This window comes from Rousettus aegyptiacus, unplaced genomic scaffold (assembly GCF_014176215.1).
Source record: "Rousettus aegyptiacus isolate mRouAeg1 unplaced genomic scaffold, mRouAeg1.p scaffold_m13_p_19, whole genome shotgun sequence".
In the NCBI taxonomy this organism is placed as follows: Eukaryota; Metazoa; Chordata; class Mammalia; order Chiroptera; family Pteropodidae; genus Rousettus; species Rousettus aegyptiacus.
This window is the reverse complement of record NW_023416294.1, coordinates 1796913-2044386: the sequence shown is the minus strand read 5'-3', so window position 1 is coordinate 2044386 and position 247474 is coordinate 1796913. Positions and strand designations below refer to the sequence as shown.

At 34.4% G+C, this 247474-nt stretch overlaps 3 protein-coding genes and 4 pseudogenes across 7 annotated transcripts; 3 read left to right on the top strand and 4 right to left on the bottom strand.

Moving 5' to 3' along the window:
- Positions 1-18525: 18525 nt before the first annotated feature.
- On the bottom strand, positions 18526-32052 carry LOC107502043 (ATP-dependent RNA helicase DDX3X-like). 2 transcript variants are annotated; one of them, XM_016128822.2, is made up of 17 exons: positions 31686-32052; positions 29205-29265; positions 27808-27855; positions 26371-26500; positions 25459-25614; positions 25281-25380; positions 24779-24914; positions 23769-23854; positions 23422-23520; positions 23179-23339; positions 22720-22864; positions 22458-22602; positions 22076-22257; positions 21879-21996; positions 21492-21645; positions 21097-21230; positions 18526-20908 (listed from the first exon to the last, which is right to left on the bottom strand). In XM_016128822.2, exons 1-17 carry the CDS (start codon positions 31728-31730, stop codon positions 20829-20831), a joined length of 1980 nt encoding a protein of 659 aa, XP_015984308.1. In that variant the 5' UTR covers positions 31731-32052; the 3' UTR covers positions 18526-20828. The 2 variants fall into 2 exon arrangements, with proteins under 2 accessions (XP_015984308.1, XP_015984307.1); XM_016128821.2 differs by having other exon boundaries at positions 21097-21233; positions 31686-32033.
- Positions 32053-37238: 5186 nt separating this feature from the next.
- LOC118613556 lies at positions 37239-37357 on the bottom strand (annotated as a pseudogene).
- A 15885-nt stretch (positions 37358-53242) lies between these two features.
- Positions 53243-57786, bottom strand: LOC107502041 (annotated as a pseudogene).
- A 122-nt stretch (positions 57787-57908) lies between these two features.
- On the bottom strand, positions 57909-202224 carry LOC107502038 (probable ubiquitin carboxyl-terminal hydrolase FAF-X). Of its 4 annotated transcripts, none has more exons than XM_036235673.1 (45): positions 201843-202224; positions 179969-180222; positions 173824-173969; positions 172659-172738; positions 170731-170843; positions 169219-169437; positions 164022-164137; positions 163563-163814; positions 163350-163488; positions 161599-161751; positions 160726-160830; positions 148901-149107; positions 145654-145790; positions 143950-144098; positions 138606-138693; positions 136946-137288; positions 135915-136010; positions 135231-135442; positions 133941-134181; positions 133469-133618; positions 132792-132912; positions 116284-116414; positions 115830-116108; positions 113017-113142; positions 111728-111853; positions 110536-110705; positions 86324-86432; positions 85996-86142; positions 85059-85205; positions 84176-84398; positions 79591-79811; positions 78526-78716; positions 72884-73057; positions 69492-69633; positions 67551-68298; positions 67024-67147; positions 66151-66376; positions 65480-65609; positions 64501-64686; positions 63892-64112; positions 63717-63805; positions 60065-60221; positions 59651-59911; positions 59227-59322; positions 57909-58416 (listed from the first exon to the last, which is right to left on the bottom strand). In XM_036235673.1, exons 2-45 carry the CDS (start codon positions 180062-180064, stop codon positions 58279-58281), a joined length of 7725 nt encoding a protein of 2574 aa, XP_036091566.1. In that variant the 5' UTR covers positions 180065-180222; positions 201843-202224; the 3' UTR covers positions 57909-58278. The 4 variants fall into 4 exon arrangements, with proteins under 4 accessions (XP_036091566.1, XP_036091568.1, XP_036091567.1 ...); XM_036235675.1 differs by having other exon boundaries at positions 59699-59911; XM_036235674.1 differs by having other exon boundaries at positions 143950-144083.
- Positions 90207-91708, top strand: LOC107502040 (annotated as a pseudogene).
- A 10746-nt stretch (positions 202225-212970) lies between the features above and the next one.
- LOC107508522 lies at positions 212971-215311 on the top strand (annotated as a pseudogene).
- Positions 215312-216713: 1402 nt separating this feature from the next.
- Positions 216714-246383, top strand: LOC107508521 (probable ubiquitin carboxyl-terminal hydrolase FAF-X). The gene is made up of 11 exons (XM_036235745.1): positions 216714-217458; positions 222714-222801; positions 224119-224461; positions 225397-225492; positions 225965-226176; positions 227225-227465; positions 227788-227937; positions 228494-228614; positions 244991-245121; positions 245297-245575; positions 246378-246383. The coding sequence occupies exons 1-11, from the start codon at positions 217431-217433 to the stop codon at positions 246381-246383; spliced, it is 1695 nt and encodes a 564-aa protein (XP_036091638.1). The 5' UTR covers positions 216714-217430.
- The last annotated feature ends 1091 nt before the right edge of the window (positions 246384-247474 follow it).

Sequence of the window (247474 nt, the reverse complement as noted above, 5' to 3'; positions counted from 1 at the left end):
TGTAGCTTTACAAAACATACTTTCTTAAACAGTAGACTAGAAGTCATTATTACACCTCGATCCTTGAGATGCTGAAAGGAAGCTGTGTTAGCAGTCACGAAAAGAACATTAATCTCATTGTCTGTTGCCACCAGGGCTCTTGGGTGACCGGGTGTCTTGTCAGTGAGTAGTACCACTTTGAAAGGAATCTTTTTTTCAGCAGTAGATCTCAACAGTGGACTCCCGACATTCAGAAAAGCATGTTATAAACATGTGCTGTCATCCAGGCTTTGTTGTTCCACTTAGAGAGCACAGGCAGAGTAGCTTTAGCGTAAATCTAAAGGCCCTAAGATATTCAGAATGGCAAATGAGCACTGGATGAGCCGAAAGCCATCGTCTGCATTTGGCCTTAATGAGAGGGTCAGCCTGTCCTTGGAAACTTTGAAGCTAGGCAGCGACTTCTCTTCTCTAGCTGTGGATGTCCTAGATGGCACCCTCTCCAACACAGGCTCTTTTGTGTGCACTGAAAACCAGTTACTTAGTGTAGCCTCCTTCATTAGCTCGATCCTCTGGACAACTTGCCACAGCATCTATGTCAGCCCTTGCTCCTTCACCTTGGACTTTGATGTTGCAGATGGCTTCTTTGCATGACCTGCGTTCTGCTGGCTTCAGATGCTCTCTGCAGCTTCTTCACCTCTCTCAGCCTTCACAGAGCTAGGGGAGTTAACCTTGCTCTTGATTAGGCTCTGGCTTAAAGGACTGTTCTGGCTGGCCTGATCATTCAGACCACTAAGGCTTTCCCTATTGCAGCAGTAAGAATGTTTTGCTTTCTTGTCATCCCTGCATTCACTGAAGTAGCACTTTTAATTTCCTTCAAGAACTCTTCTTTGCAATCACAGCTTGGCTAACCTTGTTGAAGGAGGCCTGGCTTTTGGTCTGTCTTGGCTTCGGATATGCCTTCCTCTCTAAGCTTAATGATTTCCAGCTTTTGATCTGAAGGAAGAGGCACGTGACTCTTCTTTTCACTTGAACCCTTAGAAGCCACTGTGAGGTTATTAACTGGCCTGACGTCAGAATTGCTGGGTGTCAGGGAACAGTGAGGCTTGAGCAGAAGGAGACAAGACGGGTGGGGAACAGCTGATGGGTGGAGCAGTCCAAGCACAGGCAACTGTATGGATTCAGTTAGCTGCCTATAAGGGAGGGGTTTGCATCACCACAGAACACTGAGAATGGTATTATCAAAGATCATTGATCACACTTCAGTATTAAAATCTAATAATAATGAAAGTTTTGATATATAATGAGAATTACCAAAATATGACAATGAGACACCAAGTGAGCAAATCATTGGAATATGGCACATATAGATTTTCTTTCAATTTGTAAAAATGCAGTATGTAGAAAACATAATAAAATGAAGTATCTCTGTAATTCCCTTCAAAAACATTTATGAGAAAACAAAATATTGCCTAAACGGTTGAAAGGAAATAGGACCAGTAACGGCTGATTTTCAGTTACTGTGCCAATTTCAGTTATTAAGAACCATTTGCTTTTTGTTGTACTCTAGAATATTTTGAGGTGTAGGCTTCTGGACAATAACAGGCAGTTTAGCCATCTTATTTTACCACTTGTGATAGAAAAGTAGTCAATTATACTATGTGTTCCTATTCTTATAGTTTGGCCTCATCATCCCTTTCCAATATACTCTAACTCCTTGAAACACTAGCCTAATATTGTACTATGAAGGAGACAGAAAGTGACAGAGAATGAAAGAGAAAGGGAAAAAGGATGGAGAAAAATCTTTACTATAAACCCTTAAATATCTTTACTATTAAATGTATTTCCACAAATAAAACAGATGAATTGTGACTTTTTCTCTCAACTTTCGGTTTTACTTCTAATAAGCACACATTTTTCTGGTTACATATCTTTAGAACATCAGAGTAATCTCTTTTAAGACCCCTGAAGACACAACTATCAGACCACAAGACAACAAATACTCTTCATTGTTATGTTATTGCCTGCATACCATCTCTATATACGATAAACATTAAATGTAAATATAAGTATGTATTTCTGTTTTATTTTTCATCCAATCTCAGAGATTTCATCTTTTATTCAGAGATATCCCCACTTTGTCTCCTCCAGGCTATCTATCCCAATGAATTTCATAACATATTTATGTCTCCTACTTTGATACTAATGTGTAAATAAAATGAAAAACTTCCATTCTCTAGAGTATCTTCTCTATCTGTTACTACCTTGCTTCCCCGAAATTGTTGTCAGTTTGGCTCAAAAAAAAAAAACAAAAAACACAACATTGTAAGACTTTTTCTCAGTCTGGATGTTCTGTTGACCTCTTAACTGGCGCAGTGGGAAGGAATCCAAAAAAAACCACACAAGACTACCTTTCAAACCTGGAACCTTCTTAGGTAACAGCAGAGAGGGGCCCCAGAGTACCCCTCCAGCTCACTGCTTTGCATATGGTGAACTTGAGTGAGTTTTTCTTGGGATTCTGGATCTCCCCTTTTTTAAGAAAGAAGGCCCTGACTTTATTTTAGCTGTTATTAAGGAAGAAAGAAAACAACAACAAGACACTAAGAGATAAAGCTTGAGGTAACTCAGGGGCAGAAGGAAAAAAGAAGCAGGTGGCCGGTTTCTATTTGGGGTAAACTTTTCAATTGTACTGACTTACTGAGAGTCTGAACAAAACCTTTTTTGCTGCACACATAAAAGTGTAAACACTTTTGGCTCCGAAGATAAGGGCCACTTACTCCTTCCCACTCAATTTTTGGGTATTCTTAGGTGACCAAGAATCCACGTGGAGGTGTCTGAGGGTACCTCTCAAAACGAGCAGGGCCCCATAGGGAATTCCAACACAACTGTAATTAAATAACTGACTGGTCTGGGGACGCACACACAAAAGCTGGTTACCTAGCGCTCTGAGTTCTCACAGTTGGATTAGACAGCTGGGGAGAAAAACCGAGACAGTAAGAAGGTTGAAGCAACTCGGGAGGTGGCAGCTCATCCCACAAGCAGCACACTTCAACTACACGATCCCTAGAAATTTGTTTGAATTCTGCCCATCTCGAAGAAGGAGGAGGAGGAGGGGGGAGGAGGAGGAGGAGGAGGAGGAGGAGGAGGAGGAGGAGGAGGAGGAGGAAGAGGAGGAGGAGGAGGAGGAGGAGGAGGAGGAGGAGGAAGAAGAAGAAGAAGAAGAAGAAGAAGAAGAAGAAGAAGAAGAAGAAGAAGACGACGACGACTAAAATTAACGTGGGAAATCATGCCTCCAAGACCAACAAGCCCCAAAACTTCTCACTTCGACTGCCAAGTAAAAGCCTCTGAAACGGAGCTCGGGGATACTCTCTTCTCTTTTGGAAGTTAGGAAACTTTTAGAGACGGTCTGAATTAAGAAGGCTTCTGAAGCGCACCATTTTTCCTTCTTCTCCAAATGCCCGCTGTACCCTTTACTTACTTCATGTCCAGACTTAACTCTCCTTTCCTCCTCCCCCTCCTCTGTCTTCTACACTTCTCCGCAGATCCCTACTGACCTCAGAATAGAAAAACAGACCAAAAGAGACAAGAAGAAAAAAAAACAAACACAGAAATTTTGGCAGCTCCCTTTAGAGCAAAACCAGTCAGTCTCAGGACAGTAAGAGCCAGCCACAACTTACTCTCCTCGTTTTCGGACAGAACTACAGAATCTAACGAAACATTTCACCGACCCTCTCTAGGACCCTGATGGGTTCTCGATTCAATTTAACTGTTAGAATATATGATCCTGGTTATTCTGACCTATTCCAATTAACATACCTACTAGTTTCTGGGAGCAAAGCCACAGAATGAGAAAATAAGCTTTATTGGGAAACTGCTGAGGAGGACTTTCTAAAACACAGAGAAGGACACTGGAAAAAATTCAGTGAACTGGCCTTCTGCCTTTACCAAGCCATACCTAAGGTTCTTCCTCAGAAAATGGACTGGACCAAGGTCCAGTGATGTAAAAAACAGCCTGAGGAAGCCGTGCTTGATTTCTTTGAATGTTCTGGGGGAAAAAAAATGTCAAACAATATCCACCAGGTGTGTTTCCCGGTAGTTTCAAGGGTTATCAAAATGATCCTTCACTAAATTCAGCATTTGGGAAAATGACATGAAGAGTCTGTAACTCTGATTAAGCAGCGTAAATTAAACTGGTCAGCACGCACACTGATGAACTGGCATTTCTGCTGATCAGCTACTTAAAACTATTCAAAAGAGAGAAAATCATAAACCTGCCTAAATCATGAACTTACAGCTTCAGCAATTAAACAGTGAGGTCAGAACTTCCCATTAGGTCTTTTTTAGACAAGGGGAGAGAGGAGTCCGTTCTAATTACAAAAGGTCAGGTCACCTTAAGAAGGATTGTAGAAAACTGAAATGGGCTTTAGAAGCAAGCACTGGGCTGCTCCCAGGACTCTGTGAGGGCCTTTCTCTTCTCCTTACTAATAATACCTCAGGAGAAATTGAAATTACAATAAAAGAGGAAGCTCCAAAGGCCCTTGTACATACCGGAGCTATTTTACTCATTCTTAACCCTACCCAATTAAGTTGCCCTCTCCCTCAGTCTAAGCTTCTGCACAAATGGTGGGGACATCTAATCCACCAAATGTCTGTTCCCTTCCAGCTACGGAATGTTACAGAGCATCATGTATTTTCATCAGTCGTATCTGCCCCAGACCAGTAGACAAAGGTGAGACTCTTGAAACCTATGACACCCAAATAGCCTTTTCCCAGAAGGGAGAATCAGATACTGAACCAACTGGGTAAACAATGACTTTAAAGAAAACTCCACAAGAGGAAACTAATCTTGAGACTGACTTGATGTATGTTACAGACTTTCCAGTGCAACTTTGTGCCTTTTCTAGTCACCAATAATATCCTTTTTATGCACAAGCTGGAACCAAGCCCATTTTACAAGATTACTTTTTAAAGGGGGCTTATAATTCCACGTACGAGCCCCTTCTAGGTCTGGTCCTACCCTTCCAGTAAAGAAAACCAGTGGGAAAGGATGGAGATTTGTACAGGATCTTATAGCTATAAATAAAATAGTTACTCCAAGACATCCTGTGGTTCCAAACACACATAGCCTATTATCAGCTGTTCCTCTGGACTGACAGTCTTTTTTGGTGATAGATTTATGTAAGTGCCTTCTCACTATTCCTGTAAAAAGAGAAAGGGAGAGGGAGGGGCAGAGGTAGATGCAGAGGGTAGAGGAAGGGAGAGAAAGACTGAGAGACAGGAAATGCCTCTGCTGCACCTGGAGAGAGCACAAGTTTACTTGGACAGTAATGCCTCAGGGATACACAGAGAATCTTACTTATTTTTCTCAGACACGACGGGCTCATTTGAACAATATTAAATTTCCCAGAAATTCTAGTCTAACCCAATATGTGGGTGATTTACTTTTAGGCTTCTAGGATATATTAGACTCCCAAGTAATAGCTACCTATAATAGCTACCGTAAAGGGACACAGGGTCTCAAAGAATTCTGTTTACCCCAAGTAAAATACCTTGGTTATCTAATACCTAAACTGGGCACCTAATTAACCCTGAAAGACTCAAAGGACTCTTACCCTTTCCTCTTCCAAGAGCTAGGAAACAAAAAAAAAGCAGCTAAGAGGGTTCTAAGTCTGACTGGGCGCTGTCACAACTGGGTTCCAGATTCATGGCCCGGCCTCCATATATCTCTCTATAAATCAGATCAACCTGATCCAATTCAATGGAACCCCAAAGGGAAACAAGCTGAAGAAGCTCTAGAGGAAGTATTATTTAAAGTTGCCACTTTAAACTGTCTTCCTTTTTATATGTGAAAATAAAGAAAATGCTTTAGGAGTTTTAACTCAAAAGCATAGAGATCATCATAGACCTGTATAAGACATTATGGTCAGCCATTAAAGACCCCACATGACAGCCATCTCTGCTATAGCCGTGTAATGCAAACAAACAAAAAAATATTTAAAGGCACTTCTGTGCGTCTTAGCAAGTACTCCTGCTTTCTGTGCCTAATATTACTTTAGTCTGATGTAACACAATGAAGATACCCAAGATCGTGTTCTGCTTACTTGACCACCTTATTCTTCCTAGAAATGATTTACATGGAAACACCAATTGATAACACTGACTTAATTTGGTTTACTGATGGATCTTCTCTGGAAGATGAACCAGGACATTTCCAAGTGAGATAGATATGCAATAACCTCCACGGTGGGCAAAACTGATAGTTCTTGGTCACCGGAATAAGAGGTCCCCAACAAGCTAAATTAATTGCTCTAATTCGAGCTTGTCAATTGGCCAAAGATCGAATAGCCAACATTTACGCTGATGATCACCATGCCACCGGTGCAGCTCACGACTTTACAATGTTGTGGAAACAGCAAGGCTTCTTCTTCCTGTCCTCAAGGTAGCCCATAAAGCATGGAAAACAGAGGCTGCAGAACTATTAGATGTCATACAGTAACTGAAACAACTGGAAACTGTCAAGATTCCAGGACCTTCTAAAGCTGCCACGGAAGAAAAACAACAGCAGACACAACAGCCACAACTTAGATGAATCTACAGCTAGGCAAACAGCAATAAGCAACCAAAATTATCCAGATCTGAGAATGTTTCTTGCTCCCTATTACCAACAGACAGCTGCAGAAAAAGAAAAGAGGATATAGCAACAAAAAGGGCGAACCTTTGACGCAGACAGACCCAGTCAGAAACCAATCTCACCTGTAGGGGCTCGATTGCCTATACCTTCAACATCTCCACGAGCAAACACATCGGGGTCCTGAAAAGATGATTTCATGTTTCCCAGTAAACAATATTACTGGAAACCTTCTCCTATTGTAGCTCATAAAGTATATAGCAGATGCTCTATCTTTCCAAAACGTAACCCTGGAAAATCGCTCCATGGGTCCCAAGGATATCGTCACTTCTTTTACGTCCATCTCAGGTATGGTAATTGGATTTTTCCAAAGGAAAAAGGATACAAATATGCGTTAGTTATGACTTGAATGTTTTCTCACTAGCTTGAGGGATTCCCTTGCAGGACAGCAGCAGCCTTAATGGTAGGCAAATGATTATAGGGGGAAAAAAAATCCCAATTGAGGAATTCCCTCTGAGCTACACAGTGACCGAGGGACTCGTTTCGCTGGGCAAATAATGCAACCCATCTGTAACATTTGGCCTATTCTACAGCATTTTCACCGTGCTTATTCACCCCTGTTCTCTGGATTGGTGGAAAGTACAAATGGTATAATTAAAACTAAACTTGGTAAATTTCTAGGACCTTTTACTCTACCCTGGCTATACTACTTCTCAGAAACCTAAGATCTACTCTTTTTGGTAAACACAGCCCTTCTCCTAATGAAACAGTCTCCAGTCAGACTGGATGAAGGGACATATGAACCAACCTTAGTAAAAGGAGACGTTGTACGTTGTCAAGGACTTATCAACTGATAAGTGAGTAACTGATTAATTTCACAGAGTGCTCCTGGGAGACAAAGACTTCAAAGACCACTACTCACAACCAGGAGACTGGGTCTGTTGGAAGAGACATCAATTAAAGACACTCTCCAACGTTGAAGTAAGGGACCTTATCAGGTGCCTAACCACAAATGGACATCTAGCCTCTGCCCAAAGCGGACACCAAAGGACTCTTCAAAGATGAGAAGCTGTCGACGCTAGAGGCAGATGGCTATCCTGAGACATCAACAACGCCAGTAGACCTACAAATTGATGGTGAACTTAAAAATCATTTGTTTGATTGTCTTTACTTACCTGCCTGATAGTAATCAATCATAATAATAGTCATACTTGTTCTTTGGGCTCTTCTCAAACCGAGTCCTTATACAGCCCAACGGTTAATACAATTGCTAAAGATGTATTAGGTAACCTTTGTGTTATCGGTAATATTCTTTTTATGTCTTCTCTTTTGAAATTTTGAAGGAAATGTTACTGAAGAAGGAAGGAAAGGGATGTGTGCTTTTTTGAGAAGTTAAAAGGAAGTGGTTTGTCCTAATATGTTGGTTATTTGTGAATGAGTAAAAAGAGACAGAATAAGACCAAAGGAAGTTGTAGGCCGTCAGCAGGAAAGAAATCTTGAAAAGGAATTTTACATGTAAACACTAGAACCCAACTATGGAAACGTGCCTACCCCCTAACCTAAAAGAGACTACTAACTAAATTAACTCAGATGGGAGCTGAAGTGGATATGGAGGGAAAACAGTAAAAAGTAAAAAGCTCTCTATAATGGCTGCAGAGGCACAGGAAACTTACTTATGAAACTCTTACTGTCCTCCTGGCTTCTAAATATTTTACAGCCTTGGCCCTCAATAAACCTTAAAGTTACACTTCCCAAGCATGCAATTAGCGGGGACTGGATTAATAATGAATGACACTTGAATACTTCCAACGGGAAGTAGGTGGACCATAATCACCACCACCACCACCACCACCACCACCACCACCACCCATCAACACCACCAACACAACATTATCATCATCACTGCAAGAGCATAATACAACAACAGTAAATGGGTACCCACCGCATGGCAGACTGTGAAAGACAATGAGGTGTATGGTGTGCCCTCAAACTGTAAGTAAATGTTATACCAGATGCAAAGTACAGAAAAGAGAAACAGACAGCAAAATTGGAACACGATGTAGTGTTCAGGTTCGATGTATTCCTCACTTTTTTTTTCTTAATAAATACCCATAAGACCTGACTGCCTCCCATTTACCTGCCTTTCTCTTTTGAGAAAGACTTGAACTGGATTTCAATTCATCCATGTTACAGTCTTGCCACATCCCAAGTGTTCCACCTTTTCTGCAAGACAAATGATGACACTAAGACTTCCTAGGAATGGGCCTTCCTAGCACCATGGGACCGACGACATTATACGATCGAGAGGCTGGTCATAAATGCATTCTTCAAACTGATTTACAACCAAAAGAGGAAAGTTTGGGTGAAAAAAACGGTCACATGCTAAACCTCACAAGCCCAAGGAAAGCCTGTCCACTGAGATTTTGCATCCTAGCAATTGTCATCAGTTTGGTTCAAAGAAACTCATATAAATTTTTTTTAACCCATTAAAAATAAAAACAGCATCACTTGTTTTATTTTAGATAAAAGATGAATGCTTTACAATCACTTAGTCATTTCTGTCTACCTACTCTGGCGTGACTAGTTTCTCCATAAATATTTTCACAATTATAAAAGGTTAGAATCATATTACATTCTGTGAGTAGCATTCTAAATTATGAAACACGTGGGCGTGTGTATATATACGTATACATACATATGCAAATAATTTTCAATAAGTGAGTGAAAACACTGAATAAAAGAAAGGCTCTTCAATAAATGGTGCTGAGAAAACAGAAAAAGCCACATGTACAAGAACACCACCAGACTGCTGTACGTCACTATACACAAAAATTAACTCTAAATAGATCAAGGACCTGAATATAAGACCTGAAACAATAAATTGCATAGAAGAACCATCAACAAACAAAAATGCAACCATCTGAATGGGAGAAGGTATTTGCAAACAATGCCTCTGATAAAGCCCTAATATCCAACTATACAAAGAACTCAACAATAAACAACAACAAAAATCAATTACAATGGGCGGAGGACCTGAACAGACACTTCTCCCAAGACATACAAATGGCCAGCAGATGTACAAAACGATGCTCAGCCTCACCAGCTATTCGGGAAATGCAAATCAAAACCACAATGAGATACTTACCTTACACCTGTTACATCAGCTGTAATGACAGGACTAGTGATAAGTGTTGGAGAGGTTGTGGAGAAAAAGGAACCCTCACGCATTGCTCGTGGGAATATAAACTGGGATAGCTACTGTGGAAAACGGTACAGAGATTCCTCAAAAAATTAAGCATAGAATTATCATGTGACTGAGCATTCCCTCTTTTGGGTATCTACCCAAAAAATTTTAAAAACAGTCACATGCTAAACCTAAACATAACATACACTGACCTTTTAAGCTTAGCATGTTTTTGTGGTTTATCCTTGTTATAGTATTAGTATTTTATATCTTTACAGCTGAACAATAACCATTATATACACTATATTTTGTTCACTCATTAATTAATGAACATTGGGTTTGTTTATATTTGGCTATTACGAATGTTTCTGTATGTATAATTTTCATATATAAGCATATATCTTCATTTATCCTGAGTGGAATTATATACCTTCGTATATCTGACCAAAATTATAATTTCAAATATTTTTGAGAAATCATATTTTCTAAAGTACCAGAACCTTTTTAAATTTCTACAGCTGTGTATTAAGATCCTGATTACTTTACATTTTTACTATTTTGTTATTATATCTTTTATTATATAGCCATTTGATTTTTACTATTTTTTTATTCTGTAATTTCTATTACTGCCAAAAATATGCTTGGTTTTGTTTTATAATTCCTTATAGTTAGGCTGTTTAAAAAGTATTTAATTTCTACTTATCCTTTATGGGAGACTTATAAGTGATTTTATTCTGTAATTTCAAAATATCGTCATTGAATTTTGACAACTCAGTTATACTACATCTCAGAGTGGACCATTTTGTGTTCTTTTTTTATGTTGCATTGGACATCATGAATCTGGATGTATATTTAATTTTTTAGAATTGAAAATTTGTGGGTCATTAATCTTTTAAATAAGCTTCCTGATCTTTTTCTTTCATTTCCTTTGGGCTCCCATAATATGCTCTTTATTTTTTATTAGGACTATCTAATTGTCCCTAAATATTTTATGAGTGACTATTCTTTCTCCAAAGAATCATCCTGCACCGTTAGCAAAGTTGTTTATGCTTAAATACTTGAATTTAGTTTTTGACTCTGAATTTCTTCCATTCATTTATACTCATAACTTTATGCCAGAACTACTTATCATTGTTGCTATATGGTAAGTTTCCAAAAAAAACAAAAAAACAAAAAAACCTCAATCCTCTTTTCTTTATTTTAATGGTTAAGTTTTTTCTATACTTGGTACCTTGAGATTCCATATATTGTAGGAAGGATCTGTATGCCAATTTCCACAAAGTATTTACCTGGGATTTTAACAGGTATCATGTTAAATCTATGTGAGTGTATTGTTATGGCAATAGTATTGTCTTAACCATGAACATAAAATCTTTTATTCTTTTCACAAATTATGTAATTTTTATAGTTTTATACTTTTAAAGAATAATATTTTATTTCATTTCATACTATGAATGTAATTCTTTTCTCATTTTCTTTTTAATTGCTATATATAGATCAGCAGGGCAACATTAAATAGAAATTGTGACAGCCAGGAACCATACAAAAATATCCATCTTTGTGTTGATGCCGGTATAAACAAACATAGCAGTCATATAAAAGTATAGCACATACAATTATACATAGTACATAATACTTGACAATAAACAACTATATTGCTGAATTGTTTATTATTTTTATCTTAGAGTGTACTTTCTACTTCTAAAAATATTTCCTGTATAACAATATGCCATGTTATGCCAGCAGCAGCCTCATATGTTTGCCACATGTTTATTGCATCATATTCTCTTGATTTATTCTCATATTGTTTTGTTCATCAACCCCCAAGTATACAAAATATGCTGCTAATGTTGCCACTACAAGGCCACATCAAGGGACTGACCTGAAACAAAATTAAAAGTGATGAAGGACAATGAAGGGAAAAGTCAGTGAGGGTTATTGCTTACCAGTCGGGCAGTTCCCTTTCCACCATAGCTATGATCTTGAAGAACAAAGTGACAGACATTGTCAAAGAATCTGCTTATTGGAGGCACCAAGACCAACACTTGAGAAGGGACTAGATCACAGATTAAGAAGCTGCTACTGATCTGGATTGAAGACCAGACACAACGTAGCCTTCTCAGCACCATGACAATCACAGCCAAAGCACAAAGGTGGTTTGAGATGTTGAAAGGAAAGGCGGGACCCAACTACAACGTTGAATTTACTATAACATGACATTGGCTGATGAGTCTTTGATCGCTGATGTGAATGCAGCAGCAGAACCTTGGGAAATTCTAGATAACGTGGATTGTGGAGGCAAATGACACAAATAAATATTTAATATGAAGAAAATCTCCCTATCCTGGAAATGAATGCCTGAAGAAACTTTATCCCATAAGGAGGCCAAGTCAAGGCCAGTTTCAAGGCTTTTAGGGACAGGATAATGGTCTCACTTGGGGGCAGTGACATAGGCTTCGAATTGAAATCACTGTGAGAACTCTAGGGCCTTCAAGCATATCAGTAGGCACACATTGCCAGTGTACTGCAGGAGCAAGGAGAGTCATGGGTGACTCTTCCAAGAAGCCCTCCTGAATTGCTGTGTCAGCAAAATGGAGAAGTACTGTTAGGAGAATAACATACCTTTCAAGACTTTGCTTATTGATAACAATGCTCCCAGACATCCTTTTACTGGTGATCTTCATTGCAATATCAAAGTGGTATTTCTGCCCACAAACAGTACCTCTTGATCAAACCAGCGGGTCGAGGAGTTCTAGGAGCTTTGAGGCCTACTTTCTGAGCAGGACCTTGGCCCAGACTATTGCTACAACCGAGGAAGACACTGAGAAAACACTTGTGTCGTTTGGAGGCATTACGTCTATGATTGTATCAGGACCTTGTCTGGGCTTGGGGTGATGTCACCGAGGAGTGTGCAGTGACATCTAGAAGAAGCCACTTAAGAGGTTCACCCATGACGTCAGAGGGTTTGCCAAGGATTAGGAGGCTGCCAAAAGCACAGAGCAGTGTCTGAGAAGACAGACTAGTTTACTCACTGGGTGTGGATGAGGATGACGTTGAGGAGCTTCTGGACGTGGTTCCCGAGGAACTGACTAATGACAGGAACACACAGCTGAAGAGACAAGAGAAAAGGAAAGGAAACTACAGGAGAAGGAAAAGAACACCCAAGAAAATTCACAGTGAAGCATTTGGCAGAAGCTTTTGCAGACCTTAGCAAGCTCCTTAAGAAGTCTGAAAACATGGACTGTTAACACCAAAGGCTTTCAATACCATAGGGGAATGGTCATGGTGTGTTATCTGCTTACAAGCAAACCTCCGTTAAAGACGAACGAACAAACAAACAAAAAACCCAAAGAAAACCAAGCAAACTACCATGGACATGTCTCTGAAAAGAGTGATAGCTCCAGAAGAAGAGCCTCAGGCAGGTCCTCTGGCAGGTGTTCCAGAAGGCGGCACTGTTATCACAGGAGGGGACAGTTCCAAACTTGTTACTGCCCCTGAAGGCCTTGTAGTGGGACAGGTTGTGGAGGTGGGGGACAGTGATGTTGACGATCCTGACCCAGTGTAAACCCAGCCGAATGTCTCTGTTCGTTACACTTTAACAAAAAGTTTAAACAGTGAAAAAATAAGAGATAAAATTTACAGAAATGTCGTACAGCTAGCAACGTGTTTGTGTTTTAAGTGAATTGTTACAATAGTCCAACATATTTAAGTTTTAAGTTTATAAAGATAAAAATTACATAGGTTAATTGAAGAAAAAACTAGTTTTAATAAAATTACTATGGCCTAAGTGTAGCGTTTTATAAAGTATACACAGGTACAGTTATGTTCTAGGCCTTCATATTCACATCGCCTCTCACTCACCCAGAGCACTTTCCTGTAGTCTCCATTCATGGTAACGTCCTCTGTAAATGTATCATTTTTAATCTTTTACACCATATTTTCACTGCATTATTTTTGTTTAGATACACAAAACATACCATTGTGTTACAGTTGCCTACAGTATTTAATATAACAATACATGCTGAACTGGTCTGTAGACTAGTAACAAGAGATTGTACCATACAGCTATGTGTATAGTGGGGTGTATCACCTATATTTGTGTAAGTAGCACACAGAATTTACCTAGGATTAGGTGATTTTGTATCTGCATTTCTCAGATAAATTCTTTAGCAATGCACGACTGTATACAGGAAGTTGGTAATTTACACTTAGCATTTTGTATTAATGCTAAAAGCTAACCTGTAAAGTTATCAATATTTTCCATAGTGGACTCTATATCAACAGTGAACTTAACCTATTGGTATAGTTCTACTCAAAATCACATTTTCTATAAATTAAAATTAATAATTCTTAAATTTGTGTTAATTCTAGTTAGCATTAGCCTTCTGAATAAGATTGATGAAATTAATAGAAAATAAGTACAGTTTTTCATCTTTTTGTATGACTATTATCCATCTTTTAGAGAAAAAACAGGTTAATAAAATTGATAAATTGCCAAAATGTGAATGAAGAGCCTTTTAAATTTAATTATATTGCTATTTCAGTCATTTGAAAGTTGTACTGGTATTTTTTTTTTTTCACACAGCCATTGAAAAATTGAGAACTGCAGTTTTTTTATTGCTACATCTACCTCAGGCTTCAGTAAGTTATTTTTATATTAATAAGCACATTCATGTTAGCTGAGCACACAGAATTAGACCTTTTTTTTCAGCAAAACTAAACTGTTACTTGTTGCTTTTGGGAATCAGAATTACCAGAATTTGAGGTCCTCTTTACATACTACAATTTCTGAGTAGGATTCTAAGACTAAGAATCAGATTCAGACAAATTCAAATCTTTGTTCTATAAGCCAAATTCAGGATCATTAAACAAATTCAAACTTTAGTCTCATGAAGAGAATAGGATGTATTAATCTTTATTTACAGAAACAATGTATAAAAGGATGATTTATCAAATAATCTGTGGCCTTATTCATGAGTGTACTTCTACAGTCTAGAAGGTAACCACCTTTAGTTTTCCAGGCCAGGAGTGGGCTGGTAGTCCTGGATAGTCATGACTCGTGGGAAGTCTTCTAGCTTAAGCCACAGATTATTCGATAAATCATTCTTTTACACAGCTCCAACTCTAGGTAGATGGAAGTAGGTGAGGAAGGAGAACAAAAAGATCAGAGAGGCAAAGACCTTGTGCCAAGGACTGCTTTGCCTCAAAAGAGCTACAAGAAATCCAGATTTCCCAAGGCAGCTCCTGGACACAAATATTCATATCAAACATCCCTACAGAAACCAAGTTTAGAAATTAGAATGAAGGGGGCTAGAACTCAAGTAGCAGCTGCCCGTAAGATCTGGCTGCACTATCTTGTACCAAATCTTTTGTTTTCTATTGACTGGGTAAATAAAAAAGGTAGTTTTGTATCATTATCCCTGGCAACTTGGCCTCTCCACAAACTTGTTATCAAGTGTTGTCTCTTTCCCAGTCCACCAAGCAAACTCTTCTCTGCCTCACTGACCCAAGCAAGGTCACTTGTCAATAGTTAGTTATGATAGAGATCGAAAGGTAGTTATTTGGCTTTTTCCAACCTCGTGGGCAAAGGTTCAAAAAGGGTTGTGAAAAGCCATGGGGTAGGGTGGGGGGTGGACATTACAGCATCAACTTTTTTTTTTTTTCCTATTTTCACTTATAGTCTCATATCCCAACCACTATTCCCTTCCACAAATGGTTGAAACTTACTATTCCCTCAAGGAATTACCCTTCACTCTTCAATCCCATGAGCAATATAACCCCCACTCATGATTTAGCAAATAAAAAGCAGAGATAATGTTGAGAAAAAGAGATCAGAACAAGAAACATGAAGCCAAACCTCTAGATCCTTAATCGTTAGGGTAAGAACCGGCCTTAAATTTTAAGATAATGTTGACAGCATAAGTCATTCTCAAAGTGCAGTCCAGAGTAGGAGTCTGCAACTACCTGGCTAAGGACTGGTACTGGTCCATGGCCTTTTTTAGGAACTAGACCACATAGCAGGAGGTGAGTGGCAGACAAGCATATGAAGCTTCACCTGTATGTGCAGCCACTCTCCAGCACAAGCATCACTGCCTTAGCTCCACCTCAGATCATCAGGTATTAGATTCATGTAGGAACACCTTGTGTCAAAAAGGTTGTGGACTGCTGCTCTAAATGAGTATAGCACAGCATTCTGAGGTTTAGAAACAGGCGGCAGTGGCCGTTAGAGATTACCACACTGAGGTACAGGTCTCCGCCCATCCAAGCATGAGCTCTTTGTACACTCAATTCAGTGAGTGTATTTTGCACATACGTATTAGGTTGTCTGATACTGCAGTAGGAGCTAGAGATACAAAGATGAAGATGAGGTTCCTGTCCTCACACCACATAACGGGGCAGAACCTCTTAAGATATCGTTCTTAGGGCAGTTGCAACCTAATCTTAATAACGCTCTTTGACAGATATACTGTAAATTAACCAATTCCTATGATTGATCAGTGGATTTCTAGTATTCACTATTAGAAACACAACAGATACTTTAAACTTATCTTTAAATGTAATTATAGAAGTGGATTTCTTCAGTTTGTGTATTTCTGAAATATGGCAAATTACCTTCTAAAATAACTGTCAACTTATGAATTAAAGAGAACCCTTAAAACTCTTAGAATTTCCAAAGTGATGGAAGTGATTTCTGGCACCAAACACATGAATAAAGTTTAGATATTTTCAACCACTGCCCCTTGACCTCTAGCATATGGGAATTGGACGTATAACCTCTTCAACAATGAGCATCAGAGAATTTCCAGGTTTCTAAACATATCGAGGTGCCTGAACGATGACATGGCAAGATAGCACAGAAGCTCTTTACCATTCCTCTTTGCCCCCACTTTACCCTCTTCCATTTGACTATTTCTAAATTATATTCTAATAGTATTAACTACTTTCCTGAGTTTATTCTAGCAAATAACTGTAAACCAAACTAAGAGGGTCATGGGAAACCCCACATAGGTAAAAGAGTGCACACCCTGGGTTCCCCATTTTTATCTAGCATCTGAAATGGAGAACTCTCATGAGATTAATCCCTTAATCTTTGGGGTCTGTGCTACCTCAAGGAGTTAATGTCAGAATTGAATTGTCAGATTTGCAAAATTGGTTGCAGTTAGAAAAACCTCATACCTCTGCAGGGCCCAAAAGTTACTTCCATTCAGTTTTCAAGATTTATTTCTAACAGCCAGCCACCATAATCAGAGGTGGGTTGACTTAAAACTGATAAAAACAGATGCCATGAAACTTCCAAAACTGGGGACAACCTACTTGTAATTTTTTGCAGGATTTATTCTGCAAATCCAAACATCTAACAACTAAGAAATCTTTTTCATAGCCATAGAATAAGATTTTGATTAAATTACATGTAAGTGCCATTGAACCAATTTTAAAAACTAGGATTTTTTGTTTTGATTCATGCTAAATATATAAAGCTCTTAGGAACAGATTACTATTATGTGACATACTTTTTTAGGTTTCTCACATCTCCATATTGACAAATTTTAAACTAAAAATATTCCTGGAAGAACTTTTGCAAATGTGCACTAAAATAGTTTTTCTATGGAAGAGTCATATACTTTCTAATTTTTATAACTTATAAATCTGCATTTCATTCTTAAAATTTTCAATTCCCTGTTATGTTACAGGTACAAATATTCAGATACCAACCACATTTCAAACATTGTAGGGAAGCCTGATTTTAAATAATCTATCCTCTTGTCTGTGCAAATTCTCTTGAAATTTCAATGTCAAAAATTTCAATTTCAAAAATTGAGTAATTTTTTGAGACCCTAAGGTAAATCACAAAATTGAGCAGTTTGTGCCCAATTTTAGCAAAAAGTCTGTATCATCTTAGCCAGAATCCCATTTTAAATATCTGATCACTCTTAAGAGTGAGATTCTTCGTTCCCTGTTTATCCTCCACCCCACCAAAGGTATATAAGAATCCCGACCTGCCTTCTCCAAGGGTTCTGTTACCCAGCAATCCCCTACCCTTATACCTACTGTCCTTCCTATTAGCAATTTTCCAATCTTTGACCTCAATTTATTTCTTGGCTATAAATTCCCACTAATTCATACTCCATTCAATCCAAAAACAAACTGACTAGATGTAACACTGAGTGATACTTTAGAATATAAACAATGATTTAACTTACAAAAGTTAAATAACAGGTAAGTCAGGATAGTGCTTATCCTTTAACAGTAATGGAAAGTTCATTGCAATGCAAAAGAGATACTGAAGTTGACCTTAAAATTTTTCACAGTAAACATGTCAAGCTGCTTTGGCTCTTATACACTGATTGGTAGTAACTGCCTATACTGGTGTGTGGTATAATAATAATGTATTATTAGCCGACACAAGGAACGGAAGTTGGGAGACTGGGTGGGTACCTATGCTATTTCTACCACTGACCAGTTCCAATTAACACTTGATCCTCAAATATGTCAATACTACATATTACACAGGTCTTTCAAATTTCTATGATTTATAAAAACCCTGCTCCTGTTATCTCAACCTTATACCACCTTCACCATTATTCAAGTACTATGACTCAGAAGTACTTCTTGCTTCATGAAGAAGAGGTATTTCACAAACAGCTTTGATGGATAACGAAAACGTGATTTCCAATCTTTTAGGATCAAAGCACAATTTCATTTCTACCTCTCTTATTAAGTCACGACCAACAGCAAAAAGATTTAACTTTTTATTTTAGTAAAATCAGAATACAGCACATGCAGTGCTAGCATCTAAAACTAATACAATAAGCAATTACTGAACTTCTGGTGACTTGAGGTTCAATGTCTACATTCAGCAAGTTTAAATCCATCCTTATTCACTGAAAATACTGCTGGTTGATAAAAATGAACGTAGAAGTCACTGTTTATGGCAATATACAAAGCTAACCACATGTTTGAGGGCTGCAATTACGCTAGACAGTTACTAAAAACAAAACACATAACTAAACAAACCTCAGAGAATCTTTGATAATGTGTACACTTCTGTAAGTGCTTAGAAGTGTGTCATTAATATTTTAAGACAAGTGTATCAATACCTTGGCATGTTTTAATTTCAAATTGCCAATTTTGTCTTACATTTTTGTCAGAAAGTACAGCTAGCTATATTGCCAGTGTTGGGTCTGGTTAATTGGACTTAAATTTAATAAGACTTACATTAAAAGCTCACACTACCCCGAAATATATTATTTCACATATGGTGACATTCAACATTCAAGCGCCAGTGTTTTTGTACTGTCTTTTGGTCAAGTTTCTTTAAACTTTCAAAGAATCACTTTTAGGCTTACAAAAATAAATATTTGTCAAAATGTTCAATAAATATTACACAAACTAGCAGCAAAAAGTATCTAAAATCTGTCATGTGCAAATCGTTTCTTCTCAACTATCATTCTGTGGTCCCAAATACAATTTTGGAATCTAGTTAACAAGCTGCATTCAACATCTAATAGAACAGGACTGGAAGTTTAAGGACCCACACACAAGACGTATATATATAAAATTCTCTGAATGTGCAATAAAATAAGCACTTTGTAAAAAGTTATGGGCAAAATGTACAAGAGCCTAAACCTATACTAATTGAAATAGCACCGTAACAAATGACCTCAATACTGTCAAGTGCACCTACAATAAAGTTATAGAACAAGGCACAATATGCTTGAAAATCTATTGCACTTTTAAGAAAATTTTGCCTTTTTTTTGACATCGTAAGTTTAGTTTGTAAATAGCACTGCATTCTGGCCACAAAATAAGCATAAAATTCCAAGTGGCAGAAACATTGTTAGGGGTAGACAATCATCTTTGGCCAAATTTAGCATCAAGAGACTGTAAATACAATGAAAACCTTTGCAACTAAAATATAACTAAACTGCGTTGTACAAAAATGACACTTTATGCAGTTTAGTGTGATGTCAAGAACTTGTTCTCTGGTTTATGAGGTCTACAAGTGTAAGCCATTTTAACATTTTAACGCAGCTTAAACAGAGTAATGTAAATAGTCACTAAAATAAAGCCTGCTGCATAACCTTCCTGCTGGTATCCTCTTGACCAAAAAACATTAACACTAGCATGCATAAAGACCAAAATGCAAATAGGTCCAGGAAGAGGATCATTAATTGCCATGGTCAGTCATTCTACCTTTTCATTTATGGCAGGCATTAAAATAATAAAATTAGATAAAAATTTATCCCAAACTTTTTCAACAAATCTTTAAACTTTCACTGTTAATAGTATGCCCATATTTACCTAGCTTAAAATGAGTAACATTAAGAGAGGAACTGCTTCATTTACTTTTAATAACTTCAAAGAGTGGTTTGAAAAATGCGGGGATATATTCACATATGCCATCTCATCATGACTGGAATGGCATATTTAAAAACTATAAGGATAGAGTGAGCAAGTCAGAACTTTAATATAGTAGTTTGCCACATTATTAACCAATTCCACTTTAAGATGTTTTTCTCCCCAGTCTGTTATCTATCAAAAAGTCCTAACACAGGCTACTGCCTAATAATTTCCCTTATATTATTTATTGATAAATTGATAACTCCTGTTTCGTTAAGTTGTATCACGCCATTTGCCAAGGTTTGATTTTAGCCTGAGTTCAGCAAATTTATTTTGTCAAAGCAATTGGTATCTTGAGCATTACTGAGCCAACAGGACATCAAAACAATAAGTTGTCTAAAGTTAAAGTCACAGTACATTAACAAACAAATGATTCTCAAGTTGTAAAATTATAAATGCAGTTTGGGATGGGAAATAAACAGGAAAAGAGTTAATCCAAACTACAGCATTTAAGTCTTCAGCTTCTGAAAAGGGCTTGTTGATCTTTCTTGTAACTTTGAGCTCCTGTGAATTTTCAGGAGAATCACAGCTGGTAATGTACTGCAAGTTCTTGAAGCTAAACATTATAGTCTAAGTTACATGTGGTTTCCATTTTAACTTGTTCTGATTCGAAATGGTTGACTTTGTTGCAAAGCAGGTTCAGTTGCCCCACCAGTCAACCCCCTGGGAGTTGTAATTTCCTCCATATCCATCACTATTGTAGAAGCTTCCATAGCCACCTATCAAGAAATGTTTAAAAAGAGAAAGTCAGCCTAAGTATCTTTTCCCTTTTCTCAAGTACTTTGATATGTCTAATAAATCTATATTAAATTTTCTGCTTTGAAAATAAATTATGTATTAAATTTCTTCAATAAATTATGTATTAAAAATACTTTTCCAAAATATAAAAGAGGAAAATTAACATTACCTCCACCAAATCCTCTGCTGCTGCCATGACCACCTCCACCACTGCGGCTGCTGCTTGAACGACTACTACTAAAACTAGAACTGCTGGACCCACTACTTTGTCGATAGTCTCTGGCACCAAATCCTCCACTGAATCTACTATTATAAAGAAAGACATCTGAGTTGTTTACAAGTATGAAATTCAATTAAATTACAATTCCCATACATAACTTCTCAAACTTCAATTTCTGATTTCTCAACTCAATTTCCATTGCAGTGAATTCCTCTCATGTTTCGAAAGGCCTCAGCAGTTAATAACACTGACATTTAACTCCATGTTACCTTAATATCCCTTGCCCAAATCAGTGTTTACCCAAAGCAAACAGTAAAGAATAAAGGCTTAAAAATAATCTGTACCTCTTCGAACGTCCACGACTGCTACCCTTATAGTGGTGTTCATAAGCCATATTTTCTAACCAAGATGGCACTTCTTGTTTAGCTTCAACCAGAAGATCCAACAAATCCTTTGTGATATTTACATTTCTTTCATTAAAGAATGAGGTCGCAAGGCCTATAAGAGCCCAAAAAAGCACATTCGGTTTGTTTCCAAAAAGTATCCTGCTATTCTTTAGTATTTATAACACTAGGTAAAACATAAAACCTTAATATAATTTGCACTATAACCAACTTAAAAGAGATTGAATTAAAACCTTTTAATTGTCTGACAACTGATGTCAATTTCCCTTTGAAAATTAAGATTATAATTTAATATTCTGTGTCAAAAAATCAAACTAAACACATTACCAAGGTTTCCTACACGTCCCGTACGGCCAATCCGGTGTACATATTCTTCAATATCACTTGGCAAATCAAAATTGATAACATGTTTCACATTTGAAATGTCTAGTCCTCTTGCTGCCACCTGAAAAATAACCTTTGTTAAAAATAAAGGAAAAAGCAACATTTAAACATGCTTAACTCAAAAATAAAAAAATACACACAGCTGTAGCCACTAGAATTGGGCTTTTTCCTGATCGGAACTGGTGAAGGGCTTCCTCTCTATCTCTCTGTGATCGGTCTCCATGGATGCTAGTACAAGCATAGCCTTCATGGTATAAGAAATCCTCCAGAGAATCAGCACCCTTTTTGGTCTCCACAAATACTAAAGTCAGTGAATCTTTCCCTGGAAAATTATAAATAAAGTTTTATTTACTGATAGAAAATTAGCATCAATGACTAATCTAATTGTTAACTGGTTTAGTTAAACATGTAAGCTCATCAAAATAAGCTGTAAGGCTTAGAAAGGCAGGCAAAAAGGCAGGGGTTAGAGATCCAAATGCATTCTCTTTACTCCAGACACACTATTATTATATACAATTTTACCTGTTGCATTTAAGAGATCAAGCAGAAATGATCGTTTGTCTGACTCTTCCACCCAAACTACTTTTTGTGTGATGTTCTCAGAAGTGGAACCAACCCTGCCTACAGCCAGAAAGATATATTCATCCAAGAAATCACGAGCAAGCATCTAAAAAAAAAAAAAAAAGAAACTCTAACTTATTATCTACCTTAATTTTTCTAATTAACTGAAGATAATTGATTACTTATATACAAATATTCTAAAAAGATTTATATCAAACAATACCTGTATTTCCTTAGGAAAAGTAGCACTAAACATCATGGTGTGGCGAACACCTTTTGGTGGCATAGTATCTTGTTCAACTATACGACGAATCTGAGGTTCAAACCCCATATCCAGCATCCTATCAGCTTCATCCAACACTAAGTACCTGTTATAAAAGACTTGGTTTAGCATTTGATGAAAAAACTCAGTTGACTATAACTTGTCTATAATTATGTTAGAATAACAGCCATTCTAACATTCTAGCCTCACAATTCAACACATGTAAAAAACAGATCACACAACCAAATTAGCTATCATGAAGCATACAGGTTAACTATGATTTTCAACCAATAATTTTCAAGCACTATGTATGAAGTTCAATTATTAAAATTTTTTATCTTTAAATTAAGACAATGCCAGTAAAATACTAAAAATTACCATTATTTTTAAAAACTTATAACCTGTAAAAAGTTAACATACTTGCAGAAATCTAATCCAATCTTTCCTCTTTCCATCATATCCACTAGACGTCCTGGAGTGGCAACTAACAAATGACATCCACGTTCCAGGTCACGAATCTGCTGACCGATATCAGCACCACCATAAACCACACAAGGACGAACTCTAGACCGGTATGAAAACTATAAGCAAAGAATAGGAAGTGGTCATAAAAACATCATTAGAATCAATGAAAGTAGCAAGAATCAATAAAATGTTATTTACTTTTCTGGCTTCCTCATAGATCTGTACAGCCAATTCTCTTGTTGGGGCTAACACCAAGGAGATTGGATATTGTTTACGGCGTCCGTACCTTCCATTTTCCTAAGAAAGAAGTATAATTCATTAGACTCAAAGATCCAACACTATTATTCTTTTTAAAAGTTGTAACAGCAAAACTCCCTCTGTAATTTAAGGAATACATCCCAAAATGGGTTTTTACTGCAGAAACAGACTGAAAAGAAAATCTGCAGAAATGAATATAAAGCATATGTAGTATTATTTAAAAAGGATCCCAACAGATATTACTAAAATTTTTTCTAATCAAACTTATTTTATTAAAAAACCTTTACCTTCACAGCCTTCAAAGCCTCGCCTGGACCATCTGCATAAATCTGACTCAAGATGGGCAAAAGAAATGCTGCAGTTTTTCCAGACCCTATTAAGAAAATACTGGCTATTTAACTTTGAATATTAATGAAGTGTTCCAAATGTCCTTTAATAAAAGGTAAATTTACTTAACTCTACGCATAAATTTTCTGAGAAATATGGTATATATTTACATAGCTAAACAAATAATGCTAAATGATTTCTGTGTCCTTTTAAACATGCAACATTCACTCCTTTGTATTTCACTTTGAACAAAAAACACAACCTTTATCTCTCAACTGGCATCAACTTCAATACTTTTTTTTGTGCTATTATATTCTGGAAAGTAAACACAATTATCAAAGCAAACTTTCTGAAGAATCTAACAGTAAAGAATCTACAGATCAGTCTGTCTCCAGTCATTGGGTACAGCTGTTTCAATAAAGTGTTATTTTAAAAAGCACGTGCTTAGTTTGACCCGAAGACCAGTTAAGTATAAAAGATGTAATTCTACTTCTTATAGAAAATGTATTAACAAATGACTCACATTTTATATATTTCTACCTTTTACCTATGTTTTACTCAGGCCAAATTCTGATATAGGACGAAACCACCCCCACTTTCCCATTCTTCAATTCCCAAATAATAAGTAGAAGGCATCTTTCATTTTCCCTATGGATCATAGGCTCTTCTGTGATTTTATACTTCCTATTCCAATTATGTTGCTAACAATGATGTTGCTAACTTACATATATTTCTTCTACTACAGTAACACCAGGCTAAAATTTGTTATAGACTTCCTCAAGACTCTCTGAAGAAAACACTAATTTCATCCAAAGGATCCAAAAAGAAAAGGTAAAGGGAGACATCCTCTCCTAATCCTTACCTAACTTAAAGTCGGCGTAAACACAGGATTCAAGTCTCCATGCAGAAATTAACTCTCTTTAAAAGAAGCCCAATTAACATACTAACTTTTATTCAACAGTGAAGTTACCTGTTTGGGCACAAGCCATCAAATCTCTTTTTTCTTTGATAATAGGAATGGCATGTTTTTGTACTGGAGTAGGACGAGTATATCGAGTAAGCTCAATATTCCCCATAATAATTTCTCCCATCTCAACATCGCTGAACTGTCAAAGAAATTTAACCAAATCAAACAGATACAAGTAGAAATACCCTACCTGCTGCAATTTGTTATACTAAGAATAAAAGAAACCAACTAAATGTCTATTTGTGATTGAGTTTATAGTTACATTTAAGTAAAACAAAACAAAAAAAAAATGTTGTTTTTAAAGAAAATGGACTATTAGGTCTAATGTACAAAAGAAGTTTTAGGGTTATGTTTGACATTCTCTACACCACAAGATTACTCGTAATAAATAGTAACATCAATTTTAGTCTCTCTTTTTTCATAACCTAAGATATTTTTAGTAGAAACTTTAAAGAACTATTAAAATATCAAACAAATCAAAAAAAAAAATAACAAAATAACTTACACTTTCAATATGCGGAGGACAGTTATTGCCAGTTGCCTCTACTGGAATATCATCATATTTCTCAAAGTTAATCCCAGTGTTTCCTCCAGAAAACAGCTCCCTAAAATAAAATGATTATTACATATGTTATAATAGGTAGTAAGTTTCTTAACAATCAACATACATTTCAAAAACTTACTGCTCCAAGCGTTCACTTGGTGGAAGTGGTTTTGACCAATCGTCTTCATCTGATCTATCACACCAACGACTGTGTCCACTCCGATCAAATTTTCCAAAGCCAGTCCTGTCACGACTGCCGATACCATCATAGTCACTCCGACCACGATCATCAAATCTGAACAGCACAATTAACAAAGTACGTCAATTAGCCAGTATTATCTTAACATCTTTCTATTCACGTATTTGTATATTGAACTGTATATGTACACTGAATCACTGGTCCCAGTTACCTTTCAAAGATGTTAACGATTCAACACTGGCTACCTCATCATTTGTGAAATAAGGCCCTCCACTTAACCAATGGTTATGTATAATTCACGGAGCTTTAATTTTAAAAAATCAACATTCTTTAGCTTAAATAGTTCTCAAATGCTAAGAATTAAGTTTTTTAGTATCTGTAACTAGTAACTACTTACACATCTTCATTTTACAGTAAACTAAATACAATTGACAGAAAAATAAATACCAATTGTCCTAGTTACCTTTGTATAAAAAGAAAAATCCACTTACATGACAAAAATTAATGTTTTTGGTTTTAGTCTGCTTTGTGAAAAACAAATGCAGAACCACAGATATTAAGATCACTTTACTATACTTACAGATCAATTTACTATACTTACACAATCATAAAAAATGTCTAACTTCTATAGAGAATCTATAATAAAAACAAATTCAGGTCAAATAACATTCTTACTACCATGTAATTTCTGTTTAGAAGTTAAGAACCAAAAATCCATAATAGAAAGAAGGTCTGTTAAGGACAAAACACTGATTAAGAATCAAGAAATGTATAGAAATGATCACGTATCAAACTAAGAGTTGGTTCCTAAACTGCTATTGTATACACACTTGCAAGCTGAGAATAATTTACCTTCCCCTTGATCCACTGCCACGATCACTGAAGTAACTGGACTTTCCTCTTGAATCTCGAGACCCAAAACTGCTATATGCGTCCTTATCTTTACTAGAACTCCATCCTGAACTGCCTTTATCATAGAATCCTTCCAAAAAAAAACCCCAAAATTAGAAATTGACATTACTTTTACGTAAGTCCTGTCTTTCCATATAAGTGCCTATTCATAGACAGTCTCCCTTAACTTATCCTTGGGATAGTAGGAAGGTTGGAGGGAGGGGGAAGCAGAACCAAGTGTTAAAGGCATTACTTTTATCAGAACATCTGAAAAAGAACCAAGATTTATATAATTGGTTTTCATTGGTAAACAATTTTACTGCCTTTAATCATCTTTCCCACCAGCAATTATTACGCAAAGTAACCTCATAATATAAAAAATGAAGTACTGAATGAATATATCATCCCCCCCAAGAGATTTATAAAACAGAAGCCTACTCCATCAAGATCATTTTAACAAGACTATGGTAAGACCCTTTTTAAAACTAGGTATGCTATCAAAGGAATCCCAAGTACCTACCAAGAATTTTTAACCTCCACAGGCAGAAGCTAGGGGAGTTCTAAGTTACATTTTTGTTACGTCCCATCCCTAAATACAAATCTCACAAATGCTGAAAACAAAAACTGATTTAAAATATTTACTATATAGCAGACATGCAATACACATTTTGGAATTCCCAGATATCTAAAGATATCCTCCCCACTGTGCCCCACTTCTTTATCTTTCTGCTTTCCTTTTGGCTTTACTTTTACTGACTCATCCCTTATTGATCACCATCTGTCTGAGTATACAGCACTCAAACTATCATCCCAGCAATATGTTCCTAACAACTCTCTATAGTAAAAACTTAATACTAAAAGGAATCAAGTATTTTAAAAACATTGCAGACAAAGCCTATCCAATTAAATTTATAGGAAAAAAAGCTGAGAAGAATCCCTCCAACTTGCTGAGTATTGCCCAAAGCTGTAGTTCTAGAATTGTTAACTACTCTGCAATAATCCCATTTCCATTGTGGCAATATTTAAAGATAGCAATAAGTAGGGCTTTATTGCCATGTGGTTAGTTGTTTTACTTAATAGGGACTCCCACCACATACACACAATACACACAAACACAACTCTTTCAAAATGAAACCACATCAATGTTTACAAAGCACAAAAGTAGTGAACCTATACTAGTGTAATTAAACTAATGAAACTTTGGGTTTAAAATTGGTAAAAAAAAAGAAAAGGCGTGGGATTATGCAACATTAGATTAACTCTTTTAAAGTTAGAAGTGCTATTTTTTGAAAACAGAAGCACTAAAGAAAAACTGTTCATACACTTTCCAAAGTTATCTCATTTTTCCTAGGCTTCAACTGACCTCTAAACACAGTAAAAGTTGCCAAGATCACCTACCTTTAGATGCTTCTCTGTTCCTTAAGTGAGGAGGTATATATCGCCCTTCTAAAGAGAGAATGTAAAATTAAAAGCCTATCATAGCCAAGACAGCTTTTTACAGAAACGTCTATTTAAAAACTGGTCCTTGGAAACACATTTTTCATACCTCTTTAAATATCTTGCAATAGGGGAAAAATATCTAAAAGTGGGTTATTGTTAATTAAGATTTTTTTACCTTAAACCAAAAAACAAAAACCAAAACAAAAGAACAAAAACCAAAACCCAAAAACCAAACCAAACAAAAAAAGGTAGGGAGGTAGCAAGTTTGTAAACATGGATTTTCAGAAATCCTCAAACCAAACACATTTCAGTAGCTATTACTACTGGTTATTTGACCTAAGTTTTAAAAGGCTCTAAAAGTGTCAAGAAACTGTTACACGAATTACAACCATTAAAACATAACCATCCTACAAAAAAAAATAATAGCTACTGAATCAGTTAACGAATTTCAATTACCCAAAGAGTTTGTTCCACTGGTAAAGACAATAAAAATATATAAAATCTCTAAAATAAAAATAATTCCAAGGAATTAACTTTGAGTTTCCTGCTTTACATTAACAGCCTAGTGTATATTTAAGAAACAAAAGAATTTAAGTCACAAAGTAGAAGGATGTCAACTATTACCTAAAAATCCCAATTTTAATTAAATCTCTAAGTTTGGATAAAACTAAGTATCCCAAACGATTAGCATAATTAAGTCCTTTTAAATTCATACAATGGTATAGAAGATTCAATATGTAATAACCAGATATAAAGGTTTTCAGAGTATACCAACTCCTTTCTTAAAAAACCTAGGTCCAAGCTGAGATCTGCTGCCAAATAATAAAAAATCCTTTCCCTCTCTAAATAGTAAAACCTAATAGTCTCAAAATAAATGAACAAATAAATATATAAATAAAAATATCCCCACCCCTACACTATTCTTTTCAAAGGATCTAACTTTTCCAAAGCATTTAACATATTTGACATTTAACATCACCCAAGAAACAATAATATACTTTATTTTTAAGTCTCTGGTTCTTTGAAGAAATGAGTTGTAGTAGCTGTAATACAAAACATACAGGTTCCCCTCATTACGTTTAACGTATTTCAGACAAGAGATGGACAAATCTTCATGTCTTCAAGCCTGGCCAGGGTTTATATTGGACATCAGTTTTTTAATAATGTGAATACTGAATTAACTTTCTACAAAATATTAACCATTCCCATTTTAAAAAATCTCATTATCCAGACATGCCAAAATACTTCAAATATTTATAGGCAAAAAGAGAAGGGAAATTTTGAATTTCAAATTAAAAAGAATGAGATATTTTAACAATCCTAATAAAGATTGTTAACAACAAAAATTTACTTACTGTTTGCTGTACTTGCCCCTCCACTCTGATTATCAGAAGAGTTCAGGTCTAGACCAGCAAACTAGAAGAAAAATTATTATCAGTTCACAATCTATAGTACTATATAGACTAAGGGAAAATTTAAGCAAAATTAAGCCTTAAAAACAAATTAGAAGCCCTAAATTCCAATCCTACCCAGTACCATTTACTAGCTAGCTGCCATGTCTGTCATTTTTAACGCTTTTAAGGTCTACAAAGTATGAGAAATGCAAAAAGCAGTTCCCAGATGCCATGAGCACACCAGGTTCATTCACCCAAAACAAGTTTTCTCTATAACAACCTTCCATAAGTAAAAGCTCTTCAATCACCAAACTAAATTATTACCATCAATGTCTCAAAGCCACTGGTTTTCTACTTAGTATTATTTTAAGCATAAAGGTTTACCTGAAAAGTGTTATGACAATTTGAAGATTACTTCATTTCTTGATCCCCTTAAAATTGTTCAACTGGTTTTAATGTGGATAAATTCCTAAGCAGCAACACCACCATTACCCATCACATAGTGAGTACTGTGCACCATATTTAATGATTGCTACACTGTGAAGTCAGTATTTACTTTTTCCATTTTAGAGATAAGTTGGTCAGAAATAGTGGGCGCTACTGTTATTTCAATACTTTGAAAAGCAATCTTTAATCTCAATTCCTAACTGTCCCTTCATACTGATTGCAGTACCTTAGGGGAAAGGTCATTTTACTTTACTGCATTTTGTAATAATGAACCAAGAACTACTCAGAAGCAGTACAAAAATTATTTGCCGAAATAAATTTTTAAAAGCATAAAAGACCAAAGCAATAAGGCTGCCTACCACCTGTTTGCAAAAGATATTTACTATGTTTTAAAACACTTTGACATTGAGAAAACATTAACAAACTTACATGCACTATCAATAAAGATATTACTTTCAATTATTTCAACTTTTTTCAAGTCAAGTTTCCTTACTAATAAGTTTAATAGACTGTGAAGAGCAAAGTTTATCAAAAGTTAAAATGGATTCCACCTACACAGAAAATGTTACAAATTTGAATGCCTGTACTATTGATGTCAGGTTTTCAATTTGTATGGTCTTTCTAACATATTAAGTCTCAATATACTGTAGGCAGTAACATAACCATATCGTTAGCGGGAAAATACACTATTACTAGACAAATACCTCAAATAAATTACATTACGTTAAAACTTAGAAAGTAGTGTCAGTATGCACTGTTTCACGACATTTGTTTATAAAGTATTTTCATGACAAGATGACGCCGTAAATCAAGTCGCTTTGTAAAACGTGCAAGACAGAAGCCGAGACAAACTGTTCACTTAAAGTGTCAGAACCATTCGCTGCAGAGTTTATGGGGAGGTTACCACGGCAACGAAATTTCTTGCCTGAGGAAAAAAGCCTTTAACCAGTGTTGTTAAATTTCATATTGTAATTCCCACCCCTAACTGCTCCAAGGAAAATGGCATGTCCAGGGTTTGACCAATTTCAATGTTTTATCCCTTACGCTCAAAAAGTTCATGTGCACCGGCTCCGACCGACTCAAGCGCCTAACCTATGAATAGATAGATACAAAAAATAATAAATAAATAAATAAAGACAACCGTCGGGTAATGGCCATTCAGTGACTCTGAATAAGGAGAGTTCCAGATTTCTAACCTCAGAAATGACTCCCCGAAAGCGCCGAACTTCCATATCTCCACAGACGGGTCAAGGGAGGCACGCAGCGGCCATTCTTCCCTCCCCTCCTCACTATCCCTTTCCGGCTGTGGTGCGTCACAAAACTTTCCGCTCCGGAAACACAGCCTCGTCATCCACAGAGCAAGAGGCAGGAGGCCTCCGGGGTAGAACAAGACTGCTGTTTCGTGGTCTTTAATCGTTAGTCGCCTGCCCAGGTCCCGCAGGACCCGGCCTTCTATTAGATGACGGCGGCGGTACACAGCCCAAACAAAGGAGACAGCCGCCATTACCCCCAGAAAGGCCCACTCCTCCCTCACCACGCATCCTGTGAATGCAATCCGCCTTCCGCTCCCACACAAACAACGCCTCTAGGCCTGAATGTACGCTGTCCAGTGAGGGCGAAACCTCTCGACACAAAGAATAGTCATCTTTGATGTACTTTCATCCAAACACTAACCAGTCGGCGTTCTCACACGCACCTCCGCAAGACCCCGCAAACACACAAAAGCCGCCATTGTGCGTGCCTGGAGACCAATACCTCAAGCTAGGCCGCAACCCAGCGCAAGTCAAATACCGATCATCGCTAATGTCTCGTCTTTTCTCCATTTAGCCTTCACAAGAATTAACGCACTTTCTCTCCCCAATGGCTAACAGTCCCACCCACCGCAAAGCACACTGAACCAGGAAGAGGAAAATTAAAGTAGCTATTGAGCCACAAGAAACGTTAAAAGACGGAAGGGGGTCCACATATAGTTTCAATAGGCACATTTAGGCTTACCTGCTGGTCCAGACCAAGCGCATTTTCCACCGCCACATGACTCATGCCTGAAGCGAATCGAGGACGCGGAGACTCAGGGCAGATCCAGCTTATCAAGATGTCAGGGGACCGCTTTCTGAAGTACACAGCTTGGCAACTGCCGTAATATACCCACTTCACGGCTTTACGTCAGCACGTAAAGCTCCGCCTTCTTCCTTTGCCCACCGCTCCAACTCCTTTGTCTCTACCGTTACCTCTGCCTGACCTAACTCGCGTTCGTATAGTCATAACATCGCGAGATATTCTAGGAAGTCCGGTACTCAAACGCTCTCAGAATTCGCGAGAATTTCTTTTCCTCGTGCCTTTCAGTAATGTGTAGGAATTCTTCGCAATTTGAGAGAACTCACAATCTCCCGCGCGCGCCAGATGAGAAATCTTATAGAGCCAATATACTCCTTATTTCTCCCAACCCCCTCCACACCCTCTTGCTTTTCCTCCTTTCTCTAGCGCTTTCTCTTTATCTTCTCTTTCGGTTCCAGGAATTGTAAGTTTCATAAAACATCTCTTTTCTAACTAACTCTTACACGCCTTTGGAAAGCTCCCCTAAAGCAGAACTAGTCAAAAAACCCACAAAACCCGAAAATGTTGAGGATCACGTGACCCCTTGTGTCAAGCGCGTTGCGCATATTGTAGAGTTGTCAAAGGTGGCTCAAATAGAATCCTCCGTCTGGGGAGGCGAAAAAAGAGGAGGTTGACAGAGGAACTCACCCAAGGGTGGGCGGAAACTGGAGCGGGAAACCGCAGCACAGCCGGCGGGCAGAGCTGCCCGGCGTGAATGGCTTAGGCTGCGGGGGTTTAGCCAGGAACCCCGGGCCCCTCAGGTTTACTAGTGGGGAGTGTCCGCTTCATGCAGGCGCGGCCTCTGCGTCATGTGGTGAGGGAACAGTAAAGCAATTATACACTGAATGACGCTAATAATAACTCTCTGGAGACATCCTTTGCCCCTCCTCTCCGCCCCATGACCTCCTCCCCGTCCCCAGCCGCCACTCCAGCAGTATTAGCCGCCTTTTCGTTTCCTCAGTGATCCAGGTCTTCTAGTTAATACTGCTGCGTAAGGTCCCAGTGACCCTCAGGCAGCTAAGGCGGCTAATTGAAGAAAATATGTTGCTGCCAACAGAGGTGTCACTTTTTGTGGTACTCTTTTAGGTGCCTTGGTCCAGATCCGGCACCATAGGCTTCTCTAATAGAAGATAACGTATCGAGCGGCAGCATGTACATGGTTCCTAAACGCTCATTTCTCTTAGCGTTACATACACAAGAATTTACACCACATTTATAGGGTCTCCTGATGGTTGGGTTCAAATAACTTCATTCTCAAAACATTTAACACATAAAATACTTTTCTGCTTTTCAGTTTCAAATTTTAAATACTCAAATGTGATTTAAACAACTTTAATGCTTTCCCACCTTCTGGGTATCACCTGAAGTAGATAACACGTTTATAGCAAATATTTTTCTAACAACACTTTCACCATTCTAAAATCAAGTTCCTAGGTGGAGTAAGTTAAACCCATCCATACACAGTTTCTCCCCAAAATGACCTAACAAAGAACTAAAAAGGAAATCAAATATAATAAAATATTTAATAGGTAAATGTCCTTCACTATCTCACTGACAACAGTCAAGTGCTGTCCCATTCAGTCACAATACAAATAAAATGTATCCATATTTTATATATGTAGTGTTGCTCTTGATGATATTATTTTCCACAACAGTGGCAGTACAGTCCTGAAAAAAATCTCAGTATGTTGACATTAATAAAAAATATTTGGGTTATATTTAAAAAATTAAGTAAGTTTAAGGGAAAAAATTGGTTAGCATCCCATCTAGCAAACACAAAGGAGCACAGAGGAGCTATACATAATGGAAAGCCTAAATAGGCAGAAGTGTATAAAGAGTGGATTGCCTCAGGCAAAGCCATCTTTCTTTCTTTTTTTTAAATTATGTTTATTGTGGTAACATTTATACAATTATAAAATTTTAAGCTATACATTATAATTCGACATCAGTATATTCTATTGTGTATTTACCACCCAAAGTCCAGTTTTCTTTAGCTACCATATAGATGATCCCCTTTACCCACTTTACCCTCAGAGCAATGCAGAGTTCTGACAAACAGGATTTTCACCCACATAAAAAATCCTTTGCAAAGAACTAGTCATTGCATTGTAGAACATCTAACATACCTGGCCCCAACCTACTATAATGTTAGTAGCCCTTGCTGGTTTGTGACAACCAAAACTATTCGTACTAATTGTAAAGTGTTCTCTTGAAAAACACTAGTTCTCTCCAAGTGTGATTTTTAAATTCGTATTATGAGGCACTAGAGGAATATCTTTGGTCTTGTTATGTACTTTTCAGGTAGACCAGGGTAAAAGTGAGATTCAGAAGCTATGAATTCTGATAACTCTTCTACCTGTATGTGCAAATCAGCAATAATGGGACATAATTATCCAGTTTCTGAGCCTTATTTTACCTGTGAATAGTGCTGACTTGCAGGGTACTGCCATTAGAGCACTTAGAAGAGGTTTTAAAAATAGTAATTTTCCATTTTCAATTAATACTTGCAAATAGACATACTCAGATCCAAGCATCTAGGGTGATTTGCTAATTAATGTGTTATGATTATGTTATAAAGGACAAGGGTCTGAAGGTCTAGCCAGTTCTTGCTAAATGATATTCTTACTAAATTTTAAAAGGTAGCACAGTGTTTTGCAGATTCAGCTATAATCAGATGAGCTTAATCTGGACCCAACAGTATAAATTTAGGCTCTGCAAAGAAGAAATCAACATGTAATTAACCAAATTGCATATATATGCAATGGCTAAGCCTCCCTTAGAGCTTTGGATGTGAATCACAGTCTTCTTTACAAGTAAATAAAACCTACAAGTAAATAAAACCACCTAATGACAACTGGATCCCATTCCTGAATAGAGCATCACAAGTAGTGAACTCCTTGAGTTCTGTAACAACTCTGGTGACTTGGATGGTATTCCCCTAAAAAGATTCCTACTTGGCCTAGTGTGCATACTTGACAAAGAGGTGTGGTAGCGGCAGCTCATCTGGAGGTTCATAACTGGAGAGAGGATCTGTTCTACAGAAGATCTCCTAGTTGGTGCTGACCACTGGAATGAGTTTCTGTGCTGCCTTGACAGCAAATCAGATTGGTCACCTGAAACTGTTTATTTCAGTGCTTTAGAAGGGAGGTGAGTAGGCAGTCACTTTAATTAGTGTGGATATAGTGTTTGGCCTAATGTCAGAATGATAGCTTCATTTCTGGAGTGTGGTTAGGATCTGAGACTTTACAGGGGAAAAAACCCTTTGTTGGTATACTGACAGAAGGAATTTTAAGAAGGATTAAAGACAAGAGCCCTAAGACATCCCGGCCCCTATTTGATTCAATACTTTACAGTAGTCCCCCTGGGATTCTGTTACTTGCCTTTTTGGTGACATAAGAGTCTTTTCTTCTTGCTTGAAGACCTCTTTATCAGGAAAGAAGAACAGAATTCACTGATTTAATGGGATAGTAAACCCACAGAATTTAGCTCAATTACTGCAGCAGGTTTTAGAAGATAAATGTAAAACTTTAAACTGTTACTTGTGGGCTAGCCAGTCTTGGGTTATCTGAGAGGTTAGAAATACCTCTTATGAAAAATAGGAAATAAACTTTCAATTCTAGAGTTTAGTCTCTTCGGATACACCCTGAAACATTGGACACTTTTTGAATATGACCATTTCACAAAGAAAAACAAATTTTCTCATGCAATATTGCAAGTCCCTAACATGTTTTAGAAACATGTCCAAGAGGTAACTGCACATGTTCCTTTCTTTACATCAGTTCTGTATAACTGGAAGGCTTTGGGCTAGTCTGGGTAGAGAGGTAATTAGCTTGCATAATGGTATATTTATATTCATGATCCATAGTCTCACTTGCAGAGATGTTCGATTCCTCACTGCCAAGGAAAAAATTACCAAACCATTAAAAGCTGAGAAAGAGGCTAATAATAACGTGTTACTCAACCTAATAATCAGATCTGGTGGCCAGTAGATGAGTCTGTTCACAATACTGAGTGGGAACCCAATGACAAAATAGACAGGGGTCGCATTGAGTATTATAGGAGCCTAAGGCCATGGTTGCTCCCCTGAAAATTGGGTTAAAGTTAAAAACATTAAACAAGAGGCCAGTGAGAACCCTTCAGCCTTCTTAGAAAGTTTGAAAGCACACTTAAGGCAAGATACCACATATGCCCTAAGGATCCAGGGAGTGAAACAACCCTGAATATCTTCTTCAGGGTTCTCTGTATATCTGTAGAAGTTACCAGATAGTGGTGGAAGCTACCACCAACACCTCCCAATTGATATAAGTGGCCTTTGGGGTTTTAAGAAGAGATAGATAGCAAAGAAAAGAAGGACAAAGGAAAGATTTTTTAAAAAACAACCTTCTTTTCTTGCTGTCTTCCTCCAGGCTTTGGGTGAGAGTTTAAAGATCACTTTGAGTAACACCTGGGACCCACTGTGGGAACAAACAAGCAACATTGGAGCTTAACCAATGTGGATGGTAAACAAACAAACAAACAAATGAAATGAAATGAAATAAAGGATACTGGAAGAGAGAGTATCCCAAGTATCCTCAGTGAAAGAAAGAAATGAAAACTAATTCTTTGCATTTACCTCAGATAAAAGTGGAGGACTGATGGGTTAGAGACTATTCTTTTGGCTCCATTTTGATTTTATATGAGGAGACCCACGTTACTCTGTTACTCAAGTGGAGAAAATTGAATTTCTGTTAGGTACTGGAGCCACTTACTCTGCTCGTACTACCCAGGAAGGATCCCTTTTCCAAGAGGGAATATAATATTAAAGGGGTGTCTAGAAGGCCAAATACAAATATATTCTTTGAGCCTTACTAACATGCGAAATAAGATTAAAACTGTTGTCACAATAGTTTCTTCTATGTACTTACTGTCCAGGTCCCTTTTTCTTAGAAAAGTCCTACTAACTAAATTAGGGCCTATTATGTGTTTAAATTGAAAAATTTAGGTACTAATTTTCAAGAATGAAGTAATAGATTTCATGGTTCTACTCCACCAGGTCCTGAAAGACCAGGTTAACCCAGCTGTTTGGGCACAAGGAAAAGTTAGAAAGGCAAGGTATGCTCTCTACCTGTTAAAGCAGTACTCAAACAATAGACCACTCGTGCAAGGTAAAGCTATACCCCCTAAAACCCGAGGCAAAAATGGGAATTGTCCTAAATACATTTCTCAAACAAGGACGCTCACCCTCAACACTGCCATCTTTTCCATTAAGAAAGTGGGGATAGATTTGTACAAGACTTAAGGGCTGTGAATAAAGTAGTATAGTATGTACACTCTAGTGTTCCTAAGCCCTATACCCTGTTGGCCAAAATCCCAGAATCTAGCAAATATTACACAGTCCTGGATTTAAACGATGCTCTTTTGCATTCTCTTGGGCCATGACTCCAAACAAATATTTTTAAACATATTTTTAATTAAAGCCTACAGCATCTGGTCTTCCTAGGTGGTCTCCCATCCAAGTACTAATCAGGCCCAACCCTGCTTAGTAGCCGAGATCAGATGGGATTGGGCACATTCGGGGTGGCATGGCTATAGACAAACTTTTGTTTTTGAATGAGAATATCCTGAAACCCATCAAAAGCCCCAATATTGCTAGGCTATGTTACCACAAGTTCCAAAAATTCCCGACCTGATTTGCAGAGGCCTTTGCAAAAGACCTGAGGGACCCCCACCTTGAAAATAGATCTCTTCTATAATATGTAGATTAAATTCTAATTGCCAGCCCTGAAAGAGAAACTTCCAATGGAAATACTCTTTTGACCTTTAAACCATCTAGCTGAAAAGAGATATAAAGTATTCCAGAAAAAGGTTTAGGTACCTTTTTAAGTAATTAAGTACCTTGGTTTTCTGATTTCATAAGGGCAAAGAAGCCTAGAGCAAAGTGAAAGGCAGCAATAACCAGTCTAGCTTTGCCACAGAACTGTAGAAAATCAAGAGGTTTTCTTGGAATTACAGGATTCTGTAAGATGTGGACCCCTATTTTGGTCTTACAGCCAAGCTCCTGTATAATAAATTAGAGGAGAAAAGGCGACCCTCAGAGAGAGAGAGAGAGTAAATGAACACTTTGAAAAATTAATGTAAAACTACAGGAGGTTCCTGGCTTCGGTTTACTTAATTTGAAAAAGGCTTTGAATTTTATGTACATTAGACCCTAGGAATTGCCTTAGAGGTTTTAATTCAAATGCTGAAGCGTGTAAGACACATAGTTCCCTATTTTTCTAAGCAAGTTAACATGGCGACACAGAATGTCCACCTTTTCTGAGGACTGTGGCTGCAACTTGCATATTAATATCAGAAGCAATAAAGTTAACTGTGGGACAGCTTCAAATTATACAGAGGTAGTTACAGTTCTTGAAACCAAGAAAAATAACTGGTTAACAGAAAGAACGATGCAATACTAGACCACGTAGTTGCATAATAATGTTGGCATCACTCTAAAAATTTGTCATACCCTCAATTCTGCTACTCTATTGCTGACCTCCTTTGAGACCCCAGATCATGACTGTGTTGAAATAGTATATTCTAGTAGGAATGATCTTAAGATAGCCAACTCAAAAGAAATATGGTTAACCACTGAGAGTACCTTCATAACCAGTTAAGAACACAGAGTGGTATCCTTGATCAACACCACTAAAGCAGGAGTTCTTACCCCTGGGACTTCTGCTCAATAAAACTAAACTCATAGAATTGAACTGAGTCCTGAAATTAGGAGAAAACAAAAACCTGACTATATATCATTCTAAGTATGCATACTCTATACTCTGTACCCATGGGATATCTGGAAGGATTGAGGATTGATGATAGTTGGAAATAAATATGAAATATGGACCTCTGATCCTAAAGTTATTATAGGCTCTCAGAAAACATAAAAGTAATTGCAGTGGTACACTGCAGGGGCCAACACAAAGGAGACTAAGAGGTAGTAAAAAGGAATATCCTTGCCAATGCCAAAGCAAAAAAGTGCAGCTCTAAACAAAACAGTAATGCTGCTAGCCTTCTTTTCTAGTTTGACTTTAATCAGTACACTCCTCTGTATACCAAAAATGATTTAAAAATTAGCCAAGAATGGGGCATTAAGGAGATTCCTATGTATAAGAGGTGGCAGATAAATGAACATAAGGTGATTTCTTGAAAAAATAAGTCTTTTTCCAAGTCTTCCAGCTTGGAAAATAGAAGCCCAAGATTCCACACAATATGGAAAGTGGGAACTATATGGATAGTTAGTAACAGTGACATTAGGGATGAAAAGAGTCAGTAATAGTGTAAATGAAAAGACTTAGCGTCATGGATATGAGATAAGACAAGGAGTGCAAAAAATCCACTTCCTTCACCAATATATGGCTCTGGAAATTCTTCCTTTCTACAGACTTTCCCTTGTTTTAGCCCCTGCAGGGGCATAAGCCAAAATTGGTCTTTCCCAGCCTAGACACCATCTTTGGCTAATTATAATATAATTATAATATCATAATCTTATCCACATTGCAAATACTGCAGCTCCCATCCTGCAGCTGATACCATGGCAATTCTGGAAACACCATGAGAAAAGGGAAACGTGGGAAATCGAGCTCCCAGCATACTGGGAGGAGACAGTAAGGATACCTCAGCACCAAATGCTCCTGGGCTCTGCGTTTAGGGAGAACAAAAAGTTCATAACTAGCCATCTTGCAAGCTTGCACTTTCTTTTTCTCTGGAGTAAACCCATACTCTGCTTTCTTGGGTGTGCACTTTTGCTTTAATAAATATTGCGCTTTCCTGCTTGATGTTTGCCTTGACCATGAATGCTTTCTTTCAGAATAAGAAAGTCAAAAACCTTTACAGCAACAGATAAAACCAATGACAAAGACAGAATTCTCAAGGCAGCCAGGGAAAAGAAGATGGTAAACTATACAGGAAAACCTATTAGATTATTGTCAGTATTTTCTGCACAAATTTTACAAGCCAGAAAGGAGTGGAATCAAATATTCAAACTATTAAAAATGAAAGGAACTACCAGCCAAGAATAATGTAACCAGCAAAGCTTTCTTTTAGACATAAAGGAGAAATTAAGACCTTTCCAGACATACAAAAATTGAAGGAGTTCTCCACTATAAGGTCTGCATTACAGGAAATACTGAAAGGAGTCAGCTCACCTAAAACAAAATGACAAAAAAATACATAACTAGGAATAAAGGAACTAGTAGGCAAGATAGAAACAAAGGAATGCAAATCTTATTAAGAACAGGGTATTACAAGCTTAAATGATAATAAAAGATTTGCTACAGCAAGGTAGTAATGAACATTCAGCATATATAGGGACAAGTTGAGATAACAATGACAGAAAAGGGCAGGATTCAAAGATCCAAATTCACAAAGGAAAATGGAAGTAATACAAGCGCAAAAGAAAATGGATGAATATATATGTATATATATGTGTATATATATGTATGTGTATATATATACACACATACATATACACACACACACACATATATAACTCTTTTCTACATAGATAGATAGATAGATAGATAGATAGATAGATAGATAGATAGATATTCTCTACATATTCATACTGGTAACCACACACAAAAGATTCAGAACAGAAGCATATAACATAAAACAAGAAAGACCAGAGGGAAAACCATCAAAAGTCAACCAAAACAAAACAAAACAAAACATAAACAAAAACCCCTAAAAAACAAACAAAAAACCCCTAGAAACACAAGGGCAATGAAGCAATGGAAACACTGAGTGACCAGAAAGTAAAATGGCAAAAAGAAAACCTCAGATTTCAATAATCACTCTGAATGTAAATAGACTGAACTTACTAGTGAAAAGGCACAGAGTTTCAGATGGGATGAAAAAACAAAACCCAACCATATGCTGCCTCTAGGGACACATCTCAGCTCCAGAGACAAATATAGACTCAAACTAAAAGAGTGGAAAATGATGTTTCAAGCAAATGGCAGTTGGAGAGAAGCGGAGTAGTGATACTAATATTGGACGAAATAGACTTCAAAATAAAAAAGGTAAAGAAAGATGAGGGGCACTTCATAATGATAAAGGGAATGATGCACCAAGAAGACATAACTTTCATTATTACCTATACTCCCAATCGGGGAGCCCCGTAATATGTAAAGCAATTACTAACTAAACTAAAGGGAGAAACAGACCAAAACACTATCATAGCAGGGGACCTAAATGCCCCACTGTCAGATATAGACAGATGACCCAAACAGAAAATCAACAAGGAAGTAACATCATTAAATGACACATTAGATCAAAACAACTGCTTATACATTCTTCTCTAGTACACATGGAATATTCTCAAGGATTTAGCACATCCTGGGACACAGAGACAGCCTCAACTAATATAAGAGGGATGAAATCATACCAACCGTATTCTCTGATTAAAATTATTTGAAACTAGAGATCAACTGTAAAAACAAATTCGGAAGAACCACAAGTATATGGAGATTAGATAACATGCTACCAAAGAATGACTGGGTCAAAGAAGAAGATAAAAGAAACACTTTAAATTCAACAGTTCATAAACAGAAATTTCCGTTTCTCCAAAAGTCATTTTAAAAAAATCCTTATCTTGTGTAATAGTTTCACTAATACCTAGAGTCATACCCCTAGAATGATTTTTCTTTACTCCCTTTCCTTTATTCCCTACCCATTATCAATAATTTCCTTCTTTCTCACTATATGCATCACTAATGAGAAGTTTTTTCTTCAAAAATATCAATTTAAAAGTAATATAAATGATTTAATATAAGCTGCTTTTACTCCAAAGGAGTAAGTGTGTATTCTTAAAACATTGATTATCGATCAATGCTGGTCGTAGTGTTTATTCCAGGAATCTCCTCACTGCTGTTTCTGCCTTCGTATTCTACTCCTTTACCTCACTCTTTATATTGCTAACAGTTTTTCCTAAATCATAGCTCATTCTACCACATCCCTACTACAAAACCTTGTTCTCACAACATTCAAGAGAATTCTAGATCTGCCTCTAAAAGAACTCTTTGATCACATTATTTACTACCTTTCTTGTGCTTTTCATTCCTACTGTATTGAACTGTTTAGTTTTTCTCTGAACATGCTCTGCATTTCCCTGCTTCTGTATTTTTTGTTTACCATATTCCTTCCATATAAAATATTGTAGTCCTACCTCAAATTCCTACAAAGTCTTCAGTATTATTATACAATGTCCCTGATATATGTTCCCACAACCTTTTGTATTCTTTTGTTTTTAAGTAAATTTTATTTTAAAAATAATTTTAGATTTACAGAAAAATGAGCAGTTAGTATAGGAAGTTCTCATATGCTCCTTAATCAGCTTCTCCTATAACACCTTACATTGTTATAATTAATTAACAAATTGATGCATTATTATTAACTAAAGTCCATAGTTTGCCCAGATTTTACCTGATGTTAATTTTCTGGTCTAGTAACCTATTCAGTTAATCATGTCTTATTAGGGTCTTCTTGGTTTCTTAGACTCCTTGTTTTTAATGACCTTAACAGTTTTCAAGGCTATTGGTCAAAAATTTTGTAATGTGCCTCTTTAATGAAATTTGTTGATGTTTTCCCTCATAATTATGAGAATGTAGGTTTTTGAGAAGACTATAGAGATGAAGTATCATTTTCATTTCATCATATGAAGAGTAAGTTATCAACATTACTTCTGAGTGTTGCTATTGACCTGAATCATTTAGGTGGTGTTTTACAAGTTTCTCCATTGTAAAGTCACTCTTCTGTCCCTTACATACTATTCTCTTTGGAAGGAAGTCACTATGTACATCTCATACTGAAGGAAAGAAAATTTATGTTTCCCCTCTTTGAAAGCAGGTATCTATATAAGTTATCAGAAATTCTTTGAAAAGTACACTTATCTCTTTGCCCCTATTTATTTATTTTTGCAAACATTTCTATCATACAGAACTCATAGATTATTTACTTTAGTTATAATTCAACTCTACTTAATTCACTTCATTACTCAGATTGTTCTACATTTGAACATTGAGAACTCTTTCATTTTGCTTTGAAGTCCATTTGATATCTTTCCATTCATGTGGATTTTGATTAATTTTTGAGAAATTTCTTACTTCCTCTTATTCCAGACTTATATGTCTCCAGCCCCAATCCCAGTATCCACATTTCTCCAAAGAGCCCTGTTTTATTATCATCTTTTTTTTTTTTAAATTAGAGAGTAGGATTAGAAACCAAGTTCTGGGTACTAGTTGTGTTTATTTCTATTGAGATGTCATTGTTATTAGGATCTCATAGGTCACAGAAAGAAAATACCTCTGTGCATATACAGTTAACTCAGAACACAGCCCCTCCACAAACTCTGGAAAGTGCTGGCTGCGCAGCCTGCAGCCAAGGCAGGCAGTGAACAAAGGGCTTTCAGCGGCGCCTGCCCCCAAGGACGTTTCCTGCTGCTCCCATGGTCCTTATCTGCTCCTGTAACCCAGCAGGGCACCTCACTCCCATTCGGCTAGGAAGGCTAGGAAGACGGTGGCTCCCCCATGAGTTAACCCGTTGCTCTAATAGGCAAAAAGAACTCTGCTTGCTCTTGGTAGGTAGCTTTATTTCTGCATCTCTGCTGAAGCTTCCCCACCTTACAATAAATGGTGTTTCTCACCCCTCTGGTCTTCCTAGTGGTTCTTCAGGAATATCCAAACCCAAATATAAGCTCCAGGCCTGGGGGTCCCAAGTGCATTACATGCCTATAAATATTTCTAAATGTATTTGTATGTGTCTTTATTAAAGTAGTTACCTTAATATATTATGATATCTGAATTTATATGCATAGTAATATCTCCAACTCCAGTACATTATCACATAAATAGTTCTAGCATCTTCCCCTTTCTTATCTGTGCAATGTCAGTGTTTTTAACTCATATTTTTATTGAAGGCAACTTAATTAACTATAGTACTGTCATGTTTAATTTTACATGTAAACTTCACTCAGTTAAGAGATACCCAGACAGCTGGTAAAATATTATTTCTGGTGGGGTCTGTGAAAATATTTCTGGGATAGATTAGCATTTGAGTTTGTGAACTGAGTAAAGCAGATGGACCTCCACAATATGTATAGGCGTTATTTGATTCATTAACATCCCTTACAGAGTAAAAAGGCAGAGAAAGGGCAAATTTGCTCTTTCTCTGCTTCAGTTGACACATCTATTTTCTGCTCTTAAATATTGGTGCTCTAGTTCTTGAACTTTCAGAGTTAGATTGGGATTTATATCATTAACTGGATTCTTAGGCCTTTGAACTAGGCCTAAATTACACTTGGTTTCTCAGCTTTCAGATGGCAGATCTTAGAACTTCTTTAACACTATAATAAAGCAAATTCCTTTAAATCCTTCCTTCTTCCTCTTTCTACATACACATGTATAATTGGTTCTGTTTTTCTGGAGAACCCTCATACATGTATGATGTTTTTATGTAGTTAGTTTTGTCTTTGTTCTCACAGATGCTACCATTTTCAAGGTCATTTAAGGCATCAACTTTCCCCCAAATCTTTTCAGTGGGGTTTCTTGCTATAGTCCACATTCCTTGTTAGGATCAACCATGTAAATAAATTTTTAAAAATTTGCATTATTAAAGTTTATTCTTAAATATAAAGTACTATAATTTTGAATAAACACATAATGTTATATATAAATCATTATCATACAGAATGGTTTTACCTCCCTGAAAATCCTCTGTGCTTCATTTATTCAGTCCTGTTCTTTTTACTTCTACCTGCCAACTCTTCATTTTTCTCTTAACTATCACTGTATTTTTGCCTTTTCCAGTATGATTGAAATAAAATATTATGCAACTTTGTCAGATATTCTTCTTTTACTTAGCAATATGCTTTAAGATTCCCCCATATTTTTTGTGACATTGTATCTAATTTCTATTATTAGTAAGTAATATTCTATTGTCTAAGTAGACTACAGTTAATCCATTTAGGTACTGAAAATGTTGTGGTTGCTCCCAGTTTTTGGAAATTGTGAACCTTTTATAAGAATTTGCATGCAGGTTTTTGCATGGACATATTATTAATTGTAACAGATTATACAGTAAACCTATGTTTAACTCCTAAGAAACTGTCAAACTGTCTTCCAAAGGAACCGTATCATTTTATGATTTTACCAGCAATGAATGAGAGTTCTTGTTGCTCTGGATTTCCACAGCATTTGGTAATTTCAGGTTTTTGGATTTTAGCAATTCTAATAGCTATGTAGTGGTAAACCATTGTTTTAATTTTCAATTCCCCAATTACATATGATTTTGAAAATCTTTTCATTTTCCACTTTTGTGTTTTCTTTTGGTTGGATTCCTGTTTATTAATTGGGTTGTTAATTTTCTTATTCTTGAGTTTCAAAGTTTTTGTGTATTTTTTTCAGAAATGTGTTTTACAAATAAATTTTTCAAGTATCTTCATTTTCTTTATAGCATCTTTTGCAGAGCAGTCATTTTCAGTTTTAACAAAGTCTTGCTGTTCATTTCCCCTCCACAGATTATGCTTTGGGTGTCACTGTATGCCCAAATCATTCTTTTCCATGCTGTGTAGAAAAAAAAATAAAACAAAATACAAACCCTGTTCTTTAACCTATGAGTTTCCTTTACTACTCAGACAAAATCCTTCACTTTTGGTCATCACATGGGTGGAAGTTTTCCCCCACAACAAATCTCTAGGACACCTTCTACAATAAAGCTCACTTCTGCCAGTATAAATCTAGAGATAATGTCTGATTCCATGAGTTAAGGTTTTAGTCTCACCACCCCAAGATGCCAATCAAAAATAGAAGGTCTCCAGATTACCCACAACTTCTGGGCAATTTGGCAACAAATCAGAGGTTCCCACAACCTCTCCTCAGGTTCTACTAATTTATTAGAGTGCTTTATACAACTTGGGAAAATACTTACCTACATATACCATTTTAATAAAGATACAATAAAGAACACAGATGAACAGCCAGATGAAGAGACACATTGGGCAAGGTCTTGGAGGATCCCTAGATCCATCTTTCCCCACAGAGTCGCGTATGTCACCCTCCTGGTGTGCATGAGTGAGCCAGCCTGGAAGCTCTCCAAACCCATACTGGGATTTTATGGAGGCGCTCAAATGTAAATGCCACGAATTAGTCACTCCATCAGTCCCTCTCTCCCTTCTGGAGATGTAGGGGACAGGGCTAACTATTCCAAGCTTTTGATCAGAGCTTCGTCTTTCTGATGACCAGCCTCCATCCACCATCCAGAAGCCCATCAACTATCACCTTATTAGAACAAAAGATACATACATCTAGCACTCTCATCATTAAGGAATTTATAAAAATTTTAGGAGCTCTGTATCAGGGACAGGAGATATTTCTAGTGTTCTGGACTGGCAGACGGGGGATGAGGCTCAGCCTTGATTTTGCAACCACAGCTGGTAAAAATCATCTGTTGTTTCTCTGCTGTCTGCGTTTTTCTCCCATCCTTGTTTCTCTGCCTTCTGTCTTGATGACTGAGTGCTGCTGCCGACTGTAAGAAGCTCACAGCTTTCCCAGGAAGGGCTGTTCAGAGAACTCACTACACCTTCTCTCTTCCCCCTCCTCCTCCAGGGAGCTCTGGCTGTGAAAGACTTCTTTGGTTCTCCCATTCCACTGCCTGACACCTGGGTTCTGATCTGTGGTAGCTCTTATGTGCAGATCTCATGCTTAGATATGCTGGTGTGCAGTTTCGGTGTTTTTAGATATTTAGCTTATTGACGTTCAGTTTTAGATATTTAGCTTATTGACGTTTCAAGGGGAGAGATATGGGAACATCTTTCACTTCACCATGTTTAATCTAATCTCCACAACTTTTGGTTTTGTTGAGACTCTATTGTATTGTTTTCAATTTCATTGATTTTTAATCTCATCCTTAATTCTCTCATCTTTAAATTGTTATTTCTTCTCTAGTTTCTTACATGGGAGCTTATATTGAGCTTAGATTATGTTTTCCTATGTGCATTTATTCAATGCTATAAATTTCACTGTTATTCCTGCTTTTGTGCATCCTACAAATGACAAGTTGCATTTTTATTTAGTTAGGAATATTTACAAAATTTTTTTTTGGCCATGTAGTATTTAGAACTATGTTGTTCGTCTTCAAAGATTTGGGGATTAAAATTACTCTTTCTGATTTCTAATTTAATTTCATTCTGGCTGAGAATATACTTCGTAAGATTTTATTTAATGGATTTATTTAACGGGCCCAGAATGTGATTTCCCTTAGTCAATGTTGCACATGAGCTTGAGAAGAATGTGTATTCTGCTGGGGGTTAGTGTAGTGATCTATAAAAGGTCAATTAGATCTAGTTCTTTGATAGTGCTGTTCGGGCCAACTAATTCTGTTTGATTGATCTCTCAAATGCTAAATGGTACTTATGCTGCCACTTATACAGTGGGTTTGTCTGTTTCTCCTGGTATTTCTATTAGTTTTTGTCCCATATATTTTAACCATGTTGTTAGGCAAGAACACGTAAAAAGCTTTTAATTATTCTTGATCGATTCCTGGGAAATTAGTCCCTTTATCATTATATAATGACCATGTTATCCATAATAATTTTCTCAGTTCTAAAATCAGCTCTGAAATTAAAATTACTAATCTAGATTTTTTTCTGATTAGTATTAGCATGGCATTCCTCTATCCATTCCTCTTCTTTTAATCAATCTATGTCTTTATATTTAAAGTAATTATGAGTTCCAGTCAAAATGGTGGAGTAGGTAAATGTACATGCATCTTCTCACAACCACATCAAAATTACAACAAAACTATGGAAAAAAAATTGTTAAGAATCGTCTGAAGTCTGGCTGAACAGAAAAGTTCTACAACTGGGAACATACAGAAGAGGCCACCTCATGACTGGCAGGAGGGGCAGAGGTGGTTCCACACCTACATGTGGCAAATAAAAATCTGGAAGGAGATCTTAGCTGCAGAGGTAGCCCCTGAAGAGCAAGAGGTCTGGGCTTCGCACCAGGTTCCCCAGCCCAGATTTCTAATGATGGGAAGAGACATTCCCCCAACTTTGAACTGTGAAAAACAGCCAGAAGTGGTGGCTGAGTGAGATAAGAGGAATATGGGAGTCCCAAGTTTTTCTTTTAAAGGGCCAGCACATAGACATACCACTGACAAACTTGCTCTAAACTCCAGCACTGGAGCAGCATCTAATACAGAAGTGCTACTGGGAGCTATTCCTTAGTTTAGCCCTTCTCCCTCATCCAGCATGAAGATGAAGGAGATTGCCATATCTGAATCTCCATCAAGCTGGCTAAACCATTTACCCTGCCCGGGTGATTCCTTGAGACCTTGCCTCATCCAACTTGCAGGCTCACCTAAGTCACTTACAGTGACTTTTCCATACAAATAGCCTGCTTAGGGTCATGTTGTGGGCTTTCCTAAAATCTCTCAAAGGCTCACAAAACCAAATAGCATCTGACTTTGGCATACTCAAAATCTCTTGGAAAGCAGCCTCAGGCCTGGCACTAATAGCAGTCAGCCTTCGTTCAGAGCTTAGCCTCTCTGAGGCAGCTCCAAGCCCAGCACGAGTGGCAACCATCTGTAAGTCATTTTGTACTTTATAACCATGTGACAGTGGGCAAAGAACAGCAGCAGCTGACTGTGGCCAGAAACAGAGATCCTCCCATGAGGCCCAGAACCAATGTACCCAGTGGCCACTTCAGACCATAACTTAGTACCACCCAACCACCTTCACAAATGACAAACCCAAATGGTGGACGAGGTAGACATCAGAGTACTGCTAAGGCAAATCCTGCTCTATAGGATCAGTGTCTGGATAACAGCTCCTCTATTGCAGTCTTTGGCAATCTTCACAACCAATCAGCCTAAGGATTAATCCCTCCCACTGTTGTGCAAACAGCCAAAACACAACTACAATTAGAGGTCACACACATCCCAAACAAGGGACACACCTGGAAACTGGCTCTAGTAACCAGGGAGACTGAGCCATTGGGCCCCACAGGACACCTACTAGATAAATATATAAGGTCAATCAACTAACACTGGAGACAGAGTTACCCTACCTAATACATAGAAAGAAACACAAGGAGGCAGCCAAAATGGGGAGACAAAGAATAAAAGAACAAATGAAAGAATAGAACAAAGCTCCAGAAAAAAATATTGAACAAAATGGACATAAGCAATTTACCAGAAGCAGAGTTCAAAAAACTGGTTATAAGGATGCTCAATGAATTAGGGGAAGTGTAAATAAATGCAGTGAGAATTTTAACAAAAGATGGAAAACAAAAAAGAACTAATTAATAATAAAGAATACAACAGTATCTGAAATGAAGAATACCTTAGAAAAAATCAGATTAGATGAAGCAGAGGTTTGAATCAGTGATTTAGAAGATGAGATAGCAGAAAACACCCAATCAGAACAGCAAAAAGAAAAAAAAATCCAAAAAATGATGGTAGTTTAAGGGACCTCTGGGACAACAAGCTAACAACATTCACATCATAGATGTACCAGAAGGAGAAGAGAGAGAGAAAGGAATTGAAAACCTGTTTGAAGAAAGATGTAAAACTTCCTCGACCCAAAAAAGGAAACAGATATACAAATTTGGGAAGTGCAGAGTCTCAAATAGAATGAATCCAAAGAGGCCCACACCAAGACACATGATAACTGAAATGCCAAAGGTTAAAGATGAAGAGGTAATCTTAAAAGCATCAAGAGAAAAACAATTACCAATAAAGGAGCTCCTATAGGACTGTCAGCTTATTTCTCAACAGAAACTTTGCAGGCCAGAATGGATTGGCACAAAATATTTGAAGTGATGAAAACCAAGGACCTAGAACTAAGACTTGAAGGTCAGATAAAGAGCTTCCCTGACAAGAAAACCTAAAGGAGTTCATCACCCCCTAAACAGTATTATAGAAATATTAACAAGACTTCAAAAAGATAAAATATATAATAAAATGGCAATAACTACATATATATCAACAATTATTTTAAATGCAATAGAATTAAATGCTCTAATCAAAAGATATAAGGTGGTAGAATGAATAATAATAAAAAAAAGACCCTTACACATATTGCATTTAAGAGACTCTCTTCAGTTTGAAAGATCCACATAGATTGAAAGGAATAGAAAAAATATTTTATAGAAATGGAAAGAAAAAAATAGCTTGGGTAGCAATAGATATACCAGACAAAATCGACTTTAAAACAAAAACTATAAGAGACAAAGAAAAACCAATAATCCTACTTCTGGGCATTTAACCCTCCAAAATCCCAAAACACTGCTTAAGGGGACATGTGAATCCAAATCTTCATTCAGCATTATTTACAACAGCCAAGATATGGAAGCAACCTGGGTGTCCATCAGTGGGTGAATGGATAAGGAAGAGGTGGTAGAGACAATGGGGTATTAATTAGCCATAAAAAAAGAACTGAATCTTACCATCTGGCCTAGAGGATATTTTGTTCAATGAAGTCAGAGAAAGACAAATGCTATATATTTCATTTTAATGTGGAATCTAGATAAGATAAACAACACAAACAAATTCATAGTTATAAAGAGCATTTTGATGGTTGCTGGATGGTGGTGGGATTAGGGAGATAGGTGAATAGGTGAAACGGATTAAGAAGTACAAATTGGTAGTTACAAAATAGTCATGGGATGTAGTGTACAGCCTAGGGAATGTAGTCAGTAATATTGCAATAACTATGTACGGTGCCAGGTGGCTACTAATCAGGGTGATCATTTTGTAAATTATGCAAGTATCTGACCACTATCTATATATAAAATATTAAATGTCAATTGTAATTAAAATTTAAAAATAAACAAATTCTGTTCAATATGCTGATAAGCATTATAAAGTTATATTCCAAAAGATTATGCCTTGAGCATGTTTTGCCAAACTCTGTGGTACTCATTCAGGTATTCATTCTTGTCATATTTCGGTGTCATATATACATTAAACAAGCACAATTGCAAAGATTCCTCACTTCATAATTTTATCTAGAGTAGTTTAGAACCTTTTCAGCATTTGAAAACCTTAGTATATAAGAGCAAAGCCTGATAATAGCCATCTGTTGAGCTTATAATTTCAAACTGACTTGTTTTATTTTGAAATCTTTTCAATATTTTCTCAATCACCATTTTGATCAAGATTTTTACAAGATTTAACATTACCACTGAGAGCCTATATAGGTTATTTTTCCCTAGCTACTTTGAATATTCTGAAAACATGCCTAAAGGATTTATTATTGCACCTAAAGCATAATGACCCAACTAGACAATTTCCTTTATTATTACAAAAGAAGCCTCCTAATGTTCTGATTGATGTGGAAGAATTCGATTATGACTAGAATTAAAATTAGTAAAAGTTTAAGCAGCACAGCAACACCTCAAAAATAAATAACATTATTCTATTTCTCATGCAAGTCTATCACTTCAAAATACTCCATGAAAGAAAAATATTTTATAAGGCTAAAAGAACCTTGGAAAATAACTTTCTCCCTTCATTATTGAAAAGGTACAGAAAATGAAGAGTTTTCATTATCCTGGATGATGCACAGAGTTACCCTACCTAATACATAGAAAGAAACACACTACAGCTTTCACTCCGTAGCGGAAATGGTTTTATGGCCAAAATAGAGTCCACAGGCAGTTGAACAATTTTAAGTGTAAAACCCAACAATTACAGAGTCAAAAGTGTGGTTGGTAGTTTTACAAGGTATGTGAGAAAAAAACCTAGAGATCACTATGTAAACTGCCTGATAAGACTCTTTTGTTTACCCGTTGACCTATTTTAATAACCTGTAAAATTCAGTGCCCTCTAGTATCTGGTACACAATCATCTTTATGAGAAAGAGCCAATAAACACTCTGTGTGTCAAGGCTTGTGTGAGTTTCCAACTGATAACATTCAATCACTCCTGGGAGAAGTTAGCAGCTGTCCATGACATCAGTGGGAGAGAACTGGAAGCTTTGCACTTTTAACTTCCAGGGACTGTTTCATGGACCTCTTCCCCTGTCTGATTTAAAACTATATCCTTTTACTATAAAAAGTGGCAACCATAAGTAAAGCAATCAAAATTTAACAGCTTGAATTATCAAACATGTATTGGGAATCTCTGAACTTTACCAGTATTTTAAAAGCGAAAGGGAATTATTCATTGTTAAAATTCTAGACTGTTGCAAAATTTAAAAGTAATGCACATGAAAGCAAAAGTAGAAAAAATGCAATTTGATAAAAAATATTCTGAATTAGTTATCTGAAAATCCATACATGGTTTTCTTTAATGACTGTAACTCAAACTGAAATAGGTCCTGATCTGTATCTTTTTTATCCATACTAGGATTAAACAAGGATTCGCCTTTAGTTCACTAATAAAAGTTGCCATGAAAAAAAAAAAAGGCGTTTCAGCAATTCTAACTTTTAAAAATTTTATTAGTTTCAAGTATATAGTACATTGATTAGACATTTATAGTTTATAAAATGATCCTCCTAATTGCTCCCTCTTCTGGCTCTACACGTTGCCATTATATAACTGCTGACTGCATTCCCAATGCTGTGGTACTCATCCCTGTGACAACCTATCAACTACTAATTTGTACATTTAACCCTTTACCCCATTCTCCCAGGCTCCTCCTAATCTCCTTCCCCTCTGTCCATCACCAAATTGTCCATATTTGTTAATGCTTTTGATGTTTATTCTTATTCCTTAGATTAAGTGAAACACAGTATTTATCTTCCTCTGTGACATTTCATTCAGCAAAAGACCACACATCATTGCAAATGGTAGAATTTCATTTTTTTTAATGACTAATATTCCATTGTATATATGAACCACAACTTCTTTATCAACTGTTGAAGGGCATTTAAGTTGCTTCTATATCTTGGGTATTGTAAATTGTGCTGCCATTGAATATCGGAGGGTATAGATCTTCATAAATTACTATTTTAGTTTTTTTTTTTGGATAAATACCAAGAAGTGCAATTGCTGGGTCAAAAGGTAGATTCATTTTTAATTTTCTGAGAAACCTCCAGACCGTTTTCCACAGTAGCTGTACCAATTTGTAGTCCCACCAAATCTCATGTATGTTTTCTTTTCTCAGTTGTTGATTTATTGATAATAGCCATCTTGACAGGTATGAGATGATATCTTTGTGGTTTTAATTTGCATTTTTTATTATAGTGTCTTTTTGTATGTCTACTGGCCATCTGCATTTCCTCTTTGGAGAAATATCTGTTCGATCTTCTGCCCATTTTTAAAATTGGATTTTGTTGGTTTTGTTGCTGCGTTATGTATTTTGGATATTAACTTATTAGATGTAGCATGAATATCTTTTGTCATTGTCAGTTATTTTGTTGGTTTCCTTTGCTGTAGAAAACCTTTTTAGTTTGATGTAGTCCCATTTTTTTTTTTTTGTTTCTTTTGCCCAAGGAGATATATCCAAAAAGAAATTAGTTAGCATTATCAGTTACTGCTTATGTTTTCTTCCAAAAATTTTATGGTTTCAGGTCTTAAGTTTTTAATCCATTTTGATACTCTTCTTATATATGGTGTTTGAAGGTAGTCCACCTGTTTTTTTTTTTTTTTTTGGCATGTATTCGTCCAATTTTCCCAGCATCACCTGTTGAAGAGTCATTACTCCATTATTTATTCTTGCCTCCTTTGTCATTTATTGACATATAAGCATGGATTTCTGGAATGTTTTGTTCTAATGACCAATGTACGTTATTATGCCAGTACAATGCCATTTTGATTATTGCAGGCTTGTAGTATCATCTGATATCAGGTAGTGGATACCTCCAACTTTGTTCTTTCTCAAGATTGCCATGGCTATTAGGGGTCTTTTATGGTTCCATATAAATTTTAGATTTGTTCTAGTTTTCTGAAGGATGCCATTGCTATTTTGATAGGAATTGCACTGCATATATAGATTTCTTTGGGTTGTATGGCCATTTTAATTATATTCATTCTTCCTACCTATGAGTATGGTATATGGTATGACCCATATCTTCTTCAATTTTTTTCAATGAGATAATTTTTTGAGAACATGTTTTTTACCTCCTTGGTTAATTTGATTCCAAGGTATTTTATAGTTTTTGATGTAATTAATTGTAAATGGAATTGTATTCTTAATTTCTTTCTGAAATCCATCATGGATGTATAAAAATGTTACTGGTTTCAGAATTTTGTATACTGCTACTTTACTGAATTCATTGATCAACTCAACATTTTTTTTGGTGAAATCTTTAGGGTTCTCTATATATCATGTAATGGCAAATAACAAGAGTTGTACTTCTTCTTTTCCAATTCAATTACCTTTTCTTTCTTTCTTCTCATATTGTCATGGCTAAGACTCCCAATATAATGTTGAAGAGCCATGGGGAAAATACACATCATTCTCTTGGTTTTGATCTTAAGAAAAATGCTTTTAGCGTATCCACATTGAATATGATGTTACCTGTAGGTCTCATATATTGCCTCTGTTATGTTGAGGTTTGTTCCCTTTATTCCCATTTTTTTATTATAAATGAATGCTGGGTTTTATCAAATGCTTTTTCTATCTATTGATATGATCATATGATTGATTTTGACTTGTTAATGTGATGTAATACATTGATTTTCAACTATCGTACCAACCTGCATCTCAGGAATACATCCAACTTGATCATAGTCTATGATTTAATGTACTGCTAAATTTGGTTTGCTAATAGTTTTGTGAAGATTTTCACATCAACGTTCATAAGAAATATCAGCCTATATTTTTTTGTAATCTTTATCTGGTTTTCAAATCAACGTAATGATGGCTTCATAAAAGGAGTTAGGGAGGCTCTCTCTTCTTAAAATTTTTTAAATAGAGAATAGATATTATTCTTTGACTATTTGATAAAATTTGCCTAGGAAGCCATCTGGCCCAGGACTTTTGTTTTTTTTTTTTTGAGAATCAGCAATTCTAATTTTCATATATAGGTGTGATAAAAAACAAGGCTGAAAATTTCCAAAGTCAGTAAAAGGCAAAAACTTCAAACAATTAGATTCTTATAATGTCTGCCCTGACCATACTTTGGAAAACTTGGTTGCTAGAGAAATGAGGAATGAGAAGCAATATTATTTTTATCAAGATATGCAATAAAATATCTAAAACCCACAAGGCAAAAACCTTGTTTACATATACTAAAACATATTTAACATTTATATACTCATATATTCTCTAAAGTAGAATTTCCATAAAGTAATAATATCATTTAGAATTCTGGAATATTTCTTTTTTTCTGGGAGGGGAGGGGGGCATGGCAGTTTTCTGTCTTTATTCGACAATCAAAAGTTAGTTCTTATCCACATTGTCTGCAGATTTTTGAAAGTGGAGACAGGCACATAGGTAACCAATGTATAGAAGTTATTTGGTCAATCTCCATCTTTGTACCCATTTTGGACAAATGCACCCGGATATGGTATTCCTGATCTCTTTGGCCCAGATGGCCTTGTTAAGCCTGTTGTCAGTGTGCATATCTGGAGTTCCCATACCCTTCGTGGCGAATTTCTTAATCTCTTTGAATGCCTGAGGGGCACGCTTCTTGAAACCCACTCCATGGATGTCCTTGTGAATGATGATGGTGTATTCTCTAGTCACTACCTTGTTGCTGGCAGAAAGACCCTTGTTCTTCTTGCCACCCTTCTTCCTAGGACCCATGTTGCCAGGACCAAGCTGGAGAGGAAGCTGGAAAATTTCTTTTAATGGAAGATCACTGATGTCTCAAACACTTAAGCATATTTAATGCTCAAAAAAATCAGGTACTCAAAGTCTTGTTTTTGCTCAATGATTGCCACATTTTACTAATTTTTTTGTTTTAGGCTGTAGCTTTGCTGGAGAAACAATTTAATAATCTTTAATTTGAGGCACTTGAAATTAAAATGTGCCATTATGTTAGAAAAAGATTTCTTCAAAATCACTACTATGCTGTTCCTATAATCATACCTCCCAAAATTTCAATATGTATATTAATGAATATATAATATATACTTCTGTATATATGATTTGCACACAATAATCTTTCAATTAAATTTCTTTCAACAAGACTATCTTCTTCCTTAGATTTAAAACTTTTTTCTTCATGTAGGAAGGTTCCAATCTGGGTTCCTTGGAATTGCCTCCTCTGCCATGTAAAAACTCAGCTAAGTTTGCTAATTCAAAATCAAAATTGTGGCCATTTACTGACATGTCCAAAGCAGCAAAAAATTTTGTTGCTTGACATCAATGTTCAAGGTAAGGTTGAACAAGTTAACAATTGGCCTTCATATTTCAGCTCTCATTCTATAAAAAAAGGTCTTCCCCCCTGCCCCAAGTGCCACACTCTACTCATTTGTGTGTGTGTGTGATTTTGCTGTTTAAAATGTCTTTGTCCAACAGAGTGCTTAAGTGCTACTGTTCGTAAGCACAAAAAGGCAAAAATGAGCCTTAAAGACAAATACTTATGGTAGATAACCATCCTTAATACATGAGTTATGTAGTGCTGTTGGCCTTGACTTTAATGTTAATCAACAATATATATTAAATATTGATAGGCTGATTAAAACGTGACCAGACTCTTTTCTGTGTTTTAATGCAGTATTTCTCTTAAAAGGGGCTGGTTCAATATTTGTTAACTCAGTGCATGGCAATATTTATAGAATATAAATAATGTAAATAATAAGAACTGATTATAAAATGTCAAAAATACAATACTTGTTTTCCTTTTCTCTAAATCTTCATACTAACAGGCAAAAGGCAAATCATTTCTTTAAATTAAAAATTATTGGGGTGATAATGATCAACAAAATCCAATAATTTTCAAGTGTCTTCGAAATTCAATAGTATGTCATATATACATATATATATTGCTTTGTGATTACCACCCATTGATTTCCTTCCATTTCCAAATATATTACCAAAAGGCAAGTCATCTTAAAGCATAAAAACTGAATGTGTCTGAAATGCTGAATGCAATGTCATGATAAAGCATATTACACAAGGAATTAATTTTAATGTGTAGTCCCTAAGAATAAAAAAAGAGTATGAGACAAAAATATCACAGGACAAATGCTTCTTAAATCAAATTCTATTGTGAATTCAGCAAAATAATTTTTATAAAACAAAACAGCAAAATATTTAAATAGTATAAGACAGGCTGTATCTGTTCACAGGAATATTTGGTTTTTAGACAGGCTCCAAAATATTACAGACATTCAAAAATTACCAATTCTTTTTTAAATATAGTATTAACTCACGAATTTCTTGGAATCCTGAAGCTAATGTGTATTCTAAAACACTACTTCAGAAATATATTTACTAGCCAGAAACTTAAGTTTTAATTAAAACCCACAACAGTATGAGTTTTGGAATGGGAAAGGAACTGGAACAATTCTTGCTTGAGTAAAATTCTGACTGATGAGAAAAATCAGCCTGACATCTTGGTTCTATAGTACTTCAAAGTATTATGGGATTCTGATGATGCCCACTTGATTGGACATCAATTGAAGCAAAATTATAGAAGTTTCACTTAATAAAATCTATCAAAAAAACAAAACAAGCATACCAAATACAGTCTTCTATATGCTCCAAACATTGTGGCATAACAAACTTTTGCATATTTGTTTTAATAATTTAAAATTCATATTATCAATACATTCACATTCTTCATCCCATCAAGAGATTGAACTGCCAAACACTGAGAATAAAGAATGTATGTGCAACTAAAAACTGCTTGTTTGTCACATTTCTTCTTATTTTGTGTATACTCCAGTTATGTGAAATAAAATCTCTGGGCAATACAGCTGTCACTTTGGGGAAACTGCTGTCATTCAGGCAATTTTGTCCTTAATGGCTACACAAACAGTGTGAAGCCATGCTAAATGTTATAGCAGAACTACAGCTTTGAAGTGATTAACCTATTATCAGAATAAAAAGGTAATGAAAAATATCTAGAAACAACGTTACAACACCAATTTTTTTTAACGTCATCCATATAATTCAAAGGTTACCTATCATTTGATATGGCACCAGTAACTAAGAATTGCCAAGAAACTACTGGTGTGATTGACATGGATGAGCTCTTTTATGTTACCTTTTTTTTTTTTTTTTTTTTTTTTTTGGTAACGACTGATCCAACTGCCATGAAGCAGACAATACTGGCTGCAGAATGCCGTAGACATTTGTAGATCACTGCCTCCTTATCGAAAAAATTTTGTGTAAGAATTAAGTCAAACATTAATAAACTATATACACCTTTGCCATTTACATAATATTATCAGTCATTTATTATAAAACACTATATACTTTCCCCTGCAGGTGACAGCAAATTTCTGCAAATGAGACGGTGAACAGAAATTCCATATTGAACAGTTTTTCTAGTTTTAAATACTAGCTACACATAAAAAGTTTGGACTGTAAGGCCTCAGTGCATGGTCTGAAAGGAACCAGTTAATTACGAATATTTCACTGATCCTTCATTTGAGATGAGGATACTTCTTCACTGCCTTCACCATTTTCTTGTTCCCGCTGGCCAGTTTTCTGATGGCTGTTCAAGTGATGTGCTGCTGGCCCTGTATACGGTTGTCCATGCACATGATTATTCTGAGAGAAGAGGAACCTACATGTTAAACTTTTCATAAACTAAAGTTGTAATTAAAAATGGGCTAAATTTGTCTAAAAGTAGACATATTTTTTATTTCCAGGAACTTTATATATTAAAAACACAGTAGTTATATAAAATAATTTACAAATCAGTTCTATATTTTAAGTAAAGTACCATAATATGTTATAGAAAAAAAAAAAGCATATAAATCTGTGCGGTTATGATAAAATTTGATTTAACCTTTATAAAGAGAGTGTTTTAAGAGTGTTTAATACTAACTGCTCTTCTTGAAAAACTGATTCTTCAAGTGCAGTCCCTAGACTAGCAGCAACAGCATCACTTGGAAACCTGTTAGAAATGCAAAATCTTGCAACCCCTCCAACTCTAATGAATCAAGTCCTGAGGATGGAACTCCTCAATTTTTGTTTTTAACAAGGGCCTTTAGATGATCTGAGGTACATTACATTTAAGAATCACTACCTTAAAAGATCTGAATTAGTGACATTTGTAGTTTAACTCCAGCATGAATTTCTAAGAAACACTTCCCCAAAATTATTGTTTTTGAATGCAAGTTTTACTGCCTACATTTTTTCATGTTATTTTTTTTTACCCTGAACTACCTATTAAAAGAAGTCAAATTGCCGATTTACAAAAACATTTTCATTGCAGCTAAATATTGAAGCAAAAGCAATCAAGATACTTTTAATATATCATTGTTATAAATTTTATTAACACTTTTGTTAACAACTATTAGCACAAAATTTGGTTTGCAGAACAGATAAAAATAAAACAAACAAATGCCTGTTTACCTGTTGATAGTGAGATCCAGATGAATGAGCATATAATGGGGCATCTTCTGGAGGAGAAGACTCATGCTCATCTGTGGCATCTTGGTCATCTGGCTCCTAAATTTTAAATATATATAAAAAAATTAAGAATGATTATGAAAGCAACTTTAAAATTTCCTTATTTTGAGATACATTTTAGGAATCCATAAAGATAACCTCTTTAACTTTTCCCATTTGCTGCAGATATAGTTTACAATTAGAGGAAAAAATTCGATTCTCCTAGATACATGATTTTTAGACAATTTCCAAGAAATTTCTCCAAAATAACTCCTCATTAACAAGCTCCTTTGATATAAGCTGGTCAATGCTAAACATTAAATCCATTAAAAATGCAACACAAAATTTTTACGTAGTAAAAACAGTGGCCTATAAAACAAAAAATTACTTTTCTTTCTTCCATTTTTATGGGTTGCCCATTGGTGGCTTTTTTTACCTCCTCTGGACAGAGTTCACAAGCTTTTGAAAGTGTCATCCTAGCACTATGTGATCTCTCTAAGAAATAACCATTTGATGTTTCATTGCTTTGCACTGGAGGAGACCAATTGTTATAAGTATATTGAGGATTGCCAGTGTATGGTCTTCTTTCAAGTTCATCTCCAAGCCATTCCACTGCCCAGGTCCACTTTCTTTTAAGATCTCCATTGCCCTTTGAGAAAGGAAAAAAATTACAATTATGTGAAAGAATTTGTAATAATTTTCAATATTAACGTACCAACTCCAGATTTTCATGATTTGTTTCTTTTAAAGCAGTCTTTAATTGTGATTCAGATTTTAACAAAATTATAAGAAAAATTCTTACCTGTAATATTTGGTAAGAAACGGGGCAATTGCTAAAGAGAGCTACCATACACTTTATACACTGGTATGCTCTTTTTTGATAGTGATTCTTAGAGCGCTGGATTGTATCAAACAACCCATCTCGGTCATCTGGGATTCCTTTAAGTGCATTATGAATTCTAAATAAAGAAAAATAATAATATGTAAAAATTTGTAATATCTAGTTGCTAACATTTGAGTAGTGTGCCATTCAATATATATTTCGACATAGTCATCTACTCTGTTTAACTCTAGAGTTAATTATCTAAGTAGGTAGCATTAGTAAACCCATTTAATAGATGAGAAAAGAAGTACAGAAGTCAAACAACTTGTTTCATTGTCAGAGAAGTAGAAAGCAGGGATGCTAATAGTTTGACTCAGGAGTCAAGAAGTCTTACCAAATTATTAATCCAAAATGATTTTTCCTATGTAATTTAAGTGTATTATCAGAAGTAAATTAAGAATTCCAATACTATTTTTATTAAAGTTAACTACAACTATGTCTTCATGACTGTTCTGGTTGAGAATAATTTACTTTGAGTCAGATCATTTTTTAAGATTATGTTTTTAATAGTGTAAAGTACGGATTTAATGATTGATGGCAACATAATTTAGCAGTACAAAATGAACTTGAATTCTAATCAATTCAATACATACATGATAGTCATAGTTAAAGTGATTTTCACAAGCAATAGTTTAATGTGGCTGACCTGCTAATGATCAATGTTTTTTACATTTTGGGTGCAGCCTAATCTCAACATAACATTTTATATAGCTAATTACTTTCTGTTCTCCTCAACATATAGTTTAAAACTACGGGTCAAAAGATACCTTCTTTCTTTGGTATCAGTACCTGGAATAGAAAGCAAGTTTTTAAAAATGTTTTTCATAACATGTCATGTGGAAAATATAATTTTCAAAAATTTTCCAAGTCTAATCATTATACACTCAAAAAATAGCATGCATAGATAGTATTTATCTTGAAAAACTTGTAGTAAAATGATTATTCTATTTTAATTCTTGTTTTAAATAATAATGAATGTTGACAGTAAAGAGTGTTGACTGTTTTCATATGCCAATATGATCAATACTGTCTTTGCCTCTCTTGTTCTGTTGCCAATTACAGTGCCTGGTACATAGTAGAACACTGTAAATATCTCTTAAATTGAATAAAGTAAATGTCCATTACAAAAAAATTCCACACTAACCCTCATAACATCAATATCTGACTAATTTGTTCGTAAAAGACAAATATTTTCCACAAGAATCTGGCATTTATACCTTTATTATTGATCACTTCTTTGGGTAAACCAAGGCTAGGATGTGACTGATATGTTTAAAGTATATTAAAACAAAGTCACACATTAAACAATATATGCTTAGAAGTTTTTTTTTTTACAAAAAGGAAATATCAGATTCCATTAAAACAAAGATTTCTAAAAATATCAAACTTTTCACGATACTGAAATTAATGACTATAATTTGGAACTTAAAACATTTTTGTTTCTTGGCAATTAGTTTTGGTTAATGCTATTTGACATTTAATGATTTGTTTGAAATCTGATTGTGAATTAGGTGACAATGTGAAAACATTTATTCAAGAAGTCTAATTAAAACATTTATTCAAGTCTAATTATTTTCAGTATCCCTACGATTAGAGATTGTAATAATTTACCTTTAAGCACTGTATCCTACAAATTTATGAAAAACAAGTATATTTTTAGGTTTTTCTTCTGCTTATTATAATGACCAATGGGAGACAATATGTACATATACCTGGTTCCTAAAATAAACCATGATACTATAACTCCTGTGGGGAGAAAACTGAGGGTTACCTGGCAGAGTTGGGAGACTAATTCTATATAATCATTCTTAGGCTGACTTTACTGCAAAAAACACATCAATGAATTCTGAGAGACATTTAAAGACTTGTCAGTAAGATAGCCTTAATTCTAAAAGTTATAATTCTTAACTCATATGTTAATAAAACCACTAAGGTTAGGGATTACTGTTAGATAACTAAATATTACCTAAGGTAACTGATTAAAAAATAAGTACAGTTGACTCTTGAACAACTCAGGGGTCAGAGGCACCATCAACAGCCAACATGTATAACTTCTGACTCCTCAAAAACTTAACTAATAGAAGAATACTGTATAAGTTTTACTGATAAGATAGATAGTTGAGTAACATATTTTGTATGATATATGCATATGTATTATGTTTTAGTTACTGTATTCTAGAAGAAAAAATCTTAAGAAAAAATACATCTACAGTACTATATGTATTTACTAAAATAAATTAAGTGGATCCATGCAGTTCGAATCCATGTGGTTCAAAGGTCAAATGCACAACATAATCTTAAGACAGTATTAATAAAACATGAATACTTATCAAAAGCCTGTGTTTTCTTAATAAAAAAATTAAGTGGCACAAAAAATCCTATTAAAAAACATGCAAAGGTCTCAAACAGATATTCCCTTAAAGAAGAAATACAGATGTCAAATAAACATATAAAAAATGGCTCAAAGTCACTATTAGAGGAATGCAAATTAAAATTATGACGAGATATCACTCACACCTGTCAGAAAGGCCATCATCAATAAATCAACCAGTGACAAGCTGGCAAGGATGTGGAGAAAACGGAGTTTATGTGCTTTGTTGGTGGACTTGCAAATTGGTGCAACCACTATGAAAAACAATATGGAAGTTCCTCAAAAAATTAAAAATGGATCTACCTTTTGAATCAGCAATTCCACTACATGGTATTTATCTGAAAAAATCCAAAATGCTAATTCCAAATTACTTATTCCAAAAGGTCTATTCACCCCTATGTTCACCAAAGCACTACTTAAATACCCAAGATATGGAAACAACCTAAATGACCATTAATAGCCAATTAGATTAAAAAAGATATATATACACACACACACACATATATATATATGAATTTTACTCAGCCATAAAATAAAAAAATGAAACTTAACCATTTGTGACAACATGGAAGGACCCAGAGGGTATTATGCTAAATGAAATAAGTCAGGGAAATATAAATACCATATGATTTCAATTCTAATGCAGAATTTAAAAAACTAAATAAACAACAACAAAACAAAATGGAAACATAATAATAGATACAGAGAACAAACTGATGGTTGCCAGCTGGGATGGGTTTGAAGGGTTGGGTGAAACAGGAAAGGAATCAAGTACAAATTGGTAGTAATGAAATAGTCATGGCATGTAAAGTACAGCATAGGAAATAAAGTCAATAAAATTTTATTAACTATAGATAGTACCAGGTGAGTACTTCATGCATTATATAAATGTCTAACCACTATGCTCCTATACCTGAAACTAATATAAAATAATACTAAATGTTAACTGTAATTGAACAAAAAGTGAAAAACATTAAAAGAAAAAAAAACTAGCATTACATATGAAACTGGTTCTTAGAAAAATAAAAATGTAATAAAAATGTGAAAGGTGAGAATTTTCAATTTTGTATTATATTTTTAAAAGACAAACAATTTAACAGTGCTTTAAAAAGTAAAAAATATATTTGGCCATTGGTAATTTTAGTTATTTGTATAATCTAAAAAGAATGTAATTATTCTGATAGCAAAAAGTATATCCACCTGTGAGTCTGCCAGGAATCCTCAATGAGTAAAATTTGTAAAAGCAGATCCAAATATGGCCGAAGTTCATAGGTGTATGAATATGCAACCTAAAAATAGGTAAAATACAATTAAAATTACTTAAAGGAATAATGAATCAAATTACAAAGAATATAAATGTTAATTTTCTGTTAACCTGCCAGAGAAGTTCACTGAGGACAGTAGATGAGAACTGAGGATTCTCCCAGCAGCAAAAACGAAGCAACTTAATGGTTTCCTCTGAGTTACTGCAGTCTTCAATAATTTTCTTCACATAACTTGTTCTCACAAATAAAATGTCTGCCACATTCTGCTGAATTGGCATTATAGGCTGGGACAAATTAGGGTCACCAAAAGGATTAGGAAGAGGGGGATTACCTAGAACAGAATAAATAATGTCACAAAATTATAATACTGAATTTTTATTTTGAAAACTTATCTTAAAGTTTCCTAATCACAATAAAACATTCATTAAAATGACGAGACACACTAAGATGATAAAATGCAAAAATATAAATGCTGACGTTGAAAAAAAATCTAAAGTTAAATTTCTGAAACTAACTATTTCATAAGTAAGGGATTTATCACAGTAGGCATGTTTTAAAAGGTCTCTTTAAAACATAAAAAAATCAATGGTTTAAAAAATAACATGTGCAAAGGCATAAACCTTTACTCTTTATTTTATAGACCTTTATATTTTTAATTAAGTACTAGGAGGCTAGCATTATTTTTAAACTATTGTAAAGAATGAAACATTCTACTTTACCATTGACTGAAGACTGCATTCTTGATGAGACATTGCAACAGCGAATCAGCTGAGATACTACTGAGTATAATTTGCCTAATTCAGCATACTGATATTTGATTGGAGGACCTGGTCCTTCATCTAAAGATACAAGCATAAAGGTAGCAGGTACATTCAATTTCAGAAGCTGAGTCTTTTCTGCCATACCTGTAAAAGAAGGAAAAATAATGTGTAAAAAAAAATAAAGAAAAATTAAATAAAATGGCAAGTACTGCACTGACAGAAATGATCTGATACAGCTTCCTATAAAGTTTATTACCTTTGTTTAGACTTCAGAAATACAAACAGAATGCAGATAATTTGGTTATACACATAATTTAATTAAAGTAATTATTCTAACTGAGGTAGTGATTGATTCTGGATTCCAATTATACTGAACCCTAAGGAAAATGTATATTATCCAGGGCCTAGCTAGAGAGACTAGTGGGGCCTAGATAGCAATTCTATCTACAGGAAGGAAAATAAATTTAAATCAATAATAAATACATAAACTGTTGACTGATTTAAATTTATTTTATTTTAACAAAACATGAGTACAGGCCAATTTCTGTATGAATAATTTCTAAACCTGACAAGTATCTCTACCTGGAATCTTCAAGAAAATACACATTTTCCTAGCCCATGAAATTCTGACCCAGATGATAGGGTATATGGTCTGAGAATCAGTTTTTCAAAACCAGAATTAAGACATAAAAACATAAATCAGATGGTTTCTGACTTTAATGACTACGAATGAAAGAAGGTAAGTGTACAAAATTACCTTAAAGGATGGGAGACAAATTGCCATTAAAAAATTATACAGAAAGTGGGTTTTAATAATATGAATATGGGATACTGCTTCTATTGGAAGAGATTAAGTGTCATCACTGTATTAAAATGCTTTCATTATTTAATGTGTACATAAAACAATACAGTAAACAGACTAATGAAAAGTATTTACCTAAATTCGCATACATTACAAACAGACTGAAATATTGCTGCAAATGACGGCCATGCTCTGAAACTTCTCTTCTCAGGAGATTTAATACTGCTCTTAATAAGTGATCACTCAAGCTTAAGTTATCACATGACTGTAAAAATAAGATATTTTATCAACAATGAGATGAAAAACAGTATACTTCTATTTACATAAAAAAGTGTTCACATATTCTCTGTATTAGGTACAAATTTCACCAAAAAAATTATTAAATATAATTGCTTTTGAGAGGAAATGAAGAGCTGGAATAGATTCTATTACAGATGCTTTTTACTGTTTCAACTGTTAAAAAATCCATGTGTTGTTTTATGTCAAAAAGGCTATTTAACAAAAAAATTAAGTTAGCTATTAAAAAAGTAAAGTGAACATGCAATATATGAAGACTTACACATTAATGTACAGAAGTAATGTAAAGTAAATGAACAGAAGAAATTTATTTTGTAAAGTGCTCGATAATTATTCATCACTGTAGAATAATTATTCATCATTATAAAATAATTTTAATGAACTCAGTAATGTATGCATGTATTCTTATATGGTAAATATGTGAAACAGGTACATGTTTACTAATTCAAACTTACAGAAAACAGTATTTACTATAAGTACTTCATTGTTACAGAAAAGCTTTCAATTACCTGACTAGCAGGTCCTGGAGATGTAAAAGATGAAGGACAAGGCCCATCTTGCAAAGAAAAATGAGCAATAAATACTATAAGTTTTGCAAATGCACTCCTTACTTCGGCACTAGGACACTCCAGAAGATATTCCGAGAAGCGATTTGAAACATTAAAAAGGACATTATGAGCAAACCAAAAACGTACATTCTTGCTGTGACGAAGTAGAATACACAGTGCATCATACCTAAAATAAAAATATACAGAAAAAAATATGAAAATAATTTTTTATTATGTTCTTCTATTTTGATTGATATAGTAAACCAACATGTTTCTATGAATTAAGTAAAAAGGAAAGTTTTTCTGTACAGTTAATGGTCATGGCTTGTTTTAATAAAAAATTATAGCCTTGTGACTTGATCTAGTCTTTCAGTTAAAAAATTAATTAAATGAATTTGTGTAGGTAAATGCAAATCAATTATCAAACTCTTTCTCCCCTGGTGATATCTCCTTAACATCTAATCTGAAAGATGGTAAAAATAATTGTTAGCTCAAGGTATTATAAAATCTTCTATAGTTCCATAATTAGATAATTAACACTAAAACCATTTCAAAATTTCTACTAAAACCATTTCTACTTTATAATACTTTAGTCAGAATTCTCACTAGTAAACATAAAGCTTAATATTTCATGATAAAACAGACACGATAAATACAAGTTAATAGAAACAGCCAATTTCTAATAAAAGGCACATGAAAATCAAACAATTTCTCTCAACATTACTACCAAGATTTGAAATTTGAAATAAGAGCCCCATGGTTAGGGAAAAATAAGCAGTATAATGATTTAAACCCACTAAAAGGACAATGTGAATAAAATCCAAAATCATGTACCAATCACTGGCAGGGCCACGGACTATTTTCTTGGTATGAAATCCAGTGGTAAAGAGGAATCTAGCTGCAAGCTGAATACTAATCATAGTGATTTCTTCTGCTTCAGGCAACAATTGATCTTGTCCTTAAACAAAAAATATATACACAATCAAACATATTATTTAAATGTGTTAAAACAAATGCTCCAAATTTACAAAATCTTAGTTAAGAGTAATCTTTAGTGATTATATTAGCATTTCATTAAACCACATCTGAAACTAATGTTTCAGTCAAAAGAGAATGTAATAAAGCTCTTCTATGTTTCTAGACATTGACTGTCAATATTTAAAGACACAGGCATCCTAAATAATTTGACTTTAAAATGACTGGAACTAAAAAAAGCTGAATTTTAAAATAAAATGATTTGAAGACTAATTTTATAAAAAAAGGGAAAAACAAAAACCTAGAAAACATATTAATACCTAAAAAAAGCCTATAAATGAAATAAAAATTATTTATTAATCAGAAGCTTAATTCTAGAAGCTTACCTGGAGCGGGGCTTAAATAAATACCATTACATGTAAGAAGTTTTTTCACGAACTGAAAATATTCTAAACTGTACTGCATTCGGTTATGCATGAATTGCACATTTTGTTTCCGCACACTTCTCTCAATGGCTGGTGACATAATTTGATGGGGTCTTCTGATAGTTAGTTCTGATATATATCTTAACATCTCGTTATCTTGGTCTATGGTGTCCATTCGTTCATAAAATAGTATATAAGCATTCCACCACCTTTTCTGTCTCCTGTATGACATGCGCTTCATCATATGATCAAATACTTCTCCCATGTACTCTCCACCGAAACACTGATTTTTCATTTCTTCGTCATCATCCATCTTACATTCTGTTACATCTCCATCATCAAATTTATACCAGCGATTTCTCTCACCATCTTTACCATTCCTTTCAATGATGTAAGAATAATAATGTCCTCCACTTGCTTGACCACTGTGTACAAGCACACCTACAAGTCTGTATTTTGTGCTTTCTGCTACCTCACTTTCAGACTGCTCATTCTGCTGTACCAAATGACTATCTGGTTTTACATTATCTCCTTCCAGCTTTGCAACACCTAGTACCGTGTAAGGTTCCATATCCAGCTCTCGTGGAAATTCAAAATAATCATTGAATTTAATTGCACATTCTCTTTCCCAGTCATAGTCAAATCGTTTCAATTGGATAGCAAGAACAGGTGGTAATTTTTTAATTAGCAAGCGCTTTACTGTATCAACCTACAATAAATTAAGAAAAATGTTTTTATAACCCAAAAAACATAAAACAATATAATAATTAAAAATATTATGACCTGGCTGGTTTACAAATAGATAAATACATGATAAAGAACATAGCTGAAGTCATTCTGCCACTACTGACTCTTTCAAAATGTTTATACCAAGCCTAAAAATGTGTAAATCATTTCTCATTCATTGCAAACAGCAAAAACAAAACAAAACAAAAAGACCAGTGATAAACTGATGGCTACCTGGCTCCATACTGCTACTGCTATTGGATCATGTTACTTTTCTGATGTTTACATCTATGATGATTATTAGACTACTGTAGGCAAACCGAAGAACTATTATTAATAATAGTAGTTAATATGACACTTGGATGTCAGATATACTCAGTACTGCACACATATTAATTAATGTATTTAATCATCACTATCTTCTGACAAAGGTGGTAACAACGTCTTTACTTTAAATCATGGGGATTAAGGATGTATATGCAATAATTGCTACAGAAGAAAATGTCTCAGACATGTGGGAAGCAGGCAGAATAGCTTTGGAGGCCACAATCAAAATGGTGTTTAAAGTCGAAATAATGTAAGTAACTTGGGAGGTGAGAGTATGGTTGGCCTAGAAAAATATTTACTCTTTATCATATAAATTTTTTTCTTCAAAGATATGTTAATGGTTCCATTTCAGAAAACTGTTTAGAGGTAAACTGGTGGCTAGCAATAAAATTATTTGGCTAGATACAAAAATCACACCTCATACTTAAAACACAAGGCTATGAAAATCTATTGTAATCAAATAAAACTAGCATGGTTCTTCTATACTTGAAGAGTAACCTGACGTATAAAAGAAAAAAATGTTTTCCATTATCAAGTCTTTAAATGGGAAGAGTTCAAGGGCAACTTGCTTATGGGCAAAAATGGAAAGCGTACAACTATGAACTACAAGAAAAAGTGATATCAAACTGTTTAGAGTTCTCAATTTCAGTGCCCAACTGAAATGATTTTTCCTATTCAGTGAATTATTCTCGTTTCCCTCACAAATCCTTAAATCAGTTATTATCTTGACTACCTCTCTGTTATCAGAACAAGAAATCAGAGGGAGAGCAGATATAAATAAATATTCAGGTTAAACACAAACAGTGGTTAAATGCAATCACATATTTTTAAAAACTGGACACTACATACCTTTTTATCACATTTTTCACAACGATATGCATTTGCACCTTCCAACAGATCTCCTTTGATATACTGTTCCAAAGAATCAAGAAGGTTTTGGTGATTTCTAATATCTACATTCAGAGTTGTAAAAGATTCTTCACACTCGAATCTAAAGATATTATTTAAGAAATGATCAAAAGGAATTTATTCCTTAGGTTTCTAAAGATTATATTTAGTTGTGAACTTGGTAAAAAATAAATTGCAGTTATTTACTATATCATGTAGAATGCATTACTCATACAGTGTTATTAATAATAGTTATCTTTTATTGGCTACTTTCTATTACACTGGGCAATGCATTTAGATTCTTTACATACATTATTGCTTATCTTCATCTTCATAAAAAACCTGATAGAGATATGTATTCATCCGTATTTCACAGATGAAAAAACTAGGCAGGGTGGTTATGTGAATCAGGCTTCTGTGGTGTCACTGCTTAAATTCTCTATATCCTCTTACATTGCTATTTGTGTTAGCTGTTTAAAAATTAATTTGTGGCAAGAAAAGGTAATAAAGATTTTTGAAGTCAAGGGGAAAAAACACTATGAATTAAAAAATTTATTACTGAAAAGTGACTTTGTAAATTTGGGTTGCTTTAATTCTTCTTTTAGTAATTCTCAAAAGCATGCAGCTGACACTGATTTCAAAGGTCAGAGATCTTTAGCTAAGACATGAAAGAGACTTCATGTTTCCATCCTGGAAAGGACCCAGAGGAAGGCTGGGTGCCTAATCTGGACAGGGATGGCATTGAGAAGGTGGCCAAATCTTATGGCATTCTCAGCTTGGCAGTCCAGAAAGTTAATTCGGCTGTTCGCATTGTGTGTGTTTGTGTGTGTGTGTGTGCTTTTTTAGTTTTTAAAAAAGAACTAATAAATCTTTTTAATGAGTCAAAAACAGGATCAGAAAGCTGGCAAGAATTTAAACCAGTGTCAATGGCAGTTTGGTAGATTTCATGTATTATGATATTTAAGTAGATGGATGGACAAATGGAATTAAGAAAGTCAGTGAGGGAAGGTAAGGAACCATAGATGGTTAAAAAAGAAAGAAAATCTGTAAGTGCTGATATGGAAAGATGCCTAAGAAATATCATTTAGTGAAAAAACAATCTGCAGAGAAGTAGAGGGATCTTCCTCCCCTCACCTCTCCCTTTCTTCAAGGAAGATTTCCAGACAGATCCACCAGACACAGTAACAGTGACAACCTCTGGGAAGTAAGAATGAGGCCAAAAAAGGGAAGAAGTCTTTTCCTTTTTAATCCACTCTCCTTATGCTATTTGAATTTTTTCCCCCTTTTTACAATAAAGAACTCTACAGAGAGGCAGAAGGCTAGAAGTGGAAAGCAGGCTCTGTGGAAGGGGTCATTATAAGTTCAGAGCTGAAGAGAAGGTGAGACGTCAGCCAGGGGTGGAGGCACCAGGCTCTGGAGTGAACAAAGCTTCCTCCTCCAGGGAAAACCTGACTTGGAGTCCATGGTGGGATGACAAGTGGCCCTTCTACCATGCAGAGTCAGGCTTGTGGCTGTGATTCCTGGCTGTGGGTCAGTCTTCTCCCACAAAAACTGCTCATGCTTGGGGGCTAGTTGGAAAGAAAATACCTAGTCATTTATCATTCTGAGGAATTCCTGGGTCCAGAAGTGGGGAATGCTATTTGAAGTTGAGGAGTACTTTCCTTTTTTATCAAATAAATTTTTAAATGCTTCTCAATTCCTATAATAGAAAGGAGCAGCTAAGATGCCAGGTTCTAGCAATACTCTGTGTGCCTCTAGTGTAGTTCTACAGGATAATACAAATTAGTAGAGAATAAGTAATGTTTGATGGAGTCTGCATCCAAAATTGTGGCAACATTCTACAAGAGACTTTCAGAAATTTTCAATGACAAGCACTAATAAACTCAGAAAATGAGAGGTGGAGAACAGTCTCAAGCATTAAAATACAATCATTCAGCAGATTCATCAAGAGTGTCTACCTATCACGTGCAAAGCATAAGGGGGTATTATGTTTTAGAAACAGTCCCTAACATTTAGAAACTTGTAATTCAGAAAGAGAAAATAAAACAAGTACAAATATATGTTTTTATGACTGGCTTACTATTCATGTTGGTACTATGATAGAAATCAGTCTGCAGAGGATAAAAAAGAAATCTAAGAGGATAAATGGAATTGACACTTTCTTCTATAATAATAGGATGCTCTAAAAAAACCAATGTCTATAATATTAGAAGTACTTGGGACTCTTACATAACCCTAAATTATCTAACAGTAAAACTAGTTTAATTGAAATGTATACTTCCTTTACATTTCGAGTATTTTCACTTTGTAGAGTAAAACAATAAAACTGGTAATTTTGACAACTGAGTAAAAAACCAAGAGAACTAACAACAGTGATTAGGAGCTGTAAAATTTCTTCCCATAAGTTGGCAAAAATAAGTGAATGTCTCAACTTCCAAATGAATGGCACTATAACATGAATGGCGGATGAAAAATTTTCTTTCCCCACATCATATCTCTTATCTTTAAAAGAACCTTCTGTACCCACCCACACCGAAGTAATGTTTGTAGAATAATGGACTGGTCTGTAGCACTATCTCGTGATTATTTTGGTGAGAAAGGATTTCAAATCAACATTATGTGAACATATTAAGAAGTCAAGGCCCAAAGTACAACTTTCACACAGTAGGCCTAAATGCGTGTCCATTCAATAAATTTCTGAATACTAACCGAGTTATTTATTTGTATTAGAAACCTTTAATAAACCAATTTCTCTTTTTCATTAATAGCAAAGGAACTACCTATGACACTAAGCATAGTAGATGTCCTAAAGCTTTTAAAGCTTCACCTAAACTATCCACCAAAGACACAGAATAGTGTTATAATAGTGTTTTGCTAACTCCTGTTAAATGGTTTGACATAGAAAACACATCCAACATCTCAAGAATAAGAAGAGTTGATGGTAATTTCAAATCAACCTTCTAATTTCTAAAGGAAACACTGCTCCAGACTTGCCAATTAGTTATGTTCTAAGCTTACTACATTTATTTTCAATTATTAAAATATATTATAAAAGAAAATGTCTTCGTAAGTAATAACTGCAGATTTATGGAAAATGTCATTTTATGTCCAGGATATGACAGAACACATAAAAATGTAAGATAAAGTAATAAGATATTCTGTACATTAAACAGAGCCAAATGTTACTGTAAAAAATATACAGTGGTATATAACATAAGAATGTAATTCATTCACAATTTGAAGCATTTAGTAACAATTTGCACACACTGCTTTCATACTAAGTACTAGTGAGAACTTTATATTATTAAAAAACAGCAATGGAACTACATATTAAAACATTAAATAGTACTTGCCTATGTGGGCAGCCTTGGCAAATCTTCTGATCAGCAAAGGAACCTCCTAGGACTTGACTTAGTATAGCTGGATGTCCTAAAGCTTTTAAAGCTTCATCTAAACTATCCACCAAAGAATTAAAAAATTCTAAGGCATCATGTTGTTCACGCAGATTAACAGGTTCACCCCAAAGCCTAAGGAAAAAAAGAAAAGAAAACAAATACTATTTTATATCTGTAGAATATCCATACTTTATTTTTCATAACAGTAATGACAATGACATCAGAAGTTTTAGCTGAGACTTTCTCCTTTAACATAAGAAGTACAAACAAACCAATACAAACTATGTGGTAATGGCTGCGAACCTCATAATTAAAATAGTATTCCAGCGTCAAAAGAATTGATTAAGATGGTATGGCTAAGATGAGGGTGACTAAGATGGGTAGTAGGTGCTAAGAATAGTGTTCACTTTATTAAACATTATGTTTACGCATTCTGAATTAAAGAGACAATTACCATAAGAAAGGAAGGTCATTCTTATATAATAACTACTCTGATATGTGATTCTGCTTAAATTCTGGGTGCCATATTGTAAAGTTTATTTATAGTCATTTATCCCTAAATAAAGTATTTTTTCCAAATGAAAAAGGTTCTAATGTATTTTCAGTAATGGATTTAAAACGCAACCAATCCTGAGAAAATAAAATACTAATTGTGTATGCAAAATAACAACCGCTGTTACCAAACCCCAAGTCATGTTACAAGACATTAAAAAATCTAATTTAATACTTACAGAATTATGTACATAAGACAATAGAAATATATTATTTTCAGGAAAAGACATGGCAATATTTTAAACCTGATAAAAAGATTTACTGCGTTGTGTAAATTTCTACCATTTTTAAAATTGGCTAATTTTTAAAAACTATATTTACATATAGTAAGATTCAACATAATTTTGTAGCAATCAAAATCAAGATTCCGAAGCATACCCCAGATCCCTCTGCCAAATTTTCTAATGTTACTACGTCAGTAGGCAAACTCTTCCATTCCTTTAATTTTCTTACTCTTTTTTTTAGCTTTAGAGCATCTGGTCAAAATACTCTTTTTCAAAGTTACTTGAGTTTGTCCTTTCAATTTTTATATTAATGACTGCATGTTTTATACCTTTTTCCATCTTTTAATTTTCTAAAAAAATTAAAATTTATTTTGAGATTAATTTAGTCACAGTAATTACTAACACAGATATCCTATTATCTTTTATGCAATTTCCCTAATGGTGATATATTATAAAAATATTGTGCAACATCACAACCAGGATATACTGATATTGGTACAAGATCCAATCTTACTCAGGTATTTCCAGGCTTACTTATAACGGTGTATTTAGTTATAAGCAAATTTATCACTTGTGAATGTATATGTCTATCATCATGGTGAAGATACAGAACTACTATCATATAGATCTCTTAAACTGTCCCTCTACAATCATATCCAACTATCTGCCACATTACTTCTAAATTCTAGGAAGCACTTATCTTTCATTCTAAAATGCTGTCATTTCGAAAATATTATATAAAGAAAAATATACAGTATAACTTTTGGAGTTGGGTTTTTTAAACTCAGTTTATACTGAGATTCAGTTAAGTTGTTGCACGCACAGGTAGTTACTTCCATTTTATCACATAACATAGATATACCTATTTGTTTACTGAGGTGTTGGAGAACATCATCATGGTTATTTCTAGTTTGTGACTAATATAAAGAAAACCGCTATGAACATATATGTACAAGTTTTGGTGTGAACTAAAATTTTCTTTTCTCTGGTATTAATTTTCATGGTTGCAATTACTGGATTATTTATAGTACTACATGTTGAGTTTCATGAGAAATTGCCAAATTGCTCTCCAGGGTGGCTGTATTATTTATACCACCAATATACGACAGTTTCTCTGCATTATAGCTAGCATTTGGTATTGTAACTATTTTGCAAAATCTTTTAACTATATATGTGCAGTGAGACTTCATTGTGTGCTTTCATCTTTTAACTTTTAAAATTTACAGCATTATATTTATACTGTTTCTTGTACACTGCATAAAACTGACTTTTAAAAATCTGATCTGACAATCTATGTCTTCTGAGCCAATTTACATTTTGTATTACTAGTGATATAATAGAATGTAGAGATGTTATTATTTTTTGTTTGTATGCATATCAGAAGTTTTCTGCCCTTTTCTTACATATAGTTTAGCATTCTATTTCATGCAAGTGTTAACATCTGTTAATGTATCCTTGTGTTTTAAAACTAATTGCTCTATAAATTATTGTGAATATCTATAATCTAAATACTTTACCATTCAAGTGACACACAGACATCTCACGGCTACCTAATTTTATCTTATAAAGATCATTATAATTGTTAAATATATTAAATGAATACATATTGAATGACCTCTTCATTCATTGTTTGTTTTCAAGATTTACACACATTTAAAGTAATCAGAGAAGAAAAATACGGTATTTTAAATAAAGGATTTCATTTTTTCATTGTTCTTACTTTATTCTTGAAATTCCAAGGTTTGCCTGGTAAATTTTTTTTCCCCAACAACCAGAACTTTCTTTACAATTTCCTTTACAGCAGGTTTAACTATAACTATAAAGAAATTCCTCACATATTTTTCTTTATTTGAAAACATACTTATTTTCACTACTGAAGGATATTTTCACTGGATATAGAATGTTGGGTTATTTATTTTTTCTTTTGTTTTCTTTGTCTCTAGTGTCATGCCAAGAAATTGCTACCAAGTCCAACGTGATGATGCTTTCCCTCTTGTTTTCTTCTAAAAGTTTTATATCTTATATTTAGGTCTTTGATCTTTTTGGAGTCAACATTAACATAGATGGTGTGTAAGGTAAACATCTAATGGTGAAAGACTGAAACATTCCTCAGAAATCATAAACAAAGCAAGGAAGCCTACTTTTGTTATTTCTATCAACACAGCACTGGGAAGTTCTAGCCAGACCAATTACACTAGAGTAAGAAATAAAGGTGTACAAATTGGAAATCTTAAAGATTCCACAAAAAAACAAAGTTCAGCAACAAATTCAGCAAAGTTGTAAAACAGAGAGATCAACAAAAAAAATCAGTATGGAGGTTATTAATAATACACACAGTTTCAACTTAGCAAGATAAAAACTGTTCTAGAGATGAATGGTGGTATGCAAAATGCAACTGTACTTAATAATACCACTAAACTATATACCTAAAACACATTCTTATTTCACCACAATAATAATGATTTAGCAGAGAAACCTGAAAAAGAAAAAAAAAAATCAATGAAAAAGACTTCATCAAAACTAAAATTATTGTGCATCAAAGGATATTACAAAGAAAGTGAAAACATTATCTCAGAAAGAAGTATCTATAAATCCTTTATCTATGAGGACCTATTACAATGAATATACAAAGAACTCTTAAAACACAACAGGCATAACAAAAAACAAACAAAAAGACAATGGGGAAAGTAATGAATAGACAGACATTTTCCTCAAAAAACAAACCAAAAACTAAAAAGCCCCCCAAACAAATGGATAATAAATGCATGAAAAGATGCTCAACAATACCACATTAACAGTCCCTTGGTAAATGGTACTTAAAAATGAGATACTAATTCACTCCACTAGGAAAGCTATTAAAAAAAAAAAAACGTATACTGGTATAATGTTGAAAAACTGCAACCCTCATACTTCGCTGCTGAGAAAGTGGTTCAGGAAATGTGAAACAAATTGGCAGTTCCTTAAAATATTTAACACAGAATTACCACATAACCCAGCATAGAATTATCATGAAACTTTGCACCTGTAGTCCTAAGTATATAATGAGAGAAATGATAAGTCCTCACAAAAATTCATGCCTCTGAATTATACATTATTGAACAGTTAGGATAACGAATTTTATGTTATTTTGTAAACTTTACCAAAAAAATAAAAAATGCAGTAAGAGCATATGTCTTGAATGTAAATACTACAAAAGTGCTAGACAAATTGTGAGCTCCATCATTATACAGAAAGAATAAATGTGAGAATAAAACCATAAATATATTTAAGCAAAAATTATAATTTAGTACACATTTAAATGCAAACGTAATTCAGAAGCGAAACTACACTTATATATTTAACTGTATCTATGCAGATATAGATAGGTAGAGACATGCATACATGCATAATTTTGCTAATTAAAATTGTATACATATAAACAAACAAATAATTGAGTGAAGATTCTTAAGATAAAGTTTTAAAATATATCTATTAACGTGAAAATACAAGAACAAAAACATTGACTAGAATACTGAAAAAAGTCTTGTCAAGAGACCAGATGAGCTAGAAAAAACAGTACTGAGAAAGGTAGAAAGTTAAGAAGGTATATGCCAGGTGATGGAACTATAAGAAAGACATATCTAGAAGGAGGCATTATATATGCAAATCACTCATTACTTCTTATACTTTGCATTGTGGAATATCAAAATTTATATGATAACGTGTCATGCTATAATTTTATGATTTTAAAACTAAATCTAATATGCTAATTTTATATATAAGGGGTACCATTCTGACGGAAAACAAATAAGGTGACCTAGAAGTTAAAGTTAGATGATTCTTTTGGTTTACACACCTCCAACCTACTTAGAGGTATTTTGCTTAAAGAATACTAAACTCTAGAAAGGACTGCAGCCTTTTTCTATATAGTATAAAGAGCTGCATAATTGGGGATGACACAAAATAGAACTTGATAAATTTAGTGAAAGACAGAAAGCCAGATAAAAATAAGTAATTATGTTTTTTACAACCTAAAAATGGACAAAATTTTATTGATCACTTGAGGAAGCTAGGAAACTATATGATTATTTTATAAACATACAAAAAAGAAAAAGTATACTAGTTTTCTTACTGCTTTATAAAGATTTCTTATCAATACATTTCCTTCCACAAACCCAATCAGATTAATCAATGAATAATCAATAACAAAATTAGAATATTGCCATTCTAATTATAATGAAATAACATACTTGGTAACTGACAACTACATGACTCTTAATATCACAAAAGGAAAGATATTCTGTAAGATCACCGCCCATGAAGCAGTCATGTCCACAGGAACTATGAATACTTGATTCTGATCAAGCCTCTTAATCATGACTAAGTAAACTACAGTCCATGAACCAAATCCAGCCAACTGCCTATGTATCATCCAAGACTTAGAATGGTTTAACATATATTTAAATGGTAGTAGTACTTTATGACATGAGAAAGTGTTTTAAACTAAAATTTCAGTGTCCATGAACAAAATTTTATTAAAACACAGCTATTGTTTATGGTTGCTTTCTTGTCACAAAAGCAGAGCTGAGTAGTTATGAAAGATCATATAACTTTCAAACCTTAAAGATACAGGAACAAAGGAAAACAAAAAAAATGCAATTAGGAAAATCTAGACAGATATTTTTTACCTATCTCATTGAAACCATGATAAAGAAAAAACTAAGGTAAGCATTACTATTGTGAAAGTTAAAGAATTATACATTTTAGCTATATTTTAAAAGATTTCAAAATTAGTATAGTGAGATTTTTTTACAAAACCAAAATTATCATCCACCCATAATTTACCTGAACTGTTTCCAAAATCCTCTGGGCACATAGTATTGTAGTCGGGAAGCGGCTAAATGACCAAAGATGACCTGAAGGTGTCTTAGGACACCAATATTGTACTCTTTCCTATCTTCTGTCTTACTTAATGCTGGTTTGTCTTCAAATTGATGAGGATATCCAAATACATCATCTCGGGGATCAACATTACTCTAGATACCAAAATACATCAGTGATGAGTTAATGTAATTTAAAAAATACAATGAAATAAGTTGAGACAAATATGAATAGTGAATGATCTGCATTACTTTATATTTTATATATGTAAAGTATAACTTTCAAGTTATATTAGTACTTATCCTCACAATTTCAGATGATCTTTCATAAAAAGATCACATAAGAATAATCCTGAACACTCAACTGAAAGTGGTATAATATAAAATAGAAAGGTTTAGTTAAGTAGACAAATGGATACAAATGAATGCATCGATGGTGAATAAGTTATTAATCATAAGCAAAACTTAAGTCCTTCATGTTTATGTAAAAGCCATTCTACCAGCTGCTGAATCCTAACCTTTTCATTGCCTTATTCTTCATTGGTCACATGGTTGCCTGAATATCTATTATTGTTAACTAACACTGTTGATAAAACCTTAAGGCATTAAGAAAATATTGAGAATATCTCCAAAGAATACGCACAGAACATGAAACTGAAAAATATATAAAGGTAGAATAAATGGAATATACTTTAAAAAATTACAGAATTGAAAATACAGTTTAAAAAAACTAAAAACATTTGTATTTACAAACACCAAATACATTTACCATAGTACATAAGACACGTTTAATGGCTGCTTTAACAAATAATCAGAAAAAGTTGTGATAAAGATTACCAATTACAGTTTAAGGTCTATTGATAATGAGTATTATGACATGTCAGAAGTAGTAGCTCAGAGATTCTTGTCCTATCATCAAATGTCGTTCAGAAAAATCCCATATACGCTACCATATTCAAAGAGAGAAAAACAGTATCTAGTACCAAGATATTGACACAAGCAAAAACCAGAGTTTATAATTAAAAGTTACCTCACTGTCCTGCTTCTCTTCACCAAACATATCATCATCGATATCACTACCTGTACCTTCAATTGCAAGAATACTGTTCCTTATGGAAGGAATCATGTATAGTTGCTGGATCACAGAATTCATGTAACAAGTAGCACCAGCATTTTTGAGTCCCACAAATCCTTTTGGTGGGCGAGGTCCAACAGGGGGTAGATATTCCCACTCAGTAAGTGCTTCACAAGCTGAGAGAAAAAAAAAAAGATTCTCATAACATGAACATCATCTTGTCCACTGGTAACTGTTATGCAGACAAATAAGTATTAGTAACAACACATTCACCACTACAGCCACTATACAATAGAAATACTTATCAGTCCATATTTTTATTAATGTTCTTCTACTGGTGCTTCTATCTAAAGCTTCTTAGAAAGTTATATAGCTGGTATAATAATAAATTTCTTTGTGTAAACCATCGGTTTGCTTCATTTCGGCACCTTCAATTATCTCGGTTTGGAACTTTAAATAAAATACTACATATTAGTTCAACTATATACTTTATTTAATTATACGTTAAACTTAAGATCATTTATATTTAAGTCATAATTCCACACCATAAAAACCGTAACCTTCAATGGGCAAGAGTAAAAACGTCTTGCTGCTACCCATAGTTTTATTTTGCATAGTAAATTATATAGTGAACATGAAAGGTCTTTGATAACACATAGCCTCCATTTACCATAAAACCAAAAACAACTTAAATATAAATCGCTATTTTATACTGCAAGCTACAACTGATAATCAGAATTAGACAGAGCTTTCTGTGTTGACAGACGTATTACAAAGTACAAAACACAGCGAAGAACACTGTAGCGTATTTCCATTAAAAAAAAAGATTAAAAAGAGATGTACAATTTGTATATACATAGACCTCTCTAAACTAGAAAAATGAAATGGCTAGAAACGTAATACTTTTAATGTATATCTTCTTTTATATGTAAATTGTGTAACCATGAAATTCATAACTCATCAATTTAAATGATCAAAACTAAGTTTTCAAGAATATCCTCTTGATACTATCATGCATTGCTTAAAGATAGTCTTGGTGCCTTCAATAATGGCAGTGTAATACCCTTAGGTGATTTCATCTTGTGAGAATACCACACAGGATGCACTTAAACAACTCTGTATGATACACATCTGTAGGCAACTGTAACACAATGGTATGTTTTGTGTATCTAAACAAAAATAATGCAGTGAAAATATGGTGTAAAAGATTAAAAATGATACATTTACAGAGGACGTTACCATGAATGGAGACTACAGGAAAGTGCTCTGGGTGAGTGAGAGGCGATGTGAATATGAAGGCCTAGAACATAACTGTACCTGTGTATACTTTATAAAACGCTACACTTAGGCCATAGTAATTTTATTAAAACTAGTTTTTTCTTCAATTAACCTATGTAATTTTTATCTTTATAAACTTAAAACTTAAATATGTTGGACTATTGTAACAATTCACTTAAAACACAAACACGTTGCTAGCTGTACGACATTTCTGTAAATTTTATCTCTTATTTTTTCACTGTTTAAACTTTTTGTTAAAGTGTAACGAACAGAGACATTCGGCTGGGTTTACACTGGGTCAGGATCGTCAACATCACTGTCCCCCACCTCCACAACCTGTCCCACTACAAGGCCTTCAGGGGCAGTAACAAGTTTGGAACTGTCCCCTCCTGTGATAACAGTGCCGCCTTCTGGAACACCTGCCAGAGGACCTGCCTGAGGCTCTTCTTCTGGAGCTATCACTCTTTTCAGAGACATGTCCATGGTAGTTTGCTTGGTTTTCTTTGGGTTTTTTGTTTGTTTGTTCGTTCGTCTTTAACGGAGGTTTGCTTGTAAGCAGATAACACACCATGACCATTCCCCTATGGTATTGAAAGCCTTTGGTGTTAACAGTCCATGTTTTCAGACTTCTTAAGGAGCTTGCTAAGGTCTGCAAAAGCTTCTGCCAAATGCTTCACTGTGAATTTTCTTGGGTGTTCTTTTCCTTCTCCTGTAGTTTCCTTTCCTTTTCTCTTGTCTCTTCAGCTGTGTGTTCCTGTCATTAGTCAGTTCCTCGGGAACCACGTCCAGAAGCTCCTCAACGTCATCCTCATCCACACCCAGTGAGTAAACTAGTCTGTCTTCTCAGACACTGCTCTGTGCTTTTGGCAGCCTCCTAATCCTTGGCAAACCCTCTGACGTCATGGGTGAACCTCTTAAGTGGCTTCTTCTAGATGTCACTGCACACTCCTCGGTGACATCACCCCAAGCCCAGACAAGGTCCTGATACAATCATAGACGTAATGCCTCCAAACGACACAAGTGTTTTCTCAGTGTCTTCCTCGGTTGTAGCAATAGTCTGGGCCAAGGTCCTGCTCAGAAAGTAGGCCTCAAAGCTCCTAGAACTCCTCGACCCGCTGGTTTGATCAAGAGGTACTGTTTGTGGGCAGAAATACCACTTTGATATTGCAATGAAGATCACCAATAAAAGGATGTCTGGGAGCATTGTTATCAATAAGCAAAGTCTTGAAAGGTATGTTATTCTCCAAACAGTACTTCTCCATTTTGCTGACACAGCAATGCAGGACGGCTTCTTGGAAGAGTCACCCATGACTCTCCTTGCTCCTGCAGTACACTGGCAATGTGTGCCTACTGATATGCTTGAAGGCCCTAGAGTTCTCACAGTGATTTCAATTCGAAGCCTATGTCACTGCCCCCAAGTGAGACCATTATCCTGTCCCTAAAAGCCTTGAAACTGGCCTTGACTTGGCCTCCTTATGGGATAAAGTTTCTTCAGGCATTCATTTCCAGGATAGGGAGATTTTCTTCATATTAAATATTTATTTGTGTCATTTGCCTCCACAATCCACGTTATCTAGAATTTCCCAAAGTTCTGCTGCTGCATTCACATCAGCGTTCAAAGACTCATCAGCCAATGTCATGTTATAGTAAATTCAACGTTGTAGTTGGGTCCCGCCTTTCCTTTCAACATCTCAAACCACCTTTGTGCTTTGGCTGTGATTGTCATGGTGCTGAGAAGGCTACGTTGTGTCTGGTCTTCAATCCAGATCAGTAGCAGCTTCTTAATCTGTGATCTAGTCCCTTCTCAAGTGTTGGTCTTGGTGCCTCCAATAAGCAGATTCTTTGACAATGTCTGTCACTTTGTTCTTCAAGATCATAGCTATGGTGGAAAGGGAACTGCCCGACTGGTAAGCAATAACCCTCACTGACTTTTCCCTTCATTGTCCTTCATCACTTTTAATTTTGTTTCAGGTCAGTCCCTTGATGTGGCCTCGTAGAGGCAACAGTAGAAACAGAATTTGCACACAGTTTGGAGCCATGATGAAGAAACAACAAGATTAAATCAAGCACAGAAGAAAATGATGCAATCAAGAGACCTCGTAAACAGGAGATGGATGAGTCTGCTGCCATTACCTAACAGGCACACTATTAGTTTGCTGTAAAAAATAGTTTTACAGCACACTCTTTAATTTAAGTAGAAAGAGTATACTCTAAAGTAATGATAAAGGTATAGTATAGTTATACATAAAGCAATACTGTTGTGCACTATTAAGTATCATGTATCGTTCATAATTGTAAGTGCTATTTCTTACACAAGTGGTAGCGCAGTAGGGTTTTTTATACTAGCATCACATGAATGAAGTATTGTGCTATGAAACCATGCCAGGAATTCCTAAGCAATAAGAATTTTTTAGTGGCATTATAATCTTATAGGCCCACTGTTGTATGTGCTTGGTCTACTGTTGTTCAAAATGTCATCATGTGACACGTAACTATATAGATTCTAAAGTACAAATAAATTTAGCTAGGATCTCCTAAAGTGTGACTGAAAACTTCCTTACAATCTTAAAAACAGCATAAGGAAGATAAGTTTAGGTGTTCATAAATACATAATTTTTAAAGATTTGTATTAAATACTATATTATATTCTCTAGCTTTGGCTTTCTTTAAAATTAAGTAGATTTTATGTTATTTTTTGTTTTGCTTATACCTCACTTTCTTTTGAGTTTCAGTTGTTACAGGATGTTCTAAGTCCTGAGGCAGAGGTGGGTCTAATATGTTAATTGAAAATACATATTTAAATGCACTTTAATGGTACCTTCTCACACCTGACCTGCCAAACTATAACTTTGGAACTCAGATTAAAATAACAGTAAAGAATCCACACGTGAGAGCTTGAAATTCTTTCCAAAATATACATCATTTAGTTTTAAGGATGAAATTCTGTAGCTTTAAATTTAGCTTACCAACATAGAGCTTGATTTTCATTTCATGTATAATACAATAAAAGGTTTTGTCAAGTTACATTAAACACCCACAGGATGGTATTTGAATATACATTAAAATTTTTTTAATACAAAGTTTCTGTTCTTATAATGGTCTTGGATTTAAAGATAATTGTTAAAATTATTGAACTAATTACCAGTTGCTAAAAATAAACATAAGTTAAAACATTTCCTAAAAGAAAAAAAATAAAAACCTGGAATTTTAAACAGGGAAATATTATTAACCAATAACCAACTTTACAAGTTAAAATACTTACTAGTTATTGATGTGCCTATGTAATACATTTCAGTCAAACAGTCTACTATTTGTTTGAGATTCCTTACACAGCCAACAGCTAATGCTACAAGTAGTTCAAAACCAGAACCGATGGTAGCTGGTGAACTACAGACTGGAATAGCTTGCTCAGCTGGCAGTTCTCCACTTCTCATATATTGCAGATAAACTTTGGAGGCGGGAAAGATGAAATCATCAATTAATTCCTAAAAGTTAAAAAACAAACAATAACATACATTTTAGGAAAATACATCCCTTGGAAGAATTATTATAATTATTTGACAGAATTAAACATCTCTTTACATCTCAAAAACAATTTTAAATTTTCAAATAATAAAATACAAGTCTACCTCAAAACACTTAACTATACTAAACATACTCAGTTTTTCAGGTGTTTTATGGTATTAAAAAAAGCTGAGTACAATTTAAGAAAAAATGTAAATAAACCTACTTCCTAATCAAATGTGAACTAAAATATCTATTTAAAAATAAAATACATTAAAATGACACTTTTAAAGAAGTGACACTTTCCTGCACTAAGACACACCAGAAAAAATGCATTAAACATGTAAAATGTAAAAGCTGAATTCCTGCATAAGTTTTCCTTATTTTAAAGAGTAATCAAGTTAATGTTGCTTATTAACTTTCTAAAATATTATCTGAACTTTGATTTCTAATTAATTTAAAAATCTCGATGAAAAGAGACACCAAAAAATACTGTACATCTCACAGAGATGTTCATAATATAAACAAAGAAAAAAAACCAAGATGGTATCTCAAAGACAAGATGCTACGCAGCTCAAATAGATAAATTAGCTAACATTTTAAGAGTCAGAATTAGTTCAGTATCAACACTTAGAACTTACTTTAATGAGATTAGCACCTCCTTTTTCACAACCAACATGATACTTTTTCTCAGATGTTTGAAAGGCCAATAACTCTTTGGTTATTCCAAGGTGGCCTTCTAAAATAGGCTCTTCAACACCTGTTTCACCAGTGTTTTTAACATTATCCTGCCAAAGCAAAAACAAGATAGGCCTAACTTAAGAAAGGAGGACAAAAGAACTCGGAACATAAAAGAGCTGGAGGGGAGTGATACTTCAGATATAATTTCCCCAAACCTTTTTATTGAGATAGTTCTAATTTATTCTATAAAGCTTCTTTAAACAGCAAGTGTGAGTAATTCTGTTTAAAGAGGACATTGGCAACATCTGGAGATATTTTGTTTTTCACAATAGGGAAGAAAGGGGAATTAACTAAGATCCACTTACTGATTTCAGACTGAGCTGCTGCTCAGCATTCTACAATGCACAGCAAAGCTCTTCCAAACAAGAAATCACATGGTCCAAAATGTCAATGGTGCAAAGGGTGAAAAATCCTATTCAAAAATTAGGCTTTATATAGCACTAAGAGAATGCTAATCTGAAAGCCAAAAGCTAAACATGTCAGAAATATATTTTTACAGAACTGTATATATAAAAGGTATTGGATGGATAATATAAATGCTAATCTATCAGATTCTTTTGATTTAAAAAACTTTTAAGAACTTTTATTTAATAGAATGGCAATATGTAAAAAGGTCAAAAATACCAAAAGTGAACACTAGCACTACATTCCAACTAAAGACATTTATACAAAACAAGTTGTACTTTCTAAGAATCATAGTTATTAACTGATCATTTAATAGTATATATTTTGCTCATTTTTGTTATTCTTAAGATTATTTAATATACTCAAAATTATAAACTCTTAATAACCCTCTTTTAATTTAAGTGATGTAACAAACAATATTATACAACGTACCCGAATCCTTTTGAGCCAATCAATTTCATTGTTGAGAAGAACTTCAGCATTAGGCACATTGATGTTAGTGCTATAAGCATAATTAAGAAGGTGTCGCAGAAGAGTGAAATAGTCACCTGAATGTTTTCCTCTCTCCCTTGCTGTGTTCTGAAATAAAATTGAAAAAACATGAATTCACAGGTTCATTCTCAGAATTCATTTTAATTTTTTTAAAACCCAGAGAACTGATGAAAATCAAGTAGCAATACCTTATATCAATGACATGTGATTTCCTCAATGTTCATTTTCAAAAAGAAGAATATTGGTAAGTCTATTAAAAATAACTTACCCCTAAAATGGTAAAGAGCAGAGTAATGAAGAAAAGCAGAGATCTGTTTCCCATGCAACATCTGGTGCACATTAAAAAAAACTGCTCCTGGGCCAACTGACGAACAGTTCTGTAAAAAAATATTTTATATATAATGTATTACTTTCATGAATAAAAACAATAACAAATTATTCCAACACTGGTTTATCTTTAATAGGGTCGATAACTGATAGTAAAAATAAAAGCAATCAACAGCCACACAATATAGATAAACGTAAAGCTTTTTTTCAGGGACTTAAACCTCAATTGTATTAAACAGGATGGGAATTACTGGATTAGAGATTCTCATTATTTGAGTCCTCAGAGTCTTTAACATGTGCTATTAATCAGGCTTAGACCATGTAAAGGACAAGAACAATATATGGAGGAAAAAAAATATTTTTTTGCTGGATATCTTTTAAAACCTCCTTGGAACAAGTTGAAAATACCCCTACGATACTAGACTAGGTGCCATGTAGTAAGAAGCTCTAGACCTTTTCTGGCCTCCAGGAGAATAGTTTTCAATGAACTGTCCTTTAAAGCAAACAACTAACGGAAATCCAATATAGACGAAGCTATTCCTCATATGATAGTAGTTTTGAAAATACGGTTGTCAGATCTGCAGCACCAGCATTACCCAAGGATATGGGAACTTCCTCAAAACACAGATTCTTGGGCCACCCTATATTTACTGATTCAGAAAGTCAGGAAGACAGCTCAGCAATCTACATTTTAATAAGCAATCCCAATGATCTAATATATATACCACAGTTTAAGGATCAAGCATTATTCTGCATATCATCCATATGAGAAACTTTGGAAAACTCTTACTACCAGAAACTTCACTGATTTATCTATATCTTTAAATGTTTTATATTGTATTGTTTTTTCTAAAAATAACTACAGTTGACTCTTCAACAACATCGGTTTGAACATCATATGCCTACTTACAGAGTTGTTGTCAATAAATATGTACAGTACAGAAAATGTTTTCTTGTTCTTATATTTTCTTTTCTCTAACTTTACTATAATACAATATAAAATACATATACCATACGAAATATTAATTGACTGTTGATTAATAAGGCTGTCAGCAACAATATGATATTATTATTAGGTATTCCATGACTAGAACCTACAACATAGTGGTGGCTCAATATTTCTGCTGGTAAACATTACTTATTTACAAGCTAGATGTCTGTATGTATCTCCTATTGAAAAACAAAAATTAATAGTTCTTACAAATTTAGAAAAAGACTGACTGTTCCACAGCCATGGGAAAACACCGAAATCAACTTTAAATTCATTTTTATCATTTATTAAATCCTTTATTAAATAATTTTAAGCTGATTTTCACTGTTTGAAGAGCTTTTACAAAAAAAAAAAATGCACACAGTGCTTGCTCAAAAAACTAAACAAGAACATACTCCCCAAAACTAACCTTTTCACCTAAATAACCTGAATCTACAAATGTCAACCCATTTACACCTGTCCAAATCTGCCAATGCCTGAATTTCACACAGTGTGCTTTAGTGAGAGAATGTGCCTTCACTATGGTAAGTGATAAATTCAACTGTCTTTTTATTTCAGATATTGAATAGTGAGTGATCTCATTAATCTTTGTTAAAAAGCTCTCTCAGGCTTTGCTGATGAGAGGGGTCCCAGCAACAAGAACAGAACTATGTTTCTGTCTTCTTACTAGCTGCTAAATCTCTAAAAGAAATGGGTGGTTTGCATCTAAAAAATTTTAAGTTCTATGTATTAAAGTCCCTCTTGGCTTTACCTTAACCATGTTAATTTTACTCCAATGTCCTAAATGATGTGTCTTCATTTTATAATTATCACATATTAATTTTCTTGTGTACTCATTTTTAATCTTTTTTAAACAAAAAATGAGTGAGTTAAACTCACAATGGCCACTTTATAAATTCCTTTCAAATATTTTCTCAAATAGTAAAATTATTTGGCTGTTAATCCTACTGAAAAACTTAAGATAAAAAATTCTGCAATCCCAAGAATAATCCTTGAGAAACTTTTTTTTTTGATTTCCTGCAGGAAAATCATTAGCAACTTTTGTGTCATGAAGAGAAATTTCAGATTCAGAGAAACAAAATTAAAGAGCATGAATGATGAGTAAACTAACACATAGGGCCTTCCATTTAGAATGCAGATTAGTTCTTTAAATGCCAAGGATCCACTTTACCTGCTCATCTCCCTTCATTACCCTAGAAGTGGAAGCTAGCTGAGGTTCATTCAACCACATCAATGTTTAACATTAAGTATAAATGAGTAACAAAGGACGAAGACAAGAAATAATATATGGGTCAGTTTCATTAAACCATAGATTATTGATTTGAGTTCAAGTCACTTAAATTTGACAAATGTAAATCCAACTTTTGAGATTTTTAAAAGTCCTTCATTTACAAAAATCACAGCTAGGGTTAAAAAACCATTCAAAATAGCACCTTAGAAGTTCCACATGTAAGCCTTTCTTCACAAATTTCTGCAGAGATGGTCTAATAAATTTTAACAAATTCTCAAAGGTGTCTGAGTGTACTGTTCCATCTCATTAGAAAAATTAGTATACAGATCAAACGTCTGATACTTGTTCTTTTCTGTTAAGAATATAACGTGAAATGTTAAGTCAAATCTATATCACATGTATACTCAAAACCTTGCAATGTCTTCCAGTTTCACTTAAGTCTGGGAGGTGAGAGGATAAAGAAACATTTTTGTGATTTCAAATAGTTAGAAGCATTTATTTTTGGCCTTGAACCACTGAGGTGAGAAATAACCTTCCTGACATAAGCTCCTGCTGTGAACCACTGACTTAAAAACCTACAATATCAGACACATTTTTTATGTTTCTTACCTCATCTCTAGAACTGTCCTGCTTATTTAGCTGCTGTTAACAGTGACCTCCTGGGTATCAAGACTTGTGCCTGTAACTCTTACACATGCTGCACATTCTATATATCTACATTCTGTTAGGTTGGTGAGAGGAAGGGTGCGGTGGGGATGTGGGGGAAGGGCCAGCCAGATGCCTGCCTGGAGGCTTCCCAGCTTGATATCGGAATCCAGATCTTCCAGCCGGACATCGACATGGACATGGAAGTCCGCGGAGTCCAACTGATAAGGGCCCCACCCTAAAGCCCTGGCGCCACCACCATAATCTGGATGCTCAACTAACATTCAACTGATGCTCCCCCATTCTATACCCTACCCCTACATAACCCCATAAAAACTACGCTCTCTCGCCCCACGGCACGACTTCTCTGGCCCCTGTCCTCTCGGGACCAGTGAATCTCGCTCGGGAGCCCTCTCCCAATAAAGGCTTGCTTTTAAAACTTCTCTTGGGCATGCCATGCGTTTACCTTACACATTCCTTTACTCTTTCTTTCACATATTTACTTAAAACTCAGAGTAAACTATTTTGTTAACTGTAACAAACTTTACATGGGATTGATAGCATCATTTAAAAATAGAATGAACAAAAAACCCACACTACCACCACCAAAACAAAAACCTAACATCTGAAGAGTCAAGTGAGAAAGCTGATGTTCTATTTATCAAAACTTTAATTTTAAATAGGCTAAAACATAAACTTCTCAAACAGAAATGAATCCTGAAAACAGAAAGCCATTAGTGCTCAAAAAATGATAGCAAAACTGCAGAGGTGCCAGTTCTAAAGTCCTGTTACTCCAAAAGTCTAATTAAAAATGACTTCTGAAAATCCTCAAAAAAAAAAAAAAAAAACTTTTAGAATCCTGGAAAACAATGGTTTACATTATTACCAAGTAAACACCCAATTAAGAAGTGGTAGGCATCTGCATTCGCCACTGCGGGGACAATCAGCAAAACAAAGATGACCTTCATCAATAGATTGCAGTCTGCTATTACTAGAGACTGTATATTTAATTTACTGACCTACTGAAGAAAATGTAACACAGTAGCTATAACCTGACTGGTATGCCATCAAGTACAAATTAACCATACAATAAATGTATCAGGGTGTGGAAGTAACTTATTTTGGTAGGTTGACTTCACTGCCTGGAAACTTTCATTTCTATAGAACTATAAATAACAGAAAAATGAGATGCCTCTTGAATATCAAAAGAAGGAAAATTTTGGTGATTACATGAAAATGTACTGCACTGAATGACTCTTCTTCAAGAAAGCCACTAATAAAAGAAATTGCAGTAGTTCCTACTCTTTCACTATGGTCCTCTAAAATAGTTTTCTGTAAAAAACATCAGGAGTTTCTACACTTTTCTACTGTTTCAAGCTGCTCCCGTTCCTCTTTGTTAATAATTCTTAAACAAGTGCAGAAACTATTTATGATCATATAGAGGCATGAGGAAATGGTGGCACGTACTTTCTTCTAACAAAAAGGAACTAGTTAAAGTGGAAGGAAGAATAAATGGAAGTTATTCTTTGGTTTGAGTAGTTTTGGATTGCTCTTCACAGTGTTTTATTTTAACCACCTGCAAGTATTTTAATCACTGGAAGGACCAAGCTATTATTGGGGAAAACCTGTCACTCTTTTATCAGAACTGGAATACGAAGCATATATGCAAAAATTTAAGGATTATATGCTGAGAAGATGTCTGAAACCTGACCACTAAAGAAGTGGTCATTAATTTATTCATTTAATGAATAATTTATCATTTAGTTGAATGCAATAGATATTCTGGTTGATCTCACAACTAGATTATTCATGTTGTTGAGTCCCAGATATAAATGCCTTTGTGCTTCCAAACAGACACGTGTTTATATTCACTGGGCTTTTAAACAGTGCAACACATTTGCTTTACTTCCTTCTAAGCCATGAAGTAGCATATGCAGTATACCGACACAATGTAGAAAAGGTCAAGTTGGTTCATTTATTACATTTCCTAGGTCTGTTTTTTCTCCCAATGTTTGGCCATTTGTCCTTGAAATAATTTGGCACTTTAGGGCCAGTGGAAACAGTCTAAATTATAGGAGTTTATGTTTAAGAGACCATACATAACACTGGAGGCTGAAGCTGAAAAAACTGACAATGGCTTGTGCGCAAAGGCTTGTATGATCAGATCCAGTTTAGTGTTTTGGCAGCAGATGAAATTAATAGATGGCTTCCATGGTTCTTCCAAACTACCAGAACAGTGATCCATATATCCATCTCATGGAGCTTGAGGCTGAACACTTGGATAGACATACTTAAGGCTCTAAAATTAAAGACCTGCAATTGCCCATCACTTTCTGGACCAGATACTCAATTACTGTTCAAACTCAGCATGAAGCATTTTCTTAAACAATCAAAGAAAGAAGATCTAAATATTAGGAAATGAATACTTGCCTCACTAAAAAAAAAAAAAAAAAAAAAAAGGGCAGGATGCCAGAAACATGGTAAGAGATGTCCTCAGATATCTCCCCTTGAAACAACAAAAAAACTCCCAAACTGCATACCAGGACCTCTCAGAATGGGATCTGTGCATAAGAGCGACCACTGGTTAGAACCTGGGGAGTCAGGCAGTGGACTGGGAGAAACTGCCTCAGATAGCCAAAACTCCCTGCAGGAGGAGTTAGAGGATAGATGGTACAGTGAGTATCTGGAATAACCCTGCCTGAGAGAGTTGCTGAGTTCCACGCGGCCCGTGGCAGGGCCCAGTCATCAGGGCAGAAAGCAGAGAAGTGGGGACAGCAGAGAAACAAGTTAATTGTTACCAGCAGCAGTTGCAAAATCCCAGGCTGAGTGGCAGCCCTCATCCCCCAAACCAGAGGCCCCTTATCCCCACATCTTCTCAGACTGAACACTCTGGAGCTCTAGGACAATCTGAGCAAATGTTACCGAAACTGTCACTAACACTGACAGGGACATACCCTATAGGTAGTGAGCGTGATTAAACATTGATAAGAAAATAAAGGCATTATTAAAACTTTATATAAGGCAGGGAACCAAGAGGCTTAGACTCCGCTTACTGTAAAACAAAAGTAAAAGAACTTCTTTCCAATAGGCTAAAGAGAGACTTTTATATAATAAAGCTTCTTTCTGGGAAAAATGCAGAATACACTTCTATAAATCCCCAGGTAAAGAATAGTCCATTAAACACCATGCACAACCATGCACAAGGCAGCTCAGAAAGAAAGGAAAAAGTTCTCCAGAAATAAGCTTAATGACATAGAAATATGCAACTTAAATGACAAAGAATGCAGGATGGTAGTTCTGAAAAAATTCAATGACATCCAAAACAATATACATACAATTTCAGGAATTGAAAAAACAACCAGGTGAGCAGAATGAGTTCTTTAGCAAGGAGACTGAAACCCTCAATAAGAACTGAACAGACCTTCTGGAGATGAAGAACAAATTGCAAGAGATAAAAAATGAAATAGCAAGCTTGAGAAATAGAGTCAACTAAAGGGAGAAAAGGATCAGTGAGGTCAAAGACAAAAATCTAGAAATAAATCAGAAGGAAGAAAAGAAAAACTGAAAAATGAAAAATCAGGAAAGAGAAATGTAAGAACTAGCTGATACTATCAGGAGAGGAAACATAAGAATAATGGGCATTCTCAAAGGCAGGGAAAAGAAGCAGGGATTAGAAAGATTTTCAGACAAATAGTAGATGAGAATTTCCCAAATCTAAGGAATGAGCTGGAGCTTGGAATTAAAAAAGTCAACAGATCACACAATTATTACAATCCAAAAAGGCCTTCACCAAGAAACACTGTATTAAATTATGGAAAACCTGTACTTTTGGTACGAAGCTCCTATTTTCTTGCTATATGATTTAAAAGACAAATGCACGAAACAATTTTAAATCTATTTTAATAGTTATACAGTTTTTACAGATGTAATCTGTAACAATGAAATCATGAAGGGGAAGAATCAAGATGCACACACACTACCATTATTCAATGTTATTAAAACTAAGTTGATATTGTTCGAATTAGGTTAAGTTTAGAATATTAACTGAAACCCTAATAGTAATCAATAAGATGTATTAAAAAATACAGAGGCATATCTCATTTTATTGTGCTTCACTTTACTGCTCTTTGCAGACACAGTGTTTTTAACAAATTTATAGTAAAATCCTCCATTAGCTAAGATTACAACTTGCTAAAGCCTTGGGTGATGGTGAATACTAAAGCATTTTTATATTAAGGTAATATATTGTTTTTTAGACATAATGCTACTGCACACTTAATAGACAACAGTATATGCAAACAAAACTTTTACAAGCACTGGGAAACCAAAAATCTGTGTGACTCACTTTACTGTGGTCCAGAAACAAACCCATCTCCAAAGTGTGCCTGTATACATAAAAAGAAAGGAACCATAATGTTACTACAAAAATTCGAGAAAATGATTTTAAAAATCAGTATTGAAGGAATGAAGGAACAGTAAGTACTTAGCACATACAGAAAATAGCTAAATATCAAGAGTAAATTATTCCCTACTTGACACGTAAAGAAATTAAACCTGCCACTAAAAGACAAAAAAGGTCAAATGGGTATATTATAAGGATGAATGATTCAGGGATAATAGCTAAGTAAAGTAGCAAGAATTCACCTCTGCGCAAAAACTGTCAGACACTGTAAAAGTGAAAAATTCTTCAGTAAGCTAGTTACAAGGACAAGAAGACAGGGAGTGGTATCTTCAGGCGTCAGCTCTCACAAAAAACAACATTGCTGCCAGGATGCAGATAACAAAACTGTCTCCCAGGCCCTGTTTGCTGTAAGATTTAGGAGTCTCCCAGAAACAATATATCTTTGTACAAGACGCTAACAGCCAACTTCTGCTTTTATAATCTGCTTGCTTGATCAAAGGCCCACCAGAATATGATTTTAGGCTATATAAACTGCCTCCTCTGGAAGCTCAGGGCTGATTCTCTGACCCTGCGTGATGGAGACTTAGTCGCTGGCCGGCTAATAAAGGCTCCTAATTCACCTCAATTAGCTCCGTGGGCCTTAGATTTGAACGCGCCACAACAACATAAAAGGCAAATGTTTCAAGAACCTGCATGACCCTGGTATTCTGACAGTTAAGGACTCTGTCTTCTAAATACCTAGGATCTGTGTTGTGGTCAGTGTTTTCTGCTTCTGATACTGTAGATGTAGATCCAGAGATGGGAAGCCATTATTCCACTCCCATTTGGAGAACTACTGTGCTCTAGCTCAGCAACTTCCCAGGCATTAAAAAGAACATTGGATCCTCACCCCCTTCCTTTTTCTCATTTTCTTTTTGTGGGTACCAGGTATTTCAAGATGTGGACATTTAACAGAAAACACATATAAGAAGAAAGCAGGTTCAGAAAATTCCTAAAGACCTTTAATTTAAATCTCAGACTAATTTCTTGGAACAGACACAATATACAATGACAAAACGAAAAATAACCCCTCAACAAAGATCTGGGAGATGAAAAATGTGATTACAACAGAATTACATGATACATTTTACATGTCCAGTTTTCAAAAAGAACAGACAGAGCTTAAAAAGAACCACAGAACTAAAGGAAAAACGAAGTCAACAGAATAGGTCCTTGAAAACAACCAGATGGCAGACTTTCCAGACAAAGATTTAAAAGACTGTCTTTAAGATACTTGTAGAACAAAAAGAGACAAGGAAAAAATTATGAAAGAGATATTAACAAAATAAGCACCTCAATAAAAATACGGAAAACATATAATGTAAGGAAAATGAAATTGTATAGCTGTTCACAAGAAAAATTAAAAAACAGAGTTAAATAGGTAGATTAAGGAAACCAGCAAGATAAGAGAACTGTAATAATCACGTCAGGAACACAAGATGAATAAAAGTGCACAAAGCCTATGGGATCTCTGGAATATCATCGAACGGAATAACACGTGAATCATCAAGAGTCCTGGAGTAGAGAACCAAAACATGAGAGAGAAAATTCTCCAAGTTTGAGGAATTAACTGAATGTACATTCCAAGAACATTAATGAACTCAAACAGACCCATATGAAGATGAACTATATTCAAACTATATTCGAAAAGCCAAACAAAGACAGAATCTTGAAAGTAGCAACACAAGTGTCTCATCAGGTACAAAGGATTGTTAACAAGATTATCATTAACTTCTTTCTCATTAGAAGGCTGTAGACTAATACATGCAAAGTGCTGAAAAAAAATTAAGCAGAAATACAACATCTAAAAACTGTATTTCAAATTTTAACAGTGTAAAAAATGCATTTCAATAACATCTTCCTTGTTCACATCTCCCCTCTTTATTCCGGCCATGACCACTTTGGAAAATATCTTGTTATGGTTATTGGTATCAATTCCTCAGTGAGTCAGCCCCAAGGACAGGGCAGCGAGTGATATCTCCAGGTGCCAGCTGCCTTGGAGTAAATAGCACCAAGGCTCCCAAGAAGAAAAATAAAACGATATTGCCACTGGAGTACAGATAACAAAGCTGTCCACCAGAAACCACATTTCTTTGTGCTGGACGCTAACAGCTAACTTTGGCTTTTGTAATCTGCTTGCTTGCTTGATAGGCCAACCAGGACATAGTTTCAGGCTTTATAAGCGGCCTCCTCCGGAGGCTGGGGCTGACTCTCTAGTGGGGAGGATCAGTCGCCGGCCAGCTAATAAAGGCTCGTAATGAATCTCAATTGGCTCCGTGGGTCTTAGATTTGAACACGCCATAACAAAATGTGAGGATGAAATTCAGACATTTTCCGATAAACAAAAGCTGAGTGCACTCTGATTATTAAAGGACAGAATACTTCCTTTACCCACATCAATAGTGTCCCTATAGAACATGGAATTAAACTGAAAGAATTAAACATCTCAGATCTTAAGAGTTCTCTAGAGAAATCTAAGATAAGATAGACAAAAATGAGGATGCCAAAGAAAATTTTAGGCTCTGACAACATCTATAATAAACAGTAAACACAGCCAAAGTCAAAGCCACATAAAGATAAAATCTTATTTTAAAGGCTTATTTAACTTTTACCTAATACATCAGGTCCCACTTTCCATTAAAATTACAACATCAAAGAAAAAGACGGTTTGCAAAGAAGAGCAAACATCATAACCAGACACAGATATGGCATGGTGTTATTAATTACCAGGGAAGATATTTAAAATATATACAGTTAATATACTAATGGCTCAAATGAATAAACTAGACAACACGTAAGAATGGAGGACCAATGTACAGAGAGCAATGGAAATGCTAAGAAAAAATCAAGTAAATGCTAGAGGTCAAGAAAAAAGAATGTCTGAGATGGACTCATCTAAAGAGTGGACATAACTGAATAAACAATGAGCTTAAAGATATGTCAAAAGAAACTGTGAAAACAAAAAAAAAGTGAGTGAGAGAGACAACTACAATAGATAAATCATAAGCACAACTGGGAACACCACAAGGTAGGGAAACAAAAAAATATTTCAAGCAAAACATAGAAAACTGTCCAAAATTAATGACAGACTCCAAATCACCTCAAGAAAACTAAAAACACAGTAAGAATAACAATATCTAAAAAAAAAAAAAACAAAAAACTTCAAGTAGGCATTTCATATTTAAACTGTTGATAATCAAAGACAAAGGGAAAACATGTGAGAGGTACAATAATCCTTACTGACGGAGAAGTAACAATTATCTTGGATATCTCTTCAGGACCCATGAAAGCAAGAAGTTAACTGAGTGACAGATTTAAAGCGTTGAAAGAAAAAATAAATAAAAAACACCGAGTTAGAATTCTGTATATAGAAAAATAATGCTTAAAAATTGAAGAAAAACACTTTCCTAAACAAAAACTGAGGAAAATAGTTACCAGTAGAGTTGTCTTACAAAATATGTTAAAAGAAATAAATTGGAAAGAAGAAAAAGAATAGAAGTTAGAAACCTGAACAGACATTTCGATTTGTAATGGCAAGTATTAACTAGCCTTTTGTAAAGTTAAACGAGCCTTTAAAATAAGATTTTATCTTTATAAAAGTAATTGTTTTCAGATGCTGTGACCTAAATGCAATAATAAAGAGCTACATTAATAAAAAATTTTGAAACATCAGAGAATTAAGACAAAATCTTTTTTTCCTCAACTGTTTTATACTGAGTTCATATTTTATAGTGTGTTCATGTAATAATAAAAATTGAATGGAAGAGTATAGTTTTAGGTAGTAAGTAAAATAAATAACAGCAATTTTACAGAAAAGGAGAAACTGAGAATTCTATAAGAAATCTGCAATACATCTGAACTGGTGCACAATTATTTGATAAGACTAGGAATAGCTGCTAATATATATTCCAAGTTCATGGATAACAACATTAATTAAGAAAGTAATTCAGGAAGTCTAATATAAATAATGTGGAAAGGCACTGGATCAGACAAAATGCTCTGTTACAACAAGAGAAATGGAGCCATGTCAGTCAGATTATGGGCAGAAGGTCTCTACGTTTTCTGTCCCCCCGCCCCCCCCCCCCCGCCAAAAAAAAAAACCAACAATGAAATACCGACATGACATATCAACAAAAATAATTCTGAGAGAGCTCCAGAATAAAATAGGAGGCTATAACACACTAACCAAGGATGGCTACATAAAAAGCATAGGAAGCACATTTCTTAGGTTATCCCATCTCTGAGAGTCAAGAATAGCTGACGCTCCCGGTCACGAGGCAGAGTAGGTAAATGCTGTGCCTCCTCTCATGACCATGTCGACATTATAACTTAACTAGATACAAGACACCCTTCATTGAGAATCACCTAAAGTCTAGTTGAACAGAAGTCCTACAACTGCAGACACACAAAAGAGGCCACCTTACCACTGTTAGGTGGCATGGAGACATAATCAAACAAGCAGTAGACAACTGGATGGAAATCTCAGCTATATAGATCTCCCTGGAGGAGTGAGGGGTCCTAATCCCATAAAAGACTCCTTAGTCCAGGATTCCAGTGGGGTATGGTAACAGAAGTCACTACAACTTCTAGCTGTGAAAACCTGAGGAGATTGTGGATGAGCAAGATGAAAGTCTACCTCTGGGCGCCTGAGCAGTGACTTACTTGATAATGAACTCACTCATTCTGAACTCCAGTGCTGTAGTAACAGCTTGAAAGGTGCTGGGGACATACAGGAAGGAGCTGATTTGTCTGGCTTCAGGACGAAGGCTAGAGAAGCATATCTTTCCTGGACAGAAGTGTTGACAGAAGCCATTTTTTCTTTGTTGATATCCTTCCTCCTTTTGGCTTGCAGACATACCTGAGTATCCATTAATTTGGCTAAGACAAGTCACCCTGCCTTGGTGATTCCCTGAAACCATGCCCCACTCAACTTTCAGACCCGCCCAACCTGTGCTTCCAGGGGAATTTCCAGATAAATGGCCTGTCTTGGCTCATGTTGTACTTTACCTAAAGTCTCTCAAAAATTCATAAAAACTAAACAAATAACATCTGGCTTTGGCGTGCCCAGTGTAGGTGGTGGCCACCTGTGGATTGCTTGGTGGCTCATTCCATATATCCCCATGGAGGCCACAGGCTGTGGCTGAAGTTGGCCTGTAATAGGTCCCCTCCCAGGACACCCAGCCATGCATGCCCAGTGACTAGTTCAGTCTGAGCCACAGCATCCAGAGCCACATCTTAGGACAACATACTCCATAAGTCAGTTCCTCCACTGTAGTCCGGGCAAGTTCTCACTGCCAATCAGCCTGAAGGCCAATCCCTCCCACTGACGGCAAATAGCAATAGCTTAAACTATTAACAGGAGACACATAAGAAACACCTGGTGCACCCAGCTCAGGTTACCAGGTAGACTGAACCATGGTTCACACAGGCACCTACTACATAAGGCCACTCTACTAAGACCAGGAGACACAGCGGCCCTACCTAATACATAAAAACAAACACAAGGAGGCAGCATAATGGTGAGACAAACACACACATCCTCAATAAAATAGAACAAAGCTCCAGAAAAAGAATTAAACAAAATAGAGACAAGCAATCTTCCAGACAAAGAATTCAAAACACCAGTTATAGGGACACTCAATGAACTTAAGGGAAAAGTAGAGGAACTCAGTGAAAGCAACTTAACGAAGACATAGGAAATATAAAAATGAAGATACAAAAGATAAAGAATAATCAGTTAGAAATGAAGAATACAATAGCTGAAATAAGAATACCAGAGAAGGAATCAAAAGATTAGATGAAGCAGAGTTTTGAATCAGTATCAGCATGATCATTTTGTAAGTAATATAAATGTCTAATCAATATGTTGTACACCAGAAACTAATATGATATTGTATGCCAAGTGCAATTAAAACAAAGAAAAAACAGCTCAATGCCAAGAGAGATACATTTAATTGTAGTATGCCCTCATCCGGGGGAAAAGAAAACAGGAGGAACCCAGCAGAACTTGAACAACCACACTTTTGCCACAGCAACCAAGCAGCAGAGAAAGCTCCAGAGAAGCCACATTATCTGTAGAGGGAGCCACAGCAAATGTGGAAGCCGGAGAAAGATTTGTTGCTATACCTCCACTAGAAAAGGAACATGATACCCTCCTGGAACAGGAACTGCCACACACCATCAATCCAGCAAAACTGCATGCACCCAATTAAAGTTGAAGTCTTTTCCAGTCTGTAAAATATGGAATAGGTGCTACCCCATCAAATGTGCACACATCCACACAAAGCCACCAGAAACATACTCACACACACAAAATCAAGAAAGCATGACACCACCAAATTAATAATTTTCCAGTAACTGTCCCACAAAATTTGAGATCTATGAACTGCCTAACAAAGAATCCAAAACAGTTGTTTTAAGAAAAACAAGCAAGCTTTAAGAGAACATAGATAACTCACTGAACTCGGGAACACAATACATGCACAAAATGATAAATCTGCGACAGATATTTTTATAAATAACAACATAAATTCTGCAGCTGATGAATATAGGGAATAAAAAAAGAAGCAAAGAAGAGTTTCAACAGCAGACTAGATCAAATGGAAAAAAAGGATATTTGAACTTGAAGGGACGTCAGCTGACTGCCCAGTTAAAAGAGGAAAGAAAACTGAAAAATAGTGAGATTTATGGAACACCATCAAGACAAATATTTAAACACGTGCAGGGAGTCCCAGAAAAGACAGACAAAGGGTAGAAATCTCATAAAAGAAATAATAGCTGAAAAGTTACCAATATGGGGGGGGGGGGAGCAAGGGAAAAGGAGAGGATAAGAATAACAGAATTCATGAAGCTCCAAAGGTCTTCAAACATGATCAATACAAGGATTACCCCGAGAGACATTATAATCCAATTATTAAAACTTAGAGAGAAAATTCTGATAGCAGCCAGAAAACAGTGAAGAATCGCATAAAAAGAACTTCCCATAAAACTAGCACTTGGCAGTCCAAGTGCTACCAAAAGGAAAAAAAAACTATTAACCAGCATACTGTGTCTAGTAAAGCTGTTTCTAACAAACTAAAGAAATTTAAAGGCACCCTAAACAAATGCTGACAGTTCATCACCACAATATCTACAAGAAAAGCAAGAGGTAGTTCTTCAGGCCACAATGAAAGAATGCTAATTATTAACACAAAATATATGAAAGTATAAAATTCACTGGTAGAGATAGCATCAAATTCAATACATTCTAATTTCTTAGGATGGTACACAAATCACTACTAAATCTATAAAAGTTAAAAGGAAAAAGTTTTTTATAAACTGTAAGTACAGATATATTAATTACACAATACACAAAATATAAATTGTGACATCAATAATATGAAATATAGGGAAGAGTAAAAGGCTTGAAGTCATTTCTTTAAGGAAGATATGACTGAAGAAAGAGAATATGAAAATGTGTTCAACATCATTAGGGAAATGAAAACAGAAACTAAAAGGAAATATAACCTCACTCCAATTAAGATAGTACTATATATATTAAAAAAAAAAAAAACAAGTGTTGCAAGAATATGGAGAAATTAGTTTCAAAGGTAACTTTCTGTCAATGACTAAAGATATCTGCTAAAAATTACTGTAAAAGTATTATATAAATCTTACAGAAGTGAGGGAAAAACTTCTATTACATACACAAAATATAGAGAAATGAATAAAAGTATACCACTGAAAAATCATCTCAAAGACAGCAAAAAGGAAGCAAAAGAAGAAGTATAAAACACTCAAAACAATAAGACAAGGCAATACTTTAAATGTAAATGAGTTAAAATCAAAAGGCACACAGTGGCTAATGGATAAAAGATGACGACCTCACAATATGCTGCCTTAAATAGACTAACTTTAGCTAACAGTGAAGAGAAGAACGAACATATTCCATGCCAATAGTAACCAAAAGAAAGCAGGGATGAATATAATTATACCTCTATGTTATAATCAGACATATGTAAGACAACTAATATGTTCAGACAAAATTTTAAACACATCAGAAGACGCCTGGAGGGGAGGGGGTTTGGGGGGCTGGGAGAAAGGAATGAAGGGTTAAAGAAGTACAAATCAGTAATTGTTACATGGTAACAGAGATAGGGAGCATGGCATAGGGAACGCAGTCAGCAGTAATGTAATGCTTAGTTAAACAGCCAGAGGAGAGAAAGAGCAATCAGGCTGAATGTTTCATAAATTACATAAATGTCTAACCAGTGTCCTGTATACATGAAAACTAATAAAAATAAAGTCACAAGAGCATTACATAATGAAAAAGTTTAATTCAACAGGAAGATATAACACTTATAGTCACTCAATATCAAAGCACCTAAATATATAAAGCTAACACTGAGTAACATGAAGGTACAAATAGCAAAAAATAGGAGACTTCAACATTCTACTCCATACTGGATTCCTCAATAGAAAACTGTCAAGAGAACAGCAGAACTGAACAATCATAGAAATTAAACAAACCTAGTGGACATACACAGAACTTTCCATTCTGATGTATAATACACATTCTTCTCAACATATAAAGAACATTATCCAAGAGAATCACATGTTAAGTCACAAAGGCAACAAATTCAAGAAGTAGGAAATCATTCCAAGTATCTTTTCCGATCAATGTAATGAAACTAGAAAACAGAAAAATTCACAAATACACAGAAACAAAATAACACTCTTGAACAACCATTGGGTAAAGAGAAAATAAAAAGAGAACTTAAATATCTTGAGAAAATGAAAACACAACATACTAAAACTTGTAGAATGCAGAAAAGCACTAACAAGAGGAAAAATGATATTAATATAGTTTATATTGAAAAGATCTCAAACACTCTAATATCGTATTTCATAGAACTAGGAAAAAATAGTTTACAAATAATAAAAAAGTAAATAACATGAAACGAAAAAGAAAACATGAAACATTTTAAAGTTTACAAGTTAAAAAAAAAACAAAAACAAAATTGGGAAACTGTTAGCTATCCTAAGAAAAAAAGAGAGAACACTCAAATTTAGGAGTATAAAAATAATAAAGGATTATCATGAACAATTTTCATATCATAATTTAATCATAAAAATCCAGAAGTCACTAATTTTCCAAAAAACATACAATCAATAGAAATCATAAACAAACCAATAACAAGAATGAATTAATAATTAGAAAATCAATAAACATTAAGGTCAGGATAGACAACTTTCTAAATGACTTCTACCATTCAAAAGAGATTTTATAACTATTCTTTCAAAATTCTTTCAAAAAACAGAGAACAAGTGGGAAAAATTCCAAACTCAATTTTATGGTAGCCATTACCCTAATAAAAAAGCTATAAGAGAAAAACCAACAAAGCCCATCCACCAAACTACCACATCTCTGATGATGAACATACGAGACAAAAATCCTCAATACAGTACTAACAAACCAAATTAAACAGAATGTTAAAAAGATGATAAACCACGACCACATGAGAATTATCCCTGGAATGTAAAGATGGTTCAACATGCAATTGGTCAATCAGACATATATCACATTAATAAAATGAAAGAAAACCACAGGATCATAGCAATCGATGCGGAAAAAAGCATTTGACGGAGTTCAAATCCATGTCATTAACTTTTTTTTTTTTTTAAAGGAACTTACCTGAATATAATTAAGGGCCATGTATGAAAAACCCATAGTTATCACAGTGATGAAAACCTGAGTGCCTTCACTTTGACATCCAGTATAAGGCAAGGATGTCCACTCTCACTACTTCTATTAAACAAAGTAGTTCTCTCCAGAGCAATTAGATAAGAAATAAAAAAGATCCAAATACAGTAAAAGAAGTAACATTGTTTGCAGATGTCATAAACATACATGCTGAAAACCCTAAAGACTCAACAAAAAAATCTGTAAAGAAAATCTGCAACTTAAAAAATCAATCTACAAAAAATTGTATTTCTATACCCCAACAATGAGGTATCAGAAAAAATTATAGTAAGGAAACAATCCCACTGACAGTGATAAAAAAAAAAGAAAATACTCAGAGTAAGTGAAAAGATGTGTATAATAAAAATTATTAAACACTGTTGAAGGAAACTGAAGATATCTGGTGTTCCTGAATTATGAGAATATGGTTAAAATGTCCATAATAGCAAAAGTACAATTTAGTACAATTCCTATGAAAATACCAAAGGCATTGCAATGGAAATAAGAATATAATCCTAAATTCATATGAAACCACAAAAGACTCTCTAGAGTGAAAGCAATCTTGATGAAAACAAAAGTGAAGGCATAATACTTCTTGATTTCAAATTATATCATAAAGCTATAGTAATAAAGACACACACATACTGGTAGGGCAAAATAAAGAATCCAGAAATAAAACCATGAATTTATAAGGTCAATTGATATTTGATAATAATCATGACAAGGCCATGAATACACAATGGAGAAAGAATATTATCTTCGATAAAGGTGTAGGTAAAAATGGACTTCCACATTTTTAAGAATGAGAAGAACAGAACACTTGTCTCATACCATATTATAAAAATCAATTGAAAATGAAATTAAAATCGTAATACTTGAATTCATAAAATTACCTGGACGAAATCAGAGAACAGACTTTTGACACTGGTATGGGCAATTGATTTTTTGGATGATGCTAAAAGCACAGGCAACAAAAACAAAATATGTAAAAGAGATTTCATTAAAGTAAAAGCTTCTGCACAGCAAAACCAGCAATCAACAGAAAATCCAGCCTACAGAATGAGAAAATGTATCTGCAAACCATATTTCTAATGAGGTGTACATCCGAATATAAGCAACTCATATAAATTAATAGCATAAAAGCAAGTATTTAAAAAACAAATGAGCAAAGTACCTGACATTTTCCCAAAGATGACATATAAATGGCAAATAGGTATGTGAAAGATGAACAACATGACTAATCATCAGAGAAATACAACCAAAATGAGATGTCACAACACACCTGTTAGAATGGCTATTTTTAAAAAGTCAACAGATAACAGTGTTGATAATGAAGATAAAAGAGAACCTCTGTACATTGTTAGTAAGAGTTTAAATTTGTGCATTATGGAAAACACTACATAGTTTCAAAAAAAAAAAAAAAAAAACCCCAAACGAACAAACAAAAACTGAACTACCACATAATACAGCAATTCTACTTCTGGATATATATCCAATGGAATAAGTATCTTGGAGAGATATTAACATTCCCATGATCCCATGTTCATTATAGAATTTTTCAAAACAGTCAAGCCATGGAAACAATCTAAGCATCTGCTGACAGACTGATGAAGAAAGTATGAGATACATACACAATGGAATATTATTCAGCTTTAAAAAAAGGGAAATTCTGCAACACTACACTTTGGATGAAACTGGAGAACATTACACTATATTTTAAGTGAAATAAGCCAGACCTAGAGACAAATACTGCATGTCACTTTGATGTACAATCTGTAAGTCGTTTTCATGAAGCAAACAGTAGAATGGTGATAGTTGCAAGGTGATGGATAAACAGGGAAACACTGGTTGAAGAGTACAAGGTTTTAGTTTGCAGGATGAATGTTTTAGAGAAATAACTTACAGACTGGGAACTATACTTAATATTGTACTGAAATTTGCTAAGAAGGTTGCTCTCAAGTTTTTTCATCATTCTCCCACCCTAAAAATCATAAAAAATCATGTGAGGGATATAATCATAACTCTGTGTCTGCCGGGGATTAATTCCAGGACCGCTGAGGATATACCAAATTCACAGATGTTTAAGTCTCTTATATTAAATGATAATATTAGCATATAACCTATGCTATCCTCCCATATGCTTTAAATCACCTCTAGATTACTTATAACACTATTAACACAATGTAAATGATAGGTAAATACTTGCTTTACTGTATTATTTAGGAATAATGACAAAAAGAAGTCTGTACATATTCAGTACAAATGCAACCAGGCAAAGCACACAGTACAAGTCAACATCACATTTTTTTTTCCTGAATATTTCCTATCTGCAGTTGGTTAAATCCATAGATTCAGAAGCTAGAAATATAAACAGCTAACTGCATTAACTGGCTTGATTAAAGTCACACATACTCACTCACACACACACACACACACACAAATAATACAAACATACATAAAATCACACTGTACATATTATATGTGCATTTTATTTGATATCTTTAGTTAAGCATACCTCAGAAAAGCTGGGGGGGAAATAACAAAAATAAAAACAGGACTATATGGTAATATTAAAGAGTCTTAATTTGCTTTCTCAAAACATTTTTTGTTAAAAACATAACACATCAAAGCACGTTAGTTAGTACTACTCATTTTCCACAGTGGTAATTATAGCACTGATGACCTATTTGCAAATTTTGGAAAAATTCACTAATATAGTTAACCTCTGTATAAGAAATCTAATAATAAATTACATAATTATATATATATTTGGAAGAAAGTAAAAAAAGAGAAGGCAGAAAAAGAGTTAAGGAGGAAGAATCAAAAACAGGGCGAATAAATACAAAATAGCAACAAATATGGGTAGCTATTAATCCCGAGGAATCAATAATCACTTTAAAACTCAAAGGTCTGAATACGCCAAAAAGATACAGATTGTCAGAGTGCATGAAAAAATCTCCTATGTATCACAGTAATACATCTCTTTCAAGACACTGTCATATTAAAGTTAAAATGCTGGAGAAAATATTCTATGCTAATACTGATCAAACCTGGAGTAGTGATAATTTAGACAGAATAAAAGTTCCAACACAGAAGACTACAGAGCAAGATAAGTAATCAGAAATGAAAAGGGGCATTAAATAACAATCTTCATTGTTTATGCACATAACAACTGTGTCAAACTATGTGGCACAAAAAAATGATTTAAAAAAATGAAGGAGAAATAGATGAATTCACTATTATAGTTGGAGATGTAACACCCCTTCATAAATAACTAGAAGGCAGAAAATGAGAAGGGGCACAGGTGAACTGAAAGTAAAATGTACATTATCATCAAGCTAACAATGAACACTCAATAAGATAGACCATTATAAGACATATAACATATCTTAACAAATTTAAAAGAACGGAAATCATTAAGTATATTCTCAGAGCACAATGAAATTAAACTAAAAGTTAATAACAGAGAGATGCTTGGAAAACCGAGAACATACTCAAGGGAGAAAGTAAACTATTTAATTTTAAATAACACATAGTTCAAAATAAAGTATCAAAAATTTAAAAATGTTACGAACAAAATAAAACTGAAATATAGCTTAACAAATAGGCAACAGCAAAAGCAGTTGACAAATTTGTAGGACTAAATGCATATATTAAAAAAAAAATCTATAATGATTAATCTAAGTGTCCATCTGAGAAAAGTTGATAAAAACATCAAAGTAAATTCAAGGAATACTGAAGGTATTTTTAAAAATCAGAAATCAATGACTAGATCTGTAACAAGTAGAGACTGATTCAGTCATCAAAAACATTTCCCCCCAAACAATAGCCTAGAAGCAGAAAAGGTTCAATTCCAGAAATCTAATAAAGAATTAAAACGAACTGTTCATTTTTTTGGTAAAAATTTAAACGCAGAGAACAATTCTAATTTATAATGCCAACTTCATTTTGATAACATAGCCAAAGGATAACCCTTAAAAATATAGATGTAAATATCATCAAAATGGCCAACAAGCAAACATCAGTATCACTAATGATGTAAGAGAAAGTCAAGTTTAAACCACAAAATCTCACTCATTGACATGATAATGTACAAAATAACAGGTGTCATCAAAGTTGTGCTGAAATTGAAACCCTTGCGCACTGTTGGTGACAATGTAAAATTTTGCAATCCTCAAATACTTTTAAATAAAATTATTTTCTGATCCAGCAATCCCACTTCTGGATATATATCCAAAACAACTTAAAGCAGGCTCTCAAAGAGATATTTACATAACCATGTTCATCACATATTAACAACAGGCAAGAGATGGAAATAACTGATATGTCTATGAACAGATAAATGGATAAAAAACATGCAGTATATACAATAAAATGTTATGCAGTCTTAAAAAAGAGGAAAATTCTGTTCCATGCTACAACATAAAAACAAAACAAAACACCTCAAGAACATTACAGTAAGCAACATAATCCAGATACCTAAGGACAAATACTGTTATGATTCCAATCATATGAAGTATCTAAAGTAGTCAAAGTTACAGATACAGAAGGTAAAAAGAATATTGTTTGCAAAGGAGGTATAAAGGGAGCGAAGGTGGTGAAGTAGGTGGAAGAACTGTGTTTAACTAGTACACAGTGAGTTGTGCAAGATGAAAAAAGTTCTAGAAGCCTACTGCACAATCACGTAAATATATTTAATATTTTAACTACAGATTTTAAAAAGGTGAATTTAATGTTACGTATTTTTTATTGCAATGTTTCCAATCCTCAACAAAATACTAGTAACAAAATGCGTAAGTACACTAAAAATATTACACACCACAACTAATTGAGATATATTCCAAGCATACCAAAGTGGTTCAATATATATATCCATATTTTAATGCACTGCATAAATACAACAAAAGAAAAAAACACATGACCATCTCAATTGATTCAGAAAAAATTACCTTTCATGATAAAAATGTTTAATTAACTCAAAATAGAAAAATACTTTCTCAACAGTAGAAAGGCCATATATAAAACACACTATATTCAAAGACTGAAAGTGCTTCTAGTACACAAGGAACAATACAAAGATGCCTGCTATCACTACTTTTATGCAACACAGAATTAAGAAAAGGCAAATAAAACACAACCAAACTGGGAAGATAGAAGTTAAAAATACCAGAAAATGGCAACTAATATCGAGAAAATCCAAAAGATCCACAAAAAAACTGGCTTAGCAAAATTGTAAGATATAAAAATCAATAACACAAAAATTAGTTGTATTTCTATATACTATCAATGAACAATAAAAATAATAGAAGTTAGGAATACAATTAGAAATAAAGAAACCTAAGAAGGTGCAACTGTGTTGAAATAAATGAAATGCCTAAACAAACAAAAAGATAACTTATGTTCCTCTACACAAAGAATTAACATTGCTAAAATTCAATACTACCCAAGGAATCTACAGATTTTATGTAATCTTTCACAACTCTAATGGCGTTTACTGCCAAAATGGAGAAATTTATCCTAAGATTCATATAAGCTCAATTTAAAAATGGGCTTGGAAAGAAATTTCTCTACAGAAGATATACCACAAGTACATTAAAAGATACTCGACGACACTAACGATTAGGGAAATCAAAATGAAAATCACCATGAGACCCAATGACATCCACTGGATGGCTGTTATTTAAAAAAGTCAGAAAATGACAAGCATGGAAGAGTATGTGGAGAAACTGGAACCTTTTTGTATTGTTGGTATGAGCATAAAATGCTCAAATAACTGTACTCAGTTTAGTTGATCCTCAAAAAGTTAACCATGGAATTACCATGTAACCTGGCATATCCACGTCAGAGTACAGAAAAATACCGAGAATAGGGATGGAAACCAGTATCTGTTTATAGTAATGATCATAACACTATTCACAATAACCAAAAGTGGGAACAACCCATGGGTTCATAAACAGATGAATGTATAAACACAAACATGATAATATATACATAAAATGGAATTTTAGCCTAAAATCAAAGTTCTAAAACACACTGTAATACAGATGAACTTTGCTAAGTGAAACAAACTAAATGTACCAAAAAACCTGATACTGTATAATTCCATTTACATGAGTTACAGATAAATTCACAGACACAGAACACTGATGTAACGATGTGCTGGGAAATTGGGTAAATGGATGTTATTGCTTTAAAAAATTTGTTCGGAGTGTTGAAAATTTTACAAAATTGTGAAAACTGAAGTAAATATTCTTAAGAAACAGTATGTGTACACCTAAAACTAAAAATCTCCAAGTTTTTGTTATAATCCCAGTAGTCCTCCCTTATGGTTTGCTTTCTGAAGTTTCCGTTACTCACGGTCAACCAGTCTGAAATATCAAATAAAAATTTCCACAAATAATTCCTAAGTTTAAAATTTCACCCTGTTTTGAGTAATGTGATTAAATCTTGAACTATGCTGCTCTGTACCACCTGTAACATGAATTAGCTCTTTGTGTTAAGTATGCATACCATGTATGTTTCCCAACTCTTAGCAACCTGATAGCCATCATGGTCATTAGATCAGTATCAGAAAGATTTACATAAATTTTACTATGATATATTGTTATAATTGTTCTGTTTTATCATTAGTAATTGTTGTTAATCTTCACTGTTCCTAAACTATAAACTAAAATTTATCATAGGTATATGTATGTATAGGAAAAAACATAATATATGTAGGATTCAGTACTATCGGGGTTTGACGCGTCCACAGGAAGTCGGAAGTCTTATCTTAGAATATATCCCCCATGGTGAAGGGAAGACTATCATGTATTTTACCACAATGTGACAAAGTCTATGTGTGTGTATATATATGTGTGTATATATGTTTGTGCATACATACGTGTGGCATATCACAATAAAAAACATAAAGAAGAAAAATATCATCATTGGCATTTTGCAGAGATGAAATAAGTTAGGTCAAGTGAATAAAATTAAGGTTAAGTGAAATAAGTTTCCTAAATTTCAAAATGTTAATAAGATTTCCTTATTTGACTTCTGAGATAAATCTTGATCAAAATAAATTCATTTATGCTTAAAAAAAATACAATCAGCCTTCATCCAAATTTTTAAAAATCACTTACTTGCTGGGACAGTGCAATAATAAGTCAATAATAAATGTCTGCCAGGCCTTTTCCTTACTAAGTGCATCCAAGGCTGTTGGAGTTAGAGCAAAACATAATGTCATCACTTCTAATGCTTCACAGCAAACCTGTTCATCTTCCATGTCTGGCTCACTGCTTGCACTGCTGGTCTATAAAAGTATAATCAGGAGTAAATTACCCAGCAATACACTAAAAAAACACAAAACTCACAAATCTTCCAGTTAACATTTAAGACTCACCTGCTCACTAAATAAATACCATTATCTTCAGTCTATTTACCTGTAGCATTTGAGCCCCTTTGGAATACATCCCAAAGAGAATTAAAGCATTAAATCTAAATATCCCTTCCTTGTTTTTCTGGGTGTAAGTGGTATATTTCTGCATCAATCATGATTCCTTTCTAAACAAATTACTTTGTCAGTGCACTCTGGGCCTTTGGTTAGTTTTACTATATGGTTTATCTAAAATGAAATTTAATTAAAACAGCAACTGTCTTACACAAATGTTTATTAAGATTACAGAAGACTTTTTTCAACTTAAAATATACTCAAGTATGTACTTATAATTTTTAATCTACCTCTAATCATCAAAAATCAGTACAATATATTTATGACTGAAACAAAATACTCATTCAAATATTCTAAAAAGGGAAGGTATACAAATCTCCACTTTCCTCCTTTAAAATACACAGAAGTGACTATCAGGAGAATTCAATATTACAGGAGATGAAAGAGCTCAACAAAATCTCTCTGCAAATAACTTATTTACTCCACTGAAGTCTAGGGGATAATATATAAATTGCAGAAATCTTTTCTCCTTTTAGGTGCTCTAAAAGCACTAAGTAAAATACTTCAATTTCACAATTCTACAGCAGGCTGTTACCAAGACTTATATAGGACAAAAGGCTGAAGAGGAAAAATTAAAGAAAAAGCAAATTCATTATGGCACAACTATATTCAACCCAATGAAAAAGTTTCAAAAGTAAGTTTTAGAAAAATGCCTTACAGAGAGATAATGAGTGTTTTAGTTACAAAACAAAATTGTATATATTCTCACCTTAATTATTACTAGCTTATTAACTTTGACTTAAGGAAGGCAAAATGATAAAAATTTAGTCACACGTAAAATTAACATTTATTTAAAAGAAATGTATCTCAGCGATAATTCTTACCATCTCGTAAACTTGAGTGATTTCTTCATTTGGGCTATATACTAGCTCTAATGCCCCACATCCTGATGCCCAGATGATTTTCTGTATGGCTCTAATTACACAAGTATCAGGCATATACCTTGAAGCCTGAAAGAAAATGTGTAATTAAAAGTGCTGATAGAATATTACAGTGAAAAAATCCGAAAACGAAAGGTTTCTCTTTGCAAAAGATGCAGCAGAAATGGTTGTAAATAAAGTGAATATGCTTCACACTGTCTTTTAGGTCCAAAGTAGACGCCCTCCCCTACCCCCTGCTTTTTGGTATCTTGAAAACAAATATACATAGATGAACCAAAAATACTTTTATCTGTATTAGACACAAAGTATACTTCAGATTAAGACCTAATATGGCTTTATGTTTCTCATTAAGAACATTTAAAACATAGGAAAACCAAAGAGCCCAGCAGTTCCAGTCCTGTGTGTTTACCCACAGACACCCAAAGAAGCTCTTGCGATCTGTTAATGAATTTTTAAAATTTCTCTATTTCCTAATAGTTAAAAAGTATGAATATGCACAATGCCCATAAATGTATTATTATTTAAAATGAAAAAACCTACATACAAAATAACAGATAAATTTAAAAATTATACTCACTGAAATAACCCAAAGAGTATACAACAACTTCATTTACGTAAAATTTAAGAAAATAAGAACTACTGTGCACTGTCAAATAGTAAGAGTACTGGTTGCCTGGAACCAGAAGTACAATGTAAATTATACTATCAAAAGCTTGTTTAAAAGTGTTTAAAAGTACTTTTTAAGTACTAACATTAACAGTTAACATTAAATACAACTTTATGAAACTTTAGCAAAAACTAAAGATTTAAAGTGCTACACATTCTTCTCAAGCTCATAAAATATTCAGAAATATAGACCATACGCTGGGCCATAAAACATACCTTAACACTTTTAAAAGAATAGAAATGAAAGAAAGGATGTTCTTAAACTGTGGAAGTAAACAAAAAATCAATAACAGGAATCCTATATGCAAAATCCTAAAATATTTCGAAAGTAAACAACATGCTTCTAAATGTGTAGGTCGAATAAAAAATTGAGAACAATTTTAAATATTTTGAAGTAAATAAAAATGCAAATACAACTTATCGAAATTAAAAAAAAGTGAAATGACCTTGAATATTTAATCTGAAATTGAGATAATCTTTACTTATTTATGAGTAAGTGGAGACTGTGCCAGAGTAATAAGAAACAAACAACCAAGATCCCAGAAGTTTTGAAGTTTAATACTAACCTCATTAGATATTTGCTGAGCAAGACGTATCGATACATTTCTAAGTATGCACTCAGATAATGGATTAGGAATGCTCTGAAGGGCATTTTGTAGCACAACGGCTTGATCATGAGTAATTTGGTTAATCTGAAAAAAGTTAATTTTTTTACTTGGAGTAAAAACTTGTACATAACGAAATGCCAAAAAATTGTATATAATAAAAACCCAACCATATGCTCCTTATCCAACATCACTCTTAAAGTGTCACCCTTCCACATATTCACTACAGAATTTATGGTTATCTGCATAAAAAGCATTTCAGAATCTTAAAACTGTAGATATCTCTGTTAGCTGCCTTTGGAGTGAAAATACTCCTCTGCAAAGTAATTTAACATGAACTCAATTTTCTACAAATGGGTTCACTTTTACTTCCTGGAGATAAATGACACTGCTTTGAACAAATCTCTAGGTAAATCCTTTCTCCGCCCTTCTCAACAGATGACCATGATTGCCATAACATGACTGAGAAACTTGAGGGAAATAAGGTCAACTTTCAATTTCTTACTTCTTTATCTTTAAATTTATGTCTCCCTTTTTTTTTTTTCCAGTTTTTAAGAAGTTCTTTATTCTGTTCAAATGTACTTTTGCGACCTGTTCTCTAATGTTATCTTAAAACATGTTAAAAAGTCTCCATAGCTTAATCCTCCATCATCTCTATGATGCTTTCTAAGTTAAGTTTTTAAGTAAAATGTTTTCAAAAACAGATTGTTTTAAGAAATTCAGAAATTTCTGGAGGTGTTCCTCCAGTCACTAGGGTGAACAAAGCGGAAGACTGAATAGGTACAATGCTTCAGGTTTTCTCTCTAATATTGATTCAGAGAAATTCTGTAAACTTTTTTTTATTGGTAGGTACATATAATTTAATCTTTCAAAAAATATTTAAGAGTCTATTTGTCAGAAGCCACATGAGGTTTTCAATAAAAAGCTAATAATGTGGTAGAAGTGGTCAAAATAGTTTCAGAAAGATAGCCTTTGCAGATTCTTTGCTGAGTTTAAACTGTCAGGTCATTTTTACTATTCAATGAAGTTGTTTCACCCATTTATATCTTAATTTTCACTTACAAAATCGGTATATTAACAGTGACTCACAAATTATGACTATATGAATGATAAAATGAGATACAGTATGGCGATTAGCAAAGAAGTACTCTATGTATTTTGACTACTTGTTTCCAATAAACATGCACAAAAATCATGTAAGCTTTTAACTCAAAATCTCTAGCAATATGTGGACTATACCAGATGTACAAGATACTATTTACTGAATAAATGAAAAGTTATGTTTTAAAACAATAACTTTTACCAATTTAACCAAACTATTTTTTAGTCGAGCAAAGTCTTGTGGCACTTTGTCTTATATGGAAACCTTTCTTGATAAGGTTGCCATTGATATATTAATTTCCAATTTAACTCAAATTGAGGTGAGAATTAGGTATGTTCTGCAGAATAAATACCTTTTTTTTCATGTCTTACCACAGACCCACATATTTTCTGTTCTAAAATCAAGGCCTCCAGCTCTTCATGGAAAAGGAATTATGTTAAATAACGAATTAAAAAAATAAATATTTGGAAATGGTACAGAAAGGTTTTAACAGTATAAATAAGTTCCTAAATGTCTGAGGACAAACATCAAGAATTAATTTTATTCAATAGTCATTATATTTCTCACATTGTAAATCAATTCTTTATATTGTAGGTAGCTCCACAGTAAACATATTTTGAATACTAACTTTGTATTTAGCTCTCCTGAATGTAAGCAACTTGAGATTACACACTATTGTTCCTATGTATCATTTTTTGCACACTTTTCTAAATGTAAATATTAGAGAGAACAAGTAGGTATATAAAATGGCCTTGTATGTATTTTAATGATATGTATAAAACCCAAAGTATAAAGAAATCAAACTTAAAGACAGAGCACTGTAAACTTCTTTTCTAAATTTGGTCGTATAAACCGCTATTTTCTTTAAACCTTTAATGGAAAATTTCAGAATTATATAAAAGTTGAGAGGACAATATAAATAAACCATTTACCTATCAACAGAAGGCCTAAGTTATTTCACTGGATCCCCTACTCACCAACTCTGCCCACTCCACCCCAGAATATCTATTCTATTTGATTTAAAATGCCTTAGCATGAAAACTCTTCTTTTAAACAAAACCTACGATACTATTATACTACCTAAAATAATCAATGAAAATTCTAAATAGCAAATATCTATTCATTAAGCAAAGTTTCCCAAGAACTAAAGAAAAAATCTGTATCCCTAAACCATTTTATCTTCAGTCAACAACTTAATGAAACCATATCTTATAACACAAAAAAACAAAGTCAAATTTAGTGAAAACTGAATGCCACATTAACCACTGCATCAAATCTCAACATATCTTGAGAACATTCGGCGATTCGTATCAAGGATATCAGAGCAGAGAGAAGCTTTAGTCAGTCTAACAGGTTATGTTTGTCATGGTGTTAAGGAAGGGCAGGGAATATACCAAATAAATCTTTTATAATCACCTACCTATTTATATACCTGTCAGTATGAGTTAAAAAGATGCAAGTGAAGTTTTTATGAGACTTAAACAACTGAAATGAAACTTAAGGGGAATGAGGTGTCCTTTGAGAACAGTGTAATCATGTAGGATTTTTACATTTTAATATAACTTGGTAGACTGAATTAAACTTGCATTCCCTACTTTGAGCCACTATGTTTATTTTTAAAAATTAAACATTAATTATAGTATTTATTTTAAAGATTACAAAATATTATTACCGGTGTTACAGGATCTGTACCATCTACCACTGGCTGACAAGCTTCTGCTACGGCTTGAACATGACCATAGCCTACAGCAGTTAGCAACAGTTTAGCTATTTTAAGACCATTGAAGTAAACACCCCTTCGAGTTTCCATATCTGTATTTGGTGGGAAGTTATTTCGTGTTAGCATACTCAGTACAAGAGATAATCCACCACTTTTCAAGAAGTGAAATTGAAAGTCAGAGGACTCATCTGCCAAAGGTGAAGCAGCAGGCATTAACAAGGCATAAACTACCTGGAATAGAGAGGGAGTGGGAAAATGTATTAAAAGGTGTTAGAAAATAATTTAAAACACTTATTTCACTTATTATCATTATTAAGAAATGTTTAACCATTTCAAAAAATTATAATATTACGTTTATATTACTATATGATGTAAATATTACAGTACTGAAAAGGAAAAAACCAACCTCTGTTAGGTATAGCACTCGGGAGGCAGAAGGACCAAAGAAAAGTGAATCAAGAGATGGTCCGAGGTTATTTTCCCCAAGTTTTGCACAGTCCAAACAAATAGCTCTTAATTTTTCTACTGTTGTGCTATCTGTAAAGAAAATAAACACAAATTAACATAATTTGTGTGTTCTTACTATTTCATATTTGATATACTGAAGAGTATTATCATTGATATGAAATATCAATAAATATCAGTTAGGCTGAGTAATAAGATCAAATTTTACAAGACATAACCAGACCGGAACTGGTTGTTAATCAGGGCTCTTTAACTGTCAATTCAACACACGAAGTGAACAGTTTCCTATACAGAGACCTCAATCAACATGTCCTCCTTTCAATAACCAGAAATAAGAGAACAAACAAACAAACCCCAAACCAAAAAACATACAACACACCGAAAAAGAATTAGTTCTTCCTGAAACACAAAAACAAACACAGCTTTCTCCAAAAGAGCTCTCAATTAGTTGCCTCATGTGACATTATGTGTGAACTATTTTTCGTCTTTGAAAGGAAACTTGGGTTTCAAGAAAAGACCAAAAGAAACAACTATTTCCTAGTGTATAGCTACAAGTAAGAAAAGCTTGTTATTTCTATTTTACTATGTTATAAAAACATGACATTTGGATACATTAGGAAGACAATCCTTTCTTAGAAAGACACAGTTGTAAATCTTCATGATCTTAGATTAGGCAAGATACCAAAAGCACAAATGAAAAGAACAAACAGGTAGACTCAAATTAAAATCTTTTGTGCAGAAGACACCATTTAGAGAGTGGAAATACTCCTCAAATAAAAAAACCACTGTAAACTATATCTCTGTTAAAGGACCTGTATCTAAATATATTAAGAACATTTACAATTCAATAATGAAAAGACGAATAACCCAATTTAAAAAAACAAAGGCTGTGAATGGATCCTTCTCCAAAGATTTGCAAATCGCTAGTACTTAATGAGCACATGGAGAAAGAAATTAGCCATTAAAGAAAAGCAAATGAAAACCACATTGATATACTACTTCGAAACAACTAAGATGAGATTATTAAATCAAAAGACAATAACAGGTGTGGGTGAAAATGTGAAGAAACTGGAACCCTCGTTATCTTACGAAAATAGAAAATGATCCACCCAACTTTGGGAAAGTTTGGCAGTTCTCCAATATGTTAACCATAGAGTTACCGTATCATCTAGAAATTTATCTCCAGATACATAAACCCAAGAGAATGCAAAGACATGTCCACACCAAAACTTGTACAAAAATGTTCACTGCCACAATATTTATGACAGCCAAAAAGGAGAAACAGCCTAAGTGTCCACTGATACATGAATGGATGAACCAATGTGTTATATATGTACAACATAATTCAACCTTAAAAAGAAAAGAAATGCAATTCTGACACATACCACAACATTAACTCTGCACACGTTATACTAAGTGAAATAAGCCAGACACACGAAGATAAGTACAGTATCAGTTCATTTACATGAGGTATCTATAGAAGTCGAAATCATAGAAATATAAAGTAGAATGGTGGCTGCCAGAGGATTGGAGGAGAGGGTAAATGGGAAGTTACTGTTTAATGGGTAAAGAATTTCCGTTTTGCAAGATGGAAAGTTGTAGAGGTTGTACAACAATGTGAATACACTTGATACATTAAGATGGTAAATTCTGTTATGTGAATTTTATCAGTTTTTAAAAAGTGAAGTAATTGATTATAATAAGGAAGCATACAAAGCCTAATTTGAGGGGTAGTATACAAAACAACTGGTCTGCACTTTTCAAAAAACATCGGTCCATCAATGACATTAATTTTCCAATTTGGATTAAATCTGTCTTATGAAAGAGAATGGTCTTATTCTTAGAAAATACCCTGAGATGTTATATAAATAAACACAGGCTAAAAAAGGTATAGGTGTTTTTAACTTTCTTCCCAGAAGTTATATTACATAAAAAAAAAAAAAAAAAAAACCAAAACACCAAAAAACAGTAATATGGTATATTTCAGTTAAGATGGCAAGGTAGGTAAACACTGGGCTTGCTTCCTTCCATGACCTCATCAAAATGACAAATAATTCACACAAGTACCATCACTGAGAACAACCTAAGGACAAGCTGGACAGAATCTACTAAAGACAGAAAGAAGCCACGTCAAAACTAGGAGGAGGCAAGAAAAGAGAAATGGGCAGGTCCCACACCCACGTGTGGCCTTTAAAATATGGGAGAAATATCTTGCCTGCAGAGATGTCTCCTGAAAAGCAAGGGGTCCCAACCCACACGGGGCTTCCCAGCCTAGGGATCTAATGCCAGGGGAAGAAAAGTCCCCATAATTTCTAGCTGTGAAATCAAGCAGGGATTGCGGATGACTGAGAAAGAGGACTGCTGGAGTCCCAAGCATTCCTCTTAAAGGGCCCTGGGCATAGATTTACTTGCTGATGAACTAACTCACTTTCTCTGAGCTTCAGTAGGAGAAGCTCAAAAGGGACATATGAGGAGGAACCAAATTGTCTGGCTTCAAGGCAAGGACTGGCAGGCAACAGTATCCAAGTAGGTGTTGAACCCTGACCTTACCTTACCTAACTTGGGTTAACACCAGTCACCATGCCCTGATGAATCCCTGAGAACCCATGACACCTAAAACCATAACAAGCTAAACAACTTTCAGCAGCAAATCTACAAAAAAGGCTAGAACTGGCTCCTGTTGTGGCCTTTCCTAAAATCTCATAAAGGTTCACAAACCCCAAGCAAACAGCATCTGGCCTTGATATACACTGTACCTTTTGCAGAACAGCCCCAAGACTGGCATTAGGGACAGCCAGCCTCAGTTCTTAGCCTCTGCAAAGAGGCTCCAGAACCAACACGTCAGGTCAGCTTCAGCCCACACCAGAGTATCACCTAAATACCTCCACAAATGACACACCCAGAGGGCAGACAGGGCAGGTACCAGACCCCTGCTAAATGGAATCCTGCTTTGTAGGGTCAGCCCCTGCACAACGGCTCCTCCGCGCGATCACAGCCAGTCAGTTCTCACAACCAATCAGCCTGAAAGTCAGTCCCTCCCACTGACAGGCTAACAGCAACCAAGGCTCAATACAGAAGGCACAAACAACCTACACGAGGAACACAACTGAAGGACCGAGCTCAGGTGACCAGGGAGATGGTACCACTAGGACCCGCGGGACACCTACCACATAAGGCCACTCTACTAAGACTGTGAGACAGAACACCCCTACCTAATACAAAGAAATGAATACAGGGAGAAATGAGCAAAAATTAGAGAAAAAAAACACACCCCACATTATCCAAATGAAAGAAAAGAAAACAAAACCCCACAAAAGAACTAAATGAAACAAACAAAAGTAATCTACCAGATGAAGAGTTCAAAAAACTGGTTATAACGATGCTCCACAATCCCAGTGAGAACTTTAAGAAACAAAAATATAAACATAAACATAAAACACACAGAAAAATCCAGTCAGAAAAAAGAATGCAATACCGAAATAAAGAATATATTTGAGGGAATAAAGGAGATGAATTGGGACTGAATGACCAAGGTGAAAGACAGTGGAAAACACCCAAAAAGAAAGGTAAAAGAATCATAAAAAATGTCAATAGCTTAAGTGGCCCCTGTGACAATATCAAACGTACTAACATTCTCATCACAGGGATACCACCAAAAGCATAAAGAGAACAAGGAATTGAAAACCTATCTGAAGAAATAAGGACTGAAAACTTCTCTAACCTGGTGAAGAAAATAGCTGTACAAGCCCACGAAGCGCACACACACACACACACACTGAATCCAAAGATTCAAAGAGGCCTATACCAAAAATGTCAAAGTTAAAGACACAAAGAGAATATGAAAAGTAAGAGAAAAGCGGTTTGTTACCTGCAAGGAAGCTCCCATAAGAATGTCAGCTGACCTTCAGCAGAAACTTTGCAAGTCAGAGGGACTGTCAAGAAATATATAAAGTGGTAAAAAGCAAGGCCACCAAGATTACTCAACCCAGCAAACCTACCATTTAGAATTGAAGGACAGATAAAGAACTTCCTAGACAAGAAAAAGCTAAAGGAGTTTATTGACACCACACCAGTATTATAGAAATATTAAAGGGACTTTAAAATATATATATATATGTATATATATTCAAGTATGAATAAAATAATAATAACTATGTACCTATCGGTAATTACTTTGAATATAAATATTAATGAAAATGGAAACGAAAAAAGCTAGGACAGCAACACTTAATTCCACTTCCAGGTATTTATCAGAAGAAACACAAAACACTACTTAGAAGGGACATGTGAATCCATATGTTCATTATATCATTATTTACAGTAGCCAACCTGAGTGTCCATCTGTGGATGAATGAATAAAGAAAATGTGGGACATACAGACAATGGAACATTACTTAGCCATAAAAAGAAACGAAATCTTGTCATCTGTAACAACATGGATAAAAACAGAGGGTATTGGGCTGAGTGGAGTAAGACAGAAAAAAACATCGTACAATTTCACTTAAGTGTGGAATGTCGAGAACAAAATAAACAAAACAGAAACTCATAGATACACAGAACATTTTTGTGGTTGCCACATAGGAGTTTGAGGAGTACGTGAAAAAACTGAAGAGATTAAGAAATACAAATTAGTTATTAAAAAAGTTATGATGATGTAAAGTATAGCATGGGGGGGGGGCGGATATAATCAATAACACCGTAATAAGTATGTATGATGTCAAGTGGGTACCAGACTTACATTGGTGTGATCACTTTATAACTAGTTTTGGGGTTTCTTTGGATACATTCCTGGAAGTGGGATTACTGGGTCCTTGTCTCTTGTTACAGTCTTTGTTTTAAAGTCTATTTTGCATGGTATTAGTACTGCTATCCTAGCTTTTTTGGTTTCCATTTTCATGTATCTTTTTCCATCCTTTACCTCCTGTCTGTATCTTCTGATCTGACGTCAGTCTCTCACAGGCAGCAAATGTAAGGATCTTGCTCTCTTACCCATTAGCTACCCTATCTTGCAATTGAAGAATTAAATACATCTAAATACATCTAAAGTAACTGTCGATAAGTAGTTGTTGCTATTTATTATTCACATTTTTTATCTTGTTTTTCCTAAAATCTTTGAACATTTCCTACAATACGTGTTTGGTGTTAACGAATTCCTTTAGGTTTTCTTGTCTAGGAAGCTCTTTATCTGTCCTTTGACTCTAAATGATAGCTTTGCTAGGTAGAGTAATCTTGGTTGTAGGTCTGTTTTCACTTTTGAATATTCGCTTTGAGTATCTTGTGCTAATCCCTCTGACCTGAAAAGTTTCTACTGAAAAATCTGCTAACAATCTTATGGAAACTTTTATCTCGCTGTTTTAACATTCTGTCTTTCACCTTTGACATTTTAATGATGATGTCTTGGTGTGGGCCTCCTTGCGTTTATCTTGAGATTCTGTGCTTCCTGGGCTTATATGCCTATTTCCTTCACCAGATCAGGGAAGTTTTCAGTATTATTTCTTAAGATAGATTTTCAGTTCCTTGCTCTATTCTTTTTTTTGATGCCCCTATGATGTGAATGTTTTTATGCTTAACGCTGTTCCAGAGGCCTCATGAACTATTTTTTTGGATTCCTTTATCTTGTTGCTGCTCTGTCTGGGTGTTTCCTGCTACGTTGTCTTCTACATCGCTTATTTGATCCTCTGCCTTGTCCAAACTACTGTTGATTCCCTCAGATATATTCTTCATTTTATTATATTGTATCCTTCGTTTCTGACTGGTTCTTTGTTTTCTACCTCTGTTAAAATTTGTTAAAATTCTCAGTGAGTTCATTTACCCTTCCTCTAAGTTTACTGAGCAGCTTCATAACCAGTGTTGGAACTCTGACAGACTTGCTTGTCTCCATGTGTTTCAGGGGTTTTTTTTGTTTTGTTTTGTTTTGTTTTGTTTGTTTTTGTTTGTTTTTTTTTGCTACAGCTTTGCTGTGTTCTTTTGTTTGGGACATGTTTTGTCTCCCCATTATGGCTGCCATCTTGTGTTTCTATGTATTTGGGTGGGCCACTAGGTCTCCCAGTATTAGTAGAGTGGCCTTATGTAATAGTGGTCCTGTGAGGCCCAGATGCACAGTCTTCCTGTTCACATGAGCCAGGGGCCCCAGGAATGTCACTCTGTATGGGTTATGTTGTTGCTGAGTCTTGGTTGCTGTTAGCCCGTCAGTGGGAGGGATTGACCTTTAGCTAAATGGTTGTGATGACTAGCCATGGCTACACTGGACGAGCTGTTGTGCATAGGCAGATCCTAAAAATCACGATTTGTTTTAGCAGGGCTGTGGTGCCTTTGACTTTGCCCTTTGGGTGTGTCAGCCTTGAATGTGGTGCTCTGGCTCAGGCCAAGCTCAGGCCAAGCTCAGGCACAGTCTGTGCCCTGCCTAGGGACACCTTGCAGGAGCCACCAAACAATCTGCAGATGGCCACCATCCAGGATACACTTAGATGTACTTTCTGAATCCAAGCCATAAACCAAGGCCTGCTGCCACTAGTTCTAGGCTTGGGGCTGCTCACCAAGAGGTACAGGGCACGCTGACGTCAGATGCTGCTCTTTCTCAAAGGTGTGTGAATCTCAGAGATTTTAGGCAAGTTCGCAGCATGCATCAAGAGAGGCCATTTGTATGCAAGATCCACTTTGGGCCTAGCCAGCTGGGTGTGGTAGGGTTTCAGGGAATCACTAGGATGATGTGAATGGTTTACCAGGCTGATCGAGATTCAAATATGGTGGCTACCTGTGTCTGCATGCTGGGATGGTGGAGATATTAATAAAATGACAATGTCCTCTGCCAGCACAACTGCCCACGGGGACACTATCTGTCCATTCCTTATATTAAAGACAGATAATTCAGTTCTCCCCGGTATGTCCTGGCACCTTTCAGGCTGCTACCCCAGCCCTGTAGCTCAGTGCAAATGAGTATGTCAGCGAGTAAGTCCAGGTGCTGGCCCTTTAAGAGGAAAGCCTGAAATTCCAGACAACCTTTGTATCACTCAGCCACAATTTCCACTGATTTTCACATCCAGATTTTGTGGGAACTTCTCTCTCTGTCACTGTAATACAGGGCTGGAGAGCCTGGTGTGGGGCTGAGACCCCTCACCCCTCAGGGGGGTTCCTCTGCAGCTGAGATATCCCTCCCAATTTTTAACACCACATGCGGATACGGGACGAGTCGATATTGTATCTCTGCCTCTCCTACCGGTCTCAAGGTGGCTTCTTTTCTATGTTCTTAGTTGCAGGCTTGTTCAGCTACACTTCGGGCAATTCTCAATGCTAGCTGTCCTGTAGTTTAGTTGTAACTTTGCTGTGGTCATGGGAGGAGGCAAGCACAGCACTTACCTACTCTTCCATTTTGAACAGTAATCACTACATTATCATTTATATAGTTTGAATTTCACTACTAAAAATTTATAGAAAACTTCTCCCTCATTTACGTAAGTACTTACATAGCATCCTTGATTTTGTCTCTTGGGCCACAAAGCATAAAATATGTACTATTTGACTTTCTACAACAATAAAATTTCCAATCTCTATCCTAAAGACTTTACTGAAGTAACTGCTGAACAAGAATAAAGATGAAAAGGGAAAATGGTAGATTAGGAAAAAGCAGCATTTGTCTCGTTCTAGGTCCACACTGAAAGTACAATCAAATTATAAAATAATCAATGTGGAGAATCACCTGTAGCCCAGCTGATCATAACACCTACATCTGATAATATAAAGGAGCCACATCGAAGCTGAGAGGAGGGGCCAAGTCATGAATCAGGCTGGACCTGCACCCACAGTGGTGGAGAATCACCAGGAGGGAGAACGAGACTGCAGAGGGGAGAGTACTGGTCTCACCTGGAGGCTCTCCAGCCCAGGGTCCTAGCCCAGGGAAGAGGAGATTCTGGCGGTCTGGGCGAGAAAGGAGGAGAATGAACCCTTAGACATCCCTTTGAATGACCCACGCACAGGCTCTCTGACCTGCGGACACTCACCCAGGACACTGGCAGCAGGTCAGAGGCTTGTGTGGGATTCATTCTGAGAAAGTCTGCATTTCCTGGCATCAGAACGATGGCTAGAAGGGTGATCACCACTGTGTCTTAGTCCGGCCCCCCCACAGGGTAATCCACACGCCATGACAGTTTGACTGTGCAGACGCCTCCCACAGAGCCATTAGAAGCCCACCCCGCCCAACCTGCAGATTGCCCGGGGCATTTGCTGCTGGATGGTTGTAAAGCCTTGTTCCTATAAAGGACCAAGCATTCACAGAGGGCAGCCAGGCTCTGAGCTACATTTCAGAGATAGGATCGAGCAGATTACTGCTGCCAACACAAACTTAGGCAGATTTTGGGGTTCTGTGGGCCAGTCCCAGACAGAAGCTGGTCTTGCTGTGATCTGGAACTTACACAGGAATTCATAAACAGTTACCAACGTTGCAGCCAGACTGAGGCTGTACTGACCTGAAACCCAGCTCCATCCTACCCACAAATTGCGCCAGGCAGCCCACTGACAGTGAACTGCCATAGCCCTGCCTCTCCCCTCCCACGAATCCCAATCCACACAGTCAACCAACTTTGGGTGGTACAAGGTAGGCACTGCACAGAAATCAATGGCAGGAGGAAATCTGCTCCCTGCAAGAGTTGCAACATTGTGTCTGGGGGAGTGCAGAGATCTGTGGGACCACCCCAGATGGCAGGTGGGCCCACTTTGATCATGTCTACAGTGGGAAAACCAAGGACAAGTCTAGGCAACACTGAGGCTGTACTGACTAAACAGACCTTGTCTCCCTGAGATCCTGCATCACCCAAGGCACAAAGTGCCTACAACCCATTGATAAGCAGCTTCTTGTGCACTGCTTGGCTCTTGAGCACAGGCAACAGACCTTGGGTAACACAGTGAGCTCATTTAGAAAAAAACAATTGTGGATAGACCACTGCCTCCTGTACGAGCTGCAGTCTCTCGAGGGGACTGCATGAGTCTGGACTGGCCAAATGGCCCTGGACTCCCTGAGCTCCTGCCCCATCCAGTACACCAAGTGCCTGCTGCACAGTGATAGGCAGATGCCCCTGCCCTGGGATGGTGCATTCAGGCCCACGGTGGGCAGCGGCTGACCTTGCTATGAGTGGAAACTTGTACAGCAAGCCTCTGAGATAGTATTGGCACATACACTGACACTGCAGTGGCAGGCGGGAATTTATTCACTAGACCCAGGAGATTCCCAGGGTACCTGCACCACTCAACATACATATCACCCAGAGGCTCATCCAGTTTCAAAGACTTACAGGCAACTGATATGCAGTGTCAGGCCTTGAGGAGCACTGCTAAACTGCTATAGGTCAGGGACAGGGGATAACTGAGAGCTGCCTACAGTGTTGTCTCTTTCACTTACCTATGGATTCAGCATGAGCAACAACCATCAGCGGATCACTTTGTATTTCTCACCGGGTAGTCCTGAGCAATCAAAAGCAGCGGCTGACCTTGGCCTATGTGGGAACCCATCCCAAGGGGCCACAAAACCAGCGCATCTGGAGGCTGGCACCAGACCACAACGGAGCAACTCCTGACGGGGTCCAGCAGTGATACACACAAAGGGTGGGTGCAGCAAGTACAGGAGCCTGCTGGGGCACCTCCCACTCAGTGGGGTCGGCCACACACGGCAGCTCTTACCCTGTCGGTGCAGCCAGTTGCCACGATTAGGCAGCCTGAGCGTTAATCCCACCCACTGATCTACTAACAGCAATAAAGTCTTGGCGACAACAGAAGATCACACACAACCCACACACAGGTCACATCCAGAGCTCCCAGCATAAGGGATCGGGGAGAGTGCGCCACTGGGCCACACAGGACACCTTTCACATTAGGCCATCTGGCCAAGGCTGAGAGACAAAACACATATTCCTGACACATCGAAACGAACACAGAGAGGCTAACAAAATGAGGGGAAAAAAAGGACCATGCCACAAATGGAATGACAGGAGACAACTCCAGAAAATAAGCTAAATGAAATGGAGGCAAGCAACCCACCAGAGACAGAGATCAAAATGATGGTTATAAGGATGCTCAGTGAACTTATATGGAGAAATGATGAACACAATGAGAATCCCAACAACATAAACAAGAACACAGAAACCATAAAAATGAACCAGACAGCAATGAAGACTACAGTAACTGATATCAAGAATACACTAGGAGGATTCAACAGTAGATTCGCTGAAGTAGGAGACTGAATCAGCAAATTGAAAGACAAAGTAGAAGAATAGATCCAATCAATCAGAACAACAAAAAGAAAAAAGAATTTTAAAAATGAGGATAGTTTAAGAGACCTCTGGGACAACATGAAGTGTAAAAATATCTGGATCACAGGAGTACCTGAAGAGGAAGAGGGCAAGCAAGGAATTGAGAATCTATTTGAAGAAATAATGACAGAAAACTATTCTAACCTGGCAAAGGAATTAGACATACAAGTTCAGGAAGCACAGAGGGTCCCAAACAAGAGGAATTTAAACAGACGTACACCAAAACATATCATAATTAAAATGCCAAAGGTCAAAGAAAAAGAGAGAATCTTAAAAGCAGCAAGAGAAAGGAACCTAATTACTTAAAAGGGTACCCCCATAAGAATGTCTGCTGACTTCTCGATGGAACCTTTGCATGCCAGAAGTGACTGTCATGAAATATTCGAAGTTATGAAAATCAAGAATCTACAAACATGAATACTCTACCCAGCAAGGCTCTCGATTCAAATGGAAGGTGAGATATAGAGCTTTCTAGACAGGAAAAAGCTTAAGGACTTCATCACCAAGAAGCCAGCGTTACAAGAAATCTTAAAGGGTCTTCTGTAAAAAATAAAATAAATAAATAAAAAAATAAAAAAATAAATGTTAAATACAAATAAAATGGCGGTAGCAATGTACTTATCAGTAATCATTTTAAATGTAAACTAATTAAATGCTCCAATCAAAAAACACAGGGTAACCAAATGTGTAAGAAAACAAGATTTATGCATATGCTGTCTGATAGAGGCCCAATTCAGATCAAACAACACTCACAGACTGAAAGTAAAAGGATAGAAAAAAAAATTTCATGCAAATGGAAATCCAAATAAAGCCAGGGTAGCAATATTTATATCAGATAGAAGGGACTTTAAAACAAAAGCTATCATAAGAGACCAAAAAGGGCATTACATGAAAGAATCAATTAAAAAAAGGACATAACCCTAGTAAACCCTAGTACACATATATGCATCCAACATAGAACCTACAGACATAAAGCAATTACTGACATAAATAAAGGGTAATATACTCATAGTAGGAGACTTTAATACCCCATTGACACCAACGGACAGATCTTCTAAGCAGAGAATCAACAAGGAAACAATAAACCTAAAAAATACACTAGAACCAATGGACTTAATAGATATTGTCAGAGCATTTTACCCCAAAGCAGCAAAATACATATTCTTCTCAAATGCACAAGGAACATTTGCAATGACAGACCACATGTTAGGATTCAAATCAAGTCTCAACAAACTTAAGAAGACTGAAATCATATCAACTGTCTTCTCCGATCACAGTGGTATGAAAGTAGGTATCAACTACAAGAAAAACTGGAAAACACACAAACACATGGATGCTAAAAAACATGTTACTAAACAATGAATGGATTATTAATGAGATCAAGGAAGACAATCAAAAGATACCTACAGACAAATGAAAATGAAAACACAATGACTCCAAATTTATGAGGCATCGTGAAAGCGGTCCTAGGAGAGAAATTCATAGCAATAAAGGCCTACCTCAAGAAACAAGAAAAAGCTTAAATAAACAATCTAACCTTACAATGAAAAGAACTAGAAAAAGAATAGCAAACAAAGCCCAAAGTGAATAAAAGGAAGAAAATAATAAAGATCAGAGAGAAAATAAATGAAATAGGGTCTAGAAAAACAATACAAAAGGTTAATGAAACCAAGAGCTGGTTCTTTGAAAGGATAAACAAAATTGACAGATCCTTAGCCAGACTCATCAAAGAAAAAAAGAGGACTCAAATAAATAAAATCAGAAATGAAAGAGAAGAAATAACCACAGACTCCACAGAAATACAATGGATCATAAGAAAATACTACAAGCAATTACACACCAGCAAATCGTACAATCTGGAAAAAAATGGACACATTCCTAGAAATATGCAATCTCCCAAGACTGAGTCAAGAAGAAATAGAAAATCTGAACCAACAGATTACCACCAATGAAAATGAATCAGTAATCCAAAACCGCCCCCAGAACAAAAGTCCTGGACCAGATGGCTTCATAGGTGAATTTTTATTAAACATTCAAAGAATTATCACCTATCCTTTTCAAACTATTCCAAAAAATTCAAGAAGGAAGGCTCCCTAACTCCTTTTATGAGGCCATCATTACCTTGATTCCAAAACCGGACAAAGATATTACAAAAAGAAAAAAGAAAACTACAGGCAGGTATCTCTCATGAACATTGAAGCAAAAATCCTTATCAAAATATTAGCAAACCGAATTCAAGAACACATTAAAAATATCATACACCATGATCAAGTTGGATTTATTCCTGGGGTGCAGGTTGGTATAATATCCACAAATCAATTAATGTGATACACCACATTAACAAATCAAAATAAAAACCATATGATCATGTCAATTGATCCAGAAAAAGCATTTGACAGAATCCAGCACCCATTTATCACAAAAATTCTCAGCAAAGTGGGAACATACCTCAACATAATAAAGGTCATACATGACAAACCTACAGCTAACATCATATTCAATGGGGAAAGACTAAAAGCGTTTTCCTTAAGATCAGGAACAAGACAAGGATGCCCACTTTCACCAGTCTTCTTCAACACTGTATTGGAAGTTTTAGCCACAGCAACAAGACAAGAAAGAAATAAAAGGCATCCGAATTGGAAAGAAGTAAAACTCTCATTATTTGCCAATTACATGATAGGGAAAACCCTAAAAAAAACACAAGAAAAACTGTTAGAACTGATCAATGAATGTAGCAGTTTGCAAAATAAATATTCGGAAGTCAGTGGCATTTTTATGCACCAATGATGAGTTTTCAAAGGGAAATTAAGAAAACAATCCCAGTAACAACTGCACTGAAAACTATAAAATACCTGGAAATCACATTAACCAAGAAAGCAGAAGACCTGTTTTCAGAAAATCATAAGCCATTGAAAAAAGAAACTGAAGAAGATACAAATGGAAGCATATAACGTGTTCACTGGCACAAAGAAATCAACATCATTAAAATGTGCATACTACCCAAAAGAATCTATAGGTTCAGTAAAATCCCTATCAAAATATCAATGGCATTTTTCAGAAGCTAAATCAAATAATCCTAAAATTTATATGAAGCCATAAAACCTGAAAAGCTACACCAATCTTGAGAAAGAAGAAAAAAGTAGGAGGTATAAATATCTGTTATCAAAGTATATTACAAGGCTACAGTAATCAAAACAGCATGGTATTGGCATAAAAAAAGATACATTGCTCAATGGAACAGAATAGAGGCCCAGAAATAAATCCACGTCTATATAGTCACTTAATATATGTCGAAGGAGGTAAGAATATACAGTGGTATAAAAGACAGTCTCTTCAATTAATGGTGTAAGGAAAACTGGACAGATATATGCAAAAATAAAAAACAAACCAAAAAAACCACGCTAGATTATCTTCTTAGACCAAATACAAGAAGAGACTCAAAATGGATTAGAGTTAAATGTAAGACCTGAAACCAGAAAACTTCTAGAAGGAAACATAAGCAGTAAACTCTTTGATACTGCTAACAGTAATTTTGTTTTGGATATATCCTCTTGGGCAAAGAAAACAAACAAACAAACAAAAAATGGGACTACATCAAACGAAAATGTTTTTGCACAGCAAAGGAAACCAACAAAACCACTGACGATAAGAGAAGATATTCACTTATGATACATCTGATAAGTGGTTAATATCCAAAATATATAAAGAACTCAGCAACAAAACAAAAACAACAACAATAAATCCAATTTAAAAAATGGGCAGAAGACCTGAACAGATACTTCTCCAAAGAGGACATACAGATGGCTAACGGACATGCGAAAAGATGCTCAAGGTCGCTAACCGTCAGAGAAATGCAAATTAAAATCACAATGAGAAATCACCTCACACCTATCAGAATGGCTATCATCAATAAATCAAAAAACAGCAAGTGTTGGTGAGAATGCAGAGAAAAGGGAACCCTCATAAATTGTTGGTGGGACTGTAAATTGGTACAGACTCTATGGAAAACAGTATGGAGGTTTCTCAAAAAACTAAAAGTGGATATACCTTTTGGCCCAGCAATTGCACTTCTGGGTATTTATCCAAAGGAAACCAGCAAAACAATAATTCAAAAAGATCTATGCACTCCAATATTCATGGCAGCACAATTTACAATGGCCAAGATGTGGAAGGAACCCAAAGGCCCATCAACAGATGACTGGAAAAAGAAATGACGGTTCATATATACATTACTCAGACGTTTAAAAAATAAAATCCTACAACCTGGATGGACCTAAAGGTTATTATGTTGAGTGAAATAAGTCATACAAAGATAAATACCGTATGATTTCCCTTATATGCGGAATCTAAGGAACAGAAAAGAACTAATCATAAACTGACTTACAAAAATAGTGTACAATTTGGTGACAGACAGAGGGAAGAGATATGGGGGCTGGAAGAATGGGATGAAGGGTTAAAGAAGTACGAATCAGGAGCTGATGGGTGGTCACGGGGGTGGGGAGCACGGCAGAGGGAATGCAGTCAGCAGTAATACGCTGGCCAGGTGGAGGGCCAAGGGAGGGAGGGAGCAATTGGGGGGATCGTTTTATGAGCTATGTAGATGTCTAACCAATGTACTGTATACCTGAAACTAATTGAAAAAAATTCAAAGTAATAATAATAAAAGAATAGAGATGAAACTTGACTGAAGTCAATTAGGTAACAGAAATATGTCGATATTAATTTTTCTGGTTTAGATATTTAAATTGTTATATGGGAGAATGTCTGAACAGATACTTCTCCAAAGAGGACATACAATTTTGCAGAAAACACACATTATCATTTCGGGAGATGAGAGGACATCAAACAAATTATTCTCATTTGGTTGAAGGAAGAAATGTTCTTTGTACTGTACTTTCTACTTTTCTGTAATTTTTTGAGTATTTCAGAAACAATAACACAAATATAGTTTTGCAGAACATGAGGTTTAGGGGAACAAAACAAATATAGCAGAAACATTGTAAAATTTATAAAGTAAAAACAACTACATGCATAGAACAAAAAAGATCATAAAAATGTAAAATAACAAAGGTAAAAAAGGCAGTGAAAGAATTATACCTATAAAACTGTCTAAAAAGATGAAAAGAGAAAAAGGCAAAATGGCAAGAAGGAGAACGAAAATCCATCTGCACATTCTAAATCATAACACATTTCCAAAAGGACAAAGAGAAAACTGTGATGAAAGAAAAAAACAAATCTTTTATTCATGAAGCAATTAACTAATATGTGACTGACAGGGTACACTGAGTATCCCGTACCAAAGAAAACACAAACAAAGAAAACATCTGCCCAAATGTATCTAAGATTTAAGAACTCGAGGGTTAAAAAAAGAAAAGCTCCCAGAAAGAAAGAAAGTAAACATACAAATGACTTCAATATTCCCACCAGCCAATAATGCCATGGGAATTATAATGGAAAAAATTTTCAACTTTCAATTTTATACTAAAACTACTGCAAATAAAAAACAAAAACAAAACAGACGATGCACTACTGCAAGTGAGTGTTTCATTGTGTTCAGATCTGTAGTCTCAAAGGGGGAAAAAAAAAAGCCTGCTTCTTATATCCATTTTAGAACATGCTTCAGCAAAATGAGGGCTGACTTAAGAATTCCCAAGACAATGCAGTACAAGACATTCCACCATATGAAACTTGTGTAAAGAAGCTCAAGAACAATAATTGTATTAAAGAGAACACCAGACAGGTGCAGAAGAAAATATCTGAGAAAATGTCACCCACATGACCATGTGGAAAACTGTTTTAAGAAATTACTGGAAATGTGGAAAATTTATTAATTCCTTAGAAAACTAAGCAAATGAAAGGGGGAAATTTAAAAATCTAGTATATACATGTATGGGTAATGTATGATACTATAACATATTCCTATCACCTTTAAAAAACGTTAACATGTTATTAAGTACTGTATTTCCATAAGATTTATGTACTCCTAAAAACGTAATAGATTTAATCAAAAGTTGTGAGATGATCAGAAAAGGATGTGAGTATATAAGAATAAATTTTCACTTAAGTAAACTAAGTCTGTATATAATATGTAAATATGGCATAAAAAAAATATGTCAGGTGATATTTTAAAAAAGGCATGCAATATTCTTACCTGGTGGCATAAGTTTCATAAGTACTCTTGCTCCATCTCTAAGAGGTGGCATATTCAGATTGCTACCCAAGTCTGCAACTTGCCAAAGGAAAGAGATGTATCTAGGATGCAGTGACATTATCTGAAATACAGAATACAAAAACATTTATCTATGAATTATGACAAAAACACTTTTTATTCAAATTAACCTACTCACTCTTCCTAAATAACTTTTCTACTTGTCAATTAGAACATTTGCAGATGCCATTTTCATGACCTGAAATGGTCTGCTAACCCTATCTTTTCTTTAATTAGACATGAGAAATATATGAGAAAGATAGCAGATTACATATTTCTAGTTTCAAAGGAAAGGCTGATAATATGTAATAGTATTTTTCTAGAGGTGTATATTTAATAATACTATAATTTGTTAATAGATTAATTCTATGCAAACACAATATTAAACCTACGGAAATTTTTATTTTAAATCCCAACAAATGTGAATACATCCAAAAATTAATAGTTAACTATATATTTATTTGACATTTTCCCCAGTCATGAAATGAGTAAATTCCTCAAAAAAACAAAAACAAAACAAACAAACAAAAAAAAAGCAACAACAACAACAAAAAACACTTTACACATTTTTTGGTATTCCCAAAGAAGAGTGTAATGTCTTCTGTGTAGCAGCTACTTACCACTCCAGGCAAACAACATTCCACTTCTGGATTGGGACCATGACTATAGTGATTACAATGGTTTCCAGGAGACCCAGCTGAGGAATCAGAAGAACTATCAGGGCTTGAAGGCATATTGGAACTTACTTGTGTAAGTTTGGCCGTAATTACCTGCAGGTGAAAGTATTTATTAGTAGCAAAGACAAGGGAAAATATTTCCAACTAGAACAGCAACCAGACATAGCAAAAGGCTAAAAAATGTTTTGTGTTTTAACTTTAGAAATAATCTTTAAAAGTACAATTTAATATAACCACTGGGTAGTTTATTTCCTACACTGTACTAGTGTCACGGTATCTGTCTTATTCAGGGCTATAACCCAAACATCTAACACAGAAGACTGAACAAAATAGATGCTCAATAAGCACTGAATAAATAAAAAATAACCTCCATCTTTAATATTTGGGGGGCTATTTGAAAATTACATGTACTTACTGATTTATCTTTTAAGTTTAATTGTCCAATTAGCTTTCTATCATCTTCAGAGTCTATAAGCTCACCACCCACAAACAGTTCAATTTTTGTGTGGGCCACATTTGCTTTTATACGACTGATAATACATCGTCGTACGGAGCCAACTGTATCATTTGTATGAGACCATATGTCCAAGTCATCAACCTGTCTACCATGGTTTGGAAATCGAACTATAAGAGAGAGGTGTTTACCACGAAATGCTCTGAAAAAAAATTAAAAACAAGAAAAAAATACACAATGAAATTTAGCAATTATCAAGAACATATAGCAGAGAATTTAATTTTTTTTTTTTAATTAAGAATTCAACTTATTTTGATTTTAGGCTATTGCAAATTATTTTCTAAACTATAAACACCATAATTAATCTTGGAAACACACATAATTAAATTCCGTAGCTGTTCATCTTTGTCTCCAAGACTGTAGAACAAAAGACTTGCATTTATGATAATTTATAAGAGATGAGTAATATGTGTTAATTTTAAGCTACAAAAATCTCAATTCACTAAAGTTGTTTTTAAATGTGGAAGAAATGAGCTCTAGCTTGAAAGTAAAAATTTGTAAAAATTCTTAAAAACAAAATTCAAAAATATTTCTCTTGGTATATTCTCCTCTCACATGTAAGATGTAAAAATAAAAATCATTTTAACGTGCAATTTATTTTATATACCTGTGGTATTCTATAAACATTCCCCAAACTAGAAATGTCATTTAACAATTACAAAATAATTATTTACTTAATTTATGATTATGATTTATACCACACAATACAGAATCACATAATTATGATTATTCTAAAGTACAATTTAGCAAATTATTTACCTTATAATACTTTCTGAATTTAAAGGAATTTTAAGCAAGGACTATTTAAAAATATTCTTCCATGTCTGCTGCCTAAGCAGCTTTTAAGAATTTTATTTTTAACAATGTGAAAGAATAATATCAAAATAAAAACATGTCAACTACAGAATACCAGTGCTATACTTAATGGGTGATAACTGCTTGTAACAATAAAAGAAAAAAGAGAAACTTAGTGAGAATGCCTCTCCAAAATACATTTCAAAACTTTCTGTTAAAACAATCATTTGTAATAAGTATTTTTTTAAAAGACAGTATGCTGAATGCAGAAGTAAAGATTTCTTTACTGTCCTTTTAACTTTTACCTTAGGAAAGTAATATTATTACTTTCCTAATTAACAGGCTAAAAAAATTAAAAATTGCAATTGGATACTTTTAAGGCAATTTCTTACCAACCTTGACATAGGTAGAATCGTTCTTTCTTCATGGTAATCACTGTCACATTCATTTATGTACTCCCTTAAAACAGTTAATACTCGAACCATTCGAATGGCTTCCTGTCTTGCACAATTAACACTGTCATTGTCACCATCCAAAACATATAATGTATCATATGAGACTTTTAAACGATCAAAGCAAGACTGAATGAAGTCTTCATGAATAACCGCCTATAACAAGCCAAATAAATATAGCTCAATTTGTTTTGAAATCTAAAAATTAACTATGATATTAATCCAATTACAGACAGTAAAACTACAACTTAAAGGTAACTCTTAATCATATTATATTTAACCAGTAATAAAACATAAGACCTGATATTAAGAAAATAAGCAAGCGTAAATAATTTATTTTTAAAAACAACCTTCTGGACTGAGTGTCATAGTAAGTCAAATTCTTGGTTTTCCCAACATAAAAAAAGTAATCATATTCAAAGTAATCCTAACCTTCTAAGGGTAACTATTAAGGCAATATTCACTGAGTTATCATTTTGTAAGGAACAAATGTGGATTAAATACTTAAATATTATCTGACAAGAGTTAAATTTCTAGTTCTTCAATTAATCATAAGTTTTAAAAGATTCTCCTGAAGATTACTTTCAATGTAATTATTATAGAAGTTTTCATGTAGTTTGATCCTTACCTGATTAACCTGCAACCTGGGGCCCAGGTTTGTGTATATCTCTTTAAGGAGATCTATAGCTCTGTTGGCAATGTCATCATTACTTTGAATCACCACCTAGACCCCAAAATCATAATGTAAGTAATATTCAAGATATATTTTAATTTGGCACAATTTCTGCACATCTCTATCAAATTACCTAAGTAAATCAGTGATTTTCAAAATATGTTTAGAATCCTAGAGCTTTAAAGGTCTTTCAGGGCTGACACTGGAAGAGGTTTGGGGAGGGAAAATAAAAGGATTAAGGAGAGATTGAGCAGAGAAAAGGAGACTTTCATTTCTTACATGAACTAGCATTGTACACTTTTTTACTTAAAGGAGTTACTGCTGTTTAAAAATGCTTGAAAACACTAGTTTTAATAAAAGACCATGTCAAACATTTTAGTCTACCTAAAATGTGGCATGCAAAACAAACAAACAAAAAAACAAAAAACAACGTCCACATCTAAAATACAACATAAGCTGAAACAATATATAATAGATTCGATTTCTAAAAATAAGAATTTACTTTATCAAAATAGAAACATTAGCCCTGAAAAGAATATAGCATTTTACTCTCCAAGTACTTAAATATATCAGAAACTAAAGTGTCAATAAAGATATAAAATTCACTCCTCTTCTATTACTCATTTTGGCTTTAAATTTACAATAAACCGCTAGATCTAACGTAAGCACGGAAGACAATAACGTACAGGCAGACAATGGTTAGTGCACTTAGAATTTTTAAAGTACAACTGGAACACTGGTGGCAGAAGGTGAAAAAAGCAAACAAACAAAAAACCAGAGCTACTGGCAAATAGCAGTTATATAACAAGAAGCTAGAGATGAGCAATCATTCCCCCTAGTTTCCCAGGATAAGCATCAGGGCAGGATCAACACATACAGGCAAATTTATGACTCCTTAATGGTTTTTGGATTTGTTTTGTTTTGTTTTGTTTTTAACCCACCCCACATACAATGTTTGTAAACAAGAGTTTCTACTTCTCACTCACCTTCCAAAGGTAGTCTAATCCTATCAGTTCCAAATCGTCCATCATATAGGATCTTCTTTTTGCTACTAGTTTCCCTTCTCGGCAATTAACAGCTTTGAAGAATCGTTCAAAACATTTCATTCCATTTTCAGTTAACAGGGAAGGATCAAGTTGAAGCACATTACTTTCAAAGAAGTCCTTATTAATGTCAGGATCTAAGTCTGGTTCATCCCCCATTAACTTGGAATACCATTTAAAACAGGCTTCACGATCACAGAGGTAAACTGCATTCTCTGCTAAGCATTTCCATATTTGTTTTGCTTGAGGAGCACAGAGCCACAACTGGCCATCCTTCAGTAAAAATCTTGGAAAATTTTAAGAAATAAGTAATTAGATATTTATAATTTTATCCTCACACAATTTACTTTGATATGCCTGAAATAATACATCTATTACAGTTACATTTTAATTATAGGTGAAAAGGTATTCCTTCAAAAGCTGGTAGTAAATAAATACCATGTATTAACTAATTTAACAAGCATATATTCACTGGGCAACTATAAAATTTCGAGAAATTCTGTTAGACGACTCCACTTATATATTAAAGTTTTTTCCTTTCTCTCAAGAAGTTCAACCTCTGAAACCAGAATGTGATTGAGCTCCCTGCTTATACATGATTTCACTAGAAAATGAGGTGTAAAATTTAGTGACTTCAGGTAACTGAATGTTGTTATAAAATAAGGGCTTCTTCAAATTAAAAACATCGAGGCAGTTAAAAAATTAAAGAACACTACATCATTTCAACTTGAGAAAAATTCTAGTCATCAAATTTTATGATGTTTATTTGAAGTTGATCTAATATAATCAGATCAATAGAGATTATAAAATTCTTAAACGTAGCTATGTAATGAATTAGAAAATAAACTATATGTCAATGTAAATGTTTCTCCATAAATCATTACAGAAATAGTATCCAACATAAACTAAAAAGAAAATCTCCAAGAATATATATGAAAATAATAAATGCAATAGATTTTACGAAAAGCTGACAGTCTTGGCATTTATCTTAGCATATGATTCATATGTGCTTTGTTCCCTTTGATTCGATATCAACATTTCTAAGAAATACCTCATAATTTAAGCTATTATATATCCATAGAAACACACATGTCATTAAAAGCTAAAATTCAGCTTAAGACTATTTTTATCTTTTTCTTAGAAGACAGGCAATTTTTCCTTTTACCCATGTGAACTAATGTTACTCACTACACTACCTTAGGTTGCCTTTATCAGGCATTGTTAGACTAAACAAAAAACCAAAACACACAACCACCTGTTCCATTCTCCCCATGATAGCATTTAATGAAAACTGTTCCCTAGCTGATTGATTGTTTTTATTCTTTATACATTTTGTTTGAAAACGTATAAAGAATAAAATTTTATTTCTAACATAAACTCCATTCGAAGATGTATTTTCTTAAATAAATAAGTTAGCCAGTAATTAAAAAGCATTTAAATCAAGACAGAGAAAACATGACATTAACTTTTGAAAATGGTTCCTATGTGGGAAAGTATTCAGCTGCTGAGTGGAATGGCCAACTGTAAGACAGTGATGAAGAATATTAACACTGCATTCCCATGAGTACCTTAAAAAGATTAGCACCAATTGTTTAAAACCAACCTAAGGAAGTTAAGCCGTTCTTGGACTTCTTGAACATGACTATACCTACTTCCAAGCCTCACAGTTTGTGGGTCATAGTCCTCATGGTCTGCAAATCAACAAAAATGATGCATTATGTATATGTATATCTAATCACTTATCATTAATATACAACCTGTATAAATGCTATTGACATATATCCAATTCACAAAAATGTACTTTTTACACTAAGGAAAATATAATCTGCTGAATGTGCTAACAAAAATAGTTTTCAGCATAACCTGTCCCTTTCATTCTTCACATATACTGAATTAATTTCTGAGTCCATAATTGCCCCTTTATTTTTCCTTATGTTATACTAAAACTTGTCATTTCATCAAAAAATATTTTAGCATACAAAAATCCAGAGAGCATTCATAGAATTAGGGTGACAGAAGCTATTACATTTGATAAAATAGTCACACGTTACCAGACTATAAATGTGTCAGATATTTAAAAAAACCTACCCTCCTATTATGATTACTAGGATTAGCCTAGGCTGGAAATCCTTTATTAAATTACAAAATTAGTAAGTACTTTGGACTTACTTTATTAGCTTTATATGCTGGTGGAAAAGTTCTGTTTGTCAATTTAAAAGCAAAGAAAAAAATTAAAAATATTTACTGTCCTAAAAATACCATGTATAGTGTTTTGTATATAACGATTTGTATGTGATGATTCATTCAAAAAGGTAAAACTCAACTAAAATATGGGTTCACAATGTAAAAAACTTGTCTTAAAAAAGGCTGTTCATTCAGTATCAAGCAAAATAAGTCACAAAAATGTTTTTAAATGAGATACAGCCCTCTGCCTGGAAATGGCTGAATTGACTGGTAGGTGGAACAGAATACAGTGAAAATAAATACCTTCAACATAAGCTGTCAATCACTCAAAAATCAAACACTTTTATTTCAAAATTTTGATGTTTTAATTTGGAAATTATATAATGCTCTTTAATAATAAGCAGTAATATTTCTCAACTATAGATCTCTGAGAACTTGTATAAATGATGCCAAAGAATTCTAATTGTAAGACCCTCTTTTGATATTGGTAAAGGCAACCCAAGTCGTTAAAATGGCAAGATTTTTTAATACAAGAAAAACTTCAAAAAATTAAAAGTAAAATCTTGGCTTGCTATTTAAATGGAACATGCATCTAGGTGTGGATTTGGTTAAAAAAATAAAAGGGAGCCTACATATTATTGACTGTTCTGTACTTCCACATGCTGAGCATTTGCCAGCAGTTTTAAATCTTATTGCTTATATCCTTGAAAGTCATCAATTACACCAAACGTCAAGCCTTTAAAATTGTAGAAATTATTTGCCACTACATACAAGTTTTCTGGTTTTCCAGAGCACTTATCTTAAAGCATCTGACTAAACTTTAGACTGCCACTTTAACTATTTCTTATCTATTAAATATTAAAGCCTTTTACCTAAAACCTTCTGTGTGTATGCTTACTTGGCAAAAAAATTTTCCCCCTGCAGGTGTGGGGAGGAGCACAGTGCAACTTTGACTTTTGATAAGATTTCAAACTTATAAACAAAATGCAATAATAATACAAGGAACTATTCTTTATCCAAATAAACCAACTGATTACATTTTGCTCATCTGTTTTTATCAGTATCTCTTCATACGTATTACTTTTGTGAACCATCTGAAGCTAAAATATATGCCACTTTACTCCTTAAAACCAAGTTTATTTCCTAGTAAGAACATATCCACAGCACACTTATCTGAGTTTAAGATTAATAAAAGACTATTGTGATCCATCATAGTTTACATTCAAATCTCATTAACTGTCCCATTAATATCATTTATGCTTTCTTTTTTCCTAGTCAAGAATCAAATGTAGGCTCACACATTGCATGTAGCTGTTTTCTTTAACCTGGAATGTCCTTATTTCTCTGTTATTTATCTTAACCAGTTTAATGAGTAAAGTTTCTTATCTAATGTAATTCAATTCAAGTTTGCTTCATGTTTCCTCTAGTTAAACCCAGGTTATGATTTTTTTTTTGCAAAAAATACCACAAATCTAATGCGATATATTTCTCACATTGATATCAGAAGTGATGATGTCAGCTTGTCTCAATATTAATAATGTTAACTTAGATCACTTAGTTAAGGTGTTTCCACCAACTTTTTCCACTGAAAAGTTATTCTGACACCAAGTCAGGATTCTGGTGCTCCTAATTTCTCTCTCACGCTAATTTAATAATCTAGTATTTTTCCTCCTACATTTTCAGTTAACATTCTTCCCCATCTATTCTTCTCCAAGTGCTTATATGTTGAAAAGATTATGATCCATGGTCTAATAGTTTTGATGCTCAAACTCACAGACTTAGCAAGTGAGAGCCGACTCCTATGCATTTGCTACATGCCAATATGATTCTCCGAAAACTCTTTCTGACATAAAAATGTTCAAGTTTCACTTTGTACTTCCCTGCTGTAGGTCAATCATTTCTCCAAAGAGCCACCTGCTTAGCAAAATTAGTAATACGAGTCAAAAATATTTTTTAAAGTACAAGAACTCACAAATATTTAGCAGTACTTCACGGCTGCCATGTGGAAATTAGGTAAAGCTAGTAAATGAACCAAACACAGGATGTGCATTCTCTTAAAACTGCACAATTATTGAATGACACTTGTAAAAGAGACCTGTGATTTTTTAGCAAGTGGTTCTGAAAATAGTCAGACAGATGCCATAACAACAGCAGTCCTTAAAAACACACACACACACAGGTTTAAATGAATTGCAATGTGCACAATAAATAGTGTAAGTCCTACAAACTTTGTCCGGATACCAAAGAAAAGAACACATAAAAACGCAAGTATAAATCAGTGTAAAGGGTCTCTACCTAAGTGTTTTACACTTTGTTGATGCACACTAGAAAGTTTTAAAAATATATGATTCAGAAGTACTGGTCCATAAATTCACTAAGGAGCAGTCAGTAAAACTTTAACATGCATAAAAGTTGGAAAAAATTTTAATAAGTTACTTTGTTATCTAAGATACTGGGAAAGCAGAGGTATATGTAATCAGGCGACCATGCCACTGGGGAAATAATTTTTTCAACACCAAAGATTATAATATAGTCATGGCAAATGCATAATACTAATAAAATAAAACTGAGGAAACATCTGTGAACTGCAACAACCTCACATTATCTTGTCACACAGTTAAGGTGTTTCCACCAACTTTCTGTCATATGACTCAGGTGATCGATGCAATATGCTTCTTATAGAATGTTTATGTTGGTAATAGTTTTATATCACATTAGTAATTTAATGTTAAAAGGTTCAGCAGGAAACTTCATTTTGTTCCTCTATTTAAAAATGAATTGACATATCAGCTTTAGTCTGAAATAAAAAATACTGAAGAGGAAAGTTACTTAGGTAAACAAATATGAAATCTATAAATTCAGAGGAACTTAATAATACAAGTGCTTGCTATGTGCAGATATCATTCTAGCAACTATTAACTCCATTCTGGCAAATATTAACTTATTTATAGAGCCGAGACATACTATTATCCTCATTTTCCAGATATAAATCAACGATACACAGTGTAAGTAACCTCCAAATACGCAGCTATCAAGTGTTAGAGCCAAGCTTTAAATCTAGGCAGTTTACCTATAAAGCCTGTGTTTGTATTTCTAAACTCTTACAAACACTATAAAGAGATTGACATTCTTGTGATCATGAAGATAAGCAAGGAACATACAAATACATTTTGATTAAAAGGAAGAGAGAACCCTAGCAAGGTGAAATGCACATGTGTCTCACATCGTTGCCTTGGTAATTTGGTTTCCAATTACTGACAATGACATTAAAAACACAGAAGAAATCACATAAAAATGGAGTAAACAAAAGTTTTCACTGGCGTTAAGTTATCTAGCTGACTCCACTTTTGGGAAATGTGGCATGTAGCAGTGGTCTATGTTACCAAGAAAGTTTGAGGTAATACAATACTCATGAGAACTACAGAGAAACTTTTAGCCATCTCACTGATTTTAGCTGCTCCTGCTAGAAAAAATAAACCACCAAATTTCATGAGTATAGTGCCCTCCCTGTCCTAACACTTTGCTATGAAGAAACCGTGGATCTTAACCGGCAAAACTGAAACGGGACCAACTACAGCAGCTGATGCTTAGATTGTGTTTCAGAACAATGAAGCAGAATGAATGGGTAAAATGTGACATGAGTAAGAAGTCTTTATAATCTTTACAAGTACTAAATAGTTGTTTAATTTTCCATTACATTAATGTAACTTTTACATGGGTACTATTTGTCAGCAAACTCTCAGGAATTTTTAAGATCACTTTATTATTCATCACATCACAACCATTAAAGCATAATAAGCACATGCAGATTCTACTGTTCTAGCCAACACATCTTAAACATATCACCGAATTCTACATATCCTAATGTAGCCTGTTACTAAATACTATTTTCAGTTCATCATTATGCTCAATCTTGACTTCAACATTAGACAACAGAAAGTTTTTTTTTTTTTTTTTCCTTTTTCCAATACACAAAATTGGGCCTACGGGTGCCTGGGATTTTATTTTGTCCAACAAATCTAGTGTAATATAAAGGAGGTATAGATGCACAGATACATCCTGGTAAAATTGTCAAAGGAGAAATAATCTCGGAATTGATCTTTAAAGCACCAAGAAAAGAGCTCTTCATAGAGCAAATGGTAAAAAGATTTATGTTAAAACTACATGAAACATTATCCCCAATATGTTTAAACAATTTCATATTCTGAGAACCAGAAGACAAATGGTAATCACTATCTACTAAATTTTTAACAAATTATTTGAACAATAGAAACTATTATTTCAGGGTTACTTAAAACAACTGTAATATACTAAAAAATAGACTTGGGCAAAATTAACAAAGGAATTATAATCAAGTTTTCCTGAAAAGCTGCTAAAAGTAACAACAAAAAGGTTTAAAATGAATCAACTAACACACCCAGAAAGTAGCAACTGCAGGTACAAAGTAGATATATGATATGAGTTCCCAGATAGAGTTGGGAAAAAAACAATTCAACAAGGATAAGTAGGCACATGAGCACTTAGTAAAGAACACTTAGTAAAAAAGCTCTTTACTAAGGCCTAGAGTTTTGCTTTACAAGATTTGGGAGGCTAAGTGGATCCATAAGTGAATACAATTTACAAATTAATTCACATCCATTTTTCAGTCTTTTAAAAGTAAACATTGTCATATCTGAGGCAATTAACCTAAGGACAAAAAGAAAAAACCAGGAAAGGAAAGCCCAAGTGATTCCCAATAGTTAATGTTAGTTTATAATACATACCTCTAGCATATGGTCGCATGCTATTCATGTAAACTGCCAGGTTTTCTGCTACCAAAGTAACTAAGGCATGATTATGCTGAAGTTGATTGATTAAATCATGACGATAGAATGCATGGGGACTTCGCTGAGTTTGACTAAAACGAGAAGAACTTAACAGTATAATTAGGCAAATGAACACTGCTGTTAAATTACTGCTGTAAATGCTGTAACTAAGAGACTGTTTAGAGACTGAAATTCTAGCCACTGCTTTAAAGATTTAACATATCTTACATTCATAATAAAATCTGATCAATATCTTCCTTTTTAATAACAAAATCAGCAATTTGAAGAGACTAAACAAAACCTCAAAAAATACTGATTCCAAAATTCTTATACAGTATTCTCCAATTTCAACCATTTAATTTATAGAACTATAGTATCAAAGCACATGTACAAGTTTAAATGATCAAGAATATTAATCATTACAGAGAGGTTCATTCTGGAACACAGTTTGCAGACAGTTATGCCCACAGATACTAGCAGAAACATACTCTGTTTCCTTCCTTTTTATCCTTTTTAGAGAAACAATCAACTCTCACATCGTATTAAAACTTGTGATCAAATTTTTAGCCTTGGAACAGTACATAATACTGTGTGTACAACCAACCAAAAAATAAATTAGACAAAAGGCATGTATAGTTAACTCAAACACAATCAAAATATGTTCTTCACAAGCAAACAATATTAACAGATTATTTTAGGAGTCTTTTCCATATTTATTTTGATGAGACTCCTTAATTTGATATAATTTTTCTAGCTCTAGAAAAAAGGTATCAAAAGTCAACTTGGCAAATATAAATATAGAATTGGTATTATATAAGAACTCTTTTTAAAGAGGAATTCTGTTAACATACTACAAAGGATCTTTTGATTGTTTTACACACAAGAAAAATGTTTCTTAAAGGTCAGTGAATCTTTCTAAGACCAAAGTTAATTAGACAAAACTAGGATTCACTGTAGAGATCCTAGCAGTGGAAATAGATAGTTGTTACCTCTATACCTTGCTTCCTCTCTCTATTTTACTTTTCCCTTAATGTCATTACTTCCTAATGTATCACAGAAATAAAGCATATTATCCCAATAAGATCAATTTAACATCAAGGCCTGAAATTAGCTATTTAAGAAAAATATAGTAAAATAAAGAATAAAAAAATCTTTAAACAAGTCTTGTCATCTTTAGTAATTTAAATCATCTGTAGCCTTATGTTTAAAAAGGAACTTCTAAATTCAAAAGATAACTATCCCTCTCATTATTATTACCTATTATAAAATTTAAAGTCAATAAAAATTATTGAGAAATATGTAAAGAGTAGAACTAAGGAACAAGTAAGGGGAGTTATGAAATAACATCATGTGGGATTAAGAATGATTATCAGACCAAGGAAACCAGTAGAAAGGGTGGAAGAAAGGGGGTAGGGGTGATGGATAACATAAATATAACTCGTGTCATAATGTCTGTATATCTTCTGAAAATTCAAGACAATTCTGACCAAATGCCCAAGCATCTTGACTCTGATATTTAATGGCTATGTAACATTGATAAATAACTTAGCCTCTGTGTCATACAATATGAAAGTAGAATAAAATCTACTTTTTTACTGATATGCTGTTTCCAACATAATATATAAATAAAAACTGGAAAAATTTCTCTATTAAAAGACTTACCTCAAATTTTGAGGCGCTTCACCAAACAAACTACAAATTTCTCTTATTTGTTTCAGTGCAGGAATTACCCACTTATCATTTGTGCGAAGTTCTTCTATGAAGCGATCTATCCATTGAATCTTTTGTGCATCTCGATCCTTGTATATAAATACAAACAATTTACGGTTATGTGGACAAGTATTCAATATAATTGTTACCTTTAAATTATTTAAGAATTACAGAGTAAAAATGTTTTTAAAGTGACGTCACAATTATGATGTATAATGATATAATGAAACAAAATGCTTTAAGTATAGTCTTATTTTTAAATCATCATCAATATTCCAAAATGTAAATTAATTCTATAAATATTCAGTGTCCCATGGATTGAGAAATATCTGCGACAAAATATAAATACTAATTTTAGGCACACTGACAGGAGATTTGATTTTTAGAACACATGCCTGAATGCTAGTATTGCATTTTACTCAGTGTTTTATGAGGCTCTCGCAGCAAAAATAGAGAATCTCAAGAATTCCCACCTATTGGTGTGATGTTAGCAAATATTTCTCCAAAAATCAGGAACACTGAAAATTTATATTTCATCAAGAAAATAATAATTAAGTTAAAAAAATAACCAAATTAGCCAGTATAGATAAGTTCATTCTGGAACACTGAGTTTGCAGCCAGTTATGTCAATAGATATTAAGAGAAAGATACTCAGTTCCCTTCCTTTTTTATCCTTTTTAGTGAAATCAACTTTTACATCATATTAAAACTTGTAAAACGAGGTACATGTCATTCACCTAAAGAAAAATTAAGAATGTTATAAGAATAAGTTTGTTTCTAATATTCTGCCATGGTTAATTTGCTTGTCTTTTTATCTGGTTACTAGTTATCAGAAGTACAGGTTTGAGTACCTAACAAATTTTTAATTGTAATGAAATTATTTCTGTAATGAAATTACATGAAGAAAAGGCAAATCTGTACATTTGTTTATGTTTAATGTCTCATTTGAGGTTTTTTTTTTTTTTTTTAAAACACATGCACATCTCTTTATAGAAACAAAAAACATACTTTAACTGTTTTCATTAAATACTATGGACATTTATCCACAACAGGAGCCATTTTAATGCTTGCAGAGTATACTATAGTGTATTCTTGAATGTGAGTGGTTATCATTTCACTGTATAAACAACAATAAATGTCCTAGTCTAAATACTACGCTGTTTTCATATTATTTCCCAGAAAAGTTTCTAGATGTTAAATTACTGGTCTGAATTCTGTGAGCATCTTTAAAAATTTAAAATTTAAGATATTTATATATGAATATTTCTCTTAAAAGCACTTTGGGTTAAAAAGAGCAAATAGAGTAATATATTTATTAGTTTTCCATAATTACAACAAATGAAGGCTGAAGTTGAAAAAGGAAAACTCTCTTATAAGATATAATATTTCAAATATTTTGAAATTCAATAACTGTTTATGTGGCACTGTTTAAGATTACACTGTGCCATGCAAAGATATAAATAACTAATTAAAGGAGGAAGTTGAAGCTGCGGTATCTATATATACAATGGAATATTTACTCAGCCCTAAGAGATGAAATACTGCCACTTGTGAAAATATGGATGGACCTCATGATAATCATGCTACGTGAAATAAGCCAGATAGAAAAATTTGAAAACTATATGATATCACTTACACGGGATATATACCTAAAGCAATAGATGAACAGGGCAAATGAACAGAGACTCATGGACATGGACAATAGACTAGTGGTTACCAGAGGGGTTGGGGGTGAAAAAGGAGAGAGGGAGATGGAGTAAAAGGGGTCAAATATGTGGTGACACAAAGAAACCTAACTATGGGAAGTGAACTCACAGTGTAAATATATATATGCCTTACTGTTCAAGGGTAGAGCTGCAACTTACTACATTTTATTAACCAGTGTCACCATAAAAAAAATAATAAGAAAGAAAAAAGATAAAAAAAGCAAGGAAGCAAAAAATTACCAAATAATTTCAATTAAGTTAATGCCATTGCAGACTGTCACTTGGTCACAGTAAATACTATAAAAATGTATAAATAAAACATAATGTAGAGATAGAAGGAAAAAATGAAGAATATAAGAATAAAGGAGATTTCATAGTACTTAAATAAAGGAGGAAGTTGAGCATTTATAGCATGTATTTGCTTTCATTCTCTATAACACTTCTCTATTTAACAAAACAGTTTAAACTTGAGGACTTTATAACCATTTGAGATGCTGAATAAATAGTTAATGAACACATAGAATCAAGTACAGTGTAATACTGGTATATGATCAAATAAATGAACTATTTACTTCTTTTGATAAATCTTCAGCTCTTACTAATCACTGAGATTTTTTAAAGTTCCCTGTTTTTAATCTGCTCATTAAGGAGAGTAGTTGGGTTAAATTTTAATTCATACCTTCTTCCAAATTGGAAAAAAAATTAGTTTTAGATGAACAGGTGGGATTATCTAGTCCACAGACTATGAAGAATGACACCTTCATTTTTTAAGTATCCCAGGTAAAGAGTGCTACCCCTCTGAATTTATTCACCTAGTTATATATACATATGTGCACATATGATCATTTTTCTTTGATTACGGATATATTCAGCAAATACTTCTGAATCTTTTAAATTATATGGGTTTCAAAAACTGAGAATATCATTTGACCCTGCTTAGCCAGATTATATTCATGTAGAATGTCTGCCTTCAAGTAACTAAGAATACCCTGCCTAGCATTCTTTTGCATTTTTTAAAGAAAATACATCATCTTTATTAAATGACAAAAAAAAGCAGCAGAAAAACAGGTCCCAGAACTTAGTATAAAAAATTCATATTAAAAGTTAGTAAACATAAATGACTTAAATTAAATGCAGAGAAGCTATAATTTGCTCATAAGGACACAACTATTTAGGAAATTTTGTTAAGTTTGTTAATTCTTACTTCTTGAGTAAGGATCTAATTACCTCCAAAGTCACTACTGGTTTTAATACTTTATGATTCTATTTTACCATCCTATATTGTTTACTCTCTGTAACCCTTCTTGCAAGAAGGTAAAAATCCTAAATGATATAAAAATTTGTTGAAAAAACACACAAAAAAGGAAGCTAGGCTTAAATAACTAAGCTAATTCCTCAAAATTACTTTAAAAACCAAAAATAATGAAATTATCCTATAAATAAGCCATCCTAATTGGGGAGAGTAGCAGGGGGAAGAAAAGAAACTCCCATACCTGGGAACAACTATAATCTAGTATTTTTATGTGGGCACTGAGAGCCAGGTCCATGATGTCTACAGGTACATCATCACTATGGGCGAGATTCCATAGAAGGTTCAACACTTTGTGTGCCATCACACCATCTTTATCATCCTCTGCAAGACGACGTATCAGCTCAAGTAGCTTTTCACGTTGTTTCTTACTTGCATTTGTCCAACTTGCCTAGAAAAAATATTTAAATATTACATAGATATATAAATGTTTTATAGTAGGTCATTAATGTTTAATTACGTGGTTTTAATCAACTACATTGATCACACCCAGACATAAACATAACTGAGCAGGTAATTATCCAACTGTTATTTGAGGAAACATAGTGTTCATGGGACATACTAATCTAAATTCCAGGAAAAATTAAATCTCTAGGTAAAACTTAAACTCTTATCACTATCGACTTAGAAATTGTATAATAAAAACATGATAAAGAAAACTTGATACAAAATGTTAAGAAGTCCTAAAACTCAACAAAAACACAAAAAGCTCAATTCATAAATGGGCAAAGGACTTGAATAAATATTTATCTTTATGTTCCAGCTATCTGAAGGTTTTTGTACATTTTTCACATTTTTCTACAATGTATCAAAGATATATAAATGGCCCATAAGCACAGGAAAAGATGTTCAACATCACTAATCTTTATTGAAAAGCAAATCAAACTATTACGTCATATCCATCAGCATGATTACTAGTAAAAAACATGACAGAAAATAACAAGTGTTGGTGAGATGTGGAAAAACTGAAACACTTGGGCTGTGTTGGTAGACATGTGATGGTACAGCTGCTACAAAAACAGTATAAGTCGTTTCTCAAAAATTAAAAAAAAATTATGTGATTCAGCAATTTCACTTCTGGAACTGAAAGCAAGGTCTCAAAAAAAAAAAAAAAAAAAAAAAAGGTAGCTATAATATGGAAGCAATCCAAATGACTGTTATCAGTGGAGGAATGGATAAGCAAAATGTGGCACACCCATTCAAAGGAACATTCACTTAAAAAGGAAAGAAACTGACATGCACTACAACATGTGAACCTTGAGGATATTATGTTAAGTGAAATAAGCAATTCACTAAAAGAGCAATATTATATAATACCACCTACATGAGGTACTTAGAACAATCAAAATAATATAGCAAAAAGCAGAAAGGTGGTTCCTGGGATCTGGGCAGGTGGAAATGAGGTGTTATTATATAATGTATAGAGTATCGGTTTTACAGAATGAAAAGTTACAGAGATGGATGGTGTGATGGGTATACAACACTATGAATGTATTTAATACTACTGAACAATACACTTAAAAATAGTTAAAATGGTAAATTTTGTCATATGTATTTACTGCAATAAAAAAATTGAGAGTAGACCAAAAAGGAATGTGCTTTACACAATTTTTGAAACAAAAAACAAATACAGGCATAGAAAAAAAGTATGACAAAGTCTGTCTGTATTACTGACCAAGAAGAAAAAAATTTTAATCTCCAATTACAAATTTAGGAGCAGGTAAAATGCTCAAAAATATTTACATAGTTATGTATTTAAGAAGTGGGAATAAATATATTTATCTCTATTTCTTCTATCAAATACAACAAAAATCCTTGGGCAGATAAGTAAATTGCTCCTATAAGCCCTCTCTACAGCCAAAGGACCAGGAAAAGGACCACCTAGTATGACAAAAAGTTACAGAAAATAATTGCCCTATTCCAAATAAATAATTCAGAAAAAGTTTTGCCTATGTCACCTACACCACACAAGTTGCGTGAGAAGTCTAGATTTCAAAAGGTTGTAATAAAACTTCCTAACACCTTTTGGGGTGATATAAGAGCCAAGAACTTTTTCATATGAATAGACCAGATTACACTAAAATTTGTATGCAAAGACAAAGGAACAAAAACAATTTTGAAAAATAAAAATGACTCTGTCTACTTGATCTCAAGACATATCATCAAACAAATCAAGACTGTTGGTATTGGCAGAGAAAACAGATAAATGGAACAAAACAAGGAACCTAGAAACAGATCGATAAAAATATGCCCAACTGATGATACCTGACAAAAGGCAAAAGCATTTTAATGTAAACAAGATGAAAGAGAGTCTTTCACCAACTGGTGCTGGAACAATGATCATACACAGGCGTTCCTATCCATAAGAATTTCAATCTAAGCCTTACATCTAAACAAAACTTAGCTCAAAACAGATCAAACTGCAAAACTATACTTTCAAAAGATGAACATACACAAAAAAAATTTTTTGATTTATGACCAGGCAATAAATTCTTAGTCTTGACACTGAAATTGTAATCTACATGAGGAAATAGTCAGATTTTATCGAAAATAAGAACTCTATTAGCAAACGATGTTAATAGGATGAAAAAATCAATAGACTTGGAAAATATATTTGCATATCACATATCTAACAAATACTTAATTCTGTAAACACAATAAGACAACAACCCAATTAGAAAATAAATAAAAGGCATAAAAAGAAATTTTGCCAGAGACACAGATGGCAAGTAAGTGTACCATTTTCACTACTTTTTTCACCATTGTGCTATATGTTCCTCTAGTTGGGGCCATTAGGCAATTTTTTAAAAAAGGTAACTAGACTGGAAAAGAGGAAGACAAACTATCTCTATCTGTAAATGATATGATCTTGTACACAGAAAATCTAAAGACTCCATTAAAAATTACAAATAAATTCAACATAACTGCATGATGCAAACTGAATTTCTAAAAATCGATTCTATTTCTGTAATTAGATATGTTTTTTCTATGAATCTGATGAGAACAAACCCAAAATAATGGAAACACTTCCATATGCAATAACATCAAAAACAATAAATTACTTTGAGCTCTTCCTACAAGCAGCTTGAGGTGGCCACAGAAAATGGTTCGCTATTTACTTGACCCAGAAGAAACTGCATGAAATCATGCAAATCAAGAGGTTGAAATCTTTATGTTCACTTTAAGACCACTCATGAAACTGCTCAGGCCATCCAGGGTATGCATATCCAAAAAGCCACCGAATAGCTGAAGGATGTCACAATAGCTCTGCATGCCATTTAGTTACAATGGTGGAGTATGGTAGGACAAATGATGGGGGTGGACATAGAGCCAATGGCCCAAAAAGAGTGCTGAATCTGTGCTCCACATGATTAAAAATTGGAGAGAGGAATGCTGAACTTAAGAATTTAGATGTAGATTCTCTGGTCACTGAGCACATCCAGGTGAATCAAGCTCCCAAGATGTGGCACAGAATTTACACAGTTCATGGGTAGACTAATCCTATATGAGCTCTCCCTGCCACATTGAAACGATCCTTACTGAAAAAGAGCATACTGTTCCTAAACCAGAAGAGGAGGTTACACAGAAAAAAAAGATATCCCAGAAGAAACTGAAACAAAAACTTATGGCCTGGGAGTACGTTTAGCATCGAATAAATGCTAATTAAAAACAAACAAACAAACAAACATTAAATTGCTATAAATTTAACAAAAATGTAATAAACACTAAAAAAAAGTTGCTGAAAGAAATTAAAAACCTAAAAACAGGGGAAAAAAATCTCTAAATAAATGGAAAGATATTCCACACTCACAGATTGGATGGCAATCCAAGGCAAACTAATCTATAACTGCCTCACAATCTCTATCAGAATCCTAGCTAAATTCTTTATAAAAACCAACAAACTAATTGTAAAAGTCATATGGAAACAGGAGACCTAACAATGGCCAGACAATATTAAAAGACCAAAGTCTAAGGACTCAATCTTTCTAATTTGGAAACCTACAAAGCTACAGTAATCAATTCAATGTAATATTGGCATAACAAAAGGTATGTAATAGAATAGAATGAAAAGACCAGAATTAAACTCTCACATCTATGATTAACTGATTTTAAACAAGAATGCCAGGACAGTTCCACAAGAAAGAACAATCTTTTAAACAAATATTCTGAGACAACTGAATAATTTCCACTTAAAGGAGAAATGAATTTGGAACTCTGGTCACACCACATGCAAAATAACTAACCCAAAATGGAACACAGACAAAAAAATAACAGCTAAAAAAACTAAGTTATCTTTGAGACTAGAGATTAAGCCATTATTTCTTAAATATAAAATAAAAAACATGTGACCCCCCCCCCCCAAAAAAAAAAGATAAACAGGAGTTCATCAAAATTAGGTGAATCTTTTGAGACAGAAAGCAGACTGCATGGTTTTCAGGGGTAAGAGAGAAGGGTAGAAAGAGAAATGACTGTGGTGATAAAAAATGTTTTGAATGTGATAAAGGTAGTGATTGCACAATATTGTGCATGTACTAAGTTACACTAAATTCTACACTTAAAAATGATTAACTTTATGCAATGTAAAATTCACCTGAATAAAAATTTTAACTTGTGTTAAAAAAATAAAGGATACCTTCAAGAAAGTGAGTTGCACCTATCAAAAAAGAAGAGAATATCTGCAGATCTTAATCTGATAAAGGAATTGTACAGAGAATATATAAAGAACTGAGTAAACATTTTGAAAAGCAACTTCTTCAAAAGTGTTAAACAAATGGTCAATAAACACACAAGATGCTTAACAGCATTATCCTTTAAAAAATGCAAATTAAAACCAGCATTAAAATAACACTTCAACTCCACTAGGATGGCTAAAATAAAAACGACAGACATTAACAAGTGCTGATAAGAATGAGAAGAAACTGGAAATCTATGACACTGCTGGGAATGTAAAACAGAGTAGCCATTTTACATTAAGGAACATGTCAAAAAACACCTGGGCAGTTCCTCAAAATATATTCAAATGTTACCATATAATCTAGCACTTCTATTCACAGTATATACCCCAGAGAAATGACACATATTCTGACAAAAATCTGTACACTAATACTCACAGCAGCATTATTCATAACAGCTAGATAAGAGGAAAATACTCAATGTTCATCTTTTGAAGAATGGATAACATGTGTATACCCACACAACAGAACATTATTTGATTATACAAAGGAATACATATCCAAACAAAAACTGGTACATGAATTTCATAGATGCAGCATTCATAATAGGCAAGCGCACCAAACCCCAAATATCTATTAACTGATCTGTGCATAAGTAAAATTGACATATCCACACTAATGAATATAATTCAGCAAGAAGAAGAAAAACGTTTGGAATATGATATAGCAAAGATAAACTCTGATACTATTAGGCTAAGTGAAAGAAACCAGTCAAAACAGGCCACATATTTACATTAAACGTTCAGAACAAGAAAATCTAGACAGAAAAACTAGTGGAGTCAGGGGCTAGAAGAGAGACAAAAGTTTTAATCTGGGATACTAAAAATACTCTGAAATTAGATAGTGTTGATGGTTAGCATAATTATGTAAATATACTAAAACACTTTAAAAGTGTGAATCTTTTCTTTTGTGAATTATATTTTTATAAAACTGCTTTTAATTAAACTAAACTAAAACCAAATATGCAACTCTCATTCAACTCCAGATGCAATCTTAGAGAACAAAGACTATATTCACCAAAAAATCTGCACATCCATGTTCATAAAGTATTTGTAACAGGCCCAAAACAGAAATAAACCTCATATATCCATTTATGAGTGAGTGGTTAAATTGAAGTTTATACTTACCTTACTACTCAGAAACAAAGGAAACAAACTATAGACACATACTACATAAATAAACCTGCAGAGAATTATATTGAGTGGATAAAAAAATGAACCGCAAAGGCTACATAATACATGATTCCTTCCCCCCCTCCCTCCTTCCTTCCTTCCTCATCCATCCATCCATCCATCCATCCATCCATCCATTTTTGCGAGACAACCCTTGGTTGACCTCACAGATTGCAAGGAGCTTGTCAGTTAACAATCTCTTATTTTTTTATTTTATTATGCCTACAGCACCTGATCTTCCTAGGTGGTCTCCCATCCAAGTACTAACCAGCCCCGACCCTGCTTAGCTTTAAAGATCAGACGTGTTCAGGGTGGTGTGGCTGTTGACTGTTTAATAATCTTAAAATGACAAAATTATATAAATGAAGTACAGACTGGTAGTTGCCACAGTTTAAGGAGAAGGAAGGGCAAGGGAAATCTGATTGTGGCTACAAAAGGGCACAGGAGGGGTCTTTTGTTGACGAAAATGTATCTCATATTATGAATATGTAAATAGTACATTTTAGTTATAATACTGCACTACACTTTTGCGAGATGTTAAAATAGGAAGAAACTATGTAAAGCATACATGAGATTGTCAGTCATTTCTTAACATGGCATTTGGACCTCTAATTACCTCAAAGTAAAGAGACTTTATAAAATAAAAATGAAAGTATTTTATAAGTCCTATTAATACAACATGAAAAGCAATATATATTCTCTCGATTACTGGTTAGTAGACCATAAAGACTGGATATCCACCTAAATACCCAATAACTGAGACAAGAATAAACTTTAATAGGGTTATTAAAGCAATTTAAAATGATAAACATGGGAAGAAAACTTGAGCACTTTTAAATAATTCTAGCATTCACAAAATTCCCTTTGAAATGATGAAAGAAATATAAAAACTACTAAGAATTCTGGAAATAATTAATCAATTAAATAATGAACAAAAAAGGATAAAGAGAACAACTGTAGAATTAAAGAGGACTAAAAGATTTATAAGCCAACCACACAGAAGCAATTTGGATCCTCGAACTGCTAATAAAACTATAAAAAATATTTTTACACTATGAACAAAAACTGAATATTGAAATATATGAAACTTTTAGGAATAAACCACTATTACAATAACCAAATAGGGAAAATAAACAAGAAAAAATATTAAGTGAAAGGGGGATAAGAACAGTTTTAAAACATGTAAAAAATTTTAAATCTTGTCAGTGACTGAGAATATTAACACCAATAACACAATGAATTTCAAATATGTGACAGTGAAAAATTAACTGAAGAAAGCAAACACTGGTTAAAAATCTGCACATCAATATGCAGACATAAATTAATATACACTGAAAGACTTACTAAGAAGACTTACTAAGAACTCAAATACTGGTAGACTTGTGTTTAAGCAATAACATAAGCAATTATAACTGAAAACCAGTATTTGGAGAATCATTTACTTACTATGTACAAAGAACTGTTAAGTAACATGTACTTCATGAGTTCTTTGAAGCACATCCCAAATGGAAAAACAAAGCTCCAAATAAATAGAACTAAATACAATGGAGACAAAGAGTCTACCAGATAAAGAATTCAAAACACTAGTTATAAGGATACTCAATGAACTTAGAAGATGAGTAAATGATCTCAGTGAGAACTTTAACAGAGACAGAAAACATAAACATGGAGACAGAAAACATAAAAAAAAATCAATCAGAATGAAGAATATAATAACTAAAATAAAGACTACATTTGAGGTAATCAATAGTAGATTAGACGAGCCAGATGACCAAATTAGCAATTTGGAAGACAAATTAGCAGAAAACCTCAATGAAACAACAAGGAAAAAGAATTATAAAAAAGTGAGGATATTAAAGGGACAACATCAAGTGTAACAATATTCACTATATACAGGTAACAGGAGAAAAGAAAAAGCAAGGAATTGAAAACCAATTTGAAGAAATAATGACTAAAAAGTTCCTCAACCTGGTGAAGGAAAAAAATGTTTAAGTCCAGGAAGTACAAAGCATCCCAAACAAGATGAGCCCAAACAGGTCCATATCAAGATATATCATATTTAAAACATCAAAAGTAAAAAACAAAGAAAGTCTTAAAAGCAGAAAGACAAAGTTTGTTACCTGCAAGGGTGCTCCCATAAGATTTGTCAACAGAATCTCTGGAGGCCTGAATGAACTAGCAGGAAGCATCCAACATGTTAAAAAGAAAGGACCTACAACCAAGATTATTCTAACTCATCTAGGCTAATGATTAAAATCAAATGACAGATAAAAAGCTTCCCCACCAAGAAAAAGGTAAGGAGTGTATCACCACAAACCAGTATTACAGAAAATGTTGCAGGGACTTCTTGAAAAAGAAGAAAAATCAGAACTATAAATAATAATAACTTCAGATCTATCAATAAATGTAAACGAATTAACTGCACCAATGAAAAGATTATGGAGTGGCTGAATGAATAAGAAAACAAGACCCTTACATATGCTGACTGCAAGAAACAAACTTTAGATCAAAAAAAACACAGAGACAAAGTAAAAGACATACAAATACAAATGAAAAAAAAGTTGAGTAGCAATACTTACACCAGACAAAATGGACTCTAAACAAAGGCTATATAAATAACTAAGAACATTAGAAAATGACAACGGATGAATCCAACAAGAGGATATAAACCTTGTAAACATTTGTGCACTCAACATGGGAGCACCTAAGTACATAAAAGAAATAGTGACCAACAAAAACAGAGAGATGGACAGTAATAGTCATAGTAAAGTACTTCTATACTTCATTGATATCAGCAGCTATATCACCCAGAAATAAAAATAACAAGGAAACAGGGGCCTTAAATGACACAATAGACCAGACAGACTTATTTGATATTTTTAGAACATTTTACCCCAAAGTCAAATATATATTCTTATTAAGTGCATAAGAAACCTTTTCTAAGATAGACCACATGTTAGGCCACAAAACAGGTCTCAACATACTTTAAGCTGACTAAAATCATATCAAGCTTCTTCTAATCAAAATGAGGCTAGAAATCAATTATAAGAAAACTGAAAAACTCATGGAGGCTAAATAAAATGCTACTCAACAATGAATGGAATTATAATGAGATTGAGGAAGAAATCAAAAATACACTGAGAAATAATGAAAAGGAAAACACAACAACAAAATTTGTGGGACACAGCCAATAGTTCTAAGAGGAAAATTAATAGCGCTAGAGGCCTAAACAAAAAAAATCTCTAACAATCTAACCTGATACTTAAAGAAAAAAGATAAAAAACAAAAACAAAAAAACAAAGCCCAAATTTGTAGAAGAAAATAAAAACAGAGCAGCAATAAAAAATACAGCCTAAAAACCAATACAAAAGATCAATGAAATAAATACATGGTTCTCTGTAAAAGATAAAGAAAAATTGATAAACCTTTAATTGGACTGATCAAGAAAAAGAGAGAGGACCCCAATAAATAAACTCAGAAATGAAAGAGAAGTGACAACTGACTTCAAAGAAATTATTCAAAATACAAAGATTTACAAAAAAATACAATTATATACCAACAAACTGGATAATCTGAAATTGATATAGTCCTAGAAACAATCTCCCAAGACTGAATCAAGAGGAAACAGAAAATCTGAACTGATCGATTACTACTAATGATCAAATAACCACACAAACAAAATCCCTTGATCAGATGGCTTCACAGGTGAATTGTACTAAGCAGTCAAAGACAAGTTAACATCTTCTCAAGCTACTCCATAAATTTAAAGTATGGAAGACTCCCAAGGTGACCATTATCCTAAATTTCAAGACCAGACAAATATATTTAAAAAAAAACCCAAACCAAAACAAAACAAAAAATCACACAGGCCAATATCTCTAATGAACAGAGATGCAAAAATTCTCAACAAAATATTAGGAAACTGAATTGAGCAACAGATTAAAAAAGATCATATACCATGATTAGGTTAGATTTATTCTTGGGCTGCAAGGTTGGGTCAGTATCTGCAAATCAATAAATGTGACAGACCAAAATTGAAGGAAAAAAAATCATACGGTCATATTGATAGTTGCAGAAAAAGCATGTGACAAAATCCAGCATCCATTTATGATCAAAACTCAAAATGGAAATAGATGGAACATATCTCAACATAACAAAGTCCACATATGACAAACACATAGCTAACATCACACTCAACAAAGAAGAGTTAAACATAAAGATATCCTTAAGATCAGGAATAAGACAAGGATATTCACTTTCACCACTGTTATTCGACATAGTATTTAAAGTACAGCAATCAGACAAGAAAAAAAAAGAGAAAAGGCATCTAAATTGAAAAGGAGCAAAACTGTCATTATTTGCAGATGACATGATACTACAGAGTTACCCTAAAGAGTCCAACATGAAACTATCAGAACTGATAAATTCAGAAAAACAGAATATAAAATTAATATTCAAAAATTGATTATATATGTATGTACCAACAAACTATCCAAAAGAGAAATTAGGAAAACATCCCATTTACAATTGCATCAAAAAAACACCAGGCAATAAATTTAACAAATGAGGTTAAAAGACATGTAGTTGGAAAACTGACACTGAAGAAAGAAACTGAAGATACAAATGGATGGAAAGAATTAACACTGTAAAATGTTCATACTACCAAAGCAATTTATAGATTCATGTAGCCCTATCAAAATACCAATGGCATTTATCACAGAACTAGAACAAATAATCCTAAAATTTATATGGAACCATAATAGACTTGACAAAAAACTAAGTTGTATGTATCATGCTATCTGATATCAAACTACACACTATAAGGCCATAGTTATAAAAACAGCATAGTACTGAGATAAAAGAAGAGAGAGCCCAAATACAAATCCCCACTTACATGGTCACCTAATCTATGAAAAAGGAGCGAAGAACAATGGGGTAAAGACAGTCTTTTTAAAAGATGGTGCTAGGAAAACTGGACAGATGCATGCAAAAAATTAAACAGGACCACCTTCTAACTCCGTAAGATTAAACTCAAAATGGATTAAAGACTTAAAAGTAAGACCAAAAACCACAAAAACTAGAAGAAAACAGGCAGTGAACTCTCTCCTCTTATTAGTACTTTTTTCTGGTGTATCTCCTTAAGGAAAGGGTAACAAAAGAAAAAATAAACAAATGGGACTGTATCAAACTAAAAAGTTTTTGCACAGCAAAGGAAATCATCAACAAATTGAAATGACAACCTATTAAATGGGGGAAGATATATGCCTATGATACATGTGGCAAAAGGTTAATATCCAAAATTTATAAAAAGCTCATACTACTTAAGAACAAAAAATCAACAATCCAATTTAAAAATGAATAGACATTTTTTTCAAAGAAGACACACAGATGGGCAATAGACATATGAAAAGATGCTCAAGGTCACCAATTGCCAAGTAAGTGCAAATTAAAAGCCACAATGCGACATCACCTTGCATCTGTAAGATGTAATGGCGAGGATGTAGAGAAAGGAAACCTTCAGGCACTGTTGGTGGGACTATAAATTGGGCTAGCCACTATGGAAAAGTGAAATAATTTGGAGAGAGAAAGACAAATACCACATGAGTTCATTTATACGTGGAAAATAAAACAAAATAAATGAATAAATAAAACAGAAAGAAGCTCATGGATACAGAGAACATTTTGATGGTTGCCTAGTGAGTGGTGGGCTCAGGGGATGGTTGAAAAAGGTGAAGGGATTAAAAAGCACAAATAGGCAGATACAAAATAATTTCAGGATGTAAAGTGCAGTTTTGGGAATACAGTCAATAATGTTGTAATAACTATCCATGTATGGTATCAAGGGGTACTAACCTTGTGGGGGGACCATTTAGTAAATTATATTAATGTCTAATCACTATCCTGTACACCTGAAACATATAATAATATTATATGTCAAATGTAATTGAAAAAAAATATTAACGTCTGCTTGAAATACACAATCAATTCTTTTTCATAAGATTCTTTGATGAAATTTTTTAGTATGTATCCTAGCTAAATAGAAAAGATATTGAACTAACTCTACTTAATATGAAATAATACGACTTTTCTATTTGAACTACTACCTTAAAGCAATCAAAAAGATGATCAAGTTGTTCAGGAGAAAAATCCCAAGCCACCTTTGCTAGTAGATCATGTACATTCTTAACAATGGCTTCATGTTTCCCTGCCTGTTGAAAAAAAAAAGAAAAAAGGGGTATATATTAAAGCAAACAACAATAACCCATAGTGTACTTAAATTTGATTAAAGACGGAAAATAAGTAGGTCTATCAACTCCATTAATAAATAAAATCTTCCCAATGCTTTATCACAAGTTATTACAGAATTCTTTATGTATTTTAAATGCTTAAAGCTAAACTTTGCACTCATTTTATACTCAATTTCTTGGCATACACGGTAATGTCATACACGGAATCCATAGGAAATTGTTACAGAATATTTTCTAATAACATTAAGGAAAAAAATAAGGTAAAACAGTGGATTTTCAAATCTGAAAGCCTTGCTCAATTACAGCAAAACTGAATATTTGTTGGTTTCTCTTGAAATTACTCAATAATACTTCTAAACTCAAAAAGGTTATTTTTATGAAAGTGGACTGCTTATATACTAACTATATAATCTTAAGTTTTTATAAGTAATATAATGATGCTATTCCTGTGATGTTTGCAACCTTATGTAATTCATCAACTTCTAATTGTTATAAATCTCTATATAACGCATATAATTTGTATCTAACTTATAACTCACACCCATTAACAAAGATGTCTAAAATTAGGAAATCTGTCTTTCAAAAATTCTTGGCGGCATTGCTATCATGTTTAAGCTTACTAAAAATAAAGTAATATAAATTAACATTCCATTATATATGACTACTACGAGATACAATTTTTAGTATCTTTCTTATAAAAATAAAGTAACTATCACCTTAGATTCTTACCTGTGCTGCCCATATATTATCAAGATCTTGTAACGTAAGAGCTTTTTCTTTAATCACAAAACGAAGAATCTTCTCTAGCTTTTCTACATACTGAGGTTGATGAAGACTATCTCGCAAGACTATAGATAATATATTATTCTGTTGTATCCATTCCTAAATTCAATACAAAAGTGTTTCAAAGCAGGAACTAAAAAGAAACATTTTTAAAAAGCAAAATAGGGTGGGGGAACTAAATGAAAATGGTCAAAAATACAAACTTTCAGTTATGATATAAATACATATAGGAGATATAATGTATTGTATAACATGATGCCTACAGTTAAGAGTGCTGTATCCTACATTTGAAAGTAAAAATTCTAAGAGTGGCATCTCAAAGACAAAATTATTTTTCTTTGTATCTTTATGAGAAGTTAACTAGTGATAATCATTTTATAATATGTGTAAATAAAGTTATTACATGCTATATAGTTTACACTTATGTAGTGCTGTACTAGAAAAAAACTGGAAAAAAAGAAAACATGGTTCATATTTATAAAAATGTTAATACTCAAATTCTAAATCACAATTGTATTCACAAATTACAAGATAGTAATAAATTGTTTATATGTCATTTTAATTCAAAATTATTCAACAGAATTACACAGAATTCAATTTTGTATGGAAAATACTCCTACAGGTGTGCTAAATTTACAAATTATAAGCCATTAATGTAATGTGCTTATTACATTAATGTAATGTAATGCAAAATCACTAAAATTATAATAAATTGCCCAGAATTGTAATTTTTCACACACAGAAATGCACCTATAAATATGCCTTCAAGTATACTTCGGTAGGGAACAATTCATGTTATTTAATATTTGCAATCTCAGGTACTTTTTATAAAAAGCAATAAAAATGTCATAGCAATGTCAAATTGCTTAAACAGTTTTAGAACACTCTAATTTTCTGTATGTGTCAAGTACTGGTAACAACTCAAGGACCAAAGATTTTCAGCAGTTCTGCTCTGATTATTCCACACAAACCAGACAAATTACACACATGAAACTTGGTCCTCACACAGCACAGAGTTATAACCTGGGTCTACAAAAAATACTACTTGTCAATACCCTTTAAGTATCCTCAAAACACTTAACACATTTTGATCATTTATACTACTAACCTGAAGATACCTTTATGTAGAACTGATTATTCAGATATATTCCTCAGTGTGGGCACAATATCCGCCCCAAAAATATTTTTGAGTAACTTACATGGTCTACTATATGCTATTCATTTCAATGCTAATTATGTATAAATATTTATAGCCAAGTTTTCTTTCGATGTCACAATTATATGTAATTTAAAAATAAACTTCTTAAAATCATAAAATATTAATCCACAAAGATACTTTTAATTATAATCCCCATTTTAAAACTGCTAAAGTGAACTGGCACATTATGGCCATGCCTATTTATTCACTAGATTCCAGAACTACCCACCTACTTTAAAGATCACCTCTACCTACTTCATTTGAACCAAACCTCCAAACTATAACTGCAACATAAACACTTAATTAAATAATAAATTAACAAAACCCACAATAAATTACCATATCACTTCCATTTAACAAATCATGTTATCGCTGTTATAATTTTATAATTTAATAACCATGAATCAATCCCTAGTTTCAGTTTTTGTTAAGGTTGTTTCTAATATTAACTGGTGTTAATCTACTTTGCCTTAAGCAATTATTCATAAAAGGAGCTTACTGCCATTCGTTCAGCTGTCAGCCATTCCTCCTCTTCAGGATTACCATGCCGATGAGTATAATATGATACATTAGATATCACCTTGTTAATTTCATTCAAGGCATTCATTTTTCCATTAAAAGAGGAAATCTGCAACAATCTATAAAAAAATTTGGATTAAGTAACATTATAAGAAGTTAAGCAAATAATTGTTTAAAGAGGTAAATATCTTACCTGAGTATCATTTTCAACCTAAAAATTTCTAAATTCTTTATAGTTTCTTCTTGTCCTGAAATCCTTGAAGCTAAATTCTTCAGAGATTTAATAATCATTGAAAGGGCATCATTTTTAGTTTCATTCTTTGCTTCTTTTTTCAGTTCTTCATCAGTTAAATTTTCTAAAAACTGTGGAACTATTTCTATAACTGGAATAAAATATTTCTTCACTGTATGTTGACTGAGAAACTCATAGCATTGTCCAAATGGTCTGAAATCAAGAAAAAACAAAATTTCTACAACATCCAAAATTTTTCCCAGGACTAAGCTCCCAAACTACCGTCAATACTTAAAAAAAAAAAAAATCAAATTATTTGTTTAAAAGAGAAAGCAAGCAGACTAGAAAACAAATGTTTAATAATTTTTAAGGTAATAAGTTTTATACTAAATTGAGTATTAATTTTAAAATATAACTTACTTAATAAGGGCTGCAATAATTTGAACATTTAAAGCTGATCCATTAATAAAACGATCATGCAAAATCTGGAACCCATTTAATATGCCAAATTTATTGATGAGATCCACTAGCCAACCCTGTAACAGAAGTTAATGAGTCAGTTTTTTCCTTTAAAGAAAGTGAGAAAAGTTACTATCTAAAACATATTTGTTTAAAGAGTCATAAATAGGAAGTTCAAATAATATAACTACATGAAATTATCTTTTAAAAGTACACAAAACATTTTTATTATACTGTCATATATATTTATTGAGACGGAAAATTTTTCCTATTGTAATTTTCTCCGTATCCCTTGAACCAAAAGCAGCCAGGTTACAATTACAGAGAAGGTCACATGGGCACAGTTGCTATTTGCTCATATCTGATGAATAGGATTTAGCCAACAGTAGCATAGGTAAAAATATTCATTTTTGCAGCATGTAATATAAAGTTATCTAAATACAAATAACAAATAAACATGCATTAAGTACAGAAGTAAAACCTTTTTTAAAAATTTTCCTAAATGCCATGTTTTAGGAGAAAATGAACCACTATGAAGGAAAGATAGTCCTTTTTACCATCAATTCTAAGTAGAAATAATTTCTACATGTATAAACAAAAAAACTTAAAAACATGAGAAAAATACTAAGTAACAGGAAACTTTTATGAGAATACAGTGGTATATCTAATTCTAGGTTGAATATGATGAAAATCTAAATAAATTTTCACCTCAATAAATCGTTTTGTGAATGAATTTACTATAGCATTTCCCGTTTTATTTAGTTTAATACAGAAATTGACATCGGCAAAGTATCAGATTAAGTCCAAAGCCTGTTCTTATTAAATACCTTTTAAGGAAACTGGGAATATCCAAAATTTACACTAATCAAGTAAGTGCTCAATCATAAAAAAATCATGTTCAAGGAGTTAAGCAATCTTACAATGTTTTTACTGACCCATGCATACTCCTTCCCCAGAGCAGAAAAGTTTAGAGAAAGCAATGGTTTGATCTTCAATTCCCTTACATAAAGAGAGCAGAGAGGAATGAATTTGTAACATTTTAATCTACCTCCAGGCTGTGACTGGTTTGCCTATCTTGAAGGTAAAACAACCATTTTTTGCTTAACCTCAGGATAAGAAAAACTACAAAGAAGAAGAAGGCATCGTTCATGAAAATCACAAAGTGATTTGAGATTACAAGTCTGAAGAGTAAAATGGGGAAGGAAGGACTGACGGACGGACGGAAGGAAGGAAGGAAGGAAGGAAGGAAGGAAGAAAGGAAGGAAGGAAGGAAGGAAGGAAGGCAGGCAGGAAGGAAGGCAGGCAGGCAAGAAAAACTAAAGAAAAGTAAAGTGGCTAAAGTACTTATGGGACACCATCAAGTGTTAAAATACACATTATGGTAGTTCCAAAAGCAGAAAAGAGAAAAAAGGGCAGAGAGCTTTAAAAGAAATAATGCCCCTAACTCCCCAACTCTGAGGAAATGCAAGAAGCTCGATCAATCTAAGAAGGATAAATCCAAAGGGACTCGCACTAAGAAACATTACTGATTTCTCTGCTATCCAGAAGTAAACCATCCCTGTCAAAAAGTATCCTCAAGAGAGTATCCTCCACTTTCTGAATTTCTCATTACAGCGACTCTGCTTCTACGTGTAAGACCTATATTATTACCTTTTTTTTTTTGCTAACCAAAAGAAATTTAAAGAGAGTTTTTGCTTTTACAGAAAAAGCTGTTACTGTACTAATGTAGGTCTTTGTAAAAGTGAAGTCAAATGCAAATTCTCAGAGTGGAGATACTAAGATAATCAAACTGTCTAAAGCCAAAGATAAGAAATCTTCAAAGTAAAAACAGAGAAATGACTCTTCACATATAAGAGATCCTTGGTAAACTTAGCTCACTTCTCAGTAGAAACCCTGCAGTCAGAGGAGTGCTCTTTAAAGTGCTGAAAGACAATGTTATATAAGATTTCTAAATTCTGAAGTTTTTCAAAAATGGGGGAAAAAATAGGGCATTTTCAGACAAAGCTAAAGCCTATTATAGCAGACCTACCCTATAAAAAATGCTAAATGAAGTCCCTCAAGTTGAAACACAGGACGCTTAATAGAATGCAATGCTGTACAAAATCTAAAAAAGATTTAAAGGTTAAAAAAAATGGATAAATATGGAACTAGTATTAAGTGTAATTTTAGCATTGATTCCACTTTTTATTCTTCTATAGAGTTTGAAAGGCAAAAATAGGAATAAAAATTATAAATCTGTTATTAACAGATAGAAATATGTATTTGTAACATCAACAACTTAAATTAGAGGGTGTTGAAACTAAAAGGACTGCAACTGAATTTAAGCTGGTATGAGTTTAAAAAAGGTTGTTAACTTTAGGATGTTACATTTAACTCCCATGGTAACCAGAGAGAACACATTTATAGTTTAACACAAAAGAAAATGCAGAGGAAATGAAAATATGTCAGTCCAAAGAAATCAAGTGGATAAATGGAAGTCAGTGAAAGGATATGATGCACAAAAAAATTATCACATATACAGAAGACAACAAAATGGAAATAGTAAATCCTTATCAGTAGTAACACCAATTATAAATGAATTACACTCTCTAATCGAAAAACAAAGATGAGCAGAATGGATTAAAAAAAAACTATATCTAATGAAATGCTGGCCTTAGGAGGGTCATTTTAGAGCTGAGAAAACAGCTTAGAAATGAAAGGACAAAAATAGTCATTGAGAATAGAAATGGGTATACTAATATCACATTTTAACTCAAAACTGTCATAGGAGATGAAGACAGACATTATGTAATAATAATAGGATCTATTCACCAGGAAGATATAGCAATTATAAATATCTCTGCACTAAACTTGAAAGTTCCTAAATATATGAAGCAACTACAGACATATTTTGAAGGTATAACATAGTTCGACAATACAAGTCTTAGATTTTGATACCATATTTTTATAAATAAATAAAACCAAACAAAGATAAGTTTAAAAAAAAAAAAGCAGTTTTATAAAATACTACCAAACATTCCAACCTTTCAGATATATGCAGAATACTATAATACAAACGTATCCAACACAGGAGAATATAGTTTACTTAAGTGTGCATGAAACATTATACAGGAAGAAATCTTTTTAAAAGATTGAAATAATAAAAAACATCTTTTCAGGTCACAACAGAATGCAACTAGAAATCAATAACAGCATAAAACCTGAAAAACCAACAAATATGTAGAACCATATATTCTAAAACAAACAATTGATCAAAGATGGAATCAATGCTAAGAGGAAGAGTGTTTTAAGATAAAAACCTCAAGTCAACAACCTAACTTTATACCTTAAAGAAGCAGAAAATGAATATCAAATTAAATTCAAAACTAGCAGAAGGAAGAAAGACATTAGATCAGAAATAAAATAGACAACAGAAAAACAACAGAGTGTGGCGGGGGTGGGAGCGGCACAAAATCAACAAAACTTGTTTCTTTTGTACAACAAACAAAAAAGACTCAACTAAAAACAGAAATGAAAGAGAACATAACTATAAGATTTAACAGGAATAAAGATTATTAAAAAGTACTGTGAATAAATGTCAACAAAGCATATAACCTAGATAAAATGTACAAATTTCAGAACACCTGACTTATACCACACAACTGACTTAAGAAGAAACAGAAGGAAATGTGAATAGGTCTATAATTACTGTAAAAAGATTGAAGAGGTAATCAAAAACCCCAAACAAGAAAAATCAAAGACCAGATGGCTTCACTGGAGAATTCTACCAAACATTCAAAGAATATCAAACTCCTCAAACTTTTCCAAAACTTGAGGAGGAGGGAACATATTTAAATTAATACTCTATAGCCATCCTAACTCTGGTACCAAAGTCAGACAAACACTGTAAAAGAAAACTACTGTCACGGATGGAATACTAATGCAAAAATTTTGAACAATATACTAGCATCTGGAATTATCAGAAAATTAAATATATGAGACACACACACACACACAAAACAGTCTCAACTGATGCAGAAAAAGGACTAGACAAATTTCAATACCATGTCATGATAAAAACACTCAAAAAGCTAAGAGAAAGGAACTACCTCTACACAAGGTCACATACGAAAAACCCATAGCAAACATCAGAATTCATTGGTGAAATACTGAAAGCTTTTCCTCCTGAAAGCTTTTCAGGTTCAAGACAAGGATGAATGCTTTTGACAAATCTAGTCAACACTGCATCTAAATTCTAGCCATGAAAATTAAGCAAAAAAGGTAATGAAAGGCATCTAACCTGGTAAAACAGTAAAACTGGCTCTAAATGCAGACATTTCATATAAGTATTCTGTATTTTTTGTTATATTTTAGATTTTATTTGTGTGTATGTGTGTTCTTGTGCGTGTATTAAAGCTTTTTTCTGCCTTTGTTTCTATTGCTGGTAAGTTTTATCCATGTGTTTATATATTAATTCAAATGAATATAAGCAAATAGGCTCTGAGACATAGAAAAGCTATTCAAGTGATGTTGAAGCCGCTGAGACATTAGAATAAATGTAAGGAAAATAGCCATCTACGTAACTTAATCTGCTAGTGAAGTGCTGTTAGCTGTTTTTCTTAGCTATGTAGATGTATAATTTGTTCCTGTTTTTTCCTCCCCTCCTCCTTTGAAGATTTTCTCCTAAGAAATCAAATGCATTGTAAAATATTTCCCATGTTATATCACAAAAGCAAAATACTAATATTTATAAATCCCTGTTTACATGATGTGTACATAAATGTATGTTTTCTGCTGTTAAATATAGACATGCAAACAGTACAATTAATGCTCATTATTTATAGTAATTGTATTCTCTAAAGGACCTCTGAACGCTGAAGTAGCAAAACAATGAATCACTGCTACGAGAAATAATATATACAGTTAGTTTCCAATGATTATACTCATCAACTAATATACAATTAGCTTCAAGTATGAATTATAGTGCTGCTGGCCATGAGTTCAATGTTACTGAATCAATAATACATATTAAATACTATGTTTTTAAACAGAAACCCGTAAAACAAAGTTATATACTATATAAAGATCATTATGTTAAAGGGAGATTCATGTCACTTAAGATTTGTGAAAAACACAAAATAATTTTAATATTTAACTTGAAAATAACAAATCAACATACTTTTGGTGATCGAGGATCCAAAGAACGAGCAAATAGTTCATCTTCAGGTAACTGTGCACTTGTGGAAACTGATTCACATGGGCGTGTCCCATTGTAGATATGGAATTTGCAGTGAGGATTTAAGGCCATTGCAAGAAGTTCTAGAAGTGGAAACCAGTCTTGGGACAACTTGGCCACACAAAGCTCCACTAGGCGATGAGTATTGTTAATAATACACCTCTATTATATGGGGAATAGGAGAGAGATGAGGACAGAAAGTTGATTAGAAAGAGAAAAAACAGTTTCTAATACAAACATCCTATTCTTGATAATAAAGTCTTTCCCATTTTTCTAGTCATCTGAATTCTGCTTAATTTCATAAATACTGTGATCAAATTCACATATCATTAAAAATAAATCAGTATTTAACTTTACTGAAACTATCTTCGAAAGTTTTTAAGGATTACAAATGAAGTAAGTACCCTAGGTTGTCTATTTCTGCTCTATGTCCAGATACATGCAAATCACCATTTTCTTTCTTTGAAATTTGTACTCTAAAGGCAATAATTCCAAAATCTAAACATCTGAAATCATGTCAATTACTGAGGATGGGAAATGTAATTTAAGCCTAATCTAAAAATTACAGGTTGTTTCCAAAGTTGCCTACTTCTACGACTAAATTCCACTTTCATCAGAAAATATTAAGACTTATATATATATATGCCATAGTCATTGAGGGAAACATCCAAGTTACATTTTCTTGGCTGAAGTTCATAATAAGCATATGTTTGTGTCATACTTTTTGATTAATTCCATTTTATAAATAAGGACCAGAAGTTTGGAATATTTAAGGATTCTCATAAGACTCAATTATTTTTACTTTCAGAATTTTTGGAATTTGAAGGCATTTTAGAATCAATGGTTGTTTGCATTGTTTTTGTCCTAGACTGAATGTATTTCCTGACAGTAGCAGCTATTTCGTGCTACCAGACGCTTGAAGAAAATACCAATCTGAGCACACTTTAACTTGTTTGACATTTCTGTTATCAAAACTGCAGTTTAATTCATACCACAAACTGCGGGAGTACTGGTTCCTAGTTCAAAAAATGTTTCTTCTCTAACAACTGACAAAGTTAAAGCTTCCAAGTTTCCTTGCATGTTATTCTTACAGTTGAGTTTATTTATCATTTACACTAGCACTGACATTATACCTTTTGGTGTCCTAGCTATAGTGGGAGTCCTCTACTATATTCCCTATCTTGGATATTTTTCTTAATGGCATGTAGTATAGTGGACTCATAATAAACAACATTTATCTTGTATAATGTCACAGGCACTTGGGATTCCAAGTGAAAGATTAAACCAATGTTTTATAACTCAAAACACTATTCTAAAAAACTACTCTAAAAAACCTTCAATTGTGTCAAATACTATCAGCAGACTTGACATGTTATTCACATAATGTTTCCCAGAGAAAAACCCACAGGGATCACCATGTCAATTTGAGTCTTCAAAATAAATTACAAGACTCACATGAATTTCAAACTTCCAGCCACTCACTGCCTCATCCATAAGAATTTTAGTGAAGGATATTGTTAACCCATCTCGATAAAAACGCTGACATGCTTCACTTTTAACATCAAGACCTAAGAGAAAATGAAAAGATTAACCTTAAAGAAAACACTTCTCTGGTTAATTAAATTATATCATTAAAGACAACAAATTGTTATAAACTATTACAGTTTCTGACTCAAATAATACTGGAACTTTTTGAAACAAGATGACATTATAAGAGGTTAAAAAGTAACTTATTTACTCTGCAAACACAAGGAATTCAGGAAAAAGAAATGCTATAGTTAATGATTTTTAGAAACACTATTGTATAAACTACATCAAACCAATAATGTGCTTGAAATAATATTGGACTTTAAAAGACGGTATACTGAGTATAGAGGGAATCAAACCACTTCACAGTATTTTATTCACTGAAAAATTTTAAACTTCAAAAAAGTAACTTTTAAAATTTCATTTCGTTGTAAATCATTCATTTCTTGACAAATTTAAAAGATAGAATGCTCTTTTCTTCCCAACTGATCAACATTTAAGCATTTTACTTTTAAATTCCATATGATCTAACAAAATCAATTGTCTCATGTGCCTTCATCCAAAAAGAAAACTTGTTAAATTTGAACAATGCAGCAATTAGTAAATCTGATTTTTGATTATTTACTTAGTGGTATATCATTTAAACCCAGGACCTTCCTTAAAAAAATTTAAAACTGCCTCAGGGGAACCATGCCTTCACATCCCCCTCAACCTCCAAATAAATGAGAAAAGCCCTGGAAATTATGGCAATGCTATTAAATAAAATAATTAATTATTATTAATTAAAAAAATTAAATAAAATAGCACTTTCAATTTTTATTCATCTTCTACCACGAGGACTACTAGAATATACATAGTACATAACTTCAATTAATGAATAAATGCACACACAAAAAGAATTCTGAGTATTAAAAAACATTTGTTATTGGTAAAATACTTTCATAATAAAATACTTTCATAATAATTAGATTGTTGGTAAGATGAAAAATAAAATACAACAAAATATTCTTTAAGTGACTGTAGGATAACTGTTATTTAAATGAAATTACCCTTGCCAGTCAGATTTAGTAACACAAAACACCCAAGATGTGAAAACACTACCTGATGACATGAGCACTTAAACACATCTTCATAAATACCACATTTCAAATTCTTATTGAATGATCCTGAAAATAAAATGCTATTTAGATTTCATTTTGGCTTTTAAGGCCTTGACGAGATACAGAATGTTATTACCTAAATTAGTCATTTATGAAGAATTCTGTTAATATTAGAACAACTTCATCAAAAACAATCAATTCCAACATAACACTTTTACTTCTGGCCAATAATGAAAATACCAGACTTTCTTTTTTGGATCCTTTAAAAAGAAAAAAAATGACATAATTTTTCAAGACAGTTTTCTTTTCCAGAGAAAACCTTTCTGTGTCTTATAATGTCAAACATACAATCCTGACATTTATCATGAAAATATTATTAGTGAAATGGCAATTTTCATTAAAAAAAAAAAGACTTTTGTTAGTATATCCCTTGATTCACTGGCTTGTCAGTAAATCATTCAAATGCCTAGTTCAAATAATTTTATAAAACAGATCCAGTCCTTAGAAATATGTATATCATATAAAATTCTGCATAAAATTTTAAAGAATTCTGATGTCCTTAAAGGTTCCTCTAACATTTCTATGAACCTTTACTCTAGGTATATAAAAGCCCTACCAGAAAGTTTAGTGATACAGTGTACTCTAAGAATACTTAACAATTTCATAATGAAGAAAAGCAAAACCAACAAGAACAATGGATGGGTAAGTATACATAGTGGCATACATTATGGTAAAAAGAATAACATATCAACTCACCTTTTTTACTAAGATCAATAGCAGCTTCTAAAAGCACTTCTAATTCCCCTTTTGGCAAAACTGGAACCACCCATCGAGGTCTAAAAATAATTATGAAATAAGACGACGATACATTGAGTACAAATCAAATGCTATAAATTAACTATGATTACTTTAATGATTACTTTAACAATGAAAATGAAAAAAATCTTGACTATATTATATATTCATCATTAAACTGAACAAAAGAAGTTGACAACGTTTGCCTTTTGATCTTCACAAAGGCAGAAGAAACGAATATCTGATTTCTCATTCAATTCACACCAACAGGCCATTTGTCATTTTTTTCCCCTGAAGATTACAGAATCCAAGAGTCTCCAACTCTTTATACCACTGTAAGTATATTGTTATATCAAAAACTGATGCAGAGGCTACCATATCCAGCTAGTATTTCTCCCAATATCTTGAAAGCTCAATCATGTAGGAATATTCTCTCCTGACTTACCCACTACTTCCTATCCTCTGCCCTTTAACCCTTCTCAAAAAGACAGCTTTCCGAATTCTCCAATTTTGATAAAAGATACCTATTACAAATAATCTGTTAGATGTAAACTGACACTTTTTTTAGTTCCACAAAAAGCATCTTTTTAAATTTCCTCTGCCACTAAGGATTTACAATGATTTAGATCTCCAACTCTAATTAGAAGTACACTGTAACAAAAATTAAAAACTACCATAAAAATTAGATAAGCAACAATACAATCTCTTGCACTGTTTCTGTTACAACAAAATAGACATCTTAAGAAGAAGAAGAAAAAAAAGTCCCTAACACCTCTAGCAATCAATATACCACGGAGAAATAAACTTCACAAATGCTCAAAAGGAAATTCATACCTATACTTCTAGGTTAGAAAAATACTAGCTAGGGTCATATAGCATTGTTAAGTTGAAACCTTTATTCATAACACCATTATCTTTAAACTTTTAAAAATCTACATAAAGGTCTACCTTAAGAACAATGAGTTATAAAGAATTTGGCAATGACTAAAATGTTAAGGCTATTAAGAAACCATTAAAATTATTGCCACATTGCAGTCCACTCTATTTACTACCAGATGTAATACTGATAAAGTAGTTTGCTTTTTCAGTTTATCACCTCCATGAAAAAAAATCTAAACAAATTCACCTATTGATCATGTCATCCAACTTTGCCAGGTCAGTATGAGGAAATACAGGTTCTTCCATGTCATGCAGTGGTGGGGCGTCACCTTGACCTTGTTCATCTGGAGGAGTTGCTGGGGAATTCTCATTGGAGGAATCAGGTGATGAGGTCTTAAAAATCAAATATTAAAGACTTAAATTTTTACTACATATGTAAACGTAGCAATTCAGATACACTAAGAAAGATTCAATGAAAATATATATTTTTAATTATCCTTGTACATCTATAAATATTTAATAAAACTGGGATCATCCTGCTTATCTTTCCTTTCCTCATCCTGAGCTTTTTTCTGCATGATTAAGAATATTTTAAAATTAGTTAATGGCTGCATGGTACTAAATAAATTAACCTGGTCAAAATTAGAACAGTTTTGGTAATGTTTACAGTAAATAAAAGTTGTATTGAACCATCTTAATTACAAGTCTTTATGCAAAACGTAGGAGAATGACAGTGTAACCTCTAAGGCTATGCCATAAGTCATTTCTTCTTTTTTCTTACAGCAATCTTTCTGAGAAAAAGTTCAGTGCCGTGTCTTGAAGACACTGAGGCTCATGTGGTAAGGAACTGAATCCTCCAGCCATACATAAGCCATGTCAGTGAGCTATTGAAGAAGTGAATTCCCCAACCTCAATCAAGCCCTCATATAACTACAGCTAATATGGTAACTACAATTATAAGAGATACTAGTCAGAACCATTCAACTAAGCCATTCTCAAATATTAAATGTGCAGCACAAAAATAATGGATATTTTGTAATTTAAATTACAACAACAAAAAAATCTTGAAGCATTAAGTAAAAGCATTTTAAAATGTGTAACTAAAAACCAAAATAGGAAAAAGAAAATAAGAAACTGAATATTTTGAGGGCAAAAGATAAAGCAAAAAGCAAGAAGATACACAAAATCCCAAACATACCAATATTTATATTAAAAAAGGATTAAAAATACCAGTAAAAAACAAAAACACAGAACATGGTCATTGACTACATAAAATATTCTTAAATATAAGAATACAAAAAAAGAAAAAGAAAAATAATAAAAGATTTTTGGTTTTCAGTGAAGCATGTAAAGAGTTTGGAAGTTATCACACTCTTTCCTAAGAAGTAAAAGGCTGAATTAGCTGAAAATCAACTCTTCTCAGATTTGATCTTTATATTAAAAAAGGATTAAAAATACCAGTAAAAAACAAAAACACAGAACATGGTCATTGACTACATAAAATATTCTTAAATATAAGAATACAAAAAAAGAAAAAGAAAAATAATAAAAGATTTTTGGTTTTCAGTGAAGCATGTAAAGAGTTTGGAAGTTATCACACTCTTTCCTAAGAAGTAAAAGGCTGAATTAGCTGAAAATCAACTCTTCTCAGATTTGATCTGTCACAGGGCAAATTACTGCCCACAAAATCAGAAGACAGAACACAGATTCAAAAACTACCAGAGTGGAAACAGTACTGAGAAAAGAAAATGTTATAGATTAATTGCTGAAAGCTGGGTATGGAAAACTCCAGGTGATCTACCCTTAAGGAACTCACACTACTTTTGTGAGTTTAATCTCCATAAAGCCTATCAAGTTCTCTCAGTGAAGATCAAAGAAAAATCCACTTTGTTTCCACAGGGAGGTAATGCTAGCAGAAATTTTGAAATACTCCAGAGCATTCTGTTCTTAATTGACACTACCCTGAAGAGAAGCTATATTATCAGAGCCTGATTTACTAGGTTTTTATAGAGCCCAATCAAACTAAGAGAAAGGAAACAGCAAATTCTAGCCTGCCACAGCCTTCCATGTGGGGGCAATAGAAATACCCAAGTCCTGCTATTTCTAGGCATCCTGTCTCTCCTTATCAACACAATCTAAAAGTACAGTTACAGCAGTTTCTTTACCCAGTACATAACAAGTAACAAGAAAAAATTTACAAAGTATACCAAAAGATAATGAACAGGGTTTCAAGAGACAGAGCAAGCATCAGATTCAGTTATGGCAAATATGTTGGAATTTTCAAACTAAGAATTTAAAATAACAATTAATATGCTAAGGGTTCTTAAAAAAAAAAAAGGTACAGACAATAAATGAATGGGTAATTCTAAAGAAAAAAAAATGCCAGAGATAAAAAACACTCTAACAGTAACGAAGAATGCCTTTGATGGGCTACTAGTAGACTTAACGCAGCTAAAGAAAGAACTCTGAGGTTAAACATATCAAGCAAAACTTCCAACACTGAAAAGCAAAGAGAAAAAAAGATAAAAACAAAAAATAACCTTAACCCCCGCCAAAATCCAGGGGTCCCCAACTGTTAGACAACTACAAAAGGTACAACATGCATGAGAATACCAGAATTCAAAGAAAAAAAGGAAGAAACAAGAAATATTTAAAACTATGAATGAGAATTTCCACATATTAATATCAGACATCAAAGCACAGAAACCAGGAAACTCAGAGAGAGAACACTGAGCAAGATAAATGCCAGAAAATAAACAGTAATGAAAAATCTTGACAGAAGCCACAGGAAAAATATCTCACCTACAGAGGAGCAAAGATAAGTATTACTTTGGACTGATTTTTTTTTTTTTTTTTTTGATACCTACAGCACCTGGTCTTCCTATGGGGTCTCCCATCCACGTACTGATCAGGCCCAACCCTGCTTAGCTTCTGAGATCAGACGAGATTAGACAGGATTAGGCGTGTTTAGGGTAGCATGGCTGCACAGTACTTTGGGAAAGAAAGGGGGAGAAGGGAGGAGGGAAAGAAAATGAGTGTGATATTTAAAGAGAGAAAACCACAAATCAAGAATTCTCAGTTCTCTATCCTTCAAAATTACACTTCACAGTGAAAGAGAAATGTCTCAGACAAAAGTTGAGGGAATTTACTGTAAGTAGATCTACCTTTCAAGAAATGTTAAGTCTTCAGAGAGAAGGAAAGTGATGTAGGTCTGAAACTCAGACCTATATAAAGAAAGAAAAGCATTAGAAAAAGAAGCGAAGGTATAATACTTTTATATTTCTTATTCTAAACTGAACTAACAAAAAACAGTTTGGTCAAAATAAAGAACAGTGTATCCATGATTAAAGTTTATAGATAAATGACTGGCAATGATATAAAGACCAGAAGGAGAAGATACAGAGAATGTTATTATAAAGAACTTTACCCATGGAGCTCTAAAGTGTGATTTGAAAATGGATGTAACAATTACTTGTAAATGTATATTGCAAACCCTAAGGCAACCACTATAAAAGTAAATATACTTTGAGAATCATATAAGATTCTCAAATTAAACTACAAAAAGCAGAAACAAAGTGAAAGACAAAATCAAGAACCAAGGAAAAGGTCAATTAATACCAAACAGTAAAAACAGGTAAGATATTAATCCAACAATACCAATAATCATTTTAAACATCAATGGTTTAAAATACACCAATTAAGACAGAGTAGATCAAAAAGCAAAATTCAACTTTAGGTTGTAGTTGCCTAAAAGTTTGTTTAGAAGTTTAAATACAAAGAGAAATCTAGGTTAATATTTAAGGGCTAGAGGAAGATACTCAAACAAACTCGCATTGATAGTTATCTCTGACAAAGAAGCCAAGACAATGCAATGGAAGAAAAATAGTCTTTCAACAAATGGTGCTATAAAAACTGGAAATATACATGCAAAAAATGCATATAGAAACTATACCACACACCCTTCACAAAAATTAACTCAAAACTGATAGAAACCTAGATGTAAAACACAAAACTAAAAACTTCTCAGAAGATAACACAGGAGAAAATCTAGATGACCCTGGATCTGATGATTCTTTTAACTATATCATCAAAGGCATGATCCATTAAAAAAAGAACTGATAAGCTGAACACTAAAATTAGCAATTTCTGCTTCATAAAAGACAAGCTAGTGACCTAGAGAAAACAACTGCGAAGTTAAGGACTGTTATCCAAAATACAGAAAGAATTCTTAGAACTCAACAGAAAGAAAACCTGACTAGAAAATGGACAGAACAGCTGTACTGACACCTCATGAATGAAGATATACAGATGGCAAATAAGTGTATAAAAAAAAAAAATAACATTATATGCCATTAGGGAATTGGAAATTAAAACAAATCAGTGAGATATCACTACACAAATCCCTGACAAAACAAACGCTGACAAAGATATGGCACAACAGAAACACTCACTCATTGCTGGTGGGGATCTAAAAAAGTACAGCCCCTTTGGAAGAGTTTGGCGATTTCTTACAAAACTAAACATACTCTTTACCTTATTATCCAGCAATCACATGCCTTGGTGTTATCCAAATGAACTGAAAACTTATGTCCACACAAAAACCTGAGTGTGTGTTTATGGTAACTTTATCCATAATTCCAAAACTTGGAAGCAAACAAAGAAACAAGGTATTGTACATCCAAAGCATAAAATGTTATTGAGATTTAAAAAAAAAAAAAAAAAAAAAGCTATCAAGCCATGCAGAAATATAGAAAGGCTTTAATGCATATTACCAAGTGAAAGATGACAATATAACTATATGACATCTGGACAAAACTATAAAGGCAGGTACAAGACCAGTAGCCCCCAGGGATGCTGGGAGAGAGGAAGGAATGGGTAGAGCAGATATCAGGGCACTAAAACTATTCTATAATGCTTTAATAGTGTATCTGTGCCATTAGACACTGTGAAAACCTATAGAATATACAAAAGACTAAGTGAACTAATGTAAACTATGGAGTTTGATAATAATGTGCCAATGTATTTGTATTGATTTTTCACAAACATACCACTCTGGTAGGGGAGGATAACTATGTGGGGCCAGGAAAAGAGATGGGAACGTTGTACTTTCTGAACAATTCTGCTGTGAATCTTAAAAGCCTATTAAAAGTAGAAAAAGTATGAGAATAATTTAAAATGGTAAAGTTCAGGGTAATTAATAAAAGACAACATTAAAAGCAGTGTTTAAAAAATATATATATTGGAAAAAAACTTCCCTAATAAACAACCACCCTCCTCCCTCCCCCAAAATGTAGTATAGTTATACAAATATGTGAGGGCAAATTTTAAGGTAGGAAGAATTCCAGGACATTAAAGAGATATCTACATAAAGGTTAATGAATCAATCATTAAAAGAACAAACCAAAAAACCTATATTATTTTCTATTTGTACGCATCTTATAGGTTCAAACTAAATCTAGCTAAAATCGATAAACCAGTGGTGAAGTCTGCAATCCCAAGTAGAGATGAATTAGTAATAAAACCATATTTAAAAGAAAACAGAACAAAACAAGCCTATATAGAACATTTGAAAAGTATTATGAATAAACTAAAAATAACTGAAATGTATGACTGCTACATCATAGTATACAATTTTTTCAAATACTCATGGAATGGAAATTGAAAATATGCTAGGCAAACACCATGCTTCAATAAATTCCCAAGCAGTGACACCACTGAAAATATATGTTTTATCCAGAGGAAATACGTAACAGTAAGTTAACAAGAAAATCTTCAACTGCTTGAAAATGGAGCACCATGTTTCTAAAATTCTTATATTCAAAGAAGAGTCAATGCACAAATTTTAAAACTTTAATTGACTCACAGCAGACAGAAACATACCAAAAGTCAAGGAAAGCAGTTTGGCAGAACTTAAATTATTCCAAAATGCATGTTTTAGAAAATATAAAAACTGAAAGAAAAAGCTGAAAAACCAATTATCTAAACTTCCATATCAAAAATCTAGAAAACAGCAAACCAAACCCAAAGAATTGAAGGGGAATGAAATAATAAAAGATTTAAAAAATAATTTTTTTTTTTTTACTTACCCTCACTTTAAAGATCCAGAAACTGAGGCTTAGATATTCTATTACTTAGCCAGTCATATGTTTAGTGTGGTACAAAAACGACTTGAAAATAGACAAACTTTTAATGCTATTTCTCCTCAAATTCACACAGGGCCTTCCATAGAAAAACAAGAGGTATATTCTCAAGTATGTACAGGTTTCCCTTTGCTAATATTAAGCGTCAGTAACTTTTAAGCGTGATGTAAAATGACAACAGCTTTTATGATTCCCTTCCAAATTATTCAGGGCATTATTTAGTATTCTTTAGCACCCAAAACAATATCCTACCTGATTCTGTTGGATTGGGGGTTGAGACTGTCCGTCAGGAGTCTGGCCCTGGCTGTCATTGCCTCCTACTGGAGAGCCACGAGTTGTGGCTGTCATACTCAACAGAGAGCAGATCTTTGCTATTTTGTCTGTTTATGCAGTTGTTTTAAGAGAAGAAATTATAGTCCACTTAAAGGAGACGAAATACCAGCATATGTCAGCCTTAAAAATCTCCAATTCAAGGACACACCATCTTGCACAGACCATTTCATAACCTAAAAATAGAAGAAAAAAGTATACTTGTTTTAAATATTAAAAAATAATAAATCATTCCAATTTTAATGTGTATGATAATACCATCAGAGTACCTAACAATTAATAACAATTGGCTATAAAAATGAGACAGAAGTAAAAAGATACATTTTTATTAATACTGTTACTCAACAAATTCATACTATAATTATAATAAGGAAACATAAAATGTACAGTCTTAATGTTATATATAATATTCCAGAAAAAATGCCTGTTTGTTGCTGCCATATATACACTGTGAAAATATGAATACTTAAAAGATGTAGAATTCTCTTTAATAAGTAAAATGAAAAACAAAGTTAAGAGACAATTCCATAGTGGTGGGATTAAAAAGTAGATTAAAAAAACCTTAAGTATACAAGCAAACACACACACCCTCTCCATATAGTCATCCTAAATCACAGTCTTGCATATTTTATTTCTGTATATAAACCTTCTCACTTAGAAAGCTGTACAGGAAGTAGATTTTTAAAACTTAGAGAAACTCTGTATCTTTGTTTCTAACAAAAAATATCTAACCTTTTCATACAACTCAAAAAACTCAATTGCCAATATCAAAATTTCATTCTTTACTATTCTAAATTTATTCCAAGTTTTTTTCCTTTGGTCCTTTTCTGAGTTCCTGATGATACTCTAAATGCTCTATCTCTGAAAAAAACCTTGCTCTTCATTTTCTCAATTTCTTTTTAGAAATTTTAGTTAGCCTAGTAAGTATGCTTAAATTTTCCCTACTCAAAGTCATTAATATCTGTTCTCTAAAAACTTCTTGAATATCTATGTTGTTCCTTTTTCTCATCATTTTGTGTGTGTTCAAACTTGTTTACATCAAGATGGTCTTCTGGGAATTACAGGGATGGCTTTGAAAACAAACAAATTCCTCTATGACTACAAAGCTTTCTGCCTAAGTATGCTTATTTGCAAGACAAGAGAGATGAATTCTGGTCCAGGATTAAGACCCTAATTCTTCACAGGTTATACAGAAATTTTGTGTTATATGAATAAAAATCTGAGGCTCTAAAATGTTAAGCCATTTGAGCATAGGATAGGTAAGAACTTTTCCCTTGCTTTATATCTTCTGGCACTTGAGACCATTTGGAGTGAAGTATCTTAAAATTGTATTCTCTTGTTATTTTGTGTCTTTGCATACCCCCCTATCTAGAGCCATACAGTAAGGAATCCAACAAAGGGAACAAATCATTCTGAGAACAAGGATGATATGAGAATAAATAGGAAAAAAGTAGCAATGCAATCTCCCTTCCCTCAAAGTATCTTTCTCTCAGTTTAGGGAACTGAAAATTCACTTTTGCTTTTGCAAGCCTCAGCTGTTCATTTGCTACTTTCTCTTTCTTCTACAGTTCCACCTCTCAGGCACTTTCTTTGGTACTTGTGTTTTTTCCAATTGCCTCCCATCAACATTTTCCATATGTTTAGATTTTCATTAGTACCGAGCAAACTTACATGATAAGAGGCATCAAGTCGTAGCTTATGTTTTTTATCACTGTATTTTTATTTTTGCTTTTTTATTGCTCACGTTCAGCTCTGTCACCATATAAAAATTCACCTCTTTCCCTAAGCATGTTAGATTGCCGGCTTCTGACACCTTTAAGCATTGAGAAGCCTGATCTCTGGTAAACTAAAGGTGATGAATGAGATGTGTATGCCACAATTTAAAATAGTTTCTAAAATCAAACACAACTCAGATCCCAAACTTGCCTCTTCCACTTAAAACCTCTCTTAGAGACCAGGAACAAATCTGTTTCCACTTCTTTTTTCAGTAACATATCTCCTTATTACAAGGCAAACAGCAGTCTACAAAACCTATCCAATCCCTACCAATATTCCAACATCAATTTCTACAAAGAAGTACCCCCAATGGATACCTTTGGATGGAAGAGGAAACTCCAAGTCAAAACATTCTTGAAAAAGAACAAAGTTAAAATGTAAAACTTTCCGATTCAAAACTCACTTCAGGCCCACAATAACTGAAGAAATGTTCTGACATAAAGACAGAAGGCAGTCCAATGAAATTAAAGAAGCAGCCCAGAAATAAATCTTCAATTATACAGTCAAATAGCCTTTCCAAGGCCAGGAAAAGGACAATCCTTTCCACAAATGTTACTAGATAAGAAAACTAAATGTTTACATGTTAAAAAATAAACTACGCCCTTATTTTATATTACATACAAAAAAAAAAAAAGCAAATACCCTTGAAAGTGTATTAAAGGCCTAAATGTAAAGCTTCAAACTATAAAACTTCTAGAACGAAACAGGAAATCTACAGGACTTTAAATGTGGCAAAGATTTCTTGGATAAAAGCAAAGGCACAGGCAACAACAGCAAAAATAGACAAACTGGATGATATCAAACTCTAAGTCTTCTATTCATCAAAGGACTAAATCAAGAGTGTGAAATGCAACCCACAGAAGTTAACAAAAAACTGCAAAAAAAAAGTACAAATCATATGTGATAAGGAATCATTATGAAAAAAAAAAGAGACAGAATGCTACAACTCAGCAACAAAAATCAAATAATGTGATTAAAAAACGGACAAATGGCTTCAATATACATTCTCCAAAGACATACGAATGAACAAGCACATGAAAAGATACTCAACAACACTATTCATTAGAGAAATGAAAATCAAAACCATGAAAAATCACCTTATACTCCATTAAGATGGTTACCACACAAAAATAAGGGTTAGCAAAGATATGAAAAAATTAGAGACCTATATAATGAAAACTGTAAATGGTGCTGGGAAAACTGGAAAGCTACCTACAAAAGAATGAAACTAGACTGTTGTCTATCACCATACACCAAAATTAACTCAAAATAGGGACCTGAATATAAGACCAGAAACAATAAAATGCATAGAAGAAAACATGAGAACTAAACTCAAGGACCTTGGACTTAAAGAAGATTTTAAGAATTTAACCTCAAAACCAGGGAAGTAAAAGCAAAACTAAATGAATGGGACTACATCAAACTAGAAATATTTTGCTCAGCAAAAGAAATCATCAAGAAGGTAAAGAGACAAGCATTTGAAAAGGGAAAATATATTTGCAAGCAACACTTCTGGTAAGGGCCTCCTATCCAAAATATACAAAGAACTCATACAACTCAATAACAAAAACGATTCAATCAAAATATGGGCAATGGACCTGAACACACACTTCCCCATAAAGGATATACAAATGGCCACGAATATATGAAAAGATGCTCAAAATCACTAGCTATTACGGAAATGCAAATCAAAATCACAATGAGATACCACCTCACACATGTTAGAACAACTATAATCAACAGGACAAGTAATAACAAAAGTTGGAGAGCATGTGGAAAAAAGGGAACCCTCATACCCTGCTGGTGGGACTGCAAATTGGTAGAGCCACTATGGAAAACAGTTGGAGGTTGCTCAAAGAACTAAGAATTGATCTACCATATGATCCAGCAATCCCTCTCCTGGGTATTTACCACAAAGTCTTGAAAACTCAGATCCAAAAAGATATCTGCACGTTGATTTCACCGCAGCATTAATCACAGCGGCCAGGACATGGAAGCAATCAAAGTGTCCTATGAAAAACGATTGACTAAAGAAGCTGTGGTATATATATACAATGGAATATGACTCAGCCATAAGAAGAGATGAAATATTACCATTTGCAACAACATGAATGGAACCTGAAATAATTATACTAAGTGAAATAAGCCAGACAGAAAAGGTTGAAAATCACATGATATCACATATGTGGGATATAAACCTAAAAGCAATAAATGAACAGGACAAAAAAGAGACTCATGGACATGAACAATGGACTAGCGGTTACCAAAGGGAGGTGCGAGGGGGAAAACAAAAAAATAAATAAATAAAATGTTTAAAAAAAATGTATAAATAGCATAAAAAATTAAAAAAAAATTAGAACCCTTGTATATTGTTGGTGGGTATGTAAAATGGTGTGTAGTTTTATGAAAAAAATTATATGGTAGTTCCTCCCAAAACTAAAAATAAACTCAGAATTCCACTTTTGGGTATATTTCCAAAGTACATGAAAGCAAGTCACAGATATCTGCACAACTATGATCACTGTAGCATTATTCCCAGTACCCAAAAGGTAAAAGCAATCCAAATAAATATCTACTGACAACTGAACAGATAAGCACAAAGTGCTATACATACATACAAGGGAATATTATTCAGCCTTAAAATGGATAGGCTGAATCCTATCATTCTAAAACATGCTACAACAACAATGACCCCCAAGGACATTATACCAAGTTAAATAAGCCAGTCAGAAAAAGATAGTTTGATTCCACTCATATGAATCATTTAATCAAATTCATAAAGACCAAAAGTAGAAGGGTAGGTGCCAGGAGAGGAGAGATGGGTGCAACGATGAGTTATATTTTAATGCATACAGTTTCAGTACTGCAAATGAATAAATGCTGGAGATCAATGGTGTTGGCTTCATAACAATGTGACTGCACTTAATGTTACTGAACTTATACTCTTTAAAACAGAAAAACAGCAAACTTTCTGTTGTTTTTCTACAATTTAAGATAAATAGACATAATGTGGACTTAACATATACAAGCACTATAATAGAGAAAAACCGTATTTAGCTTGCATCGAGGTTCCTGAACCTTATTTCTTTTGCAGATGCCTTTAAAATAAACTTTAATATCTTACACAATAGTTACAAAGAAAATAAATCAGTTAAAATGTTTTAATGTATGAAATACGTTGATCTACTTTAATTCAAAAAGCATTATGTCCTATGTAAAATAATGACAAAGTATAAAACTACTTATTTGTAATTTAATTGTATACTTACTGGTGTCTGTAAGACTATCTTACACAAAGTAATTAGAAGTTCCTAATTGTTTTGCCCTGCCATACGAGAGCCTTATGTGGCACAAGCTTGACACACGTCTAAGAACATACTGCGACATAGCTAAATGCAAATTTTTAAAAGTTTACACAGAATAATACACAAATAATGGTTTCTCAAGACAGTATAAAATTAGCTGCTCATAATAAACAATTAACTACCTAATAACCACCTAGTATGAAAATACAATGTGAGTGAGAATCATATTTTCAAGAGAATAAATCTCATTTTGGCCGTCAATATATTTTTTTTTGCCTTCTTCACATTCCTTTAAAGTTTGTTCCCCTCTTTTTTCCCCCCATCTATTTCTGGAGACTTTGCACAAGCAGTCTGGTTAATTCATACTCATTCTTTTAACTCTCACCTCAGATGTGGCCTTTTTGAAGATATCTCCTTGACCAAACCTCCTCAAGTCCTCCTAGAATTGGCTCTCACAGCCCCTTGCACTTTCCTTTTTGGAATTTATGTATCTCTCTCTCTACATGGTAAAACATGAACTCCACAACTGACTGTAACCTCACAGTTTTGCTCATCAGTGAAAGCCAAGAAATCTTGAAAATATGTTAAGTGCTCTACCAATCTAGGAACTGCTAGTAAATCTCAGTAAACAAATGCCACAAAATTAAGGACCACCAATCTAGAGACCCTGAATCAGAACCATCAGCTAAGACACTCCTACATTCCCCACATCAGAAACTAATAAATAATGTAAGTACTTCTAAGTCGCCAAGTTTTGTCATATTTTGTCATGAACAATCTCTTAGCTTACTATTCCACTCAGTGATAGAAAAGGTAGTCTCATTAACAGCACCCCCGTTATGCCATAGCCAACTTATGGACATCAATGCTTAATTTCACACCTCAAAACATTTCTCTAAACACCTTTTACCCAAACTGCTAAAAATAAAAAGGTTCAATTCTTCGGCTACCAGATTCACCTTTAATTTACCATCTAAATAGCCATAGAATTTATCTCCTAATGTCTCTACAAATCAAAATAAAAATAAAAACAGAAACAAAAAAACAACACCACAAAACACTAACAAGCACAACAACAACAAAACAGACTTCACCATCTCTTTCCACAAAGGCAGAAAATCCCATTTCATTGTTTAAAAATCAGTGTACATGGCATTTGAAATCCTTTATAATCTAATCTCACTCAAACGAGCTGTTTGGTCTCAGCCTATAATTCTTTCTTAATTATTCAATGATTCTTGTACATTCTATTACCAGTCTTTAAATATACCACAGGCTTCCATTCCTCAATCTCTAATGTTCCCTCCCCTAGAAGTTCCTGACCTAATTTATGATGCTACCAAAATCATACAGCTTTAAAGATCAGCAAACAGAGCACACACTCAAACTGGAATGATTCCCTTCACCTCTTTTAAGTACTTACTCTATTTTTCACATCTCTATTTTATAGAACATGTAACTAAACATTAAGTACTTGTCTGCCCATCAGATACGGAGTCTCAAAAGAGATGTTTAGCTATTCATCCCCCAGTTGACTATTATGAATGAACGAATGAATACAACTCAAGAATTACAGTAAGAGCAATCACTTTGTCCAATTCTCTCATTTTATAATTGTAATGAGGTCAAATAACTTGCTCACTAATTGAAGAGCTAGACAGTAACCCAAGTTTCTTAACTGACATAACATTTTATTAACGATTAAACTCCCTCAACCAGTCATTACGCTCATCACACAAAAGTGGAAAGCTTCACCTAAAAAATGAACTTAACAGACTTCCCACAAAAATCTTTAAATACCATGTATTTAAATACCATGTAGAATAGCACCGTTTCACTATGTTCTATAAGAATTACCAAACTGATATGTAGTAATAACAGAATGTAATAAATATGAATGTAATATAATTTAGACTCTGTAACCTTTGTATTCTATGTAAATCACTGTACATGTGTTGATAAACAAAATTCAATTATTCAACAATACCTACTAAGAAACAAGACATGAACTCAATTCTAGAAGACAAATAGAAATAGAAAGTGTTAAGTTCATGAGAAAGTGCTATAGGAGTTGAAAGAAAGCCGATTATTACCAACTGAGTATAATCAAAGATAGCATCAAATTTAGTGTGATGGGTCAGGTGCAGTGAACATGACAAGGCTCTGGGAGGGGGTGGTTCCATAGTGTCGTGGTTAGCACATCTGCTTTACAGGCAGAAGGTCCTGGGTTCACCCCCAGGTAGAGCCATGAATTCATTCCCCCCTCCCTTATCAGTGCTTGGGGGTGCCGTAGGGGGGTACACTGCAGGTGGGTGGGAGGGGACACCCCACCTTCAGAGATCCAGTTCCAAACACACCAGTTCTGCATTATCCACGGGTTGGGGGGTGGAGATATGGGGGGAACTAAACAGAGGGGAAAAAAAGAAAAAAGGCTCCAGTAACTAATCAATCTAAATGATGGTACAACTGTTTTACTCATGTTGTTTCCCCAATGCCTGCTAAATAGGACCCAGCATCTATTGGTGCCTATAACAATGCTAGTATTATAGGCTTTACAATATAAGCATGTGTTCTTTATACTGGCATTCAGCACATTCTTGTTCAAATTAAAACTAAGAACAAATGAACATACAGGTTTAAAATAATTAGAAAAACTTAGTGTTTAATCCAAAAGAAAAGCAGACTACACTGAAGGAAATAAACTCAAAGCCAGTGGTTCTCTAAATCTTTTTTAACACTAGCTGCTTCAATATCTCCCGAGAATTTATCAGAAATGCAAATTCTCAGGGTCCCACTCCAGGTTTAGATAATCTTGAAGTCCCAAGATAGAGACCAATAATCTGTGTTTTTTAACTAGGTCTCCATGTAAATTCCTCTTAATATCCAATGTTTAAGAACCACTGTTCTAAATTCTTGATGCACTATTAAAAGAACCATCAAATTTCTGAAAGACAAATATTCTGTTTAAGTAGAACATAATATATAATTTCTGATGATGAATATCAAGAACACTCACTTAGAAGTTCACAGAAATAGCTATTTAAGAAAAAAGACCAGAAAAGACAAGGTGATCAATAATCTTACAGGCATCGATAGTCATTTCAATCAGCAAAAATGCAATGAGCATACAAAATGTAAAAAAAAAAGGCTTCCCTTTTTCCTTTTTCTCCTTCTTAAATTATCTTCTCATTCCACTCTACAAACTCTAATACAAAATGAAAACTAAGCTTCAAATCACCAACTCAAAAATTATATAAAGTAAAACAATTTAACTTGGTTTCCCATTATGTTTAATGCTCTTATGAATCATCAATTACAAAAAAGATGAACTGTGAGTGAATAATGCACCAATCCTGCATAAGCAAGTCTAGATTTTAGAAAACAAATAAAATATTTACTTAGTTTTTATCAGTTACTAGGCACAGTGTTATTTACATGTTCTTATAAAACCCATAAATACTGGAGAGGATTTTTGACCTTGCCAAATTTATTATCCAGTACAAGGGAGATAAATTAAAAATAGAAAAAAGAAAAAAAATATTTAGTGAAAGGTTTCTAAGAATATTAAAAAGGCATTAGAATGCAGAAGGTTAATAACATGATTTTATTAGATATGACAGTTATGATAGCAGCTTCCCGATGAAGGTAATGCACGGCTCCAAACTATTTGATTAAGCTACATTACCTCTAAGATATTTTCATCTGAAAAATGGGGAGTTTAATTAAATCTAAGATCCCTTCCTAAACTACCCATCTGAAACTGATTAATAGGTGAAGGTGAAATACGCTAAGTAATGATCTTGTAGCAAAACCACAAAAAGGGAAGGAGAAAATCATGTTGCAAATGATATACTGATGATTACACAACAAATAATACCACCTAAATGCCAAACAATTTCCAGTATTAGGTATGTATCAGTGATTTAGAATCTAAATTCTGACCACATAAATGCCACTAAGACAGAATCTGAAGAAAATCATTAATAAAAGTACCTAAATAAAAAAATTAAAAGCCATAAAAAACCATATATATACTATAAAGACAACTAAGAGCACAGATGCAGAAAAGTAAATGCAGTGGACGAGGAATTGTGGCAGAATAGGTATCCTAAGCAAAAACTTAAAAGCTTTATCTAGAGGTCAATTATTCTTAAAGCCAATATATACAAAGAATCCTGTTTCTACTATAACTAGACCCTTTACTGTTCTAGGGAAGACTGAAATTCATAATGAATCTCTTCTTTAATTAATATAAACTGGACAGTATCAGGGCAATTCCACTGGTTTACTACAACATGTAACTTTTAATTGTAGCACCTTTACTGAGCCTGATAAAAAGGATAGAAAATCAGAGCTAGGAAAATTAGCTGGTCCTCTCCCCACACACTTCATTAAACATAAGCTTCTAAAGAAAGGAACCTTTTGTTTATTATATACCCTGACATAGGATAAGCCTAGGATAGTACATGATACACAGTAAGTACCCAAAGAGTATTTAGGGAAAGAATGGGGTGGGGGGGATCTTTTAAGAGGTAAAAATAGGATTAGAGATTAAACTGTAAATGAAAAACCAATACAATCAAATCATGGTTCTAAGTAAAACTCCATTTTTTACCTTCTATATTGCTATGTGTGTCTGCGTGTGAGGTTTGTGACAGTACTTCTGACACAAACACTCAAAAAAGGATAGTGCTACCTAATGGCAGAATAACAAAATGCTCAAAGGGTCTCACGTCTCCTCTTTCTTTAAACTGAACTGCTTACCTAGCTGCACATTTAGGCCCCATTCCAGAGCTACCCAGAATCTTCTAGAATCTATTCTAGGACTGAGCTCTAACTACTTACATTCTTCGGTAAGCGCGATATAATTTTGGGACACAACTGAGGTAGAAAAAAAAAAACTATGTTTATACAATGACTTTTGAGGACAGAACAGGAAAAAAGATTTGCTATAAAATATACATATATTGCATATGTATATGTTTAATAAAGAATTTGTTCAGGCTAGAATACACATATTAAAGAACTAAGTTTAGATAACATTATCATCAAAATGGAATACTTTTTCTCACATTACTCCTTAAAAGTATATTATAATAATCACTTCATGATCAACAAGAAAAACAAGAAGTCAATGATATCATAAATTCAAACGCTAACATACAGGAAGTGATACAAGTTTCACATCTTTTTCTTCCTATATTAAAATTAAGGACATAAATGGACCTTAGTTATTATAGTAGGCCCATTTTCCATATTATTTACCAAGTAGATGTATGAAGTCTTGGGCCACATTAGTAATTCTGAACAGATCAATACTATATAAGGCCTTTCTCTCTTCATCTCTGAATACAGAATTTAGTAAACTAAGTACACAGAAACATTAGAAACAACCAATAAATTTCTGTTATTTCTACTTCAATAATTCTATCAATTCTGTAAAGTATCACACCCCTATGTCCACAAAAGTTAACTTAATTTGGAAAAGCTTCTGTGGAAAACAATTTTAAACACTAAGTGAAAGCTTAAGTTTATTTAAATGAAACCTCAAAATTTCTTAAACTGAAATGTAATTTCACATCAAACTAGTCTCTGTTGATGACCCAAGTAAATCACAGAAAGACAATGCTTCAATTTTACATCTTTCAGGAATATCATGTTAATCAAACATTTTTAAACAATAAATCCACTGATCAAAATATCCTGAATATTCTGGCAGCCAAGAGAAAGGTGAACTTTATTCAATTTAGTTCAACATCCCTGTGACTAATCAGGACATTTATCAAATAGCTGAATGTCTTAATAATCTTTAAAAAATCACAAATTTTATTAAGCTGTAAGCCTAGTCTGATATATAAAACAATCAAATTTCAATGTTTAAATATGAAAAAGCATATAAACTAATAATTTTTACAGCACATTTAGCAATAACTGGTACACTGTCTGGAATTAGCACTATCTGAGACCATTAGAACTCAATTTTAATCAGTCTATGGAAATAAAGGCATCTAAATAAGATACATCCAAAATGCTTAACACAGTGCTTAACATAATTAGAATTCCAATGACCACTTTGGTTTTAAAAACTTCAAAATTAAAAAATTATGTTATTTGCTCATCGAAACAAAAGATGTATAACTGCATGCTCAGTAACAATAACCAAATAATTCTTATCCAAAGTGCATTTAAAGATCTCTTTGTTCAGGCTTGCCATTACACAAATTCAAAAGGGGGGTAGGAGTGGTGATGTGACAAAGAAGTGTCAGAACTATTTTAAAAACCACCCAAGTGACTCTACTGTGTTATCTGGGTTGAGAGAAAAACTTCATTAACTCATTTGCAAATATTGTCAGATTCTATGTTCAAAATAATAATAATAATAATAATAATAATAATAATAATAATAATAATAATGGCTTTCAAGGACACAACTCCTAAAAGACAAAAGAAAGCTAAAAACCTATTTCTCAAGCATCAAAAGAAAAATACATCAAGATTCAAAAAATACAAGAGTAAAAGAGCAATCAAGGTTAACATTAAACTGTACCTCTCGTGATAGTTGTACAACAATGTGTTTATAATACCTTATTAGGTATTATAACTAATACCACTAACTTGCAGTAACACTTAAAATAGTTAAGATGGTAAATTGTGTTTATAAACCATGATTTTTAAAAAATTAAGTATTATTCTTCCTTAGAATAAAAATTAACTTGTCTATTAAGAGCATAAGGATAATGTATAAATATAAGTCAAAAATTAAGCCCTTATTTATAAGCCCTTTTAATAACTCAAACGGTTTTCGACAACAGTGCCAAAACTCCTCACAGGAGAGACAAAAATTACGTCAACAAACTATACTGAGACAACTGGATGGATATCCACCTGCAAAAGATGAATCTGTAACCCTAACTCACACAATACAGAAAAGTTAAACCAAATGGATTTTGTAAAGGAAAGTGTAAGTATAGTCATGCACCAAAAAACATTTTAGTCAACTAGGGATTATAGGTACAATGGTGGTCCCATAAGGTTTCAAAAGAACTAAAAATTCCAATGACCTAGTGACATGGTAGCCATTTTAGCACATACAATTATAAAATATGATATAATACTTTATGATGGTAATAAACAACTAGGCTACTGGTTTATTTATTATGCTTTTTATCATTATTTTTCTAAAGCAAGGCAACCCTTGGTTGACCTCACAGATTGCAAGGACCTTGTCAGCTTACAGTCCCTTATTTTTAATTTTTTATGCCTACAACACCTGGTTTTCCTAGGTGGTCTCCCATTCAAGTACTAACCAGGCCCCACCCTGCATCCGAGATCAGATGTGATCAGTCTTAGTTTATCATTATTTTAGAATGTACTCTTTCTATTTAAAAAGTTTATTTTGCTGTTATACCAGCAGTAGCTTCATACATCTTAAATTTAATGCATCTCATGAATGCATCATTTTCTCGTGCTTCAATAAACCTAATGTTTATAGTTTTAATATAACCTAAGTGAACAGCGTTTAAGCTCTACAGTAGTAAACAGCATGTCTCAGTCCTTCACATCCACTCATCACTCACTGACTCATCCAGAGTAACTTCCTTTCTTGCCAGTTTAAGTGCCACTGTTCCTTTGTAGAGCCTTCCACAACCAGTGTGAAGATGCAGATAGGTACCATGAATCTTCATTAACCTAACTAACAACATCCACCCTGCCCTGATGATTCCCTGAGACCCTTCCCACTCAATCTGTAAGCCCACCCAAACCACTTTCAGTGGCTTTTCCATACAAATGGCCTGTCTTGGCTCATTCTATTAACTTTCCTAAAATCACTCACAGGTTAACAAATCCCAAACAAGCATCATTGGCCTCAGCATACCCTGTACCTCTTGCTAAGCAGCCAAAGCCCAGCACTGGGGTAGCTGGCCTCATGTCCTAGCTTAATCTCTCCCAGGCTCCTCCAAGCCCACACAAGCAGCCTCCAAAACAGATCACTTTGCAGCTCATACCAAGTAGCTCTGGGAAGTGCATAAGCAGTAGCTGACCTTGGCCTGTGGAAGAGCCTCTTCCAAGGGGCCCCAGAACCAACATATCAGAAGGCCAGTCTCAACCACAGCAAAGCACCACCTCTACAAATGACACACCCAAAGGGTGGACTGGGCAGACATGAGAGCCCTGTTAAAGCAAATCCTACTCCTGTAGGCTAAGGCCCTACACAGCAGCACCTCTACCGAAGCCAGAGCCAATCCTCACAGCTAATCAGCCTGAGGGCAAAACGTCCCACTGATGGGCCAACAGCAACCAAGGCTCAACTACAATAAGTGGGCACACAGAACATACACAAGGGACATCCAGCTCAGGTGACCTAGAGACTATGCCTCTGGTTCCCACTGGACACCTACTACATAAGAGTATCTTACCTGCTACATACATAGAGACAAACACAGGGAGGCAACCAAGACAAGAAGACAAAGAAACTTATTCCAAATAAAAGAACAGAACAAAACTCCAAAGGAACTTAAGAAACAAGAAATAGAATCTACCAAGTTATAAGGATGCTCCATGACTTAGGGGAAGAAGAGTTGATGAACTCAGTGAGAACATCTAACAAAAAGACAGAAAACATTATAATGAAAATAGAAAACATAAAAAAAGAATGAGTCAGAAAAGAATAATACATTAGAGAGAATGAGCAGTAGAATTACATGAAGAAGAGAGAATTGTGGTCTAGAAAGCAGAAAACACCAAATCAGTACAGCATTAAGAAAAAATTCAAAAACAATGAAAAGTTTAAGGGCCCTGTGGGACAACATCAAGTGTAACAACATTCACAACATAGGGGTATCAGAAGAAGTCAGAAAACAAAGATTGAAAACCTATTTGAAAAAATGACTAGATACTTCCCTAAACTGGTGAAGAAAAAAGACATACAAAGCCCAAGAAGCAGAGTTCCAAACAAGATGAGCCCAGAAGCCACACCAAAACACATCATAATTAAAATGCCAAAGAGAGAATCTTAAAATCATCAAGAGAAAGCAACTGGTTACCAATAAGGGAGCTCCCACAAGATTCTCACCTGATTTCTCAAAAGAAACTTTGTAGGAAGGGACTGGCAGAAAATATTTACTGTGAAAGTAAGGACCTTCAACCAAAACAAAAACATAGCTGGGGTAACAATATTTAACACCAGGCAAAATGACTAAAACAAAGGCTATAAATATCACAAGAAACAAATTAGAACCCAGTAATGCCACTTATGGATATTTACTCAAAGAAACCCAATAAACTTCTTAGAAGGGACAGGTGCATATATATATATGTTCACTGCAGTATTATATACTGAATGAAGCAACTTAGCATGCATCAACAGATGAATGAAGAAGTGATACATATATACAATGCAATATTACTCAACCATAATAAAAGAAAAAAACCTTGCCATATCCAACAACATGGAATGGACCTAGAGAATATTAAGCTCATCAACAAAAAACACCCAAACTGCACAGCAGCACCTCTGAGCATGGGATCTGCACATAAGAGCTTCCACAGGTCAGAACCCTGGGACTGGGAGAAATAAAGAAGCTGTTTCTTGCAGCCACCAGATCTACCTGTAGGGGAAGTGGAAAGGGAGAATCTATAGCAACTTCCATGAACGGCCATGCCTGAGAGAGTTTATGAGTTCCACGCAGGCAGTGGCAGGACCCAGTCATCAGGGCAAAAAGCAGAGAGGCAGACAGGAGATAAACAACTGATTTTTACCGGCAGCGGCACCAAAACTGATACTGAACTGCAGCCCCACAACTCCAATCCAGAGGGACTCTGCCTCCATGCTCTCTAAGACCAATCACTCCAGGGCACCAGGGGAATCTGAGCAGACACAACCAAAATTGTTACTAACACTGACAGGGACTAAAACTGAGCATAGCAGTGTGATTAAAAATCTACAAGAAAATAAAGCCATTATATAAAGGAAATATTAAGGTTTAATATAAAGCAGGGATCCAAAAGGCTTACACATATCTACTGGAAACCAAAAGAAAAGCACCTTCTTTGCAACAGACTAAAGAAAGACCTTTATATAATAAATCTTCTTTCTGGAAAAAAGCAGAGTACCTTGCCATTAATGCGCAGGTGAAGAAACTGTCCATTAAACACCATGAACAACCAAGATGACCAGGTATCTCAAAAAGAAAGAGAAAAATCTCCAGAAAATAAGCTACAGACATAGAAATATGCAACTTAAATGACAGAATGCAAGATAGTACTTCTGAAAAAACTCAGAGAGTTTTCTAAGTGAGTCATAACAACAACTTCAGGAAATGAAAAAACTACTAGATGAGCAGAGCAAGAAAGCTGAAACACTCAAAAAGAACCAAATGGAACTTCTGGAAATATAAAACACATTGCAAGAGCTGAAAAATGAAATAGCAAGCTAGATAAATAGAGCTGATCAAATGGAGGAAAGTATCAGTGATATTAAAGACAGAAATCTAGAAATAAATCAGAAGAGAGAAACTGAAGAATGAAAAGTCATGAAAGAGAAATACAAGAACTAGCCAATACCATCAGGAGAGGAAACGTAATAATTGACATTCTCGAAGGGGAGGAAAAGGAGCAGATATTAGAAAGCATTTTCAAACAAATAGTGGATGAGAATTTCCCAAAATCTAAGAAATGAGCTGGAGCTTAGAATTCAAGAAATCAGCAGAATATCTTCTTACATTAATCCAAAAAGGCCTCCTCCAAGACACATTACAGTAACCTATAAAGGAAACCCCATTAGATTGTGGTCAAACTACTCAGCACAAACCTTACAAGCTAGAAAGATGTGAAATCAAATATTCAAACTATTAAATAAAAGAAACAAACCCCCAAAAATAATGTATCTAGCTAAGCTCTCCTTTAAATATGAAAGAGAAATTAAGACCTTTCCATACAGAAAGACATACAGAAATTGAAGGAATTTTCTACTACGAGGCCTGTACTAGAAGAAACACTGACAGGGGTGAGCTCACCTAAAACAAAATGACAAACAAACAAACAAATGAACACAAAAACATAATTAGGAATAAGGTGACTAGCAGGCAGACAGAAGCAGAGGAGTGCAACCCTTCCTAAGAACAGAGCATAAGCTTAAACAATAAGAGATTTGCTACAGCAACATAATAATGAACATTCAGCGTACACAGGGACAAATTGAGACAACAATGACTGAAAAGGGGGCGATTTAAAGATCCAAATTCTCAAAGAGGAATGGAGATAAGGAATGCGCGAAGAAAATGGATGACTGTATATCTGTAACTGCTTTTTATATTTCTTAATGGTAACCACACAGAAGATTCAGAACTGAAGTATATAATGAAAACAAAAGTACCAGAAGGAAAACCCACAAAACCCAACCAAATTAAAAACAAAACAAAACATACAAACAAAAGACACCAAAGGACAAGGAAGCAATGGAAACACCGAGCTACCAGAAAGCAAAAGATAAAATGGCTGTAAGACTTTATATTTCAATAATCACCCAAAACATAAATGGACTAAACTAACCATCTCTCTGCAGCAGAGAGATGCAGATTGGATCAAAAAACAAAACCTAACCATTTGCTGCCTCCAGGAGACACATCTCAGTGCCAACGACAAATACAGACTCAAAGTGAAAGGGTGGAAAATGGTATTTCAAGTAAATGGCATTCAGAGAAAAGCGGGAGTAGCAGTACTAAATTTGTACGAAATAGACTTCCAAATAAAAAAAGTAAAGAAAGATCCTGAGACATACTTCATAATGATAAAGGGAATGATGCACCAAGAAGACAAAAAACTTATTACTATCTATGCTCCCAATCAGGGAGCCCCCAGATACATGTAAAGCAATTACTTAACAAAAGTGAAGGAAGAAACAGACCAAAACACTATCGTAATAGGGGACCTAAATACCCCACTGTTGGATATGGACAGATCATCCAAACAGAAAATCAATAAGGAAATAATACCAAAGAAATAAAAAGAGAGATCAAGAAATACATAGAAATGACTGATAATTATACATAGCATATCAAAACTTTTGGGACACAGCAATAGCAGTCATAACAGGAAAGTTCACATCATTACAGGCCTACCTCCAAAAACAAGAATGAGCCCAAATAAACAACCTGATGCTTCATTTTACAAAACTAGAAAAGGAAGAATAGAGCCTAAAGTCACAGGAAAGAAATCATCAAAATTAGAGCAGAAATAAATGAAATTGAAACAACAAAAAAAAAAAAAGGAAAAAAATAAATGCAACAAAGAGCTGGTTCTTTGAAAAGGTTAATAAAATTGACAATCCTCTGCTTAGACTCACTAAAGAAAAAAGAAAAAGGACACAAACAAAATTAGGAATGAAAGAGGAAAAATTATGACTTATATCACAGAAATACAAAAGATCATACAAAAATATTATGAAAAAGTATATAACACCAAATATAATAACCTAGAAGAAATGGCCTTGTACTTAACAAAATATAATCTTCCTAGACTGAATCAAGAACTGGAAAGTCTACACAAACTGATCAGCAATATGTAAATGGAAACAATCATCAAAAACCTACCAAAAAGTAGAACTCCAGGAACGGATGGCTTCACCAGTGAATTCTACTAAACATTTACAGAAGATTTAATATCCAGTCTCTTCAAAATCCAGAAAATTGAAGAGGAACCAATACCTCCCAACTCATTTTATGAGGCCAATATTATCTTGATACCAAAACCTGGATAAGCTAAGACAAAAAAAGAAAACTACAGACCACTATCTTCCATGAACACAGATATAAAAATTCTAAGTAAGATACTAGAGAACTGAATACAGCAACATATTAAAAAGTTGTACACCATGATCAAGTGGGCTTCAGCCCAAAGGCACAGGGATGGTTTAATTTACACAAATCAATTAATGTGATACACTACATAAACAAATTAGAAAATAAGAATCATATGATCTTATCAACAAATGTAGAAAAAGCCTTCAGCAAGATACAGTATCCGTTTATGATCAAAACACTCAACAAAATCAGCAATGAAGGAAAGCACCTTAACATAATAAAGGCCATCTATGACAAACCCTCAACCAACATTATACTTCATGGTGAAAAACTAAAAACCTTCCCTTTAAGGTCGGAACAAGGCAAGGCTGTCCACTATGGCCACTGTTATTCAATATAACATTGCAGGGCCTATCGAGTTTATCAGACAAGAGAAAGACATAAAACAGAAAATGAAGAAGTTAAACTGTCACTATTTGTGGATGATATGATTCTCTATATAGAAATCCTAGACTCCACAAGAACACTAGAAACAATAAGCAAATACAGTAAAGTCTCTGGACACAAAATCAACATTCAAAAATCCACAGTGTTCCTATACTCTAATAATGAAGTGTCAGAAAAAGTGTGAAAAATAATTCCTTTTGCAATTAAATTTAACAAAATATGTGAAGAACGTATATAATGAAAACCACAAGACCCTATTTAAAGAAATCGAAGAAGATACAAAGAAATGGAAAGATATTTCATGTTCTTGGATTGGAAGAATCAACACAGTAAAAATGACCTTATTACCTAAAAGCATTTTACAGATTACAAAAAAATCAAACAAAACAGAAACAAATTCATAGCTACAGAGAACATTTTAGTAGCTGCAGGTGAAAGGAGGGGTCAGAGCTGGGTGAAAAAGAGGAAGGCATTAAGAAGTACGAATTGTACTTACAAGTAAAGTACAGCAAAGGGAATATAGTCAACTGGGATGTAAAGTACAGCACAGAGACTACAGTCAGGTGGATATTAAATTTATTTGGGGGATCACTTCATAAGTTATACAAATGTCTAACCACTATTTTGTATATCTGAAACCAATATATTATACGATTTAAAAGTTATTTAAAAAAAAAAAAGAGGATAAACTATGAGAACACATTGCAGAACATCTATCAGATAAAAATATACAACCTTAACAGAAGACAATGTTTTTCTTTTTTAAAAAAAAACCTGATTTTAAAAATGGGCAGTCTAGATTTACACCAAAGATTTACAAACTACCAGTAAGCACGTCACAATGTGCTCAACATTGTTAATCTTAAGGGAAAAGCAAATTAAAACCACAATATCACTGAAAACCTACCAGAATTAGTATAAAAATGTCAGAAATTAGAGGAACTGAATATCTCATAAATTGCTGATAAGAACATAATTGGTTCAAAAACTCTGAAAACAATCTGGCAATTTCTTAAGTTAAATATCAATTTACAGTATAATCCAACAATTCTCTTCCTATCCAACACAAATAAAACATATGCACTGTTCACACAGAAAGACTTGTAAATTAGTGCTAATAGCTTTACTGAAGTTCATATTATAAGAACCATATAACAATATAAGTCCCAAAACATTATCTAAGTGAAAAAAGCCAGATATAAATGCTATGTACATATTGTATGAATCGATTATGTGAACATCCAAGATAGGTAAACCTACAATGATAAACATAATTAGAAATTGCCTGGGGAAAATGACTGTAAACATGCAGAAGGAACTAAAGTGACAAAAATATTCAAAATCTGGTTAAGGTTACTGTTTTCACAAGTACATAAATGTACTAAAGACTGTGTAACTGTACACAGAATTACAACTAAATGAAACTGTTAAAAGTTAATTTACCTGATAACCAAAAGATGCAACTGTTTTTCCAGCTTTAAAGTACCAGTCCTTTTTGAATACACAGTGAAAAAAGAAAAAGTCTACATCTGACATAATTATGTTTAATTTGGCTTAAACAAAGTGGTTTCCACACTGAAATGCTAAAACGAATAAAAAACATTAAAGAGAGAAACTTCATTCCCCAGCTACACAATGATTAAATGTTGAAATTTTATTACGATACACACCTCATCAAAGAAAAATTATCTATTAGGAGGTATCAATGAAAAGTGTCTTATGTTACTTATACTCAAAATGCATTTCAAAATCATGAGAAAAAAGACCCATGGTAAATCCTACTTGACCATTTCTATCCAATAACATGGTGTAAGGTAAAATCTACCCTTCAAAATTTTCTTTAGAACTCAGATTTTCAAATGTAATGTTTTGCTGTAAGCTATAACAATTCCCTCCAAGTTTAGAAAAAACATCAAATTTTATTAGGCCCAACCAACAAAAGAAATACTAAAACACTGAGATAAGGTAAACATTCATGTTAAAACTGTATAAGAAAGAATTTTTAAAATTATCTAAAAATCTTATTTTTAGGTGTTAAGTAAAACACATTCTGAGGTAACCCTTAAACTGTAACTACTCAAGGCTTTCACTTCTCCTAAACACTGAAACAATAAAGTTTCAAACATAAATATTAAAACAACACGAATGAGTTTTTAAACTGAAAAAACAAATGCTGACTCGTTGGTAAGGAGTCTGAAAACAATTTTCCCACTTCTAGAAGTTAAATGGCAGTTGATTAAATCAGGAGAACAAGGAAAATGTAGTTCACGGTTGGTCTATTACAAATTCAAATATGTAGTTTAAGACAGGCAACCAACTTATGGGTAAGTACTTCTGACAATATTACTTCTCATGAAAAGCGCCCGTCCCCTCAAAAAAATCTGTTCAATTTGCTAATAACTGCAAAATTTTTTTAAAAACGAAAGTATACAAATGTTATTTATGTGGATTTAGAGAATGAACATGTTTAATGGTAAGAGAAGAAAGCATCCTCCTTAAGAAATACAGCATGAACATTTAACGCATATCTACAATTAGCCCAATTAAGTTCAAAAAACTATGCTGAAATATTCAAACACCTGCAGAAGAATGTGCATAGTGGTAAATTCAAATATGGTCATAACAAAATACCACAGAATAGCATAAATGCTCTTTTTAAAAAATCCGTAAGTAAATGTTAGCTTCCACAGAATTCCATGCAATTACATAAAATCTTCTCCATAGCTCTAATATTTTATAGCAATTTAAAAATACATATATGAAAGCTAAGGCATCGTATCTCAAGAATGAGATTTTACTACCAGCAAAATCGAACGCGATAACAGAAATGTGAAAAAACTAATTAGAAACGATTTTTTCACTGAAACATATTTCTCTGTCACTGAGGCCTGAGCAAGCTGAAGAGGTACAAGAGGGCAAAAACTTTTAGACTGCCAGGCTATCGTGGGAAGTGCACAAATGTCAAATGGGGCCTAGTTCTGTTTCAAATCAGTCCACCTCATTAGCGGTATCTGGAGACAAGCCAACCAGGAGATCCACGAAGGGTCCTCTGGTGACCGAAACATGGAGTGGTTAATCTTGGGACTACATAGGTCAGCGCAGAAGAGACAGAACCGTCAGCCATTTTCCTCTACACTCAAAAATATGTTCCTAGAGCGCGGGCTCGGCAACCATTAGAGCCGAGTGCAACCTACCAGCACGACTAAGACATATGAGGGGACGGTCAATCTGCTCCTGGCACAGTAGGAAAACTTACTAAACACTGACATGTATCTACCCTATTACTGTCTCAGATCCAGTTGATTATGAAAAGAAACTGCCGACTATTCATCACACGGCAACAACCAAATTCAGGCCCAAGTCACAAACAAAAACAAAAAATTACGACGGCGAGGCTCGGGAGTGCCGGCGTAATGTTAAGGACATTGCGCTCACTCCGTCCACCTTGGCACGCGGTGGCCCTCTTACCTGTTTTTACTCGGCCTACGATTCTTCGCTAACGTTGGTCACACGTGGTGCGTTTCTACTGTGTCACCTCCTCTTAGACCTCCCGGCAACAGTAGTTTCGCAGATCCCGGCCTGGTCTGTCCGTTGCGACTTAACGCTAGCTCCGGCGGCCGACACCAACAACCAAGAGGACTACGGGGCCGCCTCCTGTGAGGTAAAGGCAGCAGTAGCAGGAACAAGTTCTTCAAAACCTGGTAAACTGGGTGAAGCTGGAAGAGGTTGGACTCAATTGAGCCCCCAAAGGGCGGGGTAAGGGGAAGTTGGGGCTCAGCAGTCGCCTAGGCCTTTCCTCTTCAAATATGGCGGATCCCGCAAACCAAAAAAAAAAAAAACCGTCAGCCCAGTGACTATCGCAGCTGCGTAGACTCCCACCAGCCCTAGCGCCACCCACAAGCGCGAGAACTCCGCCCCTTTAAGTCCCGCCCCTCAGTCCTCCTCCTTCTGCGCATGCCCTGACCCTTAGCACGTCTTTCTTCTTCTCCCCTCCCCCATGCACTCTCTTCTCCAGAACTGTGAAGAATTCTGTACTCAGAACCGGAAGCTGATCTCTGACTTAGACGCCATGATCCCGCTCGAAGTAACGGGTGCAAAAACCGTGAACTGCCCCTTCCATTAAACATTAGTAATACCTCAGAAACACACCTTTCTATTAATTGTTCACATCCAATCCCCTGAAGTACCAATGACTCTTACCTGTATCAGTATACACTGGTTTTACATGATTAGAACTTGATAAAAATAGGATCAATCATACAAGATCTAAACTTGGTTTTGACCCTTCACTCAATGTTATGTCAGACTTTTACTTCTGTAGCATGAATATTACATTATATAGACATATCTATATGTAGGAATCTATGTGACTCCTGTTAATCTATATTGAGATTTTTTTCAATTGGAACTTTTATGAAAAAAGTCACTGTAAACAAAAAAACTTTCAAAATATTTTGAGGCACATATGTCATTATTTCTGTTAGGCATAATCCTATGAATACAATTCCTAGCTTTTTATTTTTTTTCAGTATGCATATGTTGATCTTTACTGAATAGTGCCAAATAGTTTCCCAAGTGGTTGTCTTGATTTCAGTCATAAATTTGTCTTTTTCTTTTTTTTTTTTGCATGTCATAGCAGCCACACATGACAATTTCACGATTTAATCTCTAAGTTATACTCCCCATAAGCAGTTCTAATTAGCCTTATTAAATCAAATTGACCACACTAAACTATTTTCTTGTGCTTCAGGGACCTAACCAATGATGACTACCTTGTCGCCAGGGAGGGACTAGAATATAAAATTTCCCAATTTTAACATCTTCTGCTCAGTTAATGCCCTAAGAAAAGAAGAGTTTTAAATTAAAATACTAAATGACATTAAGTGGCATTAAAGTTCATAAATCCAAGCTCTTTATCTCATTCTATTTGTTTTGCTTTCTTTTCAATGACTCCATCTGTTAGCCTTAATATATAGTCTATTAACACAAAACAGTTCTGTCTTATTAACACAAAACTACTTATAAGATCAGAATACAAATTTAATGGGCATATGACTTTTCAGAATAATTATGAAAAATGATTTTGATATAAATTCCATATGAACTTTTTGGATATAAACTCTACAAACTCTTTAAAGGTCTTGAATCCCAAAAAACGCTTTGAGAAACTACTACTCTTAAGTTACATAAAATGTTCCTAATGTCATTTTTCCAGCCAACTAGAATGCCTGTTATTCCCTCTAATTCAGCACACTATTCAGTGCCTCTGGTATACAGCCCATGGTAGACAAAAGTCTGGGATGGTCCCCAATGTCTTGGCCCTTGGTATACCTATTGCTCTGTATATTAGCCAAGGTTCTCCAGAGAAACAAAACCAATAAGGATGGGTGGGTAAGTGCGAATGTGTGTGTTTGTGTATAGATATATTTAAGGAGTTGGCTCACTCAATTTTGTAGGCTGGCTGCACTGTGGGCTGAGAGGTTGGAGACCCAGAGAAGAACTGATGTAGTTCACATCCAAGACCATTGCTGCAGCTTTCACTCTTGCTCAGAGGAGGTAAGTCTTTTGTTCTTTGTAGGCTTTCAAACAATTTGGTGAAGCTCATCCACATTATGGAGGTCAATATTCTTTACTCAAATTTCACTAATGTAAGTATAAATCTCATTCAAAAGCACCCTCACAGAAACACCAGGAATAATGCTTGATTGCATATCTGAATTCCATGGCCAAGCTAAGATGACACATAAAATTAATCACTACAACTTTCATCAGTCATTGAGTCAAATAATTTTCTAGATGCTGCTTTGAAGATTTTTTTGCAAATACAATGACAGTCACAAAGCAAGTGGCCCTAAAAAAGGAAGTTATTCTTGGTGATTTTGATCAAATAAGTTACTTTAAAATGGGTTATTCCCGGTGAAAATTTTAAAGTATGAGAGCATTTAACACAAAAGATGTTCTCCATTACTAGCTCGAAAAATGTAAAAGTTAAGGAATTTGGATGGCCTCTAGGAGCTGAAACTGGCCCCCTGTTGACTACTACCAAAGAAATGGTGACATCTGTCATAAACTACAAGGAAAGAATTTCACCAAAGACTTCAGTGCCCTGTAAGTTCTGCCCCAGAGCCTTCAAAAAGAAATTCAATCTAGCTAACACCCTGATTTGAGCCTATATTGATTAATTGAAGAGAATCACACAGTTTATTTGAAAATTCATTATTTTAATGAGACACTTTAACATATCTTCTCAGAAAATGAAAAACAATATTTGTTAGCACATAGCTTATACACTAGTTAAGAAATTTTGAAAAATAAATTTTGAAAAATATTGAAAATTTATTTAAAAATTATGAAAAAAGTATAAGTAACAGGAAACAGCTATCCTCTTCCTGACCAGATTTCTCTCGCACAGAAGGATCAAGTCAAAGCAGTCATAGCAGCCACTACACATACAGCAGAAAACACTATGTCCTTTTTGATGGCACCATTGTAGATGTCATGCTCAATAAGGAAAACAGTTCTGTTATCAAGTACTAGTGAGTATGTTTTCCTTATTGTGCATGACATCTGGTCAGCAATCTGGTCAGGAAGAGTATAGCTGTTTCCTGTTACTTGTAGCTGAATGTAATCCCTCTCCATGCTTTAAATTATGTTTGGTTTTATATGATTAAAATTAAGTGCATTTTGTTTTTGTCAATGAGCCTGTAAGATCTTGAGAAGAGGGTTCTGCCAACCTGTACCTAAACTTGTGACTTATAGCTAATAGATAGCTGTGTTTTTAAGTCACTAACTTTATGCCATTTTGATACACAGAAATAGAAAACTAATACATAATCCACATTATTCTTGCTGTTCAGGAATACCTTCCCTAGTAGTTGCTCTTTGTCTCCTACTTTTCTACCCCACCTAGTCTCTCAAGGAAATGATATCTGAGCCCAGCTCTAGCCTTCCTTGCCCACTTGCAAACACAGCTACTAAAGAAGCAAAAAAAAAAATTTCAAGTAATGATTATGAAATAACATTACTAATGGTTCATCCTGTTTTAGCTAAATGTATAATTAAGAAAATGTTTTGGGTAAATACTGGCAATAATTAAGCAGATGTTTTATATATATCGATTAATAACTCCCAACCAAAAATAATTTCTGGGTGGTCTGTGAGATAATCATTTAAATATGAAACATCTGAGGATCAAAAAAAGAGATGTACCCCCAATAATTAAATACTACATCCTTAATCTTTGAAGTTAGCTCTAGGCTTTGATGACAATTATGTCATTAAATGTAGACAGTCCTAAGTTCAATTCTTGACAATCTTATTTTTTCCAATCAGAAAAATTATTCCCTAGAGGTAGATTTTCTTATGAAGGTGACAATTCAGGGTCTCTCATCATCATGGGCTCTTTACAAGGCCATGAGCTGTGTCTCTTTTGACATCTATGTGATAAGCCAGAAATGCCAAGAAAGTAAAATTCTTTGACATCAACTGAAGTGCATTTCATAAATATTTAACTATTGGAACAGAAACAGTTAAAAAAAAGTTTACCTAGATATAAAGTTATACAGTAGGCATGCAAAAAGATAAAATGTGAACTCAAGTTTAATGGAAGGAAGTTTAATGGGGAAGCAGCAACTAGGTTTGCTTTTCTAGGGAAAGGAAATGAATTAAAGACGTTGGAATAATTACAGCTTGAGACTAAGGGCCCCACAGAGTGAAAACTGAGCACTGTTTGGCTGTTGCAATGGCTCTGGAAATTAGATGAGGCTGGTTCTGATTTTTGGAAAACGTGTACAGTAGTTTCAACTACTGCCAAGGAGAGGAATTGTTATTTCTAGGGTAAAGAAACATTTTTGTTCCCATAGGAATAAGAAGCTGATGGAAATTCATAAGGAAACTTAGGGAAGAATATGTTCTTTTTCTGCCAGCCTCTAGTGCCTCTTCATGGTAGAGCCTATATATATCTTGAGTGATTGATATTTTATATAGTTTTCATCCTCTTTTAAAGTTGACATTTAAAAAAACACTTGATATCACCATGTTCAGATCTGCCAAATTAAAACAAAAATATTTTAATTAGGAATACATTAATAGCATTTAAAAGCAACATGAAAAGTTAGAGTGAAAAATTTTGCTCCCATCTTGTTCTCAATCTTTTACTCTTTAGAGAAAATCATTTTTATATGTTTTTTGATTATTTTTCTCAAGTTCTTATGTAAAGTAAATATATTCTGTGCCTTCCCCCTGTTTCTCTTTCCCCGCCACCACCACAAACACAAGAATGTGACTCTATTTCCTTTGGAGGATGGCCTTAATTTTCTTTGGGCATTGGAAAGAATATTGAGCTTTGAGAGAAAGAACTGAAATATGAAAAATAAAAAATAGTTAGGACAATATTAGCCAAAATCAGCAGGCAAAACATAAGAATAAAAAAGTACTCTCAACTAGAACTAGTTATTAATTGCTATGTCATCTACTTCATGTCTGGCTTTATTTATTCCTGCTTTAAGAAAACCATACCTTTTAATTTAATTTTTATGAGTCTTACTTATTGTCTCATTTGCCAATGAAAGAATACCAGGTCTCAGGAAGAAAAAGAAACTGCGCCAAGTCAATTTTTTGCTAACATTTATAGCAAGCACCTTTCTTATTGCTGTGTTTTGATTTGACTTGGACTTTGAGGAAAGTGATAGTTACAAGTTAGAATCAGTTACAAAATAGCTAAATAGAGAAAAGGTGGGACCAGATAACCTTTAATTGTCTTTAAGATTCATTATTTTTTTTAGAGCCTTCCCAGTTTAAATCATAATCATTTCCTATTCTTGATCCAGAAATTTACGGAAATATTTCAGATGATACCCATATATTTAAAAATAATTCTCAGATATGTATAAGAACTTATAAAAATGTTAAGAACTGAGTGTAGTCTACGGCCATGCCACCCTCAGCAAGCCCCATGTCTGATCTCGGAGGCTAAGCAGGGTTGGGCCTGGTTAGAACTTGGATGGGAGACCATCTAGGACTACTGGGCACTGTAGGAATAAAAAATAAAAAATAACGGATTGTGAGCTGACAAGGTCTTTGCAATCTGTGAGGTCAATCAAGGGTTGTCTCCCCTAAGAAAATAAATTAAAAATTAAAAAATTAAAAAAAAATAACTGAGTGAAGACATTTCTGGCTTTATATGAGAAGATGCTCCCTTATTTCTGCATTTCTGATTTTAGCTTTTTATATCCTTTTGTTGTTATTTACCATGCTCCCTCTCTTGGGATTACTAGTAATTGGATAATTGTAACTAGAGGCTTCATTAGGTTCAACTTCAGTTATTTTCCCAAAAATTATTTTATAGGGGTTCTGCATTCTATTTATTATATCTTAACATTATGTCACATAGTTTCCTATAATAACATAAACAACCTAAAAAGTCAGATTGTTTCACTTATACTGATAATAAGAGTTATCAGGGGGCTCCAGTAATGCCAGCCTGATACATCTATAATAAATTCCCCTATCAGCTTTAGTAGGTATTTACGTTTGCTTAGATTTATTATTTCACTCACAATGTTGATTGAGGTGTAATTTTAAAAATACAGTTATAATTTTGTTACAGTAAAATGCACAAATCCTAGGCCGAGATCCAGATGGATTTCTATATATGTCCATAACCATGTTCTCACCACGTAAAGACAAAACATTTTCATCACCCAAAGAACTTTCTTGTCATTGTTTCTTGAGTTGAATTTTTTATTTACTTTTAATTTTAAAAATTAAATTTATTAGGGTGATATTAATAAAATTACATAGGTTACACATGTACAATTTAATAATACGTCATGTGTGTGTATCTATATCTATATTATATATATATGTATATATATTTTGCATTGTTTTCACCACCCAAAGTTAAATTGCCTTCTGTCACCATATACTTGACCCTCTTTATCCCTGTCTCCCTCCCTCACCATCCTCCTTTCCATCTGGTAACCACTAAATTGCTACCTGTGTCCATCAGTCTCTGTTTGTTTGTTCCTTAAGTTTTATATCCCATATATGAGTGAAATCATATGGATCTCGGTTTTTTTGTCTGACTCAATTTGCTTAGCATGATAATCTCAAGATCCATCCATGTTGTCGCAAATGGCAGCATTTCATCTCTTGTGACTGTGGTTTTGATTTGCATTTCTCTAATAGGTAATGAAGTTGTACATCTTTTCATATGTCTGTTGTATCTTTGTATGTCTTCTTGGTAGATGTTTCTGTTTAGGTCCTCTACGCATTTTTAACTGATTTTTTTTTTTCTGATTTGTATGAATTATTGGCATGTTTTGGATACTAGCCCCTTCTTGGAGGCTTTGTTTGCCAATATCTTCTCTCATTCAGTTGGTTACCTCTTTGTTTTGTTGATGGTTTTTTCTGCTGTGCAGAATCTTCTTCACTAGATATAGTCTCTTTTATTTGTATTTGTTTTTACTTTCCTTGCCTTTGAGTTCAAATTCATAAATTCCTCTTGGACACTCCAGGAGTGGGATTTATGAGTCCTTGTTTGTCTCGTGTTATAGTCTTTTGCCTGGTCTAAGTATTGCTACCCAGCTTTTTGTTTTGTTTTGTTTTGTTTTCATTTTCATGAAATATCTTTTTCCATCCATTTACCTTCAATTTCTGTGTATTTTTATCTGAAGTGAATCCGTTGTAGGCAGCATATGTAAGAGTCTTTTTTTCCTATCCATTCAGCCACCCCGTATCTTTTCATCGTTGCATTTAATCCATTTACATTTAAATGAATTGTTGCTAGATATGCAGTAATTGCCATTTTATTATTTATATATTTTATTTTTCTTCTTCTTCTTAAAGAAGTACCTCCAACATTTCCTGTAATACTAGTTTGGTGGTGATGAACTCCTTTAGCTTCATCTAGTCTGGGAAGCTGTTTACCTGTTCTTCGATTCTAAATTATAGCCTTGCTAGGTAGAGAAATCTTGGTTATAGGTCCTTGCTTTTCATTACTTTGAATATTTCTTGCCAATCCCTTCTGGCCTGCAAAGTTTCTGTTGAGAAATCAGCTATGAAACCTAGATCCATTTTTAGCAGGCTGTAGTATTACATTTGCTAAGTCATCTGTTACAATGAATGAAACAGAAATGATTTGGTCTTTAGGAGGAAAACACCAATTACAAAGTCAGAGGTTATGAGGGAATCAAGATCTTCTCAAAGTTAGATCTTTCAACTGCTTTTTATTTTAAAATCCTGAAGATATATGCTTCCATTTTCTTTTTAACTGGGATTTTTTTTTTTTTTTTTTTTGCTAATTTTCCTGTTTTTTTTTTTCTTTAATTTTTATGAATCAATAGTTTGAGTACCAAGACTCTGCATGTCCCTTCTCTTTGTGGCATGCTGGAGCTCTCTCAAAGGAGTTTCACCCACAATTTCTTTTTTGTTTTGTTTTTCTAAAATGCATACTTTAAATACTCAGTGTATAAGAATACAATTACAAATAAAAGTTTAATTTATGATAATTGGTCATGCCAAGTTACATGAGAATACAATTGATTTGCATCTTCTTTATCCAAGTCAAAAGTTGGAGAGGCAGTTAGTCTATCTTAGTTAAATATTCTGTTCCACAGACTTAAGACATTTTGGAGAAATGAGCACTTCTCCCGCTTGCACTTAAAAGTTTCTTACAGTGAAAAGTTATAAATTAAGATCAATAAAGGAAAATTATGAATGTGGCAGGATCCAGGAGACACTAGGTACAAGCTTACTGTTTTCTCAATAGTCATATGAACAGAGTTTAATTTTCCAAGGTCTTATATATGATGATTCTCATGAAAATTGCCTAGTAGGGAAACTTACCTGAGTCTTTGCATCCATGATTTATAGTTGGGATCTGTCATGTAGCATGGTTGACTACCCATATGACTGACCAATATCCAGTCCTGCAGAGGTCAAGCTGATACCAAGGTCCCACCATAAGTGAAATTGTTAGTATAGACTATATCAAATAGCCCAAGGCTATAGGTATTCAAAGACATTCTTGTTGGGCAGGATCCTTAAAGCATTTATAGGTTTTCTGCAAGGATCCAGTCAAGCAACTAACATTTCTCTGCAACATGCAGGATTTAGATAAGCCAGATTTGCTGAGATAATTCTTTACCAGTTTCACACATGGGAATAGAGGAGCTATAATTTAATCTAGCAATTCTGTATTTAATGCTAAACAATACTGTTTCTTTCCAATTGTTCTTCATTAAATAATGCAGCAGTGTACATCTTTGTTCTTATTTCTATTTTCTGTAATACATTCTTAGAAGTCAAATTTTGGATTCAAATGATAGGTATATGTTTAAGTTGGTGTATAAATTAATAATGCCAGAATAGTGGGTGTAGTAGACAGGATCAAGACCTGATTGTGCTCTTGAGTGGTGTGGGTTTTGAGCAAGTCACTTCCCTTCTATCAGTTTTGTTTTCTTCTTTTGTAAAATAAGCTCCATTATAAACCTGCCTTGAAGCTGTAGTGTAGATATTACTCTGCTTCTCAGTCCTGCAGGCAGGTACATAAAAGGAGGGCAGATCTGCTGAACTTCATTGTGGACTTGTATAACAGAAAGCCTCTTTTATACTATGGAGTCCAGTCACATATTCTGAGTTTCAGTACACCTATCTGTAAAGTAGATATTTGTAAAATAAAATGAACTGTGGAAGCCTATCACACTATACCTGACTTGTAAAATCTGCAAGTGCATGTTATTTTCTTCCCTCCAGTCCTACACAGTTAATCTAACTACTATGCAAAAGCCTTTATGCAAAACGTTTAGTGATGGCTTACTTGAGATTTGCTTTAGTGTTCTGAGGATGTCACCATCCTCTAGCAGCAGAGAAAAAAAAATCTAGATAACTACCTAAGATCTAGTTATTTTTAAAATTCAAAGAGTCTTCCCACACATATGCAATGGCTGTGTAGATCATTCCAATATTAATTTCACTCTGGAACTTCACAGGGAAACTGTATGATAATGTTCCTTTTAAGAAGACACAGATGTTACTATGGCTTCAAGCTGAATTATGGAAATGGATGCTGAGTATGAGAAGCCTTAGTGATTAAGCAGGTTTCTGGCAAGGTGTTCATCCTGGTAGTATCTGAAGGGCTCTTGAGAATGTAGGTAGAGATAGGAATACTGCTCTTCTCTGCTTTCTAAAAGCAAAATTTCAGTGTTTGCACACAGTGTGTTTCAGGGTTTTATCTCTTGTCTTCTCCTAGACTGAGATAAGCTCATCATTCCATCTCTTTAACTATGCACTATACTTTCCAGGTTTGAGAAAAGGCAAAGATTTTTTAAAATGAACCAAATGCTTCCTAGGATAGAATGAGTTCCTAGATATCATTCAGTGGATTCTTGGTTTGGAAACCTCTTTGAAAGTCTACACTGAATGAAGCTTATAATCATATAAATAAGAATAGTTAATTGTGGGATTTTTATATAAGAAGCATACATTCTCAGTGAGGTAATTCTCTTTGTAAGATATTCCTCTTGTAAGCAGAATGTGCAGATTGCCTATAACATGCTTAATTAATTTATTAATTATAATGATTTGGGCTGGGACAGTGGAGATTCTTGCTGGTTACTTGCTCAAATCACCCTGAAAAACCGAGGCAAATTCATTTCTCTTACACATGGAATGTTATCTTTAGTTTGAATGAAACAACCATTTCCAGGATAAGAGTGAATACAGTGGACTTAAACTGGATTCATATGTCATTCATTTGCCTATGATGATGATGAGCTTATCATGCTTGGTTTAGAGCAGTTATGACCCTTTTCTGGAAATTAATTAAACAAGCAATATTATGTGTTGGCGAGAATATAGAGTAACTGGAATGCTTATGCACTGCTGATGAAAATGTGAAATGGTACACCCAATTTGAAAACACTTCTCGAAAGGTTAAACATTGAGTAACCGTATAACTAGCAATTTTACTGCTAATAATATCCTAAGAGAAATAAGAATGTAAGTACATATAAAAACTAGTACATGGATATTCATAGTAGCACTATTCACAGTAGCAAAAAGGTGGAAACAGCCATATACCAGTCGACAGATGAATGGGTAAAGAAAATATATATTTAGATAATGAGTATAATTTGGCTATGCAACGCAATGAAGTACTGGTACTTGCTATAGTGTGGAAATTATTATGCTAAGTGAAAGATGTCAGTCAGAAAAGATCACATACTATATGATTCCATTTATATATGAAATGTTCTGAATAGGCAAATCTATAGAAACAAAATTAGTGGTTGCCTTTGACTAGAGTTTTGGGGATGAGTAGACTGACAGAGTTTCTTTATGGAGTGCTGAAATTTTCTAAACTCTATTGTGGTGACAACTGTGGAATATAATAAAACGACTTGCAATGAAATGTGTAGTATATAATTATACCTCAATAATGCTATGAGTAAAAAAGGGAAAAAAATAATTACAGATTGTGAGAACGGGTATAACATTAGAAAATAGAAGCATGTAGCTAAAATTGAGGACAAGTTATACCATACTTTAGCTAGAAAGATGGGAAAGCTTTCTATGAAAGAGGCTGAAAAGAAGACTCAAATGTGGGTAGTTCTTGATGAAATGAGTAAAAGAAAGGGGCAAGTGGAAGGAATTATCTGGGGAAAAAGAAAGGACTGTGAGCCTAAACCATCAAGCCTAGACCAATAAAAAAGTGCTTCAATAGTCTTTTGTTTAGAGCTTTTGTGTATGTATATGTAAAGAAATTGTTGTGGTTAGTCGCAAGAGAAACAAAATGATTTTAAAAATCAAACATTTGTGATTTGGGGAAAAATGATATGTACATAAATTTAAGGAAAGAAGCATATATAAATAGCTATATATAAATTACTATATAGCTAGACGATCTGTGTCAACATTCTGTTTTTAAATACGAACTTTGGGGGATAGAAGGTGGGCCTCCTATTTTAGGGGCTGTGATCAACTTTACATATCAGGTTCATCATGAGTTTAAAAATAGGCTTTAAGGGACAATGGGAGCGCGGCGGCGGGCTCCGGGAGCGCGCCACCAGACCTGCCCCCAAACACGCAAGTTCAGCGGGCGCCTCATTGCCCTTATCCAGCTGGCGCGAGGCATCCAGGCATCGCCAGGCCGCCATGGGCTGCGAAACCCCGGGCCAGGGGCCAAAACCGCGCTACTTTACCTGGGACGAGGTGGCGCAGCGCACCGGGCGTGACAAGGACCGATGGCTGCGATAGAGAGGAAGGTGTACAACATCAGCGAGTTCACCCGCCGGCACCCTGGGGGCTCCCGGGTCAGTAGCCCCTATGCACGGCAGTATGCTATGGTTCTCTTTGCGGTCTTCCATGTAAACAAAGGCCTTGTAAAGAAGTTCATGAATTCTCTCCTGATTGGAGAACTGTCTCGGGAGCAACCCACTAAGAATAAAGAGCTGACGAGTTCCAGGAACTGCGGGTCACAGTGGAACAAATGGAGCTCATGAAAGCTAACCATGTCTTCTTCTGCTGTAGCTACTACACATCCTACTGCTGGATGTTGCGCCTGGCTCACTCTTTGGCTCTTAGGGACATCCTGCGTGTCATTCCTCCTTTGTGCACTGCTGCTCAGAGAAGTTGTGGTCCAGGCTGGTTAGCTTCAGCTTGACTTTGGGCATCTGTCTGTCTTCAGCACCTCTTCATGGAACCACCTGCTGCATCGTTTCGTGATTGGCCAGCTTAAAGAGGGTCCCTGCGAGTTGGTGGAACCACCAGCTCCATGTGAAGCCCAGCTGCTTCCACAAAGACCCAGACATCAATATGCACCCCTTCTTCTTTGCCTTGGGGAAGATCTTCTCTGTGGAGTTTGGGAAACAGAGGAAAAAGTACATGTCATATAACCACCAGTGCAAATACTTCTTCTTGATTGGGTCCCCAGCCTTGCTGCCTCTCTACTTCCAGTGGTATATTTTCTATTTTGTTATCCAGTGGAAGAAATGGGTGGATCTGGCCTGGATGACCATCTTCTACATCTAACTCTTCTTCACTTACGTGCCATTGTTGGGGATAAAAGGCCTCCCGGGTCTTTTCTTCATGGTCAGGTTCCTGGAAAGCAACTGGTTTGTATGGGTGACATAGATGAACCATATCCCCATGCACATTGATCACAACCAGAACATGGACTGCGTCTCCACCCAGCTCTAGGCATCATGCAGTGTCCACAAGTCCACCCACTGCTTTAGTGGGCACATAAACTTCCAGATTGAGCACCACCTTTTCCCCACGATGCCGTGACACAATTACCACAAAGTGGTTCCTCTGCTGCAATCCATGTGTGCCAAACATGGCATAGAGGACCAGTCCAAGTCCCTCCTCTTGGCCTTTTGCATCATCGTTTACTCACTGAAGGAGTCCAGGCAGCTCTGGCTAGTTGCCTATCTCCACCAATAACAACAGCCTCTCCTCTCCCTTCTCCCCCCAAGGAAGAGGAGCTTCTGAAGCCAAAGTAGAGAGGAGTGCGAGGGATGATGCCACTACAGTTCCATATGCAGAGGGAGTGGGTTTGAGGAGATAAAGGCTCTGGCTCAAACTCCTCCCCTTCTAGGCAGATCTATAGGAACACAACCCCTCTACTCCCCATTCAGAAGAAAGGATGGTGCTGATGGGGCAGAGATGTTATTTCTGTTGTTTCCTTTTTCTGGTTTGTCTGATGCAGATGGTCAGTGAACAAAGAGGGAATCAGGAAGGTGTTAGAATAGGGAGTATCTACTAAGCCCAGAAATCAGATTTACCTCTAAAATTCCACCAGGAAAGGGGTGACCTCATTTCACTGGTCCACTTCAGTGCCTTCTCCACCCTTTCATGCAAGCCTCAGAGATTCACAGGCTGGAGGGAGAGGGAGCAGCTGAACCTTGTAAGTAAGATGTAGAAAGGAAGCATTAACGCTGAGAATTCTAAGACCTGGCTAAACGCAGGGCCTGAGAGCTAACTTACTCTGGGCTGCGTGTGACTTATATCTGCCTCAGGCTCCCAGAGGAGCACTCTCTCCATTTTTAGAAGCAGGTAGGGCAAAGGCCAGGATGTCGTATTGGAGACATCTGGCCCTGAAGGATGCTACCCATACTGGTTTTGGTCTTACAATCCATCCAGGATACCAAGGCCCTAGGTCTTGCCAAAATGGCTAGAAGCGAGAATTGCTGGCCATTAAAAATCCCTTCAGTTTTTGATTCACCTCTTCTAACCAGCACTAGAGGAACAAAACACTCCTAAGACAGTGACTCTACTTCTTGCTCTATATACAAGCAAGCAGATAAGACAACTTAATCTCCTCCTAAGAAACAAATGTGGCTCATAATGGTTTCTCTTTCCTTCCCTACCTCTAACTCCAAGTTCAATACAATGCCAGTAGGCACAAGCAACTAAGGTAGAAGATACTGAATTGCATACTGTTCATGAGGGAACAAAGGTTTCATTCATGAAGAATATGAAAACTATAAGAAATTTTCTATAACATAAATTGTTACAGCATTACTTTTGAGCAGGAGCAGTGGGGTTAAATGTCATTAGTTCATAGTTCTAAACTTAGAAATAGGAAGATAAAAACAGAAGTTTGTGATCATCGTTGCTGTCAATAGGCATCTTAATTAACTCTCAACTCAATGGACGTATCTTTCTCTGCTGGAGACCAAGTAGGAACTTAAAATAATCTCTTGAGTATATCAGTCTAATACTGAAATGCACTTTGTTAATCTCATGGTTTTTAAAAGATAAAAATAGTTTAACCTATCTCTAGGGAATAGACGTAGGTATGTGTCTCCACCCCCATCCACCTAGTCTCACCTTAACTCCAGGGCTTGTCACCAGCATTTACATTCTCTTCCTTCCCCATACCCACAGCTTTTCATTCCTGGTGACAGGATTATTTGCCTGTTAAACAGCATCTACCCTAAGCATATTGAGCATTTGGGACATTGGGAGGAGGGAACCTCAAACTAGGACAAAGCACAGCCCTGGGAGAGTTTGCCATTCTCTTAAAACTAAATGCAGTCAAGGAAATGAAGCACATTGGGATGGGACTAGAGGCACCACATATGAAACGGTTGTCTTGATTTCTTAGAGGTTTGTCAAAACAGAGATAAAAAGATTTTAAAAGCAAACATGGGGGAGAACAGGTTGCAAAAGAGTTGAGATCTTTTCCGTGTGTGCACAATCTGGTTTAAAACAGCCTGGGTAGAAAACTGAGCAGGAGAATTGAAGAGTTCTTTTTTCATTGGCTTCCTCACTCCATAGGTATTGATCTTTCACCATCTCTGTTTCCTGCTACCTGAGGTTTAGATATGAAAGAACTGTTAAAATAATCTGTTAATATTGTTTGCTTGTGAAGAACATATTTTGATTGTGTTTGAGTTAACTATACATGCCTTTTGTCTAATTTATTTTTTGGTTGGTTGTACACACAGTATTATGTACTGTTCCAAGGCTAAAAATTTGATCACAAGTTTTAATACGATGTGAGAGTTGATTGTTTCTCTAAAAAGGATAAAAAGGAAGGAAACAGAGTATGTTTCTGCTAGTATCTGTGGGCATAACTGTCTGCAAACTGTGTTCCAGAATGAACCTCTCTGTAATGATTAATATTCTTGATCATTTAAACTTGTACATGTGCTTTGATACTATAGTTCTATAAATTAAATGGTTGAAATTGGAGAATACTGTATAAGAATTTTGGAATCAGTATTTTTTGAGGTTTTGTTTAGTCTCTTCAAATTGCTGATTTTGTTATTAAAAAGGAAGATATTGATCAGATTTTATTATGAATGTAAGATATGTTAAATCTTTAAAGCAGTGGCTAGAATTTCAGTCTCTAAACAGTCTCTTAGTTACAGCATTTACAGCAGTAATTTAACAGCAGTGTTCATTTGCCTAATTATACTGTTAAGTTCTTCTCGTTTTAGTCAAACTCAGCGAAGTCCCCATGCATTCTATCGTCATGTTTTAATCAATCAACTTCAGCATAATCATGCCTTAGTTACTTTGGTAGCAGAAAACCTGGCAGTTTACATGAATAGCATGCGACCATATGCTAGAGGTATGTATTATAAACTAACATTAACTATTGGGAATCACTTGGGCTTTCCTTTCCTGGTTTTTTCTTTTTGTCCTTAGGTTAATTGCCTCAGATATGACAATGTTTACTTTTAAAAGACTGAAAAATGGATGTGAATTAATTTGTAAATTGTATTCACTTATGGATCCACTTAGCCTCCCAAATCTTGTAAAGCAAAACTCTAGGCCTTAGTAAAGAGCTTTTTTACTAAGTGTTCTTTACTAAGTGCTCATGTGCCTACTTATCCTTGTTGAATTGTTTTTTTCCCAACTCTATCTGGGAACTCATATCATATATCTACTTTGTACCTGCAGTTGCTACTTTCTGGGTGTGTTAGTTGATTCATTTTAAACCTTTTTGTTGTTACTTTTAGCAGCTTTTCAGGAAAACTTGATTATAATTCCTTTGTTAATTTTGCCCAAGTCTATTTTTTAGTATATTACAGTTGTTTTAAGTAACCCTGAAATAATAGTTTCTATTGTTCAAATAATTTGTTAAAAATTTAGTAGATAGTGATTACCATTTGTCTTCTGGTTCTCAGAATATGAAATTGTTTAAACATATTGGGGATAATGTTTCATGTAGTTTTAACATAAATCTTTTTACCATTTGCTCTATGAAGAGCTCTTTTCTTGGTGCTTTAAAGATCAATTCCGAGATTATTTCTCCTTTGACAATTTTACCAGGATGTATCTGTGCATCTATACCTCCTTTATATTACACTAGATTTGTTGGACAAAATAAAATCCCAGGCACCCGTAGGCCCAATTTTGTGTATTGGAAAAAGGAAAAAAAAAAAAAAAACTTTCTGTTGTCTAATGTTGAAGTCAAGATTGAGCATAATGATGAACTGAAAATAGTATTTAGTAACAGGCTACATTAGGATATGTAGAATTCGGTGATATGTTTAAGATGTGTTGGCTAGAACAGTAGAATCTGCATGTGCTTATTATGCTTTAATGGTTGTGATGTGATGAATAATAAAGTGATCTTAAAAATTCCTGAGAGTTTGCTGACAAATAGTACCCATGTAAAAGTTACATTAATGTAATGGAAAATTAAACAACTATTTAGTACTTGTAAAGATTATAAAGACTTCTTACTCATGTCACATTTTACCCATTCATTCTGCTTCATTGTTCTGAAACACAATCTAAGCATCAGCTGCTGTAGTTGGTCCCGTTTCAGTTTTGCCGGTTAAGATCCACGGTTTCTTCATAGCAAAGTGTTAGGACAGGGAGGGCACTATACTCATGAAATTTGGTGGTTTATTTTTTCTAGCAGGAGCAGCTAAAATCAGTGAGATGGCTAAAAGTTTCTCTGTAGTTCTCATGAGTATTGTATTACCTCAAACTTTCTTGGTAACATAGACCACTGCTACATGCCACATTTCCCAAAAGTGGAGTCAGCTAGATAACTTAACGCCAGTGAAAACTTTTGTTTACTCCATTTTTATGTGATTTCTTCTGTGTTTTTAATGTCATTGTCAGTAATTGGAAACCAAATTACCAAGGCAACGATGTGAGACACATGTGCATTTCACCTTGCTAGGGTTCTCTCTTCCTTTTAATCAAAATGTATTTGTATGTTCCTTGCTTATCTTCATGATCACAAGAATGTCAATCTCTTTATAGTGTTTGTAAGAGTTTAGAAATACAAACACAGGCTTTATAGGTAAACTGCCTAGATTTAAAGCTTGGCTCTAACACTTGATAGCTGCGTATTTGGAGGTTACTTACACTGTGTATCGTTGATTTATATCTGGAAAATGAGGATAATAGTATGTCTCGGCTCTATAAATAAGTTAATATTTGCCAGAATGGAGTTAATAGTTGCTAGAATGATATCTGCACATAGCAAGCACTTGTATTATTAAGTTCCTCTGAATTTATAGATTTCATATTTGTTTACCTAAGTAACTTTCCTCTTCAGTATTTTTTATTTCAGACTAAAGCTGATATGTCAATTCATTTTTAAATAGAGGAACAAAATGAAGTTTCCTGCTGAACCTTTTAACATTAAATTACTAATGTGATATAAAACTATTACCAACATAAACATTCTATAAGAAGCATATTGCATCGATCACCTGAGTCATATGACAGAAAGTTGGTGGAAACACCTTAACTGTGTGACAAGATAATGTGAGGTTGTTGCAGTTCACAGATGTTTCCTCAGTTTTATTTTATTAGTATTATGCATTTGCCATGACTATATTATAATCTTTGGTGTTGAAAAAATTATTTCCCCAGTGGCATGGTCGCCTGATTACATATACCTCTGCTTTCCCAGTATCTTAGATAACAAAGTAACTTATTAAAATTTTTTCCAACTTTTATGCATGTTAAAGTTTTACTGACTGCTCCTTAGTGAATTTATGGACCAGTACTTCTGAATCATATATTTTTAAAACTTTCTAGTGTGCATCAACAAAGTGTAAAACACTTAGGTAGAGACCCTTTACACTGATTTATACTTGCGTTTTTATGTGTTCTTTTCTTTGGTATCCGGACAAAGTTTGTAGGACTTACACTATTTATTGTGCACATTGCAATTCATTTAAACCTGTGTGTGTGTGTGTTTTTAAGGACTGCTGTTGTTATGGCATCTGTCTGACTATTTTCAGAACCACTTGCTAAAAAATCACAGGTCTCTTTTACAAGTGTCATTCAATAATTGTGCAGTTTTAAGAGAATGCACATCCTGTGTTTGGTTCATTTACTAGCTTTACCTAATTTCCACATGGCAGCCGTGAAGTACTGCTAAATATTTGTGAGTTCTTGTACTTTAAAAAATATTTTTGACTCGTATTACTAATTTTGCTAAGCAGGTGGCTCTTTGGAGAAATGATTGACCTACAGCAGGGAAGTACAAAGTGAAACTTGAACATTTTTATGTCAGAAAGAGTTTTCGGAGAATCATATTGGCATGTAGCAAATGCATAGGAGTCGGCTCTCACTTGCTAAGTCTGTGAGTTTGAGCATCAAAACTATTAGACCATGGATCATAATCTTTTCAACATATAAGCACTTGGAGAAGAATAGATGGGGAAGAATGTTAACTGAAAATGTAGGAGGAAAAATACTAGATTATTAAATTAGCGTGAGAGAGAAATTAGGAGCACCAGAATCCTGACTTGGTGTCAGAATAACTTTTCAGTGGAAAAAGTTGGTGGAAACACCTTAACTAAGTGATCTAAGTTAACATTATTAATATTGAGACAAGCTGACATCATCACTTCTGATATCAATGTGAGAAATATATCGCATTAGATTTGTGGTATTTTTTGCAAAAAAAAAATCATAACCTGGGTTTAACTAGAGGAAACATGAAGCAAACTTGAATTGAATTACATTAGATAAGAAACTTTACTCATTAAACTGGTTAAGATAAATAACAGAGAAATAAGGACATTCCAGGTTAAAGAAAACAGCTACATGCAATGTGTGAGCCTACATTTGATTCTTGACTAGGAAAAAAGAAAGCATAAATGATATTAATGGGACAGTTAATGAGATTTGAATGTAAACTATGATGGATCACAATAGTCTTTTATTAATCTTAAACTCAGATAAGTGTGCTGTGGATATGTTCTTACTAGGAAATAAACTTGGTTTTAAGGAGTAAAGTGGCATATATTTTAGCTTCAGATGGTTCACAAAAGTAATACGTATGAAGAGATACTGATAAAAACAGATGAGCAAAATGTAATCAGTTGGTTTATTTGGATAAAGAATAGTTCCTTGTATTATTATTGCATTTTGTTTATAAGTTTGAAATCTTATCAAAAGTCAAAGTTGCACTGTGCTCCTCCCCACACCTGCAGGGGGAAAATTTTTTTGCCAAGTAAGCATACACACAGAAGGTTTTAGGTAAAAGGCTTTAATATTTAATAGATAAGAAATAGTTAAAGTGGCAGTCTAAAGTTTAGTCAGATGCTTTAAGATAAGTGCTCTGGAAAACCAGAAAACTTGTATGTAGTGGCAAATAATTTCTACAATTTTAAAGGCTTGACGTTTGGTGTAATTGATGACTTTCAAGGATATAAGCAATAAGATTTAAAACTGCTGGCAAATGCTCAGCATGTGGAAGTACAGAACAGTCAATAATATGTAGGCTCCCTTTTATTTTTTTAACCAAATCCACACCTAGATGCATGTTCCATTTAAATAGCAAGCCAAGATTTTACTTTTAATTTTTTGAAGTTTTTCTTGTATTAAAAAATCTTGCCATTTTAACGACTTGGGTTGCCTTTACCAATATCAAAAGAGGGTCTTACAATTAGAATTCTTTGGCATCATTTATACAAGTTCTCAGAGATCTATAGTTGAGAAATATTACTGCTTATTATTAAAGAGCATTATATAATTTCCAAATTAAAACATCAAAATTTTGAAATAAAAGTGTTTGATTTTTGAGTGATTGACAGCTTATGTTGAAGGTATTTATTTTCACTGTATTCTGTTCCACCTACCAGTCAATTCAGCCATTTCCAGGCAGAGGGCTGTATCTCATTTAAAAACATTTTTGTGACTTATTTTGCTTGATACTGAATGAACAGCCTTTTTTAAGACAAGTTTTTTACATTGTGAACCCATATTTTAGTTGAGTTTTACCTTTTTGAATGAATCATCACATACAAATCGTTATATACAAAACACTATACATGGTATTTTTAGGACAGTAAATATTTTTAATTTTTTTCTTTGCTTTTAAATTGACAAACAGAACTTTTCCACCAGCATATAAAGCTAATAAAGTAAGTCCAAAGTACTTACTAATTTTGTAATTTAATAAAGGATTTCCAGCCTAGGCTAATCCTAGTAATCATAATAGGAGGGTAGGTTTTTTTAAATATCTGACACATTTATAGTCTGGTAACGTGTGACTATTTTATCAAATGTAATAGCTTCTGTCACCCTAATTCTATGAATGCTCTCTGGATTTTTGTATGCTAAAATATTTTTTGATGAAATGACAAGTTTTAGTATAACATAAGGAAAAATAAAGGGGCAATTATGGACTCAGAAATTAATTCAGTATATGTGAAGAATGAAAGGGACAGGTTATGCTGAAAACTATTTTTGTTAGCACATTCAGCAGATTATATTTTCCTTAGTGTAAAAAGTACATTTTTGTGAATTGGATATATGTCAATAGCATTTATACAGGTTGTATATTAATGATAAGTGATTAGATATACATATACATAATGCATCATTTTTGTTGATTTGCAGACCATGAGGACTATGACCCACAAACTATGAGGCTTGGAAGTAGGTATAGTCATGTTCAAGAAGTCCAAGAACGGCTTAACTTCCTTAGGTTGGTTTTAAACAATTGGTGCTAATCTTTTTAAGGTACTCATGGGAATGCAGTGTTAATATTCTTCATCACTGTCTTACAGTTGGCCATTCCACTCAGCAGCTGAATACTTTCCCACATAGGAACCATTTTCAAAAGTTAATGTCATGTTTTCTCTGTCTTGATTTAAATGCTTTTTAATTACTGGCTAACTTATTTATTTAAGAAAATACATCTTCGAATGGAGTTTATGTTAGAAATAAAATTTTATTCTTTATACGTTTTCAAACAAAATGTATAAAGAATAAAAACAATCAATCAGCTAGGGAACAGTTTTCATTAAATGCTATCATGGGGAGAATGGAACAGGTGGTTGTGTGTTTTGGTTTTTTGTTTAGTCTAACAATGCCTGATAAAGGCAACCTAAGGTAGTGTAGTGAGTAACATTAGTTCACATGGGTAAAAGGAAAAATTGCCTGTCTTCTAAGAAAAAGATAAAAATAGTCTTAAGCTGAATTTTAGCTTTTAATGACATGTGTGTTTCTATGGATATATAATAGCTTAAATTATGAGGTATTTCTTAGAAATGTTGATATCGAATCAAAGGGAACAAAGCACATATGAATCATATGCTAAGATAAATGCCAAGACTGTCAGCTTTTCGTAAAATCTATTGCATTTATTATTTTCATATATATTCTTGGAGATTTTCTTTTTAGTTTATGTTGGATACTATTTCTGTAATGATTTATGGAGAAACATTTACATTGACATATAGTTTATTTTCTAATTCATTACATAGCTACGTTTAAGAATTTTATAATCTCTATTGATCTGATTATATTAGATCAACTTCAAATAAACATCATAAAATTTGATGACTAGAATTTTTCTCAAGTTGAAATGATGTAGTGTTCTTTAATTTTTTAACTGCCTCGATGTTTTTAATTTGAAGAAGCCCTTATTTTATAACAACATTCAGTTACCTGAAGTCACTAAATTTTACACCTCATTTTCTAGTGAAATCATGTATAAGCAGGGAGCTCAATCACATTCTGGTTTCAGAGGTTGAACTTCTTGAGAGAAAGGAAAAAACTTTAATATATAAGTGGAGTCGTCTAACAGAATTTCTCGAAATTTTATAGTTGCCCAGTGAATATATGCTTGTTAAATTAGTTAATACATGGTATTTATTTACTACCAGCTTTTGAAGGAATACCTTTTCACCTATAATTAAAATGTAACTGTAATAGATGTATTATTTCAGGCATATCAAAGTAAATTGTGTGAGGATAAAATTATAAATATCTAATTACTTATTTCTTAAAATTTTCCAAGATTTTTACTGAAGGATGGCCAGTTGTGGCTCTGTGCTCCTCAAGCAAAACAAATATGGAAATGCTTAGCAGAGAATGCAGTTTACCTCTGTGATCGTGAAGCCTGTTTTAAATGGTATTCCAAGTTAATGGGGGATGAACCAGACTTAGATCCTGACATTAATAAGGACTTCTTTGAAAGTAATGTGCTTCAACTTGATCCTTCCCTGTTAACTGAAAATGGAATGAAATGTTTTGAACGATTCTTCAAAGCTGTTAATTGCCGAGAAGGGAAACTAGTAGCAAAAAGAAGATCCTATATGATGGACGATTTGGAACTGATAGGATTAGACTACCTTTGGAAGGTGAGTGAGAAGTAGAAACTCTTGTTTACAAACATTGTATGTGGGGTGGGTTAAAAACAAAACAAAACAAAACAAATCCAAAAACCATTAAGGAGTCATAAATTTGCCTGTATGTGTTGATCCTGCCCTGATGCTTATCCTGGGAAACTAGGGGGAATGATTGCTCATCTCTAGCTTCTTGTTATATAACTGCTATTTGCCAGTAGCTCTGGTTTTTTGTTTGTTTGCTTTTTTCACCTTCTGCCACCAGTGTTCCAGTTGTACTTTAAAAATTCTAAGTGCACTAACCATTGTCTGCCTGTACGTTATTGTCTTCCGTGCTTACGTTAGATCTAGCGGTTTATTGTAAATTTAAAGCCAAAATGAGTAATAGAAGAGGAGTGAATTTTATATCTTTATTGACACTTTAGTTTCTGATATATTTAAGTACTTGGAGAGTAAAATGCTATATTCTTTTCAGGGCTAATGTTTCTATTTTGATAAAGTAAATTCTTATTTTTAGAAATCGAATCTATTATATATTGTTTCAGCTTATGTTGTATTTTAGATGTGGACGTTGTTTTTTGTTTTTTTGTTTGTTTGTTTTGCATGCCACATTTTAGGTAGACTAAAATGTTTGACATGGTCTTTTATTAAAACTAGTGTTTTCAAGCATTTTTAAACAGCAGTAACTCCTTTAAGTAAAAAAGTGTACAATGCTAGTTCATGTAAGAAATGAAAGTCTCCTTTTCTCTGCTCAATCTCTCCTTAATCCTTTTATTTTCCCTCCCCAAACCTCTTCCAGTGTCAGCCCTGAAAGACCTTTAAAGCTCTAGGATTCTAAACATATTTTGAAAATCACTGATTTACTTAGGTAATTTGATAGAGATGTGCAGAAATTGTGCCAAATTAAAATATATCTTGAATATTACTTACATTATGATTTTGGGGTCTAGGTGGTGATTCAAAGTAATGATGACATTGCCAACAGAGCTATAGATCTCCTTAAAGAGATATACACAAACCTGGGCCCCAGGTTGCAGGTTAATCAGGTAAGGATCAAACTACATGAAAACTTCTATAATAATTACATTGAAAGTAATCTTCAGGAGAATCTTTTAAAACTTATGATTAATTGAAGAACTAGAAATTTAACTCTTGTCAGATAATATTTAAGTATTTAATCCACATTTGTTCCTTACAAAATGATAACTCAATGAATATTGCCTTAATAGTTACCCTTAGAAGGTTAGGATTACTTTGAATATGATTACTTTTTTTATGTTGGGAAAACCAAGAATTTGACTTACTATGACACTCAGTCCAGAAGGTTGTTTTTAAAAATAAATTATTTACGCTTGCTTATTTTCTTAATATCAGGTCTTATGTTTTATTACTGGTTAAATATAATATGATTAAGAGTTACCTTTAAGTTGTAGTTTTACTGTCTGTAATTGGATTAATATCATAGTTAATTTTTAGATTTCAAAACAAATTGAGCTATATTTATTTGGCTTGTTATAGGCGGTTATTCATGAAGACTTCATTCAGTCTTGCTTTGATCGTTTAAAAGTCTCATATGATACATTATATGTTTTGGATGGTGACAATGACAGTGTTAATTGTGCAAGACAGGAAGCCATTCGAATGGTTCGAGTATTAACTGTTTTAAGGGAGTACATAAATGAATGTGACAGTGATTACCATGAAGAAAGAACGATTCTACCTATGTCAAGGTTGGTAAGAAATTGCCTTAAAAGTATCCAATTGCAATTTTTAATTTTTTTAGCCTGTTAATTAGGAAAGTAATAATATTACTTTCCTAAGGTAAAAGTTAAAAGGACAGTAAAGAAATCTTTACTTCTGCATTCAGCATACTGTCTTTTAAAAAAATACTTATTACAAATGATTGTTTTAACAGAAAGTTTTGAAATGTATTTTGGAGAGGCATTCTCACTAAGTTTCTCTTTTTTCTTTTATTGTTACAAGCAGTTATCACCCATTAAGTATAGCACTGGTATTCTGTAGTTGACATGTTTTTATTTTGATATTATTCTTTCACATTGTTAAAAATAAAATTCTTAAAAGCTGCTTAGGCAGCAGACATGGAAGAATATTTTTAAATAGTCCTTGCTTAAAATTCCTTTAAATTCAGAAAGTATTATAAGGTAAATAATTTGCTAAATTGTACTTTAGAATAATCATAATTATGTGATTCTGTATTGTGTGGTATAAATCATAATCATAAATTAAGTAAATAATTATTTTGTAATTGTTAAATGACATTTCTAGTTTGGGGAATGTTTATAGAATACCACAGGTATATAAAATAAATTGCACGTTAAAATGATTTTTATTTTTACATCTTACATGTGAGAGGAGAATATACCAAGAGAAATATTTTTGAATTTTGTTTTTAAGAATTTTTACAAATTTTTACTTTCAAGCTAGAGCTCATTTCTTCCACATTTAAAAACAACTTTAGTGAATTGAGATTTTTGTAGCTTAAAATTAACACATATTACTCATCTCTTATAAATTATCATAAATGCAAGTCTTTTGTTCTACAGTCTTGGAGACAAAGATGAACAGCTACGGAATTTAATTATGTGTGTTTCCAAGATTAATTATGGTGTTTATAGTTTAGAAAATAATTTGCAATAGCCTAAAATCAAAATAAGTTGAATTCTTAATTAAAAAAAAAAATTAAATTCTCTGCTATATGTTCTTGATAATTGCTAAATTTCATTGTGTATTTTTTTCTTGTTTTTAATTTTTTTTCAGAGCATTTCGTGGTAAACACCTCTCTCTTATAGTTCGATTTCCAAACCATGGTAGACAGGTTGATGACTTGGACATATGGTCTCATACAAATGATACAGTTGGCTCCGTACGACGATGTATTATCAGTCGTATAAAAGCAAATGTGGCCCACACAAAAATTGAACTGTTTGTGGGTGGTGAGCTTATAGACTCTGAAGATGATAGAAAGCTAATTGGACAATTAAACTTAAAAGATAAATCAGTAAGTACATGTAATTTTCAAATAGCCCCCCAAATATTAAAGATGGAGGTTATTTTTTATTTATTCAGTGCTTATTGAGCATCTATTTTGTTCAGTCTTCTGTGTTAGATGTTTGGGTTATAGCCCTGAATAAGACAGATACCGTGACACTAGTACAGTGTAGGAAATAAACTACCCAGTGGTTATATTAAATTGTACTTTTAAAGATTATTTCTAAAGTTAAAACACAAAACATTTTTTAGCCTTTTGCTATGTCTGGTTGCTGTTCTAGTTGGAAATATTTTCCCTTGTCTTTGCTACTAATAAATACTTTCACCTGCAGGTAATTACGGCCAAACTTACACAAGTAAGTTCCAATATGCCTTCAAGCCCTGATAGTTCTTCTGATTCCTCAGCTGGGTCTCCTGGAAACCATTGTAATCACTATAGTCATGGTCCCAATCCAGAAGTGGAATGTTGTTTGCCTGGAGTGGTAAGTAGCTGCTACACAGAAGACATTACACTCTTCTTTGGGAATACCAAAAAATGTGTAAAGTGTTTTTTGTTGTTGTTGTTGCTTTTTTTTTGTTTGTTTGTTTTGTTTTTGTTTTTTTGAGGAATTTACTCATTTCATGACTGGGGAAAATGTCAAATAAATATATAGTTAACTATTAATTTTTGGATGTATTCACATTTGTTGGGATTTAAAATAAAAATTTCCGTAGGTTTAATATTGTGTTTGCATAGAATTAATCTATTAACAAATTATAGTATTATTAAATATACACCTCTAGAAAAATACTATTACATATTATCAGCCTTTCCTTTGAAACTAGAAATATGTAATCTGCTATCTTTCTCATATATTTCTCATGTCTAATTAAAGAAAAGATAGGGTTAGCAGACCATTTCAGGTCATGAAAATGGCATCTGCAAATGTTCTAATTGACAAGTAGAAAAGTTATTTAGGAAGAGTGAGTAGGTTAATTTGAATAAAAAGTGTTTTTGTCATAATTCATAGATAAATGTTTTTGTATTCTGTATTTCAGATAATGTCACTGCATCCTAGATACATCTCTTTCCTTTGGCAAGTTGCAGACTTGGGTAGCAATCTGAATATGCCACCTCTTAGAGATGGAGCAAGAGTACTTATGAAACTTATGCCACCAGGTAAGAATATTGCATGCCTTTTTTAAAATATCACCTGACATATTTTTTTTATGCCATATTTACATATTATATACAGACTTAGTTTACTTAAGTGAAAATTTATTCTTATATACTCACATCCTTTTCTGATCATCTCACAACTTTTGATTAAATCTATTACGTTTTTAGGAGTACATAAATCTTATGGAAATACAGTACTTAATAACATGTTAACGTTTTTTAAAGGTGATAGGAATATGTTATAGTATCATACATTACCCATACATGTATATACTAGATTTTTAAATTTCCCCCTTTCATTTGCTTAGTTTTCTAAGGAATTAATAAATTTTCCACATTTCCAGTAATTTCTTAAAACAGTTTTCCACATGGTCATGTGGGTGACATTTTCTCAGATATTTTCTTCTGCACCTGTCTGGTGTTCTCTTTAATACAATTATTGTTCTTGAGCTTCTTTACACAAGTTTCATATGGTGGAATGTCTTGTACTGCATTGTCTTGGGAATTCTTAAGTCAGCCCTCATTTTGCTGAAGCATGTTCTAAAATGGATATAAGAAGCAGGCTTTTTTTTTTCCCCCTTTGAGACTACAGATCTGAACACAATGAAACACTCACTTGCAGTAGTGCATCGTCTGTTTTGTTTTTGTTTTTTATTTGCAGTAGTTTTAGTATAAAATTGAAAGTTGAAAATTTTTTCCATTATAATTCCCATGGCATTATTGGCTGGTGGGAATATTGAAGTCATTTGTATGTTTACTTTCTTTCTTTCTGGGAGCTTTTCTTTTTTTAACCCTCGAGTTCTTAAATCTTAGATACATTTGGGCAGATGTTTTGTTTGTTTGTGTTTTCTTTGGTACGGGATACTCAGTGTACCCTGTCAGTCACATATTAGTTAATTGCTTCATGAATAAAAGATTTGTTTTTTTCTTTCATCACAGTTTTCTCTTTGTCCTTTTGGAAATGTGTTATGATTTAGAATGTGCAGATGGATTTTCGTTCTCCTTCTTGCCATTTTGCCTTTTTCTCTTTTCATCTTTTTAGACAGTTTTATAGGTATAATTCTTTCACTGCCTTTTTTACCTTTGTTATTTTACATTTTTATGATCTTTTTTGTTCTATGCATGTAGTTGTTTTTACTTTATAAATTTTACAATGTTTCTGCTATATTTGTTTTGTTCCCCTAAACCTCATGTTCTGCAAAACTATATTTGTGTTATTGTTTCTGAAATACTCAAAAAATTACAGAAAAGTAGAAAGTACAGTACAAAGAACATTTCTTCCTTCAACCAAATGAGAATAATTTGTTTGATGTCCTCTCATCTCCCGAAATGATAATGTGTGTTTTCTGCAAAATTGTATGTCCTCTTTGGAGAAGTATCTGTTCAGACATTCTCCCATATAACAATTTAAATATCTAAACCAGAAAAATTAATATCGACATATTTCTGTTACCTAATTGACTTCAGTCAAGTTTCATCTCTATTCTTTTATTATTATTACTTTGAATTTTTTTCAATTAGTTTCAGGTATACAGTACATTGGTTAGACATCTACATAGCTCATAAAACGATCCCCCCAATTGCTCCCTCCCTCCCTTGGCCCTCCACCTGGCCAGCGTATTACTGCTGACTGCATTCCCTCTGCCGTGCTCCCCACCCCCGTGACCACCCATCAGCTCCTGATTCGTACTTCTTTAACCCTTCACCCCATTCTTCCAGCCCCCATATCTCTTCCCTCTGTCTGTCACCAAATTGTACACTATTTTTGTAAGTCAGTTTATGATTAGTTCTTTTCTGTTCCTTAGATTCCGCATATAAGGGAAATCATACGGTATTTATCTTTGTATGACTTATTTCACTCAACATAATAACCTTTAGGTCCATCCAGGTTGTAGGATTTTATTTTTTAAACGTCTGAGTAATGTATATATGAACCGTCATTTCTTTTTCCAGTCATCTGTTGATGGGCCTTTGGGTTCCTTCCACATCTTGGCCATTGTAAATTGTGCTGCCATGAATATTGGAGTGCATAGATCTTTTTGAATTATTGTTTTGCTGGTTTCCTTTGGATAAATACCCAGAAGTGCAATTGCTGGGCCAAAAGGTATATCCACTTTTAGTTTTTTGAGAAACCTCCATACTGTTTTCCATAGAGTCTGTACCAATTTACAGTCCCACCAACAATTTATGAGGGTTCCCTTTTCTCTGCATTCTCACCAACACTTGCTGTTTTTTGATTTATTGATGATAGCCATTCTGATAGGTGTGAGGTGATTTCTCATTGTGATTTTAATTTGCATTTCTCTGACGGTTAGCGACCTTGAGCATCTTTTCGCATGTCCGTTAGCCATCTGTATGTCCTCTTTGGAGAAGTATCTGTTCAGGTCTTCTGCCCATTTTTTAAATTGGATTTATTGTTGTTGTTTTTGTTTTGTTGCTGAGTTCTTTATATATTTTGGATATTAACCACTTATCAGATGTATCATAAGTGAATATCTTCTCTTATCGTCAGTGGTTTTGTTGGTTTCCTTTGCTGTGCAAAAACATTTTCGTTTGATGTAGTCCCATTTTTTGTTTGTTTGTTTGTTTTCTTTGCCCAAGAGGATATATCCAAAACAAAATTACTGTTAGCAGTATCAAAGAGTTTACTGCTTATGTTTCCTTCTAGAAGTTTTCTGGTTTCAGGTCTTACATTTAACTCTAATCCATTTTGAGTCTCTTCTTGTATTTGGTCTAAGAAGATAATCTAGCGTGGTTTTTTTGGTTTGTTTTTTATTTTTGCATATATCTGTCCAGTTTTCCTTACACCATTAATTGAAGAGACTGTCTTTTATACCACTGTATATTCTTACCTCCTTCGACATATATTAAGTGACTATATAGACGTGGATTTATTTCTGGGCCTCTATTCTGTTCCATTGAGCAATGTATCTTTTTTTATGCCAATACCATGCTGTTTTGATTACTGTAGCCTTGTAATATACTTTGATAACAGATATTTATACCTCCTACTTTTTTCTTCTTTCTCAAGATTGGTGTAGCTTTTCAGGTTTTATGGCTTCATATAAATTTTAGGATTATTTGATTTAGCTTCTGAAAAATGCCATTGATATTTTGATAGGGATTTTACTGAACCTATAGATTCTTTTGGGTAGTATGCACATTTTAATGATGTTGATTTCTTTGTGCCAGTGAACACGTTATATGCTTCCATTTGTATCTTCTTCAGTTTCTTTTTTCAATGGCTTATGATTTTCTGAAAACAGGTCTTCTGCTTTCTTGGTTAATGTGATTTCCAGGTATTTTATAGTTTTCAGTGCAGTTGTTACTGGGATTGTTTTCTTAATTTCCCTTTGAAAACTCATCATTGGTGCATAAAAATGCCACTGACTTCCGAATATTTATTTTGCAAACTGCTACATTCATTGATCAGTTCTAACAGTTTTTCTTGTGTTTTTTTTAGGGTTTTCCCTATCATGTAATTGGCAAATAATGAGAGTTTTACTTCTTTCCAATTCGGATGCCTTTTATTTCTTTCTTGTCTTGTTGCTGTGGCTAAAACTTCCAATACAGTGTTGAAGAAGACTGGTGAAAGTGGGCATCCTTGTCTTGTTCCTGATCTTAAGGAAAACGCTTTTAGTCTTTCCCCATTGAATATGATGTTAGCTGTAGGTTTGTCATGTATGACCTTTATTATGTTGAGGTATGTTCCCACTTTGCTGAGAATTTTTGTGATAAATGGGTGCTGGATTCTGTCAAATGCTTTTTCTGGATCAATTGACATGATCATATGGTTTTTATTTTGATTTGTTAATGTGGTGTATCACATTAATTGATTTGTGGATATTATACCAACCTGCACCCCAGGAATAAATCCAACTTGATCATGGTGTATGATATTTTTAATGTGTTCTTGAATTCGGTTTGCTAATATTTTGATAAGGATTTTTGCTTCAATGTTCATGAGAGATACCTGCCTGTAGTTTTCTTTTTTCTTTTTGTAATATCTTTGTCCGGTTTTGGAATCAAGGTAATGATGGCCTCATAAAAGGAGTTAGGGAGCCTTCCTTCTTGAATTTTTTGGAATAGTTTGAAAAGGATAGGTGATAATTCTTTGAATGTTTAATAAAAATTCACCTATGAAGCCATCTGGTCCAGGACTTTTGTTCTGGGGGCGGTTTTGGATTACTGATTCATTTTCATTGGTGGTAATCTGTTGGTTCAGATTTTCTATTTCTTCTTGACTCAGTCTTGGGAGATTGCATATTTCTAGGAATGTGTCCATTTTTTTCCAGATTGTACGATTTGCTGGTGTGTAATTGCTTGTAGTATTTTCTTATGATCCATTGTATTTCTGTGGAGTCTGTGGTTATTTCTTCTCTTTCATTTCTGATTTTATTTATTTGAGTCCTCTTTTTTTCTTTGATGAGTCTGGCTAAGGATCTGTCAATTTTGTTTATCCTTTCAAAGAACCAGCTCTTGGTTTCATTAACCTTTTGTATTGTTTTTCTAGACCCTATTTCATTTATTTTCTCTCTGATCTTTATTATTTTCTTCCTTTTATTCACTTTGGGCTTTGTTTGCTATTCTTTTTCTAGTTCTTTTCATTGTAAGGTTAGATTGTTTATTTAAGCTTTTTCTTGTTTCTTGAGGTAGGCCTTTATTGCTATGAATTTCTCTCCTAGGACCGCTTTCACGATGCCTCATAAATTTGGAGTCATTGTGTTTTCATTTTCACTTGTCTGTAGGTATCTTTTGATTGTCTTCCTTGATCTCATTAATAATCCATTCATTGTTTAGTAACATGTTTTTTAGCATCCATGTGTTTGTGTGTTTTCCAGTTTTTCTTGTAGTTGATACCTACTTTCATACCACTGTGATCGGAGAAGACAGTTGATATGATTTCAGTCTTCTTAAGTTTGTTGAGACTTGATTTGAATCCTAACATGTGGTCTGTCATTGCAAATGTTCCTTGTGCATTTGAGAAGAATATGTATTTTGCTGCTTTGGGGTAAAATGCTCTGACAATATCTATTAAGTCCATTGGTTCTAGTGTATTTTTTAGGTTTATTGTTTCCTTGTTGATTCTCTGCTTAGAAGATCTGTCCGTTGGTGTCAATGGGGTATTAAAGTCTCCTACTATGAGTATATTACCCTTTATTTATGTCAGTAATTGCTTTATGTCTGTAGGTTCTATGTTGGATGCATATATGTGTACTAGGGTTTACTAGGGTTATGTCCTTTTTTTAATTGATTCTTTCATGTAATGCCCTTTTTGGTCTCTTATGATAGCTTTTGTTTTAAAGTCCCTTCTATCTGATATAAATATTGCTACCCTGGCTTTATTTGGATTTCCATTTGCATGAAATTTTTTTTTCTATCCTTTTACTTTCAGTCTGTGAGTGTTGTTTGATCTGAATTGGGCCTCTATCAGACAGCATATGCATAAATCTTGTTTTCTTACACATTTGGTTACCCTGTGTTTTTTGATTGGAGCATTTAATTAGTTTACATTTAAAATGATTACTGATAAGTACATTGCTACCGCCATTTTATTTGTATTTAACATTTATTTTTTTATTTTTTTATTTATTTATTTTATTTTTTACAGAAGACCCTTTAAGATTTCTTGTAACGCTGGCTTCTTGGTGATGAAGTCCTTAAGCTTTTTCCTGTCTAGAAAGCTCTATATCTCACCTTCCATTTGAATCGAGAGCCTTGCTGGGTAGAGTATTCATGTTTGTAGATTCTTGATTTTCATAACTTCGAATATTTCATGACAGTCACTTCTGGCATGCAAAGGTTCCATCGAGAAGTCAGCAGACATTCTTATGGGGGTACCCTTTTAAGTAATTAGGTTCCTTTCTCTTGCTGCTTTTAAGATTCTCTCTTTTTCTTTGACCTTTGGCATTTTAATTATGATATGTTTTGGTGTACGTCTGTTTAAATTCCTCTTGTTTGGGACCCTCTGTGCTTCCTGAACTTGTATGTCTAATTCCTTTGCCAGGTTAGAATAGTTTTCTGTCATTATTTCTTCAAATAGATTCTCAATTCCTTGCTTGCCCTCTTCCTCTTCAGGTACTCCTGTGATCCAGATATTTTTACACTTCATGTTGTCCCAGAGGTCTCTTAAACTATCCTCATTTTTAAAATTCTTTTTTCTTTTTGTTGTTCTGATTGATTGGATCTATTCTTCTACTTTGTCTTTCAATTTGCTGATTCAGTCTCCTACTTCAGCGAATCTACTGTTGAATCCTCCTAGTGTATTCTTGATATCAGTTACTGTAGTCTTCATTGCTGTCTGGTTCATTTTTATGGTTTCTGTGTTCTTGTTTATGTTGTTGGGATTCTCATTGTGTTCATCATTTCTCCATATAAGTTCACTGAGCATCCTTATAACCATCATTTTGATCTCTGTCTCTGGTGGGTTGCTTGCCTCCATTTCATTTAGCTTATTTTCTGGAGTTGTCTCCTGTCATTCCATTTGTGGCATGGTCCTTTTTTTCCCCTCATTTTGTTAGCCTCTCTGTGTTCGTTTCGATGTGTCAGGAATATGTGTTTTGTCTCTCAGCCTTGGCCAGATGGCCTAATGTGAAAGGTGTCCTGTGTGGCCCAGTGGCGCACTCTCCCCGATCCCTTATGCTGGGAGCTCTGGATGTGACCTGTGTGTGGGTTGTGTGTGATCTTCTGTTGTCGCCAAGACTTTATTGCTGTTAGTAGATCAGTGGGTGGGATTAACGCTCAGGCTGCCTAATCGTGGCAACTGGCTGCACCGACAGGGTAAGAGCTGCCGTGTGTGGCCGACCCCACTGAGTGGGAGGTGCCCCAGCAGGCTCCTGTACTTGCTGCACCCACCCTTTGTGTGTATCACTGCTGGACCCCGTCAGGAGTTGCTCCGTTGTGGTCTGGTGCCAGCCTCCAGATGCGCTGGTTTTGTGGCCCCTTGGGATGGGTTCCCACATAGGCCAAGGTCAGCCGCTGCTTTTGATTGCTCAGGACTACCCGGTGAGAAATACAAAGTGATCCGCTGATGGTTGTTGCTCATGCTGAATCCATAGGTAAGTGAAAGAGACAACACTGTAGGCAGCTCTCAGTTATCCCCTGTCCCTGACCTATAGCAGTTTAGCAGTGCTCCTCAAGGCCTGACACTGCATATCAGTTGCCTGTAAGTCTTTGAAACTGGATGAGCCTCTGGGTGATATGTATGTTGAGTGGTGCAGGTACCCTGGGAATCTCCTGGGTCTAGTGAATAAATTCCCGCCTGCCACTGCAGTGTCAGTGTATGTGCCAATACTATCTCAGAGGCTTGCTGTACAAGTTTCCACTCATAGCAAGGTCAGCCGCTGCCCACCGTGGGCCTGAATGCACCATCCCAGGGCAGGGGCATCTGCCTATCACTGTGCAGCAGGCACTTGGTGTACTGGATGGGGCAGGAGCTCAGGGAGTCCAGGGCCATTTGGCCAGTCCAGACTCATGCAGTCCCCTCGAGAGACTGCAGCTCGTACAGGAGGCAGTGGTCTATCCACAATTGTTTTTTTCTAAATGAGCTCACTGTGTTACCCAAGGTCTGTTGCCTGTGCTCAAGAGCCAAGCAGTGCACAAGAAGCTGCTTATCAATGGGTTGTAGGCACTTTGTGCCTTGGGTGATGCAGGATCTCAGGGAGACAAGGTCTGTTTAGTCAGTACAGCCTCAGTGTTGCCTAGACTTGTCCTTGGTTTTCCCACTGTAGACATGATCAAAGTGGGCCCACCTGCCATCTGGGGTGGTCCCACAGATCTCTGCACTCCCCCAGACACAATGTTGCAACTCTTGCAGGGAGCAGATTTCCTCCTGCCATTGATTTCTGTGCAGTGCCTACCTTGTACCACCCAAAGTTGGTTGACTGTGTGGATTGGGATTCGTGGGAGGGGAGAGGCAGGGCTATGGCAGTTCACTGTCAGTGGGCTGCCTGGCGCAATTTGTGGGTAGGATGGAGCTGGGTTTCAGGTCAGTACAGCCTCAGTCTGGCTGCAACGTTGGTAACTGTTTATGAATTCCTGTGTAAGTTCCAGATCACAGCAAGACCAGCTTCTGTCTGGGACTGGCCCACAGAACCCCAAAATCTGCCTAAGTTTGTGTTGGCAGCAGTAATCTGCTCGATCCTATCTCTGAAATGTAGCTCAGAGCCTGGCTGCCCTCTGTGAATGCTTGGTCCTTTATAGGAACAAGGCTTTACAACCATCCAGCAGCAAATGCCCCGGGCAATCTGCAGGTTGGGCGGGGTGGGCTTCTAATGGCTCTGTGGGAGGCGTCTGCACAGTCAAACTGTCATGGCGTGTGGATTACCCTGTGGGGGGGCCGGACTAAGACACAGTGGTGATCACCCTTCTAGCCATCGTTCTGATGCCAGGAAATGCAGACTTTCTCAGAATGAATCCCACACAAGCCTCTGACCTGCTGCCAGTGTCCTGGGTGAGTGTCCGCAGGTCAGAGAGCCTGTGCGTGGGTCATTCAAAGGGATGTCTAAGGGTTCATTCTCCTCCTTTCTCGCCCAGACCGCCAGAATCTCCTCTTCCCTGGGCTAGGACCCTGGGCTGGAGAGCCTCCAGGTGAGACCAGTACTCTCCCCTCTGCAGTCTCGTTCTCCCTCCTGGTGATTCTCCACCACTGTGGGTGCAGGTCCAGCCTGATTCATGACTTGGCCCCTCCTCTCAGCTTCGATGTGGCTCCTTTATATTATCAGATGTAGGTGTTATGATCAGCTGGGCTACAGGTGATTCTCCACATTGATTATTTTATAATTTGATTGTACTTTCAGTGTGGACCTAGAACGAGACAAATGCTGCTTTTTCCTAATCTACCATTTTCCCCTTTCATCTTTATTCTTGTTCAGCAGTTACTTCAGTAAAGTCTTTAGGATAGAGATTGGAAATTTTATTGTTGTAGAAAGTCAAATAGTACATATTTTATGCTTTGTGGCCCAAGAGACAAAATCAAGGATGCTATGTAAGTACTTACGTAAATGAGGGAGAAGTTTTCTATAAATTTTTAGTAGTGAAATTCAAACTATATAAATGATAATGTAGTGATTACTGTTCAAAATGGAAGAGTAGGTAAGTGCTGTGCTTGCCTCCTCCCATGACCACAGCAAAGTTACAACTAAACTACAGGACAGCTAGCATTGAGAATTGCCCGAAGTGTAGCTGAACAAGCCTGCAACTAAGAACATAGAAAAGAAGCCACCTTGAGACCGGTAGGAGAGGCAGAGATACAATATCGACTCGTCCCGTATCCGCATGTGGTGTTAAAAATTGGGAGGGATATCTCAGCTGCAGAGGAACCCCCCTGAGGGGTGAGGGGTCTCAGCCCCACACCAGGCTCTCCAGCCCTGTATTACAGTGACAGAGAGAGAAGTTCCCACAAAATCTGGATGTGAAAATCAGTGGAAATTGTGGCTGAGTGATACAAAGGTTGTCTGGAATTTCAGGCTTTCCTCTTAAAGGGCCAGCACCTGGACTTACTCGCTGACATACTCATTTGCACTGAGCTACAGGGCTGGGGTAGCAGCCTGAAAGGTGCCAGGACATACCGGGGAGAACTGAATTATCTGTCTTTAATATAAGGAATGGACAGATAGTGTCCCCGTGGGCAGTTGTGCTGGCAGAGGACATTGTCATTTTATTAATATCTCCACCATCCCAGCATGCAGACACAGGTAGCCACCATATTTGAATCTCGATCAGCCTGGTAAACCATTCACATCATCCTAGTGATTCCCTGAAACCCTACCACACCCAGCTGGCTAGGCCCAAAGTGGATCTTGCATACAAATGGCCTCTCTTGATGCATGCTGCGAACTTGCCTAAAATCTCTGAGATTCACACACCTTTGAGAAAGAGCAGCATCTGACGTCAGCGTGCCCTGTACCTCTTGGTGAGCAGCCCCAAGCCTAGAACTAGTGGCAGCAGGCCTTGGTTTATGGCTTGGATTCAGAAAGTACATCTAAGTGTATCCTGGATGGTGGCCATCTGCAGATTGTTTGGTGGCTCCTGCAAGGTGTCCCTAGGCAGGGCACAGACTGTGCCTGAGCTTGGCCTGAGCTTGGCCTGAGCCAGAGCACCACATTCAAGGCTGACACACCCAAAGGGCAAAGTCAAAGGCACCACAGCCCTGCTAAAACAAATCGTGATTTTTAGGATCTGCCTATGCACAACAGCTCGTCCAGTGTAGCCATGGCTAGTCATCACAACCATTTAGCTAAAGGTCAATCCCTCCCACTGACGGGCTAACAGCAACCAAGACTCAGCAACAACATAACCCATACAGAGTGACATTCCTGGGGCCCCTGGCTCATGTGAACAGGAAGACTGTGCATCTGGGCCTCACAGGACCACTATTACATAAGGCCACTCTACTAATACTGGGAGACCTAGTGGCCCACCCAAATACATAGAAACACAAGATGGCAGCCATAATGGGGAGACAAAACATGTCCCAAACAAAAGAACACAGCAAAGCTGTAGCAAAAAAAAACAAACAAAAACAAACAAAACAAAACAAAACAAAACAAAAAAAAACCCTGAAACACATGGAGACAAGCAAGTCTGTCAGAGTTCCAACACTGGTTATGAAGCTGCTCAGTAAACTTAGAGGAAGGGTAAATGAACTCACTGAGAATTTTAACAAATTTTAACAGAGGTAGAAAACAAAGAATCAGTCAGAAACGAAGGATACAATATAATAAAATGAAGAATATATCTGAGGGAATCAACAGTAGTTTGGACAAGGCAGAGGATCAAATAAGCGATGTAGAAGACAACGTAGCAGGAAACACCCAGACAGAGCAGCAACAAGATAAAGGAATCCAAAAAAATAGTTCATGAGGCCTCTGGAACAGCGTTAAGCATAAAAACATTCACATCATAGGGGCATCAAAAAAAAGAATAGAGCAAGGAACTGAAAATCTATCTTAAGAAATAATAACTGAAAACTTCCCTGATCTGGTGAAGGAAATAGGCATATAAGCCCAGGAAGCACAGAATCTCAAGATAAACGCAAGGAGGCCCACACCAAGACATCATCATTAAAATGTCAAAGGTGAAAGACAGAATGTTAAAACAGCGAGATAAAAGTTTCCATAAGATTGTTAGCAGATTTTTCAGTAGAAACTTTTCAGGTCAGAGGGATTAGCACAAGATACTCAAAGCGAATATTCAAAAGTGAAAACAGACCTACAACCAAGATTACTCTACCTAGCAAAGCTATCATTTAGAGTCAAAGGACAGATAAAGAGCTTCCTAGACAAGAAAACCTAAAGGAATTCGTTAACACCAAACACGTATTGTAGGAAATGTTCAAAGATTTTAGGAAAAACAAGATAAAAAATGTGAATAATAAATAGCAACAACTACTTATCGACAGTTACTTTAGATGTATTTAGATGTATTTAATTCTTCAATTGCAAGATAGGGTAGCTAATGGGTAAGAGAGCAAGATCCTTACATTTGCTGCCTGTGAGAGACTGACGTCAGATCAGAAGATACAGACAGGAGGTAAAGGATGGAAAAAGATACATGAAAATGGAAACCAAAAAAGCTAGGATAGCAGTACTAATACCATGCAAAATAGACTTTAAAACAAAGACTGTAACAAGAGACAAGGACCCAGTAATCCCACTTCCAGGAATGTATCCAAAGAAACCCCAAAACTAGTTATAAAGTGATCACACCAATGTAAGTCTGGTACCCACTTGACATCATACATACTTATTACGGTGTTATTGATTATATCCGCCCCCCCCATGCTATACTTTACATCATCATAACTTTTTTAATAACTAATTTGTATTTCTTAATCTCTTCAGTTTTTTCACGTACTCCTCAAACTCCTATGTGGCAACCACAAAAATGTTCTGTGTATCTATGAGTTTCTGTTTTGTTTATTTTGTTCTCGACATTCCACACTTAAGTGAAATTGTACGATGTTTTTTTCTGTCTTACTCCACTCAGCCCAATACCCTCTGTTTTTATCCATGTTGTTACAGATGACAAGATTTCGTTTCTTTTTATGGCTAAGTAATGTTCCATTGTCTGTATGTCCCACATTTTCTTTATTCATTCATCCACAGATGGACACTCAGGTTGGCTACTGTAAATAATGATATAATGAACATATGGATTCACATGTCCCTTCTAAGTAGTGTTTTGTGTTTCTTCTGATAAATACCTGGAAGTGGAATTAAGTGTTGCTGTCCTAGCTTTTTTCGTTTCCATTTTCATTAATATTTATATTCAAAGTAATTACCGATAGGTACATAGTTATTATTATTTTATTCATACTTGAATATATATACATATATATATATATTTTAAAGTCCCTTTAATATTTCTATAATACTGGTGTGGTGTCAATAAACTCCTTTAGCTTTTTCTTGTCTAGGAAGTTCTTTATCTGTCCTTCAATTCTAAATGGTAGGTTTGCTGGGTTGAGTAATCTTGGTGGCCTTGCTTTTTACCACTTTATATATTTCTTGACAGTCCCTCTGACTTGCAAAGTTTCTGCTGAAGGTCAGCTGACATTCTTATGGGAGCTTCCTTGCAGGTAACAAACCGCTTTTCTCTTACTTTTCATATTCTCTTTGTGTCTTTAACTTTGACATTTTTGGTATAGGCCTCTTTGAATCTTTGGATTCAGTGTGTGTGTGTGTGTGTGCGCTTCGTGGGCTTGTACAGCTATTTTCTTCACCAGGTTAGAGAAGTTTTCAGTCCTTATTTCTTCAGATAGGTTTTCAATTCCTTGTTCTCTTTATGCTTTTGGTGGTATCCCTGTGATGAGAATGTTAGTACGTTTGATATTGTCACAGGGGCCACTTAAGCTATTGACATTTTTTATGATTCTTTTACCTTTCTTTTTGGGTGTTTTCCACTGTCTTTCACCTTGGTCATTCAGTCCCAATTCATCTCCTTTATTCCCTCAAATATATTCTTTATTTCGGTATTGCATTCTTTTTTCTGACTGGATTTTTCTGTGTGTTTTATGTTTATGTTTATATTTTTGTTTCTTAAAGTTCTCACTGGGATTGTGGAGCATCGTTATAACCAGTTTTTTGAACTCTTCATCTGGTAGATTACTTTTGTTTGTTTCATTTAGTTCTTTTGTGGGGTTTTGTTTTCTTTTCTTTCATTTGGATAATGTGGGGTGTGTTTTTTTTCTCTAATTTTTGCTCATTTCTCCCTGTATTCATTTCTTTGTATTAGGTAGGGGTGTTCTGTCTCACAGTCTTAGTAGAGTGGCCTTATGTGGTAGGTGTCCCGCGGGTCCTAGTGGTACCATCTCCCTGGTCACCTGAGCTCGGTCCTTCAGTTGTGTTCCTCGTGTAGGTTGTTTGTGCCTTCTGTATTGAGCCTTGGTTGCTGTTAGCCTGTCAGTGGGAGGGACTGACTTTCAGGCTGATTGGTTGTGAGAACTGACTGGCTGTGATCGCGCGGAGGAGCCGTTGTGCAGGGGCTGACCCTACAAAGCAGGATTCCATTTAGCAGGGGTCTGGTACCTGCCCTGTCTGCCCTCTGGGTGTGTCATTTGTGGAGGTATTTAGGTGATACTCTGGTGTGGGCTGAAGCTGACCTGACGTGTTGGTTCTGGAGCCTCTTTGCAGAGGCTAAGAACTGAGGCTGGCTGTCCCTAATGCCAGTCTTGGGGCTGTTCTGCAAAAGGTACAGTGTATATCAAGGCCAGATGCTGTTTGCTTGGGGTTTGTGAACCTTTATGAGATTTTAGGAAAGGCCACAACAGGAGCCAGTTCTAGCCTTTTTTGTAGATTTGCTGCTGAAAGTTGTTTAGCTTGTTATGGTTTTAGGTGTCATGGGTTCTCAGGGATTCATCAGGGCATGGTGACTGGTGTTAACCCAAGTTAGGTAAGGTAAGGTCAGGGTTCAACACCTACTTGGATACTGTTGCCTGCCAGTCCTTGCCTTGAAGCCAGACAATTTGGTTCCTCCTCATATGTCCCTTTTGAGCTTCTCCTACTGAAGCTCAGAGAAAGTGAGTTAGTTCATCAGCAAGTAAATCTATGCCCAGGGCCCTTTAAGAGGAATGCTTGGGACTCCAGCAGTCCTCTTTCTCAGTCATCCGCAATCCCTGCTTGATTTCACAGCTAGAAATTATGGGGACTTTTCTTCCCCTGGCATTAGATCCCTAGGCTGGGAAGCCCCGTGTGGGTTGGGACCCCTTGCTTTTCAGGAGACATCTCTGCAGGCAAGATATTTCTCCCATATTTTAAAGGCCACACGTGGGTGTGGGACCTGCCCATTTCTCTTTTCTTGCCTCCTCCTAGTTTTGACGTGGCTTCTTTCTGTCTTTAGTAGATTCTGTCCAGCTTGTCCTTAGGTTGTTCTCAGTGATGGTACTTGTGTGAATTATTTGTCATTTTGATGAGGTCATGGAAGGAAGCAAGCCCAGTGTTTACCTACCTTGCCATCTTAACTGAAATATACCATATTACTGTTTTTTGGTGTTTTGGTTTTTTTTTTTTTTTTTTTTTATGTAATATAACTTCTGGGAAGAAAGTTAAAAACACCTATACCTTTTTTAGCCTGTGTTTATTTATATAACATCTCAGGGTATTTTCTAAGAATAAGACCATTCTCTTTCATAAGACAGATTTAATCCAAATTGGAAAATTAATGTCATTGATGGACCGATGTTTTTTGAAAAGTGCAGACCAGTTGTTTTGTATACTACCCCTCAAATTAGGCTTTGTATGCTTCCTTATTATAATCAATTACTTCACTTTTTAAAAACTGATAAAATTCACATAACAGAATTTACCATCTTAATGTATCAAGTGTATTCACATTGTTGTACAACCTCTACAACTTTCCATCTTGCAAAACGGAAATTCTTTACCCATTAAACAGTAACTTCCCATTTACCCTCTCCTCCAATCCTCTGGCAGCCACCATTCTACTTTATATTTCTATGATTTCGACTTCTATAGATACCTCATGTAAATGAACTGATACTGTACTTATCTTCGTGTGTCTGGCTTATTTCACTTAGTATACGTGTGCAGAGTTAATGTTGTGGTATGTGTCAGAATTGCATTTCTTTTCTTTTTAAGGTTGAATTATGTTGTACATATATAACACATTGGTTCATCCATTCATGTATCAGTGGACACTTAGGCTGTTTCTCCTTTTTGGCTGTCATAAATATTGTGGCAGTGAACATTTTTGTACAAGTTTTGGTGTGGACATGTCTTTGCATTCTCTTGGGTTTATGTATCTGGAGATAAATTTCTAGATGATACGGTAACTCTATGGTTAACATATTGGAGAACTGCCAAACTTTCCCAAAGTTGGGTGGATCATTTTCTATTTTCGTAAGATAACGAGGGTTCCAGTTTCTTCACATTTTCACCCACACCTGTTATTGTCTTTTGATTTAATAATCTCATCTTAGTTGTTTCGAAGTAGTATATCAATGTGGTTTTCATTTGCTTTTCTTTAATGGCTAATTTCTTTCTCCATGTGCTCATTAAGTACTAGCGATTTGCAAATCTTTGGAGAAGGATCCATTCACAGCCTTTGTTTTTTTAAATTGGGTTATTCGTCTTTTCATTATTGAATTGTAAATGTTCTTAATATATTTAGATACAGGTCCTTTAACAGAGATATAGTTTACAGTGGTTTTTTTATTTGAGGAGTATTTCCACTCTCTAAATGGTGTCTTCTGCACAAAAGATTTTAATTTGAGTCTACCTGTTTGTTCTTTTCATTTGTGCTTTTGGTATCTTGCCTAATCTAAGATCATGAAGATTTACAACTGTGTCTTTCTAAGAAAGGATTGTCTTCCTAATGTATCCAAATGTCATGTTTTTATAACATAGTAAAATAGAAATAACAAGCTTTTCTTACTTGTAGCTATACACTAGGAAATAGTTGTTTCTTTTGGTCTTTTCTTGAAACCCAAGTTTCCTTTCAAAGACGAAAAATAGTTCACACATAATGTCACATGAGGCAACTAATTGAGAGCTCTTTTGGAGAAAGCTGTGTTTGTTTTTGTGTTTCAGGAAGAACTAATTCTTTTTCGGTGTGTTGTATGTTTTTTGGTTTGGGGTTTGTTTGTTTGTTCTCTTATTTCTGGTTATTGAAAGGAGGACATGTTGATTGAGGTCTCTGTATAGGAAACTGTTCACTTCGTGTGTTGAATTGACAGTTAAAGAGCCCTGATTAACAACCAGTTCCGGTCTGGTTATGTCTTGTAAAATTTGATCTTATTACTCAGCCTAACTGATATTTATTGATATTTCATATCAATGATAATACTCTTCAGTATATCAAATATGAAATAGTAAGAACACACAAATTATGTTAATTTGTGTTTATTTTCTTTACAGATAGCACAACAGTAGAAAAATTAAGAGCTATTTGTTTGGACTGTGCAAAACTTGGGGAAAATAACCTCGGACCATCTCTTGATTCACTTTTCTTTGGTCCTTCTGCCTCCCGAGTGCTATACCTAACAGAGGTTGGTTTTTTCCTTTTCAGTACTGTAATATTTACATCATATAGTAATATAAACGTAATATTATAATTTTTTGAAATGGTTAAACATTTCTTAATAATGATAATAAGTGAAATAAGTGTTTTAAATTATTTTCTAACACCTTTTAATACATTTTCCCACTCCCTCTCTATTCCAGGTAGTTTATGCCTTGTTAATGCCTGCTGCTTCACCTTTGGCAGATGAGTCCTCTGACTTTCAATTTCACTTCTTGAAAAGTGGTGGATTATCTCTTGTACTGAGTATGCTAACACGAAATAACTTCCCACCAAATACAGATATGGAAACTCGAAGGGGTGTTTACTTCAATGGTCTTAAAATAGCTAAACTGTTGCTAACTGCTGTAGGCTATGGTCATGTTCAAGCCGTAGCAGAAGCTTGTCAGCCAGTGGTAGATGGTACAGATCCTGTAACACCGGTAATAATATTTTGTAATCTTTAAAATAAATACTATAATTAATGTTTAATTTTTAAAAATAAACATAGTGGCTCAAAGTAGGGAATGCAAGTTTAATTCAGTCTACCAAGTTATATTAAAATGTAAAAATCCTACATGATTACACTGTTCTCAAAGGACACCTCATTCCCCTTAAGTTTCATTTCAGTTGTTTAAGTCTCATAAAAACTTCACTTGCATCTTTTTAACTCATACTGACAGGTATATAAATAGGTAGGTGATTATAAAAGATTTATTTGGTATATTCCCTGCCCTTCCTTAACACCATGACAAACATAACCTGTTAGACTGACTAAAGCTTCTCTCTGCTCTGATATCCTTGATACGAATCGCCGAATGTTCTCAAGATATGTTGAGATTTGATGCAGTGGTTAATGTGGCATTCAGTTTTCACTAAATTTGACTTTGTTTTTTTGTGTTATAAGATATGGTTTCATTAAGTTGTTGACTGAAGATAAAATGGTTTAGGGATACAGATTTTTTCTTTAGTTCTTGGGAAACTTTGCTTAATGAATAGATATTTGCTATTTAGAATTTTCATTGATTATTTTAGGTAGTATAATAGTATCGTAGGTTTTGTTTAAAAGAAGAGTTTTCATGCTAAGGCATTTTAAATCAAATAGAATAGATATTCTGGGGTGGAGTGGGCAGAGTTGGTGAGTAGGGGATCCAGTGAAATAACTTAGGCCTTCTGTTGATAGGTAAATGGTTTATTTATATTGTCCTCTCAACTTTTATATAATTCTGAAATTTTCCATTAAAGGTTTAAAGAAAATAGCGGTTTATACGACCAAATTTAGAAAAGAAGTTTACAGTGCTCTGTCTTTAAGTTTGATTTCTTTATACTTTGGGTTTTATACATATCATTAAAATACATACAAGGCCATTTTATATACCTACTTGTTCTCTCTAATATTTACATTTAGAAAAGTGTGCAAAAAATGATACATAGGAACAATAGTGTGTAATCTCAAGTTGCTTACATTCAGGAGAGCTAAATACAAAGTTAGTATTCAAAATATGTTTACTGTGGAGCTACCTACAATATAAAGAATTGATTTACAATGTGAGAAATATAATGACTATTGAATAAAATTAATTCTTGATGTTTGTCCTCAGACATTTAGGAACTTATTTATACTGTTAAAACCTTTCTGTACCATTTCCAAATATTTATTTTTTTAATTCGTTATTTAACATAATTCCTTTTCCATGAAGAGCTGGAGGCCTTGATTTTAGAACAGAAAATATGTGGGTCTGTGGTAAGACATGAAAAAAAAGGTATTTATTCTGCAGAACATACCTAATTCTCACCTCAATTTGAGTTAAATTGGAAATTAATATATCAATGGCAACCTTATCAAGAAAGGTTTCCATATAAGACAAAGTGCCACAAGACTTTGCTCGACTAAAAAATAGTTTGGTTAAATTGGTAAAAGTTATTGTTTTAAAACATAACTTTTCATTTATTCAGTAAATAGTATCTTGTACATCTGGTATAGTCCACATATTGCTAGAGATTTTGAGTTAAAAGCTTACATGATTTTTGTGCATGTTTATTGGAAACAAGTAGTCAAAATACATAGAGTACTTCTTTGCTAATCGCCATACTGTATCTCATTTTATCATTCATATAGTCATAATTTGTGAGTCACTGTTAATATACCGATTTTGTAAGTGAAAATTAAGATATAGGTTACCATCTTTTTTCCCCTGGTTACCCTGAGAATTCTTTGTCATTGATTTTTGATAAATTTAATATGTTGTTCTTGAAGAAGGACTTTTTGGGTTGACATAATTTGATGTTCTGTTGACTTTTTGAATTCCAACGTCCAGCTTATTTCTTGGTTTTGGGAAATT

Bases quoted from the DNA above. Each gene is read 5' to 3' on its own strand.
- LOC107502043 (XM_016128821.2), bottom strand. From the start codon at position 31,730: ATGAGTCATGTGGCGGTGGAAAATGCGCTTGGTCTGGACCAGCAG. The intron at 23,855-24,778 runs GTAACTTCACTG...TTTTCTTAATAG, and splicing joins GATGGCTTGTGCCCAAACAG to GGTCTGGAAAAACTGCAGCA. The intron at 22,258-22,457 runs GTAAAATTGTAT...ATAATTTTCCAG, and splicing joins TGATCTCTTAAATGCAACAG to GGAAAGATTCACTGACTTTA.
- LOC107502038 (XM_036235673.1), bottom strand. From the start codon at position 180,064: ATGACAGCCACAACTCGTGGCTCTCCAGTAGGAGGCAATGACAGCCAG. The intron at 170,844-172,658 runs GTGAGTTGATAT...ATTTTCTCTTAG, and splicing joins TATTGATCTTAGTAAAAAAG to GTCTTGATGTTAAAAGTGAA. The intron at 169,438-170,730 runs GTGAGTCTTGTA...CCCATATAATAG, and splicing joins GCTGGAAGTTTGAAATTCAT to AGGTGTATTATTAACAATAC.
- LOC107508521 (XM_036235745.1), top strand. From the start codon at position 217,431: ATGAATAGCATGCGACCATATGCTAGAG. The intron at 227,938-228,493 runs GTAAGTAGCTGC...TCTGTATTTCAG, and splicing joins AATGTTGTTTGCCTGGAGTG to ATAATGTCACTGCATCCTAG. The intron at 228,615-244,990 runs GTAAGAATATTG...TTTTCTTTACAG, and splicing joins TATGAAACTTATGCCACCAG to ATAGCACAACAGTAGAAAAA.